Raw genomic sequence first — 280,050 nt, 5'->3', positions numbered from 1 at the left:
CATGGTTCTTAATAATCCACGCCAACCTCTTTCAGGCACCAGATCCAGACAAGCACTGGCCGTGCATTCTTCCCCTTAATCCTCACACTCTGCCATGTGTGCATCAGGATCTCGGTTTTACCGACATGAAAACAGAGACTCTGAGAGGTCAGGCACTTGCCTAAGGTCACACAGGAAACTGTAGGGTCGGCTGGGATTCACTCCCAAATCTGTCCAACTTGGAAGCCTGACTTGTAAGACATGGAGGCCTAGGGATGCTGGCATCCTGGATGAGAGCAAAGAAACTCAGCAGCTAAGCCTGTGACAGCACAAATAGGTTGGGTTGGGTTTTTTAAAGATTTATTTATTTATCTGAGAGAAAGGAGAGCATGAAGGGGGGGAGGTGGGGGAGGGGCAGAGGCAGAGGGAGAAGCAGACTCCCCCCTGAGCAGGTAGCCTGATGTGGGACTCAGTCCCAGGACCCGGAGATCATGACCTGAGCCGAAGGCAGACGCTCCACCGATTGAGGCACCCACGTGCCCCACAAACAGTTTGTTTTATAGTTCAGTATCTGGGACCTGAAAACAGAAGCTCTGCAGTTGGAAACATGCTAACCTATGTGTCCTGGTGTGCAGGGCAGAGAGCAGATGCCAAGGTGGATAGGCCTGATTAGTCTGTGGTCTCTTCTGATCTGAATTGCGCCTCCAAGAAACTCAACTCTGCAGTGAGACCAAGCCCCTCCTGTATGCCATCTGTGAGCCCTAGTGGCACAGAGAAGTTAGGTAACTTTGCCAGGGACTCACAGCCAGTAGACAGAGGGACCAGGATTCAAACCAAAGCAATCTGACCACACAACTTGGTTCTGAAATCCAACATCTCATGAGGACCCAGACTAACTGCCCAGAACGGTGCAGATTATACACGACGTGGGGCACAGGGGTGACTTTCTGGGGGAGTTGACTCTTCAACCCCAGCTAGAAGCACAGATGAGATTTAGGGAAGTAAAGGAGTACAGGGGGCCAACATGCGTATTCTTTCTCAGATCATGGGACAGATCTGTTTGGCTGAGTTGACAGAGTGAGATGGGAAGCATAACTAGAAAAGCAGGTTTGGTGGCATTGAATGCCAACCCAGATGAAATAGAAACAGCTTTAGGTGAAGTCAGGGTCCACCTTTCCTGACTGCCCCCCACCCCCATGTCATGTCTCTACACGTGTGACTATACGGAAGGAGCAGTTTCTGGAGCAAGGCCTTATAAGTCTTCCATGGAAACCCACCGCGTAAATGGAGCCCTGGAAGCCCCAGCAGGCGGCAGACATGGCTGCCACTTGTCCTGGCGGGACCAGTCCCCTGGGGCGGGGTGCAGTAAGGACACAGCCCCACGCTCACGGTTAAGATGCAGAGCTGTCAAGGGCGAGGGCAGGGAGCTACGGAGGCCAAACAGCTCAGAGGAACCAATGGTCCAGGCGCCTTCCATAAGGCTGGATGGTGGAATGTGGCTTGCCGTGATTTCCCCATTTATTCAACAAACATTTATTCGTGGTCTGCCGTCTGCCAGATACTGTGCTGCCACTTTAAACAAACACGCTGATGTACTGGTTATCCTCAAACCCCCACACCAGACAGTGCGGCCACACTGGCAAGCCCCGACCCGGGAGCTGCTGGGGGCCCCCACCCTGGCTCCACTTCCAACCTCAGAGCCCCACACATGAGGTGCAGGTGCCAGAGACTCCTCAAGCGCTGGCTCCCTCCTGGGAGCTCCTCCCTGGGGCGTGCAGGTGTGTGTGTGTGTGTGTGTGTGTGTGTGTGTGTGTGTTCTGGGTTAACAATTCTCCCAAAACTCAAGTTTGGAGCAAAAGCTCATTTTAAGCTACAGAGCAGTCAGCAGAGAGAAAAGAGTAAAAAAACATCAGAGGCCCCTGGGTGGCACAGTCCGTGAAGCCAGTGACTCTTGGTTTCAGCTCAGGTCATGCTCTCGGGGCTGTGAGGTGGAGCCCCGAGTCAGGCTCTGTGCAGAATCTGCTTGATATTCTCTCTCCCTCCCCCTCCACCTCTCCCCAAGCTTGCTCTCCTTCTCGAAAATAAATAAATAAATCTTTTTTTAAAAAGTGTCCAAATGTCGAGGAACAATTCTTGCAAAAAGCAGACCCGCCCACACCCTCCAAGAGTCAGCTTTGAGCGGAGGCTGCAGCCTGCAGCTCACCCAGGCAGAATTAGTTTCGCCCGCACATCGGAAGTCATGGGACTTCTCTTTCATGTAACCTGGATACTCATTCTCACTTGAGAAGACTACACAGTTATTCTGATTTGACTAGACTTACAATAACGATGGTGTGTCATCCCTTCAAAGTGCCTCCAGCAGGAAGCGAGTTCAGAGCTGCTGGGAACTCCAGTGCACAGCGGTGCGCAGAACTCGAGCCCCGGGAATATTCAACTCCTCACTTGCCCTGACATCCAGCAGAGGTGGGGCGACAGCAGACCCAAATGGCTTTCCTGAGCAGCGAGCATTGCATTCCAGCCTTTCATCTCAAGGCTCAGGCCCTTGAACGGATCCCAAGGGGGATCTGGGACGTGCATGGACATCATGTAGCCCTTGTGACGGCTCCAAGCAAATGCGGGCTATGGAGAAGCAGGTGGCGTGGCCCAAGGCTTGATGCTAAATGAGCTTCAGAACTGACAACAGAAGCCTCTCAGGCCATCAGGTTCCATAGTTTGAGAAGCCAGTCACCAAATCCCTAAATCTTTTTTCTAACTGCTAGAATCAGCACCATCAAATCGGAGCTAAGAAATAAGTAAGTCTTTCCTGGTGCTGCCAGCAAAATGGGAAAAAAATGTGCAAAAATCTAGTTAATTACTTAGGACATGTTGGCAGACACCTCTGCTCGTCAAAGTCCTGGTTTTCTGAATGATTATTTATATCTGAATTAATTTACACTATGGGAGTTTTAAATACTTTTTTTTTGCTAAAGTAGCAGCAAAGATGCTAGTAGAAACTATGCTGTTTCTGAAAAATCCCTTCAGCTCCGATTTATTCACAGGCGTGGGAGACCCTGTGCCAGCAGAGGTCCCAAATAGGAACTCCCACAGATATTTTTTCTGGAGCCACTGCCCCTCTCCTGGCTCTTGCTGGCCCCTGAGCCTGAGCCCTGGTCCTCACCATCTTGCCAAGTGTGAGTCCAAGGCAAAGGCCCTGAGAAAGTCTGGACACTGCTTAAAAGTTGAAAAAAATGAGTGGCAGGGGTCAAACCTCCAGTTTGAAGATGAGTATGTCTCAGGATGCAGCATACAGCATAGTGACTACAGTCCACAGCACTGGGTTATATATTTGGAAGTTGCTAAGGGAATAGATCTTAAAAGTTCTCATCATAAGAAGAAAAACTGTAACTCTGTGGCTAATTGTAACTATGGCTGGTGTTGACCCAACTCCTTATAAAGATCATTTCACAGTATGTACCTATGTCTTATCTTAGGTTGTATCATTGGACTAGTCGAGTGCAATATATCAGTTATATCTCAATAAAACTGGAAAAAATAAAACTTGAAAGAAAGATATTGAGAGAAAATGAAAGGAAATGCTATTTATACATTTTTTAAAGATTTTATTTTTAAGTAATCTCCACACTCGATGTGGGGCTCAAACTCACAACCCCAAGGTCAAGTCACATGCTCCACCTACTGAGCCAACGGGGTGCCCTGCTACTTACACATTCTGAATATTGTCATTCATTCAACAGATACTTGATGAAACCACAATATGTGTCAGGACTGTCCCAGTAGGTCTTGGGGTCACAGATATCACAAGAGGCATAACATCATCTCTACCCACAGAGAGTTCACAGTTTAGTGGAGGAAGCCAACATGGGAGGGAAGAAACACAGAATAGGGTAAATATTTAGGGGTGGAGTGGAATTTATATACCAAAACTCAAATATGCAAAAACTATAAATACATTTTCTACAACTAGTCTGTTCTTGTGCTCAATCCCCAATGTCAACACACTCAGATTTTTCCAGGAGCCAAGCCTCAAGCTCTTGCAGACTGGAAACATTTCTTTCACGAAAGCATTCATTCACTTTCCAAGTTTAAAATCTCTATCAGGTCTGCTTCCTATTTCCAGAGGAGCTCTGACCACACACCTGCCTCATTCTCGAATGGCACCAGGTTCAGGGGGACACTTGCTGTCCTGACAGTACCCCACATGGGCCTGTGGTCCACACGCTGTCCCCTGACCTCTTCTGGGCAGCACAGGTATCCTACCCTGTGTCCATGGCTGTGGCTAATTCCTCCCAGTGTCCTGGTCCACAGTACCCCTAGGGTAGAGGTCCCAGGTGCCTGGCTTTCCTCCATGGCCTTGTCTCAACCCCTGGCTCTTCTCCCTCTGTGGAAACTTTTGCACACCTGCACCCCCACCTGGTCTGTGTAGATTCCAGGGCCTGTGGTAGCACGCCAGGCACAGGCAACCAGAAACGTGACCCAAAGTGCCAGCACTGCCTGCTGCTCCATATGGTGTTCATCTCCTGGGGCTGCCCTCATGAGATTCCACAAGGTGGAGGCCTTAAAACTACAGAAATGAATTTTCTCATGGTTCTGGAGGCTGGAGGTCAAGCCCAGGCATCAGGAGGGCCTCAACCCACCTCTGCGTCCCCTCCCCTGTATCTCCTGCATCCTCCCCATCTTCCCCTTATCTTAGAAGGGCACCATGCACTGGATGTAGGCCTTGCCCTAAATCAAGGATGATCTCTTCTAAAGATCCTTAACTCATTACATCTGCAAGCTGTTCCCAAATACGGTTGCATTCCGAGGTTCCAGGCAAACACAAATGGGGAGGGGACCTAGTCAAACCAGCATACACACAAGGCCATCACGACAGTCATGACAAAGCCAGAGTTTCTCTAAGAGGCCAGCAGCGTCCCAGGGATGCACAGAACTTGCCCTAAGGTCCCAAGGTGCTGATCCCACGGGGAGAAGCAAGTGGCTCACAAGTCAACTTCCCTCCCTGGATGGGAGGATTTCCCCACATCAGGCAGCTCTGCGACACCAGCTACAGGTCCTACAATTTAACTCAACTCTGACGTTGTCTACCAAGGCGGCTTCAGGCCCCGCAGGTTAAGGGCTCAGCCCCATGAGACTGCCCCCCACTTGGGACACAAACACATGTGCAGGTTGTTACCAGGCTTCTGACCCACTGCCTGTTGTTAAAAATCAAAATCCAACTGAGTAAATTTGCAGATTCACTTGGCTTTATTAATGGACTCCCGAAGCAGGCAGCAACCCATCCAGGGAGTAGAGGGGAGCCCTGGGGAGTTCATAAAATGCAAGGTATTTATAAGCAGGGGGGTGAGGCAGAAGTCATCACCAACAGAAAAGATTGTCACCTTGCCATGTGGATGACACCATCTTCCTTTGGGGGATGGCGAGGGCCCTCAGGACAGACTGATCTGTTAAGACTGCATTCCTGGGGTAGGCAGTCAGGCTAGGGACTAAGCTCCAGTGTGGTGAATTGGCCTGGCATCAATGACTCAATTTGGGGCCTCTGGTTTTCTTTTCATGCTATAAATTGGCAGTGTTCATGACCCCTTTGGGTTTGATTAATTTGCTAAATTAGCAGCTCACAGAACTCAGGAAGCCAGCTCACTTACCAGATTACCAGTGTATGACAAGGGTACAAATGAGCAACCAGAGGAAGAAACACATAGGCTGAGTCTAGAAAGATCCAGAGCACAGGAGCTTCTGTCCCCAGGGAGTTTGGGGGAGCACGGATGTGTTCTGTTGTGTGAACCTGGAAGCCCCTTGAACCTCATCCTTCTGGATTTTTGTGGAGGCTTCATTACATAACCACAATGAATACAGCATTGGCCATTGGTGATTGGAACTCAGTCTCCAGCCAGACCTCTCTCCCAGGATGTCAGGAGCAGGGCAGAAAGTTCCACCTGTCCGATCACACGGTACCCACCCCCTCCCCAGCCTAAGGTTGTTTAGGGGCTTCCAAAAAGTCACCTCATTAGCATAAATTCAGGGGTAGTTGAAACGGGCTTGTTACTAATAAGAAGGCACACACTTAACCGTTCTCTCTCTCAAGCCACTTCTGGGACTGAGGATAAAAACCAGATATTACAACAAAAGATGCTCCCATTCCTCTTATCCCTTAGAAAATCCCTTAGAAAATGGACGCAGACCAAATCTACTTTTTCATTTGGTCACAACATCGCACTGCCCCATTTCTCCCCCAGCACTGGGGAGGAGGAAGGACTCTCCCTATTCACGTGAGGTCAGAACTTCCCTCCAGCTTAAGTGGAGTTTTCTCTATGCTTAGTAAGTAGCCCATGACTTGGGTAGACCCAGTTGACTCTTGCTATGAAAGGGGAAGATTTGGTGTCTCTAGAAAGCCCTTTTCTCTTTCCACAAAGTCTGGCTTTCAAGACTATTGCCTGATTATAGATTCAAAAACACTGACTATGAAGTTTAGAGCTGAACCCTTTGGTCCTACACTATGACCACCTCCACTGAGAGGCTGATCGATCACATGTGCAGCTACAGGACAACCAGGAATGGGGACTTTCAGCAAATGGAATAAGTGTACTTTAATTTCATACCACCAACATTGGCTCACCTGCTCACCAGCTAAGGAAGCACACACAGGACCCCTGAAGGGACCGGGTCTTGCCCATGTTTATTCTCATCAGCACCGTGCCTGGCATATGGAGGATGCTCGTTATGTTGAATGTTGAATGCTGTGGGGTTCTGGAAGGTTTCATGACAGAGGTGACATTGAGTCAGGCCTTAGAAAATAAATGAGTAGGATTTTGACAGAGGGGCATGTGCAGGAAAGGCATTATAAACAAAAGACAAAAGCCTGAAGTCATGGAGGCATGAATGAGAGGACATCTCCTGGCTTGGGGTTCAGAGCAAGTCTCCCCAAAATGTGCCACTTTGGCATGTGGACTACTTGGGGTGAAGGCAATCAGGACCCAGCAGACTCAGGAGAAAGTTCTGCCTCTCTCTTAACTACCTAGAAGGATGTAAATTGTGGGTTCTTCCCAGAATCACCAATTATTTTTGTGTGTGTGTGTGTGTGTGTGTGTGTGTGTGTTTTGTTTTGTTTTTTGTTTTTTGTTTTTTATGATAGCCACACACAGAGAGAGAGAGGCAGAGACACAGGCAGAGGGGGAAGCAGGCTCCATGCACCGAGAGCCCGACGTGGGATTCGATCCTGGGTCTCCAGGATCGTGTCCTGGGCCAAAGGCAGGCGCCAAACTGCTGCGCCACCCAGGGATCCCAGAATCACCAATTATTACCAGAGATAAATTTTATCTGTGTGACCCACGTGTATGGCAGGGCAGACATCTCATTACCAAACATTGCCCCATGAATGGTGGTCCTCCACGTGGAGGCCCCGGGCCCCTCTCCATCCCTCAGCTCTAGATGGCACATGAGCCTGATTTTACCTTTTCTTTGAACCTCTCTGTATGTGGGGTTCCAGCAGGCACGGAATTAGATGGGATTGGTTTCTGTTCATCTGTCTCATGTCAGTGTGATTCTTAGACCTGCAGAAGAAACTCGGCAAGGTGGAATAAATTGTTCCTCCTCAGCAGCAGTGTATCTGGGGGTTCTTCCCTGACCTTTGAGATTGAAGCCAGCAGTAGCCATGTCCTTCCCATTCCTTTCTACCCAGGCCCCACGCTCGGTCCAAACCTCATAGACTTCATGCTGGCCAACCCACATTGACGTTTCTGAGACTCCCATGTTCTTACCTTACACAAAGGCTGAAAGCTTCACAGTCAACCAGCCCACAAAGTAGGAATATTCCCAAGAAACAAACTTTATGACCAAGAAATGCCTCATTTTTTTCAAAATGGTCAATGCAAATCAGAATGCTGAATCATGCAGCCAAAATATCATGACAAATGATAAATACGCTTGTTCATCAAATTCAAGTTCTGCCATCCTGATGACTGCAAAGTGAATATTTTTACCAGTCTTTGTTCCATAACAAAAGGATCAGCTTCCCAAAAAGGAAGGATGTACATCAGCACTTTTCCTCTGCCTTTTAATGAAACATTGTCTGCTCTGGCATTAAGGGTTTATGATGGAACCAGTTAATTTTCTTCTAGTGCCCAAACAAGACTTAAATCCAGTTTGTTCAAGATCAAGCAGTACCTTGCTGTCTTAGATAATACCAGGTTTCACTTTGTCTGTGAGTCTCCCATTACTCTGAGGATATTCAAGGACAAATTAGATATCCAGATTTTATGGGGATTATGTGCCTCTCTGCAACAGAAACTTGAGTTTTTTCCTAATGCCTTTTTTAAAAGAGATAATTAGACAAAACTGAGGTTAGAAATTGTCATAAAATAGCTTTTAAAAACATAATGAGGATAATGTCAGCAATAACAGTGTGCAAAAATATCCTTTTGAAAAACTGTCCACAAAGAGCCCAAATAACTATGTATCGTGTGGAATCATTGCCCCAGAAATGGTTATTAGTGAGGTTGATGCAGTCACAAGTGAGCAGGGGAGCCCAGCAGTCCCTGATATGGGAGGGACACAGAATAGGGAAGGGCTCAGCACAACCCCCAGAGTGGGGCAGGGAGTGGTCTGTTACAATGGAGGCAGCAGGCCCCAGATGGAGCTACAAATCCTAACACCGTCCAGCCCCAGGAAGATTGAGCCAGTCATGGTGGAGTGGCCGAGTCGGACAGTCCACCCAGGAGATCTCTCCCATTCCCCTGGGAAGCTGTCCTCACCTGAAACAATGTGTTCTCTGCTCAGTCTCCATCTGTGAAAATTCTTCCTTTGATGAAGCCCAGGGGAGCTCCCTTCTACCTGCTGGATGGGATGGACCCCAGTCATGAACCACTGAATAAGGCCAGTGTGATTGCAGTCTGGGTTTCCAACAGGTCTGGCATCATCTCATGCCCTCCTTGCCCTTTTACAGAGCCTTTCAAATGGACTTCCTCTTCCATCCCATTGCCACCACCCCGAATCTATGTTCTGCCACATTACAAGTGGGCTATTGCCATCGCCTCCCATTCCGGCATGTTAAAACCAGAGAGTAAAAAAATAAAAAACAAAAAACCAGAGAGTGAACAAAAATCCTTGAAGAACATTCTCCAAATACAGATTTCTTGGGCTCCACACCAGATCTCCTGAATCAGAAATTACAGGGGTGGAGTCCCAAGTGATTCTGAAGCATTGGAGATTAGGCATCGCTGACCAAACAAACTGGCCTCTCATCAGGGATTCCCAACAACAACAAATGGCAGTTGACAATGGCTCCCACCCACTGATCCCCACAAGCAATTCAGATCTCCTCCTCCTTCACTGTCCCACAGCTCGGCCACTGGCCCCCTCTCTGGTTTGGCATTTCCACCCTTGAGCTGAGACTCATACCACCCCCTCACCTAGCATGTCCCCACCCCCCAACACAAACCCACCAATCTCTTCTAACAAAAACTCCCGGTCCTTGGAGACTCAACTCTAGTGCTGCCTCCCTAATGCCCTCCAAGGTCACTCAAGGACAATTCCCTGTCAGAAATGCTCCCTGTCCTCTGAATTCTTGCAGCACTTTGTGTGTGCATAGGGAAGGTAAGTACATAGCAGATGGAGCTGGGGTGACCAGGATCACAGACTCGTGTGACCCAGAGCAATGTCTTCTTTAAAGATGGATGTTTTTGGGATTCCTGGTGGCTCAGTGGTTTAGCGCCTGCCTTTGGCCCGGGGCGTGATCCTGAAGTCCCGGGATCGAGTCCCACGTCGGGCTCCCTGCATGGAGCCTGCTTCTCCTTCTGCCTGTGTCTCTGCCTCTCTATTTCTCTATGAATAAATAAATAAAATATTTTTTAAAAATGTTAAAAAAAAAGATGAATGTTTTTAAAAGTGCATGTGAGTTTTGAATTCTCCACAATCTATTTATGGAGATGGAGACCACCAGTGCCCCAGGAAATGTGCCATGTTTACCCCGGGCACATTCTGTGGGTCTCAGCAACAGAGGAGTTAAAGTCACATGACTGAGAAGTAAATCAAAGTCAGATTCTCCTCCCCTCCACAGTTAAGAGCAACATGGGCACACAACAGCTCCCAACCTGCAAGCTTGCACACCTGATGATCTCAGTTTTCAGAAAAGCAAAGTCTGCTGGGTGGCAGGACTCACCCTTCTTAGAAGGTATTTGGAACACCTTCTGATTCCAAACATGTCACTTGGGGTCCCCCACTCTGACCTCAACAGGCTTATAAAACATTTCTCCCAAACACATACTCCTCTCCTGGAGGAATTCAGGCAAATAAAATTCCTTCTATTTCATTACCAATATATGTAAGGAGGAAATTCTGTGGAATCAGGCTGCATTGTACATAGGACAGCACCCCAGATATTTCAATATCCATCACTATCTTAGATGAAAACTAGTCAGTAGCTAATTCAGAGAGGAAAATGACATGTTTTGTTCTTCTCTGTCTTTGTGGAACATGCTGGTCACACCAAACCATGCTAAAGAAAAGGCCTGCCACATCCGCCTCTGCCAGAATAAGAAAATATCTGCCTCTAGAACTTTATGCTAATACGCTCACACACTCTGAGGCCTGGCATCTATGCTGTGTGTCAACTAAAAACAGCAGTTAAAATAGATCAATCAATCCAGGAATAGCTGGAGCCCAAAGAGAAGGTAAAGGAAACCCCAGCCCCCAGCTTATCAAAGTCAAAAAAGCGAAACAGTATGTTAATTTTATGAATGAAACTGCAAACGTCATCCAGAGAAGAATTGGCTTCCCTGGTCCCCCGCACCGCCCCCTTCATCCCCTCAGCCCGATTTTTGTCACCAATCCTCATTCCTACTGTATGCACACCGGTCCCATTATCTGTACAGACAAATGTTTGATGTTTCAACCCAGCACGTCCAGCCTGACTCCAGGGGTGTGAAAAGACACCAAGACATGCAGCTCTAGCTGCATCCCCTCCAGCTTCTGAGAGTCCTTATCCCATAGTAATGTGGATAACAATGTATATCTGTCTCCCAGACTTACAAGTGACTCAAATGTTATCCCTAAAGACCCTTAGCAAAGCAGATGAGCTAAATATGACCTTAACAAGTCATCTTCCCAAAAAAAAAAAAAAAAAGTCATCTTCCAAGGAAAGAAAAAGAAGCCTGTCACCTTTAAAAAGCCAACCAGTCAATAATGAAAGAACAGGGTTGGGAGAATGACAATTATTTTTCTCCCACAATGCATATCACACAGCACTGCTTTTAAGAGTAGTACAATTTACTTCTCTTACATCCTCAGGAGAACCAACATGCTCTGGGCTCTTCACATGACCATCTCAAGAGCAATGAGTAACATTTTGCAAGTCTGATTATTTTTTGCACCAGTTAGTCAAAATATGTGGTCAGATTCACCAGCAGATCAGAGTGTGGAAGTGGGCCCAAGAGCAAAGGCTTCTCATCAAGGGACAGAAGGAGCAGAAGAGCCAGACCAGTGACTTCCAGTGCTTTCCCCATGATGATGACTTTTTTATTTCCAGAAATCCTAGGGCTGTGGTTCAGATGCCCGGCTAACCACACTCACTAGCTGCTGTTCCCTCAAAACCCACAAAAACGAGGAGGAGACATGCGGTGAGGCTAAGCCCTAGTACAACAGACAACTGATTCTCAGCAAGGGTGCCAAGACATGACATGGAGAAAGGACAGTCTTTCCAACAGACAGTTCTGGAACAACTGGTTATCCACATGCAAAACAGTGAACTTGGACCCTTACCTTACAACATATACAAAAATTAACCCAAAAAGGCTGGGGTGCCTGGGTGGAGCAATTAGTGAAGTGTCCAACTTTTGGTTTCAGCTCAGGTTGTGAGATTGAGCCCCAAATCGGGCTCTGCATTCAGCTCAGAGATTTTCACTCCCTTCCCTCCCCATCTCCCTGCCACTGCACCCACATGTGCCCTCTCTTTCTCTCAGATAAATAAAAAAATCTTTTTAAAAAATTAAACCAAAAAGGATCAAAGAGCTAAACTTATGTGCTAAAACTATAGAACTCTGAAGAAAACGTAAAGTCTCCAGGACTTTGGACTTGGCAGTGGTTTCTTGGATATCACAGCAAAGGCACAGGCAACAAAAGAAAAAAACAGATTAATGGACTTCATCAAAATCAAAGACTATTACACATCAGTGGACACTACAGGAAAGTGAATCAAAACCCACAGAATGGGAGTGTTTGCAAATCCTATGTCTGATCAGGGATTAATATCCAGAATATATAAAGAATTCATACAACTCAACAAAAAAAAAAAATCACCGGCCTAATTAAAAAATGGGCAAAGAGGGATCCCTGGGTGGCGCAGCAGTTTAGCGCCTGCCTTTGGCCCAGGGCGCGATCCTGGAGACCCGGGATCAAATCCCACGTCCGGCTCCCGGTGCATGGAGCCTGCTTCTCCCTCTGCCTAGGTCTCTGCCTCTCTCTCTCTCTCTCTCTCTCTGTGACTATCATAAATAAATAAATAAATAAATAAATAAATAAATAAATAAATAAATAAATAAATAACAAAAATGGGCAAAGGACATGAGGCTCAGGGGCCAGGGTGAGTGAAATCCATAAGAAAAAAACATGTATCCTAATAGAAAACGGCCAGCAAAGGACTTGAACCAGCTCTCTGCATAAGAAGAAACATGAATAGGTACATTCATGTGAAATATGCTCAACCCCATGCATAAGTGGTGAAAGCAAAAATAAGCCACAGCAAGATACCAGTTCCCACCAGCAGGCTGGCAAGAGTGAATGGATCTGACAAAACCAACTGTTGGCGATGGTGCAGAAAACCCATGTAAATGGGGACGAGCCCTTGGAGAACCTGGAATTTCCGACAGGCATGGAGATATTTGTGGCTGTGGCCCAGTGTCCCAGGTAATGCCCTGGCCCTCCTGTCTGTGTGCACAGGCGACCAGCACAGGACGGCCAAGGCGGCGGAAGCAGTCCCAATGTCCATCCACATTACAACAAAGAAACGCATTCTTGTGCGATCGATGCAATCCAACAGAGAAAAGGAACTGATCACAGCGACGCCGACAACCTAGGTAAACCTCATAATCGGACATTTTAGTGATAAAGGGAAAGTTGCTAAAAATACATATCGTATGATTCCATTTCCACAAAGTCCAAAAACTTATAAAATGACATAATACGTTGTTTTGCGATGGAAGGAAAAGTAAAAAGGTATTTTAAGAAGAAAGTGAATAATAAACAGCATCTAGGAGAACGGCCGTATCTGGAGGAGGAGAAGCGCACCGAGATTTCAGCAGGAAGCTGCACACAGACAGGCACTCCGCGGTAATCCTTTCTACACCACATGTATGTCGTGACTGTCCTTTGGAAGCCACTCAGCATTTCATCAAAACAGCTAAATGAGATGATGAGTAAGTCGCACAGAGCCCAGGGGCTGGCGTGTGCTGGGCACCTGTTCCACAGGCCCCTTTTCCACTGTAGATATCTTGACACCAAACTGTGGCCTCCTTGCACCCCAGTACTGGATGGGAGAACGAAGGATGAGGGTCCGCTCAAAGTCAAGGACTCATGAGGCTTCCCCGCCCCCGGCCCCCTGTTCTTGCAACACCCTGCCCTGGTCATTTATGCTAATTTTACTAAAAACAAACATCTAAGGCTGTTTCATCCTTCCTCCCCCCACCTGGACCTCTACCTCCATGGTTGTCTTTCTGGCTAGAAAATACCCCGTTCTTGAGGCTGCGATGAGAGAGGCCGCAGCCGTCGTTGGGGCAGAGGGGATGCCACACTCTGCAGGCAGGACAGGAGGAAGCAGAGATACCTGCTCAATGCCTCTCTTCGACCATCTCCTGGTCCAAAGGTTAAGAAATCCCTAAGGCAACCTGAAAACATCTGTCGCACAAAAGGGCCCGAACCAGGGAGGCTTGCAGGTGATGCTGACGTTTTGGCTGCAAAGGCTCTGACCTCGGTCACCCCTACAGCTGTGATCTTCTCCCTTCACGACCATGACACAGCTTGAAAAACATCCGAGCAAATAACACACACACACAGTTTTTTTATTTTACCCAAAAAGACTTCAGGGAAGAGGCATCTGGGTACAAAACAGAAACAAACAATAGGATTTCTGAGTTCATTAAGATGAAGAGGAAAAACAAGCCAGTCAAGGACTGTCTGGAAGGCAGTGAGGGAGTGAGGGAGATGAGCAAAGGAAGCCGAGCAGGCCAGGCCTCCAGTGACAACACGGCACACCTCCTCACTGCATCAGCGAGGGCTGACTGTATGCCAGGCTCTGTGTGGGCAGAGTCAACAATCCTGCCCATTGAGGAAACGGCTTAGAAAACAAGGGGTATAAACAGTGTCCCGTGTTCCGAGAGGAGCCACTGCTGCTGCAGGAGCTCAGAGAAGCTTCCCCAGGGAAGCAACACCCAACCTCAGTCTCCAGAGAGGAGCTGCCGTGGGCATGGCACGGGGAAGGGAGGTGGGGGGGAGCAGGAGGCAAGGAGAGGAAGCCCCAGCTTGCCGGGAGCAAGTGCAGGGCACAGAAGGATAAGGATGCAGACCAGGGGCCTAGAGCAAACAGGGGTGCCAGGTCCAGGCTCTACAGGGTCGGAGGCCCCACAGACAAACCTAGGAAATATACGGCCTTATCCCGTAAGAGCAGAGCTTCATGACTCATCCACCTGCCTAGATTTCCCACTGCACCTTGCACTTCTGCAACAGAACATGTGACTGCTGTGCGGCGGGGGATGGGAGGTGTGGCTGAGCCATGCCACGGACTGCTGGTACGCCAACCACCACAAAATCTCAAACCACCACTACGAGCCTTATTCATTTTTTTTAAGATTTTATTTATTCATGAGAGACACAGAGAGAGAGGCAGAGACATAGGCAGAGGGAGAAGCAGGCTCCCTGCGGGGAGCCGGACATGAGACTTGATCCCAGGACCCTGGGATCACGACCAGAGCTGAAGGCAGATGCCTAACCACTGAGCCACCCAGGCACCCATGAGCCTTGTATAAAATGTTTGCAAGAAAAAAACATTTGCAGGGAGCACCACCTCCCCCCAACACACACTTTGAGGTCCACCACTTGTAGAAACATCCCCTCTACACACCCGGTATGTATGGAGAGCAGACTCTAAGCATGACAAAATTTGGGGAAATGTCACCAGTTTCATAGCCTGCTTATTGTTATCGATTCTGATGAATCGAATCAACTGGACTTGTCACATCCAAATCGATTCACACATAGCCCTGGGGTCATTTGTGATGTGAGATAGAAGAGGGTAGGTATGCGTGGTGGGCCAGGTCTGCCCACCACCAGTATTTTTAGAAATTGATTTATTTACAGAGAGAGCTGGGGAGAGGAAGAAGGAAAGAGAATTCCAAGCAGATTCTGCACTCAGCTCAGAGCCCAACGCAGGGCTGGATCTAAGGACCCTGAGATTGTGACCTGAGCCAAAACCAAGAGTCGGATGCTCAATTGACCAAGCCACCTTGGCGCCCTGTGCCCCCCCACCAGGGTCTTAAACTACCCCATCTCCCCGTGCAAAGTCACAGCTGCCACAGCTCCCTTACCAGACACGCTTCAGGGCCACCTGAGCTACATCCGCACAGGTATCACCACACATTTGTATAACTGTGATTGCGCCTCTTGGTCGACAGAGGCCTTCTGGTACAAGGTAGAATGCGGGTGAGGATGCTGGCAGAGGGCAAAGGGCGGCTCTGCCATCTGGTGCTGAGGAGGGGAGCTGGAGGCACCAGACTTCCCAGAGCTGGCCAAAGGGTATCATTCGCCTCCAACTCTGTTCTGCACCACCGGTCACGTGGGCCCAGTTTGTGAACGACCCTCTTCTAATTAGCCCTTGACATTCCTTTTGACCTGATCCACCAGGATAAAAATGTGGGGTTGTCAGGGACAGGGCTGAGGGTGGAAGGAGAGGAAGTTCAGAGTCTGGTCAGTCTGAGCATCTTCACAAGCCTTGGTCTCAGTGCAGAGACAGTCCTGGGAGACATTATAATGGGTTATTCTCTCACAAATGATGAATGTCGTGGTTAAAGCTAGCTTGTTCTATTTTTTTATTTTATTTTATTTTATTTATTCATGAGAGACACAGAGAGAGGCAGAGACACAGGCAGAGGGAGAAGCAGGCTCCCTGCAGGGAATCCAATGCAGAACTCGATCCCAGGACCCTGGGATCATGCCCTGACGAAGGCAGACTCTCAACTGCTGAGCCACCCAGGCTCCCTAACTCGTTCTACTTTTGTCATCTTAGAAAACCAGTGTTCCAAACCAGCAATGACTGTTGCTTCTACCGCTTTGGGCCACCAGCGCCCTGGCATAGCAGGTGTTGACACACATCCATTGATGATGGATGACGGAGAAGTGGCACCAGAGCCTGCTTGCTCAGAAAACAAAGTTTCAAGAAACCAAGGTCTAGACACACAGGCAGGGAATACCCCATCCAGGGCATACCTCAACGTGCAGCTGCCCAAGGAGGCCCATTCCATCACATCAAACATTAATATGGCCGCTTCCAATGGGGGGACCTATTCCTCTCCAGAATCCCACCTGGGGGTCCTCTATTGGAAACACATATATTCACCTAATAGATTTTGTTTGAGATCCTGTCCTCTCCCCATGGGAAGATATATGGAGACTCCGCTCCGCAGGGGAGACCAGGAGGGACCAGATGGCTGGGAGATGAGAGGCTATTCTCAATCCAGGGCCAACGGGAAAGCTGGAAGCCAGAGCCCAAATTTAGTGTGAAACCTGGTACCCAACAATATAAAGTTAGAAATTCCCTTGAACCATCTGTCCATCCTTAGCACAGAAAGGAGCCTCGGAGCCTAGCTCCCCTCCCAGACATGCGTCCACACTGTCACCATCCAAGGAGCCTCGCGGGCATGGGACCAGCCAAGCAAGCTAGTGGTGGCTAATCAGAAGGATCTTAAAGTTCTTTGGAGGCTTTGTGATTCCAACACTTCTTGTACTGTCTTCCCTCCACCAAATTCTCTTCTTACTACCCTGCCTGAGGCTACGACACTTGCACACATGTCCCCCCGTGTAAAATATCCCAGTGCATTCTTGTCCTTCTGCTAACCCAGCCAAGATGGTTTTTCCTTTTCACAGACGTGCACCTCCCACCCCATGTCATGCCTGTTTCCCCTTCTGCGACACTGATACAATTTATCAGTGAGGAGAGGCTGCGACGGAGGAGAGAGGCAGCTGCTCCACACAGGTGGGCATCAGGTGCAATAAGCAAGGGAACTTATGTACAAGGTGGTGCAGCAAGTCGCGTGGCTCCCCACACAGCTGCCCTCCACTTCTTAGAAGTCTCTATAGAGGCCTTAACTGGGTTCAGCCTCCATGTGGTCCCAGAGCCACCTTCCTCCACCGAGGCTCCGTCCTTGAAAGCAGCCTCCACTGTGGGAGTGGGGAGCGCATCTGAGGACTGGAGAGGGGGTGGGGGCCTGCCATCACCTGGGGCCAACTCAGGACTCTCCTGCAGTGGAGTCCTCTCTGTGACCTGCCCCAACAAGTCTCCCTCCCCAGTCGTGAGAGATCCATGCACATCCCAGCTCCCAGCCTCCCCCCAGCTCTGCCCCCATCTCCATCTCAGCTGCCAGAACCCGGGCTTGCCCACACTGACACCACTTTGACCTGCCACCTCCACTGGATGCAGCTACCTGCTTGGTCCCCCAGCGGACTCAGCAGCTCCCGGACGGGTAGGCCAGAGTGGGGCCTGGCACAAAGACCATGGGAGAAGGAATACATCGCATCCTCTCAACTGCTTCCCGTCCTCCCTACCAAAGGCCCTCCTGCTGGAGAGGAAACGGATCCTGCGCAAATGCCCAGCAAACAGCAGATGCCCAGGTCAAATGTAACTTATCACATTCCTTTCTCCACAAAAACTCCTTAATTAGTATTGAAGTGAGGCCGTGGCTGGTACCCCATCCAAGCCCCCGGTCCACTGCCCAGGGACGGAGTCTAGCCCCAGAGCGGCCCTCACTCCGCTGCCCCCCTGCTCTGCGCATGCTCCCCCCTTCCTTTAGAAAGTCTGGTCCACCCCCCAGTCCGTCCCCTCCACCCAGACTTGGCCAGCCTTTGTCACCTTGGCTCTCTTACCAGGTTCCTCTGCCCCAGGTCAGCCTCCAGGAAGCAGACGCCAGGACGGACAGATATCTGCAGAGGACAGACAGAGGGACAGGTGGAGGCAGGGAGAGCCCTCAGACCACAGTGCAGGCCTGACAAGGCCTCAGTTGACCCATGGCTCCAGGAGAGGTCCCACTAGTCCTCTAGCTAGGGGGGCACAGTCTGGCTCCAGGACCTTGCCCTGCTCAGTCACTAATTTAGGACAGCCTGGGGGAGATGTGGTCTCATGATAAATATCAGAGTAATGGGGGAAAGAGTTTTTCAACAAAGGCAGGGGGCCAGTGGGACATATATAATGATAAAAATGGAAACTTAGCCCCCTCTCACACCATCCACAAAGATCAGGTCCACCTGGGGGCACCTGGGGTATCAATCGGTTAAGCTTCCAACTCTAGATTTCAGCTCAGGCCATGATCTGGGTCATGGGATACAGCCCAGGGTCAGGCTTCCCACTGAGCGCAGTGTCTGCTTCTCTCCCTCTTCCTCTGCCCCTCCCCCACTCATTCTCTCTCTCTCTCTCTCTCTCTCTCTCTCTCTCAAATAAATAAGTCTTAAAAAAAATCTGATCCATGCTTATTATAATCCTAACTACGAAAAGAAAAAGAAGACTAAATAGGTGTATATAAACATATATATATATATATAACATTTTTTAAAAGGTTTAGGCTTTTAGGAAAGAATACAAGAGAATATATACATGACCAAGAAAGGAAACCTACAAATTATAAAGGAAAAGAAAAATTCATTGGAATACATTCAAATTAAGAAATTTGGTTTATCAAAGCAAAAGGAAGTGAAAAGCCAAGCCCGAATGGGAGGAGGTGGTTTTAACACACATAACCGGGGAGAGGCTCACAACCAGACCACATATAAAACCATAAAAGTCAATGAAAAAAAAACGTAAACTAGAGAACCCAGTAGAGAAAAGGAGAGGAGACTGGAATAGGTGTCGCACAAGAGGACATCGGAACTTACTAAAAGTACTGAGTATCATTCATCAGGAGGGAAATGCATGTGGAAACCACAGTGTGATGTCACTATACACCTAGCTGGATGGTTGGTGTTGGGCAGACGGATGACCCCATGTGCTGGGAGGAATGTGGCATGACAAAACTCCCAGTGTCCCTGGCATGCAAAATGGTGCAATCACATTGGGAGCTGTTTGCCGTATTGACTGCTAAACTCACCCTGTAACCCCAAAATTCCATTCCTGAGTAGGGAAGTACCTAGGAGTGGCTTCACATAATATATGGTACATACACCAGAAGGCACATACAAGGACATTCACAGCAGCATGACCAGCATGAGGCGGATGTCCACCAGGAGTAGGTGGGTAAATAAGGTGTGATATGTTCACTCCACAGCACACCATGGTGGAAATTAACCAGAGCTACACCTGATCACAGATGCATTTCACAAGTACGGTGCTGGGTGAAATGTGCTCGTGATTATATAAAGTTCATAATCAGGTAACAAATGCAGTGTTTAGGGATTTATCGAGCAGTAAAAACACTGGAAAAAAAAAAGAGAGAAGGCATGATAACCATGAAAGTCAGGATAGTGGCTACTTTTAGGGAGAGGCGAGGCAAAGGGTATAATCACGAGGGGGCCCACAGGTGGTTCTATTTGACCTAAGGATTTGCTGCACAATAATTTGAAAAACTTACCATTATCTTTTGTGTATTTTTCTTTTTTTCAAGATTTATTTATTTTATAGAGACGAGAGAGTGAGAGAGAGCAAGTGAGGCGAGAGGCAGAGAGAGAGAATCTCCAAGCAGACTCCTAGCTGAGCACAGATCCTGACTTGGGGCTCGATCCCAGGACCCTGAGACCTTGACCTGAGCTGAAACCAGAAACCAGGAGTCAGATGCTCAACCAACTGAGCCACCCAGGTGCTCCTTATGTATTTTTCTTAATCATGTTATATTTCACAACTTTAAATACATGTATATTTATTTTATTTTATTTATTTTATATAAATATATTTTGTGTATATATAATATGTGTAAATATATTTTTTTTCTTTAAAATAAAGGGAAAGAGGAGCCATATAGACACACCTAGCTTGTGCCTCTGAGAGCTTATACCCATTGTCTGACAGGTAAGAGGTGAAGATCCTGCCAAGATGTGGGACATAAGGACCAGTCATGAGCTAATTTCATGATATGATACAGCATTTTCATCTCTCTCTTTCTTAAACAAAAGAAGTATTATCATAGACACATCCTCTGAAGCAGAACTGGCTGCCCAGCGCCCCAGCTGGACAGAGTCAGGAGGGCTGTTCCTCTGGTCTTCGCCACTCGAACCATCTCTTCTCCTAGCAGCAGACGACTGGCAGCTGACTGCCCCCAGGTCCCCCCTCCATGCCACTGCACACGGGGCGCTTTCAGGACTCTGATAACTACTGGGTGCGTTGGGAGGCCCCTTTTCATCCAAAGACATTTATTTCTTAATGAAAACGACATGCAAATATTAACATTTATGATGATTTTACTAGCTCACGGCAGTATAATTAAGTGCCTTTTACAAGCTGAAAATGCTGCACCATCATGCAGAAGTGGCTCAGGGTGTAAATGAGACCATGAAAAAGGATAAGCAATTCTCAGCAGGGGCCCAGCCTGGTCTCACGGGCTCTCTCCACCCTCGCCCTGTAGCCACAGGAATCCCTCCCAGGCCTGGGCTTGGATGGTGGACGGTGACTTTGCGATGCAGCCCCTTTCCCCACTGGGGCTGCCGGTGGAGAGTGCAGCGGCAGTGACTCGTTCTGGCGGGAGCAGCCCTGGCTCACGGTGTTCAGGCTGCCAGCGCACTGTCCTAGTAAAGGGCAGGCCAACTGTTCATTGCTTGGGCCTGGTCATGCACTTTGACCAATAAACATGGCAGAAATGATATTGGGCTTTCCGAGCCAGGACCTCAAGGGGCTTTGCAGATCTTGCTCCGGCTGTGGTCGAGGCCTTCGCGTGGGGAAGCTCTGCCCAGCCTCCTGTCCTCATGAGCAGAGATAGGCAGAGCCAGCACTCATCATGCCAGCTGCGGCCGGGCCATCCGACAGCTGCAGGAGGGCCCAGCCCTGATGGTGGACCTCAGTGCTGGGAGCTGTCCACGCAGCCATCTGGGCCTGGCTACGCCCGTGCGACTGTGACCATAAATTTCTCTGCAGAATGAAGATAATGACAGCACCTGGCACAGGTGGTACGGCAAGGACCAAGCAGAGTCGCTGGAGGACTAAGAGGTCAGGGGCGCCCCCCACCAAAGTGAGCATGAACACACCCTGCAGGCACGCCCCCAAAGTGGAAGGTCCAGAACTAATCCAGGGTCCCTGGAGCCCTTAGCTGCACCTCAGGGGAGTGCAGGCTATTCTGTGAGGGGGCTTTCTTTGGGGAAAGCTGTACTGAGTTCCTGCAAAGCCGAGGGGCTGGCACTGTGCCCTCTCTTCAAGCCTGTTTGGGGTGCAGCCTGAGATGTGCTCGCTGTGGTCAAGGATGCTCCCGACTCAGGCCAACGCAGCAGACTGGACCCCGGTGCCTGGAGAGAAGGCCTGTCCTCTCTGAAAGCAGCGGGAAGGATGGGGACCCATGAGGGCAAGAAGGTTCACCGCCTGGAGCCACTGTAAGCCCTGCCCAGGAAGGTCACCCTGGAGAGTGGCTGTCTGCACAGACACCAGGAAGCAGGACCCAAGAGGCAGCGAGCAGCAAATCCACGTGGAGTTACTGCTGTCTGGGGCCCTGCAGAGGCATTTGGGAGAACTCATGAGAAAATGGCAGGGTTGACCAGCTGCTGGGTCCAGGGCAAAGCCAGCCAGTGTGGAGCTGTGCCAATGAGGCATGCAACGGTCACTTACATGCTACAGACCTCTGTGTGTCCGATTCCCAAAGCCAGGTCTGATCAGACCACCCTGGCAGGGACGTGGTGCAGCATGCAGACACATCCCCAAGCTGAGAGCAAGTGATACAGGAAGACACACCCACAGTGGGCACGCAACCCTTCCTCACCAGCCCTGGTAGGGTCCCCAACGCACTCCACAGCCATCCCGCAGTGGGGTCGGCTCCTCCACCTTCTGGCTGTCAGTCAGCTTTAGGGGAGAAGCAGGTGGAGCAGGGCCAGGAACACACATGTTCACCAAGCCCTGAGCCACAGCACCAGCCTGCAAATCCATTTGAGGGCAGAGAAAGTTTAAGATTGAATAAAGGAAAAGAAAATATTGGTTCAAAATTATGAAAAGAACATTGCAAAACCACAATCAATAAATGATTCATGGGGCGCCTGGGTGGCTCAATGGGTTATATGTCTGCCTTGGGCTCAGGTCATGATCTCAGGGTCCTAGGATCGAGTCCTGTGTGGGACTCCCTGCTCAGTAGGGAGTCTTGCTTCTCCCTCTCCTTCTGCCCACCCCCATTCCTGCTCATACTCTCTCAAATGAATTGATAAAATCTTTTTTAAAAAATGTGTCATTAGGGGGATCCCTGGGTGGCTCAGCGGTTTGGCGCCTGCCTTTGGCCCAGGGAGTGATCCTGGAGTCCTGGGATCGAGTCCCATGTCAGGCTCCCTGCCTGGAGCCTGCTTCTCTCTCTGCCTGTGTCTCTGCCACTCTCTCTCTCTCTTTGTCTCTCATAATAAATAAATAAAATCTTTAATAAAAAAATATGTCATTATATGTCTACGAAATGTAATAATATTACATCAACTTCACAGGCTAAATTAATATTCATAATAATGTTATTACATTTAGAAACAATAACAAGAATTCCAAATGTGAATGAGAAATCATAATCAATCGTGAAATATGCAATTGTTCATAGCCAGATTACTTCAAAGGCAAATTATTTTTAAAACCTCTGCCAAGTATTTATAGCAAAAATTTACATTTAATGTAGTATTTTTTTTTTTTTATGTTGTAGGATAGGGCCTCAGAAAGAGTTCCTCAGGTCTTTGAACAGATCTGGCCTGTGTCGTCCTGAATCCAAAGAAGAACCACTGAAGCCATCAGTAAACCCAGCTCTGTCCACAATGACTGAAATGTTGCTGGTCTTCATTAAATAATAATCACATTTGGGGGAAAAACTTCTGCAATTAGGAGTGTAGGATCCAGAGTCAAACTGCCCTGGTTCAGACCTTCACTCCATACTTCACTGTGTGTCTCGAGGCAAGTACGTCATCCTTTCTGAGCTTCATTTTCTCATTTGTAAAACAAGGAGTCTAATAGAACTTTCAAAAGGTTGGAAGAATAGAGGCGCCTGGTTTGGTTGTTAGTTAAGTGTCTGACTCTTCGCTTTGGCTCAGGTCATCATCTCAGGGTCATGGGCTTGAGCCCTGAGTCAGGCTCCATGTTCAGCAGGGAGTCGTCTTGAGATTCTCTCCCTCAGCCCCTCCCCCTACTTACTGTCCTAAAAATAAATAAGTAAATCTTAAAAAAAAAAAAAAAAAAAGATTGGGAGAATAACTGAGTTAATACATGAACAGCACTGGTAAACTGTGCCCAGCACACAGTGAGTGTTGAATAAATGTGTTATTCACATAAATCTGGATCTGTGGTGAGATCCTCACCCTACAGCCTTACTGTTTAAGCATTTTTACATCTTTCCAAAGTGAGTGTGTGCGGGGTGGACACCCCACCCCACCCACCCCACCCCCACTAGCCCTACTGCTCTTCCTACAGACGTGCCTGGAACATTCCATCACCACTTCTGTGTATACTTAGCACTGCATTCAATGGTGAACAAGACACAAAGGACTGAACAGGTGGCCACAGTTCCATGGGTTTCAGGCTATAACAGCTGGAAGAGCAGGGGGTGTGGGCCTGTACGGCAAGCGCCCCCAACCCCCTGGGGGAAGTGGAAGCAGCAGTCAGGAGGTGATTATCCATGGGCAGAGCCTTCAAAAGCCCCAAGGAGAAGGGCCAGAGCTAGTGTGGATGAACAGGGACCAATGGCCACACACCCTATGGCCCCAGCTGCCATCTTTCCTGATGCCAAACCGTGCTGATGGCTGGCTGGACCACCATCTCTGCCACATGCCACAATGGGCCTGGCCCCACTGTTCCCGGGCATCAGCATTGCTAGAGTTCACATCTGAACACATATGTGACTACGGGCAAAACTGGTGAGTCCCTAATAGAAACCTGTTGCCCCACTCTCCTGAGAAGCTCTGCTGTCGGGGAGGCTTCATTGAAAACTGGCAATAACCAAGTAAAGCTGCTCGGACATGCTCTGAGCAGTTGGCATATTTAGTCCGCTCCAGAAACTGGAAACCTTAAGCTAGATATACTTGTCTTGGCATTTTAAAATGTATTTTCCTTCCCTCCCCTTCCCACTCACTCATGCCTACCTTTCCTGTAGCTTGGGTCACTCATGCTGTGTAATATCAAGTGGACTCAAATAGGTTTCCAAATTTCCTTTCTTTAAAGAACGCATGAACATGAGTCTAGATCTGGGCATTCAGGTGCCACAGAACAGAAGGAGGTCTGACAAGTAACTATTGAACATCTTCCCTGGATAAGATGTCGTGCTAAATACTAAGTAGAAAGCAAATACATAGAGGATGTCTCTCAGACACGGTCAGTCAGAAGCAGTGAGACCATTGTTACCAATGGGAACAGGCAGCATGACACAGACACAAGGGACAAAGGACAGGTGGGCATTCAGAGAGAGAAAAGGTCACTGTCAGAGAGTCACCTGCAAAGTTCCCCCAAAGCTGAAAGAGTAAAACTATAATTCAACTCTCAATGGATGAGATTCATCATGTGCAAAACGTACCTTAAAGATAAAGTATTCTTGGAGCTAAACACTGGATAAACAAGCAAATCCTTGCTGCGTCATTACAGATCCAAAGTCCAAGCAGATAAAATGACACAAAAATAGTAGGGGTCAGATCAGCAAATACGAAGAGTCCACTCTAGTCAGAGGCAGCTGCTGCTGGAGCACCCACTCAAGATACCTGCAAACAGAGATGCCTCTGCCCCCGCATCCTGAGGGTGCACAGTAAGGACATCTCCATACTGCAGGTGGGTGCTGTGAACCTGAGGCCTTCAATATTTTAAATGTATGATAACAGGTGTTGACAAGAATGTGGAAAAAGGGGAACCCTTATGCACTGTTGGTAGGGATACAAACTGGCGCGGCCCCTGTGGACAACAGTATGGAGGTTCCTCAAAAAATTGAAAATAGAAGTATACTATAATCCAATAATTCCAATACTGAGAATTTACCCAAAGAACATAAAAACACTAGTTCAAAAACATATATATATCACATATATATCATATATATATCACATATATCAGATATATATATCACATATGTGTGATATATATACCCCTATGTTTACTGCAGTATTATCTATAATAGCCAAATTATGGAAGCAGCCCAAGTGTCCACCCATAGATGAACACATAAAGAAGATGTGGCATATACACAATATAACATTACTCAGCCATGAAAAAGAATGAAATCTTGGGACACCTGGGTGGCTCAGTGGTTGAGCGTCTGCCTTCAGCTCAGGTCCTGATCCCGGAGTTCTGGGATCAAGTCCTGCACTGGGCTCCTTGCAGGGAATCTGCTTCTCCCTCTGCCTGTGTCTCTGCCTCTCTCTCTCTCTCTGTGTCTCTCATGAATAAATAAATAAAATCTTAAAAAAAAAAAAAAAAGAATGAAATCTTGTCGTTTGCAACAACATGGATGGACCCAGAGGATATAATGCTGAGTGACACAGTCAGTCAAAGACAAATACCATATGATCTCACTCATATGTGGAATTAAGAAACAAAACAAAGAGAAAAAGAGGGGGAAAAAACCCAGACTCTTAAATACAGAGAATTGATGGTGATCAGAGGGGAGGTAGGTAGGGGGATGGGTGACAGAGGAGCTGGAGATTAAGACTGCACTTACCATGATGAGCACTGAGTAATATACAAAATTGCTGAATCACGATATTGTACACCTGAAACTAATGTAACACTGTATGTTAATTATACTGGAATAAAAAATGGGAAAAAAAAGTACAACTCATCCCCACAACCACCTTGCTATGATTGCACAGAAGCTCTGCATTAAAATTTGACCTGTTGGGGTGCTGAGTGGCTCAGTCAATTAAGCATCTGACTCTTGGTTTCAGCTCAGGTCATGATCTCACGGTGGAGATACAGCCCCACATTGGGCTCCATGCTCAGTGCCCGGTCTGCTCGAGATTCTCTCTCCCTCTCCCTTTGGCCTCCCCCACCAGTGGCATGCACACTCTTACTCTCTCTCTTTCTCAAATAAATAAAATCCTTAAAATTTGACCAGTTGTGTAAGTTCCTGTTGAGACATAATACACTGAGCAGAGAACATCAGTGCCTTGGTCTTGAAAAGAGCTAAATTTTTCATAAATGAACAAAATCATGTAGTAGATTCCTTATGAATCTCTCGTGAAACTAGGCAACACGAATACCCCCTGGAGAGACTGGCTCACTCTGGATGTGCTGAGTCTAGAGAGCTAAGGTTATAAGTCAATACCAACTCACCAAGGTAAATGACATGAGCACTCTGCCTTCAACAGAGCACTCTGCAAATGAAAAGAAGAATCAAGATAATGAATTCATGCATGGAGCAGCCAACATATGTATATATATATATATATTAAAAAAACTAGTGGTGATCTGAATTCAGTTAAACATAGAAATAAATCCTGGTAACGACAGTTACAATACCTGATAAAATCATTATAAATCTTGGAAGAAGAGTTATGCAATTTAAAAATAATAATAATTTGATAACATATTAGGGGGAAATTTCACAACATGCCAAAACCAGGAGTTTGAAAAGGGAGGTGCTGTCAGAGTATAATTTTGTCACATTTCACAGGGAGAATCAAGACACTGATTCATTTATGAAGATTGATAGGTTAGGAAATGTAAGTTTAATATATTATTTAAAGAAAAAGGGGTAACTATAGACTGACTTCCAGCTAAGAAGGAGAAATAAGGACTAGATTTACCTCCTGTGTGAACCAAACAAGAAAACAAACTATATAAAACTATGGTTTTCAAGACACTGGAAAGCAGGCAATGAAGGATCTCTGAGAGGCAGAACACAAGGAAACATGAACCACCCACTGGCCCACCTTGCTGCCTTAAGAGTCTCTGGGCTGTGGCTCAGAGAGGGGGAGGAAGGCCCAGCAGAGCCCCGTGGTCCCCCTGAGTTCAGGACACAGATATGGGAGCACAATGCACCAAGACTGCTAGTGTTCACAGGGCAAAGTACGAAAAATGGGAGCGTTGTTCAGGGAGCTCAAGAGATCTACAGAAAGTCCTCCTGCCATCATCAGCTGATACTGACCAGCTCCTGTGTGTTAAAAGGCTAAGGCTGGGAAAAGAACCTCAAGAAAAAGCTTAGGAAGAACAATCCCTGGAGGTTTCACAATGACAGGAAGAGATCCTGTTCTGACCAGCCAGAGTGAGAACTGTCATAATTCACAGCACCCCAGGAGAGTATGCAGAAGGTCTGTGTCAGTATTACAGGGAAATTATCCCCAGATTAAATGTTGCTCTGGTTCCATCTAACAAATATTAAAAGCAAGATTGGAAAGTATCAAACTGGCAATTTAACCACATCCCCAAATAAAGTTCAATAATATTTAGAGGAAATACAAATGTATATAGGACCCAAGAAGGTGAAATTAAGTGTCTGGCATCCAGTCAAAAATTATGAGGTATGCAAAAAAACAGGAAAATATACTCTATGACAAGGAGAAAAATCTATGAACTGAAACTGATCCAGAAGTCACAAAAATGATAGAATTAGTAGACATGACTATAAAAACACTTGTTATAACTGTATATCATATGATCAAAAAATCCTGTCCCACATACGCTGCTCTAGAACCCTCAGAATCCCTTCCCGCACACGTTGATCTAGAACCCTCAGAGTCCTTTCTCACACTCTCTCAGTGCATGTCAGAGGTGTCAGTGGTGGGGAGGTCTTGTAGCTCTTTCACAGTCTGATCCCTTTCCTCCCTTAGCAGGCCCATCACTTCTCCAGCCAGGCTATGGGAGGACTCACGCCTATTTTCTGGCCTTGGTGACATCACCTTGAAGTAAGAGGGAGTGCTAGTCCTTAACAGAGAGGACATGGTTAGTTCTGTGGGCCCAGAAGGTTCAGAGGGACCTAGAGAGTCAATATCTTCCTGACCCAGATGCATATCTCAGGACTCCACTCTGCTCCACTCAGAGCCCTGACCTTGGCGTAGCCTACTTGACAGAACTGAGAATGTGTCCCTCTCAGGGACACCTGCTACTCTTCCAATTAAGTTCTGGGCCACTTGGAGTAGCCTTCATATTTGGCCCTAGTTGATGACTAGGCCTCCATTGTCTTCCTTCAATGCACTGATTGCCCTGTCTACACCCTCCAGTTCTAGCTTCCTTTTCTTCCTTTTTCTCTTTTTCTTTTTGTTGTTTAGAGAGGGAGAGAGTGATGGGGAGGAGGACAGAGGGAAAGGGAGAGAGAGAATCTTAAGCAGGTTCATCATGGAGTTTGACACGGGGCTCAAGTGCGGAGCTTGACATGGAGTTGATCTCATGACCCTGAGATCAAGACCTGAGCTAAAATCAAGAGTTGGAAAAAAAAAAAAAAAAAAAGAGTTGGACACTTAACCAACTAAGCCACCCAGTTGTCCCTCAGCTTCCTTTTCTAAACTACTATTTCCTCCTTAACTGGCAAATGCCTGACATATTACCTTGGCCAGTGCATTCATTTCCATTGGTGTCACATTCCCAGTTGACCCCTGTGAAAGTTTTGCTGACTGCATCACCATAGCACAGCAGGGGCAATCCAGGCTCCCTTCACCAGTGACAGGCATCTCATTGCCAGGCAGACGGAGGTGATCGGTATAGGTGTCCAGTACATGTTTGGTGAATGGATGGTGCATAAAGTGTATGGCTGTTGGATGGATGGAATTCTGCTGAACCCTACCTGATTAGCCTGAGAAATGGCTGAAAAACACTGGCATCTCCTCACCAAAAATTTTCCTTTAATAAGAGCACTATATAATCAATAGGGTTTTAAAAAAAGCAATTCTTTTTTTTTTTTTTTTTTTTTGTAGATTTATTTGTTTATTTTAGAGAGAGAGGACATGGGCAGGGGAGGGGGGCAGAAGGAGAGGATCCCTTCTGAGTGCAGAGCCAGACGTGGGGCTCAATCCCACGACCCTGAGATCACAGCCTAGGCTGAAATCAAGAGTGGAATGCTTAACCAGCTGAGCCACCCAGGAACCCCCAAAAAGCAATTCACTGGGGATTTCTCATTGCTCAGTAATTAACAATAAATCAGTAACGTCACAATTAAAATGAACAATCATTAACCAAACCCATTATGATCATGAAACAGTAATCTAAGTTCTAATAAACTTCAGTCAGCATCCACGCTCAGTCAGAGGGGCCAGAGGAGACCCTGTTTCCTCCAGGCCGGAGCACCCAGTGGGTCACAGGTATCAATTCTCAGCACTGCCTCCTTTAGATTTTTGATGCAAGTCCCAGGCAAAGCCCAGGAAAGAAAAAGGAAAAGAGAGAATTTCTTAACATCAAAACCTCTGGCATTGTTTCCAGACCAGAGTTACAGACCCTCTCTGCTCTTCCTTGGTCATTTGTCAAATTGCCAGAGAAGCTGAAATAACTCCAGTCGTTAGAAACATTGCCGTTCTGAATTCCAACATCCTTTTGTTCATTCAGCATCCAGCGCAGAGACTACTTTGCAAGTGTGAGCACAGGCAGCCCCTAGGTACTCGGCCCACCTAGGACCATCAATTACGCCCTCAACAACCTAATTAAGTGGCTGAATGTCTTAGTTAGGGCCTGTGATCGTCACAGGCTTTGTTGCTAGAAATCTGTGCTCCGGCTAGAGCCCTGCCCCATCTCTGTCTCTGCAGGAAAGATGCTCCATGAGGATCACTGGTGGACAATGAGACACTGTCACACACTCAAACACCTGTGTGTGTGTGTGTGTGTGTGTGTGTTTAAAAGATTTTATTATGTGGGCAGCCCCGGTGGTGCAGCAGTTTAGCGCCACCTGCAGCGCTGGGCGTGATCCTGGAGACCCAGGATCTAGTCCCACGTCAGGCTCTCTGCATGGAGCCTGCTTCTCCCTCTGCCTCTCTCTCTCTCTCTCTGTGTGTGTCTCTATGAATAAATAAATAAATAAATAAATAAATAAATAAATAAATAAATAATCTTTAAAAAAAATATTTTATTTATGCATTCATGAGAGACACAGAGAGATTGGCAGAGACACAGGCAGAGAGAGAAACAGGCTCTATACAGGGAGCCCCATGTGGGACTCGATCCTAGGACCCTGAGATCACGCCCTGAGCCGAAGGCAGACACTCAACCACTGAGCCATGCACGCATCCCTTCAAACACCTGTATTTGTCAGAACTGAGTGTGTGCTGAGTGTGGTTCCATGGGAGCTGAAGGACGTCTGAGGATGAGCTTCTGTTCTGGTGAAGTCAGGTGAAGTCAGGTAGACACCTGAAGTTCTGCATACATTCCATAAAAATTTGTGAGCACCTACTATGTGTAGGTGCTGCTGACACTGCAGAGCAAAACCTACACAGGCCTTGCCTTCTAGAAACTTCTAGCAGGGAAAACAGAAATTGATATAAATGTGTAGTGCATACTTATCCACACACATGTGTGTACATATAAACATAATGCACAAAAAGAAAGTGCAGGAAGATCTATGAGGGTTTAGGTCCAGAAAGTCCTGAGAGGGAGCACAGCGTGGTCTGCTCTGGTCAGGGAGGACAAGGAAGGCTTGTGTGGGGCGACCCTGAGTCTGGGCCACACAGAATCACCACCTCAAAGCTAACACTCACCTGCTACACCTCCTCACTGCCTGAAGACAGCATTCTGCAGACTCCCCTGCCAGCCAATTCTGCCCTGGAAGACACTGGAAGGAGATGGGAAAGTCAGAGTCAGGGCAAGGTGGCCTTGTCCTGATGCTGGGGATGTGACAGCAGAGCAGCATGGTGGCCGTGGGCTCAGGGAAACCAAGCTCTCTTCTGTGCACCCAGGCCCAGAGGTGAATGGGCCTCCTCAAACAACCAGTGTCTGAATAATTTGGCCTCCTCCATCTTCTCTTCCACCGTTGTGAGACCTTTGTTAACAATCTTCTGTGTGGGATTCTCTCCGCTTAAAAACCTAGAGTAGTTTTGCTTCGACCTAAACCAACACTCTGCTCTAACACAGCCCAGCAAAGGTCCCAAAGATGGGAATCGGGGTTGGTTATCAGAGGTGCCTTGGCTCGATTGCCGGGATTTCCTCAGTGCCAGCAGGGGACAGGACACTGGTATCCAGGCCACACAGTGGCAAACGCTCACTTGAATTCTCACTGTAGGCTACTTGGGATGAAATGCTGCAGAGGGCAAGGCTTGAAGAGAACACGTGTGATCGTCACTGAGCACTTGGGCAGGAATGATGAGTATAAACGTGTGGATGGGCTGGCTGCTTCTGATCACAGGGTTCATGGGGAAACAACAAGCTCAGAGCTCTAATATCTCAGCTGATGTCAAGGCTAGAGACCCACAAAGCTTCTCCAACCGTGAAGGAGCACCTCTTGTATCTCACAGCCACGGAGCCACTCTACCAGAGTCAGACCTCAAATCTGATCTTGTGGGTTCCAGAATTATCATTAACAGGCTGACCAGGTCTCTTCTGTGACCTGTGATCTAGAACCAACCAAACAACCACGTTGCTGTTCTAAGTCTTGGGTCTGAGGCACACAAGACTAATAGCGCTTCCACTCTCAGAGAAGTCCACGTGCAGAGCTGAGGAAAGGCATTCCCAGCGGACAGAACAGCAAGTGCACAGCCTTGGAAGGAAGAAGGACCAGGACAGGCCAGTGTGGCTGGAGGGCAGCAACCAAAGAGGAGCACAGAGGTACATGGTGTCAGGGAGGCAGCAGAGTGGTGTGGCCACAGTGAGGACTTATTTCATTCTGGGATGTTCTGGTTGAATAAAAAGCCAGTTGAAAGCATTAAGCAGATGGTATACTTCAACTGTGACACTAACAACCCAGAGCCATCACAGAAGCCTTGGTGCAAGGGCACAGCCCCTAGGAAGACTGTCATTACTTCAATGCCAGCTGTGAGGTCAGGGTCCTGAGGCCGCCCACACTTCTGACCAACTGGCTAAATATTCAGGAGTTTCCATGGCCCCCTCAGATTTGCTCATTCACTAGAATGACTCACAGTACTCAGGAAAGCTCTACACCTATGGTTACAGTTACATATGAAGGATACAAATCAGGACCAACCAAATGAAGAGCCACATAAAGCCTGGTCTGAGAGGGTCCCAAAGGCAGAGCCTCCATATCCTCTCCCCAGGGACTCAGGGTGTGTCACCAAGCTGGGCCACTCACCCAAGCCTCAGTGTCCAGAGTGTCTGCTGGGGCTTTACCACCACAGGCATGGCAGATTGGATTGTGGGCCATGTGGATAAACTGTGTCTTCAACACCCGCACCTCCTCCAAGGGCAGACTGACCTCCCATGGCTCACAGCCCACCCCACGATCACGTGGTTAGTGTTTCTGGTGGGATCTCTCCCCATCCTGGGTCCTCTTGTTAGCATGAACTATTAAGACATGCCATGAAGAACAATGGCATTCCCATCACGAAATCCTAAGGGTTTTAGAAGCTCCATGCTAGGAACCTGGGGATTCTTTATTATATTAGAGCAAGAAAGTATCATACTCGGAGTTAAATTTCAGAAAGATCATTGCAGCTGCTACATGGAGGGGTGGACTGTAGGGATGAGAGTGGAGCCTATGGTGGCCTTCCAACCAGATGGTCCCTGGACAGACACCATTTTCCAAATCTGGTTCTCTGGCCTTCTCATTGACTCTGTGAGCTACATATACCCGGTAACAAATAGTTTCAGTGGCCCAGCCAGCCCAGGCACACTCAAATCTAACAAACAGCTTCTCCTTGAATGGGAATTACATGTTTTTGCTGACTCAGCGCATTTTCCCAATACAGCAAATTTATTTTTCATAACACACACACATGCTTCCCAAGAGCCTCTTCCTTGCTTTCTCTCCTTCAACTTATACTCAATTCCCGCAGGAAGACATCTCTCCCTTTGCCTTCCTTCTTTTTCCATGCATGAGCCAAGGGAAAGTGAGCTGGTCATGGTCAGTGTACAGTGGCATCAGCACCCCCCATCTGTAGTTGGAAGGAGGAAGGCCTGACTTTTGGAAGCAAGACCTAACATCCTGAAGAACCCCCAGCATTACCTGAAAACCTGAGAAAGGACCCCATTTTCCCGTGGACACTCTACCACAGCACCAATCTATCTTTTCCCTTAATTAATCTTATTTTCCCACAGGTGTCATCATTCAGTAAAAATGAAAACCTTCCTTAGTCAATTTCAGGCATAAAAGATTAAATCACTTACATCAGTGCTACTCTTACAAGGGAAATGGATTTTTAGACAAAATTTTCTTGCAAATATACAATATGGCATAGATATTACAAAGTTTAAATGGCTTTAGCGGGCCAGCCTGGGTACCCAGTTGTGTTTATAATGGCATTTTTTTTTTATGAGAAAGTGCATTAGATCCTCAAACAAACAGACTTTCAGGCTGAATTCTGGAAATGTAGTTTTTGAAAGCTGAACACTGCTTAACTCCTAATAAAAAAAATTTATGAGAAATATGAAGTTATATAATTATTTTAAGTATAGTAATGGAGAACTCCAACATGCATGTTTAACACATGAGACTTCCTTTTCTCACCACTTAATTGGTTCTGGTAAGCAGCCAGTTCTTTCTTTGTTGTTCTAAAGCTGTCATTATGAATTCTGCTAGCTCACAGGGTGGAAAAATGACAAGCTGGAGATATGAGTTCTGCTGCATGAGTTTTCTAAATATATTTATTAATGCTCCTTAAATTATCCTCAAGGCTGAGTGTCTCTCTCAATTTAGAGCATCTTCTCACTTGGTTTTAGCGCCATGGTCTTACTTTTATTGTTCACATGGCCAGATGCAGCTGCATTTATTTACATTTTTTAAATGAATGAAAGTCTTAACTTGTTGACATATTGGAGAGTCTAAAAGTGCCCCACTTACAGCCATCCTCAGCATGACATCACGGCGGGGTGGGTGAGGGGGCACTGAATTAGCCCCACTTTATAGCAGAGCTGATTTTTAAGAGAAATGTTTGAGTGGAAATGAAGGGTTTAGAAAGCCTGATTCTGGAGTGATACAGAAGAAACTATTTTGGTTGCAATTCAAGTTTCCAATTGAAATTCCAAGTCAAGGCCATGAAACAAAAACCATAGGAGCAAAACGGAATGGAAATACAGCTGCATTTCCGTTTTAGACTCTGCCCCTCAGTATCCAGATTTTCCTCTTTCGAACTTCTGCCCACGGTGAAGAAAGCAGAAGTCCTGAAGCTGTGATACACACTCGGAGGCCAGCCTCCCAAGGGCCTCCATCATGTGATTTCAACAGTCTTCAGGCACCAGCGGATGTGCACCGAGCCCCCGGTGCATGGTGCCAGGGGGACACAGAAGTGAATAAAATTCAGTGGTATCTCGAGAGGTTTACAGCCTGGAGTGAAAGCATACTCCTCTGTAGGAGAAGAGGAAACAGAATAGGCAAAGTGGGATCTGGTTGATTCTAAGTCCGAGGCTTAAGGAAAGCTACCCGGAGAGGTGGGTCTGAATGGAAGTGAAGAGGACCCTTAGATGGCAAACGAAAACACAGAGGAGTGAGTAGCCAGTGGTGCCACGTGGCCAGTGTCAGGGATGCAGAGACAGGGGATGAGGAAGCCGGAAACACAGGCTGGAGCTCCATCCTTGAGGGTTTTGAGGCCACAGCCAGGAGCTGAGCCAGATACTTTGGGCAAGAAGAGCCACTGAAGACCTGGGGGAGTAAAACTGTCTGATCTGTGTCCTAGAAAAAAATCCATATGACAATGAAGAAAATGGGTTGCAAATCTGACATATCAAGAAGCTATTGAAATATCCAGAGTAGAGTTAATAGGGAGGTCAGTTAGAGCAGAACCATGGTCTTGGATTAGGGAGATCAAGAGGAAGAAAGCCTGGCAACTGATTATCTGGATGTCACGAGGCACTGGAGTCTAGACGGGGTGGACAAGCAGTGGAAGGTGACCGAGCTCCCAGCCCCAGTGACAGCAAAGGTAGAAGTCCCAGGAGCCATGATAGTAAATACAGCAGACAGAGCAACATGGTGGAAAGCAAGGGTTCCATTAAACATGGCAAGGGTTAGCTGTTGATGAGAGATGCACGTGGAGATACCCAGGAGACCAAGAGAAATCTGTGTCAGCCACCAGAAGTCACGCAGCAGTCCCACAGCACGGGGACCTGGACAAGAAGACAGAAGATGGGAAGATGGAATTTTGAGCAAGGTGAGCAGGGAGGGAACCAGGACAAGTCCCAGAGGAGACGTCATCCAAGACACAGTGAGAGCCAGACTTAGTCCCCGGGAGCTGATGAAGGGGCTCTCATTTTAAAATCCCCCCAAATCAAAGTCCTTAGAGATGCCTACTGCTGCTCCAGCCACAGCAGAACAGGAAGCTTAGGGACAGACCACCCCTCCAGCTCCCCTCCATGACCTGCTCATGAGCGACTTGGGACATATACATCGTCTAGGCCACTCAGTCACAGAGCAGACCACAACCATGCCCGTGGGTCCCTCACAGGCTCAGTTAAGCACAGAGCAAATTCTGGAGTTTGGCAAAGCTGAGGTTGCAGACTTCCCCTCAATTAATGTGTCTGATTTCTGTTCTTAGATCTTCTCTGCTCCCTACCCCAGGTCCCCCGCTGTCAGTGGAGGGACAAAGTCCCCTCCATGTACTACAGGTGATGCTGACAATGAGCAGCCACTCACAGCCCATTGGGTCAGCTAAAATTGTTCGGGCATCTCCCTGAACCCCAGAGCAGGTGGCTGTGATCGCTGCTGTACACACTGCACATGTACATGTTTTTGCTAACGAGCACTATTCTACATGCAGACTCATCCACATCTCCCCATGACCCTCTAAGGAAGACACTATTTTGCTCCCCCTGATTCTCACACTCAGAAACCCCTTGCACCTCTCTCTCAGGACTGAGTCAGTTGTCTTTCTGGGTCTTTCTCTAGCTTGTTATCTCCATAGCATGGAGTCCAGCTCATCTGTTCCCCCTGGCACGTGATTCCTGCCTCTAATGGTGCCCCTAATTGGTATCTTCCTCTGGCAATCCTTGCCTGTGAGCCAACAAGACCACAACCGCCTGTTCCATTTTTGTCAGGTTGCTCTCCCTGCACCTGTGCCCCTTTGAGCGTTCAGTCTACATTACAAAGAGCCTACCCTACGTGCCACGTTCCAGCAGCTTACACCAACACAATCGTGCTCTCCCAGCCTGGCAGCCAGACATGTGAAACCGAGGCGTCGGCAGGACTGTACTCCCTCTCAAAGAAAGGAGATCCATCCTTGCCTCTTCTGGCTGCTGGCACTTGCTGCCTTGAGCTGCAGCAGGGTGTCCATGCCTGTTGTCACGTGGCCTCCTCTGAGCCTGTCCCAGCTTTCACATGGCACATGAAATGCACTCTTCTTACGAGGACACCAGCCCTGCTGAATTAGGGCCCACACTGGTGGCCTCATCTTCGCTTGATCGCATCTACAAAAACCCTATTTCCAACTAAGGTCCCACTTGTTGGTCCTAGGGGTCAAGATTTCAACGTATCTTTTCAGGGGGCACAATTCAACCCATGGCAGATGGGTTCCGAAGCACAGGCTGGTAGGTGTCTCTATTGCCTCATTTCTGAGAAGGCTGAATCCACAAAACACACTGCCTACAGTGGATGCGAACATGCCAGCACAGCACCCACACCGGCCACGCAGGGATTGGCACAAGCATTTCAGAAGAAACCAGCCTCCTGGACCTATTAATTGGAGATTCTATCCTACTTATGAGCCAAAATACCAGCCCCTGTAACAAAGCTGTGAGGAGGTAAGCGATGTGATGTGTCATGTCTGCACGAGACTTCAGAAGGCTCAGGTGCAGGACACTGTCTGCAGTGACAGCACATAATCATGGAGGCTGCATTTAGACTCTGTCATTACAGAAAATGACACCACATTCACGCTGGTCTCACCACCGGCTTTTTCCAGGTTTGCTTTCCTGAGTCTATTACTGCTACCTCCGAAGACTTCGACGCAAAAAAAATACTCTCTCTTCTAAGACTGCACACTTGCTACTTGGGTATTCCAAGCCGGCAATTGGTATTTTTAACAGTCATTTTTTTATAGAATCAAGGGACAAAATCTGGTGACATCTCTAGACAGATTGAAATTCTAAAATTCTTAAACTTCAAACTCTAAACTGTAACTCTCTTCTGCCTGTCCCTATAAAATCAACTCAGCATCTCCATTTTTTTCCATTTTATTTATTTATTTATTTATTTATTTATTTATTTATTTATTTATTAAGATTTTATTTATTTATTCATGAGAGAGGCAGAGACAGAGGCAGAGACACAGGCAGAGGGAGAAGCAGGATCCCTGTGGGGAGCCCGATGCAGAACTCAACCTCAGGACACCAAGATCACAACCTGAGCTAAAGGCAGATGCTCAACCACTGAGTCACCCAGGTGTCCCTTAGCATCCCCATTAACAAGCTTTACCACCCTAGGTAAAGCGCTGTCCAAACACCTCCACTGGCAAGTGAGAGCCTCGCTCACCTTATATCCAACCACATGTCACTCATCCTGTTTATTTATTCAACAAGTAATAATTAACCACCTACTATTTGCTCAGCAGATGTTACAGGTTGAACTGTGTCACCCCAAAAAGACATGCTGAAGCTATAACTGTAGCAGTACCTGTGAATGTGACCTTGTTACAAAATGGGGTCTTCGCAGGTGTAATGAAGTTGCATGAGGTCATACTGAGTTCGATGGGTCCTAACCCCATAGGCCTGGTGTCCTTACAGGAAGAGAAGGGTCAGACACAGACACAGGAAGAACACATGTGACAAGCACAAGACAGGACTGCAGTGAGGTGTCTGAAGGTGAGGGCCGGTGCCAGGGATTGCCGGTGACACCCAGCATGAAGAGAAAGGTGTGAGGCAGGTTCTCCCTGGGGCAAGCATGGCCCCGCCAATACCCTGACTTTGCACTTCTACCTCCAAGGCCAGGAGAGAATTTCTGTGGCCTTCCGCCACCCAGCTTGGGTATTTATTAGGGTAGCCACAGGAAGCAAACCAGCAGGTGAACCCCTCAGCATAGCTCTGTTCCCCCTAATACTTTAATCTTTATTCCAAATCCTTGACTTTGCAGGAAAATTTCCCTCTATTTGAAATGTCCTTCACCACCCTCCTCTCTGGAAATCACTGAGATCTAACCTTTGCTCAGAGCCTAATTCAGGTTCCTCTGCTCCTTGAAGTTCCCTGAATGATTCCAGCCGACATAAAGCTCCCCTGAATAGACATTCTAGTCTATTCACTATACAAACACAACCATGTGGTCCTTCATCATTCGCTGGTGTGTTGCCTTTATGACCATTTTACTATCTATCTGCCTTCCTGAGCCTCAACTTCCTCCTCTATAAATGAGAATAATGGCACTCAAATCCAAGGTGTTTGCAATGATTAAGTTAGATGTCTGACTGAGTCATATAAAACCACACATCTGGGGCACCTAGGGGGCTCTGTCGGTGAAGTGTCTGCCTTCAGCTCAGACCATGATCTCAGGGTCCTGGGATTGAGTCCCGTCTGGGGCTCTCTGCTCAGCGGGGAGCCTGTTTCCCCCTCTGCCTCTGTCTCTCTGTATATCTCATGAATAAACAAATAAAATCTTTTAAATAAATAAATAAAAATTTTTGTCTTCATATTCTAATCATAAAATATACAATCAAGTAGGAATATACATAATCATTACAGAACATTTGAAAATACAAAAGAAAAGGGATCCCTGGGTGGCGCAGTGGTTTAGCGCCTGCCTTTGGCCCAGAGCGCGATCCTGGAGACCCGGGATCGAATCCCACGTCGGGCTCCCGGTGCGTGGAGCCTGCTTCTCCCTCTGCCTGTGTCTCTGCCTCTCTCTCTCTGTGACTATCATAAATAAATTTTTAAAAATTTAAAAAAAAAAGAAAAGAAAATACAAAAGAAGAAATCCAAATCATCTATAATTCCTATAAAGGAAACTATTTACACTGGGTATTTTCCTGTCAGTCTTCTGCAGATGTGTGTGCATGTGTGATGTGTGTGCATGCATGCACTGTATACATGTATGCATGCATGTGTGGAGTGTGCACATGCATGTGAATGTGTGTGCATATGCAGCATGTATGCAGCAGGCATGTGTGCGTTAATGTATGGCATATGTGCATATGTGGATACAGATAAGTGTACACACATGTGTGCACATACATACATGCATATAATTTTTTATAGACTCTATGTGTTGTAACCTGCTTTTATTATTTAACATTATATCAAGGTCAATTTTCTATGACTTTAAAAGTCTTTTCAGAAATCACTTTGCATGAAGTTCCACCCAACACTGCATCCCAGGCCTGGAGTAAAACCATGCTGTTCTCTGGCACGAGTTACCACCACCGAGGTGCCCACAAGCATTCCTGCTGTCAGCTCCTGCATCAGCAGAGCTGGCCCCTCTTCCAGGGCTTGCTCCTCAGTGACAACCGTCACAGCCATTTCGCTGGTGCTTTTGTGAAGTGAGGACTGTCTCCTCTTGTAAGAGACAGTACTTTCTATCTGTCAGGATTAAGGAATCGGATTAGGGACCTCATGATCCCCTGAATGGACGATGGTCAATAAATGCCATCGTGGCCACAGAATGGACAGCAGGTGCGAGCCCTCGCACACTGCAGCCACCATGGGCGTAGGTCGTCCCAGGGCAGGTCTACACTGGCCTCCTGTTGTCTCCCTCCAAGCACCTGCCCCTCCGGTGGTGTGGGCATGCACACAGTGAGTTTTCAAGCTCGTCCAGCTTTCCGAGTACCTACTTTGGTCTATACTGTGCCCAACGCTGAGGAAGAGTTCTGACTTCAGATTTGGTGGGAAGATAAAACACAAGCATTCTTGATAAAAATAAAACAGGGCAGGTAGCCATGGCAATGGGAACTGTTGTAGCCCCAGCCCATCCCTGACCTGGAGCACTGAGTGCTCAGAGAGTTGGAAACCCCTGGCACTCCCCAGACCCCTGACCCCACCTCAGGGGCAGCACAGAACTCAGGCAGACCCTTCAAAATCTCCTGAAGCAGCAGCAACTTCATCCCCCAGATATGGCAGGGCTGCCCAGTGCACGTGGAAGCATGCCAGTCTCCTGTCCCCTGCCTCCTGTGCCTTACCAGCTCATGGTGCTTTTTCCTTCTACAACTCACCTTCTAGCGCCTTCCATGAGTACTCCTAGGAATCATCCCTCCTTACTCCCACATTTCAGCCCCCTGTTCCTCAGCCTGGGTCTGAGGCTTCAAAAGCCCTGACCCCCAAACACCACTGGTCTTACAATATACCCAGTCACCCTAGGTCTAATGCAGATGCCTTCGTCCCTCTTCCATGGCAGGAACATGCTGCTGTCACATGTCTGTGTGTGCAGACCACAACATACCACCATCGCTGTGATGTGCATTCATCATGTACTGATGTCATGAGGACATACTGACCCAGAGGGTCGAGTGTCCACCTGCCAGGGGTGCACAATACCAAGGATTGTGCTGTGATGTGCTATAGGACAAGTCCTCTCGGGCTTTGGATGCCAAACCAAAACAAAGGCACATATTCAACTAGGCTTGCCCTTTACTGTGTTAATTCCTGGAAGTTAGATGTTTCAGGATAAGCTGCTGTTCTCTCACCTACTGAAGGAGAGCTGCCTCCCCATCAAATGTGCCTGAAGCTCATGGACACAATTATGCATTTCTCATAGCTGTGAGCACAGGGCTCTGAGCTGCAAGTTTCAGAAACTCAACTCACGTGGCCTAAGCAAAATACAAGGGGTGTTTGTTTTTTACTTTTTTTTTTGAGAGAGAGAGCATGAGCCAGCAGGGGAGGAGGGGGGCAGGTAGAAGGAGAGAGAGAGAGAATCCTAAGGAGCCTCTATGCTCAGCACAGAGCCCAATGTGGGGCTCGATCTCAAGACCCTGAGACCATGATCTGAGCTAAAACCAAGAGATAGACCTTTAACTGACTGAGCCATCCAGGTGCCCCAAAATATGAAGTCTTTTTGGCTCATGCCACTAAGAAGTGCAGGAGGGTAATTGTCCTAGAGCTTAGTTCAGGACATCAAACCTGGTCTCTCCATCTCCTGGCCTGTTTTCAACTTTATTGGCTATATTGGGCAGACGCCTCCCTTACAGCCACCCCAGACTTATGTCCCAACAACCTGACTACTCAGAGCAAAGGCAGCTTCTCTCCCCCAGGGAGTTCTCAAAAGCTCAGAAATGGAAGCTCATGCTGGGCACCTGGTCTGCATCTCTTGCCTATCCTTTAAAGCACATGGTCTGGTAGTTGGGTAGAAGCCTGTTCTCCAGAAGTAAATCAGTGTGCTATCACTGTGAGAAAAGGAAACTGGTACCTGAAGGCAAAAACAAAAGGTACATCACAATCCGCCCCATGGCCTCTCATGATCTCCTTACACCTTTCTTTCCACTCATAGAATTTCTACAATATCCCTGTGACTATGCCACATACATCCACAAATTAAATCACTCCCTCTCCAGACATCCTAAAATTATGTCCTCTTTTAGGATCCAGCTCCAAGACCAGGGCACCTGGGTCACGCAGACTCCTTTCAATGAGGTCTGGCTCTAGCATCCCATAGTTTGACACCTTTAGATTAAGAACAGAAGTAAACACTCCCAACATGTACAAGTGTTCTCATACACCAGGGTAGAGAGAAAATAGGATAACACAGAAATTTCCATTTGGCAATGAGATGGGGAACAGGAGAGATAAGCAGCAGGCCTTTGCCAAATCCTGCTCTACTGGACAAGAGCAGCAAGGATCTGTTCTCTAGCAGGGGTGGGTTCCTTCACCAGTCCCCAGCCCTGATTCCCTTTCTGAGCGGATCCCCTTCACCCTGTGTCCATTGCCACAGCCGGGGAGGATCCCTTAGGGACCCCTAAGGTGGGGCAGGCTTGAGCACCAAGCACCTGCCCTGGGGCTAAAACAAGCACAGGCCCTGTTAGCCAAGCTCAGACTTCTCTGGCAAAAGAACCTCCTGAGAAGCCTAGTACTTAGTATTTGGCCAGTCCATTTGCATTTAGTCATTTCATGGGGTATTAACCAAAGCAAGGGAGGTCGTGCTTACTGAGGGCTCTGGTCTGGGAATTCCATTTGTCAGCAACAGCCTGCAGGCTCTACCCTCCCCCTCAGCTTGATGGCCTCCACCCCCTGACCCCCCCACCCCCTCACACCCTCCCCCCTCCAGCAGCAGTGAAATTGGGAATAGAACTGCCTCCCACCCTGCAGCCCAGGGGTGAGTGTTACATTCATGAGCCACTGATTTGCATGCTTACCACCAGCTCTCCCCCTTCCATAGTCCACGAGCCATCGGAAGGCTTTTCAAAATATTCTTGACATACAGCAGAGTGTAGACATCACACATCTTGCTGCCCAGTGAGCAGAGTTGGCATACCAGAGTCACAATCAAGAAACAGAATGACACCAGGACCCTCCTAGTCACCCCCACTCTGGCCCAGGTGAATATCCATTCACCGTATATTAGCGTTGCCTATTTCTGAAGCTCATATAAGTGGAACTCTACAGGATGTATCCTTTTCTGTCAAGCTTCTTGCACTCATATTGTATTTGTGAGCTCCATTCATGTTGTTGAAGGAAGCCACAGTTTGCTCCTGTTCATTGGTGTATAGTGTTCATTGCAACCACAACACAATATATTTACCCATTCCACTCTTGAAGGGCATTTTGTCTTTGCAGTGTGGGACTGTTACAAACAACATCGCTAAAAATAGGTGTTGTCTGTCTGTGTCCTCAGGAGTGGAACTGCTCGGATTTGCATACATTCAACTCTCATGGGTAATACACTATGTTCGGCTAAGTCCCTGCTCACATCCCACCAGCAGGTGCTCCAGCAAGGAACGAGTGCTCTAGCAGATGCTCCAGTAGATGCTCCAGCAAGAGGTTGGTGCTCCAGCAGGGGGTGAGCACTCCAGCAGATGCTCCAGCAGGGGGTGAATGCTCCAGCAGCCTCTCCAGCAGGGGGTGAGTGCTGCAGTAGATGCTCCAGTAGGTGCTCCAGCAGGAGATGAGCATTCCAGCAGATGCTCTAGCAGGAGCTAACACTCCAGTAGGTACTCCAGCAAGGGGCAAGTGCTCTATTGGGTGCTCCAGTAGGGTGCTCCTGTAGGAGGTGAGCACTCCAGCAGATGCTCTAGTAGGAGCGAATGCTCCAGTAGGTGCTCCAATAGGGGTGAGTGTTCCAGCAGGTGCTCCAGCAGGGCCGCCCCATCAACACCAGTGCAGCCCAGGTTTCTCCCTGTAGCTCTTCTGGCAGAAGGTGTGCTGAGATAGTCCACTGTTGCCATTGTGCTTCCTCAATGACAAGTGAGGCTGAGCATCTTTCTATGTTTATTTGGACATCCCTTCTTGTGAAACGACCACTTTGCTGTGGGACTGGTTATCTTTCTTTATTTAGGTACAGGAGTTCCAGATATGAGCCCTTTGGGCAGTACACATGCTGTGGTAGCTTCTCTTGCTTGTCCTGCAGCTCTTCATTTTACAGTGATATCTCTGATGGCCATGATGACAAGTGGCCTTCTGGCTCCAGCTCCTTCCTTGATTTGGTCTTCTCTTCTGCTGTTTCTGGTCTTCCTACTCCTTCCAGAATGAACATCATCACAGGACAGAGAACTCGCTGTTTCCTGTCTTGCAAAACACAGCATTGCCTGGTTTTCAGCTACCAAGGGCAGATAGGACCTCTTATCAAAGAGCAAATTTTTCTTCTTTTTCTTTCCAAGATAGACCAACTTTGAGAGAAGTTTATCTCTTTCTCATAGAAGCCAACACATTCCACAGCCTGAAAGGTTTAATGAAGACAAGGACACAGCCTCAAACAGCACCTGTTCTGAGTCCCAAGAGAAAGTGGACAACACTTTAACGAGCTGCTCTGTTAGACTATAACAAAGACCACTCACTCCGCAGCCGGTGACAGAAAGAGCCTGGCTGCCGTCCCTCCTACTTGGGCTCCATCACTTGGGAGCACCCCGCTGCTAGGTTCTAACTCCCAGCTCAGACTAGCTTATGAATGTAACAGAACAGAGAGAAGCGGGGAAGGCAGACTCACCAGGTCATCTAACCAAATGGTCCAGGGAGAAGTCTGTCACGGCTGCACACAGGGCCCCAGCAATTTAGTCTGGACCATGCGTCTCACCACCTTCAGTTCCTCTCTCCTCCACGTTAGCTTCATTCATTCGGCAGACAGACAGCCACCACTCCAGCTGGCATGCTACCCCAGGGCAAGGCAAATGCATCTCTTCCCAATATTCAGACAGAAGTCCTGACATTGAGCCCCACCTCCTGGCTCAGATCATGTTCCCACCCTTGGAACAATGGAGACAGAGTCCTCTCCCACCCTCCTCCACACCCAAAGTGACCAGTGTGTATCACTAACAGAGGCACAGTGGATCTGGGGCAGGTGAAAACAAAGTCATTGACGAACTGGAAGCATGTTAATGACTTTTGGCAAACACTCTGACTTGCCCACCCAGTGTCCATTCCCACTACTGCTTCTTCCCGGCTGATGGCATTTCAATTTTGTTAGCTTGGCAATATGCCTGGCTTCAGGGCATCAATCACCAAATCAAAATTAATAAACACATTCCCTTTTTCTAGATTATTTAATGGATGGATTCATAAAGAGGTCTGGTCAATAAGGCAGAGGGAAAATCTGTTGGGATATGGCTTGGGGAAACACTGTCCACTCTGAAAGAGAGCCCATGTGCTGGCCTGGCCCACACCCAGCGTCTGGCTCTGGGCATAGCTGTATGGGGATGTGATGGCTGGAGCTGCCGTAGCCACCCTGTGGACCCTGAGGAGAAGGCCAGGAGAATAGCAGAAATGCCAACCCAGAGCCCTGATGTCCTGGAGCTACCCACCCAGCTCGAGAACTACCATCCTCAGGCTGCTGGTCAGGAAAACCATATGCACAAAGCCAAGCTGTCTTACAGCTGCATACATCCTAACTATTCCATTACACTCCATGGTCACACAGGGACCTCTCTTCCTGCAGCATGGGCTGGCAAGGAGCAAACAGGCCTTTGGTCAACCACTCTTTGCTGAGTTAAAACTATCTGGATTATCATCAACCCATGGTATCCAAAGACAGGACTGAAAGAGGAACACAAGCTGCAGATGCTCCTCCTGTCCCTGAATCTCTGTCATTCCTCTCTCTTTCCCTCATATGAGGTTGAACCTTATGAAATTTATGAGGGCATCTTTATATTAATAAGTATAGGAACAGACATTGTTTCTCTCCTTTCCCAGCCGTGGTGAATCCTCAAGCAACATTTGGAAGAGGATTGATAGGATGCGATGCTAGAGGGGCTGTGATACAGTACAGCTGCTGCTGGGTAGCCCTGGAAGGGTGCCTACCAGGCATCAGCTGGGCGTGCAGCCTTGGTCTCTGGGCACTCTAGACTAACACCACCCAATAGAACTTTCCACTATGATGCAAACATGCCTTTCTGCTCCATGCAGCAGGGTAGTTGCCAGCCATGTGTTACTACCTGAGTCACACGAGCATGTGAGCTGTGGCCTAGTATGGCTGAGAAATGAAATTTAATTGCATTTAATTTTAATTCATTTCCATTTCAGTTGCTGCACACTGGCTTGTGGCAACTATAATGGATAGAGTAGCGCTAGACTTTAATGACCATCCCCACATCCCCACGGCTTCATTTAAACTGCAGCAACTGACCTTGAGCCTGCTCCATCATTCCTGATAAAAGCTACATCTTATGGCAAATATGACCCAAGTGGCAGCAGGCAGAGGATGTGATAACCAGCCTGAAGCCTGAAGAAGATCTATATTGGAAGGCTGACTCAAGGGTGTGACACTGCTGTATGGTCACTCAGTAGGACTCGCATCTGAGCTAGGAATAATGTACGCAGGCTGGAAAGCCGGGAAGCATCTCGGCTCATTTCTCCCCGGACGTCAACTTTGGGGAAAACTCAGGTCCTGATATCATCTCTTCAGTTTGGGCATTTGCTTCAGGGTGACGAGATAGGGTGGTGACAGTTTGCTCCCAGTTTGTCCACAAGCCTCTCAACCTCCACAGGGTAAAACCAGTTCCATCACCAGAAATGCCAGGAGTGTCTGTGGCCTGCATCCTGGCACAGAGCTCTGCCTGTCGCAGCACAAGGAAAACAGTGCTAGGAGAAGCTCATCCACCGATCTCAGGCTCTAAGTGTCCCCCGGGGCCGGGCACTGCTGTAAGCCCCACAGGCCCGGAGATGAGCAAGGCAACGTCCCTGCCTGTATGCAGTTTGCTTCCTTCCATCCTAAGAGGGCTCTGTGCAAAGAATCCCTGGAATGAGCCTGTAAGCTCAACACCAATTTTGGACGAGGCACCCTGGCAGCTTCCCACTGAAGCTCCCAAGTTCTTTTGGAGAAGAGCTTAGGCTTCCAAGTAGTCTGGCATACACCCCACCCGTGTGCAGCCCTTCCCACACAGGAATCTGTCCTGGGCTCCCAGGGCAGGCTTCAGGGAACCCTGAGAGGTGTGCACGTTTCATTGCTAAGATACATGACAAGTTGCTGGGCCAGACCCAGGAACAGCCAGGGGGGCAGGGGAACACCTGCAAGGCTCTGTCTGGTGAGCAGTTCAGGATACCAGCGCTCACGTCTGCTTCCTCCGGATCCTTAAACAAGTCATGCTTCTCAACTCTGATCGCAGGACTCTGGGGACAGATGTCTCCGCAACATACTTAAGGCTGCTGGTTCATCCCAGGAAAAGAGTCCTGAGAAAAGATATCATCGGTATAGATCAAAAGGTATGATCATGGGACAGCCTGACTTGCAAATTGACCACGTGACTCCAACAACATCACGTGGCACTTAGTGCCCAGAAATGTGCTCAGTGCCGGGAGTACCGAGGTGAAAAAAATACTTTGGGAAGCTTTTACAGCAGATAGATTAACAAACAAATCATAACAAGGGGGGGTAAGCAGTAGGAACCAGGCACATGAGCCTGGGCACAGCCATGTATGGAGGGTGTCCGAGAAGGCTGCCCAAGCTGGCTGGGTCTTATAGACATTCTGAAAACACAAACTGAAATCAAATCAACAGATTTGATTTTATTTATTTGAGAGGGAGAAGCAGGCTCCCTGTGAGGAGCCCAACATGGGACTCGATCCCAAGGCCCCAAGATCACAACCTGAGCCAAAGGCAGACGCTGAACCCACTGACCACCCAGGTGCCCCTAAAAGCCATGTGGGTTTTAACTTAACTCTCACCACACATCAGAACCACCTGAGCCCACTCCAGACCAATTAAATAAGAACCTCTGAAGGTGACACCCAGTGTTTTCTAAAAGCTCCCCCGGCGGCTCGAATGTATAGCCAGGGCTGCGATCCACTGTACCTCTCACTGGAGTGAAAAGCAAGTGGTGTGTCACTGACTAGTCACATTCTAAGGCACCAACACACAATTCAAGGTAAATCAATCAACAAAAGGTAGTTCGCATTCGTTGCAATGAATGAACAGAAGAAAGTGACTGCTTCACATCCCAGAAACAGACACATCAATAAAAGCGAGATGCAGAAGAATTCAACAATGGATGATTTATGTGGGAAAATACAGCAGAAATTAAATGGATCCAGAAACACTAAGCCCCTTCATCCGGAGTAGATACGTACTGGTAACCCTGACCTAAGCCTTATGTTAGGAGCTAAGACAGCACAGAACCAGAGAAAAAACCAGAAGCCCTAACCTAACTCCACACACACCCCAAGGCCCCTACTCTCTGCCCCAAGGAGTGGGACACCCAAATACAACCCAACAAAACACCCGGTGTTTCACAGAAGGAACAATGAGGAAGGAACGAACAGGGATCTTGAAGTAGAGCAAGACGTTAAGAGAAGAATTTGCATGGAATCCAGCATGCACTTTAAAAAAATGGAACCCGCTAGCTGGGGTCGGCCACGGATTACGCTGTTTGGAGCCCCAGCTCCAGGCCTGCAGGGGCGTAGGGCAATCGTGCCAGGGAAGATTAGAAAGAGCCAGGTCCCCAGGGCCTCACGAGGAACTCCCTCCCAGGCCACCCACCCCTCGGTAAAACACTCAGGGGCCTCCCAGCGGTATTCCCCACCCTGACCTCCGCTCTGCCTGCCTCGAACCAAAGAAGATGGTGAAAACTAGTGGCTGGGGTGGTGATTTGCTTGCTGCTCTTCTCGGTGAGAATGCTTGGTTATGAAGCACCTGTTTCCTGTCTTCATTCCTGCACTAGGCCTCCCTGATGGTTGGTTGGTCGGTTGGTCGAACCTTACCTCTCTGGGGTTTGTCATCGGCCTCACGGTGTTCTTGCAGTGGGACTGGGGTAAAGAAAGGCCCGTGTCCTAGCAGAAGGTCAAAATGCCCCATCAGGGACAGAAATTCAAAATCAGAGACCCCGAATAGAAACATCACATAAGCCTCCCTTGGCTCTTATCATTTGCAATAAATACTGGTTGTCGGATCAGTGAGAAAGGTAACACTGACCATGACAAGGCTGCTGGGCTCTCCTCACAGAAGTCAAGAGCGAGACAGCAAGCCACCAATGATAGCAAATGTGTGCATACACCGAGTTCAGCAGCCTCCCCTGAACTGGGTGTGGGGCATCGAATTTGTTTCATGGTAAATTACACGCAGTGTAGACACAGTGTTCTGGGCTTGCCCCTGGGATCTCCAAACCCACAGTTAGCCGGGTCAGGCGATAATAATCACAGTAACAACTGCCACGTACTAAGTGTTGACTCCCATCAGAGGCTGAGCTGAAGCGTGACCAACCTTACACATCCCGCGGGAAAGGCATCGTTATTACCTGCTTTTATAGGTAATGAAGTTGAGACCAGAGAAGGTCAAGTGACTTCCTGGGGTCCTAAGCAGAGAGTGGACCCCCATCCACCATGCCCGACCTCGAGGGACCCCATCCATAAACACCGTTTCTCTGTAGGAAGCAGAAAGAGGACTGCACTTGAAATCGCAGGCTGGCTTCCAGCCCTCGCTCCTCCTGCCCGCCCCCCACACTCCTGGTGTCCCACACTCCCCAGCCTCCGTTCCCTGGGAATAAAATGAGGCCAGTCCTCCCACCTTGCCTGGGTGACAAAATGACCATAGCAAGTGTGTGGAGGGCAGGTGCCAGGTCCGTCTTGCATCCCCAGCGCTGTGTGCTCAATAAATGTTTGTTGAAGTAATAATGCATCCGGAGTGCTCGGAAAAGCTGACCATCGTACCATCGTGAAGTTGGGTGGCCGGCCACATCTGGGAAGGCCCACTCTGCCACTGCAGCCTCCCCATGGCTTGCACATTCATTTCTACCATGTGTCAACCTCGGCCTCCGAACGTCACAAATGCACACCTCCCTCCAGCCTGCAAACAGAGAGCTGTCATCATGGCAATGAGCCACTTCATCAAGTTATGTGATGAAAGCTCTGGTCTGTATTCCTTAAGCCTTTCATGGTCACCCAGCATCCCCACAGCCAGCAGAGTCCTGCCATCTTCACTACGTTATCAGTAGTGAAATACCGGTATTTCTCCTTTGCAAAGATTCGCTTCAAAACAGGAGACCAAGAACACATCTCCCATCAGACAGAAGTACCCTAGCAGTTGAGCTACCAAATGCCAATCCGAGGAGATGAGTAAACCCTAGCAGAGCTGAGATGAGCCTCGCCCCAGTTAGCATAAGCTCGGGCCCTGACTTTGTGTATCCTGGTTTAGGGACAGCTCAGCTAAGTAAGCTCCCATCCCGTCACCCTGAACACCCCACAGGCTAATGCCCTGGGACCAGGCATCCCTCTGAGGTCTGTTCAGCAATTCCCTCCACAGCAGCTCGGGTCCGTGGGGTCCGTGGGGTTCATGGGGATCACTCTCCATTGGCTCAGGAGAGCTGAGAGGATTGCAGGAAGTAGCTGAGATGCACACACGCAAAGCCTGTCCCAGATCTGCCCATCCACAATACGCAGGTGCCGCATCTCCAGGCCCCACATGGAATTCTGACCTGGAAACACAGGCCGGGGGAGTGGATAGAGCTCTCAGGTTACACACTCATGTCTCCTAAAAAATCCAGAGGGGGCCCAGGGAGGTCCTGAGAGGAGAGGACATGTCATCGTAACACCATGGAGGAATAGAATCCATGGGGATGATGTGGTGACAGAAGAGGATAGGAAAGTGTGCTGCAAGGTCCGCCCCATCTGCTCTGCCGAGTTCTTCCTGTGGCAAGTGCCACCCGGCCCATCAGCTTCTGCTATGCAGGACCACGCTGCCATCCCCGTGCCCTGAGATGGTTATGGAGACAGGGTGGGGTGGGCCCATCTAGGGTTTGCACCGACCTGGCCTAAAAGGCAGGAAGCCCATGACTCTGCGGGCAGCCCTGTGGCGTTCAGGTGTAAGAATTTGCTTTCTGTAGCACTGAGCTGAGGTTTGGAATGCAGCCGTGAATAGGGTGCCACGGCAGCCCTCAAAGGTCACCATCTTGCAGAAAAAACCATGGACGTGGCCAAATGGCAGTATGGTTTGTCACTGAATAAGAGGTTGGAAAGGTCAACTGAGGGTGGACTGTGAGGGGCTTGAAGTTCCAACCCAAAGCGCCTGCCTTATGTCTCTACAGTTGGGATCTCTAAATTTTGTGGATAGAAAGGATGACCCAGAAGGTGAAGGAGGAAAATATTAAAATCTCCATGTCCAGGTATCCCCAGCTTTTTGAAGTTCACCTTAAGCCACTTCACTGTTGCAAAAGACCTGCATTGGTCCTGCCCTTGCTAACTGCAAGACATCCGAAGAGGATTTTCACTTTGACCAAAAAAAGTGAAGAGAGAAAATTGCAGTTAGCATGTGTTTCACAATGAGCTGTTATAGGAACAGTGCCCAGAGCAGTGAGAGGGGGCCCCCCAGGCTCCTTCCCCAGGACCCACACTCAGCGTCTCAGCATCGGGCCGCCAGAGCTTTGGACAGTGTCTCTGAGCATCTATTTGTTTAGTGCATCCATTAGCAAGATGTATTGCAAGGTATCAAAAAAGCCTAAGATAGGTTATTTTTTGGGTCTGGGAAAGCTTAAAAATTTTTCCTATGAATCAATGCTAACAGCTTCTTCCCTACGTCATTTCGGCTTACAGAAGTTTTCACACTCCATTTCAGATATTGGGGGAACCTGCAGTTATATGCATATAATTCAATTCAAAATCAATTAAGCTTTTTTGACAGTCACCATAAGCACTGGCTTTCACGCCTTCACCTGGTGCACCCATTAGTGATCTGTCATCCAGGTCTTGAGGGATCAGACACCAGGCGACAGTGGTGAGTTCATCCCTGGACTCTCTCTCCACACAATGTGACCTACAACAGATGAGTCCAGGTAAGTGGAATTACACAGCAGATCTAGTTTTCCCTAAATTAACCATCCAAAAAATGGGCAAGAGGCTTAAAATTTTTTCTAAAAAGGAATCATGGATTGCATAATAATGCAAGACAGAACGAGCAAGAAAAGCAGTCCCAGCGGCGCTCGGGCAGCCACATTGTTGGGGAAACAGTGATAATATAATCAGATTTCACAAGTCAGCCAAAACGCTTCCATATTATCAAGGCTATCTGATAATAATGGAATAATAATGGAAGATATGGAATATCTTCACATTCAGTGTTGGGAACGAGAAACCGAATGCGAGGCATTGACAGTGCCTCAGATATTAGCTGATGACAGTAATGCACCCACTGCCATTAACAGCACGTCTAAAAGTCCTGTTTATGGTATCTTCCCCTTGTCTTTTCTGAATCTTCATGCATTTTTTATAATGAGCATAACATATCAGTATTGCAATGTGCATTTCAAATCACAGATAAGTCAGTATACATCTGCTGGGGCCCACACTCCTCACGCACACTGCCAACAGCAGGCGACCAAAAGGTGCTAGAAGCCACTGGTCTGAGCTCCACAGCCAGGAGCCGGCCCAGGTCCCCAGCTCGACCCTGTACTTCCCCAGACCTCATGGCCTTCCTGCACCGCCACGGGAGGAAAATTCTCCCAGAGGGAGGCTGGTCACTGCCACCTTCCCAGCAGCGTTAGAGACCACCTCACCCAGTAAGACCTGCAGGCAGGACCAGACCCTTCCTTCCAGGCCATGGCCACGTGCCGGGGAGGAAACAGGCCTGCTGAACTCTCCACTGCACCCGCCGTCACAGAGACGTGGGCCAAATGCCACCAATTCCACGCAAGCCAAGTAAAGAAGGCGCACGAGGTGCTTCGATTTCAACATCAATTCTTTCCCCAAGTGTGCATTTGAAGAATAATAACATTCCGTACATGATCATGGTTTTGTTTTAGAATCAGTTTGTACAAGTTTTCTATGAGTGGTTGTTAAAGTGTTGAGCAGAGGAGGTAGCTGGGGTGCAGACTTCTGTGTCACAAGTTGGAGAGAAAGGAGGTAAAGAGCTGTGGGGTGGGGAGACCCGGGCCGGATGCCTTCACGCGGTGCCAGCCCGAGTGTCCACTGGTCGCAAGGGTACGAAGTGGAGGAGCGTGAGGCATCCCCAGCTGCTCAGGTCCCGCACAAGCATATGCACTTCTGGGCGTCCTGTCCTGGGGCCTGAACAACACACACGTACTCCTTGGGGTCCTGGCATGGCAGGTGCAGCGAGGGGGCTCCCCGGGCCCTCTGACTCGGGCACTGACCCCACTCTCCGTGGCCCCAGCCCCACGACCGACCACCTCCGAACGCCAGCACTCGGGTTACAGTCAGCAGGGAAACTCGGTGCCCAAGCACCCAGGCCACGCAGCTGGTCTGCGGCTCTGACTGAAGACCAGCCAATTCCCGCAGGGGGCCCTGCTCCCCCGCCAGGGCCCAGCCTGACCTGCCCACCTCCGCTGGGGAGTCCCCACCGCCCCACCCTCACCCCTGCAGCTGTTGGTTTGTCTTCCAGAAGTGGGGGTCGGGAGAGTTACTTTCCATCCGCAACCAGCTGGGAGCCACGTGACCCAGGAGACCACCGCACCCCCAAGGAAGTGGGGAGCTGCCTCAGAGCCCAGGGCCTGAGGCCCTGCCGCTTGGCCTGGCCGGGCTCCGCTCCCGGCACAACCGCGCGGGTTTGGTGCCCCCTGCTGTCCCCTTTCTGCCTGTGTCTGCATCCTGTGTCCCCCTGTGTCCTATGTCCTGTCTGCTCTGTGTCCCTGTGACCTGTGTCCCCTGTGTCCCTATCTGTGTCTCTTGTCCCCTGTGTCCCCTGTGTCTGTCCCTGTGTCCCCTGTGTCCCTGTGACCTGTGTCCATATCTGTGTCCCTGTCCCTGTGTCCCTGTTCCTGTGTGTCTGTGTCCCCGTGTCCCTGTGTCTGTGTCCCCGTGTCCCTGTGTCTGTGTCCCCGCCCCTGTGTCCCTGTGTCTGTGTCCCTGTGTCTGTGTCCCTGTGTCTGTGTCCCTGTGTCCTGTCTGCTCTATGTCCATATCCCTGTGTCTGTGTCCGTGTCCCTGTGATATGTGTCCTGTCTCTTCTGTTCCCCGTGTCCCGTGTCCCTTTCCCATGTTCTGCCTGAGACAGACATCATGACCATGGTGCAGCAGGGGGTGGTAGCATTGCAGTGAGGCCACAATGGTGCAAAAATGCACCTGAGTCATTCGCCATATAAAATCCACAATTTGAGAAAATCAAGTGCCACAGAGGGCTCTGCACCCCTCCGTGACCATGGCATGGGGCTGCTGTGCGGCCCTCGCATCTGTCTGCGCTGAGGCCAGCATGGGGCAGGGGCGTTTCAATCATTTCTTCAAGAAACAACTACTCCGCTTCTGCACCAGCCAGGAGGCATTGTCAACAAGACACAGGTATTTACTAGAGGCTGGGCAGGCGCCCTGCTCTCAAGGGGCTTTCCACCTCGGAGACAGGGAAGAGAAACCTAAGAAATCCTGTCAGTCCCTTCACTGACCCAACCATCTCGGCCTTCTCTCCAACGTCAACAACAGTGCTGTGAACTCAGTGCCAGGCCTCGGATGGAGACACTGAGGCTCAAGAAGGCCCAAGTGAAACAGGCCAGTCTCGAGCCCTGGTCCACCTCACCCTGAACTCCACGAGCTATGCGCCCACATCCTTCTGTGGTGGTTCCGGGGTATATGGGGTAGGAGCGGCCGCATGCGGGCACACGCAGGCACACATGGGCACACGCGGACAGGGAGGGCACACACCCGTGACAGTGTCACCTCAGGGGCTACAGGAAGGCAAGGGGCAGGAGGGGGGGCATACAAATGTTTTATTTCCTTTATTTTTTTTTTTAAGATTTTATTTGTTCATGAGAGACACACAGAGAGAGAGGCAGAGACATAGGCAGAGGGAGAAGCAGGCTCCATGCAGGGAGCCCGATGTGGGACTCGATCCAGGGACTCCAGGATCACTCCCTGGGCCGAAGGCAGACGCTCAACCGCTGAGCCACCCAGGTGTCCCTATTTCCTTGAACAACAAAATTTTAAAACCACATATAACTCACAGTGCACTGTTAGATTAAAAAAAAATACTTTAAATTCTAATAAAGGTTGTTAATTGTAAAAAAAAAAACCTCACTATTTGTTCATTCTGGATGGTGGGGGTGTGGGTGTTCAGCTCCATATTCTCCATGCAGCTCCATATTTTTAAATTTTTTTCCTAGATAATATTTTTAAAGCAGAAAGAAACTGATAGGAAATAAGTATCCTCCAAGGATTCGAATACGAAATCACGGAACCAGTCTACCCCTGCAGCAATCATGCATGAGCGCAACTGTGAGAACACAGGCTGGATCCTCACGGAGAAAGTCAGCTACCCATGCAGCATTTTCATCTGAGAGCCTCTGAGCATCACAAACAGGAATTAACTGTGTCCTGTCACCTCCTAGAAGATAGAGCAATGCTTCACAGATTGTTAAATCGAGTCCGGGGAAACAGTATGGATTGGGATCACGGAACTGGAAACATGCCAAGCAGTCCCCCACAGGACCGCAGCGGTGACCGTGACCATGTCCCTGCCTGCCTACCTGCTGTGCCGAGACCTGCTGTGCCTCTGAGGGCCAGCTCCTGCACAGGACAGCCTCCTGTCCTGACATGAAGCCCCATCTGAAAATAACCTTCCACATATAAATAGAGATCTTTTTCAGGGACAACCCAAACCACATCCTCTGGCTTTTATTTTACATACATACTCAGCCAGGCTCCTTCAAGCACTGGGCCTCTTTTGTCTGTCCCCTGCTCTCACCACACAGGGCCTGGGAAGAACAGGGACACCAGTCAGCACCGGCACCAGAACTCACGTGGCTGTGGGTCCCGGCACCCATCTTCTCTGAGGCAACACTTACCATGCACCTGACACCCCGGCACCTGGGGCCAGCAATCAACCGAAACACTAACAGGGTTCTGGTCCTCTTTGTCCCTCCCCTCAACTCCTGGCCTCCCAACTGGTCTCCACGGCTCCAGACTGCTACCTGCAATAATCCTAAAACACAGATCTGACCCCTCACTGAAGACTATGCCGCTGCACCTGCCGGAGGTGGGTCTGCACGCCTTACACGCAGCATGCACAGGGGAGCCTGGACCCCTCAGGACCCTAGCCCGTCCTCCCTTGCCTCCTTCCCAGAAGCAGGGCACCCCACAGGGAAGTTCCTCAGAGAACACCTGCAGACTCCACCAGGCCAGTCCAGGGAAGGAGTCCTGAGCTTGGCTGTCGAGCTTCAGCAGTGGGGAGCTGGACATGGAGCCAGGGAGCTTCATTCAGGCTGTGGAGGTCATGGGAGGAAGACTCAGAGCTGCAAGGCCACAGGCTCTCTCCATGCCTCCTGCAGCCCAGCCGAGGCAGGAAAGCATTCAGGAGGGCTACCGCCCCCTTTCTCAGGTGCCCCTTCCCCGGGCGACTGCCAGGAGACACTGACACAATGTCCTAGAGCTCTGGGGATGTGGCACCTGGCGATCCCAGCACTGAGACTGCTAGGCTGAGCCTCCCACACTCAGGGCTTAGGGTTCATCCTGCATCCTTCAGATGCATCCAGTGGACAGACCAGTGGTGACTGGCTTCCCACTCACCAAGAGCAGATGTGTGGGCTCCTCTGGTGTCTCACATGCTCTGCCTCCCATTTCTGTGCAAGTGCCTAGTTCCCCTGCTAAACTAAGTTTAGATACAATATACTATATACACATATATCCCACTTTTCAAAGGTGTATCAGCCACTTTGCTTCTATAGAAGACCTACATTATTACCTGTTCTTACTAAACAAAAGAAGGATTTTTGCTTTCACAATGAAAGACTTAAAGTGAAAATCGCATTCAGCGTGTGTTTCACAGCGAGCAGAGCCTGGAGCAGCGAGAGGGGTCCCCCGGCTCCTTCCCTGGGACCCACACTCACATTTCAGCCTCAGGCCACCAGAGCTTTGGATGGCATCTCTGAGCATCAATTTGTTTTGTGCATCAATTAGCAAGATGTGTCCTAAGGTATCAGAAAAGTCTAAGACAGGTTTTCTTGGGTCTGGGAATTCCCAAATATTTTCCATATAAATGAAATGTAACTGCTTCTTTGATTTACACCCCTTTACCTTATAGAAGCTTCCAAAGGAATGTTCAGCTTTCAGATAGCAGGGGAAGCTGCCTCCACAACAGAAATGGCAGGTGGACCTAAGCCACACCTTAGAGGATGCTGAAGTAAGGGTATATTTGTATGTTTGATACCGTTAGTAATGAGGAGTCATCAACATTTTACAAGGAGAGCAATTTGATCCGAGCTGTGTTTAGCAAACCAAACTGGCCCTGTGTGTTCAGCAGATCTGAGCAGGGAGACGTGGGATGGGAGAGCACTCAGAGCCGTAACAACCCTACCCCATGCAGAGTCCCTTCAGAGAGTATCCCGAATGGCCTGCGGCCCACTCCACAGAGCACCAGCCAAGTCCTGACCCTCACACTGAAAACCACACCTCAGGAATTAAGACAGACAAACACAGCATAAGACCCAACTGCACAAGCGCCAGCACCTCTGTTTTTGCTGGGAGAGCCCATTCCTTCTAGTGCCAGAAGCATCCACAGCCACCCCTACCCACCCCATGTCTGAGCCCGTGACATCTCTAGAGGGAGCACAGGGCCATGTCTGGCTTTAATGACCATTGTCTAAAAGAAACACATCCGGAGAACTGGACAGGAAGGAAAAGCTTGTGTTTGGGGGGAAAGGGAGGAGGATGTGCTTTATCTCCAAACATCTAGCTTCTATTTAATAAAACCCTCCATTGCCAAACGCATGTCAGGCCAGGATTCTCACAATGCTCACACAGAACAGAAAAGAAGGGCCTAACATGGAAATGCCTCTCATTTCTTGCTCTGGTGTGGCAGATGGCCCTCTCCTGACATTCAGGGAGGTGAACTTTGCTTCCAGAGAGAAAAGCTCACAAAACAATGCTAGGTGGGTGGCATGTGCGCGAATGCCTAACCCTGGGCGGCACGTGCACAAATGCCTAACCCTGGCCATAGGCATCAAGCATGTCTGTGGAACACGAAGAACATTCCCAAGCAGGGACCAAGTGTAGCTCATCATGCTCTCATCACAGTGCACTGCACGGAGCAAATGCCATCCAAAGATGAGTGCACATACAAACAGCTTAATGAGACAGCTCAATTCCAGGTATACATATTAATGGGCCTCTCACACTGAGAAGCCTAGGAGTTCCTGCAAATTCAGCAACAATCCAACTGGGAAACAAGACACTAGATACTAATTTCTTGCAGACAGCCTTGAAAAAAGAGCAGGGATGGAGGTGAGTTTTGGTATACTGTGGTATGCTATGCTGTGGTATACTGCATACACTGGAGTATGCTGCGGTATATTGAGGTCTACTGTGGTATGCTGTAATCCACTGCGGTATACTGCATATACTGTAGTATACTGGGGCATACTGTGGTATGCTGTGATATACTGAGGTAAACTGTGGTATACTGTGGTGTGCTGTAATATATGGTATACTGTGGTATGGTGTATATACTGTAGTATGCTGTAATATACTGAGGTCTACTGTGGTATATTATGATATACTGTGGTATGCTATATATATGCCGTGCTATGCTGTGCTATACTGAGATATACTGTGGTATGCTGTAATATACTGTGGTATACTGTGGTATACTGTAGTATACTGTGGTATGCCATAATATACTGGGGTATACGGTGGTATTCTGTAGTATACTGAGGTATATTGTGGTATGCTGTATATACTACAGTATACTGAGGTCTACTGTGGTATGCTATAATATACTGTGGTATGTTATATATGCTGTGCTATGCTGTGCTATACTGAGGTATACTGTGGTATGCTGTAATATACTGTGGTATACTGTAGTATACTGTAGTACACTGAGGTATATACTGTGGTATGCTGTAATATACTGTGGTATACTGTAGTATACTGAGGTATATACTGTGGTATGCTGTAATATACTGTGGTATACTGTAGTATACTGTAGTATACTGAGGTAAATACTATGGTATGCTGTAATATACTGTGGTATACTGTAGTATACTGAGGTATATACTGTGGTATGCTGTATTATACTGTGGTATACTGTAGTATACTATAGTATACTGAGGTAAATACTGTGGTATGCTGTAATATACTGTGGTATACTGTGGTATACTGTATATACCGTAGTATACTGAGGTCTACTGTGGTATATTATGATATACTGTGGTATGCTATCTGTGTCGTGCTATGTTGTGCTATACTGAGGTATACTACGCTATGCTGTGTTATACTGTGGTATATTGTTGTATTCTGTGCTATGTTATGCTGTGGTATATTCAAAGCCTCTGGTTTAATGATGGACCCTAGCTGACACTAGGGGAACATATATATCAGAAAACGACTTTAAATATATTTGCGTATTCAGCAAACACTTATACACTATATTACGTTAGGCATTATCTTCATCACTTTTGAAATATTAATTCATTAAATTTAATACTCATTTAAAACCCAAGAGGCAGTCACAATTACTATCCTGATTTACAGAGGACAAAACGAGGCACGGGAAGGGTACTCAACCTGCCCAGGGTCACAATGCCATGAAGTGACAGAGTTGGTAACTTGAACTCGATCTGTCTGGACGCAGGTTCTGTGACAACACTAACCTCTGGCCTCACACACGCCTCTTTTCTGGGCTGCTACAATTCTCCTCCTGATTTATTCTATTTGGAGTGAGAAACACTTGATATTCTGAGAATTGGAGCATCCATTGTTTTATGAACAAGAGTACTTCTAATTTAGGTGTTGAGAATTAAAATCCGATCATCTTGTCCATAGGTATGCAGGCATAGCCTAATTGCTGAATACCATAAAATTCCAGCACAGAAAGGGTGTAAGGTAAAAACAAGTGATTCCATGTCCCAAGAGTGCTGCTCCCCATGAGACCCCACATTTCCCCCAAAGGGCTAACTCAGGTTTAACTTCAGGGAAGGCTTTGGAAGTAGAGGTGAGGCAGAGTATTGTAATTGATCCACCCCCACAGCCTGAGCCCACTAGGAACACTAACATGGGGTCCATGAGAAAGTGGCAGAGTGCTGGCTGCCACAGGCCCTTTGCTGTGGCGGCCAGGAGGATGTGTTGCAGGGAGAGCCAAGCCTGAAGGGGAGGGAGCAGAGCCAGTGAAGACGGAATGTGCTAGGCCCAAAAGATTCATTCCCAAAACATCTCTAGTCACTAGAGGTCAAAATTCCATGAACCAAAATTCCTTAAACTAAGAAAAGTGCCCCAGGACCTTGGACACCAAAGTCTTTCTGATAGGAGGGTCTGGGCAGGGAGGGGGAGTGCATACTTTCAAAGGGGCAAACAAGCTTAAGCCTGCAACCCAGTCATTTCAGGAGGAATAACCAAACTTCTAGTGCAACAGGGAGCCAAGTACTTTCATTTCAGGCTCTGGGCCTGCTCCAAGTGCTTAGCTCCTCCAGATTTTTTATAATCAATTGACGGTTTGCCAATTTTGTTGAACACTAAGAGTTTGCACAGCATCAATATAACCAGCAAATAAGATTCAGGTTTAGCATCTGTTCCACCAAGACTGTGACCAACAGACACAGACGATGTAAAGAAAACAAAACATGGCCTTGGCATCAGTCTGGCAGCCACATAACCTGGGTCTCACGGCTCAGTACCTCTGAGCCCTTGTTTTTCTGTTGGTAAAGTGAGGATAGTTACACCTGCCCTAGGAACTTGATGTTCTTGCAAAAGTTAACGAGATACCATGTGAATGTGCCAAACACCATGCCACCTACATAGGAGCTGCCTCTTTTCCCTGTAAACATACAGACAAGCAATGTGCCATGATTGTGGATGAGCATCATTCTGCAAAATTTGGTTAAATTTGGTTAAATAACAAGTTAACCAAAATGGAGGGGCAGGTGCCAAGGTATTTACTGATCACCCAACACATGTATATCATTGACAGGTGATATGGCGAGAGAGCAGAAGGCATGGCCTGCTTTTGAAGAGCTTACACTCAAGACGGGAAGCAAAAATGCTCCTATTAGACACTCAGCAGCATAGAAGTCCTGACAAACCTCGACTGAGCAGATACAACATGCCACATACTCTGATCACTGCAGGCGTAGGGGCTTATCTGACCCTCTTAACAACCCCCCAAGTCCTTACTGCTATTCCTGGGTCTGAGCTCAGACCTCAAGCAGTCTGGCAGGCATGGGCTGGTCACAACATGTCTCAGGACAAAGATTGAGGTGTAGCTCGACCAGTGACAGCCTTCTCCGAGGAGCTCAGCTGAGTTCTAGAGGAAAAATAGAATTCAGACTGGCAGGTGCCAAGGCGGGCTGGCATGTGGCCATGGTGGGCTTTGACTCCAGATCTAACTCTGGAAGGCATCGCTCAACCACAGAGTCCTTGAAACAAACTATTCACTAAGTGGGCCAAGTATTACTTCCATTTCATAGATGAAGACACGAAGTCTGAATGAGGCAAGTAACTTGAGTAAGTCTGCTCCACTCACTAGCAAGCCAGGCTTTGGGACAACTATGTCTCTTGCCCCACCTCACCCTCCCAGCCCCTGTGAGATGGCCAGCCTGGCACCCTTCCTTCTCCTGGGACCCATGCAACTGCGACTCTCCTAAAGAGTGGAGGGCCCGCGGGCCCCACCAGCCTGAAGGCCCTGTGGGGCCCCACTCACCCCCTCCCCTGGGAGCTGGCGGCCACAGTGCAGCCCTGGCCACGTGTTTGTGCCTGCTGGGCTGGGCCTGTTACTTCACACAGCTGGCACTCCTGCCGCAGCCTCTGCCAGAGGGCTGGGCCGGCTCCCCTATCTCCCCTGCCGCAGCTGTGTTTTCAACAGGGAGAGTCACTCCAGTCACCCCTCCTGAATCCCGGGCTCTGGACGCAGCCAGCAGGGTGACAGGAGGATGAGATTAGGTGGGCGGGCAGGCCCCTGGGCCCCGGGACAGGCTGCTCACCGCGAGAACCAAGGGACGAGGGCAGGACACAGAGACTACAGGCAGGAAGGAAGAAAGAAACACAGGCGAGGGGAAGACGGAGGGACGGAGGGACAGAAGGACAGAGGGACGGACGGAGGGAGGGAGGGACAGAAGGACAGAGGGAGGGATGGGGGGTCGGAGGGACAGAGGGACAAAGGGCCAGCACAGGCGAAGAAGCCAAGATGTGCTGCGGACCTTGGCTTTCAAGCCGGGTCCTCACAACAGACCTGCTGAAAGATGTTAACTCTCAGAAGCAGCTCGCGGACAGGAATCAAATCAGTACGTGTGCACTAAGTGTGCTCTGGTGTTTCACACAAAACAAAGGCGGTCCTCTTGCATCCCCCCCAAGGGGATGGCTCACCCAGCAGTCTCCCAGGGCACACTCCCCCTCCCCGGGGGCCGCCACCCCCCCTCCCCGGGCTCTGCTCTTCTCCATCGCTCCTTCTCCCTCCCACCCTTCCGCCCGCGGGTCCCTCTGGCTCTGTTCCTCGCTGTCCACGTGGTTCTTCAATCCACCGCTTCCTCTCGGTGGTCAGAGAAGGGATAAAAGCTTTCCTTTTCTGTCCGCCAGGGTTAAATTCCTTCTGAAAACATCCAGAAAGGACTATGAAAGGGGAACGGTCTTTTCCCACCGACTGCTCAGCTACAACCTGGCAGGGAATGCAGGGGTGGGGAGATGCCCAGCCGGGGGGCTCCTGGCGGCCTGGACTGCATCCCCTCCCCAGGGTGCCAGGACCCGGAGAGGCCCCGGCCTCCGCCCCCCAGAGCGTGGAGCCTCGGGAGGCAGGCAGAGCGGACTCGGGCTGCCAGTGGATGGGCCGCTGCCTCTAGGGACCCAGGCTTTCTGCGCCAAAGGAGGTCTCTGCCTCGCTCCGGAGTGTCCACGTGGACCTTCCACAAAAAGCGGCTCCCCGCTAACCCACTGCCCTCTCAGGGGGAGCTTTCTGGCCAGCCTCTTACCACTCATTTCACCCCAGCAGCTGTCTCAGGATGGCTGGCAGGATAGCTCGACCCCCAGGTTCTGAGGACCCCTGGAGACAAGGGCCCGGGGTCGGGGCACCATACTCCCCAGCACTCCCCGACCCTGTCCACAAACAGCATCCTGGAGGGAGACCCTCCTCTTGCAAACCACCCAGCTCAAGGCCCTGAGGGTCCTCCACTCGCCCGCCTCTCCCACCGCCCCTCCATGCTGCAGTTCCTGGGGGAGCGCCACGCTCACCCCTCTCCTGGCTGGTCCCCTTGACAGCTTCCAGGGAAGGATCCCCTGGCATGCAAATCTCAGCACAGAACTGGATCAGGCCTAAGACTGGGGACTGTGGAGTAGAAAAAAATCCAGGTACCAGTCTATGGTACTACCTGCTGACTGCTTTGCCAGACTGAATAAGATTAAGTGCAACTTGTGCAAAGACATCTTAGCAAAGAGCTGTCTGTGCAGGGAGCTCGGTAACGATATTACTTCTCACGACCATTTATTCAACACTCGTGCCCCTATGGTGAGCACACTATGAACCCCTACCTCGCGGTTCTCTCTGCTCAATTATGGACTCGGATAAATACACCACCAGATAGGAAGCTGTAAAACATTATGAAACATACGTGTGTACACCGCTCTCTGCCCCATTCCTACTCATATTTGGTCTTGGACCCCAGCTCCCTACATGGAGCTCCTAAGTCCTTCGGAATCTCCTGGGTGATAGGAAACCTCTTTTGTTCTAATGAGGTGACTCTCGGGGGCTCCTGGGTGGAGGGTGGGCACCAGGAAATCTAAGCCATACTTTAAAGCTCAGAACTTCCAGCCCCACCCCCATTCTTGGGCAGAGGGGAGGGGGGCAGCTGGAGAATGAATTAATGATCAATCCCACCTATGTGATGAAGCCTCCGCAAAAGTCCCTGAAGTGCAGGGTTCTAAGAACTCCAGGCTTGTGAACACATCCGCATGCCAGGAGGGTGACACACCTCAGCTCCACAGACACAGGTGCTGCTGCGCTCAGGACCATTCCAGACCTCAACTTATGTGCCTCTTCATCTGAATCCTTTATTAAATCCTTTATAATAGGTTGGCAGATGTGTTTCTCTGAACTCTGTGAACCATTTTAGCAAATGATCAAACCCAGGGAGGGGGTCATGGGAACCCCAATTTATAGCCAGCTGGTCAGAAATACAGATGACAGCCTGGGACTTGTGACTGGCCTCTGCCGTGGGACAGTCTGGTGGGACTGAGCCCTTACCCTGGGGGATCTGATGCCACCTCCAGGTAGGCAGCGTTGGAACTGAGTTTTACTGTGGGACACCCAGCTGGTGTCAGAGAAATGACACCAATGCTGTGGAGCAGAAACCACACATCATTTGGTGTCAGAGTGCAGAGTGTGAGAGTCCAGGGAAACAGTGCATTTTCCCCTAGACAAATGCAGAATTAATAAATGCAGTCATGCATGAGACAGAGCTCCAGGAAGTGGGGGAAGGAGCAACATTAATTCAGCAGGAGAACAGAAGGGACGTAGCAGCAGACATGGTACCAGGGCAAGGCCGTGTCCCATGAGTGGGACTGTGCCTGGTGGGAGAATTCCAAATTCCAGGAGGCAGATGGGGAATTGTGAAGGGTGCAGGCAGGGTGTGTGGGATCAACACACACAGGCTGCTTTCTTAGGGTCCAGTTCTCCTTCCTCTTTCCACCAGCCCTGGTGCCCACTTAGGTACCCACTCAGTTCTTGGGAAACCCCTAATGTGAAGAGGAGCACATCGCACTGGCTGCAGGAATTGGTGCAGAGTAAACACCGACATAAACAAACCTAGTTGGAATGAAGATGGGCTAGGAATGCGGGGCAAAGTCATTCTTTCTTTAGAGACATGAACAATGAAGCAACCACCTTGGGACCATGAAAATCAGATAGAAGGAAACTGAGTCCTTGAAGGAATTGCTGAGCTGCTGGAGCAAGCCTTACCTGAAGCTCACACTGATAATGAACTTTTGTGTTTTTTTAGCCCCAGGAGCAAATAAATCCCTGTCTTACATATACGCCAGTTTGAGCTAAGCTTTTCAGTTTCTTGATGTTCAGGAAATGACCTGAAGTCATGTTTTGCATGCATCATGGGTGCATGGAGGGATGTAAGAGACATTGAAACTAGAAGGGTATTTGAGGATTAAGCCATGTTCTACACTAGGGTGTTGGATTTCATGTAGGCAGCAGGGAGATGCACAGAAAATTGTTGAGGAGGGAGGTGGCGTGATGGAATATGTTTTAAGAAATTAGTTCTCATGGCAGGATGAGTGACAGACTGCAGGGAAGGGAGATTAGGAGGGAAAAAATGTGATTAGTAATGGGTCTGGGAAAGGACATTTATCAAACATGCCCAGATGTCAGTGCTGCAGGGGGACAGGGGGCGTTGGCAAGCTGGCACAGTCCCTCCTGCTGCAACCTCTCTGCTATCAGCACTGAAAGGCTTCCCTTCGCCCTTGAGAGCACACAGCACACAGCTGAGAGGGTCCAATCCTAATATCGCCATACCCCCAAAGGCTGTCCAGTCATCTTAGAAGTTTCAAAAAAACAGGAGAATCTTCTTCTTTTAAAACCTAAAACGGGCAGCCTGGGTAGCTCAGTGGTTTTGCCGCCTTCGGCCTGGGGTGTGATCCTGGAGACCCGGGATGGAGCCCCCCGTGGGGCTTTCTGCATGGAGCCTACTTCTCCCTCTGCCTCTCCCTCTCTCTCCCTCTGTGTGTGTGTGTGTGTGTGTGTGTGTGTGTGTATCTCTCATGAATAAATAAATAAAATCTTAAAAAAAATAAAAATAAAAATAAACTAAAACAGGGGAAGCCCAGGTGGCTCAGTGGTTGAGTGTCTGCCTTTGGCTTGGGGTGTGATCCTGGAGACCCGAGATCGAGTCCCATGTCAGGCTCCCTGCATGGAGCCTGCTTCTCTCTCTGCCTGTGTCTCTGCCTCTCTCTGTGTGTCTCTCATGAATAAATAAATAAAATCTTAAAAAAAAAAAAAACAACCTAAAACAGGGGATCCCTGGGTGGCTCAGCAGTTTAGTGCCTGCCTTTGGCCCAGGGCGTGATCCTGGAGTCCTGGGATCGAGTCCCACATCAGGCTCCCTGCATGGAACTTGCTTCTCCCTCTGCCTGTGTCTCTGCCTCTCTCTGTGTGTCTCTCATGAATGAATGAATGAATGAATGAATGAATGAATAAATAAATAAAATATTTTTAAAAAATTAAAATCTAAAACAAAGTTAATTTTAACTTTCTTAAATTTGTTTATTTTTTTAAAGATTTCATTTATTTATTCATGAGAGACAGAGAGAGAGGCAGAGACACAGGTAGAGGGAGAAGCAGGCTCCATGCAGGGAGCCCGATGTGGGACTCGATCTGGGGACTCCAGGATCATGCCCTGGGCCGAAGACAGGTGCTAAACCGCTGAGCCACCAGGGCTGCCCTCAAATTTGTTTAGACTAACAATACATTTACACAGTGGGGAAAAGAATACACCCCAAAATAAGTATCTATAACAAAGCATCCCCACTCACAAAAGTTTGTGAAACACCGATCTAAATCACAGGGCTCCTAGCTCCCCTCCCCTGTGGGAGCACCTGTCCCAACAGCTGCCAGAGTGTTAGAGCCTTCCCAAGCCTTCCAGAGGCTGGCAAGAGGCCTCCGGAGCTCACGTGGCTCTGTCCCCACAGCCACGAGGAAGGTAAGCATCTTCATCTCCTCCCACTATGCCCAGAGAGGGCCCTGGCTGCCCACTAGTCCATACTGCCTGGGGCCCTACACCTTGCTCCTTCCTCGCAGCCTCTTCCCCACCTGTTCCCATTCTCGGCCCCCAGAATTTCCCATAGACAGACTGCCACCTGCATCCCAAACCCACTGTTTAATTTACATAATTCCAGTTGTTTTCCTTGTCAGCTTCCTGTTTTGTAAACTCCCGTAGGGTTTCTTAGTCTGCCTGGTTCACCACCACCCTCTGCCAACATGGCCTTTCACATCGAAGGAGACAGAGGAGCTTCTATCTGTTGATTTCTCTTTTTGTTGTAGAAACAGAAGCTTCAAAACAGCCAGTGGTTTTTCCAATCCAGAGAGTTTCCTACCAACTTCTGACTCCACTGGTTACTGGCTTCCTGTTAGCAGAACAAAGTTTCAGGCTGAGTCACAGCAGAGAGCCAAGCCCAGCAGTGATGTACAAGTGCAGCTAATGACAGCCTTGCCACCAGCAGTGGCCACTAGCAGTGCTGCCCCTGTGGGGGCTCCACAACCCCTGGTGAGTCTGATGCTAGGAGTGCAAGACACTGAAGTGTGTGCCTGAATTTCTCTTCGGGGTAATGTAGGAGTGCCAGCAGTAAGCACAGGCTGGGCAGGGCTGGCCCGGAGGTCGGGGGATCAAATGGGGCCTGCATCAGGGTGGTTCCAGGGATACCCAGGAAGGCATGACTGCTTCCAAATAACTTCCCACCCACCTCCTCTCCCCTCCACAGAGCAGGTTTTTCCCTCTGAGGCACACACAGGCCACTCACACCCTAATATGATTAACGTGATGAGTTCACTTTGGAAAACACTCATCACTGCAGAGAACCACATGAGAGAGACACAGAAATAACCAGAAACATGAGCCGGCCAAGAGAGATAGGCAGGAAGGAGACACAAAAGTCAAGTGCTCCTCAGTTTCGCCCAGGACGGGGCTTGGCTGCAGGGGCAGCAGTGGGGAACCTCTACCCGCCCACCCCCCACCACCATAACTGAGTTTGGGAGTTTCTCCTGATTCCAAGAGTCTCTCAAGGGGCCTCAACACCAATGAGCCATGCAGGAGCGGCCTTATGATACATAGATGAAACACAGGGGCCCCACACCATGCCAAAACCACCACCACAAGGACAGGTCTGCAGTGGGTCTGTCACATGCAACATCACCGTTAATTTTCACAGACGTCCAGGAAATGCAGCTCCTCCTAAGTCTAGAGAGCAGGGGGAAGAGGTTTTCTGACTCTAGGTACCGTGGCATGTATAATTGATGAATTCCTAGATTTCTCAAAAATCAAGGTATCATCCCATAACATGAAGTTCACCATTTAAAAATCTGTGGTCAGTGGCTTGTGGCAGGTTCAACACGTGGGACAAGCCCCAGCGCCCCCCAATTCCAGGTCCTGGCACCATGGGATCTGGGCAGATGTGAAAGTCCCTCCCACAGGCCCCTGGGACAGGCCTCAGAACAGAGAGCAGGTGAAAAGCAGAAGCTCCAAGGTACCAAGAAGGGACAGTGGCTGCTCAGTGACTGTTGTCACAGGAGCTCAGAGAGGACAATTGCTGAGCCTCTGGAATTCCGGAGACATAGGCAATGTGTCACTTCCCAGATCACGTCCCACTCCACAGCAAGGAGCAAATCCCACTGCTTCACGGGCATATCTCACATATGGGCATCTCATGTGGTCTTAACCTTGATTAAAGGAGAGCTAAAATTCTGTTTTTCTCCTCAAAGCCTGTTCCTGTGACCCCCACACACACCCCCCAGCCCCATTTTGGTCCTCCAACCCACTGGCCTCCTGTCATCTGCTTCAACTCACTCTGCTCCTCTGGCCCCTGACACCCGGCACAGGCCACACCCTGCCCTCACGCGCTCAGCCTACGGTTCCCAGACCCTCTCCTCCTCCCGACACCCACAATGCACACCGCTCCTGGGAACTCAAGAGTTCCTGCCCCAGTGAGGAGCCCTCGGCCACCAGCCACACCGCCTCTCCTCTGGGCCTCCTGGCTGCATGTGGCCCAGCCTCTGTGTGACACCTGCCACTGCTGTGGCCGGGCACTTGCAGGGTGACCACTTCATTGGTGTCCATAGCCAGCAGACACCCCATCTCCTCCGGTACCCCCAGCAGCTGGCAAAACTTGGCACCTAGCGGGCAATAGAGTTCTGACAAACAAAGGAATTCAAGTCTCGTCTCTTTGTTTTTACTTACCTACTTATTTATTGAGGCATAGCTGATATACACAATGATTCAACATCTGTATGTATATGTTGTGAAATGATCGGCACAATAAAGTCTAGTTAACATCTGTCAACAAACATAGTTACAGAAAACATTTTTTTCTGGTGATGATTAGGAAGAAGCCCTAAGAGCTCTCTAGGATAGGGCAGCCCCGGTGGCGCAGCGGTTTAGCGCCGCCTGTAGCCCAGGGCATGATCCTAGAGACCCGGGATCGAGTCCCACATCGGGCTCCCTGCATGGAGCCTGCTTCTCCCTCTGCCTGTGTCTCTGCCTCTCTCTCTCTCTCTCTCTCTCTGTGTGTGTGTCTCTCTCATGAATAAATAAATAAAATCTTTAAAAAAAAAAAAAGAGCTCTCTAGGATAAAGTGGCTGCAAAAAGAACTTCAAAAGAACCCCAGCAGTTGGTTATGGAAACCAGTGTTTATACCATGAGCTATTCCCCATGTTGCTTTGACCACAGGCAAAGGTTTGACAGGAATGTAGCTTTCAAGCACTGGGACTGTCAGGCGGAGGGCTTGATAAACCGGTTCCTACCTTTGGTCTACTCTCTCCTGCTCACCTTCCTGCTTCCAGAACACAGACTGGAGTAGGGCCAAGTGGGGAGCCTGGCTGCTGCCAGGTGCGCTGCCAGGGTGCAGGGAGGACACAGGGACAGAGAGGGAGGACCGGGGGCCAGGGAGATGTGCGTGCACTCCGTTCCTTCTCATCCCTGGGACTACACAGCATTTCAAGGGCTCTGTGATTTCTGAAATTCCATATGAAAATGATAGGAGATCTAATTTTTCCAAGTCCTTTTGGTGAATTTTATCAATAAGGGATGTGAAATACCAACACTGCTTGATACAATATTCAGAAATCACATTATCACAGCTTTTGACCCAACACCTGGAATGGAACCTATTTAGAAATCAGTCCTGGCAGCTTCTGAAAGCCTGGAAGACATTATTATTGATTTTGCAGGTACTCTGAAGAACTACCTGCCTTTTCTCATCAGATCAATATGTTCAAGTGAGGGGGGTCTCTGGGTGGCTCAGCGGTTTAGCACCTGCCTTCAGTCCAGGGCGTGATCCTGGAGTCCTGGGATCGAGTCCCACATCGGGCTCCCTGCATGGAGCCTGCTTCTGCCTCTGCCTCTGCCTCTGTCTCTCTCTCTTTCTCTGTGTGTATGTTTCATGAATAAATAAATAAAATCTTTAAATATATATATATGTATATATATGCTCAAGTGGGTCGTCTGTTGAGATGCTGCAGTGATGCAGCTGGTTTACACAGCCCTGGCCCCGGGGCAGCCACCGCATAGCAGTGTGGACAGAGGAACTCTGGCCCACGTGCAGACTGTGGGTTGGCAGGGGGTCTCTGGTGGCGGGGCCAGAGGAGTGGCACTCAGCCTTTCCCCACCCCTCACCTGCGGCCCCCACATCCTCCTTACCCAGCCCCCCAAGTGCTGCCAGAGAATCAGAATGACCTGAATTATCTGATACACTATACAAGTAAATCATCTCCAAATGACAACATTTTTACTATAACCGAAACAAATCCCACGTGAGACACCTTCCAGCTCACCTCTGTTCATCTCTGTAAAGACTGGATTACTCTCCTAGAAAAAAAAGGTATGCTGGTTTTCCAGCCCACATCTACACCCTACCACCTCTGCTAGCAGAGGGGAGAGCCCAGCTTCAATTCAACTTCTTTCTGGTTCTGTCTCACTGGACACAATAGCTGTGCTCCTGAAAACCCACATGCATTTACTCTTTCTAAACAGTCCCACATTTAAAAGGCACTAAGGAAGCTTCCTACCTAAAAGAATTCCAGGGGCAGCCCTGGTGGTGCAGTGGTTTAGCGCTGCCTGCAGCCTGGGGTGTGATCCTAGAGACTGGGGGATCAAGTACCACGTCGGGCTCCCTACGTGGAACCTGCTTCTCTCTCTGCCTGTGTCTCTGCCTCTCTCTCTCTCTCTCTGTCTCTCATGAATAAATAAAATATTTTAAAAATAATAATAATAAAAGTAAAAAAAAAAAAAAAAGAATTCCAGAAGCACCGGTGGGGGCTCAGTCAGTGAAGTGTCTGCCTTCAGCTTAGGTCATGATTCCGGGGTCCTGGGATCTAATCCCGCATCAGGCTCCCTGCATGGAGCCTGCTTCTCCCTCTGCCCGTGTCTCTGCCTCTCTCTGTATGTCTCTCATGAATGAATAAATAAAATCTTAAAAAAAAAGAGAGAGAGATGTGAAGGAGAAAAACACTGGTAAACTAGAAAAAAACCACATTTCTCTGTATGCAACTTCCTACTTACTTCCCATGCACAGGATGGGAATCCGACTCACCCTCCCTCTGCTCCCCTCTGTGCCTCCTTCCAGATATTTACTGTTCATTATGTTTGCTACCAGCAATCACACTCCTCCTTTGAGCCCCTGGGCAGGCTGAAAATACTGCAGAGACCACTCCAGTCCGCACACTCATGCACACTCATGCTCACTCACACACTCACCCAGGGCCTCAGGTAGCTTTCCCTGGCCTTTTGGTTTGCTAAGCACAACTAAAAAAGGCCCCCACTCACCCACCAAAAGGGTTGGTAAAAGTCCCTTATGCTCAGCAAATATAAAATAGCCACAAGTCTGTAACACAAATCAGTCACTGACCCATCAGCCTATTTATTTACCCATCATATTGAGTTTATATACAAAGACTAACGAAATAACTCTCAACAAATTAATCCCTTTAAAAAGAAAGATCTTATTTCTCAGCTTAAAATGCCTTGTCAACTGGCAACAGATAAACACATGTTCTGGGATAAGTTAAAGGCCCTGGGGTCAGTGCCCTCACTATCCAGGGAATTCACGGACTAAATCCTTCTGAACTTGATTAGATGGCTCACACTACTCTGTTCTGACATTGCTGGATGTTATAGTAAAATAGCCAAAGTCATTCAGTCTTGCCATCAACAGATGATGTCTGCTTTTCCCTTGTGTGTGCCTAAAGGCCTCTGCTATAAACTCAGAAATAAAATAGAAACTTTTGGAAATAACCTCAAAAAGAGGTGTCATAAAACTTGTAGCAGGCTCTGTTAACTACGGACACCACAGAAACCAGACTTGGGAGCATGGGCCTCCCCATTGGTGCAGACAGCATGTCCACACACACCTGTCCAGTCCATACCCAGGCTCTGAGTCTCAGGACCTCCACAACTCTGAGCACGGAAATAGGTGACCTCATGAAGGTAGGCTGCTCAGCCCAAAGTTGGCCAAATAAAAATCAATTTTCTGGGATTGAGTGAATGGATTTAATTGTGGTTAATGTTCTATTTTGAGTGGGCAGATGAGGAAACATACTTCTCTTCCTTCTTTATCTCTAGCCATCAGTTTAACATGCTTTCATAAACTGGAATGGAACATTCTGTAAGTGATATAATATTCTAACATCCCTCCTTAGAATTCAGGAGGAAAAATAAACTTCTGGTGAAATTTTATAGTATATAGTTTAAATGAGGAAATTAAAAGAGAAATCTGAAAATACTGATTCTGGAGAATATATTACTAGACTTTACAAATTACCCAAAACAATGGTAACAGTGGTTAAATATTACTCCAAACACTTTTACTAAGTTCCTTTACTTTCCGTGATTGTGTAATTATTTACTTAGGACCAATAAAAATCCACCCTCTTTCCTATAAGATTGAACCTGGTAAATCAAATTTGCAACAATAAGCAAGATACAAACTCCATTTAATTAGATATGGCAAGCTCCTCCAGGACCAAGGGCTATGCTTTACAGGTTGAAGGGAAATGCCTACGACCACTGATATGTTGATAACTGTTTAACAACCAGCTCTCCAAAGGAAAGGCAGCACCTGGTGGTGTTTGCCAATTCCTGTGTTATGAATACTCTCGTCATTGCCAACTTCAACAAGACACCCTTGAACACAGGGTTGGGAGTGGACACGCAGTAGCACACCACTTCAGAGTATCTCCACCACCAAGATACGAAAAGTGTGAACAACCTCAAGAGCTTACATTAAAAAGTAAGATGTGGGCAGCCCCGGTGGCTCAGCGGTTTAGTGCTGCCTTTAGCCCAGGGCCTGATCCTGGAGACCTGGGATCGAGTCCCATGTCGGGCTTCCTGCATGGAGCCTGCTTCTCCCTCTGCCTGTGTCTCTGCCTCTCTCTGTCTCTCTCTCTCTCTCTGTGTGTGTGTGTGTGTGTGTGTGTGTGTCTCATGAATAAATAAATAAAAATCTTTTTAAAAAAAAAAGTAAAATGTCAGGCAACAATCAGGAAGGATGAGGTTTGAGCATTTATGACCACTATGTTAAATATAATATATTTAACTGTAAATGATAAAGTTTAATTTCTAATAATGGCCTGGTTTAACACACAGCTTACAAAATTCCTGTAGATTTAAAAATCAACTCATGTGAGCCAGTGATAGCCAATTCCAGGATACTACTTCCAAGAAAACTGTCCTGAAACCTACTTCATGGCTTACAGAGTATCAGCTTTACAGGTAAAGAGTTTCCCTATGGGCCAGAATGTGACAGCGCTGAGCCTCTCAGACAGAGGGTACCCTACAGGCTACTGCAGGCAAACCTCCTAGAAGCAAATTGGATGGTTCTTGGTCCTTAGCTCAGGAGATGAGCTGATAGAAGTAACTTACAACTGTAGAGGATTTACAACGTAATTCTGAAATCAGAACTGCCCTGGTTTTATTAATATGTAACAAGGATGCCTCCATACAGACAGTCCCTGACTTAGGATGTCTCCACTCACTGGTTTTCAACCCTATAACAGTGATACCCTTTTCAGGAGAAACCACACTTCCAATGGGGAATTGTGATCTTATCCCAGGCTAGTGGTCTGTGCTATCCTCTGGTGATGCTGGGGAGCAGTCCCTGATCCCCATTAGTCAGTCATCACAAGGGTCAATGCCGATCCACTGACCTCCATTCTGTACCCATACAACCATTCTGTCTTTCGCTTTCAGTACAATATTCAATAAATTACATGAGATATTCGATACTTTACTATAAAACAGGCTTTGTGTTAGATGATTTTGCCCAACTGTAGGCTGATGTAGGTTTCTGAGCAGTACTGAGGTCAGTGGGACTAAAAGGTACTGTTCAGTAGGTTAGGTATAGTCAATGAACTTTCCGCTTAGTGATATTTTCAAATGATAAGGGGTTTATCAGACATAAGTCCCTTGTATGTCAAGGAAGATCTGTGTATTAACATATCTTGTGCACTATGTAAATAAAACCAGTGAAATAAAACAAAATATCAGTTGAGTTACACCAAATCTGAAAACCTCAAAGCCATCTATGGGGTCAAATCCGAGCATCAGAGTGGGGCATGAAGGAGAGATGGTGAAAATACAACCAACGCTCTGCTAACCCACACAGATGGGACACGTACGCATCTACTTTGCACCCAGAGATAAAATCAACAAACAACAAAAACCAGGAAAACCAGAATCAGTCTGTGTCATTCCAGACCTCAAAAGAGGAAATGTTAAGCCTTTTCTGCAGGTTACCGACCCCGACAAAATCATCTGTCTCCCTACCTTTTGCACTGCTAGTGCCTAAAGATATGTCTCGGCCTCTGTAAGTGCTAAAATCATGCAGGAAAACTACAATTTTTCTACCACACACAGACCAACCGGAATCTCAGAGATTTGGTCATTTCTTTCCTTTAAATACTGTTGCATTTTTTCCTTAAAAAGCCTGTCTTTCCAAAGCCTGGACTCCCTTACAAGCCTCTGTGTAAGTCCAATTACTTTCATCTCTGAGTCCTTCTGTGACAGTGACTTGCTTATCTGTCTCTATCTTGTGATCCTACACACCGAACTAGGTTGTTTCCAGTCACGGCCATGTGGTTTCTGTCAGAGCAACCTTCTCACAAATAACAGCTATAAACCCTGGGCAAAATATAAAGACAACTATCTGAAGACATTGGGGAATAGCCAAAAAGAGGTGGATACTGGGAGGAAGTCAACACTTGGATGAAGGCAAAGAACTGGGTGTGTTTCCCATTTTTTATGGCTTTGATCCTGAGGTAAGGCCTCACTATACAAAAGAGCCAAAAGTCAGAAAGAAAACCCAAAGTCTAATGACCTGAAGACAGAGCACAGAGTCAAGACAGACACAGCTGCTGTAAAGCAGAGGGGGAAATCCTGAAGAGAGCAGATCCAGGAAGGGGGAGCCCCAAATTGTGTGTATAAATTTTGCCCAAATCTCTTGATTCATGCTGAATCACATTTGTATGAAGCAGACTTCAAGCAGTCCAGCAAAGACCTAAATGAAAGGAGAAATTGGACTGACCATTCACAGCAGGGAAGACAAAATTAGCAATCTGAATTCAGCCAAGTTAACTGCCTACTATCCAAAAGCAAACAAAACAAAACAAATCAAAACTCTTCAGGAGAACATAGCAGAACTAAGAATCTCTACAACATGTCACTCAATTCATAACGTCCAGAACATGGTTCAAAATTACTTAACATTCAAAGAAACAGGAAGACATCTATACTCAAGAAAAAAAAAAATGAAGATCAACCCTGAAACGATTCACATATTGGGATTAGCAGATGAGGGATATAAAACAATTATTATAACTAATTTCAAGGACACAAAGTATGCTTATAATAAACAAAAAGTAGGAAGTATCAGTAGGTAACTAGAAACTATTTTAAAAAACTAAATAGACATTCTAGAGCTGAAAAATATGTATCTCAAGTGTTTGAAATCATTGGATGGGCTTAACAGTAGAATGAAGATGACAGGAGAGTCCATAAACTTGAAGACAAATTAACAGATTTATTTTCTGATCTGAAGAGCAAAAGGAAAAAAAGAAAAATTAATAGAGCTTCAGGAACTTGGGGGACATTATCAAAAGCTTTAATATATGTACAATTGGAGTCCCGAAGGAAAAGAAAAATAAAATGAAGCAGACAAGATATTTGATGAATCATGGCCAAGCGTTTCCCCAAATTGCTATGTCCCATCTAGATGGCAATCTCAGCGAAAGTGAGGGATTCTGAGTTGTGCCTCTTCAGTGGTCCACACAGCACCAAACAAAGGCCACACAGCAGATATGTAACTAATACATATTTATACATTCAGCATCCAGAATAATTATTGAATGCTTACTATGTGTAAAACGTAATGAAAGGTGCTAGAGACACAGTTCCAGCTATTGTTCTTAGTTGAAGACTACAATTTTGAAAAAGGAAAGAGGGAAAAGCCCCACTGTTTCTTTTTGAAACACTTTTCTTTCCTAGGCAATTCCCCTGCCGATAGTGGTCCCTGCCAAAAGGAAGACATAACATTGTGAATCCAAGGTGAGAAGGGATCTCATATCAGCAAGCAATAGTTAGAGCTCTCTTTCCAGATCCCCTTCAAATAGTCCTTTTCTCCCCTAACTTTGCTTGTTTAGGACAAAAGGGTGAGCATCTCCACACAATTTTCACTGATTTTTCTTGAGAGTGTCTTTAGCTTTTAGACAGAATTTACAACCTCAAGACACCTACAGATGATTAACCATGACATATTTTGGTACTCCCGTAATATATAGGGAGAAAGCTGAGAAAGACCATCTCTCCACTTTGGAAAGAATACACAGAGGTGAACATACCTCTTCAGAACCTAAACAATATAATATCCAAAAGATGAGGTCTGTGTGAGTGTGTGTGCATGTGTCAGTCAGAGAGACAGCAAGGCAAAGAACCAGAGAGACAGAAACACAGAGGGAGAAACAGAGAAAGTGGGACTCAACATTCCCTCCTCTGTGTGAAACCTTGAAGCACTTCTTCAGTCTAATTTATATGCCTGTCCACTAACAGCCTATGGTTTTGAGAAGCAGCCTGTCCACAAATAAACTCAGCAAAACGCCCCAGCAGAGATGTACTGGACTGATAGACTCATTGCAAGCATTACCGTGGCTATGAGGACATGGTTTTGGGCACAATGCCCAAAACTAGATGCCTGAGACCATAAATTTAGTAAATCCCCTTGAAATGAGCTGCTGGAAATGTCTATTCCTGTTATAAAAAAGAATTTGCCCATAAAGATAGAAGCAGAAATTAGATTTTGGTATATTTGCAGGAGCCTTGGAGTCCAGGAAGTGGCATTTATGAGTTTGGTTATGGGTCTGTTGCTGGATCCTGAAGAGACTTTAGTCAGTATCTGAGTATTTCTGGTGCCTGTGTGGCCAGCCACTTGGGGACAATTCCCTCTGCCATCCATTGCACAGCCACACTGCATCTGTCAATACACTAGTTGTCATCTACTGAGTTATTCCTAAGCATAGCGCACAGTGAGGGGCACTCTACTTGCATCACTTCTAATCCTAGTCATCCTCCTGAAGGTGGGCATTATTCAAGTTACAGATGATGATGCTGGATCTCAGAGAGGCTTAGCAAATTTGGAGAAGTCACATCAACTAGTAAGAAGTGGTGCCAAGATTCTAAGAGACTCTTACTATGTTATGCTAGTTTGCTTTTACTCATTAGGCACAGTTGATATATAAAGGACACTCCAGGTATATATGTACTCAGAAAAGAAGAAGAAGAAAGAAGAAAAGAAGAAGAAAGTAGCTTAGGAACTGCATTCATGGATATAAATCTAGATGAAAGAGGAAATATGGCCTAAATCACCCAGAGACTAGGAACAAAGCACAGAATGAAAGCTACAGGTTTCACTTAAGGAGTGTGCATAAAACAAAAAGTCAGAGAGGATTTGAGATGCTACTGTGTCCCCTGGAGACCCTTAGTTCTTATGTTGTATGCACCCTAACCTGGATAATAAACCAAGAGTCCTATACCCACACCACATGAGACAAAAAGGGCTGCACATCCCCCACCACATGATTTCTGAAGCAACTTGAAAATAAGTCCCTAATAAATCTTGAAAAAAAAATGGGGATGCCTGGATGGCTCAGTGCTGTGATGCCTTCAACTCAGGGTGTGATCTTGGAGCCCCAAGATCAAGTCCCACATCAGGCTCCCCGCAGGAAGCCTGCCTCTCCCTCTGCCTATGTCTCTGCCTCTCTCTCTGTCTCTCTCATGGATAAATAAATAAAATCTTGAAGAAAAAAAAAGAAAAGAAGTCCCTAATGTTTGCAATTCCACAGCATTAGAAAAATGCAGTTGCAAGAGTAGATGACTGGGGGTTTTTCTAATTTATTTTAATTCAATTAATTAACATATAACGTATTACTGGTTTCAGAGGTAGAGATCAATGATTCGTCAGTCTTATATAACACCTAGTGCTCATCACAGCACCTGCCCTCCTTAATGCCCATCATCCAGTGACCCCGTCCCCCCACCTCTGAATGGATGATTGTTGATGACTGCATGGGAGCCCACTGTACCATCATCTTTCTATATTTTGGCAGGCTTAAAACCTTTCATAACTGAAGTTTTAAAAGAGTCAAAGGAGAAAAGAGAAAGAAAAAAAAAAGAAAAATGTCAGCCTGCATAGGGTGGAAGAAGAATGATGCCTGAAAATAAACAAGAAATCCTGATAAAATAAAGGACATATGAAGGAGCCTCTTCCCTGTTAGCCAATAGCCATAGGGTTTCAAGGCAAAAAAACTCAGGGAAGAAAGAGAAAGCTCCTCCTGTGAAAACCTGTGAGTGTTCTTATGAGAAGTGAGGGATTCTGAATGACCAAGAAAAAAAGCATCTTGGAAGAGACATCAGGGCGGCCCAATATGACAGAGCTGAGAGCAGCTGCATGTGGAGCTCATGAACAAAGGGTAGATTTATAGCAGAAAACTGTTTACCATGAACTTAACTGCATCCCAGAATAAAACTCAAAAACATCACCAGGACTTATTAAAATACACATAGCAGGGTGCCTGGGTGGCCCAGTCTGTTACACATCCAACTTGATTTTGGCTCAGGTCATAATCTCAGGGTCATGAAATCAAGTCCGGCATCCGGCTCCATGCTCAGCAGGGAGTTTGCTTCAGAGTCTCTCTCCCGTTGTCTGCCCCTCCTGCTCATGCACATGTTCTCTATATAAATAAATAAGTCTTAAAAAATACACATATCAAAAATATATCTATACCGATGTCTCAGTGAATCAGTCTGTTTAAGCACTTATCAGGGCTTCCAAACAGTTATCTATTTTGCTCTGGTTGATCTTGCTTGCCGCCATTAATGGCCAGATGGAGCTCTCATTCTTTCTTTCAATTATAACTTGTAAACCATTGATTCCCAATCTTTTTAAAGTTACCATTGCTTATTTGACTTTATAAAACTTGTTCCTTTTTTACTCCCTGAAGGAAAATAAAAGCTTTATAACATATTTATTTTTTTAATAAAACAAAGCAAAAATAAAGGTCCTGGTAGTTTTTTTTTGTTGTTGTTGTTTGTTTTTTTATTGTTTCTCAGGGAACTTGGCTGGCTTAGTCAGTGGAGCATGTGACTCTTGATCTCCAAATTGTGAGTTTGAGCCCCAGGTTGGTATAGAGAGGATTTAAAAATGAAATGTTAGCAATCAATGTGATTGATCATATCAGCAAGAGAAAAAACAGGAACCATATGATCCTCTCAACAGATGCAGAGAAAGCATTTGACAAAATACAGCATCCATTCCTGGTCAAAACTCTTCAGAGTCCAGGGATAGGGGGAACATTCCTCAGCATCTTAAAAGCCATCTATGAAAAGCCCACAGCAAATATCATTCTCAATGGGGAAACACTGGGAGCATTGCCCCTAAGATCAGGAACAAGACAGGGATGTCCACTCTCACCACTGCTATTCAACATAGTACTAGAAGTCCTAGCCTCAGCAATAAGACAACAAAAAGAAATAAAAGGCATTCAAATTGGCAAGGAAGAAGTCAAACTCTCTCTCTTTGCAGATGACATGATACTGTACATAGAAAACCCAAAAGACTCCACCCCAAGATTGCTAGAACTCATACAGCAATTTGGCAGTGTGGCAGGATACAATATCAATGCCCAGAAGTCAGTGGCATTTCTATACACTAACAATGAAACTGAAGAAAGAGAAATTAAGAAGAGAAATTTACAATTGCACCCAAAAGCATAAGATACCTAGGAATAAACCTCACCAAAGAGGTAAAGGATCTATACCCTAAAAACTACAGAACACTTCTGAAAGAAATTGAGGAAGACACAAAGAGATGGAAAAATATTCCATGCTCATGGATTGGAAGAATTAATATTGTGAAAATGTCAATGCTACCCAGGGCAATTTACACATTTAATGCAATCTCTATCAAAGTACCAGGGACTTTCTTCAGAGAGTTGGAACAAATCATCTTAAGATTTGTGTGGAATCAGAAAAGACCCCAAATAGGGGAATATTAAAAAAGAAAACCAGAGCTGGGGGCATCACAATGCCAGATTTCAGGTTGTACTACAAAGCTGTGGTCATCAAGACAGTGTGGTACTGGCACAAAAACAGACACATAGATCAATGGAACAGAATAGAGAATCCAGAAGTGGACCCTCAACTTTATGGTCAACTAATATTCGACAAAGGAGGGAAAACTATCCACTGGAAAAAAGACAGTCTCTTCAATAAATGGTTCTGGGAAAATTGGACATCTACATGCAGAAGAATGAAACTAGACCACTCTCTTTCACCATACACAAAGATAAACTCAAAATGGATGAAAGATCTAAATGTGAGACAAGATTCCATCAAAATCCTAGAGGAGAACACAGGCAACACCCTTTTTGAACTCAGCCACAGTAACTTCTTGCAAGATACATCCACAAAGGCAAAAGAAACAAAAGCAAAAATGAACTATTGGGACTTCATCAAGATAAGAAGCTTTTGCACAGCAAAGGATACAGTCAACAAAACTAAAAGACAACCTACAGAATGGGAGAAGATATTTGCAAATGACCTATCAGATAAAGGGCTAGTATCCAAGATCTATAAAGAACTTACTAAACTCAACAGCAAAGAAAGAAACAATCCAATCATGAAATGGGCAAAAGACATGAACAGAAATCTCACAGAGGAAGACACAGACATGGCCAACAAGCACATGGGAAAATGCTCCACATCACTGGTCATCAGGGAAATACAAATCAAAACCACAATGAGATACCACGTCACACCGCTGAGAATGGGGAAAATTAACAAGGCAGGAAACAACAAATGTTGGAGAGGATGCGGAGAAAGGAGAACCCTCTTGCACTGTTGGTGGGAATGTGAACTGGTGCAGCCACTCTGGAAAACTGTGTGGAGGTTCCTCAAAGAGTTTAAAATATACCTGCCCTACGACCCAGCAATTGCACTGCTGGGGATTTACCCCGAAGATACAGATGCAATGAAACGCCGGGACACCTGCACCCCAATGTTTATAGTAGCAGTGTCCACAATAGCCAAACTATGGAAGGAGCCTCGGTGTCCATCGAGAGATGAATGGATAAAGAAGATGTGGTTTATGTATACAATCGAGTATTACTCAGCCATTAGAAACGACAAATACTCACCATTTGCTTCGACGTGGATGGAACTGGAGGGTATTATGCTGAGTGAAAGAAGTCAATCGGAGAAGGACAAACATTATATGGTCTCATTCATTTGGGGAATATAAAAAATAGTGAAAGGGAATAAAGGGGAAAGAAGAAAAAATGAGTGGGAAATATCAGAAAGGGAGACAGAACATGAGAGACTCCTAACTCTGGGAAACGAACAAGGGGTGGTGGAAAGGGAGGTGGGCAGGGGGTGGGGATGACTGGGTGATGGGCACTGAGGGGGCACTTGATGGGATGAGCATTGGGTGTTATGCTATATGTTGGCAAATTGAACTACAATAAAAATATTAAAAATAATAAATAATAAGTAGACAAATAAAATCTTCAAAAAATTGTTTTTCACATTAATAGGAATACAAAAATACTTATCATTCAATATGGTGAATTTAACAATGTTAGGCATCTAATCAAAAACTACTAACTGCACAAAGGAATAGGAAAATCATTCTTAACAAAGAGAATGATCAATCAAAATAAACTGATCCAGAACTGATAGCCCCCAACATTATAATTAACAGAAGAGACATAAAAATATAATTGTATTATATGTATTCAAAATTTAAGTGGACACATGAGACATACTTCTTAAAGACTCTTATAAAACTTATAGACAATATAGAGAAATAGAACAGAACAGAGAGCTCAAAAATAAACCCATACATATTTGGTCAACTAATTTATGACAAAGGAGCCAAGAATATACAATGGGGAAAAGTCAGTCTCTTCAATCAATGGTGCTGGGAAAATTGGACAGCTACAAGCAAAATAATAAAATTGAACCCTAGTCTTACACCATATACAAAAATCAACTCAAAATCAATTGAAGACTTAAATTTCAGACCTGGGGCAACCTGGGTGGCTCAGCAGTTTAGTGCCGCCTTGGCCCAGGGTGTGATCCTGGAGACCTGGGATCAAGTCCCACATTGGGCTCTCTACATGGAGCCTGCTTCTCCCTCTGCCTGTGTCTCTGCCACTCTCTCTTTCTCTCTCTCTCTCTCTCTCTCTGTCTCTCATGAGTAAATAAATAAAATCTTAAAATATATATATAAAATAAATAAGTAAATCTCAGACCTGAAACTATAAAACTCCTAGAAGAAAACAGGTAAACTCCTTGACATTCGTCTTGGTGATGAGTTTTGGATTTGATATCAAAAACCAAAAACAACAAAAGCAAAAATAAATAAATAAATAAATAAATGGGACTACAACAAACCAAAAAGCTTGTGCATTGTTGATAGGAATGTAAATTGGTGCAACCACTATAGAAAACAGTATGGAGGGGGCGCCTGGGGGACTCCATCGGTTAAGTGTCTGCCTTTGGCTTGGGTCATGATCCCATAGTCCTGAGATTGGGCCCCACATCAGGCTCCATGCTGAGTGTGGAGTTTGCTTCTCTTTCTTGTTCTGCCCCTCCCCGTTTGTGCTCATGCAGCTCATGCACTCTCTCTCTCTCTCTCTCTCTGTGTCAAATAAAAAAATAAAATCTTTAAGAAAACAGTATGGAGGTTCCTCAAAAAATTAAAAATGGCAATGCCATATGATCCAGCAATTTCACTTCTGGTTATATATCCAAAGAAAATGTAAACAGGATATCAAAGAGATATTTCCACCCCCATGTTCACTGAAGCATTACTCACAACCGTCAAGATATGGAAACAACCTAAGTGTCCATCAAGGGATGCATGGATAAAGATGTGCACACACACACACAATGGATAAAGATGTGCACACACACACATACCTGTACACAATGGAATGTCCTTAAGCCATAAGAAATTCTGACATTTGTGACATCATGGAACTCGATGACACTACACTAAGTGAAATAAGCCAGACAAAAAGAAATACTACGTGGTATCACTTATATGTGAAATAAAAAAATAATAACCAAAAAAAAGTCAAGTTTATAGAAACAGAATAGAAAAGTGGTTGCCACGGGAAGGCAATAGAAGGGTTGGCAAAAGGGTATAAGCTTTCAGCTATAGGATGAATAGGGACTGAGGAACTAATGCATAATATGGTGACTACAGTTGATAATACTGTGTTATATGATTGAAATTTGCTAAGAGTAGAACTTAAATGTTTACATAAACACACAAAAAGATGAATATGTGAGATGATGGGTATGGTAATTAACTAAACGGGAGAAACCCTTTCATTACAATGTATATAATATCAAACCATCACTTAAATATCTTACCATTTTATTTGTCAATTATACCTTAATAAAGCTGAAAAAAGTAAAATGCCAACCAATATCTAAACAATTCCTTAAAAAAAACTTCTATAGATAAAAACTACATTATCTGAAATAAAAAATAGATGAGACAGAATGGCAAAATAGGTATTGCAAAAGAAAATATTAGTGAATTTGAAGATATAGCAATAGAAGCTATTAAAAAGGAAACAGAAGAGAATAAAAATTTAAAGACATAAAATCTTCAGTGAGCTGTGGGTCAACGTCAAGCAGCCTCATACACACATAATTAGAATCCCCCAAGAGTGGAGGCATGGGGACATAAAAAATATATATTTGAAGAAATAATGGCTGAAATTTTTCCAAATTGTACAGAAAACTATAAAGCCACAGATACAAGAAGCTCTATGTACCCCAATACATGCAGCATGAAGACTACACCCAAGCACATCATATTCATGTGCTCAAAACTGGTGATAAAGAGAAAGTCAATTGGAGAAAAGAAAAGACAAGACAAGACTGCAACTAAAGCAGGGTGTTTAAGTAGCTCAGTCGATTAAGCATTTCCCTTTGGCTCAGGTTGTGATCCCAGGGTCCTGGGATCAAGTCCTGCATTAGGCTCCCTGCTCAGTCAGGAGCCTCCCTTCTCTCTCTCCCTCTGTGCTTGCTCTCTCTCTCTCTCTCTCTCAAATACATAAATACATACATAAATTTATTTATATAAATAATCTTTAAAAAAAGAACCTCAATCAAAGCTTAACACCTCTTATAAAAATTAACTCAAATTCATCAATTCAAATGTAAAATTATGAAATTTTAGAAAAGAAAAAAATAGGAGAAAATCTTGAAGACCTTAGATAAGGAAAAGAGCTTAGACTTGACATTAAAAATATGATCTAAAAAAAGGAAGACTTGACAAATTGGACCTCTTAAAAACTAAAATCTTTTGCTCTGTGAAAAGCCCTGTCAAGAAAACAAAAACACAAATTATAGACTGGAACAAAATGTTTACAAACCACATATCTACCAAAAGACTTGGTGTCTAGAATGCATAAATAATTCTCAAAACCTAATAGCACCAAAGCAAATAATACAATTAGAAAGTGGGCTGAGGACATGTCAATGAAGAGAATAAACAGGTGGCAAGTAAGCAAATGACCCAATGTCAAACATCAGCAACTAGAGAAATGTATATTAAAACCCCAAAATAGGGGCACCTGGGTGCTCAGTAGGTTAAGCATCTGACTCTTGGTTTCAGCTCAGGCCATGATCTCAGGGTCATGAGATGGAGCCCCAAGTCAGGCTCCATATCCAGTGGGGAGTCTGCTTAAGATTCTCTCTCTCTCCTTCTTCCCCTCTCTCCACTCATGCTCTCTCTCTCTCTCTGTCTCTATCTCTCTCTCTCTCAGATGCATAAATAAAATAAATCTTTAAAAACAATCCATAAAGTAAAAAATCCCAATGCTGGCAAGAATGTGGAAAAACTGGATCAACCATAGACTGCTGGTAGGAATACAAAAGGTTATAGCCACTCTGGAAAATAATTTGGCATTTTCTTCTAAAACTAAAAATGCACTTACTATGCAACCCAGCATTAGCACTCTTGGCTATTTATCCCAGCCAAACAAAAACCTACAACACTCAAAAACCTATACATGAATGTCCACAGCAACTTTACTTGTAATAGCCATAAACTAGACTCGACACAAATATCCTTTGACATGTAAATGATTAAATAAATTGTACATCCAAACCACGGAATACTAGTGGACAATTAAAAGGAACCAATTGTTTATGCAATGAAACCTTGGACTGGTCTCAAGGGAGAGCAAAAGACTATATACTGCATGATACTATGTAAAATATTCCATTTATATAATGCTCTTAGAACAACTATAATATGAAAATGGAGAACAGATTAGTGATTGCCAGATGTCATGGATAAGAGGAAGGGGGACAGATTGACTATAAGGTACAAGGGAGCCTTGTGATAATAAAAGATACTATATCTCACTTGTGGTGACAATTACACAAAGCCACACAAGAAGTAAAATTGCACAAATACATATACACACATACATAAATGAATACATGTATAGCTGATGAAATCTGAATAAACTCTGAGTTGTACCAATGCCAGTTTCCTGGTTTTGATACCGTCCTATAGCTATACAAGAGATCAAGACCGAAGGAGATGGGTAAAAGTACACAGGACCTTCCCATACATTTCTCTGCAAATTCCTGTGAATCTATAATTATTTCAAAATAAAAAGTCAAAAAGAAATTCACTGTTTAACATAAAAACAATAATATAGCCTAGGCTTTATAGCAAATATATAAGAAAAACATATGAGAGCAATGGCATAAAAACCAGGAGGAGAAAAGTGTAGGTATACAGTATAAGCTCTTACACTACACTTAGAGTTGCCTAATATAACTTGAAATCACGCTGATGAGTTAAAGATGATACTATAAACCCTACTGCAAACACTAAAAGAGCAGGGTGAAGAGCTATGACATCATAGAAGATAAAAGGAAACACAGAAAATGTTCCATCCAAAAGAAGGCAGCAAAAGAGGAAAGGGGGAATAAAGACTAGATGAGACTAATAGGAAACAAATATAAATGACAAAATTAAATCAAACCATATGAAGAACCTGTCTCCAACAGGAACAAAATACATTTAAAGGCACATGGAACATTTACCAGGATGGGCCATATTCTGGGCCATAAAATATGTCTCAATACATGTAAAAGCACCTAACTCACACAAAGTATGTTCTGTGGTCATAAGGAATTAAATTAGAAATCAATTAACAGAAAGATGTCTGGAAAAATCTTGAAATATTTGGAAATTAAATAGCACACCTCTAAGTAACCCAGGGGTCAAAGAAGAAATCAAAAGGAAAATTAGAAAGTGCTTTTAACAAGATGAAAATGAAAATACAACATATCAGAGTTTGTGAGATTCTGATAAAGCAGTTCTTACAGGGAAATTTATAGCACTGACCACCTACCTATATTAGAATAGAAGAAAGGTCTCAAATCAGTGACCTTAGTTCCTACTGCATGAAACTAGAAAAAGAAGAAAAAATGAAACCAAAGTAAGTAGAACACAAGAAATAATAAAGATCAAAGAGGAAATCAATGAAACAGAAAACAGAAAAACAACATACAACATACAACAAAATCAATGAAACCTAAAGGTCGCCCTTTGAGAATATCAGTAAAATTACTAAAGGTCAGTCTACTAAACTGATCAGGAAAAAAGAGAGAAGATACAAATTAGCAATATCAGGAACGAGACAAGTAAGTAAAATCACTACAGACTCTACAGATACTAATAAGATAATAAGAGAATATTATGAACAACTTTATGCCTGTAAATTTGACAACTTAGATAAAGTGAACAACTGTTTGCAAGATGCAAATTACCAAAGCTCACTCAAGAAGAAATAAATAACTCGAATAGATCTATATCTATTAAAGACATCAAATTTATGGTTAAATTTTTCCCACAAAGATAGCTCCTAGCCCAGATACCTTTACTGATGAATTCTACCAAACATTTAAGAAAAAGTAATATCATACTACACAGTTTTTCAGAAAACTGAAGAGAGAATACTTCCCAATTCATTCTGAGCTAGCACTTCTCCGATACCAAAGCCAAAAACATTATAAGACAAGAAACTACATACCAATCATCATAAATATGGATACAAAAATTTTAAACAAAATTTTTAGTAAATTGAATCCAACAATTGTTAAGAGGTTAATACATTATGACTAAGTATGGTTTATCCCAGGAATGCAGCCTCAGTTTAACATTTGAAAATGAATGTAAGTCATTCAGCTAACAAGATATTAAGAAACACCATGTGATCAGCTCACATGCAAAAAATGCATTTGATAAAATCCAACACCTTTTCATGGTAAAATGATTCAGTGAACTAGGAATAGAAAGGCACTTCCTCAACCTGATAAAGAGCATCTATGAAAAGCCTATATAGCCAACATCATACTCAGTGGTGAGACACTGAACACTTTTCCCCAAGATCAGGAATAACACGAGGACATCTATTCTCATTATTTCTGTGCAATCAAGTGAGAAAAAGAAATAAAAGGCATCAAGATTGGAAAGGAAAGTATAAAACTACCTTTAGTCACAAACTATATGATCATCTAAGCAGAGAATGTGATCTAATCTACAAAAAAGCTACTAGAACTAGTGAATATAGTAAGTTTGCAGAACACAAGATCAATATAATAAGTCAGTTATACCCTATATACTAGCAACACAAAATAAGAAATTGAAATCTTTAATAATAATACTATTTACAACAATATCAAAAAAGTAAATTAGGGATAAATATGACAAAAAGTACACAAACAGGTACACTGAAAACTACAAAATATCGCCAAAGGAAATTTAAACAGAGCTTTTTAAAAAGGGAGAGAAATATGCATTTTTCTTGAGTCAGAAAACTCAATATTGCTAAGACATTAGTTTTTCCCAAATTGTTCTACAGATTCAATGTAATCCCAGTGGAGATTCCTGTGGGATTTTCTGCATAAACTGGCAGGCTGATTTTTAAATTTGTATGAAAATATAAAGAGCTTAGAATAGCCAGAACAACTATTTTAAAAAAATAACAAAGTTGGAGGACTCACACTACCTGACTTAAAGATTTATTTAAAGGCTATAGGAATCAAAAGTTTGATTTGTTGTAAATAAGCAAATAGATGAATGAGACAGAAGAGCAACACAGAAATATATCTAAACATACACGGACAACCAGTTTTTGACAAAGGTATGAAGGCAGTCAGTGAAGCAAGGATGGTGCTGAATTGACTTGACACCCATATACAAAAACAATGAACTCCAGTTCATACCTGGCACCATACACAACATGGAGTGACAGACCTAAATGTATAGCCTAAAACTATACAACTTCTAGAAGAAAATATTGGAGAAAAATTTTCTGATGTTGGGGCCAGCAAAGATCACTTAGATATGACACCAAAACTTGATCCCTAAAAAGAAAATTTGATAAGGTGAACTTAATCAAATTTTAAAACTTAGCTCCTAAGAGAATGAAGACAACCTGTAAGCTGAGAGAAACCCATTGCGAAGCATGTATCTGATAAAGGATGTGTATTCACACTACAAGAACTCTGAAAAATTAGTAACAAGAAAACAACACAATTTTTTAAATGGGTAAAAGATTTGAACAGAGAGTACACCAAGGAAGGTACATAGAGGGCAAATGAGCAAACAAAAAGATGTATCCAGGGAAATGCAAACCAAAGCCACAGTGAGATCCCACAACACACCTATTGAAACGGCTAAAATTGAAAAGACTGACCATCCCAAGTGTTGAGAAGGATTTGGAGGAACTGGAACCCCCACACTATCATCAGAAATGTAAAATGGTACAACCACTCTGTAAAACAGTTGGGCAGCTTTTCACAAAGCTAAGCAGAGCAAAGGGGATTTTTAGGGCCATGAAACTATTTTGAACGATACTATAACGGTGGACATGTGTCATATACACTTGTCAAAACCACAGAATGAACACTATATGTCAACTAAACTCAAGTAAAATAAAAACTAAGGGGAGAAAAACATAGACTGTACGACACCAGGAGTGAATCCTAACATACACTATGGTTGGGTGAGCATGTGATTCCATGTCCATGAAATGTCCAGAAATGGCAATACAGAGAAACAGGAAGTACATCATTAGTGGTGAAGCACAACCCGGAGAGACTGGGGAGCCTGGGGGGATGAAAAAGTTTCTTTTCAGACACACAGTTTCTTTCAGGTTGAGTGTTCTAAACTCAAGAGAGTGGTGGCAGCTGCGTGACTCTCTAAACATACTAAAAAAAACCACCATGGAATTGTACACTTTCAGTGGGTGAATTTTGTGGCATGTTTATTAAAATCTTGATAAATGTCTTAAAATTTAAAACTTGATAAGTGTTTTAAAAATTAAATGTTTTAAAAATTAAAGACTGAGTTGGACTCCAGTCCAACTGAGAGAATAAATTATTTATGTGATCATTTGGAAGACACATACATGTGAGGAAAACGTATATATTCAAAAACAAACATGTACCTATACATTTTTTTAAGATTTTATTTATTTATTCATGAGAGACACAGAGAGAGAGAGGCAGAGACACAGGCAGAGGGAGAAGCAGGCTCCATGGAGGGACCCCGATGCGGGACTTGATCCTGGGACTCCAGGATCACACCCTGGGCTGAAGGCAGGGCTAAACCGCTGAGCCACCGGGGCTGCCCTGTACATATACATTTATTAGTTTTCTTTTACTTGTGAATGCAAATTGGTGGTAACACAAGAAAAGCAGGAGTACCTTCTGTGTGGATATTGGCACGATTATCTTCCCATGGATAAAAGGGAGTAAAAGTCATACTGGCTATGAAATCATCTTCTCTTCAAAATGTCTGATGACTCAGAGATAAGTCTGTACTAAACATCTTCTGTTCAAAATACACAATGAATAAGGATAAGAGTATAAGTATAATAAGAATATCTGATTAGGGGGGAAAAAGTGAAGCATATTCCTACCATATGACCCAGCCACTCTACTCCTTGATAGATCCCCAAGTAGTTCAGAGTCCTGTACACAACTGCTTTCAACAGCTCTAAGAGCCAATCCCAGAAATTATCTAAACATGCGTGAACAGCTGCATAGACATTGTGGTGCATCCACAACAATATCAATGGAATGTTATTCCACAATAAAAAGGAAAGAACTGATATATACAACAGGATAGATGAATCTTTAAAAAAAATTATGCTGAATGATACCAAACCAAAAACAAAAAACAAAAAAGAATACATGCTATGCCATTCCATTTGCAAAAAATTTTAAGAATGCAAATAATCCATAGTGACATAGTGAAATGTGGGGGGTGATGGACACATTTACTGGATTGATCCTGGTTGAGTTTCTCAGATGTAAACACATGGCAAAACATCAAATTCACTACTTTGAATGTGTGCAGTTGAGTCTATGTCAGTAAAGCTATACAGGGTTTTGGGGGGGGGGTTGTCTTTTAGTGAGAAATAAAGGGAGAGAGAGCACAGGATGGGCAGAGGGAGAGAGACTCTCCAGCAGACTCCCCACTGAGGACAGAGTGTGACACAGGGCTCAATCTCATGACCCTGAGATCACGACTTGGGCTGAAACCAGGAGTCAGATGCTCAACTAACTGAGCCCCCCAGGCGCCCCATCAATAAAGCTGTTTTTAACAAAAAGTGACCCCAGGATCAAGGAAGACCTGGATCCTACAACTGGAACAAGCTCCAGCGCCCCTGTGCAGGGAACACAAGTAAGCTTTTCCAGAGCCTAGGACCAGGGCTTTCTGCAAGCTCCAAATGCAACTTTACCAAGATGATCAGAGCAGCCTGCCTCTGCCCTTTGCACCCTCACACACCTCTTCCCCACTCACCCCCCATATTTAAACAGAAGCTGAGAGATACCTTGGTGCACTTATGAAAAGTCCAGCTCTACCCCAGCCCCACAGTGAGAACATTTATATAATTCAATAGTTCTCAGAACAATAACGCACACAGATCTATTTTTCTATGTACACAGAGTCCTACCAGAGATTCGAGTGGTGTGATTCTGTTTCCTGCTTCCATGCCACAGTGGGCATCACTGAGGGTCCCTGCATCTGTTAAATGAAGTTTGGCTTCGTGTAACAGGAAACTCCATCACTGACGTATATGGCTTTACTCTTCCACTTTACTGGAGACTAGAGGTAAAGAGTGGAGAGCTGTGTGGCAGCTCTGCAAAGTCTTCAGGGTCTCAGCCTCCTGCTGTCTCCGTAGGCACATGGCCTCCATCCCTGCAGTTACATGATGTCTGCTAGGGAACTGTGATCCAGCCAGCAGGAGCGGGAAGGAGAAGAGGCAAAGGGAGGAGCTCTGATTGTCCCACAAGGCAACAGTGGTGCTGCTCAAAGGAGGAAGAGGGCAATGAGCAGCAGGTCAGGTGCCCGGCTATTTGGAGTCAAAAAGATGGTGGTCACTGAAACCAATTCTGGGATGGCACACATGCTATCTTGTACCCTCAAGGGTGTACCCTAAAAGAACCAATCCCTGGAGTTGAAACATGTCCTCTGGGTCAAAGGACCAACAATTGAGCATGTTGCTACAATTTTCTCCCCCTGAAGAATGGGTGCCAAGGAGCTCCACAGCCATGTTCAGTCCCATCCTTCAGGGCAAGGGTGGGAAGGCACTCCCCTCTGTGTGGATCCAGCTGAGGCTCTGGTCCTGATAACCCTGCCCATTGCTCCAGGCTACTCAGCACCTGGGGTTTGTGGGCTGCCAGTGGAGAGCTGGGTTCAGGGGCACAGTCAAGCAAGGGTGTCTGCTGTCCCAGAGCACACACGCCAACAGTGGTGGTGCTCAACCAGTCTTAAAGCGTAGGTATGTCATCACCCAGGGCCTGCTGACTGGGGAAGGACATGCTGGGATCAGACAGCAGGAGGCATCAGGAGGTGCTGGTTCTCAGCAGACTTGGCTCCCATGCCGGCCAGCCACAGGCCACAACCGCCTGGGGCCTGCTCCCTGAGCTGGAACCCACGGGGGCATCTGGGAGGCACCAGGGACCTGAGTGAGGGTGTGGCTCGTCCCCTGGAACCCCTGCACTGAGCTCACCCCTGGGGGCCAGGCACCTGCTCCAGGACCAGCTCCCACCCAGTGGGGCCACCATCATGATCAAAGTCAGAGTGGATCCGGCCACACCATGCTCACTCGAAGTGTGTGAACACAGGAGAAGGGGCAGGGGTCCCCGGGAACACCCCGCCCTCCAGGTCTCCTGCCCCAGTGGTACTTCAGTGACAAGTAATAAACTAATACATTCCTTTTCATTTAAAACAGATTTCAGAGAGAAGTGAAAGGTATGAAGAAAAAGAAGTCCCCTCTTCCCCAGACTGGAGGCGCTCCTTACACAGTTCTGGGACATCTTTGCATATATTTTCTGTCCAAATGTATTTGCCAGGGAACGTTACTTATAAATACTTCAATTAAAAACAACTAACGTCTGAACTACCTCTTGCATTGTTGACATTAAAAGTAGGGAAGGATCCAAGCCACAGGGAGCCGCTGGCCCAGGTGCAGTCTCCAGTATGGCCACCAGGTGTCAGAACCACCAACGGAATTCCCACACTTGGACTGGGAAGCTTCAGGAACAGTCAGGCTGGGAATGGCACCAAGACCCCCACCTGGCATCCTTTGGCCCTTTGACCCAATATTTCGTCTCCTACGAAGGAAGGGAGGGGGGAGTAAGTATTGCTGCAAAAGCCAATTAACTTCTCAGAGCACAGATTCCCATTTAGTTGGGTAGCCTTGGATCCTTCCAGAAGCTGCTGAAACGCTGTGGGATTCCCTTGGGAAGCATGAGGCGGGCCTCCCACAGCTGTGAGGCACTTCTAGAAGCCAGGGCCACCTCCCCACCTAGCTGGAGAGCTGAGAAGTGTGAGCTCAGAGGGGTATACACAGGGGAGGGATCGGCCACAGCCATCCTGGTCTGTACGCGGCCCTCCTCCGATTTAGCCTCAGGTCATGGCCTCTGGGTCGCTGCCAGTTGAGCCCCTCACCGTGCTGGCCTGGCCTTGTCTGGAGCCACTGACCTAGGAAACTGTCGCCCTGCTGGAGCAGACCTCAGGCATGGGGGTGGAAACACTGCTCCTCCTGTAGTATACCTGCCACCACACTCAGGGACAGTGGACTCGCTGCAAGGGGCTCCAAGCAGGGCCCCCACAAGCCTCATCCTGTAACTCCTGATCACTAGAGGGGTGTGGAAGCAGGTACAACACTAATGGGGTCAAGGGGCACAGTGACCATGGCTGCAGAGGGATAGACCCTTCCCCAAGAGGGCACCATGGCAGAGTGTCCAAGGGACGGATGGGGTCCTTGTCACATGTGCCAGCTAGCATGAGTATGGGCTGCTTCCTGGGCCACATCCCATTTCTGGCCAGGGGTCCAGGGAAGGGTTCCCACAGGGCCTAGTCCCACTGCTCAGGGATGGAGCTTTCCTACGTAGAATAGTGCCACATGTGGGAGCAGGTAGGAGGCAGGGTACAGAGAGGGAGGGGTAGGAAGGGTTCAATGCTCCCAGACGATGTTCTCGATATCCAGGTACGACCCCAGATTTGTGATTTCCATGCATTCTGACAGGCAGGTGAAGGCGACTTTTTTCTGTGATTTGAATGACCTCACCCACTAAACTGGTACATCCTACACAGGTCACAGGGAGCAACAGTAATTATTTAACTCACTGTACACCTTACATTCACATATATCACTTAAAATAATACACCTGTGCTGCCATACACATAATAAAAATGGCAATTATCATTAAAACATAGGTAGCATTTATATTCAGATATGACTGTGTATGTTGATACTCCATGTTTCAAGCACAATATACAAGCCAAATGCTTTATTTAAAAAGAAAGAAGGATAAAACAATGTCTATATTGGGACCCACATTCATTTACCATGACTGGTATAACAGCCGTTGCTTTGATGTGGCCAACACTGGTCTGGCCATTGAGGAGTTTTTCCATTACCCTATGACATATGATATAAGAGGTATGGTACTGAAAGAATCTCTATAATGCTGACCAGACCACCCCCTTGATCATGGCAAAGGGAGCAGTCTCTCTGAGCCAAGGGAAGGGGCCTTTGCACAGCCCCATAATCTGCTCTGGGTCCGTCTACCTCAAGGAAGCCAGGTTAATGAGGCCTCCCCTCCAGGCACTGTAACTCGGTAACTCCTGGATAATCCTGGTAAGTCAAAGAGCCTCCCAGGCCCCTGATAAGTCTAGCTATTAATCACTCATTCTACTTGGTCGGGCCACTCACGTGACAAGGTTACACAAGGCTCAGACAGACTCCACTGGTCAAGGTGTATCTTGAGATCCCCAAGCTTCCAGGTCTCTGGGAAAAAAGTAACCAATGGAGTCTCAGGGGTGGGAAGGGATGGGGTTCAGGCCCCCACCCGCCTCGCTGAATCAAATACCTGCTTACCACACACACCCTCCAGGTCAACCATGCTTTGGGGGTGAGTCAGGGAGGAGGTGGGCGGTTGTGTTCAGTTTTGCCAGGTGTCTGGTACCCTAATGACCATGACTCCTCCCTCTACTTAATCCTTCCTGTACAGAGTCTCCACCTCCAAGCCCTGTACTCAGCCTGGTGTCCCTGAGGCTGTTCCCCTTCCATAAAGCAGGTAAGGAAATCATCCACATGAACACACAAAAACAGATGACTTCCTGAATCACACCTGAGCTTGGGTGCAGTTTGGGTGCAGAGTAAGGCCAAGCTACAAGCTCAGAGGTCACTGACTATAATTATCCCTCCCATAAGGGCAGCCATCCTTACCTGTAGCCAAGCAGCTTCTGAGGCCATGACAAATAGCCGTGCCGGTCGAAACCCCAGAGGAAGCATTCCTCAGCATGTCTCCCGGCCCAAGCGTCAGGGACGGGCACCAGAAGAGTCAACAGACTAAACCAATAGAAACAAGAGAGAACTGGTTCTCCTGCTCTCTAGATGGCTCATGACATTTCAATTATGTGCAGCACAATATAGCTGAATTATTTTTAACCTTTATGGAGCCTCCGCTTCACAAAAGAAATATTAGTTGGCGGAGTTCAAGGACAGCTGGAGGCAGAGACCAGAAAGAAGGTCACGAGCAGGAGTGAGCCCGTCAGCGGCCCTGCGTACAGGATAGGTAAAGCATGCCACCTTTTGTTCAGGGAATCATGAGTGTGGTGCGTTCTGGGTGTTGCTTATTTGCAATTTATTTCTCCAAGTAATACAGTATATGTCCTTGAGGCAACATCAGTGTCTCGTCAGCAAATGGCAGAGGAGCCCTCAGCTCTGACTCCCCCAGTAGCTCTGCTGCCAGGATGGACAGTGGAACGGATGGAGCTAATTCTGCCGAAAGTCTATGTGAAGAGTTCCCAAAGCACAGTCTTTTGAACAAGTTCACTCATGATCTAAACAAACTAATCTTCCTTTTAGTAGCTCTGCTGTGGGGTGAGGGGAGAGAAGGGTCCCATGTCCTCTTCTTGTTCCACTTTCTCCATGAAAATCTCCTTTCAAAACTTGTCTAAGATACACTGCAACCTCCCAGTGAAAAGACATACCCAAAGCTCTTCTGATTACAATGGTATCAAGAGTTGCAACTTCCAATGCCTACAGGTGCCAATAGGTCTATCCCATAAGATCATCTTGAACTGTATTCTTCTGGCCCTGAAACACTTTAATTTTGGAATACCCATTTGTCTTGAAATACAGCCCGTGTCTGACAGAAACATGGATATGAGAGAGAGTTCACTTAATTCTACTATCAGAGATATGACACCACAAGTTTGACCCTAAATGGCAGCTGGCCATGAACTTTGACATTCGGGAGGATGCAGAGAGCAGCGTACACCAAGCTGAGCTGGAACGCACATCACCTGCATAAAAGCAGAAGCCACCATTAACGCCAACCGTTAGTCTTGCAGAAGCATGGGCTCAGCACTTTGCAAAGAAACCAGAAATCCAGATCCTTGCATGTAATCTCCCAGTGTTTAAATATGGACTATTAGCTTAAAAAAAAAAAAAAAAAAAAAGACCAATCTCAGGTCCCCAGTTTGCTACCTCCCCTTTAATGACAAAGGCAGTCATTAAACAGACTGGGAACAGACCTGCCCTAGAAGTCAGGAACATGAGGCTATTAGACCTTGATCCAACAGCTAGGCAAGACACCTGGCCATCACAGGTTTCTGACACCTTGAGGTCCAAATTTCTTTCGATACTGAATTATGATACTGTACAGTTACAGAAGTTTTCTAGATGGTCCATTTCCACAAGAATCACCAGGAATATAATTAAATGAGAAATACCCACAAAGAGATCAGTGTACCACACAGCAGGGTCTATGGCGTCACAGGTCGAGACGTGGCCTTGGTGTGGCCAAGCCACTTGGTTCATATAAGCACAGGAATGTGAGCCTTCCTCTGGGTGTGATCTCCTGAGAGCCACCCACCTGCCAGGAACAATAAAGTGTGGCTCTCCTCTGGCATATCATGGCCGTGGTGGGGAGCACCTCTCTACCAGATAGAACTAGCATGGGTCTGGAAACTCAGGGTTTTCAGGAGACATTTTGAGTTAGAAAACAAAGCTGCCCAATGGGCTGGTCTGAGCCACGAGTCCCACTTCTTAAGTTCACACTCAGCCTTCCTGCGATGAGACTCGTAGCTGCTACAGCAAGGCCTTCTGCATCAGCGGTGTCCTCAGGGCAGCCCTGGTTACTCGACCCTCAGCCATGGCCCTGCATGGACAGGAGCAGACAGCTCACCCCATGCTAAACCATGCAGTTTCCCACCCTGTAACTTCTCTTCAGGGGATGCAGGAAGGGAGTAAGAAAATATTAAGCTGGGACGCCTGGGTGGTTCAGCAGTTGAGCGTCTGCCTTTGACTCAGGGCCTGATTCAAGGGTCCAGGATCAAGTCCTACAACGGGCTCCTGCGAAGAGCCTGTTTCTCCCTCTACTTATGTCTCTGCCTCTCTCTCTCTCTCTCTCTCTGTCTCTCTCTCTCTCTCTCTGTCTCTCTCTCCCATGAATAAATAAAATCTTTAAAAAAAGAAAAAGAAAATACTAAGCTGGAGAATAACGACAAAGGAGTAACTAAGGGCCTTCCCATTGCAAGGTTTAAAAATAGGCATATTTCAGTCCAAAGAAGAGTAGTCACATTCTTGTGGTTATGTTACGTGTGTGCCTTGGGCAAAATGAAGGCCCTAAGAACAGAAATTACAAGTGAGCACCTCCAGCAATGCCTACATGAGCCCAACTGTGGAGAGAGCCCAGACGTCCATCAACAGGTGAATGGATAAGTTAGACATGGTGTATATACACAATGGAATACCACTCAGCCATCAGAAAGGATGAAATAATCAGAGAAAGGCGATTATTGGATGATCTCACTGATACGTGGAATTTAAGAAACAAAACAGGATCATAGGGGAAGAGAGGAAAAAATAAAACAAGACAAAATCAGAGAGGGAAACAAATTCTAAGAGGCTCTTAATCACAGGAAACAGACTGAGGGTCACTGAAGGGGTGAAGATAGGGGGACGGGGTCACTGGGTGATGGGCATAGAGGGCACATGATATGATGAGCACCGGGTGTTATGTAAGACTGATGAAGCACTGACCTCTACCTCTGAAACCAATAATATGTTATATGTAAATTAATTGAATTCAAATAAAATGTTTTTTTAAATTTTTATCAACAGGTAAAAAACAGAGCAGCTCCTGCACACAGGTCATGTTGACTCAAAGAGCTGGGCTCCCGGTGACGCAGGGAGGGGATTCCACACCCACTTTCCTAGGTGCTTGGGTCCATTGGTTGTGAACAGGGTCTGCTATTGGTAGCTCCCAGCAAGTATCCAGTATGTCTCAAAGAATGAATTACCTTTGACTCCAAAACCAGCCATGACCTCTCTACTTTGCCATGTGCCCCATGACCGCCCTGGCTTTAGGTCACCAGTGCTTATTCTAAGTCAGCTTATTGTTACCCTGAGGCCTTTGTTATCTGCATCCTGGCCTGGAATGCTCTCTTCCCTGATCTTCAAGAGGTGGGTCTTGCGGTCTCAGAGCCTCAGGGTGCCCCTCAGAGGGGCTCTCTCTGGGATTTACCCCTTCATGCTGTGTCATATAACCCTACTTTGCTTCTCTGCTTCCCACCACCTGATTTACTTCCCATTTGTTTCTACCCTCCTCACCTGTCTTCTCTCACTAGCACCTGAGTGCCATGGAAATAAGCATTTTGTGTCTCTCCGCCAAGTATTTCCAGTAGCTAGAATGGTGCCTTGCATTGAGCAGGTGCTCAGGAAGTACTAGCTGAAGGAACAGATAGATGGCTGGCTGGAGGTAAGAAGGCCTCTGGCAGATGGCCGTGAGGTACCTGTGGCGCCCAGCGATGCAATGAGGGAAAAACTCACAGACTCGCATCTAACAGGGAAGACTGACACTCATCCAGCGTAACGCAATGAGGCTGATGGAAGTGCATTGATCTGTCTGCTCAAGATGAGTGTGAGGACAATGTCAAAGTGAAGAGCTGGCCGAAGGGCAGAGGAGAGAAGAGGGTGGGGGGAAGGCATCATGGCAAGGTGACGAGTCTGGAAGCAGAGCCTAGGTTCCAGGGGGCCCAGGAGCAGGTGTGAGGGACCCAGTGTCTGGAAAGAGAGGCAACTGCCAGTTCTCAGCTTCCTACCAGTCTCTGCATGTTGGACTTTAGTCCTTGAGCAGGGGGAGCCATCTAAGGATTTTTAAGGGGGGAAGCCACATGATGGCTTGATATTAACAAAGACAATTCTGGTAGCAGCAAAGGCAACTATGAGAAAAGTGCAAAACATGCAGGAGGTTATCGTCCATCCAGGTCCAAATACATCCAGGATCGCAACTCCCAGCAGAAACAGAGAAGGAAAAGAGGAGACAGATGGAAAGCTGTTAAAAGGTAGGATCCGTGGAACTTTGTGATACGCCAGACACGGGAAAGTGAGAGAAAGGATGGAGTTCAAGGCAATCCCATCAGAATTACTGGTCTTGTCATGGGGCGTGTGAAGTCCTAAGCTCCCCTGCCCACATGTGGCTGGGTGTGAGTGTGTCTGCTGACATGAGCTCGGGGACACTGGCCCCACTGGGAACCTTCCACCCTGGCACCACTGCCCACACACCTGCTTCATCAGTAGGTTTGTAGAGAAGTCCCTGTGATGTGTGTGCCTGAAACCTACAATGGTGATGATCTCTCCCTTCAGAAAGATACGCATGTTATTACTTCCATGCACAGCCGTGTTTGGAGGCACATGATCCATCACCACAGAAGCATGACTATTGATCTAAATATAGATGTGCCTGTCACCTCAGAGAAAAAACAGACCAGAAGCCATGGTTCCACTTACTCCAAGGAAATTTAAGGTGATAAAATTAAAAAAACAAATCAATATAAGGTTTCTTAAGTCTGTAAAGGATCGAATGATCAAATTATGATGATTTCACCTGCTTCATGTCTCTTGACCTTAAACTGCTACTTTAGCCCCCTCTAAAGCAGCCCCCACCCGACCCCAAGTTATTTCCCACAGTCTTCAAGGAAAACCTCACAGTGGCCATGTGCCAGGCACGCAACAGGGTCCTCACTTCATGTCTGCTCTCCCGCCCTCACCCTATATGTTCTGACCACCACTGCTCCCACTGGCCCACTGACCCTGGGGAAGCCAGTGCTCACTCCCACCACAACGTGCCAAAGCTACAGGACCTCTGCTATAAGGCAAGGAACAATGCCCTCCTTTCGTGATATGCCACCAAAGGGGCCGCAAAGCAGCAGAGATTATGCCCAGTGTTTTCTGAAATTGTCATTAAAAGGGTTACTTACAAACAAAACAGATGAACATACAGGAGCGGGGAAAGAGAGAGAGAGGGAAACAAACCATAAGAGAAAGACAATAAACTGAGGGCCGGTGAGGGGAGGAATGGGGGAGGTGCATGAAGGAGGGCACCTGTCACCATGAGCACCCAGTGTTATAAGTAATCGATGAATCACTCAATTCTACTCCTGAAACCAGTATTAAACTATATGTTAACTAGAATTGAAATAAAAATTTGAAAAAGAAATAATAAAAATGAAAGGGTTCTTGACATTTTTGTACCTGTGGCCTTCCCTCCTGCACACTGTCCTCCCAGGACTAAGCCAGGAGCTGTGGGCACCCAGGCTAGAAGACAAATGAGTGACAGCCACCACACGGCCTCCCTCCCTTGGGGAAGGGCTTTGTTACAGGGTCAAGTGGGTCCAGCCTGGCTCCAGCTCCCTTAAGATGGATTCTTCCCAGGAGAATCCTTCATTCCTCACCTAAATAGATTTTTGGAGCCACCCTCTTCCCAATTCCTCCAAAGGGAGAGTTTGAGTCCAATCCTTTAAAAGAATGAAAGACCAGTTGTATTGTTAAATTATTTATAAGTGGAAAGCAAGTAGAAGCTGTAAAAACATGCTAAGTTCAAGACTAAAAAATAGCTCCGATATCAGACTTTTCATTTACCTCTGATGATGAACCACCTGTCAATAATCTGAACATGAGGACAGGGAGAGGAAAATGAAATTTTAAACATGATACCACTTACATTGGCATAAAAAAATCCAACACATAGGAATAAATCTGATAAAATACGTGCAGGGCCTATCCAGAGAATCCAGAAACATTGCTAGGAAAAATTAAAGACTTATGTAAATGGGAAAGCATCCCATGTTCCTAAGCACAAAAGCTCAGTATTATAAAATGTATTTGTTTTCTCCAAGTTGATCTATGGATTTTATTCAGTTCTAGTCAAAATCTCAGCAATTTTTTGTGGCAATTGACAAGATGACTCCATTTTTTCCTATGAAATGCAAAGGGCCAGCCAAGGCGATCTTGAAGAAGAAAACCACAGTTGAAAGATTTCCACTACCAGATGGCAAAACTTATAAAATTACAGCAATTAAGTCAGTATGGTATTAGCAGAAACTTTTGTCAGCAAAGCATAAAGATACACAAATGGACCAATAGAACACAGAAGGTTTAGAAACAGATCCACATGTGCACAGTACTCTAATTTTTTTGATAATGACGCCACACTGCAAGGCAGAGAGGAAGGAATGGTCTTTTCAAAATGGTGCTGGATCATCTGGACATAAACATGGAAAAACAAAGGAGCCTTGACCCTTACCTCACACCAGTCATGAAACTAAAGTTTAGGGGCACCTGGCTGGCTCAGTCAGAATAGCATACAATTCTTGGTCTTGGGGTCATGAGTTTGAGCCTCACATTAGGTATAGAGGTGACTTAAACTAAAAAAAAAAACAAACAAACAACAACAAAAAGTAACACTAAATTTTAGAACTGTAGACATGCCCTGGAAAGGCAAGACATTGAAACTTCCAGAGGATCTCTTAGAAGAGTATCTTCATGCCCTTGAGGACAGAGAATGGCTTCTAAAGTAGAACACGGAAAGCACAAACCATAAAGGGAACAATTGATGAACTGGATTTCATTAAGAACTTCTACTCATCAAGACACTATTAAAAAAGCAAAAGCAAACCACACAGTGGGAGAAGAAACTTGCAGTACATGTATTCAACAAAGCACTCATATTCAGAATACATAAAGAATTCCACAAATCAATAAGAAAAAGGAAACACAATTTTAAAAGGAAGGAGAAGCAAAAGACTTGAAAAGGTACTTCATAGAAGAGACTGTCCCAGTGCCTCTCCCCTAAAAAATATTTTAAAAGGGCTCAACATGATTAGTCACCAGAAAAATGCAAATTAAAACTACAGTAAGATGCTGTTGAGGTCCGGGCAATGTTCTGTTTCATGACATGGGTGGTGGTCTCACAGGAAAAAAAATTCACTAAGTTATACACTTAAGGATTTGTACACTCTTCTCCATTTGTTATAGTTGCCTAAAAATGTTTCCTTAAAAAAAGACTTGAGAAATATATCAGCCAAAGTTAATGTGTAGACTTTATTGGATTTTGCTTCACACAAGCCAACTGTTAAAAAAGAATTTGTGAGAATTTGGTCATTAGCTGCATATTTGGTGATACTTAATAATTGTTTAGGTGAGATGATTGATGGCTTTATATCAATGTTTTCAACAACACTTCTTACCACTTAGAACTATATACTAAAGTATACATATATCAATAAAATAATATCTTGGATTTGCTTCAAAATAATCAGAAGAGGGAGAACAGTAAAATAAGAATAGATGAATTGATAGCTAATATAGCTGGACAGGTGACCCTCGAATAACATGGGGGTTAGGGACACTGACCCCCCCCAGTCAAGAATCCATGTATAACCTTCGACTCCCCAAAAACTTAACTGCTAATAGCCTACCACTGACCAGAAGCCTCACCGATAACATAGTCGATGAACACGTATTGTGGATGTTACATGTATTATGCATTGTATTCTTAACAATAAAGCAAACTAGAGAGAAGAAAATGCTATTAAAAAATGTATAAGAAAAAAAAAAGAAATGTATAAGGAAGAGAAAATACATTCACAGGTCAGTACTCAACTCATCGAAAAAAATCCACTTCTTGTGGACTTGCACAGTTCAAGAGTCAAGTGTAGTGTTCTACTTTTATGTATAGATCTTGTATAATAAAACCTTTTTACTTTTATTATTATTATTTTTTAATAAAACCTTTTTAAAGCCATAGCTTAGCCAGGGTGCCATGCTGTGGGGCCACCTATGATTCCTCTCTTCCATACCTCCCTAACGGAACCAAGTATTTCCGTAGTGACGATGGAAACCGTAAACATTGAACCCTCAGGCTCCTGGGACCTCAAGAAGTTGTCTTGGCCATTCTCTCCTTATCAAGCAGAGTCTCTGAAACAGGGGGACCCCACCACAATGTATACTGCGCAGCACAGGAAACACAGCATCCATTTCAACACACTGCATTTCAATAAGGATTTCTCAGAGAAATGAACCAGAAAGAATGGACAACCTTCTACCACCCTTCCTCCAAGGTTCACTTATCCACTAACCAGGCCAATGAAACAGTAAAGAGTTCCTAGTGGGGAACAAGGATTCATACACACTAAAAGGGCAAGATTAGGGATGCCTGGGTGGCTCATCAGTTCAGTGCCTGTCTTCAGCCCAGGGCGTGATCCCGGAGTCCTGGGATCGAGTCCCACATTGGGCTTCCTGCATAGAACCTGCTTCTCCCTCTGCCTATGTCTCAGCCTCTCTCACTCTCTGTCTCTCTGAATAAATAAGATTTTTTTTTTAAAAAAGGGGGGGGGGAAAGGTTAAAAAATTAATTTATAGGACTTGCTCCTGTTTCTTCTTTTGACCTCTAGGAACTGCAACAGTGGATACTTTTCAGATTCATACCAGGCATCTCTGATAGCGTAGGGGTTGAGCGTACAGCTCAGAACCCTGCATACCCAGCTCACCCACCCACCAGCCACATGACCTCAAATTTCCTGTGCTTCGGTCTACCACCTGTGAAATGCAGGTAATAGTACATACCTCACAAGGTTGCTGAGATTAAAATAGCACAATATGCGTAGAGTGCTTAAAATGATGCCAGGTGTTGCCTTTAGCGTTTCTCCAGTGCCACAGAAGCCTGCCATGGACCCACGCCACTGCCAGAAAGAACGAATGGGAAGGTGGGCTCTCAGAAACCAGAGAATGGTGTTGTTGAAACTCTGTGGTTAAACCTTCCAAACACATCTATTTCTAGCTATTTCCATATTTGTTGGAGAACAGTATTTGCCAATAATTTGGGGGTAAAGAAAAAGATCCTCTGAGATAAGAGGTCAGAGGTGTAGCAAGAAACGCAGAAAGGCTCCTTCTCTGTAGAGGATATAAACCCTATTCACATTCAAGGGACCAGCAAGTCCCTCAACTGCCAGTCTTGTTTTTGAGATTTATTTCAGAGACAGTGAGCACAAGTGGGGGGAGGGTCAGAGGGAGAGGGACAAGCAGACTCCCCGCTGAGTGCAGAGCCTACCGTGGGGCTCAATCCACGACCCTGAGATCATGACCTGAGCCGAAATCGAGAGTCAGACACCTACAAGACTGAACCACCCAGGTACCCCTCAACCACTGGTGTTCATTTAGCCTGGCACCACTCCACACACCACAAAAAGAGGCTAAGAGCTATTATTTTGTTCTTTTTTTGTTCATGATTGGTATCCATGAGCTCATTCAAGCAAGTTTTTTGAAAAATTGAGGCCATCATGTTTCACATTTGCCTATATGTTTAGTATTATTTAATAAAGACCATGATTTCCAAATAAAAATAATTCACCAAAGAGGTCCAGAGAATCAAAATATTAAAATTTCTAAGTTTTAAAATTCTAGCCATTAGACCATTACTTCTATATGGCCTGTGTATACATTCTGAAAACGTATTTTTTCATAACTAGAATTTCTTGTTAACCATCATAATTGTGTTTTATCGTTGACTATTCTTTATGATTAACATAATGCCAGAGGAATGAACAGCATATATGAAACGGAGAATGAGGTAAGGCTGCCCAAAGGGCCTGTTGTCTACCATGCAGACTCCAGGGGCTATTAATTATTTAGATACTTTTCAAAGTTAATAAATAGGAATGTCTTTCTGCCCTTTATTCCCCAGATGAACGTAACCAAATGAGAGGGATGTGTATGTGCAGAGAGAGCTGTCTGAGAACAAGGGAGTACAGGTAATGAAAGGGCCATTTAAAATATATATATTTAATGTCAAATATGCACAACACTGCTTTATGTGGCATGTTTTTATTATGACATTCTTATGAGTATTTTGATGGTTTTTGAGTGTACTTTGAAAAACACAAGTAGTTTAAAAACATTAATACAAAAAAAAGAGCAAAATTAAAATGACACGTTAAAAAAATACTGATTGTTAGAAAATGCAAACACTAAAGTATCAAAGGGAAAAAATAGCCCCCTTCTCACCATCGGAGTCCTACCCCTCCTCCCCCCAGAGCTTTAGGCTTTTCTACCCCACCAGAAAAATAACGTACACGTGCAATTTACTGAAAGGAATCCTACCATGCAGTTTTTTTACTTAATAACATATCTTGATGCCATTTCCAGATCAGCACAGGCCATTCCTTTTGCTCGTCCACAGGGCTCCAGGGAAGATCTCTGCATATGAAGCTCGGGGTCATATGTGGTGTTTCAGTGTGACCTGCCACCACAGAGTGCAGCAGCAGCTACAAGCTGGTCCAAGCGGTCTATCACTGTTGCGTGATTGGAAAAGAACAATCAAGTTCCTTGGTTTACTTCAGTTCCTTCAGGAAATTTCCTGAGCCATTGATTTACAGCCAGTGGGCCTAAGACAGCTCAAGAAAGGGCTGCTGGCAGTTGAGGAAGGCAAACACTTCTATCTGTGCACTTTTGAGAGTCCTGTCCTTGCGCTAAGATCCACCTGCTGGGCCACCCCCTCCCACTCCCAGGCGTGGACTGAATGCTGATGGCACCAACGAAATGCTTGTAGATGGGGGATCAGGAGCAAGTGCTGGAGAGACACGCGTGCAGCAGTAGGTACAACTGCTAGGTGACTGTGCCTTTCACTATGACGCAGGCATGAGAAACTCCCCAGTCACCAAGACCGACGCGCAGCACAGTATTCAGAGCTGCCTGCCTAGAGTGCACACGAACACAGTCACATGGCAGAGTACAGGCTCAGAAATACTAGTAACAATAAGGCCGTATTACATCTCTGCACTTAGTTGCCTCAAATCCTTTTTGAAATGATGGAGGGTTTTTTTAAAATATTTTATTTATTTATTCATGAGGGATACAGAGAGAGAGGCAGACACAGGCAGAAGGAGAAGCAGGCTCCATGCGGGGAGCCCAATGTAGGACTAGATCCCGGGCCTCCAGGATCACACCCTGGGCTGAAGACAGGCACTAAACCACTTAGCCACTCAGGCCTCCCAAATGATGGAGGGTTTAACATGTATTTTGAAATATTTCTGACAGGGCATTTTTCCAAATATTTATTTGTTCTTCCATTTGAGTCACACACCAACTCAGCAAGTAGGCCAGAGGGACTTTCTACACTTATAAGATGGGATGAATGTAGGGCAGCAGTGTTACACGACTCACCCAAGATCAGTGGGGACCACGCGCCCTAACCCCAGGCACTGTGCTCTGTTCTGGATGGTCCCTGGCCCCCCTAAGTCCAGGGCCAGCTCACCAATTTTAGGACCCTCAACAAAGAACTAGGAAAGAAGCCAGAGATAGAAATACACCCTCCCCAGGAATTCCTGAGATAATGAAAACTACCTTTCCCTAACAAAAATTTAATGAATTGAAGAATATTGATGTTGCTAAGTAACCAGGTTGATACACCAAATTAACACCGAAACAGAACAGTTTTTACCAGTTTTACAAAGACTTTTGTGAAAGGGGTGCCTGGCTGGCTCAGTCAGTGGAGCGTGCAACACTTGATTTCAGAGTTGAGTTCAAGCCCCACACTGGGTGTACAGATCACTTAAAAATAATTTTAAAATCTTAAAAAAAAAAAAAAAAAAAAGACTTTTCTGGGGGTGCCTGGGTGGCTCAGTCAGTGAGCATCTGCCTTTGGCCCAGGTCATGATCCTGGGGTCCTGGGATGGAGCCCCAAGTCCAGCTTTCTGCTCAGTGGGGAGTCTGCTTCTCCCTCTCCCTCTGTTCTTCCCCCAGCTTGTGCTCTCTCTCGCTCTCTCTCAAATAAATAAATCTCTTTTAAAAAAAAGGCTTTTGTGAAAATGTGGTTTCATATTTTATTATAAACATACATACTACCTCAGCTTTTTTTAAAATCAGGTAGTTCCTTAATTTTGACAGACACTACCTTGTACAGTACAAGTAACTTACATTTTGATATCTAACATCTATGTCCTGTCTCTCTGTCAGGGCTGTCCTAGAGAATTACTGTTTAAACTTTTTTGAGGATGTCCTACAGAAGAAATATTTTTCAGTTTGTCAAGCACAGATATGTCATTGAAACAAAATTTTCACAGAATCATCATTACCCTTCCTATGGGTGTTTTCCTTGGATATTTTCTATGCTTTTATATCTTTGGGGGTAGAGGTCTAGAAAGGCTCCTCTCTTCTGACCTGAAGAAGGGGTCTTAGTACATTAGCAAAGATTACAAACAGCCTTCAGAATTGAAGGCCCCAGTAAGTGATACTCACACGGAGGGCCAGGAGGCTGGAAGTCAGGAAAGGCTCCCTTGATGAGGCCCCCGAACGAGGCAAATCTTGAAAAATGAACTGGAATCAGAAGGGTAGAGACTCAAAAGATGAAGTAAGCCCAGCACGTCTGGGGGGAAGTCACTAAGCATTCGTCAAGGGAGTGGTAAGGGATAAAATCAAAAGAAAGCCTGAGGTCAGTATGTAGAGAGCAAGGCAGACTCTGGATTTTGTTGTGGAGGGAGTAATGGTGTCACTGATGGTCTATGAGTGTGCAGTGTTGTTCCAGAATTGTTCATCTGCACACAGACTGGAAACAAGCTCTAAAAACACCTAGAGCTCAGACACCAGGTTCTCCAGCAATATTTTAGCAGAGAAAAATGTGTGTACACATGGACCTCATAAATTCAGAATCCTAACAAGAGCAGAATAAAAAAAAATAGAAAAGCTGGGATATACGTAGTCAGTTTAGACAGCAACTAAGTCACTTCTGTTTTCATTCGTTTAGTTTTGTTAATGAAGTGTGGGCCTTACCTGCAGCGACCACAAGTAATTATTTCCTTTACAAAAGCTATACACTTTACTAAGAAGCTTGTCCTTCATACTATTAGAAGCCTAACCAATTATTGTAAATAACTGCAAAAGTTAAATTTTGTATCCACAGTAACACTTTTAATAATAAGGCTGTAGAGGGAACACACAAACAGGGACCTGTCAGGGTGTCCAGCATCCCGTAATTCAGGCTCTGCTGGTACAATGACAGTGCCCTCCGATCCTCAGCTCACACCGAGGTCTGTCTCAGAATAAAAACATCCACCCAGAGTCACCTGGCAATTATACCACCACCTGGAAGCATATTTAAGAGATGAGAACTACAAAGCTGTGCACTTCCTCTCCCTTCCTCCAGGCAGCAGAACAACAGAGCTCAGGACTCTTTGACTAATTTCTCATAAGCATCACTTTTTAATCATTTTTCTGAATTTAAAAGGGCCGGTCTCCCAAGGCCTCTCTAAAGTTATCTCGAGTTATTAATATTGCAAATTTCAGTGCTAGAAGGCGCATCAGTTGAAGTTTTGTGTTTTCCACAGGGAACGGGCTTTAAAGGAAGATTTCTCTAATTTCTGAGAAAATGTCTATTACACAGACGTGTAACCACAGCCGCAGGCACACACACAACCGTCTGGGCTGAAGGTCATTTCTGCAGGCACACAGGCTGGGACGTCACAGTGACATGGAAGCCCCACGTTTCACCTAAAAACCTCAAGCCTGGATCTCAAGCAGAGTCCAAACCCTGCTCGGGATGCAGGGTTCAGCAGAGGCAGCTGGGAGGGACAGAGGCCGCCCCAGGCAGGTGCCCACAGGCTCTATCTCCTGGGGCCTCAGTGTCCAAGCACATCCTGCTCTCCGCTGGGAGCGCTGCTCCGAAGCTCGGGTTCCTCCACACTAAGACCAGGAGCCTGTTCTCCCCAGTTTCAGTCCACGTGACCTCTGGGTGAGCTGCCGGGGCTGCCAGCCCTATGCCTCAACACTGCCACTGACCCCGATATCCCCAAACCCCCTGAACTCTGGTCCTGCCGGTGCCGACCCCGACCCCCTCGACCTCTGCCTCTATGACCTTTGCCTCTATGGCCCCAACCCCAACCCTCTACTCCCTGGCCTGATGCCCTGGATGCCAACCCCCTACTCCTCAGCCCTGACAGCCCTCACCCCAGCTCCCCCTTGACCCCCCATTCCCAGCCCCGAGGGCCCTGGCCCCAGCTCCCCCTTGAAAGCCCATTCCCGGCCCGAGGCCCTGGCCCCCAAGCCCTTGATGCTGACCCTCCACTTCCCGGCCCGAGGCCCTGGCCCCCAAGCCCTGGATGCCGACCCCCCACTCCCAGACCGAGGCCCTGGCCCCTGAGCCCTTGATGCCGACCCAATTCCAGACCGAGGCCCTGGCCCCCAAGCCCTTGATGCCGACCCCTCACTCCCAGACAGAGGCCCTGGCCCCCAAGCCCTGGATGCTGACCCCTCCACTACCCTGCCCGAGGCCCTGGCCCCCAAGCCCTGGATGCCGACCCCTCACTCCCAGACCGAGGCCCTGGCCCCCAGGCCCTTGATGCTGACCCTCCACTCCCCGGCCCAAGGCCCTGGCCCCCAAGCCCTGGATGCCGACCCCCCACTCCCAGACCGAGGCCCTGGCACCCGAGCCCTTGATGCCGACCCCCCCCACTCCCTGGCCCGAGGCCCTGGATGCTGACCCCAGCCCCCCACCCCCCGCCCCCCACGGCCCGGCCCTGACCCCCGGCCCCCTGACCCCAACGCCCTGGACCCCGGCCCCGCCCCCCGCCGCGGCCGCGGCCGCGACCCCGACCCCGACCCCGACCCCGACCCGGCCTGCGCCAGCCGTCGCCGGGCCTGGGGCGGCCGCACTTACTCCGCCGGGGAGCCGGGGCCGGGGGCCGGGGGTCGCGGGGCCGGGGTCCCCGCCGCCGCAGGCCGCCCGCCCCGGCACGTGCCGGCTGACAGGCCCCCCATAGGTCCCGTACCTGCCACCGGAAGTGAGTGAGGAGGGCAGTATAGGCATTTCCTGTGACGCGAGCGCCTGGACTCCATTAGGCAGCAGCTGGGGGAAGAATCAACACACCAGGGAGCGGAGCGCAGCCACCGAGCGCCCAGGCGGCCGAGGCGGCCGCTGCCTCCGCCGCCGCCCGCCGCCGCCGCCGCCCGAGCCGGGGCCCAGCCCCGCGGCGGGCCCCGCGCCCCCCGCCGCCTCCCGCGGGGCCCCGGCGCGCCCCCCGCCGCGCTCCGAGCCGCCCGGGGGGAGGGAGAGGCCCGGCCCCGCGGCCCCGCTCCGCTCGGCTCCCCGCTCCGCTCCCCGCTCCCCGCTCCCGCTCCTCCTCCTCCCCGCCCCTCCCCCGCCCCGGCCCCGGCCCCGGCCCCCCGCCCCCGCCCCCGCCCCCCGCCCCGGCCCCTCGCCCCGACCCTCCCCCGGCCCCCGCCTCGCCCCGCCGGCTCCCACCACGGCCTCTCTCGGCGAGGAAACTCTGGCCTCCGCTTCCTCCTCCTCCGACTCGGACGCCGGCGGAGCCTCCCCGCCCCCGCGGAAGAAACCCCGAGCCTCGGCGGCGGAGGGAGCAGGAGAGCCCGGGGCCTCGGCAGGCAGAGCAGGCCTCTCCCCTCCGTCCTCGGCCTCGTCCTCGGCGTCGTCCTCCTCCTCCTCCTCCTCCGTGCTGGTGGTGGTGGGACTGCCCCCGGCCGCTGCCCCCGCCGCCGCCCCGCACCGGAGTAGCGGCCACAGCCTGGTCAGCGGCAGCATCATGCAGGCCAACGGGGCAGGAGGAGGAGGAGGAGGCGGCGGCGGCGGCGGCGGCGGCGGAGGGGGCGGCGGGGGCCAGGGACAGACCCCGGAGCTGGCCTGCCTGGCGGCCCAGAACGGGGAGTCGTCCCCGTCGTCGTCGTCGTCCGCGGGGGACCTAGCCCACGCCAACGGGCTGCTGCCCGCCGCCCCCTCCGCCGCCAGCAACAATAGCAACAGCCTGAATGTCAATAACGGGGTCCCCGGCGGGGCCGCCGCCGCCGCCGCCGCCTCGGCCGCCGCCGCCGCCGCCGCCGCCGCCGCCGCCGCCGCCTCGGCCGCCACCCCGGAGCTGGGCAGCAGCCTCAAGAAGAAGAAGCGGCTCTCGCAGTCGGACGAGGATGTCATTAGGCTAATAGGACAGCACTTGAATGGCTTAGGGCTCAAGTAAGTGTCCCTCCCGGGCGGCCGGTGCGGACGGGCCGAGGGCCGGAGGCCGCGTGGGGGGAGGGCGCCGGCGAGCTGGGCCGGCCCGGGAAGGCCCGCGGGCCCGGACCTTGCCCTCGGCCCGCACACCTTCGGAGCCCGATTGTCTGTCAATAAAGACGGATGCGGGAGTGCGTCTCCGGTGGGGGAGGGGCGCGCTCGAGCCGCCGCGAATAATGAACCTCGGAGGATTTGTTTTTCGAGTGTATCTCGGAGGCATCTTTGTGGGACACCTCCCCACCCCCAACTATGACAGACAAGCCAGGCCAACCACCAATCAGGGGACACAGTCGCCTACAAGTGTTCATGGGAACGGAGGGGCTGGGAGAATTTGGAAGGAGGCTGTTGAAGAAACGTGATGGGAGCGAGCGAGCGAGGGAGCGAGGGAGATACGCTGTGGCTGTGGGTGTCGCCGAAGGTCCCGGCGCGCGGCCGAGGGGCCTACCACCAACCCAGGGGGACGCCCGCCGAAGGAGCCCCTGCTCCGGCGACCTGCAGCGTCGGTGGCCTCGAGCCCCTCGGTGTAGGTGAAGGGATAGGCAGCGACCTTGGCCTAAATCCACCGTTTTGTGGACACAAAGGAAAACCGGCTGGGGGGGGGGGGGGAGTGGGGGGGGTGGAAGGTAGGATCGGTGGGAGTGCCCTGCAGTCCTGAGGGGGGATGGAGCAGAACCAGATGAGACCAGGGCGAACCCTGCAACAGTCCATCTCCTGGCTTCAACGCACAGGCCAAAATAAGCCCCTTGGGCCAGCCCAAATGTACGTTTGGGTTTATAGATTTGTTCGGGGGGGGGGGGGGGGAGGCGGGGGAGGGGAGCACTTTCAAAAAGTGACTTAAGTATTTTGATTCTCTGGCAGATCATCACACTGTTTAGCTGAAAAAAAAAAAATAAACAGTTGAGAAAGGAAACGTTGAGACGTAAACACAAATATAGAAAACTGATAAGGAATCTTAGGTATCAGAATGCCCGATGAGAGAAACTGCGTTTGATAAATCTCTTCAGCTCTCAAGGAGAAACACATATTAGAAAGATTTCACTTTGTTCCCCAAGGAAAAGGATTCTTATGAAAACAGATTTTTGTAAATGCTAACAGAACATGTTACCGAGACAAGAAGCAAGCTGACAGCAGCAGGAGGAAATAACTCGTGACTGTTTGGAACCTACACCATAGTAAATTTGCTATTTTTAGTATAGAGAGAAAGAGAGTGATTTTTGATGCTGGATTTATTTTAATTTTAAAGGTTGACCTAGTAGAATTTCTGAACAAACATAACTGCCTGGATGTAAGGCCCTTCCCTAACCCAGGTCCTCTCTATCACCTTGTCTGGAGCTAACAATTTCTGTCTTTTGAGACTTTGTAACATCAGTATGCAGATCCTGGTTTTTATTTATTTAAGCACTTGGTTACAATATGTTTTTGGAGATTTTATACTTCACTAAACTTCTGAGGCATTACATGGTAAAAATTGGAAGAACTTTTGATTCTGGTTTCAAGACTTTGACTTGACTAGATAAAACTACATAAAGGTGGCCATTTAAAAATGCAAGTTTGTGGAGCCAAGCACAGTAAAAAACAAAACAAAACAGAAAAAAAAAAAAAACTATGGATTTCTTTTTTCTCCATCATGAGGTTAGATTGAAAACTTTTGCAACTGTTTTTATGGACATTAGTTTATTTAGAAGAGTAAATCCTACAAGTTGGCCAGGTCTTTTTTACACTGTATCTCTCCTGCAGCCAGACTGTTGATCTCCTCATGCAAGAGTCAGGATGTCGTTTAGAACATCCTTCTGCTACCAAATTCCGAAATCATGTCATGGAAGGAGACTGGGATAAGGTAAAGTAGGGCATATAGAGCTGTGTGACTGCTGCTAAAATTATATATTTGAATGTGCATGTTGTGACACTTCTGTTTTTCTTTATGCCAATTTTTGCAGGCAGAAAATGACCTGAATGAACTAAAGCCTTTAGTGCATTCTCCTCATGCTATTGTGGTAAGAGGCGCACTTGAAATCTCTCAAACGTTGTTGGGAATAATTGTGGTAAATACACTTTTGTTCTTAGTTTCACATTCATGCTTATTTTAGTAGGTTATTGATAGTTTCAGGCTTCTGCCTCTTATAAAAGATAAGACCTAAAAGTAGTTAAATTGCATAATTAAGTTTATAAACTAGGATGAGTGTTGACTTTTTAAACTTTTGAGTTCTGTGTTTTTAAAATCATGTTTAGTAAATGTGTCGTTTGAACCTACTTTATAATTAAGCTTCTAGAAATTAATTGAAACATTTTCATGCTTTCAGTGTGTTAATAGCAGTTTTATATTTATGGAATCAAAGATAAATTATACTTTCACTATTTATACTGAATGTGCTGGCAGAGGAAACATATTTGGATGTGTGTGTATCCTATAGCCTGAAATAGCTGATAACGTTAATTGTCCTGTTTTGGGTTTTTGTTTTTTTGTTTTTTTTTTTTTTTAATCTTCGGAAATGGCAGTTGATTCAAAGCAGCTCCTTTGGTGTGCTCACCATTTTCCACTCTTGCATTCCAGTTGTGTGCAGGGACAGTGTCAAAGTGTGTCTAATGTGCATCACTCTGGTGGAGGGTTTGTGTGCAGATTGGACCTTTGGGCTCTGTTACAGCCCTTATTTCCCCCACAAGATCAGTTCAGTAGGCTAACCTGTTCACTTCTTTCATCAGTCTCAACGAATCCTTTATAGTGATAGGCTTTATTTCTTCTGTAGATGTCAGGAGAGGAGGGGGATCAGTTTTTCTAAGTGCTTGTGATTGGAAACCCTGAAGAATCAGCTGCTGGCTACTGGCCTTTTAACTTCTAGCTGATTCATTTGTTGTCAAAAGCAGTTTCCTGTCTGGTGGGGGAGGGAAAGAAGGCCAATAGGAAGTCAAGTAGGGAAACCAGCTGTTTGTTAAATATTAGTAAATGACTACTGTTACCTTTTTATTTTTTTTGTTTTGTTTTGTTTTATTTATTTATTTATTTTTGTAATTGGGTCAAACATTAATCTTGCTGCCTTTGTCTATAAACCTACCACAGCCTCTTGTTTCTTTTTTTGGGGGGATCGGCGGGGAGGAGGAGAATCTTAAATACAGAAGTTTTCAAATTCGTGATATGATTTTATATAATGATATATAATCCTAGAGAATGGACTTCAGGCAAGTTGAAGGTGCAAACAAGAGTGAACAAATACAGATTAAATTGATGATGTAGGATATATAGTTTTGCTTTCAGTAAATATTTAAAAACTAAAATCTTTACTTTGGAATCATTATTTTAATGATAAATTAACTCATAGAATGATTAATTCCATGCTAAATATTAAAAATGAAAAGACAGAAGCTAAAATAAACAAAACACTTACTTTTAAAAGGTTATAAATTTTCCAATAATGAAATTTTTTCCCAATCAATGTGTTTGGGGTTTAAAAGAAAAAACTCAAGTGTATTTTAATTGAGCAGTTTCTCATAAATTATTAGCTCTGACACAACGGAAGATGGCCCTAAAATAAAGACAAAAAATAAGTGTGTGAGTTTTGGGAGAATTGTTTTTGCCTTTTTTAAAGCTTCACTTCAAATTGTATTTGTAATTGAGTAGTAAAAATTTAGATAGGTCACCTCCTATTTTTTCTTACTTGTTTATAGATATGTGGGGCTTCTGTGTTGGATTTAAGATTATGACTATCTCACTTGAAAGCTTCATTAGAAGCAACGTGTAAACTCAAGAGAGGGAATTGTAGATAATGAGGAAGAGGCCTTTCTTTTTACAGCCTCTTAAGTCTATAGGATATTACAGCATCTAGTAAAAGATGAAGGTTAAGTCATTGGCTGAGCCTCACACCGTCAAACTGTTTAGGTATTTGTACAAAGAAAGGGGCTCCAGGTTTATGATTCAGTTCAGCATTTTTGTTCACCCTTCTAGTTTGTGTTCAGATTTACTCCTCTCCCACTGCATCTCCAGAAGAGAACCCAATCCAAGCATAGTTATAATAATACCATAGAAGACAACTATTTGGGACTTTTTAAAACATAATTATTTTAATTGTATGCCCAGACACATTTGATGACTTAATCGAGACTAAAATTATTATTTTACTTTTTAAGCCTGTATATTTTTATTGACCCAATCCACACTCTGTTCTCTCCACCTACCCTCCATATTTTTTAATGGTTTCCAGTCAAATGATATCAGCAATAACAGAATTTGCTCTGGATTTTCTGGAGAATGAGCTCCTCAATCAACAGTTTTCAGTTTTGGTTCAGATGTGCTTTGCCACATCCGAGGAGTTTGGGTAGGTAGGAGAAGCCAGTAACATGGGAAACCCCTCTCTGTCTAAAATTTTTATAGTATAATAGAAATGTGTTTAAGAAAAGTGTTCAAATGCTAATTTCATGAACAGAAATTAATTACTGTTTTTTAAAGTTAAATAGAGCTTTGAAAGCCATGATTTAAATAGAATTCATTTCCCCTTTCCTCTGAGTCATGGTTTAATTGATACAACTTGGTTATAACCTTATTCCAGAGTTAGTCAGAACCACTCCTGAGTTAGCTAGAGGCCACCCTGAATAACCAGACTGCACGGCTTCTGACTTTTCCTTCGCATGGAATTCAGTACGGTTAGGTGGGAGGAGGAGAGAGAGGATCCAGCATCCCAGTACTGGGTAGGATGGTGGGAGCATGGGGCAACAGCAGGATCTACTCTGTAGAGCTGTCTCACAGTCCTACTGGACAGTAAGAGACAGACACACACCCTGTGCCTGGAGATGCTAGGAAATTACCAGAGACCAGAAGTAATCTGTCACAGAGGTCTCCTTAGGAGCTGGGAGGAGATCTAAAGGGCAGTTTGTTTTCTCAGCCCTTCTCAGCTTTTCTCAGAAAAGCTTTTTTTTATTCATTTAAGAAGTTTGTGATCTTGATCTTTAAAAAAAAAAAAAAAAGTTCATAAAGCTCTGTCCTACCCTCAGCAAATTTGCTTGATTTTTTTTTTAAACTTTTTCAGTAAATAATTGACATCATTTGTGAAAGATGTTTATTTTCTTGAAATTGTGTTTACATTTTCGTGCTTTAAATTTTGGAAAGTAAAATGCAGTTTTACTCTCCTTCCTTATCATATGTGTCAAATACAAATTGAACTGGGTTTTAGAAAAATAAACATCTCTTTCAACCAGATCTCTAGCTGTGCTTAGCCAGTAGCCTGTCAGTTGCCATGCATACTACGAGGATTCGGTATCCATTTGAGGATATTCTTTGTTTTAATCTGGATAAAATGACTCATAGAAAAATGTCTGTGCCCTACCTTTATAGCATGCCATGTATATCCAGAATTATGTGTTTGTGTGGGCTTCTCTCACAGTTTTCCCTCTGCTGTCCTCTCTGGCCCCACCCCTGCCCCATAGAAAGACAGTAGCACGTTCTATCAGGATCTTGGTGGGAAAATAAGGGGGAAATAGCGCTTGGGGCACTGTCCCTACACACATTGGAATGGGGGATGTGCCTAGGACCTCACAGTTGACACCCCAGAAAATAAAAAGTAATTTTCTCCAAATTTCCAGTTGCCAAGAAAAGTTAGTAGAGAAATCAAGTACAGATACTGGCCAGTTCCACGTGGCATTAATTTAAATGAAAAAAATTGTTCAACTAAACGTGATTCTCAAGTTTGAATCAGAAACACTATGTGAAACGAAACTGTGGCAGTATCAGCAAATGGAAATATATAAACTCTACATTTCATAAAGAGTGGAAGTCTTTTTCAGAAAATAAAATGGTGAGAATATAACCTCAAATATAAAATCCTTTGATTTTTATATTATTTAGTCTTTTGGTTTTTGTCACCTGATGGACATGGAGAGTGTTTTTTTATTTAACATAATAAAGGTTGACTTTGGGCTCCCTGTGCAAGAACACACTTTCCAGGGCCTATTGGTAACTGATCTGTTTCTGAAGCATTCACTAGTCACTCTAACTGGATGTGTAAAATTTGGTAGGTGTAGTTTTTCTAGAGTTAACAGGAGCTTATCTTAGAGTTTGAAATTTTTCCTGTTGTTCTTTAGTTACAGATTTAAGTTTAGATAATCACCACACATAGGCAATGCGTCTTATAAAAGATGTGTTTAAATGTAGACCTAACTTCTGTGACAGGGTTTGTTTTGTTTACTTTCTCTAGAAACCATTTTTTAGAGGATTGTAGGTATACCATTCTTCTAATACTCCCTAATGGACAGTCTTGTAGAGAAGTTCATGGTATTCTTAATTTTGTAAAGAAATTATCATTTCTGCACCCTTTTTGGACAGCAGTATAGACATACTTAATGTGTTCAAAGTAAGCCTCTTACTGAGGAAGAAAAAGCTGTCGTTTGGTTTTTTTTTAAGTAGGTTTAACATCTTTACCACTGTATTCCTTGGGGTCTCTAAATATGACTGGCATTTTCTGTCTACGGACTTTTGCACCTGCGGCAATCGGCTTGCTCCAGAGCCGCAGGTAGCAGTATGATGAGAGTCCCTCCAAGCAGTGGTCTTCTATTGTGGAAAAACTCTCAGCCTGATACTCCTAAGCATCTCTCTCCTCTAGCAGAAAAGTTGCAAAGATTATGACTATTGATGCTCTCCAGTTAAAAGTACAGTGATAGAGTAAAGGGACATTATAAAGTATTAAAGCCAAACATATTTCAGAGAAAAACTAAATGTGAATGTGCTTCCCAGTGAGCTGGAAATGCTCTCTCCTTTTTTGGGAGAAAAGAGCTGATCCTAACTGTGTGCCCCATAGTTAAACGCACCAGTGATCAGGCTGTTTCCAGCACACACACACAGATTGCCTCCTTTTGCAGATTTCTCGGTTCAGCCTTCTGTCATAAACATCCTAGCGAGAGCAGGTCCATCAGGCTCCCTCGAGCCTACTCTGCACCTGGACCTCCAGTCCTTCTGCTGGACAGCTCTTCGTACTCCCTATGAGCCAGGCCTAACACTTCCGCTCTAGTTGTGCTTTCCCATCTACTTGTCCTGGCACGTCATTTTTAAATAATTTTTCCATTAACCGGTTTTTCTGCCATCTCTTCAAAACTTGTTATGTAAAACCCCGTAATGCCTTGTTATAAAAGTCACACTTTAAAAACAAATTCCGTCTGAGTTTTCACATAAGAAATAAAATTCTAGGTGAATGTTTTAAGGGCAGAGTTCATTTTTTCCTCTGTTGATGCCTTGGTCACCAATAGTCTTACCTAATTTGAGATGATTCATCAAAGCAGAGTTTTATTAAGATGTGGAATTGAGCAGAGTCACGTTTAATCTATGACTCTATTAAACCAAAATATCTTGAGTCCTCTTAAAGCTTTGTAAGAAGTTATTTTCCAAGGGCGTAGTAGAATGGTTTCTACTGTTCTGTTTAGGAACAAACATTTTCTGAAACTTCCATCAACTTCTTTCCCCTGACTGCTGCTTTCTGTCATGTCAGAGGATGAAGTTTTTGCTGCTGCAGCAGAAGTACCTAGAATACCTGGAGGATGGCAAGGTCCTGGAGGCGCTTCAGGTTCTGCGCTGCGAGTTGACACCCCTGAAGTACAATACAGAGCGCATTCACGTCCTCAGTGGGTAAGGACGCTCAGCTCTTAACTCCAGGGTGGCTGAGGGGCTGTCATTTTTATCAAGAGTGCCTGTTCCTCCAAGATGAGAACATTGCTAAATCCTTGGATGCTGTTTGTCTGGATACAATCATTGAAACATGTTCGAGCTACTTGTGTCCTCCTCGGAAGCGTCCCATAGGAGACTAGAGAGATACTTAAGTGGGTGAAAGAAAGAAGAAATACATACCGCCGTGTCATAGTCTTGTAAAAACCCTGTGGGGTAATCCTCTGTGCAGACAGTAAGCAGTGATGCTTCCAGTGTACCTTGTCAGACGTTCTCCATAATGCATGCTTGTCCCGCCCCAGATCCTTGCCATGCGTTTCCTGTACACAGTGTCCCTCAATCCTCATGTCCGTTTTTCCCATGTCCAGGGGCTGAGGCCTTGGATCTGCACCTCCCTTCTGTTTTGTGTCCACAACACCCCACCAGGTCACCTCGTTCTGTGCTGCACCCTCACATGCCGTGTCTATGCGTGTCTATGCTGGAGGCTGTCCCCCCCCCCCCCATTTCCCAGTGTGATGGGTCTCCTAGCCTCCTTGACAGTCTCCATTTGAGTGTCTCAGAGATGTGTGTCACAGTGAGGTTCTCCAATCCAGTTGTCTTCTCCCACCGTTCCCCACTACCTGCTCCTCCCAGTTTTCCCATCTCAGACAAACATCAAACCTTATCCTTGCGTTTTTTAAATATTTTAACTCTGACCTGTATTGGCCCAACTCTAAAACATAACTAGGTTTGTCCATTTCTCTCCATCTCCACAACTCACAACCTCTCTGCTAGTTTATCCATAAACATCTCTCCCAGAATATGCGAGTGGCCTCCTCATGAGTCCCATTGAGTTCATTTTCACTCCCTTAATGACACAGATTTCACACAGCAGCCAGATAAATACATAAGTAAAACCACACACTCAGCCACTTCTCTCCCTTTCTTAAAACTTCCCACTGGCTTTCTAGCACCATTAAGTTCTAGAATCTCTGCTCATGCCCGCAGAGACCCTGACCCTTGCCCACCATCTTTTTCTTTCTTCTTTACTCTAGCAACATTAATGTTTTTGCTGTTCCTTATCTGGCCAAGCCGCTCACTGCCTCTACCCTCTATCGTAAATGTTCTTCCCCTAATCTTCCCATACCTGGTTCCTAGGTGCTCTGGTCCCCGCCCAAATGTCCTCCTAAAACCATCCACCAGGCGTTCTCTGTCACATTATTGTTTTTAATTTTTTCCTTCATAGCATTTTTTATTATATGGTAGATATGGCCCCCGGCCTCTAGAACAACATTAACACATGAGTTTTCAGATACAAAATAATGGACAAAAACGATAGACCCAAAGAGGTGTAGAGTTCGTTTTAGGGTTTTCGAGAAAAAGGAACAGAACCTTGGAGAAGTGAAGTAACCAGTCCACGATAGAACTAATAAAGTGGAGAGCCAGGATTGCAAGCCTGGTTTGACTCAGCAGAGTCCTTGGTCCTCACTCACTGCATCTGCATCAGTGCAGTGTGCTGGGTACTTTGCTGGGTCATACTTGACAGCTGGCCTTGTTCTGTTTACCTCTCTGATAAGGGGTCTGATTTCTGTGTCACTCAAAGACCGTTCACATGATGAATTTTGTCTTGCTCTGGTAACAGAACATATAACTGAATCACATAGTTTTTATTCTAAAGTGAATTTCACCCGCTGTGCCCTTTGCTCGTTTCCCATAAGGGAATGGCCCAGAGACAGCCAGATGCAGAGTTCTCATGAGGACCCAGGCTTTCTTCCTACTGGCCCAGCATACTTTCAGTTACACCACACAGCTTCCCATAAACAGACCTTCATTTGAAACCTTAAGGTATAATGTGTATTTTCAAAAGGGACAGCAGAATCAATCATTAAGTCTTTTTTGCAGAATTTTAAAAGTGAGCAATTTTTCCATAAAATTATGGATAATAGGGCAGCCCCGGTGGCGCAGCGGTTTAGCGCCGCCTGCAGCCCAGGGCATGATCCTGGAGACCCGGGAGCGAGTCCCACATCGGGCTCCCTGCATGCTTCCTTACTTCTCCCTCTGCCTGTGTCTCTGCCGCTCTCTCTAGCTGTGTCTCTATGAGTAAATTAAAAAAAAAAAAAAAAAAACTTAAAAAAAATTATGGATAATAAATTTTATTCTAGAAACCGATAATTCTGCAATAGGGTATTTTGAGGCCAGTTATTCTTGCTATTAAAACGAAATTCTCCTCGGTTAAGACATCATATACTAAATAGCAAGAGAGCAGGTGGTTCTACTCTTGGGTAAGAGGCAAGGAACTTAGTGCTGAATACGGTTTGCTTCATGCAGCCAAGAAAAATAGAAGGTGATGCTCACATCAGCTCTTATCACTTATTAAGCTCTACGTGTATACCAGCTAATGGACCAAGTACTTCACATACCCATCTTCGTTAATCCTCACTTCCCTATTTAATACCCTTTTTACAAGTTAGAAGAATGAATCCAAGAACAGAGTATCAGACAGAGTAGCAGGAGAGTTACTTGCCAGGTCTCATCTCCATGTCTGAATCATGCTTTCACTTCTTTTACTTTTAAAGCCAGTTCTTCTGAGAAGAACGAGGTCAGGGTCACACTTCCAGCAGGGGGCCCTCATGTATTCTCCAGAATCCATGACTTTAGCATTTATGCCTCCTTTGGCACATATTAGTGAGTAATGAAACAGTTCCCTAAGTCTCCACTTTGGGATCTCAATACCTTTCACAGGATGACCCAAGGATGATTATCCAATTATACCATTTCTTGAGTGACGTTTATGATAAACTCTTGAAGGTATGTTGTTTTTGTTTAATTAACTTAGTGTAAATATCTTTGAGGGTTTTTTTAAATTTATTTGGAGTTTTGGGGGGAGTTTTATTTTACTACTGAGAAGCAGTTCAGTTAGCATAGTAATTAAGAGCAAGTTTTGCAGTTAAAAATGCCTGAGTTCATATCCCCCATTTTTTTTGCCTTGTAACCCTCAGTCAGTTACTGAGGCTTTCTGTGCCTTGGGTTCTTCATTTGTGAAAATAAAGTGCCAGTGCTTGCTTCATACAGGATTGCGACCTGTGTTCAATAAAGTCTTACATGTGGAGTGCTTAGGACCGAGACTGGCAAGCAGTAAGAGCTACAGTATATAACTACATATGATAACAAGCGTGGGAATGTATTCTACTAACAGATAAGAAGATGTCATGACAGTAACATTATATATCTTGCTATTATTGTTGTATTACATATTAGTAATTATATCCAGATACCAGGTGTATTAATGGATTGGGTCCATTGTAGAAATTTCTCGATATATTTCTTAGTAAGGACTTATATATATTTCTTAGTAAAAATATGATCGGTATTTTTCAGTTAATGTTTAATCCAAGGAAAGGGTTTGATATTTGTTGCTTTCTCTGTTCTGTGTTAAGGTATCTGATGTGTAGCCATGCAGAAGACTTACGTGCAAAAGCAGAATGGGAAGGCAAAGGAACAGCTTCCCGATCCAAACTGCTGGACAAACTGCAGAGTAAGAGTCTTACTTTCTGGTGTTTCTGTGTTTTTTCTTAATTAGAAATAGATAACTATGAATTGATCAGGAAATCTTGTGTCTAGACATACCCTCAGTGAGGAGGGAGTAGTTATATAGGAAAGAAGGGAAAAGCCATTAAAAGAAGCCCTTTCAACCAAAGGTTTCCAAACCCTGCCATTGAGCCTGAGAAGCAGCTAGCCTCCCCTGGAGTCGGGGCAGAGAGCACAGGTCCCAAAGCAGTTCTCCCTTCATTTGTGTTATGCCATGATGCTCCTGTTAAGGTTTTGTTTGGGGGAGAAATGCTGCGATTTCAGGGAAAAAGAAAATATAAACCAGAAACATAAACGAAAAGTGTTTCAATATTTGTTGATTTTAATAGGAAAGCCCAAGTTTAAGTAAATTTTTTTTTAACCAGATTTAAGTAAAATGTCCTCCCCCCCCCCATATGTTATATGTATTATCCAAATTAGAGTAGGGGTTTTATTTTTGCCACATTTTTATAGAAAAGATCTTTCTTCCTTCTCAGATTAAATCATGTTATCCCATGTTCCATATTGAGGTATGAGAGTAGAGATCCTAAAAAGTCAGAAAATTGTGTGGTTAGGGAGGTTCGAGGCATGGAAGAATTAGAATAGATTGATTTCAGGATCAAAACACCATCATGCCCTGAATTTTCACGGGATCCTTGGCATTAGAAGCAAGTTGATGGGAGCTGGAACCTGTTTCAACATGTTGGCTTGCCCTTTGTGAAGTGGAGGTCTCTTACATTTTTAGTGATGCTCAGTCTCCCACTGGGACACAGTCATCCTCAGATTTTCTCTTCATTGACTTTTTGGGGGATTTTGTTAGTAGTGGGAGTTTTGGGATTTTTTAAATTTTTTTATTTTTTATTTTTTTGCTTTGTGTTTTTGTTTTTGGAAATTCACATACAGACTGGAGCCCTTGGATCTGCTCCATTTTGTGGCCACATAGCTGTAGCTGCTGACAAATACTCCTAAGGTTCATACTGTGTCTCCTTGCCTGCCACTGCTCTGAGAGATGTAATACTTGAGGGCAAGGGCAGCAAAAGTGGAGCAGGTGTCTTAAATGAAAGTTTGTACTGTCTTGGTCTTCTAATTTTTATTTTTATCTCTCTTCTTAAAAATGTCTTCTCTTAAAGCATATTTACCACCATCAGTGATGCTTCCTCCACGGCGTTTACAGACTCTCCTGCGGCAGGCGGTGGAGCTACAAAGGGACCGGTGCCTATATCACAATACCAAACTTGACAATAATCTAGATTCTGTGTCTCTGCTTATAGATCATGTTTGTAGTAGGTAAGAGAAAAATTCCTTACAGATTTAACAGACTCAGTATGAACTTTGTTAAAATGTTTTCTTTTTTGGAGCTTTATCCTATCAATGTGAAACCATTTGTGCCTGATTCAGCATTGCAAGCAGAGCAATTGGGACGTGTTTGTGGGATGACCTGCATCTTAAGAGGGGAAACTGGAAAACCCAGTTTTCCTCTTCTTGTCTTCATGTTGTTGGTTGGTCATTTTCTCTCTCCGGCCATCATTGTAAGGGCTTGTGAATGGTTTTGGGTGGGGAAGCCAGTGACCTGAGTGTCTGCTGTCCTTGGGTGCCAGAAGTCACTGAGTGACTCTCTCTCCGCGTTATGGCTATTTTAACAGTCGCCTCAATTATTTTCTGCTCATAAAAATCATGGAAATACTTTGTTCATAATGGAAGCTCCGCTTTTTAGTAGAACCTGGCCTCTAAGCTAAAAATGGTTAGAGTAACAGGCAGTAACTTTCTGATTTGGGTTTTATTGTACCTGTCCACGTCCATAATTCAATCCCACTTTAGATATTAGGAGTATTCTGAGTGAAAATGTGCCTACCATTTTAATAATCTCTAAAATTAAAGCAGGGCTTTAATTTTTCAGATACTGAAAAATAAATTCTGCAGTCTTTCAAACTCCCAGAGGGAGATGCTCTGGGTCTGGTGAACCACACCTGAACCCACTGTAGTACACGTGCCCACTTTGTTTAGCAAAGATCATGGACTCAAGGCTGAAAGTGGCCGGGGTAGGTGGGACCAGAGTGTAGACCACGTGCAGGCTTTGGGAACAGCTATAGGTATTTTGTGCTGTGCAGTGTGAGTGAGGTTGATGTGGAAGGGGCGCATGTAAACCATGTCACATGGGGTTGAGTTCACGCCTCCCCCTCCCCACATGCACTGAGAAGCTGAAGATGATTGAGCTGTTGGCTTTAAGTGACTTGGTGTCATTCATCTTCACATACTGGATAATTACGTGGTGTGTGTTGTAAATGTCCTAAAAGAAACTGATTAGAGATCCTTTTCCTTTGATATTCTTGCTTGTGAGAATTTTTAATCTTTTCATTTGAGTTGACATAGGAGATAATAGATTAAAAGGGTATATGGTTTCATCCTTTGCAGCTCCTTTAGAGAACTTGAGACCAGTGTTAAAATTAAGGCAGTTGTGAACCCAAACCATTTTTTGGTTCATGGATTTGTTGCTGGTGAAATGCATTGAAAAGTATTTATGGTAGGCTTGGTGGTTCAGGAGGTGTCAGTAGAAACAAATCTATGAGAATGTGACCTACATATTTCCTAAGTGCCTCGATTTCTGTAACAGTACCTGTGAAAGGAAATGATGGGAAATGTTTAGTCTGACTTTTTTTTTTTTTTTTTTAAATGATTTCTACTTATTTGAGAGGGAGCAGCAGGCCCCTGCAGAGCAGGGAGCCCCACACGGGGCTCGATCTCAGGACCCCGGGATTATGACCTGAGCCAAAAGCAGAAGCTTCACTGCCTGAGCCCCCCCCCCCCCCTCCCAGGAGCTTCTGATCTGACTTTCTACCCTCAGAACAAGGATCAGCCTCCTGTAAAGCTACAGAGAAGGCACTCTTGAGGTTTTGCGTAGGAACAAAAGTTCACACTTTTCAGAACTAACCACTGATGGGCAGGTCTTCCCCATAATCTCTTAAAAACAAAACAGAACTTTGACTCTGCTTCTGCTAGTCCCCACTACAGGCGCATGCATGCGTGCATACACACCTGACAGTCTGCTGCTTAAAGTAATGCCCTCCTGCACATTCACAATATGTGTGTCCTTCACTCTTCAGCTTTCTGCAGCCAGCACGACACCACAGCTGTTCCTGGTGTTGATAAGGAACGAGCTCTTTATTAAATCCAGGGACTACTCTGCAGCCTACGGTTAGATCTTTCTGAAGCCTTTGACTCCTTTGCCTTGAAACTGTTCCTTCGACTTCTAAGACATTGCAGACTCTGTTTCTCTGTTGGCTGCACCTTAGGCTCCTCCTCTGTCCCCATCCCTTTAATAAACGTGTGTTCCAGAAGGTTTCTTTGTCTTCCCAAGGTTTCTTTGTCTTCCCACCCTCCCCTTCTAGGTTCTGATGGTGCCCGGGCCTGGGCTAGAGCCACAGCATTGATCTAAGCCCTAGACCTTCACACAACTGTGCATGTTGCTCAAACACCTTAAACACAACATGTCAAAAGTAGAACTTCCCTCTCCTCTTACTCTCTGCAAGGTCTACTTTTCCTCTTTTGAGTCCCCGATCTCAGTGAGGGGCTGCCATCTCCCCAACCTACCCAAGCCAGACCTTCATAGTCAGACACCAAGGAGGAGTGTGTTGGGCACACAGTTGGTGTGTACCATCTTCCAGATATTGCTGAACTATGAAAAAACCTGGAGTTAACTTAATTCCTAGTATCCCCCTTCATTTAGGTCTTTAAAAGAAAATTTAGTATTTTTTATTATCTGCTTTACTCCCTTGCAGAAATTAGATGAGCATTTGAAACTAGGAAACTCTATTTTTGTCAATTAATTCTTAGCGTTGAGATCTAAATACCAGGTTTTCTCTTCTCTCTTTGGAGAAGAGAGAATTAATTATGAGTAAATGAACTTCAACTTTTAAAAATTCTAATCAGCACTGAACAGTTTTCATCAGATTATTTATTTGTATTTTTCACAGTATGTACAATATATTTGGTTAAAGCTGTTTCTGTAGGTAAATTTTTAAGTTTTAATTTTTTAGTAAAGGATTATTATGAAATATTTACAGAAACTTAAAATATTAAGATTCAGTAATTAAAATACTACACTATTGAGTTTTATTTGGGAATATATGATATTTTAACACCATCTTAAATTTTAAGTTAACTTGAAAGTAAAGTCATTAACTTTCACTTGTATACATCTAAAATTAGACTTTTAATAAACTGGAGGCTGTTAGTCTTTTTTAAAGATTTAAGTAATTATAAAAATGTCAGTTTAAATACCCCTTTAATCACTTTAATTTACAGTTGGTTGTTAGTAGACTGGATGACTTATTCCCTAAATTCTGACTATGAATTGGTCCTTCCTTAAGGACATTTTGCTACTCTGATTTTAGATATATCTTTTCATTTGTGATCAATTTTACCCATTTGAATTACTGTGTATTTTGGGCCTAAAATACTCCATGTTTCTCACTCCATGTTTCTCATTTCTCACTAGTAAATGATATCACTATCAATTACTACCCATAGGGCCGGGGGTGGGGGGGAACACTTGATACTGAAAGTACTTATTTGACTGGAATTTTATCCAACAGTGTCTGGGAAAATGCAGTTTAAAAAATGATATTTGAAAAAAAAACAGGTCTTGGAGAGTCAACCATAGGTTTAAACCTGATTCAGTTACCAGTTTATGATATTTGTTAAGTTACTTGCTCTCTCCAAGCCTCATGAAGATAGAGATATTACTTGCCTTGCAAGATAGTTTTGAGAATTAGCAGTACTATATATAAACATGTAGCACAGTTCCTTTTTTTTTTTTTTTTTTTTTTTGTAGCACAGTTCTTGGCATCCAGCAAGTGCTTAATAAGTATCAACTGGTATTGATTATGTTTAAGTTCAGATATAAAATAATAATTAATATTAAAGCAATTTTTAGACGATCTGGAAGTTTAAAGCAGCCTCTAGATAGCCAAGTGCTAAGGTAGAGATTTCTTGTGTGCCTGATAAAGAATTTTAATTTAGTTTTAAATATATATTATTTATCAGAGTAATGAATTGATAAAATATATTTTTAAATTATAGATTGGTTGGGGGAAAAATAGGGAAGACCATTTTTCAAGATAGACTTAAAAGTTTATCAAGTCACAGGGATGTACAGCATAGGTAATCTAGTCAATAATATTGTAATACACTTGTGTTGGTCAATGTTTTGTAGTGTGTATGTAATGGTAGAGTAATAGAACATCTGAAACTAATTTACTATCACATGTCAACTATCATTCAGTTAAAAAGAGAAATGTTCATGGGTCGCCAGGGTGGCTCAGTCAATTGACTATCCAACTCTTGGTTTTGGCTCAGGTTATTATCTTGGGGTTGTGAGATCAAGCTCCATATAGAGCTTCACACTCAACACAGAATCTGCTTGAGATTCTCTCCCTCTCCCTCTGGCCTCCCTGCCCCACCAAGAAAGAAAAGTTTATCCACTAGTGTTTACATAACTTCTTTATAATCTTAGACTTTAGTGGCGTGCTGGACTGTCCAAAAGGTAATTACATGTGGCCACTTAAATTTAAACGTAAGGAAATTAAAATTACATTTAAAAATCAAGTTCCTCAGCTGTACTAGCCACATTTTCAAGTGTTGAGTAGCCATGTGTGTGTCCAAGACTTCTGGGTTGATAACAGTACATAACCTTCCTAAGTGGGCACAGAAAGCTCCAGTGGAGGAGTTTTTTCTGCTGCTGTAGAAGTTGAAGAAGAATAGAATGGTTTTAAAGTGAATTTACACATAGTTCAAAAAGTGCTTCCTGGGAATAGTCTTGTGATCACTTTTCTCAAAATCGGAAGTCATCAATTCTTCACCCTTAATACATAGTAGTAACTGCCAGTGAGGAAGTGCCTGCCAGGTGTTTGGCTCCACGGGAATGCTCTGCCTCCATCACCTCAGTCTTGTGCGACATCCCAGTATAGAGAATTCTGTAAGGCAAGTGCTGTGGTCTTTAGTTTATGGTTGGAAAACTTACCTAATACGTGGCTGAGCCAGCATTTGAACCAGTCTCTCACATTCTGCTGATCTCATTCCTAAGGCTTTATCCTTAGCCACTCAGCCCCTACCCATGACTACACTTCTCTGCTCCCCCCAAAATAGAGGAGAGATCACTTGTATCTGTTGTGCTCCAGAACATATAGATGTTTTTCCTCATCCTTAGAAGAACCTTGTTAGGTGTTTGTTAACCTCCTCCTAGATGAGGAATCTGGGGCTCAGGGGAGTGAAATGACTTCCAAAGACATGAAAGCTTGTGACCCAGACTTGTCTGACTGCATGCAGTGCCTCATCTCTGTTGTGTTAGGTTGTTTTTATGTAAATAAAAATGCACATTCCTTGTGATGCCTGCCAACTTATACCAACCTGAAACCCTGATTATTAAATTTTATTTGTATGATTTGACTTAAATCAGACCAAAAAATTCTATGGTAGACACCTATTTTTATTCCTGTTTAATCTTGAGAAAGGGGGGGAAGGAGAATAAATTGTACATTGAAGCAGACTTCAGATTACTGATTTCGCCTGAGATTGCCTTGACTGATGTAGTAATCTTTTTTCAGCATACCACTGTAAACATGATTTTTTAAGATTTACAAAAGCATTCATATCTTATTTTTAAAGTTTTTATATCCAATGAAGTTTTATCAATGGTTTCACCTTTTTCATTATTAAATTAGTCTATTTTGAAAGAATAATTATTTATGGACTTTTTTGTTTTAGGAGGCAGTTCCCATGTTATACTCAGCAGATACTTACGGAGCATTGTAATGAAGTGTGGTTCTGTAAATTCTCCAATGATGGCACTAAACTAGCAACAGGATCGAAAGATACCACGGTTATCATATGGCAGGTTGACCCGGTATGTACTCCAGCATGTGTGTGTTTGTGTGTGTGTGTGTGTGTGTGTGTGTGTGTGTGTACTACAAAAAGGTAATTCATAATCTAATGGACTACCTATTTTTAAAGTGTACATATACAAATGTATTCTTTCCTAAGAGCACTTCTCTTGTCATTTTTGTCATGTCTTACCTCTTCCTGTGTTTTCTATATGGTATATGTAGATAAATGGTATATACAGAATGTGTGCTAGTGATTATGCTAATGATTTATGTTCGTACAATCTGCTGTAGTCCTCAGAATAACTCTGTGAGATGCTCACATCTCGTGTTTTCAGACCAGGAAACTGAGGTAGATTCTAAATGCTCAGGCTCTCAGAGCTAGTAAGTGGCAGAATGAGACTCATATCCAGGAATAATTCTACTCCAGACGTACTATTCTTAATGCCCCTTGCCAGCTTGTATCTTTAATATTTGATTTACCATCCTTTTTTTTTTTTTTTTTTTTTTTAAGATTTTATTTATTCATGAGAGGCAGAGACACAGGCAGAGGGAGAAACAGGCGCCATGCAGGGAGCCTGATGCGGGACTCAATCCCAGGACTCTAGGATCACACCCCAAGCCGAAGGCAGGCGCTAAACCACTGAGCCACCCAGGGATCCCTTGATTTACCATTTTGTCACAAGTTAGGAAAGTCTCTTGTTCTTGTGTAATTTGTAGAAAGTCTGTTAAACACTGCCCCCTTTCATATGAAAAGTATTGTATTCTGGATTTAAAATTCTAGGTTATCTCTAAAATCAGATTTTTGTTTTTTTGTTATTTGGTTGTTTTTTTTTTTTATTTTACTTATTTATTTATTTATGATAGTCACACAGAGAGAGAGAGAGAGAGAGGCAGAGACACAGGCAGAGGGAGAAGCAGGCTCCATGCACCGGGAGCCCGACATGGGATTTGATCCCAGGTCTCCAGGATCACACCCTGGGCCAAAGGCAGGCGCCAAACCGCTGCGCCACCCAGGGATCCCCAGATTTTTGTTTTTGTTTATAACAGGATGGCTTACAGATTTGTAGAAATAAGTATTTCCTTTTCTTTGTTACATTTTCTTTTGGCAACAGTGTGTAACTGTGTCTTTAATTTAGCACATATTTATTGAGTGCATGCTTATGCAAGGCCTTACCATGAACTTATGATAGTACTGTGTGGTTGTTCTGCGGTGGGTGCCTCACGGGCCCAAAGAAGAAAGCCCCCTGGAACTGGGAAAGAAGACAAATTCCTAGCAGAAGGAGTAAACCATTATGGAGGCAAAACCAATTACTTCTGGCCCTCATGGGACACGTGGGCAAGGAAAACATGACTGGCATTGGGGCAGTCTCGGGGAAGAGGTTACACCGCAGAGTATAGGAGGTGAGATTAGCGGAGTTAGTAGCCACCAGTTGAGGATATTGTATGTTCTGCTAAGAAGTTTAGGCCTTTATGCCAGTACTACCCAGAATGCTTTTGTTGGAATAGGCATTATGTATAAAGGGTTTCTGTGGCCACTGTGGCCAGAATAGCTTGGGAAACACAGAGTTAATGCCCTCATTCCAGTCTGAGATGCCGTGTATTTTAGAGTTTAGTATGATAGTATTTGTGTCAAATACTGTGAAAAACTTGTAAGAAAATTGCTGATTCTTTTGAGAACGTGTTTTATGTATGTGTTTTTGAATGGATAGAAAACAACGCATAGAGAAGGACCTTAAGATTTGAGGTGATGGAGACACCTGAGTGGCTCAGTCGGTTAAGCATCTGACTCTTGATTTTGGCTCAGGTCATGACCTCAGGGTCACAAGATGGAGCCCTGCAATTCAGTTCCACACTGGATATGAAATGAAGCCTTTTAAAAAAAAAAATTTTTTTTTTTTTTTTTTTGAGGTGATGTGATTCTGATGGCTGGTGTCTTTTAACAGGTTTTCTTACATTTGCCCCTCCCCCCCCCAAAAAAAATTTTACCAATTCTCTCACCCAAAATCTGAACACCATTAAGTGGATTCCATGAATATGGTATTTCCACTTCATGTAAGAGACACTGTACTTGAGAAGATCGAGCATTCATATATCCCCATTTATTTTCAACTTTATTTCTTTACAGGATTATATTGTGCTGAAATAATTAGTGTTTTAGTTAAATACTTCTGAAATAGTTTGTCATGAGTTTAGAAGAGATTCTTTGTAAGGATCTGAAGCATGGCTGTGATTGAAAGTTTCTTACTAGAAGATCTTGAGCCCATCCAAAAGCCTGGGTGTCCTGTTAAGTTACTCCGGCTGCTTTGACCAGCAGTGTCACATTCTCACACAAATACCTGTGCCAGTTAGCCTTCTCCCAGGGAGGAATCAGAAGCAGTAGCAGTGTTCACTAGTTTTTGTCAGACCATGGTGGTTTGGACTAGGTGATGGAATAAATGATAAACGTAGGTGAAGAAACAAAGTACATTAAACACATCCATTTGTTAGTGACATTTCTGGCAAAAAAAATTCCAACGTAGTTTTATCAGAGGAGTTCCAGACCCATTTCTTTTTTTTGTTTAAGATTTTATTTGAGACCGCATAAGCAGTGGGGAGGGGGCAGAGGGAGAAGCATGCTCCCCTCTTGAATTCAGAGCCCTACATGGGACTCTGTCAACCCCAGGACCCCGGGATCACGACCTGAGTCAAAATCAGATGCCCAGCCAATTGAGCCACCCAGGTACCCCTCCAGATCCATTTCTCACTGCTTCCAGGTCTTAGCTGTTCACATGCTACTGGCTCGGTACTGGTCTCTGTTGGTCTTTGAACAAAGTCTCACACTTAACTCACTACTTTCTGCCACCTCCAGCCCAATCCCTAATTGCTATGTTTCCTGCCCACGTCCATCCATGCCCTATACAACAGAAACCTGACGGTTGTCTCTAAATATTTCTTGTCTCATTCTGTCCTATGTATTTTATGTCCCATGTACATTTTGATGAGCTCTTTCAGTCCAGGCTGTGTTCCATTTGGATTTCATTTCCTGTCTTAACTCCCACAGCTCTTGTGTCAGCAGCTCCTTCTCGGTGTCCATGTCCCATGTCCGTTCATTCTAATTCATCGTCTACATAGTCCTATGGGTTCTTTTGCTTTATATTCACCAACTTAAACATCTTCAGCAGCTCTCCCCTCACAGGGTACAATTTAATCCCTTAGCCTACAGCACAGGTGGTCTGCTTGACTGAGAGTTGAGCCGCCCCACTGCAGACTCTGCTGCGCTGTGAGCAGAGCCAACACTACATGTCAGTAGACCTCATCTCCTTCCTGCAGTCCGGGGGGAGGGAGGAACATGTAACCTTTCAAAGTTAGGAGAGTTTGGCGAGGTATTGTTGGTGAACAGTGCTGATACTGATTAGCACTAAATACGTGGCAGCCTTGCTGGCAGGAAGGTGAGGTGGTGCAGGTACTTGGGCAACAGTGTGGCAGTTCCTCAAAACCTGAGACCTGGAGTTCACAGCTTCACTCCTGTGTGTGTTCCCATAGGAAACAAAAATGTGGGTCTGCACAAAAACTTGTTCATGGTCCTAGCAGCGTTGTATATAGTAGCCGAAAACTGGCCACAGTCCAAATGTTCATTAGTTTAAACCAAATACGGTTATCCGTAAAATGAAATATCGAACAATGAAAAGGAGTCAGATGCTGGCACATGCTGCAGCATGGATGAACCCTGGAAACATTATGCTGAGTGAAAACCTAGTTACAGAAAACCCCACGTTGTATGATCCTGTGGATATGAAATGTCCAGAACAGGTGAATCCATGGAGAAAGAGGCCATGGGGGTTGGGAAGCAATATACTCCGTGAATATACTCAGGGTCACTGGATTGCATACTTTGAGGGGTGAATTTTATGGAGCATAAGTACTTTCTCAGTCAAGATGTTTTTCAGAAATGAATTGGAGGTAGCTCTTTGTGCACCTGCTCACAGTTTCCTCGGAAGATTCACAGGGACTGTCATCTCTGTTTCCACCCAGGACACTGTGAGTGGTGCATAGTAGATGCTTACTAGCTATTGCAGTGTGAGTGAGGCTTTGTGAAGCAAGCTGTTGGGGCTTCGGGTAGGGGGAAAATTGGTGAAATCTGTGAAAATTTCCTCAGATTTAATTACATCATTGAAGTATATCCTTGCAGCTATTTAAGTTCTGATGCCAGAAAACCATGGACTTTGGGGATTCTAACCAAGTCGTCTCTTTGCCTCCTAGGATACACATCTGCTAAAACTGCTTAAAACCTTAGAAGGACATGCTTACGGCGTTTCCTACATTGCGTGGAGTCCAGATGACAACTATCTTGTTGCTTGTGGCCCAGACGACTGCTCTGAGCTTTGGCTTTGGAATGTCCAAGTGAGCATGTCCCATCCTTGCTTTAGCCCTTTCCTACAGCGTGATCAGCCTGCACATCCTCCTTCTAACTTGTTCTCCCTCACTAGAGCACAGCTGTTCAGCCTCAGTTACCAGAGTGTGTCCCTTGTAAAAGAGAATTCGGCGAATGGAACCCAGGTGTCCAAGCTTTTAAATTAAGTATTATGCTGAGCGTACTAAAGTTTTTAAAGAAGGACGAAAGAGTATTTTCAGAAATGTGCTTTGTACTGTGGAATTCTTACTATTTACTGTGGTACTTTTGCCTCCATTAATAGTTTGATGATTGTACACAAAATTTACCATTTGAGTGTGCAAGCAGCTGCACAGAACCAGATTTCTCATTCTGGTGGCGATCACACCATTATCTCCTTACCATGTTTACTATGTTGATTTAACTTAGAAAAAGTAATATTTCAGTACTTTTAATAAGGGCTCTATTACTATTTCTAAACAAAGGGTAACCTCTATCCAGGGTCCTTTTTTTTTTTTTTTTTTTTTTGTCTTAACAAAAACTAGCATTAAGTTCATCCATTATTTTTCTATACTATGTTTTAGAAACTTTATAGTTGCAATTTGATTTATTTTAACTTCCTTCTATAACATGATGGTTAAATCCTGTTCTTTTCATTATTCTGACCTGAGGCAAGGGCATGGTCTGGGCTGTGGTCTGAGTTGTGTGCGTTGACAAGGTAGGACCGTGAGTCCGGGGACCTGTACATGAGTTGGTTTTTAGTGAGAGAGTGGAGCTAAAGCTGTGCACGAGTGTGCAGAGGACAGAGTGAATACTGAAACACGCCTGCGAATGGTATGCCAGGATTCTCACTCTGCTGCCACACAGTGTGCTTTTCTTACTGCTCACTTACTATTTACGTTTCAACCCCAGCTTTTCAGTAGGAAAGCTGTCAAATTTTTTTTTTTATTTTTATTTATTTATGATAGTCACACAGAGAGAGAGAGAGAGAGAGAGTGAGGCAGAGACACAGGCAGAGGGAGAAGCAGGCTCCATGCACCGGGAGCCCGATGTGGGACTCAATCCCGGGTCTCCAGGATCGTGCCCTGGGCCAAAGGCAGGCGCTAAACCGCTGCGCCACCCAGGGATCCCGGAAAGCTGTCAAATATTAAGTGGAAGAGTACAATGGTGACCCTCACCTACTACCTTGGATTCAGCAATCAGTATTGTGCATATTTTGTGTGTACACACATGTGCATACACACTCATGTACATCCATGTCCAAAACACTTGGAAGGAAATTACAAATATGATGTTTTACTGCAAGTACTTGAGTGTATATCTTCTAGAAAGTAGCATTCTCCTATATAACATGTCATTATCTAAGAACATTAGCTATAATTAATTCTCTAACATCTAACTTTTTGTTCCGTAATTAAAAATCCCCCGTTTTTCTCCAAAAGTCTTTACGGCATTTTTATCTAACCAGTGTGTGATTGGTGTTTGTGTTTGGGTTCAGGGGATGACAGAGCACAGAAGAGAATAGACGACTTTCCCTCGGTAGAGCAGACTTGAGGAATCGGACCTTAGAGACAGAAAGGGGTCTTTTCCATTAAAGCTTTTTTTCCCCTCAGAGAGAAGACGTACGTGATCCTGATCATACAGTAGTAGACTCAGAATTGATGGTGGCTGTAGTCTTCCTTAGAGTCAGTTCTGAGTTTCTAGACAGGTAAAGGGTATTCTAGCTGAACTGTGTTACTGTGCAGTACTGTGCTGACCTGGTTTCCAGTCAGTTTGCACATCATTCCTTTATATTGTTGGGTAGTTTCCTAGTTGTAGACTCGCTCATACCTACTGTCCCAGCGCAGCAGGAAAGACCATCTCTGCCCCCAGAACTTGTGTAGTAACACATCTGTGAACAGAAAATGTGGAGGATTTATCTGTTGCATGTGTACTTACGATTCTGAACTTTTGTTTTAACTGTTTCTGTCTAGCAACCCAAAAAAAGATAAATAGGTGAGAGCAATTAGCAGTATGGGGGAAGGTTTTAAGATTGCAGATTTTTTTTTTCTTTCTAGTGTAAGGGAGACCTCTGGTTTTCTATTTCTGTGCCCTTTTTGCTTTTTTTACTTGGCCCTGTTCCCTGATCATACACTCCGTTTTCACTTTTTTTTTTTTTTTTTTTTTTTTTTTTTACTTTTGATTATCCATTTCTCACAGGAAAATTACACCCGTGTATTTACTTTTTATTAAACCAAGGGCAGCTATTACCTCTCAGAGCCTGTTTCTAATCCATGAACAAAATGGAATCAAGACTAGATTAAATGGTATGTGTCTACCTTCTAAGTTAAATAACTTAGAAAAAATAACAGAAGGATACCCTAGGGTTGTAACTAGTAAATAGCCTTTCTTACTTGGGAATCCTTTAAAACAGCTCTGCTAAACAGTACAAAGTTCTCTTTTCTGTACATTGAGATAAAATTAGATATCAGAAAAATAATTTTCATTTCTCTCTTCCCATCTTCCCTGCTACATTCTGAGCATCTCGAATATGAAAGTTAACATAATTTAGAACTGCCACACCCTTGCCCTAGTTCAAGGCCCTAGTTTTTCTGTCCATTCATCATGTTCTTGAGGAATTGCTAATGGCAGTCACTACAATTTTAGAATCAAATTCGCAAAGAACTGTTGCCTGAGAAGTGGGAACTTGGAAGGAATGGGCATGTAGCATTGAGCTTTTCATCATTTTACTTGGAGAAAATATGTTTAATTCATAAACATCATTGACTTCAGATGAGAGTTTTGATTAGAGTTTATCTCATGGTACCCATTCTTGGGGTCACCTGTGCCAGGCATCATTCAACTCCTGGGTTCTTTCTTCACATTCTTGATTCCCCTTCCAAGTGCTGCAGTCTTACTATTTGGTTGGATGGTTTTTTTTTTGTAAGGCCAGTCAGAATAGTTCATTTCTCTAATCAGGAAGACCAAACTACCCTGTTGTTCCAGCTATTTTTTTTCTTTATACAGTCCCTTTAGAAGAATATCTTGAAGGTCTTACTCACAGTTTTATTTCTCTGTAGACAGGAGAGCTAAGGACAAAAATGAGCCAGTCTCATGAGGACAGTTTAACAAGTGTGGCTTGGAATCCAGATGGGAAACGCTTTGTGACTGGAGGTCAACGCGGCCAGTTCTATCAATGTGTGAGTATTCAGTGCCCCCTTTCAGAAGTCTGCTCCTGTAAAAGCAGCTTTAGATTTGTTTAAAGACTTTGCTTGACTCGATATCTTTTATGAAATATATTCTGTGAAGACTCACTTAGCTTTCTAAATAAGCACTCTCCGAAAGAACTGGGTTTTTTTCTTTTTTTAACCATTTTTAAACATTTATACAAAATATAGACTTTAATAAAACATTAAAAAATTATTTTACAAAGTATTTTGTTCTCATAAACAAGTTTCTGATATATAGGATTGAAAATATTCAGGTGGTTTTTTTTTTTTTTTTCTGAGGCTTTAGGTTTTTTATATCCAAAATATGCTGAATTACATGAGTTGGCCATCTTAAATATGTGAGAACTAAAGTGGTGATGGCACTACCAGAGAACCTTCAGTGGGATGATGAAAATAAGAAGTGACGTGTTACACTCTTCTGTGAGTGCGGTGCCATCACTGTCTGGTTTCTGTGTCTCCCCTTAAAACTTGGCACAGTGGGCGCTTCCACTTCCACATGTGTTTTTAAGACTACAATTAAACAAGATAATGAATCCTGTAAATTATTCAGGGTAGCTAAGATCACCTGTCATAAAGACCTCTGTGTGGCCATTACAAACCACTGGGGTCTCCTATTAAGCTGGCCATGGGACTCATGGAACCTCGTGTTCTGTCATTGCAGCATGGTTATGAGCCACAAGTTCTTTTCTTCCCCCAGTAGTTTCAACATGCTCTATCAGTGATTTTCCCATAGTTTAAGAAGTTATTTCTGGACTTTTCTATCCACGGGCTAATATATTGTGTATCGTACTACCTGTATTTTTTACTTATTTTTCCTTTGTTTTAACAGAGGCACCATTGACATACCACATTATGTTTCAGGCATACAACATAATGGTTTTATATTCGTGTGTGTTGAAACCACAGTCACTGCCCATTACCATACACAGTTGTGATGAGGACTTTAAGATTTACTCTCTAAGCAACTTCCAAATACACAGTCCAGCTAGCCCCCATGCTGACTTGACAGCAGTGACGCCGTTGATTCTTGAGTCCCTGGCTGACCTCAGGATAACCGTGTGTGTGTCTCTGCTGACCCGCAATCCCTACAGTGTGGACACCTTCCAGGCCCAGAACTCGGCAGCTCCCTCATCTGTGGAATGGGATGCTTCTCAGAACTTTGAATATTCAGCAAGATAATGATCCTTAGAGCTTTGATCTGTAGAACACATTTACAAATTTAGTGATATTTTTAAAATGTAACAGATTCTGAGTTCCGTAAAACTGTAACTAATGGTTTGGTAATCTTTTCCATTTCACCACTTCTGAATAGTGTAGGACAGATCCCAGTACACCGCATTTAAAAGAACGTTTGAATTCATTTCCAATAGTAGTGAGACCTTCACTTGGAATTTAAGGATTCTTTCTTTCTGTGTGTATGGTTTATTTATCTGTGCCCGGCTGGTTATTGAAGGGAAGACAAATTTTACAGAGATTCTCTCCCCTTACCCCGAAGGTACTATTGTAATGAAATTTGACCTATATTCAAATTTTCACGATTAAAACCACTTATGGAACAATTAAGTCGAGCAGGAAAAAACAAACTTACTACAAAAAGATGCTGCTAAGAGATTCTTTCTGTTCTTTGCTTTCCTGGTGTGGTTTCCTAATGGAAATAATAATGAATTTCTCCTCAGGATTTAGATGGGAACCTCCTTGACTCCTGGGAAGGGGTAAGAGTGCAATGCCTTTGGTGCTTGAGCGACGGGAAGACAGTTCTGGCATCAGACACACACCAGCGGATCCGGGGTTACAACTTCGAGGACCTCACAGATAGGAACATGTAATTAGTTTTTATATCCATTAAATAATTATTTGATTAATATTAAAATGTGTGGTGGAACTTGATATTTTAGAAGAGTTTTGTGTTTTGTGAATTTGGATTGGTAATCAGGAGATGCTAGCAAACATTAACTCACAGTTTTTTTCTTGATTGAAATACAGTGTGTCATACTGATTACAGACAGAATTGCAGTGTTTAAGCTAGAACATTTTATGTTTTGATAATTTGAATGTTCTTGATTCTTAGTATGTTGCTTTTGACAGATTCTTTTCTGGTTACAGAGTACAAGAAGATCATCCCATTATGTCTTTTACTATTTCCAAGAATGGCCGATTAGCTTTGTTAAATGTAGCAACTCAGGTAAGTTCATTATAATTATAAAGATTTAGCTTAGTTCAAAATGGAATAGGATTGTTGGTGTATGAATATATAAATGAATGTGTTTACACTTTCTTAAATTTTACTGTATGTGTTTGATCCTTAAGTTTATAGCGTCAACTAGAAATTTATCAGACTGTTGGCATTTTGCACAAATAGAAATTGAAAATGTTCCATCAGGCAAAGAGATATTCAGATTACTTTTTAAGATTCCTTTGAGTAGAGGTAGAATAAATATGTCTATTATCTTTGCCTTCAGGGAGTTCATTTATGGGACTTGCAAGACAGAGTTTTAGTAAGGAAGTATCAAGGTGTCACGCAAGGGTTTTATACGATTCATTCATGTTTTGGAGGCCATAACGAAGACTTCATCGCTAGTGGCAGTGAGGGTAAGTTGTGTGTGTCACCATCAGTGCGCCTGTGGGGACAGGGTGGGAGCTCCGTAATTGCCTCAGTGGCTGAGAGAGCCATGTCTCCAGGCAAATGCAGGGTGTTAAATGAAAAATTGCTTATAGAGTTTTATTTCTCTGATACACTGTTCATTTCCCCTTTTTGGAACGACTTGAGTTCTCCATAACATCACAGCAGTGCCCATTCTGGCCACGTGGAGGTGTGCTCGATGCATGTGTCAAATCAAGATTTAGTTAAACCAGTACTCTCTTGTGATGATGTGCCAGGGTTTGTAGTGTCTATAAAGTCAGGGTTGATTATGATGTTTTACCTGAACTTAGACAAAATCGACTCTATTTAGGATCTGCAGTGTTTCTTTGATGGCCAAAGAGAAGCATTTAGTTTGAGGATTCTTATGGTCTCAGAAAAGCTGAAGTTCTAGAATCATCTTTCCTACCTTTCTGAAAATCCGTACTCTCCAGTTTGATAACATCAATATTCTAGGCAGGCCTGTTCCTAAAGTAGTCTATCTGTCTCATTTATAGGAGAAGTTGTTTGCAATATGCAGCACAGATAGGCGCATCAGTATTAAAAGTAAGTGTGCTTCTGAAGGCACTAGAAGCACAGGTAATGGCAAAGAGTGGCAAAACCTCACTCAGCCCCCACTGTTCTGCTCTGGGTGCTGCAGCAGCACAGCAAACAGATGGAACCTAATCTTAGAGCACAGACCAGGGGCCCAGATTCTGCTGGTGCTGCAGTTATCATCCAAGGTGTCAATCACCCAGCTTGATGAAAAACTGATATCCGTAGATAAGAGGATCACAGAGAAACACATGCATTTCCCCTTTGTGTATAAGGGGAAATTTATACAACTCTTGATTTCATCTCGGGTCATGATCTCAGAGTTGTGGGATAGAACCCTGTATCGGGCTCCCTGCTCAGGGAGGCTGCTTGAGGTTCTCTCTCTCTCTCTCTCTCTTTTTCTCTCTCTGCCCCTCCCCTCCACTTGCACTCTTAAAAAAAAAAAGAAGAAGAAGAAAGAAAAAATCAGATAAGATTGAGAAGAGAGACAAATGGTTTGTAGGGAACACTTTGAAAAGTTCACATCTTCCAGTTATATTCTCCCAGACTCTGCACTGGCTTCTCTGTGACACGGTCCAAGCACGTGATGTTTCTGCCTGCTTGTTCTCACCTCCACCTATGCTCCAAGTCTCCCTCCTTAGCTCTGCTCAGCCCTGCTCCTGGTGGGCTTCCCTCCCAGTTATGCTCCTCAGTCTTTCCAAACATCACATGGACCCTAGAGGTCCTTCAGAATATGTGTAGCTGCCATCGTCTCTAGTGATGCCAGTCCTTTTATTTTAAAGCCCAAGTTAACTTTGTATTAATGATGAATTATTATTAGACCACATTCTGTTTATGAACAGAATGAATGTTCTGTGAAATGTAACTGAAGAGATGAGGGTTCTCACAACTTAGGTGATGTAGAATGGTTCTGAGAAACGTTTTTAACACCAAGTGGACATAGTGAATGTACTGTGTCCCAAGTCAATCACATTGATCCATTTGCCATTTATTCACAGGGAATATATTCCAGGAACCTTCCAAATCCCCAAATACATAAATGCTGACATAAAATAGAGCAGTTGGAAAACCCGTTCCCAAAAAAGTTAGGCCGTTATTCAGGCTTTTTCAGTGTGCTAGCAATATGTAGAAAAACGTGCTTTATTTTTTACCTTTGCAAAAGCACTGAGTTCCGGGGACCATGGCAGCCAGCAGAGCTCACATAGCAAGACTGTCGCTCTGACCCTGACTCCTTCAAGTCACAAGGTCTGCTGTCTCTTCAGCAAGCACCTTCTTGGATGTATGCTCACAAAACATCTCACACCAGCAGTGGGCAGGTGCCTTCACACTTTTCACACTAATGTGAACTTCTTCAGTTTAAGGGGGAAGCGTACCCAACCTGCTGTTTTATCTTATTTCATGTTAGATGTTTGGAAACCAGGACAGAATCTTTTACCACAAATGAGCTACTTCTCAGCACTCTGAGATTTGCTCAGTGGAGAGCATGTCCGCCAGGCACTCCCACACTGTCCCCCAGGTGACCGCACATCTTCAGGGGGAGCCCTTCTGTAACTCACCCAGGACCCTGCCTTCTGTTTAAGAATTGTCAGCTGGACATAGGTCCCTCTTTACAGTAACACCTGGTGTTGACTCTGTGCCAGGCTCTGTTCAGAGCTCTTTTCATACACAAACTAGTTTTGCCCTCCCACCGTGCTGAGGTCAGTTCTATCCTCATGTGCAGATGAAGAACCCGAGTGGGTGCTGTGTCCAGGTTACGGGGCCTGTCAATGGAAGGCAGGCGCGAGTTGGGTGGTCGGACTCCAGAGCATACTCTATACCACGTCCCTGGGAAGGGTAGGAGCACAGCACCCACCTGGTTCTTCACCACACTGGTGGTGAAAACTATAGATCCACCACGAGTTGTCTACACGGCGAATACTCCACAGAGGTTTCACTGTCCTCTGCGCTATGGCTGTTCTTGGGTTTGGACGCGTCACAGTTCCATCACATCCCCTTTCCACAGTGTTTATCGCCTCTGTCCTCGATTTGTTTACATTGAGAGATTTTGACTGTAACCCATTACTCAGGTATTAAAGAATATTGCGACTTGGTGATGACTTGAGAGCTAATCAGTCACCTTTACCAGAGGAAATGTATGTTTTGTTAAAATGGCATTTTGCATAAAGTAGTTAATAAACTATTCACATCATATTAACTTCTGGTAATCAAGTCGTATGTTCTATGTGTAATGAATGATAAATTTAAGATCAGTTGGTTTTGTTAATGTAGAAAACTCCCTGACTTTCTTCTGTCTATTCAGATCACAAGGTTTACATCTGGCACAAACGTAGCGAACTGCCAATTGCGGAGCTGACAGGGCACACACGTACAGTGAACTGTGTGAGCTGGAACCCACAGATCCCATCCATGATGGCCAGCGCCTCAGACGATGGCACTGTTAGGATATGGGGACCAGCACCTTTTATAGACCACCAGAATATTGAAGGTAACATGGCTGCACGCCATTCCCATGTTTTCTCTGGGTGAAACCTTGCCCTGCTTATTGTAAAGTGGCAGTACTTTTAAGTGTGGGATATAATCTATTTTGTCCCTTATTTAGAGATTATATATTCTCTCCACAGAAGGAGTTTAATAATCTGAGATATGGGTGGGTGTGTGGGTGTGTCTGGTGCATGTGTGCATGTGTGTATGTATGGCATTGGTATGTGGTGTGTGTATGGTGTGTGTGTGTAAGCACGCCTGTGGCACAGGTGCGTGTGTGTCTCCAGCATGTATGCATGGACGTATGTGCGTTGTGTGTGGGGTTGTGTATGTGGTGTGCATGTGTGCATGCAAGTGTGTGGTGGTGATGGTTGTTGAAGATGAACAGGAAACATGCCACCTCGTTTACAGCCACGTAGCTGTTTAGTATTTTCAGTTCAGCAATCTTGAAAATCTTCCTCCATGATTCAGGAGGCATTTTATACTTTCCATATGCATGAGAACTAGCTAGTATACAAAATTTGAACAACTTCAGAACAATTTGCTCTAGAAAAGAAGCCCCTATAACACCACGTGGCACCCAGGCCCCTGTGCACTGTGGATAATGGGTAGAGAGGAGACCCCAATCTGTCCTGTGCCTCGGCGCCAGGCAGCAGGGGTGCCGTCGTCACAGCGCTATGAAAAGAGGGTCTACCCTCATTTGCATGGGGGAGAAGACAAGAGTCACAGTCCTGAGTTTGAAGGGTTTTCCCACTACCTGGCGATGCTGGGGAAGCAGACTGTGAACCCATGGCTCAGTTGAGCAAGATATTTGTGCTGGAGAGAAGACAAACAGAGCAAGTGGAATATTTTCTTTGATTAGAAGGAAGCAAGTTACCCTGAAAACAGATGAAGAGAATTTAGTTCGCCAGCCGTGGTCAGGTGAGAGTACGGTGCATGAAGAGGATATGAGTGAAGAAGTTTGAAAACCACTGCTCATTCATTCAGAGCCTGAATGACCTTTCTGGTCTGTGGCACTGCAGGACCGGCCAATGTTCCTCTGGGAAATCCAGTGCAACAACCAAGACCCCTTGCCTCCTTTCGATGTCTGGTTAGGTTTTAGGCCCCACTCTCAAAGCTAGATGTTTTATAGATCTATAACTGTGATTATATGTTTCTCTAATTTTATTAGTCACTGGGAAGTTATTTCTTCAAGGAAGCATATTCAATTTGAAGACATAGGAAATGTTAGGTATATAGTAATAGATTTACCTGGTGAGCAGATCTACTTATGTCTCTTACTGCTTATTCCTCTTACTGCTGTGAAGTAAGAGCTGCCCCACCATTTGGTGGATGGAGTTAATGTGGACACACGCTGTGAGCCATATCTAGGTCAAACTCAGCAACTTTGCCTTGTGTTTGGGCAACATAGGTACAGCCATAGAAAGATGTTCATTTATACCTCTAACAGGAAAACAGTTTTTATAAAACTAGATACCTGGGTAGCTCAGCGGTTTGGTGCCTGCCTTGGCCTGGGCGCAATCCTGGGGTCCCGGGATCGAGTCCCGCGTCGGGTTCCCAGCATGGAGCCTGCTTCTGTCTCTCTCTCTCTTTCTCTCTATCATAAATAAATCTTTAAAAAAAAAAAAAAAAAAAAAAACCCTAGATACTTGGTTATGTGCCTTTTATGTAGGTGTCTTTGGGTTCTTTTACCCCTAAAAATTTTTTCTTTAACTAATTAAAGTCATACCTGTTTGAAATAGAAATTTTGAAAAACAGAAGAGGAGACTAAAGAAAATGACATTCAAATATCATGATACTGTAATATACTATAAGTCATTTTAAACAAAACTGTTTGACTTAACTCCATTTCAGACTTTTTTTTTTTTTAAGTTTTTTATTTATTAGAGACACAGAGAGGCAGAGACATAGAGGGAGAAGCAGGCTCCCTGTGGAGAGCCCGATATGTATCTCGGTTCTAGGACCCCAGGACCACACCCTGAGCTGAAGGTAGATGCTCACTGAGCCACTCAGGTGCCCCTTCATTTCAAAAACGAGTTTGCTGCCTTTTATTTTATTTTATTTTATTTTATTTTATTTTATTTTATTTTATTTTATTTTATTTTATTTTATTTTATTTTATATTATTTTATATTATATTATATTATATTATTTTATTTTAAGATTGTATTTATTCCTGAGAGATAGAGAGGCAGAGACACAGGCAGAGGGAGAAGCAGGCTCCATGCCAGGAGCCGACGCAGGACTTGATCCTGGGACTCCAGGATCACGCCCTGGGCCAAAGGCAGGCGCTAAACCGCTGAGACACCCAGGGATCCCCAATTTGCTGCCTTTCATTAGAACAGTAGAGTTCCTTACTGTATCATTTTGAGGAATAAGCAGAGTGGAATAAGCTCGAGCACTGACATACTACAATGCTAATGAACCTCCAGAATGACAGGCCAGGTGCAGGACACCAGACTCAGAAGACCACGTGGAATGTCCCTCATGGGCAGATCCACAGAGACAAAGTAGACCAGTGGGTGACTGAGGGCTGGGCACTGCCGCGTGTGTATGACTGCTGACTGCTGATGAAAATGTGTGAAAATTGATTATGGTGATGGTTGTACAGCCTTGAGAACATCCTGATAATAGCCATTGAACTCTGCGCTTTAAAGGCATGCTTGTATAGTATGTGAGTTATGTCCAGGAGGCTTGTTGCCTGTTCCCAAAAACAGTTGGGAAGATAGCACAGAATCTCAGGCTGAGCACACAGTCCCAGGCACCCTCCTACCTTGGCCTACCAGGTTGTTTGCTCTTCCTTCCTTTTGTAATCTATTCATAAGCATAAAGATTTCTGTTCCACATAACTATTTCAAGGTTCATTTTTAAAGTATGAGATTCTAATTTGATTATTCACTTGGGTTCTGCAATATTCAGAATAATGAATTTAGACTGTAACATATAGGCTAAGACTTGATACGGACATGTTGTAAAGATTATGATGGAAATGCTAAGAACTTGCCATGGTGTGATTGCTTTTCAGTGGTAGTACGGTTTGTAATGTCATGATCCTGATAATTAAAACTTTCTAACTGGTGACTTTTTTCTTCCCTTTCCCTCTTCCCTTCCCCCCTCCCCCTTCCCTCCCCTCCCCCCCCAACACATTTCATCCTGTCTTCATTCAGAGGAATGCAGTAGCATGGATAGTTGATGGCGAATGTGGAGCAGACGACTTCTGTTTAACTTAAAATTAGTCGTATTTTAATGGCTTGGGATTTGGTGCAAACAAACATGATTGATAGCTGGACAGACATGCTCGTCATGAAAAAAGAACCATTTCTGAAGCCCGATTGGGGCCAAACATTTACACCTTGCTTCATAGTAACCAGTTGAGATGAAGCACGTCGTTAGAACGTTGTTGGACACCATGTTGAATTATCCCCCCATCGGTTGTGAAGAACTGTGCTACATTCAGGCTTACCCATTGAACTCAGTATATATATTTTTTTCCCTCCTGCCTTTTGCCTGGTGGGATACCATTCTTGTTGCTCTTCTGTGTAATGAAGTTTAAATGCTTGTTTGGAAAACTTTATTTAACAGTTTAGAAGGCTTGATAGAAGGAGTGCATTAGTCTGAAGAGTATACATTGGATAGGAAAGAATTTCCTTCTTTTGTTTCTCCAAATCTTTCCGCCTTATTTAGCTTGAGATCTTTGCAGCTTGGTTCATGGATTCTAGCCTTGCCCGTTGCGCAGTATATACTGATCCAGATGATAAACCAGTGAACTATGTCAAAAGCACTCTCAATATTACATTTGACAAAAAGTTTTGTACTTTTCACATAGCTTGTTGCCCCGTAAAAGGGTTAACAGCACAATTTTTTAAAAATAAATTAAGAAGTATTTATAGGATTAAAGTGACTTCATTTGTATACATTTGGAATCTAAACCAGCTTCAAAAAGTTTCCTCTCTGACTTAGATATTACGCAGTATAACTGATGCTCTTCTGGAACCCCACGTGAGACTTGCCCAGAAACAGTGCTTGGAAGGACGTGGCACAGGAGACCCAGAGTCCCACCGGGAAGGTTTCCCCCCTTTTGTTTTATTCCTGAAGGAACATCAGTACCTGATGTTGAAGATATTCAAGATTCAAAAAGAGAATTGTAAATCTCTACTGACAGGAGAGATGAATAGTCAGTTTAAGTTTCCAGCCTGGGAAGGTGTTCTGGTGCAAAATCAGCAGGCGAGTGGAGCCGAGGCATAACCACTGGGGGAGTCCAAGGATGTTTGAGCTTGTCCGGAGTATCAGCAGGTTACAGACAGGCCAAACTAGGTTTAACACCTCATAGTCATTGGTCTTAGTGGCCCTCACTATTTTGTCCCATAGAGAGACCTAAGTCCAGACTGCTCCTCCTCAGTTTTCCAGGTATTGCCATACTGAACCTCATTCTACACTGGTGCTCTGGGTAGTCCTTGCCTTCCCCTCCCCTTAGTTGAAGGAAAGGTCTCCTTCGTGGGAAAGCACTTTTAATCTTGAGAATTTCACATTTAATTAAAGTAAGCCAGAAGCCTGATGTTCACGTTGTGCTTTTAAACCCTGTAACAGCTGAATGCAGCCGACTTCATCTCCTTTGAGACTCCTTTCCCTGGTCAGCAGAGGCTCCCAGGGGCCCAGCTGTTAGACTGGGAGGAGGAATGGGAGCACCCCTGAGATAAGATTCTGGCCAAGGAAAGGGCCTGTCTGTGCTAAGTCCCTTTGGGGCCCAGCCAGGCCTGCAGTCTGTCACCGCCCCAAGTGGGCACTATCAGGACCCAGAGCGGCAGGGGGAAAGGCTTCAGTGTCAGGAATCCTCCTGGGGCGCAGGCTGGGCTACAGGGAGGGGAGAGGACAGACAAATGCAATTGGCCTTAACATGCATGGGTCCTCCAGAAGCTCACAGAGTAAGACAAAGTGGCAGACCGTGGGCAGCAGATTATTTTATCAAATTGGTATGTAAAAGATTTCTTTAAGCTCCATTTTGCAGAGACCACCACTTAGAGAATCAAGAATTCCTGTTTTGATACTTCTGAGTTACAAATAAGTATATGTTACAGTTTATCTGGTACTTCATTTTTCTTAACTCCAATTACTTTTTACTTTGAGCTTGAATAAAAGTCTTCATTGGTATCTGTAAGTAACTAAGTGGCAACTTCTCTTTACATCAGTGCAGTTCAACCCGTTCCTGGTGTTAGTGATTTGGTAAACCTCAAAACCGTTAATGCAACCCAGTCTCCAGAAACATCTGAACATTTCTGTAGGCCGCCACGGCTTACAGATCGAGTCGCCATGTGCCCTGGTAGGTTCCGGGGCGGCTTAGCCATAAGTCTGTCCCTGCTTTGCCCAGCCAGCCCCAGATCTGAGTTTTTCCCTTAGAAACACTGTTAAAAAAAAAAAAAAAAATGGCATAGAGGTGAGGCACATTTTACGAAGAACCTAACTATTTAAGTTAACCTAACTTAAAGCGGAGTAGCAACTATGCAAAGGTCCACATAGCAGCTAGGGGAGCGCCTGCACCCACCTACTTGCTGCAGCAGCAGCCCAAGCACACCAGCAGCGTTTGGGCCGGAGTGCCGCACAGGGACTGCTAGGCGAGGTGACCAGCGAAGAGACCTAGGACTGGCCAACCCATAGCTATAACCTGACAGCCTCCAATAGCGCTATAGTCTGTAGGCTCCAGAGTGAGGATCCTGGCAAGCCGGCACGAGATACTGACAAATGTATAAATGAAAAGTACCAATACTTTTTGCACATAGATCAAACTAGACTGGGGAATTTTGGCTCCAAAAATCAGGTTAGTAGGCTCACTTCCATGTGCTTAAAAATGTTTTTGTTGTTATTCATTGATTAAGGGCTAGAGCAAGTATGAAATGAAATGTCTTTTTCCTCCAAACACTTGGTTATGGGTAGTAGGGCGTTGGATGTGAGAATCAGGTGGACTGGGGGGGGGGGGGTGATGAAGAGCTGGGGGGTGGGGGCTAGGTGTGGGCATGGCACAGCTTTCCTTCGGGGCTGGGTATCCTTAGTGGTTGCACCAGCTGCATTTCTACTCTAGGCCAGGTAAATGTGTTGCATTAAACCAGGTAAGTAGTCTAAACAGGAGGTTTGCAAGCATCCCCAAAGACCAGCCCATTTTAGTGGGTGGGAGGACAGGCAGGGCTTACCTAGCTTTAAATATGAATGAGGTGATGGAAGGCACCTGCTAGTTGAAAGGGAAAAAAATCCCAATTTCTGTCTGTATTTTCATCTGAGCTCACACTCGTAGAAATAGGGCGCTTTCTGTTCTCCCTCCAGAACAGCGTTCTGTGACATTAATAGCAAACCTTCTTCCCCACCCCACCCCACCCCCATCTTGAAATTTTCTTTTTTAGGCTGTTGTTTCCTGCACACGAGAACTGACCCTACCACCTCTGCTCAGCGGTCAATACCGCACACCTCTTGAAAGGGAGATCTCTGTGTCAGTTTCTCTGACAGCAGAAGAATGACTACTCTTGAGTGGGGAGGACAGAAGACAGTTTCCTTAATATCCTTTGTGTCCCATCTCTAAAATGTGCAGATATCTAGATTTCATTTAGACTTTAGCAGTTCTCTTTTGGCCTTACACTCCAAAACATGCATTTTCAAAACCGTATCTGATTTAGCATAAACAGCTAACTTTAAAAGAAGAGGTGAATTTGCATTTATTTACACTTAGACACTTTCTAAAAACAGGGTGAACTTAATTGAAAGTTTCAGTGTTAAGCTATTGTTACAGTAGCTGCCCTATAGTTGCAGAAACAAAAACTGTAAAACCCGTCCCCTGTCCACTTAATCCAGATAGGCTGGATTTAATGAAACTAATAGTATAAAAATTGTGTGTGTGTGTGTGTGTGTGTGTGTTGTTTGTCTGTGTGGGAGAGAGAGAGAACTTAATTCATAAAGAGTCCTAGAAACTGTTTTCTGGGTTCTTGTCATTTTACTAAGTCTCGTGCTTGTGTGATGTGCCCTTTCTGAGTTTAGGGTCTGGTTAATACTGGTATATTTTTATAAGATTGAGATGTGTCCCCATCTTTAACTCAAGCATTTTCATTATCAGGGTCAATGTGCTAAAACCGAATCGTAACATTTTTAGGCACAGATGGAAAAAGATGTCATTGGCTCCTTGAATGTGTGTGTGTGGCGAGGGGAAAAGATCCGCAGAAGCATGTTTGTACTTACAAACCAAGCTGTAGAGATCAAGGAAAGAACTTGAGTGCTGATCTCAAGATACCTAACTTGTCGAGATTCCCATGGCATTGTGGTGGAGCTAGTTAACACTTAGAGCTTTTGGTCTGTAATAACTATTTGCTATGGACTGATTCAGTGTTTCAAAGGATTGTGTTCTTAAATTTGGGGGGTTCTGTTTGTTTTTTTTTAACTGCCTCAGATTCTATTTAGTAGTTTAAATTTCTTTGCTTTATTATTTCATTAAAGCATAAAAAATTTCAGGTCTCATATTTATTTTCACTTGTTCTACTAATTATTTACAAAACACCCTTTGTTAACTTTTATTTTATAAATGTGTAGTATATTAAACGTCTTTTAAAATTTTGTTCAATTGAAACTACATTAACTTTGATTTGCTTTAATGGGATTTTTTTTTTTTAAATACACCTTTTCCATGTCAGTGCGTAGCACCTAACCAATCGTTTGTATTCCCTTTCAATCCAATAAACAGAATGAATAAGACATCATGGCTGTGTCAGCTCTCCTCATGTCCATTAACGTGAGTGCTTAGATGGCACTGCTTCTAACAGTTGATTTGCTGAGTTTGACCCCCATATATTTACTGGGTGTCTCTATAAGTTGCTGTCAAAGGAAGCACCTCAAGTGTTCGGCTCCCTTTTTTTAAAAGAGGCAGTTGTGCAAGAAGAGGTGCTCAAGTGACTCAGTAGGTGGAATGTTTGACTTGATCCTCAGGGTCATAGGTTCGAGCCTCACATTCGGTATAGAGATTACTGAAAATTTTCAAAAAAGGACAATCATGGATTAGAGAAATTTAGGGAACACTTGAATTTTATTTATATTTTAAAGATTAATTCACAGAGAGAGCACAGGGGTCTGGGCAGAGGGAGAGGGGGAGAGACCATCTCAAGCAGACTCCATGCTGAGCACAGGGCTCAATCCCACAACCCAAAGATCACAACCTGAGCCAAAAATGAAGAGTTGGACACTCAATCAACAGAGCCACCCAGGTCCCCCAGGAGCATGTTCTTGCATCTCCAAGGAATCCAATGCCTGCCCCATTTTGTTCAAAGATATTACTGCATCTGAAACTATGCATTAGGAATTACATATGTTGGGTAGCCCTGGTGGCGCAGCGGTTTAGCGCCGCCTGCAGCCCAGGGTGTGATCCTGGAGACCCGGGATCGAGTCCCACATCGGGCTTCCTGCATGGAGCCTGCTTCTCCCTCTGCCTGTCTCTGCCTCTCTCGCTCTCTCTGAATGAATAAATAAATAAATCTTTTTTTAAAAAAAGGAATTGCATATGTTAGAGAAAATATACTTTCAGTTTGAAATTAAAATTTATTTCCTAATGAATAATTACAATTTTTTTTTTAAGATTTACTTGAGAGAGAGCAGGAGCAGGGGAGGGAGAGGCAGAGGAAAAGGGAGAAGCAGACTCCCTGCTGAGCAGGGAGCCCCATGCAGAGCTCGACCGCATGTCCTGAGCCAAAGGCAGGATGCTTAACCGACTGAGCCACCAGGTGCCCCATCTATAGTTTATTTAAAGATCTCCTTGGAGAGGGTCACCTGGGTGGCTCAACCAGTTAAGCGTCAGACTCTGGATCTCAGCTCAGGCCTTGATCTCAGGGTGGTGAGTTCAAGCTCTGCGTTAAGCTCTGTGCTCAGCACAAAAAACTCTTGGGGGAAAGCATTGAGTGTGTACCAACTCACAGCACTTCAGTGCTTCTGAGAAAAGGGAAAGAAAATCAGTTCCTTGTGGGGGAGAGTGATTACACAAGTGAGCTTTAGGAGGCTTCCTGTAAGGAGCAGAGTCGTGCACGGAAGGACGCTCCCCTATGAAGTATCAGTGCTAGGCGGGCAGGTGGTGGGGTCTGCGGTGTCCTGTGGAACAGGTCGGAGAAGCCTTTCCATTTGTTTTCTGTAAATAGAGCTCAACTCTGTAGACTTGGAAACACAAGCCTATTCATCTGTGTTTTAGCTCTCTGGCCAGCCCCCAGGACCTGGGATGATTTCCCAACCAAATCGCAGAGTAGGGAGCTGTATTGTTGGGGCCGGGGGAATGGGGGCACAGAGAATCCCAGGCGGACTCCCCGCTGACCATGGACCCCAGTGCAGGGCTCGATCCCACGACCCTGAGATCACAGCCTGAGTGGAAGGCTGTGATTACAGCAAGAGTAGGACGCTCCACCGACTATGCCAACCAGGCACCCCTGGTGCCCTAGGAGCTGTCTTTTAAAACAGAACTCAAAAAAAAAAAAAAAAAAAAACAGAACTCAATTCCTTCCACTTAAAAGTGAATGATTTTTGGTTACATCCTTTGATGATGTCTTGAAATTTTTTCCAGAAAAACAAAACTCTTATTGAATCTTATGTTGGGCAGCGCAGGTGGCTCAGCGGTTTAGTGCCACCTTTGGCCCAGGGCGTGATCCTGGAGACCCAGATCGAGTCCCACGTCAGGCTCCCTGCATGGAGCCTGCATCTCCCTCTGCCTGTGTCTCTGCCTCTGTCTCTCTCTCTCTTTGTCTCTCGTGAATAGGTGAATAAAATCCTTAAAAAAAAAAATTTTTTTTTTCAACAAACGTTGACTTTGTGGCTGTGGCTCCCCCTCTGGCTTCATCAGTGCACTTCACCCAGGAGTTTGTGTAGGAGGTAGTGGGCTAATGGCCCCTCCCGGAATCCTAAACCCGCGTTTAGGGAAGGCAGATTTCCTTCACGCCTTTGTCTTCCAGCTGGGAGGACCCAGGGCTGCCATCCTGCAGGAGCTCAGGAACAACATCTAAGAATTCAGGTTGGTTTCAGGAACCCTTATCTCACGGAGATGCTGCGTACAAAAATACTACAATATTAGAGACATGATGATGTCGATGTCGGGCTGGATTAGGGATGAAGCAAGCATGCCCATGACTTCAGTGCTGTAGCGGCTAAGATACAGAATTACCAAGCAACATCAATTAGTCCTGCTACTGCCTTCCAGAAAGTTAGGATGTCTCCTGGAACCACAGGAGGCCCGGCCGTGTCCCAGGGGCCGCCCGGGGCAACTGCACAGATCGTGCCTCTGTCTGGGACACAGGCCACGGGTTCAGATAAGCAGTAAGATGAGCCCTCAAAGCAGGTTCCTTCCCCATCAGACTTGATGACGATGTCACATCATCATTGAGAGAAGATCGATGCCCATGAATTGAGCTGAGAAGACCAAGCAAGAACTCCAGCTCCCTCCTGCTCAAGTGCTGGCCTCTTGCCCCAGACGCATGTGGTCAGAGCAGCGGACAGGACGAGGTCGGGTCCCCTGGGCAACCAGAGGGAGGTGTGAGGCACGGGGTCGTCATGGGTCAGGGGGTGCCCTCTCAAGGTCGCACACACTGGGGCCCCTTCAGGACCAGGCCTGATCTGTGAAGCAGACATTCTGATGAGGTGAGAGCTGGCTACGTACAGTCTGGGAGGACAGGCTCCTGATCTGGCAGGCAAGGTGCAGAAGGTGCCAGAGCAAGTCAAGTTCCCAGGGAAGCATCCTAACTGGAGAGGAAGCAGGTCCCGAATCCCACCGCCTTGTCCACGACACAGGAGAGCTGCCCACCCAGGGGCTCAGAGGAGGGGCGGAGGCGCGCCCCCACCTGGCTTCCTCCGTGCCAGCAGGGGCTTAAGCGTACAAAGACGGGGACAGGATGCGACCAGACTCAAGAGCTCACTCGCAGAGCACCCCACACAGCCGGACGGGGGTTCCGAGGCCACCTCCAGCCTCACTTCCCTCTTAAGGGCAGAAATGGGAGGATCTGGAAGGTCTGTGCAGTGCTCCTCTCAAGGGAGAGCACAGCACCCGAGTCCTAGCACCTTAACCACAGCTCATCAATCCAGGCTTCTCCCCTCTTTTCACCATGTGTGGACACTAGTCACCCCCTCCTATGGCTCTGATGCAGACGAGCGATTCGAGAGCATGGGCTCTGTTCCTTTCCAACCAGTTAGTGTTTCAGAACCGCCCCCACAGCCCAGGCTCACCACCCACCCACTTTCCACTCACCCCCCGGGGCAGAGTCCCCAGGGAAGAGCACACCCTCTACCACCTCGGAGCTGCTTGAGGGGACCTGGTGCTCAGCTCCAAGGACTGAAGTCCTTTAAAGCCTGGAGCTATAAAAGCTTGAGCAGGACATGGCGAAAACCATAGATGAGAACAAAGCCGGGCAATAGATCGGTTTGGTTTGGGGCTTTTCTCTTACAGGCAGAAAGCTGTCCCCTGGTCATCCTACGTTACAGTTTCTCAGCCCCGAGACATCAGCGATACAAGGGGGCCCCAGGGTCCGAAGGCAGCAGTCCCTGTCCCTGACCGTCCTGTCCTGCCATATGCAGCCGCCACGCTCCAATCGGGGCCCGTCTGTCTAGGGAGTCAGGCTTAGCAGCCTCCAGGCTTCTGCCCAGGCCGGACCGGGTCCCCGACCAAAAGGGCACGCGGCATCTGGTCTCTTGGTGACCATACATTGTTCAGCTGCCCACTTCTGCCCCAACGTCACACAGCCATATCCTGCCTAGACGCCAAGGCTTCAGTCGGCGCAAGCACAGCCCCAAGTAGGAGTGAAAAGGATCAGCCATTCAGCCCACAAACACAGACCAAGAGGCTGATGCTCCCGCCAACCGCCCGAGCAGACCCAGCCCCAGGGAACGGAGTTGGCTGCGGAGCACCACGGCCTGGACGGCCTGGCCCACGTCTCCCTAGTCAGAGTGGACATCAGACGGCGGGACAGAAGCAGGGCAGTGGCAGGCTCCATGGTCACTCGGTGACTGGCTATTCCTGCTCTAATCTCATGAGCATCTTCTCTATCAAATCACCTCTCCAAACCCACTGAAAAATGTAACTAAGAGACCGAGTGCAACGGGTTGCACAGAACATGGGATCAAGACCCGGCAAGAGCCAGCGGGTTGAATGGGTTTGAGGGTGATTTTGGAGGCAGTGCCTTTAAATGAAAATTCTTGATAAAATTGTGTTTTAATTTATTTTCCTTTCTAGAAGCAGGAATTACATTGTACCTGGGAAAATGGCTTATAGGATTTCACAGAATCTGCAAAGAAATATATACTTTTTGAAATGTCATTTTCTATTAACATTCTTATGAAAAGACTTTTAGCTGACAGTCCCATAAATCTTTACACCGAATTAAATACACGAAGCTGCCACAAGGGGTAATCTGTCTCTTCCTCTGCCCAGATTAACAGCGCAGCCCTACGCTCTGCCTTCTCAGTACACTCGCAGCGCGTTCCTGCATCTAGTGGGCTTTCCCTTTGATGTGTGTCCTTTGTTTCTCTGGCATGCAAGGCCGGCGAGGCAGTCCTGTTGCTATGTATGGATAACGATCTTCAACACACAGATGATTAGAAACACGTGTCAGGGTTCGGGCTGAAGTTGAGAACCAGAAATCTACAAAAACTCAATTTGTGTTTTTTTAAATACTTTATATGGTAAAAATACAGCAAAAATATTTTTCTTTTTGTTCAAAGAGGAAAAAATATACTGCTATGGTCACGGTTCTAAGGATGATCTCCGGCGCCTCTGGCTCCTGGGCTGCACTTCGTGGTGCTGGCGGACTCGGACCGCGGCTCCTCAGCTTCAGTCGTTTATCAAGGCTAAAATCATGCTGGGAGGGAAGAAACAAGCGTTACCAGCATCTCCTTAGCAATGTTCCTACAAAGTCTGCTCTATCCGGGTTTGTGCCTCTGAGGCTCAGCAAGGAACACTCATGTCAATAAAAGACAATCGCTGACACGTTTTTTTAAAAAGTATTTCTAATTGGGGCCTCTCCAGGTCCTACTTTTCTTCACAAGACAAAACAAATAACTAGGGTGGGGGTGGGAGGGTGACCTAAAACCAACGCTGGGCTACAGTTCTGAACAAAGAAGCCATGTCCAGAAAACAAAACATTAGTTCTCTAGCCAGACCTTGCATGTGCTGTCCCAAGACCTGGACCCTTGCTCCCCGTCTCCCAGGGTCACACCCCCGCACAGACCGCACAATAGCTAGGAGGGCAGCTCAGGCCTCAGGACGTCTCCAATGTAGGCCCCAACTTTCCTGCCAGGACTCTGTGCTGCCCCAGACGCCACCTATGCAGCCCGACAGTGTGTGATGTATTGCAGTCACTCTACGAAAACCACCATGGCCAATAACAGCAAATTGATTATTTCCTTTTCCTGAAGTCGGCCTTGCTATGCTAAGATTAGAGGACTAGAAACCCCCTTACAACCACTAACGGCATCACTGGTTATCCAAATTTAACCACGCTAAGTGTCCTCCCTGCACAGCACAGATTAACCAGAGTAGCTAACACCTCTGAAACATGTTTACGGGTTAACTACAGCTCACCGCAAACCCAGGTGCTTTAGGTGCATCATCTCACTGAGCCTGGATCACAACAAATGAGGTAGGCACTACTATTCCATTTTCAGATGAGGAAACTGAGGCATAGAGTGCTTAAGAAACTAGCCCTGGGTCACACAGTAAAGGGCAGGGCGTAGACTGCACTAGGCTGGCACCCAGCCCAACACCCAATGCCATCGACTCCAACATTCTCTCAAGAAGATGGGCGTCTCCCCTCTGTAACTCCTCTCTCTGGGAGCACAGCCAGCACCACTCATGACCGGCAGAGAGGCCTGGACACTGGGGAAGGAAGACAAAGCACCTGGTGTGGAGCACACGGACGGCCTGAGCCAGGGAGTAAGGACGCCACAGAGCAGCTCCTGGAGGTCATGCGGCACGCAGATGTGGTGACACGTACAAAATGCACACAGCCATAAGAACTCCGCAGGATCCCCCGAAGCTCTGCATCACCAATGCAAAGTCTTACTAGCCGGGAGCATGTCACCCGCCCAGAGTGGTCCTCGCATATAGGGCAATACCAAGAGAGCCACGAACTCACCTATAAAGATACATGAAGAAACACAGCAGGTGGAAGCCGAGCTTGATCATGGCTTCCTTCATGTGTGACTTCAGCTGCCCCCGGTTGTGGATCTCTGTGGGATCAAACACTCCCATGTTCCCACTCGGCACCATAATGAACCTGGTATGCACACGTTAAAAGGAGAATATAATCAGTATAAATATTCAAACGTACCCAATAACAGCCAACCTTTAAAAGTGAACCAATCAGCAGTCTTCAAGTCAGACCAGATATGGACAGCGTAGCACAACGATGTCACAGGCCACCACATGGTTTTCTTTGAAAGACACAACACTTGTTAATTTGTGCTGTAATTCTCCACCCCCTGAAACAAAGACAGAGATACTCTAGAGAAGGGTATTCTGTGCATCAAGACCCTTTTACCCATCTGTACAAAACTAAACTGGTCATACCTGCAGCCATCTTCCACCTGACACAAAGGACTCCAAACCAAACCAATTTGTTTTTAAAGATTTTATTTATTCATGAGAGACACATATAGAGGCAGAGACACAGGCTCCCCTGTAGGGAGCCCAATGTAGGATTCGATCCCAGGACCCCAAGATCACACACACTCTGAGCCGAAGGTAGATGACCAACCACTGAGCCACCCAGGCGTCCCCAAACCAAACCAATTTTATCAAGGTCTTAGAAACTTCTTTATCTAGAAACTTCTAAAATAATTAATGTAACATATTTTTTTAAAGATTTATTCATTCATTTATTTGAGAGAGAGAACATAAGCAAGCAGGGGGAGAGGGAGAAGCAGACTCCCCATTGAGCACGGAGCCTGACACAGGGCTCGATCCCAGGACCCTGAGGTCATGAGATAAAAACCAAGAGTCAGACACTCAATCTACTGAGCTCCACAGGCACTCCTTAATGCAACATATTTATAAGGAGTAGCATCAAACATATTTATCCCCATTTCACAGAAGACAGTGAAAGACATTCTATGTCCGGTTGGAACACTCATTGGTGGTGCTCCTATTGATCCAGAGAGAACACACCTTTGTCTACAGGTGCGTCAATGGATCCCGGCTCATAGGCACAATTATAGACAAGAGAATGGGAATGATTTAGCCTAAGTGCCACCACAGTAAAAGCAAAATTCAGTTAGGAGACTGTTAAGACTCAAAGTGCAACATCTAGCTTTATGTGACTCTTACAAAAACAGGCCAAGTGCCAGAGGTTAAGTAATAATATTCCAACAACCCAGAAATGTTCTTTTTATAGTGGTGGAGGCCCAACCACCGTGGGACATGAGGAACAGGGCCCACAGATCAGAGCCAAAGAGAAAGGGCACAGCAAGCCGGCAGCTAGCTCTAACTCTGCACCAGTCCAACCCAGCGTTCCCACACACTCAGAAGACGGTCCCATTTTTTAAAAAGCATCTTGACACTATGTTCAACATGCTGAGGAGTCTTTTAGACTTTCGTATTTATTTCATGTCACTCTGCATGTAATAGTGACACAAAACAGTCTCCTTTCCAGATTGATGCCCTTTAACAAGTGAGGAGATCGGATCACTTGGGAGGGTACTCCACTACAAAGTACCTGCACTGCAACCTCCAGTCAGTGCCACTCCCACTAGTCCAACGACGTGTCCAACCTCATGCCACCCTCAACCTCTTCCTGCCACATACACACTTTCTCAACAATGACTTCAGCGAAGTGCCCCCAGAGTTCCACAAATCTCAAACTCTCCCCCCAGCCCTGCAGCCCATCCAGAGCTGAATGGAGGGTCTAGACAACATCTCAGCCCCATCTCTGCTAAGAGGTTTATCCTCCAGTGACTCCCAGGAAACCCAACAGCACTGTCACCATTTGCCTGGGGCTCCTTCCAGACGTCTATCTCTTCTGTACCCTTCACAGGCCACCTCCCCACCTAGTGCCACTTCCACGGAGGTCTCTGCATTCCTGCATCCCAAACCCAGTGCAGCGCCCCCGGCTCACCCCCGGCTCTAACGGGCCTCTCTACCTCCTGGCTCTTCTCCACAATCCAATCCGTACTACACAACGCTTTCAGAAAAATCTTTCCAAAGATACTTGACTTTATCAACTTAGCTACTCAAAAACATACAGACCAATGATGATACATTAAAAGGTCCTCGATTTCCTTAGCCATTAGGGAAATGTAAATCAAAACCACAGTAAAACATGTCACCCAGCAGGATGGCTAAAAATAAAAAGACACAGGAGCACCTGGCTGGCTCAACTGGAAGGGCATGCAACTTTTGATCTCAGCGTCCTGAGTTGAAGGCCCATGCTGGGCATAGAGATGACTTAAACAAAAATAAATCTAAAAAAGAAAGACACACAACAACAGGTGTTGGGGAGGATATGGAGAAACCGGAACCCTGGCACATAGCTGGCAGGAATGGGAAATGGTACTTTCAAACACCTAAGTGGTTCTTTCAAAGGTTAACATAAAGGTAACATATGACCCAGCAATTCCACCCCAGGAAAAATGGAAACGTAACATCCACGCAAAAAAAATGCACACAAGTGTTCACAGGAGAACTATTCCCAATAGCCAAAAAGTAGACAATTCCAATGTCCATCAACTGCAAACGGACAAGATGTGTTCTGTCCGTACAGTGGACAGGGTGAAAAACCACAACCTGCCACCCATGGAAGAACCTTGAAAACATAATGCTGAGTAAAAAAAGCCAGTCACAACAGAGCCCATACTGAGCGCTCCATAGGACGCATCTGTACAGAACAGGTCATCATATGAGACACAAAGTAGACTGCTGGGTGCCTGAGGCCAGAGGAGGGGAGGGCAGGACAAGGAGGCTGCCAGCCGGTGTAGGGCTTTCTTCTGGGGTGAAGACCCTGTGCTAAATTAAATACACTGTGACAATGGTTGCTCAAACCTATAAATATACTAAAAACACTGAAGAGAATACTTTCAACAGGTGAACTTTGTGCTCCGGGTACTCATATTTATACATAAACTCCTTGGACGAATGTTCCAGACTCTCTGACGACTCCCTCATCTATGTGGCTGCCACCTGTCCAGTCCTTACACATGCCTGTGCATCTCAGCCCGCTCCCCCACCCATCATGCCTCACCCATCCTGCCGGCTCTGCTCCCACACCCACTTCTGGAGAGGGCCCCGGGGCACACCCACACGGCTCTCCTCCCAAACAGGGTCTCATCACTCATCAGGCACCTTTGCCTGCCTCTTCGGGAAGCAACTTGTCTTGTGATTGCCTCTGTCCTGAGGAAGAGTCCACTTCAGATGTCTGCATCCCCAAGAGCATAAGGTACAGACGTCTGAAGAGAAGAAAGGATCCATCTGTTGATTTAACCTTTTTGAAGAAAAGGTAAATTTGTGAACAGCAGTCACTGCCATCATCAGGGTAATAAACCCACATGATCTCTGTGGTTACAGGAAACGATCTGTGGACTTTGTCATCCCTCCAGTAAAATCAGAGCCTCCCACTACAGTCTGTACTATGTACACGGGAGACGTGGCCAAGCCCACTCTTCCTCTGGCACATGCTCGGATCCTGTGGAAGGAAGATGGTGCGCTCTCGGGTATCGCTAAGATCCAGCCTCAGATGTTCCCATGCTCACTCCCACACTCATGTTCTGCTCACTTGGACCACAGGGATACCGAGCAGGGCTCAAGGTCTATGTGAGATGGCACCACAGATGGGTCAGGGCCCCGTGCTGCTAGCTGAGCTCAGGTCAGGGTGTTGGTCTAGGGATGACCATGGGAGAGCAACAAGAAAAGGAAAACAAAAAGTGATTCTTTCTCTCTGGGAAAAAGGTATAGAGATTTCAAATCTCTTCCCTAGCTCAGGTTCTCATCTCACAATCTTTATATATAAATTCATTCCCCCAAACCCACTCACACTTCCTCATCCTCATGGCATTCCATCACACGTGCTCCAAGCCTCTCCCTACCCTTCCTTTATTCTTTTGCCTTAGCCTTTTTTTTTTTTTTTTTAAGATTTATTTATTCATGAGAAAGACAGAGTGAGACAGAGACACAGGCAGAGGGAGAAGCAGGGTCCCTGCAGGGAGCCTAATGCAAGATTTGATTCTAGGACCCCGGGATCACAACCTGAGCCCAAGGCAGATGCTCAACCGCTGAGCCAGCCACGTGCTCCTGTCCTCCTTATCCTAACTGCACTTTTAAAAAATCACATGTATGGGGTGCCGGGCTGGCTCAGTAGGAAAAGCATGTGACTCCTGATCTTGGGTGGTGAGTTTGAGCCCTACATTAGATGCAGAAATTACTAAAAAATAAAATTAATAAATAAACCTTAAAAAAATTAAAAATCAGGGCACGTAGGTGGCTCAGTGGTTCAGCATCTACCTTTGGCTCGGGTCGTGATCCCGGAGTCCTGGGATTGAGTTGCACATCGGGGTCCCTATGGGGAGCCTGCTTCTCCCTCTGCCTATGTCTCTGCCTCTCTCTGTGTTTCTCGCATGAATAAATAAAATATTTTTTAAAAATTAAAAATCACATATATAAAGATCAGCTGATGAATGATTTTACCCCTCCCCCCAAAAAAAACCTAGATAAAAGTAAAATTTTAAAAAACCGGAAACTTAGCAGAAGAGTAGCACACTGAAAATCATCCCAGGTTTGTCAAGATGATCCCAAAGTTCTTCAAAAGAAAATGTATATTGTGCAAGTGCCCTACTTCAGTTAAGCTCGGCACTACATCAGTTAATTCTGATGTTATCCAGTCTACAGACTTTAAAATGAAATTCTCTCTGGAGCGTTCCAAGTATACTCTAATTAAAATCTGCAGATATAAATAACAAGAATTATATATTCTTGGACTTTTGATCATTCTTACAGGAAAACACACAAGTTCTTAGATATCACAACTAAACATTCCATATTTCTTAATTTTACATATGTAACTTTGTGTTTCTGCCACAAGAGTGGGGCCAAGCACACTGCTGCTTGCCTGGTACACCAAAGTAAACAAAAATGTATATTGATTTAGTGTAGCACTCTGTGGTCATTTATTCCATGACTGGCACATATTTTATTGCAGAAGAAAAAGCTATTAAATTTTTAAAAATTTTTCTTTAAACTGCTGTGATGCAGTGAACAGACTACACTCACCGATATATATTCCAGGTGGCAGCAGGCAAGTTGAGGAGGAAGATGAACCAGTGCAGTGAGACGAGCATGAGTACGGTGATGACGGTGTGGCCGATCAATTCTGGGATCACCCACTATAAGAAGGGAACACAGTATTACATCTCCCTATTGTGTTCTTCCAGGATTTGTGGGTTATCTGAAGCTAAATCAATGAATACACCAAGAATTTACAAGCTCATGTTTCAAGATTATTTTTAGACTTGGATGACCCAGATCTATATACTGCTGTAACTGCTTACCCCACACAAGTACTACAGGGCACAGCTTAAAAATAATGCCCTTAAATTTCAAGGATGTTTTATCCTAAGCAAAGGTACAGATTCATCCACGAAGAAGGTATGAATGACACTGGGGGTGGGGGGTGGGGTATCATTTACTTTCTAGTCCAGTGTCTGTACTAAAGCCTCTTACTCTAATTTTTTTTTTTTTTTTTTTTAGATTTTATTTATTTATTCACGAGACAGAGCAGAAACACAGACAGAGGGACAAAGAAGCAGGCTTCCTGCAGGGAGCCCAATGTGGGACTCGATCTCAGGACCCCGGGATTACAACCCGAGCCAAAGGCAAACGCTCCACCACTGAACCACCCAGGTGCCCCTAATTTGGTGTAGTTTATATTCAAATATACACTGCCTTGCATGCAAGTCAGAATATCAATCTTAAACATTTTCCAATCTCCAGAATCCTGAGAGAAATCATTTCACATTCGCATTTACACACTCATACACACACATACACACACACACACAAATACTTTAGCAGCTTACATTAACAACTCAAAGTTGAACAAATACGGTAATGAACCAGGGTACCAGAACACCAGCCTACTGGCTCTACAGCACGCACTGCCCTCTGTGTGCTCTCTCTGTTAACTGACCAATATTCTAGTTCTCATGACCAAGAACTATTACAGCAGGTCCTCCCTTTACCAATAACCTTCCTCTGAGTAGAGACTTTTTTTTTTTTTTTTAAGATTTTATTTATTTATTCATGAGAGATACAGAGAGAGGCAGAGAGACAGGCAGAGGGAGAAGCAGGCCCCATGCAGGGAACCCGACGTGGGACTCGATCCCAGGTCCCCAGGATCACACCCTGGGCTGAAGGCAGTGCTAAACCTGAGCCACCTGGGCTGCCCTAGACTTTTCTTTTAAAGGAAGTTAATAGTAATACTTATGCACATACAAACTGGCAATCCCCACTTGCAGAAACTAGAAACACTCAGAGAGGTTAAGTAATTTGCCCAAGGTCATAAAGCTACTTCCTGGTGGAAAAATATGGTATAAACCCAAACACACTGCCCCCGGGGCTCTCACATTTAGATTTTAGAGACATTTTTAGAACAAAGAAGGGATTTGCTAAACCTAACTTGCAATCAACTGGAACTTTTCAGTATGTAATACAGATTTTTAAAAGTCTAACCAAGAGAGTATAATGCTGACAAGCGTGAGTTGCAGAGTCAAACCTGGACTGGAATTCCTGCTCTATCCCACAGATTAGTTTAGCAATCTTAGGAAAGGTCACCTACCCTGAGCCGTGATTCTCTCATCTGTAAAATGGAGATGATGATCCCTGTTGTACAGTTAGAGGAACAGCATGGGTGAGCCACAGGCAGAGCAAGCACTCTGGAAGCGGCAGGGAGGTCACTGCCACCAGGGTCTGTGCCCTCCACCCACAGAGCAGTAGCTTTCGAACTTTCTTACCTTGTTTTACACTGACACAGACTGGAAGCAAAAGTTTTAGAAAGGGATACTTAACATTATTAGGCTTGCCTTACTGATGTTCAACCAAACCCTATGTTTCCATTCTCTTCCCTCTTTAGTTATATGTTCTTTTCCTAACTCGCTCTCGGAATACCAGCACTAGGCTTGTAGCCCCCAGCTGGAGCCTGGAACATTCTGCTGTGGAGTAACTTGATGGCACAAGAGAGAATGCCTACAGAACTGGCTTCCAGGCACCCCAGCAGCCCTATAGTGAAGTCTATCTACCAATCAGTCGGTCAACAGCCTGGACCATGCATGAAGCCTCCAGCAAGTATTTCAGTGATTTACCCTTAAGGACAGCCAGATGAGGGGGGATCCCTGGGTGGCTCAGCGGTTTGGCGCCTGCCTTTGGCCCAAGGCGTAATCCTGGAGTCCCAGGATCAATTCCCACATCGGCTCCCTGCATGGAGCCTGCTTCTCCCTCTGCGTCTCTGCCTCCCTCTCTCTCTCTCTGTCTCTCATGAATGAATGAATAAAATCTTAAAAAAAAAAAAAAAAAGGACGGCCAGATGGACAGACAGCCATGTACCAGAAATTGAGGAAAGCCTCCAATATGAAAGGGAAAAACACAAAGGGAAAGAAGCTTGGAGGGAACAGATATCATGTAGGGAGTAGACGGAAATTTCAAAACTACTGTAATCAAGATTCTCAGCTAAGAAACTCAAACTTGAGCCAAGAAAACAAGCTCTTAGAAACTAAAACTTGATGTAAATGGTGTGCACACTAGGGAATCAGAAGAGGGTGTGGAGGAGGGAAGCCTGGGTGGCTCAGCAGTTAAGCGCCTGCAGCCCAGGGGTGATCCTAGAGACCCAGGATCGAGTCCCACGTTGGACTCCCTGCATGGAGCCTGCTTCTCCCTCTGCCTGTCTCTCTGCCTCTCTCTGTCTCTCATGAATAAATAAATAAAATCTTTAAAAAAAAAAAGTATGGAGGAAATTTTGAAACAAAAAAGGAAAAAATTGAAAGCATAAAAATTTTTAAAAAAGAACAGGCAGATAATCCAGCAGATGAATTATCCAGAGTGTGAAAGTTGTTGAAAGGGAAAGGGGGGTTGATTTTATCAAAGAAAGAATGGAACTCACAGGCCAAAAGAGCCAGCAGATGGCTGAAACAGTGCATGAAACGGGCCTCCACAAAGGTACACAAAGGTTTACCACTGCAAAATTCCCAAACACCAAGGATAAAAGATTCTAAAACTTCTGGAGAGGATTAGGGGGAAAAAGATGGGGGCAGGGGGAAGGATGCACATGAAAGGATAAAAAATCAAAACAGCATCATCCTGCCTGATGCGAACACTGGATGTCAGAAGACCACTGACCAATATCTTTCAAACTCTGAAAGAGAATCTTTGCTACCCAGAACTGCTACACTCAGAGAAACTCTCTCTCTAGAGTAAGGACAAGACATTCCCAAACACAGCAAGGCCTCCAAATTTGGTCCCCATGTAATGTATCTCAAGAATCTACGCCAGCAAGACAGCAGGAGGCCAGAAGAAAGGACAACATGACTTCCAAGGGTCCCAGGATGTGGGCTGTGGGATCGGCCTGGAAGCGGCGAGTCCAGAGCACAGCAAGATGAGAGTGATCTCAAGGAGAAAGGTAACCTGGAAAAGAGCTCACCTGATAGGTTATTTTAATGTTTCCCATGGAGAAAATAGCACTGAAAAGCTTTAAAGATGTATTTGAAAAGATTTCATAACACGTAAGTGAAAACTAAGGAAATTTTAAGATTTTAAGATTTTATTTATTCATAGAGATACACATTGAGAGAGAGCAAGAGAGAGGCAGACACACAGGCACAGGCAGAGGGAGAAGCAGGCACCATGCAGAGAGCCCGACGTAGGACTTGATCCGGGGTCTCCAGGATCACGCCCTGGGCTGCAGGCGGCGCCACCAGGGCTGCCCAAGGAAATTTTTTAAATGTAGCAATTATTAACACTGGGAAAGAGAAACCTATCCAGAAAAACAGGAAAGAAAGAAAAATATGATCACTGTCTACTATGAGACTCAGTAATAAAAAATATTTAGTATATTATCATTAACAGTATATTGTAACAATATAAACACTGAATATCAATTTAACTCAAAAAAGAAAACGTTTAGGGAAGGGGGTATCTAAGAACGAAATCTTGTCATAGTGACTCATAAATCAATAGATGACATTTAAAACTGATAAAACAAGAAACAGCAGTATGGGCATATAAAAGAATATATGGATATAAACATCAGAAAAAAAAATTAATGGCTCAAGTGTGGAAGTCAGCTGACCCCAAAAAGTATGACAGGTCAGAATCAGAGCAATCAGGAAGGGATCTGGTTTTCAGTGTAAGCTTTGTAGAACCTTTGACTGTAGTTGTGTTCAAGTATTACCTTCACAAAAGTAAAAATTAACATTAAAAAAAGATTTAAGTTCAAACTGAAGGAGTAACTTTCTCAAAAGAATCTAGGTAATCTTCTATTTCAATTTCTATTTTTTATAAAAGAAAAGCCACTTAAATGCCCCCTAAAATATTAAGTAAGCAAGAAATATAAACAGAAATACAACCCATTTGGTAAATATATATAACCATTCTTTGGAAGATGAGGAGGCCTGAAACCAATACAATATAGATTACATCTCAGTGTCTTAAAAAGTCTTAAAGTATGGCAGATAACTACAAAATCTTTTATTTAGAGCTATCATTGTATTAAACCACATCCTAGAAAATTCAAAATAAAGAAAACAAGAGGAGGAGGAGTATTGTTTACTAGAAATTTTAATTTTCCATGTGTGGTTTTTTCCCTCTTGGGCCAGAGAGACCTAAGTAGATGAAGAGGTGAAAAGACACATGGGAATAATTTTTAGGTCAAGCCCAAAGCACTTCTCAGTATTTACTAAATTGTTATATGAACTTTTATCCAGAAAGCTCTTCTGTCTACGCAGCCCATAAAGTGAATCAGGACTGTGTTCCCTTGTTCCCTATTTCTAGACAAACCCTGCAACTCAGAATATTCTTGCCAACATAAAGATCTGACTATATACCAAAGGTAAAATGACCTTGAAACAGATCAACTCATTAATTCCACTTCTCAGCAACCCACGAAAAAAAACATCATCTTTTATGCAACAAAAACCAGACTAAGCTTTTTGGTCATGGGCAGGAGGATGGTAAATACAATTACCCTCATAATGATAACGAGCCTTTCCCTCATAAAGTTCTCATGGGCACAGGTTCAAGAAAGAAACACAGTAAAGAAACAAAATTTCCAGCAAGTTCTTCTACAGGATCTAAAGTACTGCAAAAACACAGTAGCTCTACAGACATTCCAAAAAATGAGAAGCAATATGTACTTTAAAATCAAATATAAAAAAAAAATAAAATAAAAATAAAAAAATAATAAAATAAAATATACATGTGCTGGTTTATCTAGAATAATCTGTAACGCAGAAAATGGAGAACCACCTTCAGTGCCAGAAAATAAGAAATGTCTTACCTTGTTTAATTTTGAGCAACATGATCTAGCATTAATGTAATCACATTCTAAATCAGACAATGTAATTATCTGAGGATCAAGATAAGGAATTATAAGATTTCTTTTAAAACAACCGTTTTTAAGTTTAGAAAGAAACCCAACTGCAACGCAGAATTAGATTTGACTTGAAAAAATTTGTTATTTCTGTAAAGTTCACTCATTAGACAACTAAATATTCTCATTATATTCCTTCACCAAAATATTTTCCCAAAATAATCTTATTATGCTCAATTCTAAAGTGACCCATATGAGAACATTCAACTGGAGTTCCTTAAAAGTCAAACAGTGTGGAAAATGAGACCCCTGAAGACAATTTAAATATGAAAACCTGAATTACCAAAGTAGGAAAATAGTGTTAATTTATGATAGATCCATAAAATGTCTTTGAAGATTCCAGGTGTGAAAAAAGAAAAGATACAAAATTGTCAATATAGTATGGTACTATGTTAGCACTGGTTATGTCTCCTTACAAATGATCTGTCTTCCTATTATTTTTCTCTATTTCCGAAACCTTCCACATTAAACATACTTTATATTAGAATTAAGCAAAAAACGGTATTCAGTATCAAATGTAAACTCATAAAAACATGAGAGCAGACAGAAACAGAAGGAAAAGTCCTCAACCGAATGATACTATGATACAACGCCCGAGATTTGCATAAAATGCTCCACCATCACCCCCCCCCCCTTCTGCCCCAGGAAAGGACAAAGCAAAATGCTGGTATAGTGCATTCGTGAGCAAAAGAAACACAGGGTTTTTTACATTATACTCTCTGATTTTATACTTGAAAATGTCCACTGAAACAAGTAAAAATAAATGTTCTCACCTAAATTCTAAACATTTCCATATGGTCATTACCCCTAACACTTCAACACAAGTCAAACTCATCACTTTCTTCACAAATTGTTTCACTGCCAAATGTGTTTTCTCTCTTGTCGATGACACAACCACCATTTGCCCAGGCTCAAAACATGGCTCAAATTATTTGTCTTCTGTTTCATAGCCCACAACCAGTCATCAGCAGGTTGGGGCAATCCCTTCCTCCTCATTCTCCAGTTAGTCCCTCCTTTCACTTGCTCACAGTCAAGCAGTGTTGCAAACCCACATGGGCCCATTCCCCAACGGTCTGCCTTCCAGTCTTCGCATTTCCAACCTACTCTGCAGTTTCAGCTCCCTAAAACACCATCTGTGTCAAAAATGTTCAACAGTTCCCTATAGCCTAGAGGATAAAAGTGAAAGCCCTCCCTGCCTTAGAACTCAGAAGCCCTTCAAAACTGGCTGATCCAGCCTTCCCCACCAGACCTTCTACCACCAAAATCAAGCATGTCCTCCAGATAGTCCAGAAATGCCATAAACTCTTCACTTTTGCTCCTGCCTGATTTTGAATATCCACCCTTTCCTTCTGTGCATATTCTTCGTGGTACAAAGTCCACGAAAACCTCTAACCCTACAGAACCTCTACCCTGACCACTTTCTACCTCTTCCCTCTATACTAAGCTAGTACAACTATCCAAAAATACTGTAATACAACATGCTAATTTCATCAAAACACACCCTAAACATACCTGAATGTTTAAGTCAAATATTCCACCTAATGTTTTCCTATGTACATAATAAACTGGTAAAGTCCATGGCTATTTCAAATGATCAAGCCTAGTTTTCCAAAGTGCAAATACAGAAATCTTTCATTTCTCTGTAAATCCCAGTTCCTTACAGTGCCAGTCATGGGAAGGACACATGTCGTCAAAACTTAGGCCCATGATTCTGCTAGTTCAGTCAGTTCCAAACCTAATAAAACCCAAAGTCCTCCCTCGACTGACTGGCTCTGCAGGCACAGCACATGAGTCTTCATCCAGCCGTTGTGAATTCCAGCCGAGCTTGGAGTATATAATAAAATCTTAAAACACAAAACATAATCAACTCAAGGTTCTCCCCACTATAACTCATGAGTGCAGGGGACAAGTGCAGCTGAACTGGGGCAGGAGAGGCAGGCAGGGTGCTGGGTGCTGAACCCACGCTCTGGCTGTGCACACCCAGAGCTGAGAAGGAAACATGTCCCATTATAAAGACAAGAACTGAGGCTGAGATCCGTGCACAGTACTGTGGACAGTAAACGTGAAAAAGTAAGGCGTCCTGACTGCAAACTCCACACTACAAGGTCATGCTGGCTGCACAGGCTACAACTACCCTATGCCGGGGCACGCTGGCCAACAAAACGTTGACTTCGATCACAAAGCACATGTTGCACATGAATTCCAAAGAAAAAACGATACAGCTCGCAGGTGTTCTAACATTTTAATGACTTCAACTGGATGGTGCATGGCGACTAAGACTGGATGAGAGCAGAGTGCGGGTCCAACCATCACGCACCGTCCTGGACACCAGTCTGGGGACCAGCACCGGGACAAGTTTCCCACGCGGGCGCTGCTTCGGAACAGACACACGCGAAAACGACCCCGCCGTCCCTTCTGCACAGCCTCCCAGCACCGGGCTGCTCCCCCCCCCTCCCACCCCCCCCACCCCCCCCCCCGCAGCCTCCCACCCCCCACAGGGTTGCTTGGCCCTGACCCACCCCCGCGTGGACCCCTGCACAGCTCCCCTAGAACAGGGCTGCTCCCTCCCCAGAGGACCCCGCCCCCCCTTGCACGGACCCTCTCAGGTGCCCCCCCAGCACAGAGCTGATCCGCCCCCACCCACACGGACCCCCAGCACAGGGCTGCTCCCCCCGCAGGCCCCCCCTGCATGCCCCGCCCCCCCAGCAGGCCCCCCTGCACGCCCCACCCCCCAGCACAGGGATGCTCCCCCCGCAAGCCCCCCTGCATGCCCCGCCCCCCCAGCAGGCCCCCCTGCACGCCCCACCCCCCAGCACAGGGCCGCTCCCCCGCAGGCCCCCCTGCATGCCCCGCCCCCCCAGCAGGCCCCCCTGCACGCCCCACCCCCCAGCACAGGGCCGCTCCCCCGCAGGCCCCCCTGCATGCCCCGCCCCCTCAGCAGGCCCCCCTGCACGCCCCACCCCCCAGCACAGGGCCGCTCCCCCCGCACGCCCCCCTGCATGCCCCGCCCCCCCAGCAGGCCCCCCTGCACGCCCCACCCCCCAGCACAGGGCCGCTCCCCCGGCAGGCCCCCCTGCATGCCCCGCCCCCCCAGCAGGCCCCCCCTGCACGCCCCACCCCCCAGCACAGGGCCGCTCCCCCGGCAGGCCCCCCTGCATGCCCCGCCCCCCCAGCAGGCCCCCCTGCACGCCCCACCCCCCAGCACAGGGCCGCTCCCCCCGCACGCCCCCCTGCATGCCCCGCCCCCCCAGCAGGCCCCCCTGCACGCCCCACCCCCCAGCACAGGGCCGCTCCCCCCGCAGGCCCCCTGCATGCCCCGCCCCCCAGCACGGGGCTGCCCCGCCCGCCCGCCCCGCACTTCGCCCGCGTCCCAGGCTGGGCCCGGCCGCCAAGGCCTCCCGAGGTCCCGCGGCGCTCCGACAAGGGCGGCGGCGACTGTCGCCCCCAGCGACCACAGGCGGCCCGTGGCGGCCGCTCACCGGGCGCCCGGACGCAGAGGTCCCCGCGGCCCGCCAGGGAGGCCCGCCGCTCTGCCGCTCAGGGCCGGGCCGGTGCGCGGCGGCGGCGGCGGCTGCGGCCTCCCAGGCCCGGCCCCCCCCTGCGAGGCCGTCCTCCCGCCCGGCTCGCCGCCCCACTCCCGGCCGGGCCGCCCGTGCCCCCGCGCACCTGCCCGGCCCCGCCTCAGCCCCATTCCCCGGGCGCCGGGCCCGGCCGGCCTCCGCCCGCCTCAGGCAAGGATACGAAGTACACCGAGAGGAAGATGAGCGCGCAACAGTCGAGGAGAGAGAAGACGAACACCACCGCCTCCATCCTCCGCCGCCGCTCCTTCCGTCAAACCAGCCCCGGCGCCCGCCGCGCCGCCCGCCCCTGATAGGCCCTCGTCCGGCCGCTGGAGCGCGTCGCACGGGCGCCGACACACGGCATGCCGGGAAATGTAGTCGGCCCCCGAACCCCCGGCCGCCGTCGTTCCGACGCATGCTGGGAAGTGTAGTTCGTGAGCACGACCCCCGGCGCTGAGGAAGTACGGGAGCCTACGGTCAATCTGATGCGTCCCGGAAATTGTGACGAGAATCAGCGAGCATTGGCTGGACCTGGTAATCTGCTGGGTACCCAGTACAACTTGTTATCATGGGCAGTGTCTCTTTTAGTTTCCGCGTGAGGCCCACTAGGTCCTCCCCGCCCCCGGGCCACGCCAAGAGGCTGTCCTGCCAAAGCCCGGGTCCACCCGCAACGACCCTTGGCTTGCCGGCGGACACCTGCCCTTTCCTGATCTCGGTTTCTCCGGGGCTTTCACGGTCCCTTGCTTGTGTTACAGCAACGATTCTCTGCACTCTAGGTTTTAGGATTCTCACTCAGCAAGTACGTATTGACTCCACCCCCAGTACCTGCCGGGACCTGCCCTACGCCCGCCCGCGATGCGCGATGCGCGATGCAGGAAGGTGCGAGGCAGGTGGCTCAGCGGTTGAGCATCTGCCTTGGGCTCAGGGCGTGACCCCGCGGTCCCAGGATCGAGTCCCGCATCGGGCTCCCTGCATGGAGCCTGCTTCTGTCTCTGCCTCTCTCTCTGTCTCATGAATAAGTAAATAAAAATCTTAAAGAAATGTGCCACGCAAACTAAGCAGTAAGTGGAGACCAGATAGAGGGGAAAGGTTTCTTTAAAGGCAAATTATGGGATCCCTGGGTGGCGTAGCGGTTTGGCACCTGCCTTTGGCCCAGGGCGCGATCCTGGAGACCCGGGATCGAATCCCACGTCAGGCTCCCGGTGCGTGGAGCCTGCTTCTCCCTCTGCTTGTGTCTCTGCCTCTCTCTCTCTCTCTCTCTCTCTGTGACTATCATAAATAAATAAAAATTAAAAAAAATATAAAGGCAAATTATACCAAAAGGCATACATTCATTCAACCAGTATTTCCTGAGCAGCTAGTGTATGCAGTTACTGGGCCGTAGGGATCCCTGATGAACAAGAGGGGGAAAGTCCTCGCCTTCCTGTAGCTCCCACTACAGTAGGGGAGACAGAGGAAGGAAAACAGTCTTAGACTGAACCATCAGAAAAAGCCAGACTGAGGAACTGCTTTTAATTTGAAATCTGAACGATAGCTAGCTGAAGATTTGCAGGCAGAGTGATTGCAAAGGCCCGATTGCTCATAAAAACTTGTCTTTAAGAACAGGCGAAAAGGCAGTGCGCTGTACTACAATGAATAAGAGTGTGTGAGTTTTGAGAGAACATCAGAGGTGGCAGGGCAAGGTCACACAGGTCTCGGGATCCCTGGCAAGTTTATTTTATTTTATTTTAAAGATTTTATTTATTCGTTCATGAGAGTCACAGAGAGAGAGAGAGGCAGAGACACAGGCAGAGGGAGAAGCAGGCTCCATACAGGGAGCCTGACCCTGACGTGGGACTCGATCCCCGGTCTCCAGGATCACGCCCTGGGCTGAAGGCAGCGCTAAACCGCTGAGCCACCTGGGCTGCCCCTGGCAAGAAGTTTAACTTCTATTCTAATGTGCTGATAAACCACTGGACAGTTTTAAGAGTATCTTGGTCTAGAGGCACCGTGATGGCTCAGTTAAGCACCTGCCTTTGGCTCAGGTCATGATCTCAGGGTCCTGGGATTGAGCACCAAGTCAGGCTCTGTGCTCAGTGAGGGGGTCTGCTTCTCCCTTTTCCTCTGCTTGTGTATGCCCTTGCCCTGCCTCTCTCTCTTAAATAAATAAATAAATAAATCTTTTTTTAAAGTACCTTGTTCTGATTTACATTTTAAAAATATCCTTCTGTTTGGTGCACTAAATGTATGGAAGAGGCACAAGGTTGCAAGGAGACCACTTAGGAGAAAAATGGATGAATAGGGGAATCAGCATGAAGGAAAACCAACAGGATTTGCCTGACACAGCATAAGTTCGTAGGATCCTTAAGGATTCATAAGTTAAAGCTAGACAGGCTGGTAACAGATTTTTTATGAACCAGCTATTATTATCCTACTGCACCTTGTCCACACCTCTACCAGAGCCCTCACACATCGGCTGCTTGACATGCCCAGCCAGCCATGCCTTACATTGCAATAAAAATAACAGATTTTATTAGTTTTGTACCCTCAGTACTTTTTATCCTGTAAATAGCTGGTGTTCCATAAATGTTTGCCAAGTGAATGATCTATACTGACTGTAAGGAGAAGTTTCATTAAATTTATTCCAGATTTTCTTAAAAACATACACCTCATGCCCCATTTCTCTTAAGTTGGAGCAGAAAACACTGGCTATCCCATAGTCTTTATCTGTTGCTTTATTCTGAGTAAATTTAAAAGTTGGTACCATCATCAAGGGTTAGAATTACCAGTTCTAATTAAGATAGCCTTTGGGGATGCCTGGGGGACTCAGTGGTTGAGCATCTGCCTTCATCCCAGGGAGTGATCATCCCAACAACGAGATAAACTCATTTCAGCCCACAGTTTGGCTCATGGGCTCTGGCGTCAGACTCCACGTCTGGGAGAACATCAGAGGTGGCAGGGCAAGGTCACACAGGTCTCAGGGATCACTGGGTCCTAACAACAAATAAAAAGCCAAACAAACTGAAAAATCAACAATTTTTAGATCTGTCAGAGAAGTGAGGTCACTGCTCCAAATAGGGGAGACAGACAGACCATTATAATCACAACTTGCCAGGGCAGAAATCTCTGTGAACCAGTACTGGGGCAGGAAAACCTGATCATTGATTGACGAAAGGTTGGAGGCTCCATAGAGACAAGCCTGAATATAAAACTCCAGAGGGCTGGGGCATCTGGGAGGCTCACTCGGTTAAGTGACTCTTGATTTTGGCTTGGGCCATGATCTCAGGGTTGTGAGATGGAGCACCTCCACCCTGCCCATGTGGTGCTCTGCGCTGGGCGTGGAGCCTGCTTGGGATTCTCACTCTGCCCCTCCCCCTCCCTCTATAAAAAAAACCCAAAGCATAAAAACAAAAACACTCCAGGGACCACACTAAGTGCATCTGAACTCCTGAAGCTCTCCCACATCTTCCTACTGATGATCAAAGAAAAACCGTCTTCCAACAGGGGAAGGCAAAAAGTGGCCATTTGAAAATGCCAGAGTGGGACAGTGTTACTTGAAAGCAGACCTGGAGTAAGCATAAACATATACTGCAAAATCTAGGGAAACTACAAAAGAAAGTAAAAGAAGTGTAATTGATATGTTGAGAAAGAAGAGAAAAAGAAATCATATTAAATGCTCAATTAAATTCCTAAATGGCAGTGGGGCACCGGGGTGGCTTAGTCCGCTAAACATCCGACTCTTGGTTCAGCTCAGGTCACCATCTCAGGGTCCTGGCTGCGCTCAGCACAGAGTGTGCTAAAGATTCTATATCTTCTCCCTCTGCCCCTCCCCAAACTCATATGCTCTAAAAAATTTAACTAAATCTTTAAGTTTCCTTTAAAGTAAAGCTTATTTTAAAAATAAAATAAAATCACAAATGGCAGAAAAAGAGTAGAAGACAAAAATAGGAACGAATACCAAGGCAACGAATAGAAACCAGTAACAAATATAATAGATATGAATCCAACTATATCAATTATCACTTTAAACATCAATGGTCTAAATTATAAGACAGGGATTATCATAGTAGATCAGAAAACAAGACCTGACTATGTATTGTCTAGAAGAAGCTCACTTTATTTTTTTTATTTTTATTCATTTATTTGAGAGAAAGAAAACACAAGTTGGGGGCAGAGGGAGAAGGAGAAGCAGAACTCCCGCTGAGCAGGGAGCGTGATTCAGGACTCTATCTCAGGACCCTGGGATCATGACCTGAGCCGAAGGCAGACGCTAAGCCGACTGAGCCATTCAGGTACCCCAAGAAACTCACTTTAAACATAAAGACACATATAAATTAAATGTAAAGGGATGGTTGCTGTGAGAGTAAAGCTTTAATGTTCTCACCATGACAACAACAACAAAATGGTAATTATGTGAGGCAAAGGATGTACTAACTAATCTGATGGTGGTGAACATTTTTCAATATATATGCACCTCGAATCATCACTTTGTACACCTTAAACACCCAATTATATCTCAATAATGCTGGAGAAAAAAAAAGTAAAGGGATGAGAAAGATATATCACACTAATGCTAATCAAAAGAAAGTGGGAGAAGTTATATTAATTTCAGGCAAAGCAAACTTCAAAGCAAGAGAGATTATCAGGGGCAAGAGGAGCACTGCATAATGATAAAAAGCCAATTCTCCAAGAAGACACAATAATCCTCAATTACATTTACACCTAACAGCAGAGTGTCAAAATGTGTAAGGCAGAAAATGACAGAACTATAAGGAGAAATAAATGAATCCATTATTATGGTTGGAGACCTCAACAACTCTGACAGAAATGGACAGATACGCCGCTCAGAAAATCTGTAAAGATGTAACTGAACTCAACAAAACCATCAATCAGCTGGATATAATTCACGTCTATGGAAGATTCCATCCAACAGGAGAATACACACCCTTCTCAAATTGAATGGTTTCCTCACTTCCTGGGTGACTTCCTTAGGCAGATTCCAGGTAAAAGATACATGGATATAAATTTTTTGAGACCTGGCATGTCTGAGATTAGCTTTGTTTTATTCCTATCTTGAGTGATAGTTTGAATTAGTATAGAATTATAGGTTGGAAACTATTTCCCAGAATAATTTTAAAGCATTGCTCCCTTTTCTCTCTTGTATTAGTGCACAAGTTGAAAATTGTGTGCCATTCTAGAATTCCTCATCCTAAAAAAAATAAATAAATAAAATAAAATTCTGACCCTGTGGATATACTTTGTCTGTTCTTCCTTTTCCCTGACATTCTGTAATGTCATGATAACATGTCCTCTTCCCTGTGCTTCACTGGTTGATTAGGAAAACACATATCTGCCAGTTTTGATAAGTTTTCAAGAGTCACTTGATTATTTTTTTCACTTCTGTTTTGTACCTTCTTGCTTCATAAAACATCTGTTAGTCATACATTGGGACCTCCTAGAGCCAGGATATTTCCTCTCCTATTTCCATCCCTGTGTATTTTGTTGTTGTTGTTGTTGTTGTTTTTCTATGGGAATTCCTCAACTTTACCGGACAAACCTTCTGATGAAGTTTATTTACTGTCATCTCTCTATTTTATAAGGGAATCCTCTCTCCTTCTCTTCTTGTTTATAGTATCTTCTTCCTGTTTCACTGATACGATATCTTCTTATTTGCATGAGGATATAAATTTTAGTATACTTGACATATTTTGCTCTGTGCATTGTCTCTATTTCCTCTAATTTCTCTTTTCACATTATTTTGTTTTGGTCTATATTTCATGTTGGAGGTTAACTTTAATCCTGGACAGTCTGTTCATATGTTAAATTTAAAAATGAAAAAAAAAAGGGTGGTTGGGAGTACAGTGTGGATTGGCAGGTCGGTTGATTAGTAGGTTTCACTGCGTATTGATCAATGGTAACCTAGTTGGTCAGTGGTTACCCTTGCCTCCTCAAATGTAATCTGTTCCCTAGGGTCCTTTAGTTAGTCCAGAAAAGAATCCAAGCATGAGTGGCTCAGTTGGTTAAGTGTCTGCCTTTGGTTCAGGTCATGATCCCAGAATCCTGGCATCAAGTCCCACATAGGGCTCCCTGCTCAGTGGGGAGCCTGCTTCTCCCTCTGCCTGCCACTTCCCCTACTTATGCTTTCCCTCTCTCTCTCTCTCTCTCAAATAAATAAATAAAATTTAAAAAAATAAAGGAGTCCAAGCTTTTGCCTGGAAGAATATAAGCCAACCTTGCCGGTTTCTGAGCAAGATAAATGGGGTAATGGAAGTGTCTGAAGACACTCACTTAATCTACCTGTTCTTAGTTGTACATCCTTTCTGTTCTCCACTGTCTTGTTAGTACAATAAGGGAAGAAACAAATACATATGGACCAGAAAGGAGAAAATCAATTCTGTCTATGTAGATTGTCTTTTTAACAAGGTTGGAGAACACAAAGTCAATACACAAAAATCAATTAAATTTTTATATTACCAACTAACAGAAATCAAAATTTTAAAACAGTACTACCTACAACAACATCAAAAAAGCATGAAATATTTAGGGATAAATGTAATAAAATATCCCCAGGACCTGTATGTGATTAAAACATTGATGAAATAAATCAAAGAAGACCTAAATAGATATACCAGGTTCACAGATTAGAAGACTCAAAGTCGTTAAAATGTCAATTCTTCCAAAACTGATCTACAGGGTCAATACAATACCAATCAAAATCATAGTAGGATTTCTTTAATATTTAATTTCTTTAAATATTAATATTAAAATTTAATATTTAATTTCTTTAATATTAATATAAAGCTTATTCTGAAATTTATATGGAAAGGCAAAGGACTTATAATAGCCAAGACAATTTTGAAAAAAACACACCAAAGTTGAAGGACTCACACTGATTTTAACAGAAGAAACCAAAGAGGATTTAAGGAGTTAGAATGAAAAATTCACTACAGGGTGTCAAAAGGAGATTTGAGCAGGCTGAAAAATAATCAGTAAACTTGAAGATAGGTTAATTGAAATTACACAGTTTAAGAGGAAGAAAGAAAAAATAAAGAACAATGATATGACCAGACCCTATGAAACCTTCAGGACACTATCAAAGTACCAACATATGTATAATGAGAGTGCCAGAAAAGGGGAGAGAGAAAGGAACAGAAAGAATATTTTAAAAAATAATGGCCAGTATGTACATGAATCTACACATCCAACAAGATCAATAAGTCTTATGTAGGATAAACTCAAAGAAGCCCACACCAAAACATAATGTAATCAAACTGTTTAAAGTCAAAGATGGAATTCTGAAAGCAGCAAGAGAGAAGTGACTAGTCATGCATCTCAATAAGAATAAAGTCAGGGATCCCTGGGTGGTGCAGCGGTTTAGCACCTGCCTTTGGCCCAGGGCACGATCCTGGAGACCCGGGATCGAATCCCACGTCAGGCTCCCGGTGCATGGAGCCTGCTTCTCCCTCTGCCTGTGTCTCTGCCTCTCTCTCTCTCTGTGTGTGACTATCATAAATAAATAAAAATTAAAAAAAAAAAGAATAAAGTCAGAATCTCAATAAGGTTAAAGCTGATTTCTTACCAGAAACCCTGGAGACCAGAAGACATTGGGATAACAGAATCAAAGTGATGAAAGAAGAAAACAAAACAAAGCAAAATTCTAAACCAATTCTATATCCAGAAAAATCATCCTTAAAAGTAAAGGAAAATGTAAAACTCCCAAGAGAAGACATACAGGAAAGCTTCATGATGTTGGATTTGGCAATGATTTCTTGCATATGACACCCAATGCACAGACAACAAAAGCAAAAATGAATGGAGCTACATCAAACTTAAAAACTCCTGTGCATCCATGGAAACAGTTGACAGCAAAAAGGCAACCTATGGATGAAAGGGGAGAACCTCTGAAGTCATATATCTGATACAGGGTTGACAAGAATGCATAAAGAATTCCTACAACTCGGGATCCCTGGGTGGCTCAGCGGTTTAGCGCTTGCCTTTAGCCCAGGGTGTGATCCTGGAGTCCCACATTGGGCTCCCAGCATGGAGCCTGCTTCTCCCTCCTCCTGTGTCTCTGCCTCTCTCTCTCTCTGTGTCTATCTCTATCATAAATAAATAAATTAATTTAAAAAAAAAGAATTCCTACAACTCAACAACAACAATAAAAATAACCCAATTACAAAATTGGCAAGGATTCAAAAAGATATTTTTCTGTTTGAAAAGAAGGCGGCGGGCAGCTCAGGTGGCTCAGCGGTTTGGCACCGCCTTCATCCTAGGGCCTGATCCTGGAGGCCCCGGGATCGAGTCCCACATTGGGCTCCCTGCATGGAGCCTGCTTCTCCCTCTGCCTTGTGTCTCTGCCTCTCTCTCTCTGTGTGTGTGTCTCTCTCATGAATAAATAAATAACATCTTTTAAAAAAATGAAGAAGGCATCCAAATAGCCAACAGGCAGATGAAAGTATCCCCCACACCATTAATTATCAGACCAAGGCACACCAAAATCATAATGAGATACCACTTCATCCCCATTAGGTTGGCCACTGTCACAAAATAAAACAAAAACAAAAAACCCAGAAAATCAGAAGTGTTAGTAATGATGTGGAGAAATTGGAACCCTTGTGCACTATTGGTAAGAATGCAAAATGGTGCAGCCTCTATGAAAAACAGTATGGAGTTCCTCAAAAAATTAAAAGTAGAATTATCATATGATTCAGTAATCCCACCTCTGGGTATCTATTTAAAAAAACTGAAAGCAAGATCCCAAAGAGTTATTTGCATGCCCATGTTCATTGCAGTATTGTTCAAGAGAGCTGGGAGGTGGAAGCAACCCAAATGCCCACTAACAGATGAATGGATTAAAAACATCTGGTATATAAGTAAAGTGGAAATTTTTTGGCCTCTAAAAAGAAGGAAACCCTGTCACATACTATAACATGGATGAACCTTTAGGACATTATACTACATTGAAATAAGCCAGTCACAAAAAGATAAGTACTATATGATTCCACTGATACAAAGTATCCATAGGAGTCAAACTCCTAGAAACAGAAAGTAGAATGGTGGCTTCTAGGGGCTGGGGTGAAGGGGAAATGGGGACTTTTCTAGTGGGTATAGAATTTCACTTCTGCAAGATCAGAGTTCATGATCTGTTGTCCAACAATGTCAACGTGGCTAGTGCCACTGAACTGGACACTTAGAAATGTGTAGGATGATAAATTCTGTTACATGTTTTTCATCACAATTTTTAAAAAGATTTTATTTATTTATTCGAGAGAGAGAGAGAGAGAGAGCTCGTGCACGCGCGTGAGAGAGAGGCAGAGACACAAGCAGAGGGAGAAGCATGCTCCATGCAGGGAGCCTGACGTGGGACTCGATCCCAGGACTCCGGGATCACAACCTGAGCCAAAGGCAGATGCTCAACAACTGAGCCACCCAGGCGTCCCAACCACATAAAATTATGATTATAAAGTTATTAAGGAGCACGTAATGCATAAAGATGTAATACGTGGGGCACCTGGGTGGCCAGTTACTTCAGTGGCAGACGCTTCATTACAGCTTATGTTGTGATCTCAGAGTTGTAAAATTGAACCGTGTCAGGGTCTGTGCTCAGTGTGAGTCTGCTTGAGATTCTCTCTCCTCCCACTGCCCCTCTCCCTCATGCACCTGAATGCTCTCTCTCAAATAAATAAATCTTTTTTTAAAAAGATGCAATATGTAACAATAACAATGTAAGAGGACAAAGCTATACATATAATGGTAGTGTTTTTTGGTTTTATTTATTTATTTTGAAGATTTATTTGAGAGAGCGAGCACTCACAGACACACGTGTGGATACACAAGCACATGCACAAAGGGAAGGGGGAGAGAAGAGGCAGAGGGAGAGAGAGAATCCCAAGTAGACTTCCGCTTGAGCACAGAGCCCGAACTGAGACCCAGAAACCATAACCCGAGCTGAAACCAAGAGTCAGACACTCAACCAACTGAGCCACCCAGGTGCTCCCCATCCCCAATTTTTTAAAAAAAGTTTTATTTATTTATTCATGAGAGACACACACAGAGAGAGAGAGAGAGGCAGAGACAGGCAGAGGGAGAAGCAGGCTCCATGCAGGGAGCCCGACATGGGACTTGATCCCAGGTCTCTAGGATCACGCCCTGGACTGAAGGCAGTGCTAAACCGCTGAGCACCTGGGCTGCCCCAAAATTTTTATATACAATTGAAACTAAGTTGATATTAACTCAAAGTAGATTGTTATAAATTAAGATGTTAATTGTACATCCCAGGGCAACCATTAAGTAATTAACTTTAGAGGCAACTGAGGTTAAGAAATTAACTTTAGAGGTGCCTGGCTGCCTCAGTCGGTAGAACTCGTGACTATTGATCTTGGGGCTGTGAATTGGAGCCTCTCTTTGGGTGTAGAGATTACTAAAAAAACAAAATCTTAAGAAAACAGAAATTAACTTTAGGGAGATACCAATCAAAATCACAATGAAATAGCATTTCACATCCACTAAGATGGTTCCAACTAAAAAACAGAAAGACAGAAAATAAGTTTTGGGGGAGGATATAGAGAAATTAGAGCCCTCTAGCAGTGCTGGTGGGAATGTAAAATAATGCAGCTGCTTCGGAAAACAGTTTGGTTGTTGTTAAAAAAGTTACATGTTGAAAAAGTTACACATTTGAAAAAGTCACACAATCCCACTTTTAAGTCTATGCCCAAAAGAACTGAAACCAGGTATTTACATAAAAACTTGTACAAAAAAAAAAAAAACTTGTACAAAAGTGTTCTAGCAGCATTATTCTCAAGAGCTAAGAAGAAGAAAGAATCCTAATGTCAATCAACTGATGAATCGATCAATGACATGATCTGTCCATACAGTGGAATGTTATTCAATCCCAAGAAGGAATGCAGTACCAACACACATTTCAACCTAGGTAAGCCTTGGAAACTCCATGCTAAGTGGAAGGAGCCAGACACAAAAAGTCACTAATTGTGTAACTCCATTTATAGGAAACGTCCAGGGACTGTGGTAAAAGGGGAATCTCTCGAGAAGGACAGAAGCTTTGTGGTTTCCTGGGACTGGGGAGAGGGATTGGGAGTGAAGACTCGATGGCATGGGCTTTCTTCTTGGGTTGAGAAAAATGTTCTCAAACTACAGAGCGGTGATACTTGCAAGGCACCGCGGATGTACAAAAAGCTACTGAATTGCATACTGTAAAGTAGTTAAAATGGGAAATATTTTGTTATATAAATTTTACCTCAATTTTTAAAATCCCTGAATTATACACTTAAAATGGATGCATTTTATTACAAATAAATGACTTGGCCTCTCAATGGAGTTTGGCTCTTCTTGGCCATTTGGTCTTTCCCATTAGTCTTAGATTCAACTTTTCAAATTCCCCCAAATAACCTACATTCACTCAAATTAATGTTGGTTCTAAATGACAGAAAGTTCACGTGATGGTGATTTAAAGCAGAAAGAAGTTTATTTTTTCTCTCTGTTCCTCAAAAAAGTCAAAGGCTTCAGGGCCTTTGCACACTCTCCGTACCAGAACCTCTCTCCTCACACAGCCAGTCCCTGCTGACCTCAAGGTCCCTAAATGTGCCCTTCTCAGAAAGTCTTCCCCTGGCCACTGGGACAGAGAGGCAGGCTCCCTCTTCTCTTCCATACCACTCCTCATTATTTTCTTCACCATGTTCCCCAACTGAACACTGTCTCCTGGAAGGTACTACTCCAAGGGCCGTAAAATCCTTATTATTTCTCATTATTCTAATTTTAAGTTGTTTTGCCAGCCTGTGGCCTGCTCCTCTCAGCAGAATATTAAGCTCCAGGACCACATCTGTTTGACTGTGACTCTCTTATAGTATAGACCTGGCACAGAGGAGACAACAAACATAACATGCCTGCTCGAAATATTATTTTCATTCTATTTAAAATTATGGACATGAATGAGGCAATCATCTCAAAGGAGGACAGACTTTATTAGCGAACAGAATTATTAGTCTTTACCAGATAAAATAAAAGTTTTTTCCCTGAATCTCAGAAAACAAGGACACAGACTCAGTCTCTAGCTTCAGGGAAGCAGACAACCTCCCTTGTGACCCTGGGTAAGAAATCTCTGCCATTCACACTCTCTCACCTTTTCTCCATGTACCTATTACACATGGGGTGGCCACATATTGTCCAAACCGGACCCTTCTGAGAGATAAAGGTGAGAAACTGGATATACAAACAAACAACAGCCAGACTACATATAAAAGCAGAACCCTGACTTACAATCTGCAGGATCCAGCCTAGGAAGCCAGCCTGCTACCTGAAAGCAGTCAGGCTTGTAGAATATCAGACCATTCCTCTAGCAAATAGCCCAGAAGGCCAAAAGATACATCCTAGAACAACTGGCCCCAGATGGCCAGGATTCCACTAGTAACTCACAGCTTCCCTGGTTTTTGTCCCAACTTCCAATTTGAGGACCAACCAGAGCCAGCCAATCCACTCCCCTAACTCACCACATTAGGATGCCCTGCTTCTAGTTAGCCATCCTGCAGCTTCCAGCCAACAGCCTCCAGCCAGGGCACCCCGGGGAGCCATCCCTGTTCCAGCCACAAAGCTCAGCCGCTCTTCTGCCTCCATTGAGTCCCTCCCAGAACACGAGTGACAGTGGTGGCCACCCTTGGCTATCGTGAGCTCTGAATAGCCTTTGCCTGTTCTCATTGGGGTGATTTTCATTTATTTCCACAAATTACTAAACTGTTAATAACTATGCTGCATCAAGAGGTAAAAATCGGGACTATTCTGAGTCCAGACTTGATCACCCAAATTATACAGCGCTAAAATTAGCCTAGAGGCTGTTAGAGAAATCAAGTCTGGGAGGGCAGGGCGAAGGTTGTGAAGAAGGGGAAATGTGCCGCTACCACTAGGTGGGGTTAGGAATTAAGGAACAGAGGACATTTCAATGATCGCAGGAAGATCCTTAGGTCCCTGTGCACTCAAGCTACTAGTCAGTGACTTTTTGGTTCGGATGTATGGTACAGTAAAACCCGAATGCTTGAATTGATGGAAAGTTGTCTTCTGGGCAATAATTACTGAAAGTAATTCCAGCAGAAAATGTTCAAGCATCCCATTATTGATACCTAGTATTAACTTACTTTCAGTTATTGTCAGCCATACAAAATTTTTTTAAAAGATGGAATGCCTGGGTGGCTCAGCGGTTGAGTGTCTACCTTCGGCTCATAGGATCCAGGACGAGTCCCGCATTGGGCTCCCTGTGGGAAGCCTGCTTCTCCCTCTGCCTGTCTCTGCCTCTCTGTGTCTCTCATGAATAAATAAATCCTTAAAAAAAATTTTTTTTAAAAGAACGAGTTTAAAATTCTAGAGTGTCAGAGTATTAAATTTCTTAATAAAATTAGAGTCGTCAAGAATATGGTCAATAAAACGAGTGAAGATGGCGCATTCTATTTCCCAGATTTAAAATGCTCAATGCTTTTCATGTTGAAACACTTGTGCATATTATTACCTTCACCAAAATATTTTTTAAAAAAATACATTTGTAACCCATGATATAGATCAACAGTAAGGAGAAGCAAGGACTGGTTTGTCGAGGTGCTGTATACTTTCTTTTCCTTGAGGTTCATAAGTGAGGCCCCTTTCACTGACCCTTGTCCTTGTACCACACTCCCATTTGTCACTAGAGATTCTTAGACTGGACACAGGACTTTGATGATCTCAAGGCAAAGAGACTGGTGATCCCCATTAGCTTAAACTTGGGGGAAAAAAAGATAGAAAAAGAATGTCAAAGTGACAACAGCAGACCATTAAACCAAGTGTGGGGAACTTCTAAACACTAAGGCCTTTGTGAATGCACAGGTCAGACACCCACGAGCCAATCCTAAAGGTAGAATAGTGCCCCCACGGCAAATTACAGACTCACAAACTAGCCTGCTTTCTGTCCGTTGTGATGCTGCTGGGCTCTTCAGCCCTTCATCTTTATTCTATGTGGTACATTCAGCATGCACACAATTAAATTACATTTAAACGGTTATTAGGCATTGACTATTTATGCTAATTACTGCAAGAAGTCTTTGCTGCTGCTAAAGTTTGATATAATCAAGTACATAAATACTTAACCTAATAAGAAAAGATGTCATAAAAAGGTACAATTATCTTTTTTTCTCTCTCTCTCTCTCTTCTCTACAAAACTCAAGGGCAGGGCAGGGACTGAAACCGGTGAGAACTCAATAAATGTTTGTTGAATATTCATGCAATGGGCAGAGATTTTAACCCAGGGAAATATGGGGAAAGGCCACAATGGAGCTGGCTAGCTAGCTAGTTTTTCAAAAGTCATAGAGCTGCAGGTACCCAGCAGCTTCAGTAACTGTAACCCTGGGAGCAGGACTCCCACCTCCTCCCAGCTGCCGCACTGCGGTGACACAGCAGCCCTAGGCATGCACAGCAGAGAAGGAGGAAAGGAAGTTGGAGCCCAGTTAACCTAAGTTTTGAGTATCAGAGTGGGAATCTATATTCAGTGTAGGGATAAGAACCACTGTAAAGGGCAGCGAGGCATGTGATTGGAATTCAGAGGGGAAGGGATCCCTGGGTGGCGCAGCGGTTTAGCGCCTGCCTTTGGCCCAGGGCGCGATCCTGGAGACCCGGGATCGAGTCCCACATCGGGCTCCCGGTGCATGGAGCCTGCTTCTCCCTCTGCCTGTGTCTCTGCCTCTCTCTCTCTCACTGTGTGCCTATCATAAATAAATAAATAAATAAATAAAAAGAAAAAAAAAAAAAGGAATTCAGAGGGGAAGATAAGCCATGGTTTCCTGAGCAAGAAGATGGTTGTGTGCCAGCATCTCCCAGCTTCTAATTCCACCTCCCCCCACCTGAATAAACAGTGTTGCCATCAGCCAAATTAGATCTCAAACAGGAATCCTGAGAATAAGATAAACCAACAAGCAAACAGAAAGAAGAGCCGGTAACTGTGCATGTGAGTGTGCCTGTTAACGTTAACTGTCTCTTTGTGTCTTCTCAACTGCATAATAAAACCCCACGGGCAAATACAGATGTTCATCAAAATTTTGGGCCGCTTATGGGTCTAGCTGTAGTCCTGCACCGCATGTACTCCCTAAGCCAGTGGCAGAAAACAGTGCAAGACCTCCAGGTCTCTGGATAAGGCACACTTGAGCTCCCCTGTGGACACCTGCTCACACCTGCGCCCTCCTGCTCACACCTGCACCCCTCGCTCACATCTGTGGCCTCCTGCTCACGTCTGCATTCCCCTGCTCACACCTGTGCCCTTCTGCTCACACCTGTGTTCCCCGGCTCACACCTGTGCCCTCCTGCTCACACCTGCACCCCTCGCTCACATCTGTGGCCTCCTGCTCACGTCTGCATTCTCCTGCTCACACTTGTGCCCTCCTGCTCACACCTGTGCCCTCCTGCTCACACCTGCACTCCCCTGCTCACCTGGGCCCCTTTATTCACACCTGCGCTCCCCTGCTCACCTGTGCACCCCAGCTCACACCTGCGCTCCCCTGAGCACACCTGCCAGGGCCCGAACCCTCCCTCCTCCCAGGTGGGGCCTCCCTGCGGAGCCAGGTGGCGCCGTGTTTTCATCCTGGCCGCCTCGTTCCAGGAGACCTCAGGTTCGGGTTTTGTTAAGATTCTGGAGGGATCCCTGGGTGGCGCAGCGGTTTAGCGCCTGCCTTTGGCCCAGGGCGCGATCCCGGAGTCCCGGCATGGAGCCCGCTTCTCCCTCTGCCTGTGTCTCTGCCTCTCTCTCCTCTCTATGACTATCATGAATTAAAAAAAAAAAAAAAAAAAAAAAAAAGGTTCTGGCCGATACTAGCGTCGCACGGAGAAGGCGTGGCTGGACCCGACGCACGAACCCAAGCCGGGCACGGACGTCCGCAGGTCCCCAGAGCGGCGGTGCGCACCTGTGTCCGCGCAGCGGGGAACAATAAAGTTGAGCTTGTTCAAAAGGGGTCTTTTGTCATCCAGGGCCCGCTGGACGAGCCTGCAAAATAAGGCTCCCACGGAGTCCCCAGCGTTGGCAGGTGTCCTGTTTCTCGGGGCGTTCTCCTCACTCGGGACAGCGCCGGCTGGGGCGGGGCGGGCGCGGGCACGGGGGGCGGGCGGCCCGGCGATCGCCGCGGGCAGCCCGGCGAGGACCCCGGCTCCGGTGGAGCCCGCTCCCCGCCTGCGGCCGCGCGCCATGAAGCCCCGGCCCGCGAGGTTCGTGGACCGCAAGCTGAAGCAGCGAGTCGCGCAGGTAGATGCCGGGCGCCGCGCTTTCTCGGTGGCCCCCGCGGCGAGCCGAGCCGGGCCCGGGCGGTGTCCCGCGGTGCAGCCCCGAGCGCCGGGCGGCGCGCAGGGGCCTCGCGCGGTTCGGACCTGGGAGAGGCCGTGGGGCCGCCGGTTCCCGGTGTCCGCTGGTCCGCGGGGAGCCACGCGCGCTGAGTGTCTTGCAGTGGCGCAGCCTCCAAGCGGCGTAAGGAGGAGGGAGACGTTTCACTCTGCGCTTTGGAAGCTGCATCCTCTCACTCTTTTACTTTGCCGGTGCGGTGCCGCAGTTTCCTTTTCGGATGGGTCTCGTGCTACCGAAGTCTAAATAAGTGTTCCTGTGCTGTTTCTCGGTCCTCACACTCCTTTTACTTCCTAGGTGCTGTCACCCGGTCCAGAGCCTTTAAATACTATCTGTGTACGATTTATATGCTCGCCAAAAAATAATACAGATGGAAGATGCCGTATACGTGTATTTGTGAATATGTAAACGTAAATGCAATGAAAACATATTCACTTTATTTTTTTTATATTTATTTGAGAGAGAGGGTGAGAGCATGGGGGTGTGGGGTTCAGAGGGAGAAGGAGATGAAGACTCCGCGGGAGCAGGGCGCCCCACAGGGCTGGATCCTGGGACCCTCAGATCATGACCTGAGCCAAAGGCGGACACTCGACCGACTGAGCCACCCAGGGGCCCCTATATATTCACTTTACATACTCCTTATTTCCAAGACTCGTGCGTGCAGTGTGGATTTTATCTTGAAAATCCAGCTGTGGGGCAGCCCTGGTGGCTCCGTGGTTTAGCGCCTGCCTTTGGCCCGGGGCGTGATCCTGGAGACCTGGGATCGAGTCCCACTTCGGGCTCCCTGCAGGGAGCCTGCTTCTCCCTCTGCCCGTGTCTCTGCCTCTCTCTCACTCTCATGAATAAATAAATAAAATCCTTTAAAAAAAAATCCAACTGTGTACTCAACATTTCCTCTTGAATGTCTGATGGGCATCTCCAACAACATAGCTACACTCGATTTTTAGATATTCTCCTCCAAACTGGTCTTTTCTCAGTGTTCTCTATTTCAGTAAATGACACTACCAGTAGCGTCCAGTAGTCAGGGCCAGAAACCTTAACAACCTTCCCAACCATTACTACTCCTTTGTTTCGCTTTCTGTAACCAATGAATTGGTACTTTATTTGCCTTTCCCATCACCACGTACCCCAGGCCCAGCCACGCCTCCCACCGTCACAGCACAGTTGACTGCGGATCTCTGTGGTCATTTTACCTACGTAAGGTGTGTTCTTCACCGGGCTGCCAGGGAGGTTCTTTTAAAGGGAGCTTGGCGGGGCCCTGCTCAAAACCCCCTGCAGTGGGCTCCCATAGTATCTGGGGAAAAACCATCCTAAAGAGTCATGTACTCTGGGCCCCGTCTACTTCTTCATGCTCCTTTTGCTCCCTCTTGCTTTCTGTGTCCTCACCACACTGACCCTCCTGCAGCCCGCAGCTGGCTCTCGGTGTCCCCACCACGTGCTGCCTCACTTCATCAGTAGATGTCTGGATGGTGACTCCTAACTCCAGTGGTCCTTGCTCTCATGGTATGGGACTACTTTTCACCATTTCACATTATCTGTTTTCCTCTATTGCTTTTACTTTGGTTCATTATGAAAACAATAGGTTTTTATGGTTTAAAATAGAAGGGGCAGAAGGGCATAAAAGAAAAGGCATCCCTTTGTCTTCATTTCTGTAGGGGTAACCATAGAGAGTTTCTATTGTATCTAAAATTTTGTATGCCTGTACGACTTATGTGTGTATATATATTATCCACACAGACTCATCTGCATCTATTCTGCTGCTTGTTTTCTTCACCTAGTGGTATATCTTAGGCCTTTTCCCACAAATAGTACATTTGTCTCCTTGTACCTAGCACACCAGTTATTTTTATTGTTACGTGACAAACCATCCTGAAATTTAGCAGATTAAAGTGATTTTATTTCTGCTGCCATCAAGGAACTGTTTGACTTGTAGTGGGTACAAGATGTACACAAATATGTATAATTCAGAATTAACTGTAGTAAATGACAGCATGGTCTAGGAGTCCAGGGCAGGGGAAGATTACCTAGAACAGGACTGTCTTGTCACTGGAGGCAGTGGTGCAGAGACCATTATCCTGTGTTTGGGATTCTCAAGAAGGTGCTCAATGAAGTCAGGCATCCTTGACTGGATGACTAGTGAGCATTGAAACCCAGACATTAATAGATATCCCGTGTGTCAAATCTGGCCCTGTGATATATGTGCTGCCAAGTGGGTAATTAGCTTTTCAACGTCTCTCTGAGCCTTTCTCATCTATAAAGTGGGGAGCCTGGCATCCCTCGTGGGACCACGAGTGCTGCTACAAAGCTCTACAGCAAGTGCTTGAGGCCTTCAGTTTCTTAAGACTTTTTTTCATGGTGCCTCCAGGCACATTTATTAAGTAGTTAGATCCAAGCCACTTTATGACTGTTTGTTTATTTGTTTTTTTAAAGATTTTATTTATTTATTCATGAGCGAGAGAGAGAAAGACAGAGACACAGGCAGAGGGAGAAGCAGGCTCCATGCTGAGAGCCTGATGCCGGACTTGATCTTGTGACTCCAGGATCACGCCCTGGCCCGAAGGCAGGCCCTAAACCGCCCGAGCCACCCAGGGGATCCCCTTCATGACTGTTTAATGCAAATAACTTAGTAACTTTTTGAAAACATAATATATAAAAACTGAAGGAAAATTAACACAGTTGTGTTTCATTCTTAAGTAATCCCACTTAAGAGTGGGGCTTGTGTGCCTATTGGGTCAGGTTGACCCTGCCACTCTTATTTCCTGTTCCGCACTAATTTTTGCAAGGGCTTTACTTATAGCAACTGCTGAAAACCCAGTTTTGCAAAGATCTGACATCATCCAAAGGTGATTTCATATTGAAATCATGAATTGTCTCAGACCTGAAGTTCCTGCAGTGGTGGTCAGGTGGCAAATATTATGATGCTCCCTCAGATTTATAGTAGCCCTTATGCCCTTGTGAGCTAAAGTGCTTTGTTCTGGGGTATTTCGGAATTTAGGATGTAATAACCCCTCACTACCTTATAGCTATTCTAGTTGTTGTTACTGTGCTCTCATAGTGATTAAAAATGTAAGTATAACATGTTTGAATACCTCAATCTCTGATTAAAATCACTGAGTTTGAAACACTGAGTACTGAATGTCATATTTTCTGTTTTAGTACCTCACCAGTAACAGATGTGGCAAATATGTGGACATCGGAGTCTTAGCATCTGATTTACAAAGAATGTACAGGTAAAGAGATGGAGTCTCCAGATTTTTGCCTTTATTTTTAGTTTCCATCCTGCCTGAATTCTGAGTTGACAATAATCGCTGCTGGCACTAATTTACCAGTCCATAAGTTCAGGATTCAGTTCAGTTATACATAGATTTACCAAATATGTATCATATGCAGAGCGCTTTCCTTGTGACTAAGAAGAATTGCTTCTCTTTCAGCACCATACAGTCTAATCAGGAGTGGTGCCTCTTTTCCTGTCTCCTTAAAGAATCAAAACCATGAGACATGATCTCCCTGGCTTCCTGGCTACCTCAAAATGTCTCTAGGCTTCTCCCCTAAATATTCCGTTTTTTTTTTTTTAAGAAGATTCTGTTTTTCTCTTGCATCTCTGACCCCAGCTTTCATGACACTGCATGCACTCCATGAGTTATCACCACCCTGTATATCGCAGTCTCCGTCTTCCTTAGTATACTAGTTTGCTAGGACTCCCGTAAGAAAGTATTAGAGGCTGGGGAGCTGAAGCAACAGAAGGTCAAGGCCTCAGAGCTGTAGGCTGGAACTCTGCTGTCGATCAAGGGACCGGCAGGATTGGTTTTTCCTGAGGTCTCTTGGCTCTCGGGTGGCCATCTTCTCCTTTTGTCCTCATATGGTCTTTCCTCTGTGCGTCTGTCTGTATCCTAATCTCTTACTCTTATTTAATATCTGTATACCCAATGTGGGGCTCAAAGTCACAAAGCTGAGATCAGGAGTCATGTGCTCCGTCAACAGAGCCAGCGAGGCGCCCCTGTTACTCTTACAAAAACACCAGTCATATTGGATTAATTTGCTCTAGTGCTCTGTCTTGTGGGCCCACTAGGATGGCTGCCCTGCCCTTTGGAACCGAGGAGGATAGTGCCACTCCTCGGACCCAGGCCCCAACCTCTGAGCCCCCTTTAGAGTTGATCATCCCTTTCTGTGAAGGATCAAGTGTGTCCACAGTTGAATGGCCCATCCTGTAGAATCCCAGGAATTCAGCAGCATTCCTTCATCCGTCTTCCCTGTCTCCTGTACAAGCGGCCAGCATTCCTGATGCTGTAAGCCCATCTCTACTCCAGAAAAATTTACAGTAGAGAAAATGTAAACTCAGAAGTTGCTTGAAAATAAGCTTACGATCAGTGTGAATACAGTGACATGCTTACATATTTGCAAATTAATGTCATCAATTTAGATTGAGTTTAATGAGAAAATGTTGGTGGAGATCCCTGTACTAAGACGTTTGTTATGTTTTTCAGTGTAGACTATGGTCGAAGAAAAAGAAATGCTTTTAGGATTCAGGTAGATAAAGGTGAGTCTTTTAGTGTTAGAGCTGAATTATTAGTGAAGTTTAAGAACTGTGTTAGCTCATGACATTTTTCTTTTTGTTTTAGTATTTAGCATAATTACTAGTGAGAAAGAAGTTAAGGATCTAACAGCATTAGAAGATGAGCATCTGGCAAAAAGAGCAAGACAAGGTGAAGAGGATAATGAGTAAGGATTACACAAAAAGGGGGTGTTTTTCTAAACCAGGGGACCGACCACAGTACATTCCTATTTGTAAAATTTGTGGTGGCTCTTCATTGCCAGCAAGGCCGTGTATACTACTTACCTACAGTCTCCAGACCTTTGGGCCTACTGCATCTCACTGTTACCCAAAGAGGGCAAATTCTTTGTGTCTTTGTGTGAGTGGCCTTCTGCAGCTGGAGTGTTCGTTTCCCTGCCACAAACTACTCCCCAGCCTTTAAGACGCCACATGAATGCTCCAGCCAGCCGTCTTAGACCCCTTTCTGCCTGCTTCCTTAACTCTTGCTTACAAGTGTTTGATATGATGCTTGTCATATGGTGTTGAGATTACTTGTGTGTAACCCCGACAGACCTGTCTCCTTATCTTTGTTACTCTCTGCCCTCATACAATGCCAGATACCTGAAAAGGTAGCAGCTAATCTTGCTGTTTAAGAAATAGCATTAATGGGATGCCTGGTTGGTTCAGTGGTTGAGCATCTGCCTTTGGCTCAGGGCGTGATCCCGGGATGCCTGGATGAATCCCATATTGGGCTCCCTGCTCCCTGCATGGAGCCTGCTTCTCCCTCTGCCTATGTCTCTGCCTTTCTCTGTTTCTCATAAATACATAAGTAAAATCTTTAAGAAAAGAGAGAAATAACATTAAGTATTTTTATCATGAATAGGTGTTATATTTGTCAAATACTTTTTATGCACTTAATGAACGATTTCGTTATGGTTTTCTCCCTTTGTTCTATTAATTTGGTGAATTACATTGATTTTTTTTTTTTTTTTTTTATTGTTAAGCCAGTCTTGCATCCTGGGATATGCCTTACTGGGTTCCATGTATTATCCTTAGATATTGTAAAATTGTTTGCTTATCTTTTTCTGTACATGCTTATGTCTGTCTTCATATTGATCTGATTTTTTTTCTTTTTTGTAATGTTTTTGTCAATTTAGGGTTATACTGGCTTTGTAATATTAGTTGGCAAAAAAATTTTTTTTCTCTATTTGACCAAAAAGTTAGTAATGTCACCGCTACTTCTTTCTTTTTTTTTTTTGAGATGAAGTTGTGGAACATTGCAATGTATATATAATTTATATATATTTATATTTTATATATATATAAAATCTTAAAAAACTTAAAAAAAAAGAATTCATCTTGGGCTATAGGCTTCTTTTTGGAAAGGATTTTTTTTTTTTTTTTTTTGGAAAGGATTTAGATAACCTTTAGTTTTACTAATTCTAGGGCTCTTCCTATTTTCTTTTTCTTCTTGTATCAGTAAATTGTACTCTTAAAGGAATGTGTCCGTTTCAGCTAAGGTGTGGAATTTGTTGGCATAAAGTTTTCAAGATATCCTCTCATTTTGCCTTCAATGTCTATAGGATCTGTGGTGGTAGTTCCTTTCCACTTTGCTGGCTTCTTATTTGGATTTACTGTCATTTTCTTAACTAGTTCCATATTTGTGGACATTGGCTTGTTTCCAGTTTTGTGCTAACGTGCAGTAAATAATCCTTTAGCACATATATCTTTGTATACATTTCTTTGTTTTTTAAATGTTAAATTCCTGAAGTGGTATTTCTGGGGTTAAAGGTATATTTTTGAGATTCTGTTACATTTGGAGCTGGTTCATCCTCCCAGCAGCTTTGTAGGAAGAGTGCATTCCTCTGCACCCTTGTTATCGTAGTAGTACTATTATTTAATCTCTACCAGCTTCGCAGGCAGAAATTGATATGTTTTAATTTGTAATTTTTGGATAACTAGTGAGGTTAAATTTTTTTGACTGTTTAATGTTTCCTCTTTTAGTTGTTTGCTTATGGGTTTTGTCTTTCATTTGAGAGGTGTTTGAATTTTCTGTATTATTTGTCAGATCCCTTCATAGAAAATAGCACCTCCTTTTATACGTACTCCAAATGCTTGTTCCATTTTGCCATTCGTCTTTTATTTTTGTTAAAGTATCTTTTGAGGGGCACCTGGGTGCCTCAGTGGTTGAGCCTCTGCCTTCGGCTCATGGTGTGACTGGGGTCCTGGGATTAAGTCCCACATCAGGCTCCCTACAAGGAACCTGCTTCTCCCTCTGCCTATGTCTCTACCTCTCTCTCTCTGTGTTTGTCATGAGTAAATAAATAAAAAAGTCTTTAAAAAAGAATAAAATAAAATGTCTTTTGAGGGCAACCCTGGTCAGGTCCCCTCCCTCTTCTGGAGTTTTGTACTGTCACTCAAAAAGAGAGTCTTTTGATTAGAGAAGTCCTGCATCTGCCAGTCTTTTCCTTTATAGTTGATGCTGATACGATTAGACCTCTAGCACAGGAGTATATGGGATAATTACCTGTACTTTTTCCTTGTTTATTCATGGCATTCCGTTTAACTCTTTTTTTTTTTTTTAAGATTTTTATTTATTTGAGAGAGCACATGCACAAGCAGGGGGAGCAGCAGAGAGAGAGAGGGAGAAGCAGGCTCTCTACTGAGTAGGGAGCCTGACCTGGGGTTCGATCCCAGGACCCTGAGACCATGACCTGAGCCAAAGGCAGATGCTTCACTAACTGAGCCACTCGGGCACCCCAAACATTTAACCTTTTTTTTTTTTTTTAATTTTTATTTATTTATGATAGTCATACAGAGAGAGAGAGAGAGAGAGACACAGGCAGAGGGAGAAGCAGGCTCCATGCACCGGGAGCCCGATGTGGGATTCGATCCCGGGTCTCCAGGATCGCACCCTGGGCCAAAGGCAGGCGCTAAACCGCTGCGCCCCCCAGGGATTCCCCAAACATTTAACCTTTAAACCATTTGTAATTATCTTTGTAGGATGTGACTCTTAGGGCAAAATGGTTTTTTTTTTTTTTCAACTAGTTGAATTATCCACCTTCTTTACATTGATTAGAAACACCCAAACTTACATTAATAGAATTTAATGAATAACAAAAGAATTCATGTCTTTTTTATAAAAGAGTCATAACATTCATGTAAACCTTTTTTTTTTTTTTTTAAGATTTTATTTATTTATTCATGTGATACACAGAGAGAGAGGCAGAGACCTAGGCAGAGGGAGAAGCAGGCTCCATACAGGGAACCTGATGTGGGACTCGATCCAGGTATCCCAGGATCACACCCTGAGCCAAAGGCAGATGCTCAACTGCTGAGCCACCCAGACATCCCTTCATAAACCTTTTTATTTAGGAAGAGTCCTGTTCTTGTTTAATTATTTTCTAAAGACATTTTATTGAATAGTACCAGGGTCCTATAGTTTTACTTGAAGCTGTTAAAATATCAACTCTGGGTTATAATGAACTGAGGCCACATTCTTAGTTTGTCGTTAGGATTTATGCCTGTTCCTTGCTGAAAATTTATTTGTACCTTCATTTCTCATGGACAGACTTGGGAAAGCTCCACCTGGTCACCTGGCTGTCACGTGGAGTGTGTGAATTTTTACTCAGTTACTCATTTATGGCTTGCTGGAATATTTCCTTTTTTTGGCACCTGATATTCCTAGTAAGACCCTTGGATCTGATAGGAATTTGCATTTTATTTATTGCTAGGATTAAGGTAACCACCATTTATTATGTACTCTAAGGAATTGGTGAGCTTCTCTTGAGTCCTCTGATAACTTAGTGAGGTGGACATTATTTATTATCCCTCTTTATGGATTAGGATGTGGTGCTCACAGAGATGAGTAGAAGCTAGTAACCTGCAAGTTGTATTTTGAATCCAGATTTTTCTTAATTCCAAAGCCTGGACCCTTCACCACCATAATATTTTGCCTTAGTATATTTTTTGCTTGGAGTAGTAAATTTTTTAGGATGTGGAGAAAAGCCTTTAAGATGTTTCTTTTCCTCTTCTTACTGAGGTATACTGAAAGCTATTCAGACAGTGATTCAAATATGGAAGACTACCCAGATCCACAGGTAAGCTAGACATTTAATGGACCCTTTGATTTTTTTTTTAATCATCCTGAATGATTTAACAAAATAATTAGCCTGGAATAGAATAAGAGACTTTGAACATCTCTGTCAATAAATAATTGAATATTTCCTGTGTACAGTGTTGAAGAATTCTCTGGATGGCCATCCTTCCAATATTCGTGTTTATAGCCTATTTTATAGGGGGGGAAAAAGGGAAGAGAGTGGCCAGAAATAGGGCATGTGGGAAGACAAAGGGGAATTAACAGTAAATATTGAGAAAAAGATACATTTTCTGCCAAAGGGCTGGCATTGCCAAGAAGTAGGCTTCACTTAAAGGGAAATGTGGAAATAATGTATCAGATGATTTGTAACTTACTCTGTTTTTTCCTAATGGTAGTTTATGTTTTTAACAAAGGATGATAATGAGTCATATTTGATCAGTATTGAATTGATAGGATAGTAGTGACTCTTCTTGACAACCAGTTCATTTTCATACTTGATTCCGTTGTATTTTTTAAAACTGATCTTTGTTACTTAGTTTTAACTTCCATTTATGAGTCGGTGCTTTAACTTGAGGTGAAGTGGGGACATCTTTTATGAGCAGTAAATGTTTGCTTGTGAAGCTTCTCACTGTGAACCCCTGTGTTTTCTGACTGAAATGCTGTGAGAGAAGCTGTTGACTGTGGAATGTATGGGTAACCAGCTTTCCATGAGTACCTGTGAGTAATTTATGATAACGTTGTGTTTCTGCCAGGTGGCAAATCACATGAACAGCTCCCTGCTGTCCTTATATCGGAAAGGACATCCTGATTCTGTTACAAGTACTCCCGAGATGGAGCCCAGAGAAACGACAGTCTCAGTCCCACGGATGCCTTCTGGAACAGGCTCCGGCCCGTTGAAGGCCCCAGCCAGAGCTTCTGAGGGAGGGTGGTTTATCGACAGAACTCCTGCTGGAAAGATGGGTCTGACAGACGAGAAGAGTAATCACAAGCAGCCAGGATCTGAGAAAGAGGTATTTTTCTGGTGGAATTTTAGCCTTAAGTACTTGGAGCGCATTCCAGCCTTTGAATGTCACATCAGCAGATTCTTGTGGCTCGTGAAGGGTGTGGGGGGAGTTGGCAGCACATGGAGAACATGCTCATATCCTCTCAGCTGCCGTTGTTTCTGAGTTAGAGCCCTAAAGACTGAAATAATTTCCCGTGGCTTATTCTCCACTCGCAGGGTCTTTTTTTTTTCAAGTCAGGTTGTTCTCATTTGTGCATTAAAAATGTCTTTGTTCAGGCATCCCCAGGTGGCTCAGTGGTTTAGCGCCGCCTTCAGCCCAGGGCATGATCCTGGAGACCCGGGATCAAGTCCCACGTCGGGCTCCCTGAATGGAGTCTGCTTCTCCCTCTGCCTCTCTCTCTCTCTCTCACTCTCTCTCTCTCCCTCCGTGTCTCTCATGAATAAATAAATCTTTAAAAATGTCTTTGTTCAGTCTAAAATCAAAGGCTTCATGATTGTGAGTGGCTGCCCTGCTGGCTCTTCAGTCATCTGTCACCTACCTCCCCACATGGCCTGGTGCTGTTTCTAAAATACTCCATGCACGCTCACCTGGGGCATGTACACCTGTGCTTCTGTCTGGACCTGCCCCAGATTCCTGTGACTTACCTCCTATTTCCTTGTAACCTTGGTGGAGTCCTTTCCTGATATGTAAAATAGCATGTCCTTGGGTACTGTTTCCTGACCCTGCTTCATCTCCTTTTTGTCAAGCACTTTGGACCACTCAGAACTTATTGCATAATTGTTTAGTTTTTTTTCTTTGACTGTCTCCTCTAGAATGCCAGCTTGTTTTGTTTAATAATGTCTCTCCGGCTAAAATGCAGCTAACAGGGCACCTGTGGGGCTTAGTCAGTTGAGCATCTGACTCTTGATTTTGGCTCAGGTTGTGATCTCAGGGCCTTGGGATCAAGCCTGGTGTGGGGCTCTGCACTGGTCATGGAGCCTGCTTGAGATTCTGTCCTTCTGCCCCTCCCCCTACTCATGCGTTCTAATTCTGTCATTCTCTCTTGCTCTCTAAGTAAAATCTTTAAAAAATCATTAAAAAAATAAAATGTAGCTGATATGTGGTTGTCAATTTGTTGAATTAGTGCCTAATGGCCTTCCAAGGTGCACTTACCGGTGCAGGTTAAAGAATAGGTACTTTGCACATGTGTTTCAGAAGGTCGGTCCTTGTCAGAGGGAGCTCTAAAGCAGCATGTGGCTCGTTTTCCCCTGAAGGTAATGCCCCAAGGGAGCCTGCACAAATGGGTACACCATGAAAACGTACAGAATAAGTAAACACCCGTTTTTTAACCTTTCTAGGTTCAGCTATACCATACCTAAAAGTAAAGCTGAATTATCACAGAGTGAACACATTGGGCACCATCCTTAACTGACTGTTTTTAACAACTGACACAATGAGAGGGAATTTATAGGAATTTGTCCCACAGTAGTCCCACAGACGCCCCTCTCTGGTGTGATAGGTGCTCTTGAGTACTCGAAATATGGTTAGTGCAAATGAGGAACTAAATCTGTAATTTAAATTTATAAAGTAATAGTCAATTCAGTTATTATAAAACTTCTAAGTATATTTGGAACAACTTGGGTATATGAATCTACTTTTTTTTTAAGACTTTATTTGAGGAGAGCAAGCGAATGAGAGCGCACACTAGCATGGGGAGGGGCAGAAGCAGACTCCCCGCTAAGCAGGGAACTCGACAGTGGAGCTTGATCCCAGGACCCCGGGATCATGACCTGAGCGACCGACTGAACCCTCCAGGCACCTCAAATCTACTCTTTTAGTTGTAAATTTTATGAACCTAAATACAAATTATGTATTTCGCATTAAAATTTAGTGTCTGAGTTAAGATGTTCTATAATAGGGACGCTTGGGTGGCTCAGCATTTGAGCATCTGCCTTCAGCTCAGGACGTGATCCTGGGGTTCTGGGATTGAATCCCACATTGGGCTCCTGCAGGGAGCCTGCTTCTCCTCCCTCTGCCTATGTCTCTGCCTCTCTGTGTCTCTCATGAATAAAAGTAAAATAAAATAAAATAAAAAGATGTGCTATAATAAAGTACACATTGGTCTTTGAAGACTTGCTATTAAAAAAAAGCAACATAAGACCTCTCAATTTTTTATGCTGATTGTATGTTGAAATGATAATGTTTTGAATATATTCGATTAAATACTAAATTAACTTCACTGATTGCTTTTTCCCTTTTTTAAACGTGGCTATTGGAACATATTTAAAATTATGTATATGGGCAGCCTGGGTGGCTCAGTGGTTTAGCGCCACCTTTGGTCCAGGGCCTGATCCTGGGGACCCAGGATTGAGTCCCACATCGGGCTCCCCGCATGGAGCCTGCATCGGGCTGCATCTCCCTCTGCCTGTGTCTCTGCTTCTCTTTATGTGTGTGTCTCTCATGAATGAATAAATGGAATCTTTTGGGGGAAAAAATTCTGTATATGGCATTGTATTTCTCTTGGCCAGCACCACTGTAAGTGGTTTCCAAGAAATGAGACTTGACTTGGCAAAACCCTTCTCCTTTAAATTATTACTGGGCCTTTTTCATATCTGAACATTCATCATCTGTTCTTAGAAAACATTATTATAGGGTTAAGGAAATAGCTTGACTCTTATGCAGAATTATACTTTCTTATGGCTTTCAAAGCAGCTCTGTAGTGCTGTTTAATGTAGTGATTCATCAGACATCACATGAAGACACTCTGGTGAAAGGCTGGTGAGAAACACAAGACGAAGGTTAATGTCTCCACTCCCGGGACTCAGAGTTCCGTGAGGGATGCAGAATTTCTCCGATATAAGCAGATTGTGGCAGGCTCTAATACACTTGCAGGTTCAGTGTCCAGGGAGTGTGAGGAAGAGTCTGGAAAGGAAGTTTTCATGCGTGGGCTATAAACTGAGCTTCAGCTGCAGAAAACGTGGCCAGTGTTCAGCAGAGACCATGATTGAGCAGAGGGGCTGGAAACTGATGCCAGTGCCTGGCCAGGAATGCCCGTCTTGAAGAATACATTACTGATGTTGTGGTTTCAGGCATGGCATATTTAAGTTTCTTTTCCTTCCCAGGATTCCAAAGATGCTTCCCTTCTGGAGAGTAATGAGAAAAGGAAAGGCAGACTGAGGAGCAAAGGGAACAAAAGGAAGAAAGATGTCCAGGAAGCGGATGGGGAAATAGAAGGTGTCCTGCACAAGAAAGGTGGGCTATGTGTCCTCAGGGGCAGGCACGGTGGCAGGCGGGTTTCGGAAGAGGTGGTGCCAGTCCCTGCCATCATGCTTGGGGGACCTGCCAGGTGTGGTGACATCTGTGATGAAAGACTTCAGTGTCCCAGGGACCTCAGTTTCCTTAGACATTATTAAATAGAACTGAATTCCTAACGAATCACACACTTTTTGTCTATTTTGTTTGCCAGCAAAAGCCAAGGGGCTGGAGTTACAGGTCTCCAGGGTGAAGTTTGAAGATGTGGGAGGCAATGATGCGACATTAAAGGTTAGTTCAGGTGCACGTGGCTTTATTGTTGATCAGTTGTTCAAACAACCTGCGTCTCTTTGCTGGTAGGAACTGAGTGTGGAAGGGAGCCTGGGAAGGGCAGAGGGGCAGACCTGGCTCATACTGTCAGGGGGCCGAGGGGTAGAGGGCGTGTAGTGCCAGCAGCTTCTTCATTGTTTGAACTACAACCTGTGTGCGGAACGCTGCTCTAGCAGGAGTAATTGTAGCAGTTACTATTTATTCAGTGTCTACTCAGTTCCACTTACCGTGCATCCCATTCTCTGCTAGGAAGTCTGCAAGATGCTCATCCACATGCGTCACCCGGAGGTGTACCACCACTTAGGTGCCGTGCCGCCCCGTGGTGTTCTCCTACACGGGCCACCAGGCTGTGGGAAGACCCTATTGGCCCACGCTATTGCTGGGGTGAGCTCTGCGTGCGTCTTGCTCCTGCTCCTTTGTTCTGTTTGCCTTTGTGCTTCCTTTTTGGTCAACTTGAACCACACTTGGCATCTTCTCAGGAGGATCCATTCTCTCTGTTTCTTCCCTCTTTCGTGCTGCTGTTTGTGAGATGCTATTTGTTTTAATGCAGCCAGTTATTTATGTGGCAAGGGTTGGGTGGGGAGCAAAATGACCTGGCTGCAAACACCCTTTTTTAACACACAGTTTATGTTTTAGTTACTTCTCTTTCCCTTTAAGCCAGTGGTTCTCAAAAGCAGTAAATAAGAAAACTAAGGATTGTATTGTTTTTCACAGAACTAAATTTACTGAGAATTTCCACTCAGAGTCATGTTCTTATACTTTTTTTTTTTTTTAGATCTTTTTTTTTTTTTTTTTTTCTTAATTTTTAAGTAGTTTCTACACCCAGTATGGGGCTTGAACTCAGTACTCCAAGGTCAGGAGGCACCTGTTCCACTGACTGAGCCAGCTGGGTGCCCCCATATTCTTGTACTTTTTAGTGTTTAATTAGCCTTTCTGAAATGGTGATGATACTTAGTTGGCTAAATTAAAAGGCAGCAATATTTTCTTTGTCCCATCAGATTTTTCAGAAACTGTGTTAGGTGGTAAAATGCAAAATGAGTGACTTCAGTTTGAAGAATAGCGTTTTATATCAGTGATGAATAGGTTAGTGCTCTGATTTGCCTCATTTATTCCTCTGTTGACCAAACTGTTGTGTGACCACTGCCTGGCAGTTGTTGAAATGCAGTGATAAGTAAACCCCATCTATTAGGAGAGGCCATGTGGAATGGCCATCATACAGGTGAATGTTGTATGCAGTCACAGCAGTCATGGGTGGAAGATACAGTGTGGTGTTTCTGTGGGATGCCTGTGGGCGAGGAAGTGATTTTCAGGATGGCCTGGAGAGCTAGTAGGGTGCAGGCAGGCTGGTTGCCATGTGCACTAGCAGGGCGGCTCCTCCTCTGCATTGGGCTCCTCTGGGTGCAGGGCTGAGACGTGGCAGTAGGGTGAGTAGGACCCAAGTGTGTCATGACCCTGCCGCTCCTTCCGGCAGGTAAATAACTGGGAAATTGTTCTGGCTGAGGTTGGGGCAGGGGAGTGGGGGGTGTGGGGTGGGGAGCTGTCTCTGGAGATGACAATGGGATCTCACAGTGACTTCTGTAAAGTATAGACAAGTGGAAGGCATCCAGTCGATGTGCTTGAACAAAACTGTAGATTTCTAAATAATGTTTTTCAACAAACCAATACAGAAAGATGAAGTTTCTCAGAAAATTGAGCATTCCAAAAATGGAATTTTGAGACAGGGACTGAATGAGGAACACGTAGGAAGGTACATTTTGACATGTGGCCATTCTTTGATGTGTTTCTACCCAGGAACTGGACCTCCCAATTCTGAAGGTAGCTGCCACGGAGGTTGTGTCTGGGGTGTCTGGGGAATCCGAGCAGAAGCTAAGAGAGCTGTTTGAGCAGGCTGTGGTGAGTCTGGTGCCAACCCACGTTGGGTCATTGGGTCATACAAGGCAACATAGCCAAATGTTTATAGTAGATGCACTGATACAGGCTGTCGGCCAAAGTAATCTGTTGAATCTGAAGTCCGGTGTAACTACAGTTAGTGAGCAGTTCTACACTGTCATGCCTGCTGCTTCTGGGTTGAAAATAGATTGTCCTGGTGGTATTTGCTCTCACTTTCCCCAAATTAAGTTTACCGACAGTGTGCAAGCAGTGTGAAAACTGTTCACCTTTAGGATTATCACAGTGTAAGAGTAGCCATAGAAATGCCAGGATAAACTCTTCTCTGCCTAAGTGAACCTGTGAGAAGAAAATCCTGTTACCAGAGAAATGACGGATTGGATTCCCACTGTAATTCCTGACATCAAAATGCAGGTGACAGCAGGTGCCTAGTGAGTCCTGGGTCGTCCCCCCCCCGTTACTTGATGAAGCAGGGTGCTCTGAGGCATATGGGTCAGAGAACAGAACATCCAAGCAGATACTGGGGTCCTCTGTTGAGAACTGTATGCTTCCCCTTCAGCCAAGTTCTGATGACCAGTACCGCCTCTTCCTCTTTCTCACTGAATTTTCCTGGCCATGGGGAGATCCTGTTGTCCCAGAAGGATGGAAAGCCAGTCAGCCAGTGATGGGCCAGATCCTCCCTTGAACTGCTGTGAGCCCCGTGGGGCTGAGGTGCCTTAGCTGCTGAGCCCGACTCCTAGTGTAATCCGTGTCACTCAGTAACTAGGAGGGACCATGCTGGAGATTGCATATCTCAACATCTTTATTTACATTTTTTTTAAGGTTTTATTTATTTATTCATGAGAGACACAGAGAGGCAGAGACATAGGCAGAGAGAGAAGCAGGCTCCATGCAGGGCGCCTGATGTGGGATTCGATCTTGGGACTCCAGGATCATGCCCTGGGCCAAAAGCAGGCACCAAACCACTGAGCCACCCAGGGATCCCTTTATTTACATTTTTCATGTTAACTGGTCCTCCTTTCTTTTTGTTTTTATTGTGGTGAAACGTTAAACTTGCTATTTTAAACATTTTTAAATGTACAGTTCTTTGGTGTTAAGTAAGTACACTTGCATGTTGTGTGACTGTCACCCCCAGTGTCTACCCAACCTGAACAAACCCCTGGTCCCCACCTTCCCTCCCTCCCCAGCCCCTGAACCCCCACGGTCCTTCCCCAGTCCCCACCATCCCTTTCCCCCTCCCCCCCACCTCGAGCCCCTATATCTCTGTTTCCCATGTCCCTGGCTTTGTTCCAGGTGGTTGGTGCTTCTTTCTTAACTTCCTCTCTCCACTTAGTCTAGTCTGAACTTCAAAAAACACACAAGGGGAAGGTGCTTGTGGTCCACACTGGACGACTGGGGACTCATCTCCCTTCCTTCCTCAGCGTGGTCCTCACAGCCAGCCAGTGCTGGTCTTCTAGCTTTGTGCATGCTCACCCACTGGTTGTATTTCATAGCATCACCTATATGCCTCATTTATGAAAGAATTTTGGGGACTTGGTCATTGCAAAGTGCAGATGGATAAGAGGGCTGTCAGCCTGGCAGCCTGTGTGTGGTCTCTCACTGTCCCCTGTCCAGGGTCCTAAGTCAGATAAAAATCAAGTGATGTGCTGGGAACTGCCTTCTATTAGTGCTGGTTTTTTGCTGAACGACCCCTGAACTTCAAGATTCTTTAAAACGTGCATACTAAACTATGCTGCAGTATGGGGCATGTATTTACAATTGTCTTTTGTGATATTTTTATTTCCAGTCAAATGCACCCTGTGTCCTTTTTATTGATGAAATTGATGCAATTACCCCCAAGAGAGAAGTTGCTTCAAAAGATATGGAACGAAGAATTGTAGCCCAGCTCCTAACCTGCATGGATGGTCAGTTTAAAATTATTCATTTTAAGGTGATGGTTAGAGGTTACACATTCAAATTTTGTAGGAAAGTTTTGCAGCATGTGCTGCCCCATCCTCTGAGAGCCACACTGTATCCAAGTCCTCCACCACCCCGATTGTCACTGGGTGTTTTCATCTTTGATGGTCTTTTGGTGAAGATGGAGTTATTGCCATATTGTCCTTGGCAGTTACCTGTTTTTATTGCAGGGTGATTATCTTTCCCTGTTTCTTGGCTATTTGTATCACCCCCACATCCTTTCTCATCCCGTGCCGATTGTGTTACTGAATTTTTAAAAATTGATTTGAAGGGGTATTTTATTTTAATTTGTTATGAAGCAAATTCTTTGGTAAACATGTTACAATTACTTCTTCCCAGTCTGTAGCATGTTTTTCAGTTCCCATTTAGGTAGAAATTTGGAAGGAAGGTAGATAACTTTTAGAACGAGATCCTCTGCACTGTGAAATAGCAGGGGGTTTACATACATAAGAAAATTGGAAGGAGCCCATGTGCTTCTCATGGTGCTAGGAGCAGGTTGCTTATTCTACTGTTGTCATGTAAGATGTTCTTGCCATGTTCTGAGGCCTGTGTTCTGAATTACCAAATTGAAGCTACATCATTACCAGTTCTGAGATACGCGGTTATCATTTTTATGTCCCTCTAAGAAGGAGACACCACCTGCCAAAATGCAGCACAGAATTTATCACATGATCGTAGATGCATTCTGATTTCAGAGATTTTACAATGTGGAAGGAGTAACCAGATTGCCCGTTACTAGAACTTTACTGAAAGCCCCGTTAGTTGTGGTTTCCGACACATGTGCGTGTGTTTTAGGGTCCCCTCTATGAATGGAGTAGAGAGAACTTCCAACAGTTCAGCATACCCAGTCACGCCCCCGTCTGTCCCAGGTGGTCATTTTCCCCTACAGTTTGAGAATTTTATAAAATATCAATTTGGAGTTTACAAATTTAAATTTTAATAATTGAAAACTTTAAATGATTTTGAACAAGGTAATAAGAGAACTTAAGAGAACTAACTTTACCTAATTTAAAAAACTTCAACTCAGGCATAATTCTAATTATTAAGAGCTGGAAAACATCTTAAAATATTATCTTGTCTATGAGGAAGTGCTATGCAGGAAGCCAGGACCTAGTGGATACAGTGGGTCATCAGCAAAGCCGGGGCTTGACTCCAGATGTTTACACACTTGTATCCAGTTAATAGGCCACCTGCAAAACATGTGTGTTTTGTCTAGGAGAGCTGGTGCCATGCAGGCAGGGTTTACTCTGTGTGGAAAGAAATAACACTTTGCTTCTTCTATAATGTTCCAAAGTTCAAATGTGGCTGACATAACATCAGTTTATCATGATTGCATCGTACTGGGGAAGAGGGAGAGAAAGAACAGAATTTGTCGTGAAGCTACTGGCAGGAGAGGGCGGCCAGTCCTGGCTAAGATCTGATTTTTATCTTTTATGAAACGGAAGAAATCGTATTTGACATTAGCACTTCCGTTGCTGACTATTAATTTCCTGTAGAAGGGTTATTTCATGACTGCAGATTTCACAGATTCCCATGACTGTCCTCATTGAATTCTGTTCCTGACCCCTGACATGCTCAGAGCACGTCACTGAGACCACCGCGTCTGAGTGACCTGACCTTGAACAAGGAAGCAGGTGTCCCATTGGCCATTGTAGCTATGGGCATTAGAACTTGCATGAAGCAGCCTGGGGGTGGCTTGGGCTCTGTCCCGGCCTCCAAACAGGCGGCATTTGGTGGAGGCACACCTTCTTGGGAAGCTTGTGTGCGGTGACTGTGCTGTGCCACCTCATTTTCCTATAGTTTCTCCTGCTCATTTATGAGCTCTCGAGCATGAATCCTCTCCTTGAGCTTTTATGCAACTTTCAAAAAGTATTTAAGAACCTTCCTGTCTCACTCACGCTGACCGCCTTGTGCCTCTCTTCTCAATCCAAAATTTTATCAAAGGAGTAGTCACTGTCTGCTGAATACACGTTGGTGTTTCTGTTCTGGTCTACACTGTACTCCTGTTATATGTCCGTCCCCTACGTATAGCTGAAGCTAATCCTGGGAGAGTTGTGGAGGATCGTCTGGTGGCTTTCACGCTCATCTGTCCCAACCTCTGTTCTTCAGTGTCCTCGTCTGAGAACCTACCTGTCACAGATGTGGCAGGGGTTGGCCGAGGAGGCAACTGTGCCCTTGCACCTCGCGTGCAGCGAGCGGCCAGAGAGCATCAGCGTGGTGGTTCTCGAGGGCGCTTGGTCCCATGGGCTGCATCACCCTGGGCTGTTGGCATGTGTGGCCTGAGCACTAGCACTGCCTTCCTCTCCTTGGCCGGGCACTCTGGCTGCTCCCTAGCAACTCCCTGACATGGCTGCCTCCACCCACCTGTCCCTCAGACTAACAGGGTCTGACAGGCTCCACACTCGGCCCTCTCTTGTCGCCTTCTGCCCGCTTGCCGCTGGCTATCTGCATGCAGCTCTTCAGGAATCACGGATGAGTTGGAACCCTTGAGTTTTGACCAGCGTCTGGCTCCTCTCCCTGCTGCCTGTCGGATACCCGACAGCATGTGCTGCCATGGCTGCATCCTCTCCTCCCTGTGCAGACGATGTGCTCCCCTGACCCTCCTCAGGGACTCACTATGCACCTGGGCTTCTCCCTGTGTCCTGCCTTCCCTCCTCTGTCCCCTGATGGCACATGAACTCATTGCAGGGAACACTGCTCGCCTTTGTTCATCTCTGCTGGTAGAATTGTCTTTCCAAAACACAGATCTGATCAGGAGAGCCTTTCTTGCCTTCCCATCGGCAAAGACTAGTCTGTACATTCCTTACTTAGCATCATCGTACCACTTCGTTACCTGGGAGGGGTGCAGCCTCGGACTCCCTGCCTCCCTTGAGAGAATAAGACATGCTGGGCCCCACCTTCTACTTTTCCTAAAAAGTCGCTGCCTGGTGGGCCCCTCTCTGAGCATACCATGCATTCTGTGGTCCCTCACTCCTTGGTTCACGTGTAATTTTGCTAACCTGGATCTGCTAATGGCTTGTCCTCCAAGGCCTTCCCTAACTGTGACCCCCCAAGAACCCATGCTGTCTTCCATGGAGTTACTGTGATGCTTTGTTTTTTCCCTTCCCTGTGCTGCACAGGATTCGTCTGGTGGGTTTCTCCATAGACTGTGAGCTGCTTGAGGACAAAGTGTGTATTTATTCTCCTCACTTCTCTCCCTTAATTGATAATTAGTAAACATTAGCTTGTATAAATGTTGCTGTCAAACATGTGACACTCTCTTCTTGCTCACACGACTTAGGTAGATGCCGTTGTCGTCCTTTCCCGGTGTCTCGTTAGCCCTCACCCTGTGTCTGATTCTTACTAGATCTGAATACCACAGCTGCAACGGCCCGAGTCCTCGTCATTGGAGCCACTAACCGACCGGACTCCTTAGACCCTGCTTTGAGGCGGGCAGGAAGGTTTGATCGAGAGATATGCCTTGGGATCCCAGACGAAGCCTCCAGGGAAAGGTACACTCTTGTCAGATGAATTTTACTAACATCTGAACTGAACACTTTGGAAACAAGGAGGGACAAATACCACATAACCTTTTCACTCTCTTCGTTTTTTGCGCCAGTAACTTTGATTTTGAATCCAGGGCTGGTGATGTTCAGTTGGCTGATCAGCTAAGGGACAGTGTGGGGAGGCATGGGGTGGAGCCGAGCTTGCTGGCCTGCGTGGAGGTTATGTCAAGCACCACACTCATCTGTTGTGCTAACCTACCTAAGACCACAGGTTTTGTGACAAGAGGCAGCTGGAGAGCTGCAAGCTGTATGTGTTCGTTGCAGGGCCAGCCTGTCCTAGGAGGTGGGGTTGAGTGTCCGCAGAGCAGGGAAATGTCCACCAGTATCTCAGGAAGCAAAGACCACACAGGAGGCATTGTTGAGGCTGAGGAGCGGGAATCCCACAAAGATATTGTGTAATCCCACAATATTACAGTATTGAACCTGTAATACTGGGTTCATGGTGGCTTGTGGCTTAGGTTCGGGACACTAGCTGTGGCATCTGTGGTCCCCAGCAGCTTTCTGGAAGAATGGTGTGCAGTGAGGGGACAGTCTCAGGACGATGAGGGAGGGAGCAGTGCAGGCCAGGAGGCTGGGGGTGCAGGAGAAGTGCTCACAGGGCACATGGGGAGAAAGGGGGAAGGAACACATTGTCCTTCCTCATGGTTTTGGATCATTGGCTGGCATCTTCCTCCGCTGCCATCGTCACAGTCAGGCGTGTGCTGATTGCATTCCCACACGTGTGGTCCTGCTCATTCAGCCATTCATGTTTATCCATGTGTGCTTAGACTCGCAGCTCAGTGATATTTAACATGTAAGTGGTTCCTGTTTATTCGGCAAATACATGTTGAGCATTACCTCAACATACAGTCTGTTCTGATTTCCCAGTTGCTTCCAGAATGTACCTGTTTAGTTGTTTGTGTAGTTTTGTGTTTTACCTGGAATCCACTCTGGGATCGAACCTATAACCTCACCCTGCCTCCTTGGGGAGGAAGCATGTTTATGACATCAGTATTTTCTAGGTGCCTTGAAATTTGAATGTTCCTGATTGTTTCCTCCTGATGACACTCAGGTTAGATGCTTTGGGCAGGAATACTGCCTGGGCAGTGAGGTGTCCTCAACATCATGTAGGGAGGCTCACAGTGTCACTTCTTGAGGAGTCCAGTCACTCCATTAGGAAGTTTGTCAGAGTTTCCTCCTCTAATGGTGCCGTTTTCTTGTATACTTAATGGGATCCAGATATTTCTGGTATCTACATTTAGGATGGCTGCCTTTGTCAATTTGTTTAAACACTATTGTAGACTCAGAGTGAGCTCAGTAGGCACTCCTGGCATAGTTTCATGCAGGCTGGGCACTCCGGCTTAGTCCCGGAGGCCAGCACAAGTTGTCAGAAACCGAAGACGGTGTTAAGTGTCTACTATGCTTAAGGCCAGCTGGGGAGAGCGGGGTTCAAAGCCTGAAAGAGGATGGCTCTTGAATATAATTACAAGTGAGAATCTTTTAAGGAAGCATATTTTAAAATATTTTTATTCTTGTAAAAAACACATAAAACTTACCATCGTAACTGTTTTTAACTATATGGTTTAGTAATATTAGTTTTATTCACTTTGCAGCAAGTTTCTAGAACTTTTTCATCTTGCAATTTCATCTTGGAATATTAACATTTAGTACCTATTTCACACCCATTATACCCTAAGAAAGAGTATTTCTTTTTTTTTCTAAGATTGTATCATTATTATTACTTAAAAATATATTTATCTCAGAATGAGCGAGTGCACACATGTGCACACATTCCAGAGACCATAATCCTGAGATCATGACCTGAAGCAAAATCAAGAGTCAAGACGCTCAACTGACTGAGCCATCCAGGCGCTCCTAAGATTTTAATTATTTTTAAGCAATGTCTACACCTAATGTGGGGCTGGAACTCACAACCCTGAGATCAAGAGTCGCACACTCCAGCGACTGAGCCAACCAGGCGCCCCAAGAAAGAGTATTTCTGATTGAATTTTTGACAAAGGAAGTATGCAGTTTTCCTACTTTTATACTTGTGTCTAGCTCTGAGTGCAAAAGCAAAATAGTTATATCATTGTATGCAGATAATGTGTTAAATTCTAAGATGGGGAAAATACATAAGTAGAATTGAGGTATGTCAGTGTATCACCAGTTGTTAGAAGGTCATTCATTAGTTGAGGAATTATTTAAGTACCTTTTTGTGGACTAAGGAGGGAGAAACAGTGGTTGACACTTCAGTAACTAGTGTGAGTGACTAAAAGAACGACGAGTACAAAAAGGATAAAAACAGGATCTTAGGGAGGATGTATCAGGCAAAGCAGACCTGGTCTAGGGGTTCTTTTTTTTTTTTTAATTTTTTAATTTATTTATGATAGAGAGAGAGGCAGAGACACAGGCAGAGGGAGAAGCAGGCTCCATGCACCGGGAACCCGACGTGGGATTCGATCCAGAGTCTCCCGGATCGCGCCCTGGGCCAAAGGCAGGTGCCAAACCTCTGCGCCACCCACGGATCCTGGAAACAGATTTTCTATTTTGAAAAGATCACTATAGCTACAGCATGCAGAATGAATGAAAGAAGAACAAGAGTGGGTTCTGGTGGCCCAGGGAGGGGCTCCTATAAATCCACATGAGATGGCATTGGGATTAAGAAGGTGGGAATATTGGTAGATAACTAGAGCATGGCGGGGGCATGGCTGGAGTGGGTACCAGGTGGCGGGAGTGTGGAGGGGGCACGGCTGGAATGGGTGCCAGGTGGCAGGAGTGTGGAGGGGGCACAGCTGGAGCAATCAAGTCATTTTGCAAGTAGAGCCAGTGCGTTGCATTTCTTGGCTGAACAAATGCATGGAAGGGGGGCCTATGATTGAGCAGAAGGGAATATTCCCAGGTCTCTGATTTCAGCATCTGTGCTGATGGTTTTCTCTGAGGGGATATGAAATACTGTAGATGAGCAGTTATGGAAGAGGATTTGGGGAGGGATGGAGTAGATCAGGGCAGTTGAGCTTGGCATGCTTGTAGGCTGTCCACATAGAGATGTCAAGTTGGCAGTTGGACAAGTACGGAGCTCTCAGGAAGGGAAAGCTGGGGAATCATCAGCACAGATGATTTGTCACATCTCATCAGCACAGATGATGGTCACATCAGACCAGCAGGACCTGACCTTGAGGAGCAGAGGCTGGAAGCCCTGGGGCAGGCTGAAAGTACAGAAGGAGTGGCCAGAGTCCCGGGAAACGAGGATGTCTGTAATGGGAGTGAGGGGAAGTGTATGTTTCCCTCAGGACAGAGTCATGAGAGCTCAGGGCTGGGAATTGTTTCTAGACCTGAGTACCTGGTGGCCCCAGTGACTTGAGCCGAGAGCTGTGCGAGGAGGCCAGTTGGGCAGTATCCCAGTCGAGTGGTTAAGCGATTGGAAGGGGTGACCCAGTGGACTTACATGATTTGCTCAGGGGAGGTGTGACTGCAAAAGAGTACAGGGAGGTGGTTGTGCGCCAGGGATTTTGGGGTGTTGGGGACTTTTTTAGGATGCAGCAGGTGGGAGGAATGGGGGCTGGAGACCATGTGAGGTCCTGGCTAGGGGGTGCAAGGGCTCCTCTGTTGGAGTGGCAGTGGAGGGAAAAGGGTGAGATGGCCAGGGGCCTTGCTGGAAAAGGGTGTTTCCTCCAGGAATTAAGCAGAGAGAGCGTGTGATGAAAGTCAGGCATGTGACCCATAGAGGTTGGAGGAGGATGAGGTTCTTGGCTGACTCAAGATGAGCCAGCTAGGATAACAGGGTTTTAAGGCTGTGTTTAGGGTTGGGGGGGGGGGAGGGTGCCCATAGGCCTGGTCTTGGGGTTTCTTTCCGTGAGTAATGCTCAACGGTCCAGGTCCAGGCAGGAGGGAGCCGAGATTTAGGATTTAAGAAGAAAACCTAGGCCATAGGGTCTGAGTCGTAGAAAACAGCAGCACTTGGTTAAGGGTGAGCTCAGGTACCCACTGACATCCAGAGCAAGTGGGCGGAAGACCGTGGCCCAAACATGGGGTGCTGTAGCATGTGATCTCAGAGGTCAGCAGGTCCAGGTGACGATGCTGTCCAGAGGTGGCGGTGCCAGGACCTGGAGACCAGGAATAGGAATCCCAGCTCTGCTTTTGGGCCTGGGCCTTTTCCTGGATAGCCAGTGATCGCTAGCTCTTGTGTGTTTGTTTGTGATGAAGTAATCGTAGGGATGGTGCCTCATTTTATCTGTAAGATGGTGAAAATGTGGTCACTTTGAAAGGCTTCTGGCAAGGACTGCGTTAAGCACAACTTCCGACACATAGGAGTTCTAAGGTAGCTGTTGATGTTTTCCTGGACTTGAAAAGCATCCTGTTATGGAAAATCCCCGTGTACACAGAGCAGTCTGGTACAACTGTCCCAGTTTCTGTTACTGCAGAACAAACCACTGCAAAATGGAGTGGCTTAAACCAGTCCTTTAACTGTCTCCCACAAGTCCTGTGGGTACAGGACTCAGGTTCTGTCTCAGGGAGAGACAGCAGCTGGAGCTTGGAGCTTCAGGGCTGGGCTTACCCATGGACCTGCTTGTCCATGCATCTCTCCTCACCCCACCTCCACAATGTGGCCCCCTTCACGGGACCCCGTGGCCACGATTCTTGTTGTCCTGTTCTGTGGACTCAGGAGAGGCACCAGAGGCCCCACCTCCCAGTCCCAGGAGGGCTTGAAAACTCTGACACTAATGAGCCCATGTCTCATCACCCAGTTTCCATCTTGTTCTATCTATCCCCCTTTTCCTAGAGCATTTTATTTTATTTTTTTTTATTTATTTATTTATTTATTTATTTATTTATTTATTTATTTATTTTTTAAGATTTTATTTATTCATGAGAGAGAGAGACAGAGACAGAGACACAGGCAGAGGGAGAAGCAGGCTCCATGCAGGGAGCCTGACATGGGACTCGATCCCGGGTCTCCAGGATCAGGCCCTGGGCTGAAGGCAGCACTAAACCACTGAGCCACCCGGGCTGCCCATCCTAGAGCATTTTAAAGCAAAATCCAGGCACTGTTCATTCCAACTATAAATGCTTTGGCGTCTAATGGATAAAGACTGTTTAACATCTCACAGTACCATGACATAATCACAAACAATTCTTTAATAATTCTAATACCCAAACCATACCCACAGGTTTGTGGTGTCTAATCATATTATGAATTTCAAGGTAACCGTATTTAGCATTTTCATTTCTCTGTATAAATAACTGTTCCTTGCTGACCCAAGTCCTGTATCGGGATCGTACTACCTTTCTTCACCATTTTAACTGGAATTCCTAGTTGTATTTTTTTTCATTTGCTAACTTTCTTATGACTTTTTCCCATTCTGTTTCCTCTGAGTGTCTGTGTACAGACATGTGTTGGTCTGTCCTGTGCCTTCTGTCACAGGGAGAGGCAGTGAGAAGTTATGTGTAAAGTCAGAGCAACAGTTCCTGCTATGTTGTGAGTCTTTTTTTTTTTTTTAAAGATTTTATTTTTTTAATTTTTATTTATTTATAATAGTCACACACAGAGAGAGAGAGAGAGAGAGAGACAGAGACACAGGCAGAGGGAGAAGCAGGCTCCATGCAGCGGGAGCCTGACATAGGATTCGATCCCGGGTCTCCAGGATCGCGCCCTGGGCCAAAGGCAGGCGCCAAACCGCTGCGCCACCCAGGGATCCCTGTGTTGTGAGTCTTGATGATTGATTGATTAATATTCTTTTCGCGGGTACTTTCCTTGATTGGCAGACCTTGGCTGACCATTCTGTTCTGAGACTGAGGCTGACGGGACACCTGTGGTGTGAGCTGTTTTGTTGAAGCCCGAGTGACACTGTAAAGCAGATAGACGGCCAGCTAACATTTTAGCTAGAAAACTCCAAATGTCAGTTTCTATAGATGGTTTTTGTTGAGTCACTTCAGATGTTTCAGAAACAGATGTTGAGGGGAGTCTAGGAGGCTCAGGCATGAAGAGTCTGCCTTTGGCTCAGGTCATGATCTCAGGGTCCTGGGTTGAGCCTTGCCTTTGGGCCCTCTGCTGGGTGGGGGGTCTGCTTCTCCCTCTCCCTCCCCCTGCTCACTCTCTCTTTCAAATGAATAAATAAAATCTTTAAAAAGAAAGAAGAAAAGAAAGGAACAGACGCTGAGACATCACTGCAGGTGCAGGTCTAGCTGCTGGTCTCCTGACACGGGCAAGGGGAGGAGTGAGGAATCACACACCCCATCTTTCTGGCAGAGTGGGCCTTGTGGTCTTCTGAGGGCATGCAGAAGACGGGGGTCATAGTGCTTCTCACGCAGGGTTTCCAGAATGTGCTGTTTGGCTCTCTGCTGTGGCCCCTGTTTCTGCCGCCCAGCACCCAGATGGCCTCCAGTTCCTGCTCTCAGGAATCCTTCTCATTGGTGCACCACCTCAAAAAAGGTTAACTTGACTTTATCCCCTCTCACAGGTCATTTATCATTCTCTGTCAACTTCATTTCTTCAGAAATGGTGGTTCACTTATATTCGTACAGGCAGTCAAGTGTCTCTTGGCCTGTACGAATGTAAGTGAACAATTGAATAAATAAATGGGTGACAAGAGGCAAGTCTCTGGGGCAGAATTCCAAAGGATCTACATGGATGCACTGCCCCAAAGGATGTAGTGTAGTGTTGAGCTCCCTAATCCTTCAATGGCAGCTGGGCATGGCGACTTACTCCCAGAGAGTACAGTGTGGAAAGGGGGCCTAAGCTCCCAATGGAGACCCTGTCAAACATGGTGGCTAGCCTGGGCGTCAGAGTTCACATCCCAGCGCTGAGGTGTGTGAGCCAGACTTCGCCTCTACGCTCTTCCCGAAAGCACATTAACTTAGTCTGAAATCCATGAAAGTATCAGACTTATCCCATTTAGGGGGACTCTATAGAATCTGGGCCACTCATCCTCAGAATTGCCATTAGTAATAGGAGTGTGGGGTACATGGAACTCTACTCTTTGCAGTAACTCTGTAAATCTAAAACTTCCAAAATAAGAGGTATATTTCTTAAAAATGAATTAAAAGTCATCCTATTTATCATCAAACACAGTATTAAACCTTAATCATTTATTCTGAGAATCCCTTATTAGGGGTTTGAATCTTTTTTAGGGCTTTACCGACCGTAGGGCATCAGCTAGAGCTGACACAGAGAGACCCATATCAGGAGGCCTTTCTCTTCTTAGTAAGATTTGTAAGCATCAGAACCACAGACACCTGTTTCTTTGGTGTCTATACGGAGCCACACTGGGGCCTGTCACCAAGGACCAAAGTTGGCAGCTTTTGAAAGACCTTATAAAAATAAAGACTGATCCTTTTTGTTGCCCGTTCTGTGGTTTGCTTCCAGAACAGCAGGGGTTGGTGTGGCGGGGAGTCCAGACAGCCATCTGGTTCCATCCACTGTGGGATTGGCTGCAACAGTCATTCTGCCATCTGGAAACTGGAAATCTCTTCGTGGGTATGGTCTCCTCTGGAATTTCCAGAGTATGGTGAAATGGGAAAAAAAATTTCCAGAGTATGGTGAAATGGGAAAAAAAAGTGGGAAGACCCACTTTTTTTTCAGAAAGAGAAGTTGTAACTGAGAAAGGGATGATACTTATCTTATGTTAGCTGTTTCTTGTGACATCTTGAGGATCTTAGTATTCTTGTGCGTGGCAGCAAAGGTGTGGATCTTTAGAAAACGGTTTTAAGGTCGATCCTTTTGTGTTCTGCTGTGTAGAGTGAGTGAGTTTCTGTGGGTCAGTAATGTTTATCTGCTTCTGTTTACTTACATGATCTCCAGTGACTTTCCTGGAACTTACTCGCCATCTGCTCAACACTTGAAAATACTCCTCTTCCCTACAAATTTGGAAATTCCAGAATGCATTTGCTTGTCCAGGTTAACTTGTAATATCACGGTACACACGTCGTAATAAATAACACGTGGGCACTTGGTGTCGATGAGCCACTGTTTCAAGGGTTTAGTGCATGTTCACGCACGATGGCCCTTCAAGTGAGCACAGCTATCACTTGTAGCTGAGAAGCGACAAAACCGAAGCCCACGAAGCAGTACCCAGCCTGACCTTTGGAGCAGTAGAGCAGCCTCAGAGCTCCCAGCCCTTTATCTTGATGGCTTGTAAAGTTCTTCTTCCTGCAGATTGTCTAGGAAGGGCCTTTGAAGAAGGCCTTCTAAGAAGGGCCTGGAGGCCCACATGTCCGTGGCTGGTACCATGGCTCTGCTTCAGGCCAGCGGACTTTCTTGCACAGGGAGTACAGTGAAACTGCAGAAGGAACTGTCCTAATATAAAATTGGATGTGAATACATGTATCAACACAGCTTTTTTTTTTTTTTTTTTAAAGATTTTATTTACTCATGATAGACATAGAGAGAGAGAGAGAGAGAGAGGCGCAGAGGCACAGGCAGAGGGAGAAGCAGGCTCCATGCCAGGAGCCTGACGTGGGACTCGATCCCGGGACCCCAGGATCGCACCCTGGGTCAAAGGCAGGTGCCAAACCGCTGAGCCACTCAGGGATCCCCCTCAACACAGCTTTTTGTGATGAATAGAATTCATGGTATACTTGAATCTGGTGGCTTTTATTTCTGGCAGATGTCCATTTAGTCTACACTCAAAACGGAATTTACCTCAAATAATCAGTAGTTTGTTTCTACTGGTGGGTCAGGAATCTAAATTTTTTTGCCCCTGTCTTTTCTACAGAATACTTCAAACTTTGTGCAGAAAACTAAGACTTCCAGAAACTTTCCCTTTCCGTCACTTAGCGCACCTGACGCCGGGCTTTGTTGGTGCTGACCTGATGGCGCTCTGCCGAGAGGCAGCTATGTCTGCAGTCAGCAGGGTCCTGATGACGCTGCAGGAGCAGCAGCCCACAGATCCTGAGATGGGAACATTACCCTCCAAAGGAGGCCAGGAAGACCGGGTTGGCACTGAGCCGGCTTCTGAAACACCGGTGCTCTCTGTGCAGGTACTGTAGCCGCTCCTTCACAGTGGATGTGCAGCCAGGGTCGGTGGATGTGAGGTGCATGGTTTTCTGTTTTGCTGGCATTTTATCCACGGAATGATTCTCCATGACACCCAGAATGTCTATAGTTTCCAAGCTACAAGTTTCACGTTTTTAGCTGATCCTGAATAAATTCATTTTACAACATGGATGATGAAATTGTGGAGCAGGGGTTGGCAAACCATGGGCTGCCTACTCACTGCTTGTTCCTGTGCACTGAAATTACAGGGGAATGCGGCCGTGCTCCCGTGTTTGCACATCGCCTCCCTGCTGTCACATTTCCTGGCAGAGTGCGCACACGGTCCCTGCAGTGACAGCATACAGCCCACAGAGCTTCAGTGTTTACCCTCCAGGCCTGGACAGCTGCTGTAGGAGCACTGGGCACTTAGTTCTATTTTCTGGTTACCTTCTGGTTACGTGGACCAGCGTGGTCTACAGGAATACTTGTATCTGTGAGCTTGCTTGCATGCGGCTCTGTTGACAGCCCACGTCAGTCCAAGGTCGGTGCTACAGCTGTGAGCTTGGTGCTTCATGAAAACTCAACACGTTTTTATAGCACTTTATGGTTTGCATAGGGGCTTCGTACGGCTTCGTAATCAAAGGAGCTCAGTGTGAGAGACTATGGCTTGTACAGGTCACATGGCCTTTGCTTTCCAGAGCAGGCATCCAGTCTTTGGTTTTAAATGTCTTTTCCTTCCTTGCTGATTGCGAACCACAGTCCTGTCTGTTAACATTAACAGTAAGCATAGTCCTTATATAATGCTGTACATATGTTAGGATTTTAGGAATTGAATTACTCAGAGTTACTTTTCACTCATCCTTTTATATTCTTCACGAAGCAAGAAGTCTGCCTTTGAGGCTCAAGATTCAGGGTAGTACTAGGAAACTGGCCTGCTTCTGTGTGCTGAATAGACTACCGTGAATTCACTGTGCCGTGAATTATATTGCCACCAGAGTCACTTTATTTTCATTTCCTCAAAATTCAGCTGCTTTTCTATTATTTATAAGTGAAAAATGGGAATCCATGGCTGTGGGAATGAACATCATTAGCTGCTGGTATCGGCCCGGCTAGCTGTGGTGTGGCGTGCGAAAGTCATCCTCCTGCATTCCATTAGTCCATGGACCTTCCCTGACCAAGTCGGATGGTCTCAGCAGAGTAAAATAAATGACTGAGTCAGTGGAGAAAGTTGTTAAAACACACAAAAGCTCTATAGCTTAAAGAAATATTGCAGGGCAGCCCCGGTGGCGCAGCGGTTTAGTGCCGCCTGCAGCCTGGGGCGTGATCCTGGAGGCCCGGGATCGAGTCCCACATCGGGCTCCCTGCATGGAGCCTGCTTCTCCCTCTGCCTGTCTCTCTCTCTCTCTCTCTCTCTCTCTCTCTCTCTCTCTCAATGAATAAATAAATAAATCTTAAAAAAAAAAAAAAAGAAATATTGCAGTAATAATTTTTAAAAGTATGAAATAACTTTTTCAGCAACCTTGGTAGTTTTTACTTTCCCCTCCTTTCTCCCCTCAGGATGAATTGCAGTGGCTGCTGGAGTTGCTGAGAAGCCAGGATCCACTGTCCGAGGAGCAGCTGCAGGGACTATGCATTGAATGGAATGATTTCACTGTTGCCCTGTCCTCGGTGCAGCCCTCTGCCAAGAGGGAAGGCTTTGTCACCGTCCCCAGTGTGACCTGGGCAGATATTGGCGCACTGGAAGATATCAGGGAGGAGCTCACCATGGCAATACTGGTAGGTGTGTCTGCCTGCGCTGTGGCCCAGTGCCCGGGTGTGCATACAAGGCTGCATATCTAAATGAGCTTGACCATAGGCTTTCTTCCATGTGTCCTGGTGGATTCTCACGAAGCCTCCAGTGGTGATTTTTTCATTCTTCTGACATCTGTTTTAGACTTACTCTTTTTCTTTTTTTTTAAGATTTTATTTATTTATGAGAGACACACACACATAGAGAGAGAGGCAGAGACACAGGCAGAGGGGGAAGCAGGCTCCATGCAGGGAGCCCAATGTGGAACTCGATCCTGGAACTCCAGGATCATGCCCTGGGCTGAAGGCAGATGCTTCACCGCTGAGCCACCCAGGCTTCCCTTTTAGACTTATTCTTATGGCTGTGCTTGAATTCTGTGAACATTAAAAAAAAAAAAAAAAAGTATAGGTTTCAACCAAGAGCTGACAATTTGAGAAATATTTTCTTAACTGACACTCATTCAGGTCAAAGCAGTTTAGTGCCCATGAAACTATGGATTGATTTTCATCCACGCTAACTTTTCCACTTTCCTGAGCATTCTGGTTTGTTACTGAAGTACAATCCACTTAAATATGTGGAGCTGCTAAAAGCGTAGAGGGGGTAGTGTCTGGCTCCTGACCCCACAGGGCAGTGCTGCTTCTGGTCCCCCAGGACGGCACCATCTGAAAGCTTTAGACCCTAAAGTTTAGATAGCTTTAAAAATATCTTGATTTTAAGATACTGAAGTGTTGTGTTTTTATATTTAAAATGTTTCCAGAACTCATGCTTAAGTGTAAATTCCTCAGGAGCAGGGACTCCGGTGCTTACCACCAGATGCCCCATCCTGGTTGGTAGCATGCATCTGGAGATACGGGATAGAATACACATTGTAATGACCAGTGTGAGTGCTGTGCTCTACAGGCACCCGTGCGAAGCCCTGAGCAGTTCAGAGCGCTTGGATTGATGACTCCAGCTGGGGTCCTCCTGGCTGGCCCCCCTGGCTGCGGGAAAACGCTCCTGGCAAAGGTACGGTGTGAGTGTGGCCGCACGTGTTTCCTTTCCTGCTTTCAGGGAGTAGAGTAGGGATTTAATCTCCATGGTGCAGTGAGCGGGTTTTATGTAATGTCTGTTACAAGATCCTTCTAGCAAGGCTGACAAATTTTCTTCAGGGAAGTTTCTCACTTTAATTATGAAAACCACATTATTGGGAATTTGCAAAAGGAAAAGATTTTTCCATCAGCCATCACCTCATCAGTTTGAACACAGCAGTTACCCCATTTTCTCTTTTTCTGGTTTTTAGTGAGTACAGTTGCGTACTTGTATGTAGCTGACCTCATTTCTTGCTTTCGCATAACTTACCACTCATAGGAATTATTTTCCTCTATGTTCCTTATAATTGTCATTTTAATTAATTGTGTTTTTTTCTCAGTAGAAAAAACAGAGAAGTAAATGGGGGACACACTCCTTGTACCTCTCGCCGCTGACCACTATTTCATTCTGTGGTCAGTCCTTCCAAACGTCCTCTGTATGTGCGTGTCACAGTGACACGTATGTGTACCTTTTTTTTTGTATGCACGTGTTTTGGGCAAATATAAGGATTTTAAGATGTTTTCCCCGCAAAGCAGTATTCCTTGAACATCTTCCCATGTCAGCATGCATATGTCTCTGTATTTTTATGTCAGGGTAGTATTCGGACCTAACGATATGCTATAGTTTACAGAAATGACCCCCACTGAAACACTACATCGAATAGTCCTGTACTTAACTTTTTTTTTTTTTTACCTCAACCGATCATTTTATTACAGCACATTCCTAAATAATTTTTCAGTAAAAGGAATGCATGTTGTTAAAGCTTTTGACTCATTACCAAATTACATCTGCTCCATCACCAAAGTGCCTTCCAGACAGTATGTATGGATCCAACCCAGTCAGTGTGAGTTAGCGAGAGCCAGTAACACTGCTTTTCATCTCTGACCGTCTGGGAGGCAAAAGTGGTATCTTACACTATTTAATTCACATTTTAAAAATCACCAGTGGGCTTGTCAAACAGTATATTTATTGGCTGTTTTTCTTGATGAAGTGATTATTCATATCCTTTGCCTGTTTTTCCATTGACGTGCATATGATTTTTATAATCATTCTTCATATATTAAAATCTGTTACATTTGTAAGTGTTTATCAGTTTATTTTGGCACTTTTGACTATTCATATTTTTGACATATTTCCTTTTTGTGGGTTTTCATATTCATGTGGGCAAATTTCTCAGTCTGACTTTTTTTTCCTTTGGAGTCATACATATTAGAACCCTCTCCTCTATACGTTTTATTGTCATTTTTAGTGTCTGTATAATGTTTCATCTATAATTTACTTAGCTTTGTCAGCTTTTAAAAATATTTGAATGACTTATAAATAGGAAATTAAAATTAGTAAGTGCCACAGTAGCCACATAATTTGTGACTGCTTAGTAAATATCAGATATCCACATATTAAATAATATATAGGTGAAGTATTCCAAACTTATTTCTACTGGTACTACTAAATTTCCTTGCTTGATGCTCCCAGTACTCTTACACGGCATGGCTGTACAGGAGCGTGGGAGCCACTGGGGGGGTGCAGAGGGCACCACAGTTGTTCCGTGCTTCTCAAACGACACAGCCAGAAAAAAGGTCCAGCCCGTGAACATGTAAATTCACCAGGCGGTACCTGTCCCTGGCCTGGGTGCCTTGTCATGTTTGTTTTTTTTTAATTAGTTAGATCTGCCTGTGAGTAGCCCTGCCCATGGCAGAAAGACAGCTTGGGTTCTTGGAAATCCATAGACAGTGTTAAATCATAGACCAGATTTCCTCTTTGCTCAGCCCTGTGGCACTTGTCTGTGCGGTCACTTTCTGGCATCTGCCCACCCAGAGCAAAGAATCTCAGCCAGGACTCCATGGGTGGGCTTAAGGTTCACTGGGTCTGTGAGCCCAGGCAGTATCTGTGCAGCCGGGAGAGTTTGCAACTGTGTTCAGGTTCTCCAGGAGGTACATACCTGGAAATCTTGAAACAGTAGAAAGTGTCCTTGAATGGCAAAAGCAAAATGTTATTACAGGAAAGTCGTAGAACCATGTACTAGTTGGAACTTAGGAACCTGGACTTGGTCATAAAATGAAGGTTTGGGCTAATCTTGGTGATTTTGTTAACTCAGGAACGCAGTAAGATAATAAGATGTTTCTAAACACTGGCCCATAGAGAGTATGTGAGTAGCATAAAAGTGAAGGCATGTGATGTCTGGCGCCAGCACACTGCAAGCTGATGATGAATGAGGAGGATAAGTCAGCGAGTGACCCAGAACCCTGGCATGGAAGCCAACAGCTCCTGACGCTGCGCAGGTGGCTCACAGAGATGTCCATGAAGAAAACGTAAACTGTGACTTGACTTAGGAGACAAGATTTCCAATAGTTTCAGAAACTCCTGGGGGCTTTAGTGGGTTAAATCTAGTAATCTGGCACCTGGAAGCTGAAAACCTAGTGCGGACACATCAGACTTCATTAGATATGGACTTGACTCTCCTCTTCATGTGGTGTTGTATGGAAAGCAGGGCAATGATTGAGCGACATGGGCTACCCATGGGCCTAGCACTTGCTCCATCGCAGAGCTCACAGGCATTCGCTCTTGCAGCAAGTACTGACCCACTGATGTCCTCTGTGCTGGCAGTGGTTTGGGGTGAACGGGGCATCTCCTCTAGTGGGGTTTACTGTCCATCTGGAGGGGACAGGCAGGAGAAGAATGAAACAGAGGCCTTGAAAGGCTGAGAGGGTGGGTGGGCTGTTTTAGATAGTGATGCTCAAGGGATGCCGACATTTAGCAGTATCCTGAGGGACCAGCCAGCCACCTGAAGCAGCAGGGAAAGAAGGGGAAGGCTCTTCCAGGCAGAGGGTATGGCCGTTGCAGAATCCCTGAGGTGGGAAGGGCTTGGTGAGTTCGAGATCAAGAGAAAGCTGGTGGCTGGACTGAGGGAAAACTGCCCTGTCCCAAATGACCGGCTTGTGAGCTGCAGTAAATATTCCACCTTGTACTCACAGATGAATGGGAATCCTAGGGAAACCATATGGTGGGCATTTTTACAAGCGTGCTGGGTGTGCTGTGAGAATGAGTCCGAGGAAAGCAAGGTGGAGAGGAAACCAGCCAGGGTCTGTCCACTGTGTTTTGGTTTGTGGTTTTTTTTTTTTTTTTTGCCTGTCCAGGCAGGATATGAGGCAGTCTGCGCAGGGGGTGCATGGGGAGAAACAGAGTGGTGGACTTGTACATTCTGGCATCAGAGCAAACAGGGCTTGTGGATGGACTGGACCATATGACAAGGCAAAGGGTCAGGGGGACTCTGTGGCTTTGGTCTAAAAGCTGCCTTAGTTGGAGGCATGGAGTGTGGAGGGAGTTGGTGAGGCATCCTGCTCTGGAAATGACGGATTTGAGATGTGAGTTCAGTGTGGAGCGAGATGCCGAGCAATTTCCTGGGTATAGATCTGGAGCTCCGAGGTCATGCTCCCAGGAGCAGAGGTCCTGGTCCTCGTGGAGCTCTGGGTGATTTTGCTCAGGTTTGGTCTCTGCGTTCTGGTGATCTCTGTCAGGTTCTTATACACGTGTAACTGTATGTCTCTCCTTTGTGCTTCTCTTGGGCTTTGAGCCATGCTGTTTAATTGTTATTAAAAATAATCTGGAAATACTGACCCTTGGTCAACATGGATACTGATGTTTTTGAATTTGGGTTCACATGCGAATGATTGCTTTCACTGGGCGAGATGTGCTTGGATGCAGAGATAATGGTTTCACTCGAATTCCATCCTGGGGCTAGGAATGTGCAAACTCGCTACATAAGCAAGTTTACGGAAACAACCCTGGCATAAACGTTCCTGTTGTTTCTGATTTCTAGTCTGTCTGAGTGATTCTTAGAAAGTTTTAGGTGAACATTCCGTTGATTTTTTTTTTTTACCCATCTGTGTCCTGCATCTAATCAGGAAAACACAGCTGTAAAGGAGGGGAAAATAGCATAAGCTGCGAAAGCCCCCACGCTGTCACAAATGAATTACTTGGTTCTGTGTTTGTCTGATCTGTGTCCTTTGGTCTTCTCTCCTCAGGCTGTTGCAAATGAGTCTGGCCTGAACTTCATATCTGTCAAGGGCCCCGAGTTGCTGAACATGGTAAGTCTCCGTGGCATCAGCTCCGCGTGTGGGTTAGGAGACTGGTGGCCACTCCAGGGATGGGCGGAGCGTCCTTGGCCCTGGAAATGGACACGGCATTTTGGTGAAATCTCCACTGCAAGCGTGGAGACGTTAGCTATCTCTGCTGTACCGAGCATGTAACTGTAATCCTCAGTCTTCAGCACTGAGCCTCCATTTTCTCAGCTGCAAAATGGAAATAACCAAACGGCTGACATTTTAAAGTATGTGCTCCATGCCTAGTACTTGTCACATGTTGGACACACAGTTTTGAGCTGTGTGGGTTTGAGCTGCCCACTTAGTGTGGAGACTTTTCGATAAATACAGTCCTGTCAGTGTGTTTTCCTTAGGATTTTCTGAATAATATTTTCTTCTCCTGCTAACTTTATGGTAAGAATTCAGTGTGTGATATATGGAACCTATGAATAGGGGCCAGTTGACCGTTTTTGTTGTCCGCAGGGCTTCTGAAGGCTAACAGCAGGCTGTTAGTGGTTAAATTTGGAGGGAGTTGAAAGTTAAATGTGAATTTTCCATGGTGATCGGGGGAGGGGGGTTGACGCCCCAAATCCTGCATTGTTCAGTGGTCAACTATATTATTCTTCAACAACCCCATGAGATACGAGTTATTATTTCCTGATTCCGGATTTCTGAACAAGGAATTGCACTCTACAGGCGGCACACACCTTGGCCAAAGTCTGAGAGCTAAGGCTGGAGCTGGGTTATATGACTGCTGGTTGGGTTGCCTTGTCCTGCTGTCCAGTGGCTCAAATGACCTAAGGTGTTGTTTTTTTTTAAACTGGTGTGGAGCCTGACATGGGGCTGGAGCTCACAACCCTGAGATCAAGACCTGAGGCAAGATCAGAGTCAGATGCTCACCTGACTGAGCCACCCAGGTTGCCCCTTAAATGGCTCAAGTTTTGATAAATACCTTGGGGGGAAAATAGTACGTACTATTATAGTAGTAACTTCTTTCTGTATTTAGCAGTTTATATAGTGTCTCAAATTTAAGAGATTTTGAGTATCTTATTATTTCTTCATCCCTGTGAGGAGTAAAAGGGCCACTCTGTCATGTAGTAAAACGAAGAAGTGTCCTATCGTTTGTTTTAAAAGGCCTTTTAGGGCAGCCCTGGTGGCTTAGCGCTTTAGCGCCACCATCAGCGCTGGGTGTGATCCTGGAGACCCAGGATCAAGTCCCACATTGGGCTCCCTGCAGGAAGCTTGCTTCTCCCTCTGCCTGTGTCTCTGCCTCTCTCTAATTCTCATTAATAAATAAATAAAATCTTATAAGAAATAAATAAAAATAAAATGTCTAAAAAGACCTTTTAAGTTTATCCCTTACCAGTTATGTGTTTCCTATTGTATGTGTTACTTTCCTCCTAATGTAAGGATTCGCATTTAAGCATTTCCTGTGGGCTTTCTACTTATGTCTGTACTTCTGTTGTGGTTGATTTCTGTGTTCTGGCAGACGATGTATCAGAAGTGAACTGTGCAGGGAGAGGATTGATGGGGGTTGAGGCTGGGAAGGAGTTCTGTGAGCAGTGAAGGGCTGTAATCTCCAGAACAGCAGAGAACTGTTAACTTTATTTTTGTTAACTTTATTATGATATGAAATATCCCAAGCATATAAGAAGTTACAAAGAGTAAGGTAATGAACCTTCTTGTATCTGCCACCCAGCTTTAAAAACGACACAAAACCAAGAGGCTTGAAGCCCCCTGCAGACCTTTCCTAAGTATGACCCCATTCTCTCTCCTGTAGAATTTACCATAATCCCAAATTTGGTGTTTATTAATTCCATTAACTTCCTCATTTACTGTATGTGTATTTATCCCTCAACAACCTATGGTTATTATTGTACATGTTTCAGAAATGGTTAAGGGACCACTGGAAATTTGCATACTTACTGGTTATTTGATGTTAAGAAAATAAGTTTGAAGGGAAGTTGTGAATTTAGGAATGCAGATGAAGAGCATGCATCCCAGTGAGCACACAGTGAGGTAGGCAAGTCTGGAGTCTATGTATTGCACACCTGAAACCAATATGACACTATATGTTAACTGTACCAGGATTAAAATTTAAAAAACAAAAATCAGTTTTGAGTGTGATGATGATGTAATTATGTCAAAAACCATTGTTTTTTAGAGATAGTGAAATACTTACACATCCAATATGGTGTCTGGGTTCTCCTTCAAAATGCCAAGAAAGGAAAGCAGAGAGACTGTGGATGAAGCGAGGTTGGTCAGGAATTGAGCTGATGATGATTGAAGCTGGGTGATGGGCATACTTGAGACTCAGTATACTCTTAGGCCTACTTTTCTTACGTTTGGAACTCTTAAACAGTAAAGCAAAAAAAAAAAAAACAACCCCACTTTATGTTAGTGGTACATGTACTCTTGTAACTTGGTTTTATTGTTATTTTTGTTGAACATTATAATTATTTCAGAATTCCTGAACCCAATTCCAATGGGAGGAGAGGTTCCCCCAAAAACCATCAGGCAATCTGAGAAGTGGCAAGGTGTCTAAGAACTGGACTCAGTTCAGCCCCATTCTGTAGTCTGCCCGGACACAGCAGCAGATTCCATGGGTTAGGGGCTCAGTCCTGCGGGCATGTCCTCTGCCCTCTGCTGCAGCCACCAGGCTCAGGCCATCACCTGTGTTCCTGACCCACCTGCTGTAGTGGAGGTTCCAACAACTCTCTGCAGTTTCTTTTAATTTGCTAGAGCAGCTTGCAGAACTCAGGAAAATAACATGTGTTTATTGGAGTATATGATAAAGGTTAAGAATAAACAACCACATGAAGAGACACAGAGGGCAAAGTCCCAAACAGGAGCCTTGTGGGCTCAGGCTCGGGCTCCGGGGCATGTGGGAGCAGATAGGCTCCCCAGGCAGAGAAGGACTAAAACTATCCTCTTGGGTTTTTATGGAGGTTGGATGACATAGTCCTAATTGGTTGAGTCATTGACCATTGGCTGGTTGAGTCACGTCCCAGTAGGTGGGAAGTGAGGAAACCTGAGAGTCCAGGCCTCTGACCACACATCCTCTGGCAGCCAGCCCCGCCCTTGGGTGGGGTCCAGATTCATCCTTATTAGCAAGATCTCGTTTCTCAGAAACCGGGTGAATACCAGGTATATCTGAGGAATATACTTGGTCATCTGAACGACCAAATAAATACTTCTTCTGAATCATTGTATCACAGGTGTTCTCTTTGATGATGTTTGCCTTTCGCACATCAGTCTTCTGAGTGGTACTCCACCGAATGAATGTAACCACACTTTTAAAAACTCCGTTTCTGGGGATCCCTGGGTGGCTCAGCGGTTTAGTGCCTGCCTTTGGCCCAGGGTGTGATCCTGGAGTCCCGGGATCGAGTCCCATATCAGGCTCCTTACATGGAGCCTGCGTCTCCCTCTGCCTGTGTCTCTGCCCCTCTCTCTCTCTGTGTCTCTCATTAATAAATAAATAAAATCTTTTAAAAATATAAATAAATAAAAATAAAAACTCCGTTTCTTTCTTGACGAATGTTTAAGTTGAACATTATATACGCACATCCTTACATACGTCTAGGAGCTATTTCCTCTACGATATGTACTTGGAGGAGAATTGCTGTCTCTTGTCCCAGGGCTGTTGTTGCTGGGTTACACTTCCCCCAGCTGTGAACCAGGGTCCTTACATTCTTACCAGTGCTGGCACCGTCAGATCACTACTTTTCTGGGGAGTGCTAGCATTCATCTCACTGGGGAACCCTGGCATTCATCTCACCGCGATCAGACTTGTCTTCTTGGGAGAGGTGTGGGAAGAGATCTGTAGCAGAGTCCCAATGATGGGGTGGGGTAGGGAGAGAGGTGGAGTGATCTACTGAGGAAGATTTACTTCTCTGGCTTAGAAAATGTGTTTGGTTGAGGGCATCTCTGACTCCATCTGGAACAGATGTGAGTCTGGAGTGCTGGGGAGATTTGGGGTGGCACCTGAAACCCTGGGGATGGACACAGTCTGCTAGGGCGAGTAAAATGAGGAGAAAGGCTCCCAGGGGCTACAGGACAAGGAAGGGAAATCTGGCAAAGCAGGCTGGTCTTTGAAGGGGGAGGACAACTTCTTCAATCTTGTCAATGTAAGGAGACCCTGTACAAGGAATAGAAAGTAGGACCTAGGGTTTGGCAACTGGAAGGACATTAATGACTTTAGGGAGAATATTTTCAATAATTGTGTTGGCAAAAGCCAGATTATCAAGGTTGAAAACTGAATGGCGGACAAGGAATTAGAAGGGGTGTTTGGGTGGCTCAGTGGGTTAAGTGTCTGACTCTTGGTTTTATTTTGGGTGGTGATCTCAGGGTCCTGAGATTGAGCCCTGTGTCTGCTCAGCACAGCAGGGAATCTACTGGAGATTCTCTGTCGGCCCCTCCCTGCTCCCCAACCCCACCCCACATGAACATACACTCTCTCCCTTTCTCTTTAAATTAAATCAATTTTAAAAAATTAAATCAAATTTAAAAAAAAAAAAAAAAAGGAATTAGGGTGCCTGGGTGGTTCAGTGGCTAAAGCATCTGCCTTCAGCTCAGGTCATGATCTCAGGGTCCTGGGATCCAGCCCCATGTCGGGCTCCCTGCTCAGCGGGGAGTCTGCTTCTCCCTCTCCCTTTGCCCCCCACTTGTGCTCACTCTCCCCCCCGCCAAATAAATAAATAAATCTTTACCAAAAAAATGAGTTAGAAATGATAGGTATAGGCTCCTTACTTGAAATATTTCTTTTTTTTTTCTTATTTATTTATTTATGATAGAGAGAGAGAGAGAGAGAGAGGCAGAGACACACGCAGAAGGAGAAGCAGGCTCCATGCCAGGAGCCTGATGCAGGACTCGATCCTGGGACTCCAGGATCACCCCCTGGGCCAAAGGCAGGTGCTAAACCGCTGAGCCACCCAGGGATCCCCTGAAATATTTCTTAAAGGCCAAGATAGTGGGATTTTTTGTTGTTGTTCACTTATTTTAATCATTGTTGCCTTTGTTAAGATTAATTGACTTTTAATCTGTCCTTTTTTTCTTTTTTAAAGATTTGATTTATTTATTCATGAGAGACACAGAAAGAGAGAGGCAGAGACACAGGCAGAGGGAGAAGCAGGCTCCATGCAGGGAGCCTTACAGGTCTCCAGGATCATGCCCTGGGCTGAAGTCAGCGCTAAACTGCTGAGCCACCGGGCTGCCCATAATCTGTCCTTTTGAAACTTTAGGTTTACCTTCCCCTAAATTAAGTTTTCCTTTACTTGGTCGTTTTGGTTGCCAGATCCATAGTCCTGGTGCCATACTGACTGTTCCCATCTGTCCTTGTTGGAGACTTTGCCTCTGCCAACGCACTGTTAGGTTTTGGGTTTGTTTGGGTTTGTTTTTTTTTTTTAGTATCTACTGATCATTTTGGCTCAGCATTCCAGATATAACTTTTGCTGACTCGGATTCTTTAGGAAAGCAACCCAGACTCCTGTTACTTCTAACTGTGCGTAGGGTGTGATGATGGAGACGAATGTGAGTGAAAGTGGCTTCTGCTTTCCAGGGACTTCTCTCTACAGCACAGTGAAGGCGGGCTAGCTGGAAGCCACAGTAGTAGAGGCACTATAAGGGAGACGGATAGGAAGACAGACCTGTTGGGACCTTCTTGAGTACAGGGAGCATTTGGGGCAGGCTGGAAAACAGTGCAAATATGAGAAATACTGAGATAAGATGGGCCAGGCGTGAGGGAAGGAAAGTCCTGCTTGTGGGAAAGAGTGAAACACTTGAATCACCATCATCTGTGCTGTGGTGCCTCATGCCTGCGTTACTTTATCATAAAACAGCACAGCAAACACTTTGTGATGCAGTTGATGCCACAAAGAGTTCTCAGATTCTGTCTTATTTAGCAGTTTTATTATGAAAAAAACTGCTTTTCTTAATCAGTTGGAAATTTTACAACAATTTCTTATACTTGGCCAACAGTGAACCATACTCTCACATGTAACTTCTTGTACTGATTAGTCCTAATGCCATAGCTGCTTGTGAGTTGCTGTATTTCTTAACTGGTATTACTGTTTCCTATTTTGATTTAGATTTTACATTTTTACTCCTTTAAGTCATCTGTACACTCAACATGGGGATTGAACTCATGACCCCGAGATTGAGAGTTGCACACTCCCCCACAGAGCCAGCCAGGCACCCCTGATTTAGATTTGAACCTGCATGTGTCCTGAGAAGGCTGTTGGAGACCTTACTGGCTCACCTACCTTCTCTGATGCCATGTGACGAAGTAGCCCTTACATTCTCAACCTGACCGTGTGGAGAACACAGTAGAGCGGCTAATGGCAGTTAAAATATTGTTGGATCCAGGAAAGTTACAGCTGGGTGTCTTACCTGCATAAAGCTTAGGAGATCAGTTGTAAAATACAGCAGAGTTGCAGGATCGCTTTTGACCTGGAGACCTTACATTCACTTAGCCTTTGTTTTGTAAATGTGGAAATTTGTAAGCATCACTAATAATCTGATTTTATAAGTCAAACCACAAATTTGTTTTTATGCATCAAAAATGGGTAACTGTCAGCAGTTGCATGTGGTGCAACCTAATACTTCCTGGGTTCTGATACATACGTGTCATTTAAAACTAGTTTTACCATAATTTGGCCCAAACCCCAAGGTTAAACAGTCTCTGTTTTGTTTCTGCATGGCAGTACGTCGGTGAGAGTGAACGTGCAGTGCGCCAGGTGTTCCAGCGAGCCAGGAGCTCCGCACCCTGCGTGATATTCTTTGACGAAGTGGATGCCCTGTGTCCTCGAAGGTCAGACAGGGAGGTAGGTGTTAGTGCCAGAAGCCTTTTGTCGGTTCTTACAGAGTCATTTCCCAGAACGCTGAGATTCTGGTAATGCAGAAACCTAGTAATTCTAAATGAGGGTCCAAGGATAGCAGTTGTCTCTCAGCCTCTGCATCTTTTTTTTGTCTCCACCATACTTGGGTTGCACGCATCTGGGTCACACCTGGCAAGTGACTGGGAATAGGAGTGACAGGGCTTCCAGTGGCCCACCTCGTGATCGTGACTCTTTTCAGGCAAGTAGGTTCTCGAGACAGGACAGAGTGTGATGTCAGACGGCCTCAGCACTGCCCCTTGTCTTCTCTGGACTACACTGACATCACTTGGCTGAGTCCCCGGGGGTAGAAATTCTGATCAGTGAGTGTCTGGAAGCGCTCTCATCCCAGGCACACTCATCCCAGAGTCTACGTTGCAGTGAGGCCTCACATAGGGAATTTACAGCCTTTTAGAAACAGGTAGCAAAGCCTATTGATCAGTACATTCATGGCAAGATGACTAAGCAAGTTATTTTATTTCACTTGTGGTTTATCTTCAAATAGTTGCTCTGTGTGTGCCTGTACGTGTAAAACATTTATTAAATGCCTCATTTTGCTTCCAATCTCTAGAAGCCTTCCAAAGTCGCAAGAATAAAACTTGATTCACGTCCGTGTGGCCCATATCACAGCGGATATATGTTTCCTCCTCCACGAGTCCTTGCCCACATCCCAAACCTTCCCCAGTCTCTGACACTGACATTGGTGGCCAGGGCAGAGGCCCTCCCTTGGTGTCCCTGCTGGCTGCCACATCCTAAATCTGATGTGGGGATCCAGAGCAGAGCGCTGCCCTTCCCATCCTGCTGGTTGGGGTATGGTAAGCCCTGGACCTGACTCTGTTCTCTCTCCTCTTTGGCTCTGAATAAGCCCTGTGTTTGTCACCAGCCCCTTTCATGGGTTTGTAGCTTGTCATCACAGAGGGGTTCCTGAGGTGCATCCAGGCTGTGGCCCGGGAACCACACTCCTCATTGTGGGCTTCTCTCGCTTTCTTGGCTATTTGCAAACACACCCATCAGTATTTCAGAACACATGCTTTTTTTGACATTTTCACAGGAAGGGGATTCTGAAAATATGTTCAAGCAAGCCAGGAGCTGGAACATTCAAATACATTTGAATGTATTCTTTAATTATACAGGTTATACATGAACACATTCTTGTAACAAAATTCAAAAATACAGTTGAATAGATCGAGTGTGTTTCTTCCCATCTTTCTCCCTGTTGCTGTCCTTGGAGGTGACTACTGCCAACATGAAACTGTTCATGTATTTGTTGTTCTAAAACTTTCTCTGTAAACTTAAAAACATTATGATTTTGAGGTTTTTTTTTTTAATGTGGTCATTCATCTTGGTGATTTTCCCATGTACTTAAAAACTTAATTTTTTAACTGTTGCATAAATATGCCACAGTCTGGAAGCAGATGTATTTCTTTAATGATTCCACTCTTTTGGACTTTCACATGCTTTCTAGTTGTTTCTCACAAACAAAACTGAAGTAACCTCTTTACACATAATTCTGTGCATATGGAGAGTTTCACAAATGGGGTATCGGTGTACGTGTATGTGTATTGTGTGTTGAGAGCTAACACTAAATCATTCTTCACAAAAACTACCAGTTAAGCTGCCCACTGACCGTGGGGAAATAACTATCTCCTGCACCTTTGTCAGCAGCAGGTAGCACCCATTTGTAAAGTTTCGTCAAATTTTTTTTAATGTTACTTATTTATTCATGAGAGATACAGAGAAAGGCAGAGACACAGGCAGAGGGAGAAGCAGGCTCTCTGCAGGGAGCCCAGTGCAGGACTTGATCCCAGGATCCTGGGATCACAACTTGAGCCGAAGGCAGATGCTCAACCACTGAGCCACCCAGGTGCCCCTAAATTTTGTCAATTTTATTGGCAAAACATGATACTAAATCTTAGTGTTAGTGTCCCTGATTTCTCTTCAGTGAATTTGTATTTCATCTTCTATAAATTGCCTGATTTGATACTTACACCCTTTTGCTCTGAAAAGTTTGTTTTGATTTATAGGAGCTTTGTGTGTGCCATTGTCCAGTTATGGGTGTTGATGTTGTTTTTCCCAGTCCTTTCACTATCTGTAATCTTTTTATTAATACAGCGTTATAATTTTGGCATAGTAAAACCTGTTCCCACACGGATTCTGAAGTTTTCATCTGCTCAGGGAGCATAGTGTTTGTTTTCTGCCCCGTGTCATGTCTCCTGGGAGTGGTGACTTGCACCAGCTGCTTTCTGGAGAGATCAGTGGGTAAACTCATTACCCCCTCTGCCCGTGGACTTTGTGTTGAAATGGGCAGTAATGACAGATACCCAGACACACCACTTGCCTCGTTTTCTCCAGTGTCCATTTAGAACATTACCTACACCATCCCCCCTTCCACCACCTCCCTGGACCTTTTTCTTGGGTATTGCCCCAGGATAGCTCTGCTCTGTACTGTGTGCTTCCAGGAGAAGAGGGAAAGCCTTCTGTCCCAGCCCAAAGATCTGGAGCATCTCACATCCTAGGGGGTCTCAACCCGCTGAGCTACACTTGCCCCAGGGGAAATCCAGTGTGGCCAGCAGATCTTTGAATGATTTAGAGGCATGAGACTCGGGTCAGCCAGGCATGCTGAGAGGCCTGGACAGGTGGCCTCTCTGAGCCTCAGCTTCCTCCTGGAACAGGGGATAATAGGATTCCAGGGAATTCCTGATGAGAATGTGTTTTGCACGGCTCCTTGGAAAATGATTGTTACCTCTTGGCAAAAGCTTATTCAAGTTAGCAAATACGTCATTTTGTATGGAAAAACATGGTATGCATATTTCTTCTTATGGGATCTGATGGAGCTATATTTATTTATTGCAGACAGGGGCAAGTGTCCGGGTAGTGAATCAGCTACTTACTGAGATGGATGGTCTGGAAGCACGGCAGCAGGTTTTCATCATGGCGGCCACCAACCGGCCAGGTAAGGACACAGGTCTCCAAACCTTCACCTTTTGAGAACAATAGGATTTATATCCTAGTAATAGAAGATTAGGTTTAGGAAATCCCTTTTTGGCTCATAAGTTGAAATAAAATCTTAGAAAACTTTCCTGGAAGCTCTAGTAAAATGTGGTATTATTGTTGAGGTTTTGTGAGATTGTTTGTGTGTTAGAGCTCAGAAGATGGTCTTGTTGGCAGAAAACTCAGAATGTCCACCTTTGACCATACAGGTATTAGCAGAATTGATGTCCTATGGTTTCTCTCGAGCTTGTAGGAAATGAGAACCAGACTCTTCACTGTGACTGAAGGTTGAGGATAGGTTTTCAAGGCTTTATTCTGGCCCCGTGTCTGTGCACCTGCGTTTAACCTGTCCCTAAGGTTGCTTGTGAGCCTCAGCACTGCGGGGTTTGGAACAGGCTCAGCACTTCAGGAGTGCTTCACGTGGCTCTTCCTCTTGTTTATTACTTGGTGTCCATGTGAGCCCCTGCGGCTGTGACTGTATCAACTGTATAGGCCAGCCGTTGAGCTGATGAGATCTTTCCTGTCCCATAAGTTACTTTGGCAGGTAGAACTTTGGTAAATTATATACCACCTCATTTTATTTTTTTTTATTTTTTATTTTTTTAAAGACTTTATTCATTTGAGACCAAGAGAGAGAAACGACCTCATTTTAAAATGAAAAATTGAAAGATGTGAAGGTTTATACTTGGATGATAGTAAAAGTACTATCTTTGGAATCAGACAGTGTGGGGTTTGAGTCCTGGCTGTGGCACTTTGTCTCTGACCCTTCTCTTTCAACCCCAGCCAATCTGACTCCAATGGAATACTTTGTGGCTCAGCACTGACACTGACCACATGGAGCTGGGGTCAGATCCTACAGAGTCAAGGGGTCCGGCCCCTCCAAGACCGCCCCCCCCCCCCCAGCCCCCATGTCAGTGTGAGTGCTCGTGGGATGTCCGCACTTCTGACCAGCTGGCCGCAGTTGAAGCCGTCAATAATTCACTAGAACCATTAGTGGAATGCAGGAAAGTGTCATACAGTTGGCCCTTAAACAACTCCGGTTTGAGTTATGTGGACTTAGATCTGTATCTACTTAGAAAGGCAGGGTGTGATTCTCTGCAGATTTGAGAAATTTTCCGGGCTTCTTCCAGGACAGCTCTCTGTGTAACCTCATGACTGCTCCTACATGGTCACCGAAAGTGCTCGTGGCCATGATGATAGTAGACACAGATTTTTCTGGATGAATACAATGCAGTCCTGTAAACATATTTTCTCTTCCTAATGATTTCCTTAATATTTTCTCTACTTTGTTATAAGAATCCAGCATATCATACAGAGAACACAAAATCTGTGCTAATTGACTACGTTATTGGTGAGGCTTCCAGTCAACAATAGCTATAGTAGGTTTTTGGGGAATTGAAAGTTAAATGGAGACTTTTGAGTGGGGGATTCATCGCCCCTTACCCCTGTATTGTTCCAGGGTCACTGTACTTGAAGTTGCAGGATACACACAGGGCCAGGAGGGAGGTTGTGCAGACCTTTGGTGCTCCCTCCCTCCCCTTGGAGCGAACCCATCCCCCTCCCAGCACCAGTGTGCTCATCAACCAGGAAGCTCTCCTGAGCTTTGCTTCCAGAGCTTCTGTTGAGTTTTCATTATATAGTCGGGTTAACTGAACTCCTATCTCCTCCCACCTCCACCTCACCCCCCACAGCTATCCCCAGAGGTCTGGCTCCAGATTCCAACCCTCTAATCTCAGGGTTGGTCTTTCTGATAACTGGCCCACCCTTGAGTTAGCTTGGGGCCAACCTTGGGCCCTCTCATTAGCATCACAAAGACTCCCATCCCTCAGGAAATTCCAGGAGTTTTGAAACTTTTTAACAAGAACGAAGAGCAAATGTATTCTCATCTAAGTCAGCGTCCTTCAGCATCTGCCCAGGGCTCTTCATCCTGCTCACCGCTGACTCTTCATCTGAAAAATGAGGAGAGTGATACCCACTTGGCAGGACTGTTGTGCAGGTTAAGTGGTACTGGCTGTGTGTCTCCCAGGGTTTGTGGCAAGTAGCTGTTCGGTGACTATCATCATGGCCACGAGCACTTTCCGTGACCATGTAGGAGCAGTCATGAGGTTACACACAGAGCTGTCCTGGAAGAAGCCCGGAAAATTTCTCAAATCTGCAGAGAATCACACCCTGCTTTTCTAAGTAGATACAGATTCTGTCTGTTTTCAGAAGACACTGTGGTCTGTAACAACTATTCTGCTTCTAATGCCCTCATTGGTTTCATGTTTGCTTGTTGTAAACACTTTAGCTTACTCTCTGTAGACTAGGAAATAGGTCCTGCAGCATCACTGGGTTTTACCTGAATCCTCTCCCTCCAGACAGCACAGGAGCATTGCCTTTCCTCTGGGTTGTGTTTTCCGATCTCTATCACCTCTGAATTATTGACAATTGTCCAGATTCTTGGTTGTAAAACCCAGGACTGAGTAGAATGCTGAGTTTAGCCAGTGGTGAAAACGACAGGAATGTGGTACCTGTGTTGTCCCTTCCGGGGTCCCTCATATTGTCTTCCTCTCTCTGCCCCTGCCCCGTCCCTTTATCCCCCAGAGCAGACCCCTCTGCCTTGCCGTCTCCAGAAATCCAGAAGTAGCTGCTCTAGATCTTCCCCCTGTATGTATGCTGCCCTGGGACATTGGTTGACATGTGGCAAATTACTACAATACTTGATGGCTTAAAATTGGCTTTTTTGCTTTGCCCACAGTTTTGTGGGTCAGGGACTCAGGAAGGGTTTGTCTGGGAGGTTCATCTCCGATCCACATGCCATCAGCTGGCATGGCCCAGCCAGAAGACCCCCTTCCCTGGCCAGCTCTGGCATCTCTATCCCCTCCTCCACTCATTATCCCTGTGGTTTCCTGTGGGGGTTCCGCATTCTCCTTCTCACGTGACTGACAGGTTCCAAGAGACAGGGGTGGAAGCTGCCAGTGACAGGGAAGCTCAGATTCAAGAGCACGGTGGGGTGGGGGTGGATGTGAAAAACTGGGGTCACTTGAACTCTGTCCTTTTTTCTGTCCTCACATTCTCTGCCTCATCCAGCACATTGTAGCCCCATCTTTCCATTTGGTGTTGAAGATCCATCCTGTCGTGTCATGTTCTTTGATTTCTCAGCAGATTCACTCCTTTGTTCATCAAATATTTATATTGGGTTTTTCCCATATGCCTGGCCCTACTGAGCTTTGGGAATTCAAAGGCTAACAGAAAAATTGTTTATGTATATGTGGATTTTGGACTGGGGTACTTGGGGTGAATGATAAAAGGGTGGGAGGGTAGAAGATGAGTGGTAGTTGAAGAGAGAGAGGCTAACTTAGATATTACAGTCCAGGAAGGCTTCTTTAGAAGTGGTCTGTGAGCACATGGGGCACAGTGGGACGAGAGCATGTGCTCTGGGGGTCCCAGACAGACCAGGTTTGGCCACTCGCCACTCACAAAACCAAAGGCCAGAAATGGGGAGGCAGATGTTGGAGAGACCGGAAAGGAGTTTATTTCCAGGAGGCCAACACTAGGAAGCCCGCAGACCAGCGTCTAAGACGGTCTCCAAAGTGCTGAAAATACCTCCAGGTTTGCCTAAGACAAGTATGAGGCAAAGGTCGATGGGTCCCTGCAGGTGGGCAGTGGAGGTCAGGACCCTCATTGTCTTGAGGTCAGTCATGGGTGGGGTCTTGCTGGCAGCAGGGCAGTCCCTATTGCTTGAGGGGGTAGTTTCGGTTCCCATCAAGGGATACTCTGCCTTCTGGGTTTATTGCCTGAGTTAAGAGATAAGCTGGAAAGAAGAGCTAATCAGAAAGTACAGACTGAGGTCAGAATGGAGGTGGTTGACATCCTCTTTCACATGAACCCAGAAGATGTGAAAGATGGAGCCATGTAGAGTCTGGGAGGAGAGCGCTGCAGGTAGATTGAGCGGTCAGTGTGAGGATGAGTTGCTATGTTGCAGAACCAGCCCTGAGGCAGGGTGCCTGGAAGAAGACCAGCAGGCATAGGGGAGAAGATAGGGGCCTTGGAGGCCTCAGAATGGAGCCTATGTTCTGCTGAGATGGGAAGCCGTGGGGGATTTTGGGTGAGGAAGTGGTACTACCTCATTTTCTTAAATATTTCTATTTTTATAAAATATATGATGGGACTTTTGGTTTTTTATTCTGTATTTGGAAATAATTTCAGAATCACAGGAAATTATAAAAAGAGTGCACAGGGGTTCCACATACCTAGTTTATCTTCTTATATTTTGTGTAACTGTGGCATGTGCATCAAATCAGGAAACATGTCTGTGTTGTGTGTATTTCTGTGCAGTTTAACACAGGTGTGGATCCCTCTAATGACCACAGCAGTCAAGATGAGATCTGTTCCATCAGCACAGAGGTCCCCCTCATGTTGCCCTGGTCAGTAACACCCATGTTGTCCTCTACCTGTGACTCCCATCAGCCACTTACCTGCTTTGTTGCCTACATTGTGTCACTTCAAGAGTTTTATATAGAAGGGATCATAAAGGTCACATAAATGTGACCTTTTAGGATGACTGTGTGTACCTCACATAATGCCCTTGAGATGGATTCAGATTCTTGGGTGAATCAGCAGTTTGTTCTTGTTTAGTGCTGAGTCCTATGGGAGGGGCACAGTCTGACCTTTCTCTCTGAGGGCAACCTTACGGTTTCCATTCTTTGACTCATACACATAAAGCTAATGTGAACATCTGTGTGATGAATAGGTTCTAGTGGACCTAAGGTTTGATTTCTCTGGAATAAATGTCTAGGGGCACAGTGGCTAGTCATATGATAAGTCTATGTTCAGTTTTTTAAAACACTTGTCAAACTTTTTTCCAGAGGGCTGTGCCATGCGACATGTCTATCAGGAATGATATGAGAGACCTAGTTTGTTTGCTTCTTTGCCAGTATTTTGTACTGTCACTGTATCTTATCATATATAGTATATATATATATCATATATATATATACACACATATATACACACACACATATATATATATATGTATATTTAGGATGTATAGTGATATCTTCATGGTTGTAATTTGTATTTCTCCAGTGGCTCATCAGCCATTAGAACATCTTTTCATATGTTACTTGCCATCTTGTAACTTCTTTATTCAAGTATCTCTTGTGTCTTCTGCCTATTTTGAAAATTGGACTGCATATTTTTTAAGATTTTAGTTTTAAGTAATCTTACCACCCAACATGGGGCTTGAACTCATAGCCCTGAGATCAAGAGCCCCACACTTCACAGACTGAACCAGCCAGGCGCTCCTAGACTGCATTTTTTTTACTACTGAGTTTTGAGAGTTCTTTATATATTCTAGATATGAGTTCTTTGTCAATAGGTGATTTAAAATATTTTGTCTCACTCTGCAGCTTATCTTTTTATCCTCCATGCATTTTTTTCAATATATTTTTTTAAGTTTTGTTTATTTAAGTAATCTCTACACCCCACATGGGGCTTGAATTTACAACCCAGAGATTGAGTCACATGCTCAGAAGACTGAGACAGCTGAGTGCCCCTTCAATGTATTAATGTTTCTTTTTATATATTCTGCTTTGGGGAGCATTTCTAAGAACTTTTTTAGTCTCGTGTCCCAAAAACTGTCTTCAGTGTTTTCTTCTAAAAGTTTTATAGTTGTATATTTTTACACTTAAAATCTGTAATCTATTTGTAGTTAACTTTTATCTGAGGTGTAAAACCTAAGTCTAGGTGTATTTTTCCCCTGTGAGTATCCAATTCCTTCATCATTTTTGAAGACTATCCTTCCTCCATTGAATCACTTTTGCACTCTTGCCAAAAATCAGTTAGCATATACCAACAGTGGGCAATTGGAATTTGAAACTGAAAACACAATAGCATTGCGGCACCTGAGTGGCTTAGTTGTTTAAGCATCTGACTCTTGGCTAGGCTCTGCTCATGATCTCAGAGTTGTGAGATCGAGCGCCCTGTGGGACTTCATGCTCAGTGGAGAGTCTACTTCTCCCTCTGCCCGTCCCCCTGCTCTCTCTCTCACTCTCTCTAAAATAAAAATAAATAAATCTTAAACAATACCATTTACATTAGCACTGGAAGGAAGATAGGTATGTCTAGGTGTAAATCTTACAAAACATATGCAAGATATATATGAGCCAGGACACCACAGTCGGCTAAGCCTCTGACTCTTGGTTTGGACTCAGGTCATGATCTTGGATCCTGTGATCAAGCCCCACATTGGGCTTCATGCTCAGTAGGGAATCTGCTTCTCTGCCTCTCTCTCCCTCTCCCCCTCCTCTTGCTCACTCTCAAATAAATCTTAAAAAGAAAGATCTATAGGAGAAGAAGTACAAAACTGACAGAAATCAAAGAAGGTATAAATAAATGGAGAGATAGCCCATGTTCATAAATAGGAAAACAATATTGTCAAGATGTCAAGCTCCCCAACTTGATCTATAGATTCAAAGCAATCCTAATCACATTCATAGCAGGTTATTTTGTGGATATTGACAAACATCCTAGAGTTTTATGGAGTGGCGAAATACCCAGAATGGCCAACACAGTATTGAAGGAGAAAAGAGTTGGAAGATTGATACTACCTGACTTACTATAAAGCTCCATTAATCCAGACCACCTAGCATTGGTATAAGAATAAAAGACATTAAAAAAAAAGAATAAAAGACATAAATCAATGGAGCAGAACAAAAGTCAGAAATAGACCCTTACAAGTAAGTAAACTGGTTTTTGATAAATGAACAAAAGCAAGTGAGTGGAGAAGGGATAGTTTTTCAACAAATGGCCCTGGAACAACTGTATCCTCACATGCAAAAAAGGAATCTTACCCCTTTTATAAAAACTATCTCAAAATGGGTCATAGACCCAAATGTATAGTACAGAAGAGGAAAACTCCTAGAAGGGAGCAGGAGAAAAATCCAGGTGACCTTGGGCTTGCTGGTAATTTGTAGATACAATTCCCAAAGCACAATCCATGAAGGAAGAAAATTGATATGTTGAACTTCATTATGATGAGAAACTTTTCTTCTGTGAAAGACCTGGTTCAGAGAATTAAAAGACACAAAGTAGAAGAAAATATTTGCAGAACACCTATCTGATAAAGGGCAATGGACTGAATATTGTGTCCCCCACCCCAATTTATTATGTGGAAATCATAACCCCAGATGTCAGGATATAGGAGATAGGGCCTTTGGTAATGAGGTCATGAGGCTGGGCCATCATGAGTGGGATTAGTGCCCTTATAAAAGGAACTTCTATGAACCTTCTTTCTGGTATGTAGGGACACAATGAGAAGATGGCATAGTCTGCAACCCATAAGAGGGCTCTCCCCAAAACCCACCTACATGGGCACCCTGACCTCAGACTTCCAGCCTCCAGAACTGTGAGAAACAAATTTATGTTGTGTGTGATGCCACCCAATCTGTGGTACTTCGTTAAAACAACCTAAGTTGACTAAGACAGGCTCATATCCAAAATATACAAAGAACTCTTAAAAACCCAACAAGAACTCTTAAAAACTCAACAATGAGAAGACAAACAGATATACTAAAGATCTAAGTAAACTCCTCACCAGAGAAGATGTACAGACGGCAAATAAATACATGAAAAGATGTTCAACAATATCATATGTCATCAGAGAAATGCAGATTAAAACAACAGAGATACCAGTGCACCTATTGGGATGTTTGAAATCCAAACATAGACAACACTAAATGTGGACAAGAATATGTAGCAACAGGAACTCTCACTCATTGCTGGTGGGAATGCAAAATGGTGCAGTCACTTGAAAGACAGTCTGGCAGCTTCTTTAAAAATGAAACAGGGGCGCCTAGCTGGCTTAGTTGGTGGAGTGTGCGACTCTCACTCTCAGGGTTGGGAGTTTGAGCCCCACATTGAGTGTAGAGATGACTTAAAAATAAAATCTTTAAAAAGAAAGAAAAAGAAACATTCTTATCATAGAGTCTCTAACTTATATGATTGTTTGTTTATTTCTTCCTTTAGTCCTGTCAGGTTTGCTGCACATATTTTGCAGTTCTGTTGTGCCTACTCCGTTAGAATTATCCTCTCAGCAGTCTGATCTTTATATCATTGTTATGTCCTTCTTGGTCCTTGACTGTTCTTCTCCTCTTAGGTGTACTTTATCTGCTATTAGTATAGCCATTTGTGATCTCTTAATTAACGTTTCTATGGTATGTCTTTTCTCTCCATTTACTTTGAACCTATTGATGTCACTACATGTGAGGTGAGTTTCTTATAACCAGCACATAAGGTAATTTTAAAATTCACTCTGCCAAATTCTGTCTTTTAATTGGTGTATTTGCACCATTTACACTTAGTGTACATTTTTACTCTTCCCATAGGTTTTTCTTTTCTGATGTTCCTAATTTTCTTTTATCATTTCCTTTTTGTTTCAGGAACTTCCTCGAGCTATTCTTTTAGTTAGGTTCAGCTTGTATCAAATTTTCTTGGTTTCCATTTCCCTGAGAATGTCTTGATTTCAGGTCCTTCCTTCAAGCCTGTCTCTGCTAGATAGGGAGTTCTGGGTCGATAGATCTTGTCTGTCGGTACCTGAGAATTATGCCATGTTCTGCCAGCACTCGTGGTTTCTGAACACAGACCTGCTTTGTTTGATTGTCTTAACTGTGCACGGAGGGTGTGGCTGCACTCTGCTTTTATTTATTTTTATTTTTTAAAGATTTTATTTATTAGCACAAGTGGTGGGGAGAAGCAGAGGGAGAGAGAGAAGCCCAAGCAGCCTCCATGCCCAACACAGGCTCAGTCCCACAGCCCTGCGGTCATGCCCTGAGCCTAAATCAACACTTGGGCACTGAATGGACTGAACCACCCAGGCACCCTTCAAACACTTTTTTAGCTCTTTCTCTTTTCCTCCTGTGACTCCTATGATACACACATTAGATCTTTTATTATAGTTCCCTAGGTCACTGAGGCTCTGTTGATGGTGTTTTCTGTCCTCTGTTTTCTCTGTGTTGATCAGATTTGGTCATTTCTGTTGTTCTCCAGGTTTACTGATTCTTCTCTTCATCCACAGTTCCGTTGAACCCGTCCAGTGAGGTTTTCCTTTTGTTTGTTAAGTTTTGCAGTTTTTTTTTTTTTTTTAAGATTTATTTATTTACGATAGACATAGAGAGAGAGAGAGGCAGAGACACAGGAGGAGGGAGAAGCAGGCTCCATGCCCGGAACCCGAAGCGGGACTCGATCCCGGTTCTCCAGGATCGCGCCCTGGGGTAAAGGCAGGCACTAAACCGCTGAGCCACCCAGGGATCTCAGTTTTGCAGTTTAAAATTGTCCACTTACTTCTTTACATCTTCTCTTTCTTTGCTGAGACTTCATTTTCTTTTCATTTGTCTCAAGCCTGTTCATCATTGCTCTTGTAAGTGCTTTTATTTGTGGCTGCAGTAAGACCCATCAGGTAGTTCCAACATCTGGGTCACCTCAGTGCTCTACTTCCCTGTTTGTTTTCTCATTAAAGTTGAGAATTATCAGGTTCTAGTTGCAACAAGTAATTTTCAGTTGTAGGCTGGACAATTTTGAGTGTTACGTAGCACTGAGTGTAATATATTACTTACGTTTTCTCCAACTACAGGGGAAAGGGAAGCCACCTCACAGAGCCCAGGCTCTGTGCTCTGCCTCCATTCACACCCCCGGGTGGGGAGATGACTTGTTCCCACTGGGCCTCCATTAGCCCCCTGTCGGCCAGGGGTGGAGGTACCGTGTACTCTTCCCCGTGACCCCCAGGGGCCCAGTGAGAGCAGTGGAGGAAGTGTCAGCTCTCTGCTGGGCCTTCTCTGATGCTGCCCAGCATGAAAAGGGAGACTCAGGTGGGGAGACAGCTGTTAAAAATTCAAATGACTGAAAATCACCCTCCCGTCCCTGCCCAGAGGCAGCCACTGGTAAAATCCTTGAGCTGTTTCTTCTGTATTTTCTCCATATTTTTAAATAGTATGCTCATATTGCTGTTTTTTATGAGTTTCATGTGCTGCCTGTTACTTCTTTCTAAGCCACACAATTTCTCTTACGTTCACCGCTTCTCCACATGCCGTTGTTGTTACCGCCACCCCGTCATTCCCATGTGATAATACCATTTCTTCTCAATTCTTGGTTGCATCACCAGTGCTTACATTACCAGGACTGTGTACCTATTTCTCTCCTGGGCCCAGAAGTTTCACTGCAATCAGAGTTGTGTTTTCTTTTTTCTTTTTTAAGATTTTATTTATTCATGAGAGACACAGAGAGAGAGAAGAGAGAGGCAGAGACGCAGGCAGAGGGAGAAGCAGGCCCCATGCAGGGAGCCTGATGTGGGACTCATCCCACGTCTCCAGGATCAGGCCCAAGGCCAAAGGTGGCGCTAAACCACTGAGCCACCCGGGCTGCCCCAGGGTTGTGTTTTCACATGACTTTTTCATTCTTAGATGTAGGACCTCTTAGGTTTTTTTCTCTTCCTTGTTTTGTTTCTGTTCTTCATCAGATATGCCAGACAGTGGTCGGTATTATTTATGTCCATGGTTTATTTTGTTCTTGTTTCCAGAGCGTTCTCTGCCTGGTTCCAGTCTGGGCTTTCTGAGTCTTTGTATATTTGAGGGTATCTCTGTTCCACACTCATTACTGATTGGTAGCCTGGGAGTACAGAATTTTGAGTTGAAATTTTTTTTTATAATCTGTAAGCCTTGCTTTGTTTTCTCTTAAAAGTTTTATGTCATCCTGATTCTTTTTATGTAGCTTTTTTTTTTTTAATGATTTTATTTATTTGAGAGAGCTCAAGTGGTGGGGAGAGGCAGAGGGAGAAGCAGACGCCCCAGGGAGCAGGAACCCTGATGCAGGGCTCGGTTCCAGGACCCTGAGATCCTGACATGAGACAAAGGCAGATACATAACTGACTGAGCCTCCCAGGCACTCCTACGTGACTTTATTTAAAAGACATTTTATTTTTAAGTGATTTCTATACCCCTTGTGGGGGCTAAAACTCACAAACTTGAGATGAAGAGCCGTATGTTCTACCCACTGAGCCAGCCAGGGCCCCTATGTGACTTCTTATTTATTTGCTGCTTGTTTATGCTAGGCACCTGGTGAGTCTTAAGCCTCTTGAACTGGTCTTTTAAATTTCGTCTTTTCTCCTATTTTCCTTTTTTTTTTTTTAAGATTTTCTATTTATTTAATCATGAGAGACACAGAGAGAGAGAGAGAGGCAGAGACACAGGCAGAGGGAGAAGCAGGCTCCATGCAGGAAGCCTGACATGGGACTCGATCCCGGGTCTCCAGGATCACGACCTGGACTGAAGGCGGTGCTAAACCGCTGAGCCACCCAGGCTGCCCTCCTATTTTCCATTTCTATCTTAATTTTTTCCCCTAAGTTTTGACATACTGGTTTTTAGGAAGTGAAAGAATTGCTCTGTACCATTCCACCCTATGTTGCTCTAAAGACCTGTGACAGCGGTCTTGTGTTGTGTGGTCTACCACAGTCCACACCCTGTCCTGGAAACAAACTGCTTCCTCTGCTTGGCCCCAGGAGGTGAGCGCCTTGCACAGAGACCACGGATGCCCCAGCTTTGGTCTCCATCCCACACCCATCTCTATGTTCCCTTCTTCTAGTCCCAGCTCTGAGGAGCTGTCTGTTCCCACTTACATCCCCTGTCTGGCTGGTTGAAAACATTCTTGCCTGGCATGCCTGCCTGTGAAACCTAAACAGCAAATGAACATTGCCTAGTAAGCCAATGAACAGCTTACTCATTCTGCTCAGCAGGTGTCTTTCCTATAAGAGCAACACCGTTCAGAGTTTCTTCCCCACCCCCTGCCCCCGTATACAGCTCAGTTGAAGAGATAAGTACATGATGATGGATAAACTTCTGGATGAGAACTGAGTCTGCAGTTTTATATTGAGAGAAAGCTTCTTGTTGAGAGTCCCTGTCTGTTGTAAGGCTCTGGTGATTGTCAGGTGACAGGGTGACTGGCTTATCAGGAAGAGGTGTACGTCGTGCTAGTAAGCTGTTCAGCCACGTAAAGTTCCAGCTAGAGTGCTGCGTTCCCTTACCCATCTGGTCTGAACGGCCTTGGATCACACTTGAATGCCCTAGGAAGGTGATTGTGCAATGACTGGGGCTGTGGTCAAACCTGTGTTTCTTGTGCTCTGGCATAAAGTACTTCCCTTGAAATAAGACATAGGCCCTGGCATCACCTCTGATTTATAGGAACCTGGCACATAAGAGGACTCAGTATGTGTTTAGTGAATTGGAAGAAGACTATTCGATCTTGTAATAATTTTCACTTGACATATTATTGATGGCCTTATTAGTTTGAGAATGGATCTGATTTCTAAGAAAATCAGCTGTATGGAGAGGTAATATACCATAAACTCTACCCATTCTAGGTACAAGATTCAGTGGTTTTGAGTATATTTACAGACTTGTACAGCTATCCCCAATCTGATTTTAGGACATCACCCTAAACAGAAATCTGACTGTTGGCCCCTACTCCTCATCCTTCCTCTCTCCAGTGCTTCTGTTTCTGCAGGCTTCCCTCCCCTGGACAGCTTACATAATGGGGCTGTGGCATTGGCCTTCTTTTGCTCAGCGTCGCGTTCCCAAAGCTCATCCCTGTTGCAGTGTCTGTCAGTACTTCATTCCCATTGCCAGATAGTGGTCCCCTATGTGGAGATATAACTTTTTATTCATTCATCAGTGGGTGGACATTTAGATTGTTTCCACTTGGGACTTGTGATAATGCTGCTGTGAACATTGTGTACAAATTCTTGTGTGGACATCTATTATAATTTGCTGTGGGGAGATACTTGGGAGTGGGATTGCCGAGCCACCTGGTCACTCTTGTGTTTAGCTTTTCAAGAAACAGCCAGACTTCTGGAGTGGCTGTAGCATTTATATTCCTGCTAATGGTTGAGGGGCCGTTAGAAATGACTTGGCTTTAAAAATGGGCTCCTGGGGTGCCCGGGTGGCTCCGTTGGTGACATGTCTGCCTTTGACTCAGGTCATGACCCCATGGTCCTGGAATCGAGCCCTGCATCAGGCTTCCTGCTGAGTAGGGAGTTTGCTTCTCCTTCTGTCCCTGCTCCTGCTCTCTCTCAAATAAGTAAATAAAGTCTTTGTTTTAAAAAATGAGCTCTTCGTGGAAGAATCAGGAATGTTCCTAACGAACTTCAGCGTCAGGCAGAGTTTGGGGCTTGCTCTTTGTTCTTGGTACCAAGAGTCTGGTGAACACAAAGGAGGGCAAAAGTTTCTTCTGGGAGACGCAGGGAAGGCTTCCTAGAACAGAGGTTGTTTGAGAATTCCAATATGTGGTGTAATAGAGGAAGAAAGCATTTCAGCGAAAGGAACCACTGAGAGCAAAGAGAAAGGGGCTTGAGGCTTCTAGGTTTGTTTAGGGAATAGCAAGAGGTCTGGCCAGTGTGGGAGTCAGGGAGAATGTGAAGAGAGAGAGGGAACCAGGACAGGAGCCATTAGGTCCTTAAGGGCCTTCCTGCTGTGTGGTGAGAGATGTGGGCTTTGTTCTGAGCTGGGAGTAGGAGGTGAGGGTTGGCAGATGTGTTTTAGGAAGATAACCCTGGTGCCATCACAATGGGTCCCAGGAGGGAAGTTTAGAGACAGGACCAGCAAGGGGGATGTGGCATTTGGCCCTGGCTGAGGACAGGGTAACAAGAGAAGGTATCCAGGTCAGAGGGGAGAGTAATCTGCTGGAATTCCAGGCTCGTGTGTGGTGGTCCTTGTCTGAGGTGGAGAATCCTGGTGGCTAGTGGGTTTGGGCAGGAGGGTAGAGTGGACTTTTCTTAGGGTTATACTTTGATGACGAGTATTCAATTTTAATAAAATCTAATTTATCAGTTTTTTTTCTTTTAGAAGAAAGTACTTTTCCCACTTCTCACGTTAATTGTATTTTTTAAAAGATTCCATGTTATTTATTTAAGACTTGACCCTCCCTTCTTCTCCAGATATCATTGACCCTGCAATCCTGCGCCCTGGACGCCTAGACAAAACACTCTTTGTGGGTTTGCCACCCCCAGCAGATCGTCTAGCCATCCTGAAAACCATTACAAAAGTAAGTAAAGGAAATGATGTGTTTTTGTGTATTTTCTCTCATTTTAGATACAAATATCTGTAGCTCTTAAATATTTGCTTGTTTCATGTCTACCAGAGAAAAGGTGAACGATTTTGATAATTGAAGAGACTCTCCATTCTTTCTTATTTGCTTAAAATAAAAGGGATGTTTAGAGTTAAATGCTCAACTGATTTATTTGAGATTTTATTCTAATCACATTTTTGGTTGTTTTATTTTTTTTATTTTTTAAAGATTTTATTTATTTATGAGAGATACAGAGAGAGAGAGGCAGAGACGCAGGCAGAGGAAGCAGGCTCCATGCAGGGAGCCCGACGTGGGACTCAATCCCGGGTCTCCAGGATCATGCCCTGGGCTGATGGTGGCGCTAAACCGCTGAGCCACCCGGGCTGCCCTTTTGGTTGTTTTAGATCTTTGATTGTTACTTTAGAGAAATTGCCCTTAGACAAATGCGAAATGGAATAGAAACTTTTGGAGCCAAGAAGGGTATAGATACAGGCCTGTTACAAATACTGAGGGAAACTGAGTCTCAACCAGTGTTGTCTGTCCTCCACGTTGGTGTATGCCAACTTTTTAATTTAATTTTATTCCTTTATTTGAGAGAGAGTGTGTGAGTTGAGGGGAGGGGCAGAGGGGAAGAGAGAGGGAATCCCAAACAGACTCCTCACTGAGCACAGAGCTTATGCAGTGCTCGATCTCACAACCCCGAGATGATGACCTAAGCTGAAACTGAGAATCCAACACTCAGCCAACTGAGCCACCCAGGCGCCCCTCCTCCCTCCTTTTTTTTAAGGAAACTACCCCCAGTGTGAGGCTTGAACTCGGGTTTAACCCAACAGTGAAGGGTCAACACTCTACTGACCAAGCCGGCTGGGCACCCCTTTTATTTTTATTTATTTATTTTTAATTGAATTATAGTTGTTTAGTTACAGGTGCCTATTACAAAGATTTGAGATTTATATACATTATTATATAGGTTGTGTACATTACATACGTTGTATACACAGCGACTCTGGTCCTCATGTGTCTTTTTATAATCTTACCAAGTTCTTACAGTATTGTTTGACTGTATTCCCCATGCTGTACTTTCATCCCTGTAAATTATTTATCTTTTAACTGGAATCCACTTCTGCATCCTCCTGACCTATTTTGCCGCCGCCACCCCACCCCTAACCGTCCCCTCTGATGACCTCAGTTCATTCTCTGTGTTTATGAGCCTGTTTCTGCAAAATGGCTTATGGACATGGAACCTGTAAAGATGGGTGAGGCCAGTCTGATCTTTCTTTTCACCTTGGTTGGTGACTTGCTTTTTACGCTGGTCTCTGAAAAAGCCTATCTGTGAACCTGAGTACCTGCAGTGAGACCCATCGTGGCTCCTCGCTCTGCATTCCTGGCAGTGGTGGCAGCGGTGGCAGCAGTGTCGCATTCTTAGTGGGGAGGAGCTCAGCCTGGTGTTGGATGCCGTTGTCATGTGGTGCCGTCCTCCCCTTGCTCCAGAGAAGCTATTCTGTTGTGTGTCTGAACACCTCTGCCTCCTGTTCTGGATTTACTTCTCCGCGATCAGCGTCTCTGCTGTCCCCTTGTCTTACATCATTTGTCTTCGAGCTTTAGTTTTTTTACTTTTCTGCTGCCTTCTGTGTGATGAGCCTGCGTCTTCCCTGTTTCTCTCATTTTTCTGTTCTTCCTACCTTGCCTCCCTCCCTCTCCCTGCCATGCTTCTTTCCCTCCTGACAGTTGCCCCCGTCCTCCTCCTGTGCCCTCTCCCACCCTGCTGGCCACCAGTTCTGCCCCTCACACATTACAGCCTAGGGCTGCCTGTTTGCTTCTTTGTCCCAGTTCCTATAACCTGGGGCAGGAAGGGGAGCAGAGCTGGCTTGAAGTTCACCCTTATGAGGACACCTGAGCGAGTTCTCTCCTGGAGGATGCCTGATGTGACCTGGACCTGCCCCGTCCACCCGTGGACCCTGCTGGATCCTCTCGATCCTGCTGAAATCCCAGATGGTCTGAGCCTCTCTGAGGAATGCCTTTTCATTCTTCTTCTCTCCAGATGGGAAGAGGAGTGGACGTGCATGGGATTTTGCCCACTTCTTCCCTCTAGGCTGCTTGTCAGGAGTGGAGGCTCACAGACCAGCCATGTCAGAAGTTTCTCTTATCTTGCACTCCTAAGCACAAGGTGCTTCACACCTTCATTTGTTGCCACTAGTAAAATTTTTTTTTAGAGATTTTATTCACTTATTCATGAGAAAGAGAGAGAGAGGCAGAGACACAGGCAGAGGGAGAAGCAGGTTCTATGCAGGGAGCCCGACACGGGACTCCATCCCTGGTCTCCAGGATCAGGCCCCGGGCTGAAGGCGGCGCTAAACCGCTGAGCCACCTGGGCTGCCCTCCACTAGTAAATTTTAACCCTTATGTGTTTGTAGCATTCCCTTTCTGAATTGGCAGAGGAAGATTCTGGGCCGTCGTGACTTAAAACTGCATAGAGCAGTGTCTGCAACTGCCTCCCAAAGGAGGGGCACAAGAGCAACCAGCTTTGTGGGTTGAGGCCCCAGTGAGAGCAGTCTAGGAAGACTGCTTGGAGGAAGGTAAAGCCCAGGCTGTGAAGTGAAGCACACTGGACCTGAGGCCGTGTCAGGGCCGTGCAGTAAAGAGGACATAGGCGTGAAGACTGGGTCTGGTTTTCCTTAACAGGACACTGGCCTGACTGTAGAGTCGATGGGCAAGGACAGCAGAGGTGAAACTCTCTGCTCAGGCTGCTGAGTAGATGAGGGTCTGGAAGTAAGGAGATGATGCTACCCAAGGTTCTGGTGCTTAGGCAATACCCAGGTGCGAGTCAGCTCGGAGGCTGGAAGCTCGGGGGAGCCCTCTGGCCCTACCAGCATGTGGCTTCTGGTCAGAAACACGAAGATGCGTGGCTTCAGGGCAGTGCTCTCCACCTAGGGCCGTCTTACTGCCAACAGCCCTCACCCCACCCCCAGGCAATGTCTTGGGGCACTTGTGTGGGGCCCTGGCTGGGGGGTGACAGTGCTAGCAAACCAGCTACAGTGCACACAGAACAGCCCTATGACATGAGTCATCAACCCATGGTGTCCGTAGAGCCACAGACAAGTAACCATGCTGTGGTTGTGTCTTGTCTTTGTAGCCAGCAGGTTTGGTGACAAGCCCACATTGCATTTCTGCCCCTACCCTGGGCTCTGTCCAGGAACTGTGCTTGTGAGCTTTTGTTTGCTTTGGTTAGAGCATGTGTGTACAAACACAAACACACAAGCATGCTTGAGAGTTGCTTGTGGTTATGATGGCACGATAATCCTTCCACTCTTGCTCTTGGGTTATCACTAATTAAAGGCAGAGCCTGGAGCAGACATCCAGGCCTGAAGTATGTGGTGTTCAGGGCCGCACAGATTCGGACCCTGATGATGAAGATCACTGTTTACAACATGTTGTCCTTTGAAGGATGTGCTCGGCACCACGGGAGTGCCTGACATGACCATCAGCTAGAACCCCCTTGCCGTTCACAGTACTGGCCCTGAAGCCCCCCACCTCAAAGGCAAGATTGTTGAGAAAAAGGATCTGTTAGCCAACAGCATCTACTGTGAACCACGTGTGTTCCTGGTGGTGTGTATACCGTGAGACAAAGGCCTTCCCTCTGAGGAGCTTGTCTGCTGGACGGGAGGGTGACACCAGTGTTTCTAAACCAGCACAGACACATTCACTCCCAAGGTGGGAAGAATTGGAAGGCCTGAACCACACAGCAATTTCAGCTGCATCTGGAAGAAAATACTCCAAGATGTAAGCGGGGGCGCCCTGGGGGGAATCCCAGGTCCCTGTTTTGTCCTGGCCCTCCCGTCCCACCACCAGCCCCATGCTGTCATCACACAGGCCATGTGGGGAGGGCTATGGTGCCTTGGCTCCTCAGTCAGTGGTCTGGGGAGGCTGGCGGGCGCTTGGCCTGGTCCTTGCTGTGGCCTGGGCACAGTGGGCACATGTCTGTGTTCAGACGCCACAGTGCATGGGGCCTGTTTGTCTAGGTCTGTCCTAGACTCGGGGTGGCCTCATGCAGTGTCCATGTTCTGTGAAGTTGTGTATGTTCAACAGGAGAACACCACCGGCTGGCTGTGCAGACATTCTCAGGTGGCGGTAAGACCCCCTGACGTCAGGGGCTGTGCTTCTGTCCATTGCATTATATTCTAGACCTGTCGCAAGCAGATAATATATGGGGAGAGTGCAGGTCTTTATTTTAAAGAAGTTACCTGGTGTAAATGTGGAGATTTAGGGGAAAATCATAGAATTAGAGATACCGGCCCTTTGGGCAGCTTCCATGCACAAAGTTGTGAATATGGAAAGAAGAAAAACAAAAAAGACATTTTAATAGAAAAATCAATGTGACTTTAAAAGCAGCTTTTTGTAGCACTGTGGTCTGGACTTTACGTGGTCTATTCTCAGCATCTGTCAGTGATAAAGGCAGAGGAGGGTTTTTGCTTATTTCCTCTTTTTGACATTAGAAAGTATTCTAGCTTCGGTGAAGGGGTGTTCTCTGCAGGAGCCTGGGAGCCTCACACATAGACCTGCGAGGGGATGGTTCACAGTGCCTGGGTGCCCACCCACAGGGTAGAGGGCTGCTTACACTGGAATACACACCCTTCCCTGCTCCTCCCTCCCCTTCCTCCCCATCTCTTATGTCACCTGTCCCCACACCTCCACCACCCCACTCCCCCCACCCCCCGCAGCCATTTGTGTGTTCTCTTGAGTTAAGAGTCTGTTTCTTCATTTGCCTCTCTCTCTCTTTTTTTTCCTGCTTTGTTTGGTTGTTTTCTTAAATTCCACATGTGAATGAGATCATGTGATATTTGTCCTTCTCTGAATGACATATTTCACTTAGCATTATACTCTCCAGTTCTTTCCGTGTTGTTGCAATGGCAAGATTTCATTCTTCCTTATGGTTGAGTAACATTCCTCTGTGTATATATACACCACATCTTTTTTATCCATTCATCACTCAATCCATCACACTTGGGCTACTTCCGTATCTCTTTTTTTTATAAATTTATTTTTTATTGGTGTTCAATTTGCCAACATATAGAATAACACCCAGTGCTCATCCCATCAAATGCCCCCCTCAGTGCCCGTCACCCAGTCACCCCCACCCCCCCGCCTACCTCTCCTTCCACCACCCCTAGTTCGTTTCCCAGAGTTAGGAGTCTCTCATGTTCTGTCTCCCTTTCTGATATTTCCCACTCATTTTTTCTCCTTTCTCCTTTATTCCCTTTCACTATTTTTTATATTCCCCAAATGAATGAGACCATATAATGTTTGTCCTTCTCTGATTGACTTATTTCACTCAGCATAATACCCTCCAGTTCCATCCACGTCGAAGCAAATGGTGGGTATTTGTCATTTCTAATGGCTGAGTAATATTCCATTGTATACATAAACCACATCTTCTTTATCCATTCATCTTTCGATGGACACCGAGGCTCCTTCCACAATATTGGCTATTGTGGACATTGCTGCTAGAAACATCGGGGTGCAGGTGTCCCGGCGTTTCACTGCATCTGTATCTTTGGGGTAAATCCCCAGCAGGGCAATTGCTGGGTCATAGGGCAGGTCTATTTTTAACTCTTTGAGGAACCTCCACACAGTTTTCCAGAGTGGCTGCACCGCTTCACATTCTCACCAACAGTGCAAGAGGGTTCCCTTTTCTCCACATCCTCTCCAACATTTGTTGTTTCCTACCTTGTTAATACTTCCGTATCTTGACTATTGTAGATAATGTTGCTGTAAACATCAGGGTGCATGTGTCCCTTTGAATTAGTGTTTTGGTATTTTTTGGGTAAATACCCAGTAGTGCAACTGCTCATTCACAGTGTAGTTCTATTTGTAATTTTTTTGAGATGCTTTTCTACTGTCTTCCCCAGTGGCTGCACCAGCTTGCATTCCCACCAACAGTCACAAGGCTTCCCCTTTTACATCTTCACCAACACCTCTTATTTTTTGTCTTTGATTTTAGCCATCTGACAGGAGTGAGGTGGGGTCTCACTGGTTTTGATTTGTATTTCCCTTACAATAAGTGATGTAGAGCACCTTTCATGTGTCTGTTGGCCACCTGGATACCGTCTTTGGAGAAATGTCTGTCTTGTTTTCTGTCCATTTTAATACGATTATGTGAGGTTTTTTGGTATTGAGTTGTATAAAGTTCTTATGTATTTTGACATCATATATGACATTTACAAGTATCTCCCATTCAGTAGGCTGCTTTGTCATTTGGTTAGTTGTTTCCTTCTCTGTGCAGAAGATTTTTATCTTCATGTAGTAATATAACTTGACTTTGACTTTCCTTGCCTGAGGACACAGACCTAGAAAAATGTTTCTGCAGCCACTGTCAGAGGTATTATTGCCTACATTTTATTTTTATTTTTTTTTAAGATTTTTTTTTTAAGATTTCATTTATTTATCATGAGAGACAGAGAAACAGAGAGAGAGAGAGGCAGAGACACAGGCAGAGGGAGAAGCAGGCTCCATGCACCGGGAGCCCGACATGGGATTCGATCCTGGGTCTCCAGGATCGTGCCCTGGGCCAAAAGCAGACACCAAACCGCTGCGCCACCCAGGGATCCCGCCTGCTCGCCTTACCATCTCTTGGATTTGAGTGCAGAACCAGGTATCAGGTGGACCGTCTTCAGCTGTGTGATGCGTATCCAGTGGTTGAGTCCCTGGAGTCTGGCTGCCACCTGGTTGGTCAAGACCACCTGGCAGAGGCCTTTCGGGGGAGCCTGGAATGCAGTTTTTGTTTTTAATGATTCTAATTCGCAAGGGTGGGAAAACTGGAAATGTTCTTTTGAGAGTCATGGGCAGATGTTTGAGGAACTGGAATTCGAGACCCGGTCTGGTCACAGGTGTGAACAAAGCCTCAGTGGCAGTGAACAAGATTAGAATGAAACGTGGACAGAGGCACAAATAAGTATTTCTCTATAGTTTCCTTACATTCTTGAATTTTAGGGGGGATCAGGCAGGGAGAAAAGTAGATGTTTCATCTTTGTTTACAAAGGCTTACCAAACTGCTGTTAAATCACCTATGGTTCCTCAAATTTGGAAAAATAAAACATGAAAGAATCAGCAGCGCTTCCAGCAAGAGTTGTAAGGACTATAGCCCTCCGTTCGTTCAGTCCCGTGTTTTTAATTCTTTTCTGTTTGAATCCAGGTTTTGCCATTAGTCCTGGAAATTTTTACGCAGTCCATTTTTATGATTGCAAAGTTACCAGAAATCTGTATTTGCCAGAGGCCTTTCTGTGAACCTCCTTGAAGATGACCCACTTTGGCAGGAATATTATTGTAAAAGCATCCCACTGAAACAGTAACTGTAAATGACAGCTTCAAAAAGCGTTCATTGTTAAAGATCGATTAGAGTCCATTATGGGGTTGACAGAAGATTTGGTTGTGTCTGTGACAGAGTTTTCAAATGAAAACTGGGGAAAAGATAGTAACATGATACAGGACGTACCAGACTTCAGGAATCTTATGTGAAGGAATGTCTACAGGAGTTACATACCCACGCCAGTATATCGTAGACACAGCTGGTTCTACATCTTCTCCAGCGGGGCTTCTCCCGGGACCGTGTATAGAAAGGGAGCTGTGCTCCAACATTTCCCTCTTTAAAAGAGAGAAAAAATCTTGTGAGATGTTGTAGAGACCTTCCATTCAATTTCAAAATTAATTCTAAATTAAAAAGACTTCATTTAGGATTTGAAATTGGGAAGTTTCTCAAAAATATCAGTGGTTCTAAAACACTTGGTCAAATAGGACCACAGGTTGCCATGAAACACTTGGTTACATTCTTAAACCGTGATGACATTTAAAGACCTCTCTGGGGGCAGCCCCGGTGGCACAGCAGGAGGTTTAGTGCCTCCTGGAGACCCAGATTGAGTCCCACGGGCTCCCTGCATGGACCCTGCTTCTCCCTCTGCCTGTATCTCTGCCTCTCTCTCTCTCTCTCTCTGTCTCTCTCTCTCTCTCCCCCTCTCTCTCCCTGTCTCTATGAATAGATAAATAAAAATATTTTTAAAAAATAATAATAAAGACCTCTCTGGCAAATATGTATTTTTTTGATGGGGGAGGGGCAGAGAGAGAGAATCCCAAGCAGGCTCCACGCTCAGCCCAGAGCCCAAAGTGGGGCTCAATCTCACAACTCTGAGCTCATGACCCAAGCCAAAATCAAGAGTTGGATGCTCAACTGACTGAGCCCCCCAGGCACCCCTATAATTTCTTATTAAGAGCAGACCAAAAAAAAAAAAAAAAAAAAAAAGCAGACCAGTAATACAAGAAAACCCGTCCTTTCAGCAGATGAAAGAAAATTAAGGTGTAGTTCTGCCTAAGTACATTATTGGCCTAAAGCTTCTTTATTCTACCCTACCTTGACCACACATAAAATTCTTTGTCAACTCTTTAAAAATCTTAATTTATAATGAAAATTAGGAAGTAAGCCATTGTGGACTGTCCCTCCACGAGCATTGTGCCTTGGCAAATTGGCAAATACTGTTCATAATCTCTAGAAACATGTGCTTTCTCACAGTAAACTTTTCGATGACACAAAATATGTTTTCTAACAGACCAAGACATCTTTTGTTACTCTGCAAAGGCAGCCAATGATGAACCTGGTGTTGATGGAGTTTTTGGATATAAATACGTGAGGTTTGGTGGGGTCTGGAGCTGACGACCGAGAAAGAATTCTTGAGACGTCTGTGGTGCAAAATGGTCATTGTATTAAAGCCCAGGGACAGGACTCATGGGCAAAGAGAGGGTACTCCTGCTGCTTCCACTCCACTGCCCCTTCTGTCCCCACTGCCCCAGGATTGTGAGGACAAATGATTATATACTTCAGGGTTGAAGGAAGTAAAGATAAGGGAACTTCCAAAAGGACTTTCATATGCTAAAGAAGATTCCTAGCACCCCAGAGGCCTGGCTATGGTCAAACCCAGGTGGTTTTTCCCTCTAGTGAGGCATTAATGGGAAAACAGTTTGGAGCTTCCTGGAGGAACCTCATACCATGTCCCCTCCAGTGTCTGTCAGTGGGCTGCAGGTTATATGGACATTTAATTGTATCTACATCTCCCTCTGCCTTTGGTTCCCACATCAGTGGCAGTAATGTTTCAGTATTTCATTTGGGGCTGACCTAGACAGCCATTGGATTTCATGTAACTCATTATTTAACTTAACAAAACTTGAAGGTTTTGAGTAACCAAAAGATTGTTGTAAAGTATTGGCTAAAAATTTCACCTAGAAATTCTTCCCGTTTACATCTATTTAAATTATTTGTTCTTAACACTTATGCTTTGATGACTTAGAATTTCATTGATGTTGGACACAAAGTCCGTTAGGTTTTTGGCCAACCAATTTCATAACAGGTAGAACAGAGGGTGCATTATATTCGGTGTTAATAATTCCAAAATTGTGTCTTTTAATTAAACCAACAAACCAAAAATAGCATTTGGTCACCAAAGATCATCCTAGATCTTGTGAACTTGAGGAAAAAGCCCAAATATTTGGATTAGTTTCTATCTTTTTTTTTTTTTTTTTTTTTAGTTTCTATCTTTTTAAGAGTTTTAGGAATCCTTCCACAAAATCCTTCAATAGAGACTTTCTCTCCATCTGGTTACATAGTTTTTTTACCTTAGCTTGGAGAAGAGAGGGCTGAAAAAGACATTCCTATCAGACCGTGAGTATCAGCTTCTAGCTTGGCCACGTGCTCAAAGAATCCTTTTAAATGTTTTGTCAATGCTAGCTGGACAAACAGTAAATATCTCTGGTGATACTGAACCACCTCTTAGACTTGAGACATCACCAAAGAGAGTACAAAACAATGTCTCTTTCCTTCTCTCCTGGATACTGCAGACAGAGGTCAGGGAGGACAGACTCCTGGAGGCATGTTCATCCCTGGGCGGCTCCACAGGTCACAGCAGATGGCATGACTCTGGTTTCCCCCCAACTTTGAAAGGTTTTTCCATTTGTTTTAATTTCCATTTCCCCTGGCTGTTGCTATCTGAGTGAGGTCACAGCCCACCAGGCCGTCCCTGAGTACCTTGCCAGCTCTGGGAGGCCTGGGTGGGAGCCCTCTTTCAGGGGGACGTGGAGTATGTGTGTGGGCGCTACACTGGCAGATTCTGTTGACTCTTGTACAGAATCTTTCAAAGTCAGACCTGTGGCCTCTCATCCTGTTCCCTGCCTTCTTAGCAACCCATTAATCTCAGGCGAGAACTCAAGTGTAGAAGCCTTTGAGGATCCTCTCTGGATTTTTTAGCTGTGACCTTGAATTTGGCATTTGGCCAAGGACTGAAAGCTGCCCCAAGGGGATGGCCATGGCCTTGGGTGGCCTTGTTTGAAAAGGAGGCTATCTGATAGTCTCCTCAGAGTAAAAAGGGTCAAGGCTGAGGAGTACTAGGAGAAGCACCCAAATAAAGGAGGAGCCCCATGCAGAGCAGCGATTGTCTTACAGCCTTTTGTGTTAGCTACCTCTCATTTTTAATTTTTTATTAGCATTTGCCACAGATCCTTCAAGATAGCTATTTTGGAATTTTGAAGCATTTTGGAGGCTTCTGCACACCAGTTAAAATAGATATTCCAGTCTCTCTATTTGGTTTGGGAACCCTGGTTTTTAAGTGAGCTTTTAAAATGATCTTATCTGGGGCGCCTGGCCTCCTCAGTCCGTGGAGCCCAAGGCTCTTGATTTCGGGGTCATAAGTTCTCGAGCCCCTGTTGGGCATAGAGCCTGCTTTGAAAAAAGTGGTGGTACCTATTTGTAACATTCCTCGTTGTGGCCACCGTGGTTCCCTACAGGGCTGGCAGTGGTTTGGTAGGACCCAAGCTTCAAATGAGGTTTAACCCACATTTCCATCTGGCTGTAGTTTCAAGCCTCCAACCTGACCATTCCAAGCCCAGTTCTCAGGACACGAAAAAACCTAGTAAGACTTTGCCATTTTTGCAGACATCAGCTTCTGGGACCGTAGTGCTTAGACATAAAATAAAAGCAGAGGTGCTGGATGGTGGCATGCACCTGAGAGGGGTTGCTGTTGGGTCAGGGATTGTGTGGTGTTGTGTGTTGTGCTTTGTTGCATAGAAATTCCTTAAGGTGGGCTGGTGTCCTGCTATCGGCTGAACCTATTCTGTGGCCAGCGTACCCTCACATGGGAGCCTCAGAGTTAAGTGGCTGGCACTCAGGAAACTTTGAAGTCTGGACCTGTGTCCACAAATTTTGCTGCTTTTTTTCCTTCCAAGACTACTGTTAGGAATAGCCTGTATTTGGAACTATATTCACCCAAGGCTTTGCCCTGCTCCAGGTGCCTCCAGAAGGAGGATTGTGTAAGATCTGCAGGCCATAACTAATTAAGACTCTGTTTTTCTTCATTTTCTAATAATCCTTTTGTCTCAGCTTTCTGTAGTCACCAAATTATTTGAGATTTCCATGAGAGCTTTTATTAAGAGATGATAAAAACAGTAGTGAAGAAAAAGCAAGTTAGCATAAGAAGCTCTAAATATTTCATATATTAATACCTTTTCAATGAATGATTCTCTAAAATATATGTTTTGTTTTATTGGCTTTCTTTCTTCTTTTTTGTTTAAGATTTATTTATTTATTCATGATAGAGAGAGAGAGAGGCAGAGACACAGGAGGAGGGAGAAGCAGGCTTCATGCCGGGAGCCCGACGTGGGACTCGATCACGGGACTCCAGGATCGTGCCCTGGGCCAAAGGCAGGCGCCAAACCGCTGAGCCACCCAGGGATCCCTTTTATTGGCTTTCTGATATGCCATTTCATTTTTTAAAAATTTATTTGAGAGCGAGTGCACGAGCAGGGGGAAGGACAGAGGAAGAGGGAGAAAGAGAATCTCAAGCAGACTCTGCAGAGCATGGAGCTGACTTGGGGCTTGATCTCACCACCCTGAGCTGAAATCAAGAGTCGGACCCAGGTGCCCCAGTGCTGCATTTCTAACTGCTTCCCTACAAGAGTACATAGAATTCACCTTTCATTTTACTTCTTACCACAGGTCAGAAACACAGCCACTTTTCAGTTAAGAATAATTCAGTTTTAATGATCCAGAGATTCCTCAGCCTTTATTTCTACTAATTAGAAAATAATGTTGGTACTGAAACTTTTGGAGGTGTCCCATGTAGGCCATTCCCCATACTCCCAGAAAAAGGCACCTTGTTACTTTCCTTCACATGACGACACATAAGGGGTTATTTATTTTTCTAACAAAATGAATTTCGTAAGAATTAGTTTCTGAAATCTAAATTCTAAGAATTATTTTTCTGAAATACTACTTTTAGATAGTTCTTCATTTACTACATTCCTTTGCATAGTGAGCTGTCACAAAAGATCTCACTTAAAGGGTGTCCTGTATCTAGAAAGCTGACGGCTGCCCACAGTGTAAGGAAGTCTCCTCTCGGCCTCACACATAGAGCGCTGAGTTGTGATGGGCAGTGTTTTCAACGTCCCTGTTGTCAGCACAGAAGCCTTCTGGACTGAGCCGGATGCTTCTCTAATGGAAGCCAAGACCTAACTCCAAGCCAGTTCATTGAAACAACTTTGTGAAGAGTGGGAGAAACGCACCCTGAGGGCACACAGGCCACTGAGAGTCAGGCTTGACCCAGTTCAGATATTGAGAAGTAGAGAAGAATTATCCTTTAGTGGTCCCCCACGAATTTATCCCTTAGTTTGAGGCTTCGGTTAAAACGACAGCATGTGGAGTGTGTGCAGGACATGTCCTTATGCTGTGGCTGGTGGTTTCTTATGAATGTTAAAGACATTCAGGGCTTGCGCCTGGTGAGGCAGCCTCTCCCCAACCTGCCACTTGCTTCTAGCGACTCAACCGGCCATATCCATCAGGCATTCCTGTTTCAGGAATAGCCTGAAAAGCCCACGTTTCGGTTATAATAAATCACTGCTATACACTCACTTCGCTGTTATTCCCCACATCCCCACCCCCACCCAGTGTAGCACAAAATTATATCTGTTTATCTGGAGATCAGATGGATTTTCTTGATTATTATTTTAATTCCAGTTAGTTAGTATACAGTGTAATATTAGGTTCAGGTGTACAACATACTGATTCAGCACTTAACTACATCACCCGGTGCTCATCATGATAAATGCACTCCCCTCTGGTAACTATCCATGTGTTCTCTAGAGTTAAGAGTCTGTTTCGTGGTTTCTTTTTTTCCCCCTTTGCTCATTTGTTTTGTTTCTTAAATTCCACATGCGAGTGAAATCATGATAATTTCTTTCTCTGACTTATTTCACTTTGCATAATACCCTCTAGTTTCATCCACATCATTGCCAATGGCAAGATTTTCTTTCTTTTTATGGCTGTGTAATCTTCCATTGTGTAAAGATGACACCACGTGATCTATTCTTTCATCCATCAGTGGACACTTAAGCTGCTTCCATATCTTGGCTATTGTAGATAATGCTGCTGCAAATATTGGGGTGCATGTATTCCTTTGAATTAGTATTTTGTGGGGTTTTTTGGATAAATACCCAGTTAATATGATTGCTGCGTTATAGGATAATTCTATTTTTAACTTCTTGAAGAACCTCCATACTGTTTTCCAGAGTGGCTATACCAGCTTATTCCCACCAACAGTGTAAGAGGGTTCCCCATTTCTCTGCATCCTCACCAACATCCATCGTTTCTTGAGTTGGTGATTTTAGCCATTCTGACAGATGTGAGGTAGTATCTCATTGTGGTTTTGATTTGTGTTTCCCTGATGATCAGTGATGTTGGGCATCTTTTTATGTGTCTGTTGTCCATCTGAATATTATCTATAGAGAAATGTCTGTTGATATCTTCTGCCCATTTCTTAATTTGATTATTTGGATTTTGGGTGTTGAGTGGTATCAGTTCTTTGTATATTTTGGATACTAACCTTTTATCAGATTTGTTATTTGCAAATATCTTCTCCCATTTAGTAGTTTGCCTCTTAGTTTTGTTGATCATTTCCTTTCTGTGCGGAAGCTTTTTACTTTGATGAAGTCCCAATAGTGTGTTTTTGCTTTAATTTCCCTTGCCTCAGGAGACAAATCCTTACTATAGCTGATGTCACAGAAATTACTGCCTGTACACTTTGCAAGGATTTTTATGTTTTCAGGTTTTCACATTTAGATCTTTAATCCATTTTGAATTGATTGATTTGTGAATATTGAACCATGTTTGTACCCTGAGGATAAATCCCAGTTGATTGTTGTGAATGGCTTTTTTGATGGTACTATTGAATTCAGTTTGCTTGTATTATATTGAGCATTTTTGCATCCATGTTCATCAGAGATATTGGCCTATAGTTCTCTTTTTTGTGGAGTCTTTATCTGGTTTGGGTATCAGGATCATGCTGGACTCACAGAATGAATTTGGGAACTTTTCCTTCCTCTTAATATTTTTTGGAACAGATACATACTGGTTTTTTATTACCAAAATAAATGATAAAGATGTAGGAACTTCCCAAAGGTCCATTCAGTTGCAGATTTGAACTTCAGAACTCAGAGTTCCTAATTCCCGGTCCAGTGTTGAAGAACAATACCTGTACCGAGAAGTGGACTTATCATTAAATACACAACTACATGAGTTTCAATAAACAAAACCTCCAGATAAAGGAAGAGAACATTACTGGTTATATTTCTAGAGTAGTAGTTGCCAGGGCTGGAGGGGGAGGCAGCGGAAGGGCCCATGGCTCATACATCCAGCCTCCTTTGGGGAAGATGAGATGAACTCTAAAGACGGTTGCACAATACCGTGAATGTATTTAATGCTGCTAAACCATACACTTAAAAATGGTTAAACCGATCAGTTTTGCTAGGCAAATTTTACCACAAAAAAAGAGAGAGGAGAGATCATCACTAGAGCCTCAGAAGCTGTACTCCTTCCTTCCAGCCTCAACCTCCAACCCCCAACCCCTGATCCCAGCACCCCCTTGCACCTCACGGCTGACTGACTGTACTGAAACCCTTTAGTTATAAGGGCCCGGCAGTCTGGCTATCTAGCTTCAGGCACAGCTGGAGGGAGAAAAGAAGAAAGCAGTGTGATTGTTTGCCTGAGGTCCCTCAGGGTTTATTCCCCACCCCCACTCCACCGCCCCCCACCCCCATGATGCCGATTAAGTGGGAACCATGGCAACAGTTTCTGGAACTTGTGTTGGATGAACATTTGCGTTTTATTGAGGAACAGCCAATGCATGGTTTGTGAAGTGAAATGCCAGCAAGGTGGGGTGGGGGACATACACACAGGACGCTCTGCACCTGCTCTAGTGTCCAGCGCCCGGCCTCCGCTCCGCACACCCGCACACTGATGTGTGCCTTGAGGCTTATCACAGGCTCACTCGCTTCTTTGCTGTTTCTTCGACTATTTCCTAAGTGATGTCTGCTACAATGGATGGACTGTATGCAGCGTCTGTGTGAGTTATGCATTGAATCAGAAAGCAGAAATTCACAGACCTGCCATCTAACTACATCATGATTTTAAGTCACTGAAACATCATTACGTGTGTGGTGTGTGCCGGCCAGGCGCCGTGGTCAGTGTCGCTGGAATTCTCAGCGCGTCCTGACGTCGGCCCTTTCCGGTGCCCGTCAGTATGTGAGCCACAGGGCAGCGGCAGCAAGGTCTGGAGGGAGTCTGGGACAACAGTAGTGGCACTCCCTCCGGTCGCAGTCATGGTTCTGCCTGCCTGGCCAGCAGGGCAGCGATGCTGGGGCTAGGTGCTGCACGATGTTTGCCGTATTTAATCGGCCAGAGGGAAGGTGTTTGGAAAGCTCGAGGCGGTGCATTCTGTCCTTGCTGCACAGGTTCCCCAGACCCCACGGGATCAGTCGTTTGCCTTTAGGTTTCTGAGTGTTGGAGTCTGCTTCCTGACCTTGTTTCTTTAGGTTGAAATCTATAGAATCGCACAGCGCTGGTCCGATCAGTGGCACTCATTCAGTCAGGCAGTCATCAGCACTCATGAAGAACCTATGCTGTGGAAAAGTTCTTGGAAGCCTCAGTGAAAACCGAGTTTTCTCTCTTAGAACGGCACCAGACCCCCCTTGGATGCCGATGTAAACTTGGAAGCCCTTGCTGCTGACCTGCGCTGTGACTGCTACTCGTGAGTACCTGGGTCTCAAGGGCATCACCTCTCGTGGGCAGAATGGGGGGACAGCGGTCTCGTGTAAGGGCTTAAATTCTGGATCCCAGAGAGCGCGGGATGCCTTGTGTTTGGCTCTGTCCTGGCTCCTCCTGAGAGGGAGGATGACCCATTTTGCGGCTCCTGTTCTGACATGCTTTGGCCCTCGGCACATCAACTCCTGCGTTCACTGTTGGCATCCGGCCACCCTGGCCGCTGTGGCTGCCCTTCTTCCAGATGTGAGCAGATGTGTGCAGCACTGAAGAGAATAATCTGTGAGCGCTTCACTTTCAGAATGCAGAAGGCTCAGAATGCATTTTTCACAGCATACCGGCTAACACACGCAGCCCGTAGTAGCAGCAGGAAATCTGCCCTTTCTGCCTATACCCCTCTTGTTTGTGTGGTCATGGTTTTTATTCTTTGCTTTACATTAAGTAAATGTGTTAACTTTCCCATTTTGGGTACACAGAGCAGAAAATGAAACTCCCATTTCACTAACAGGGAGATGGCAACAGCCCCTCTGCCTTATATGGAAAGCTCTGTGGGTTGGTTATTCTCAATATACTTGGTGCTCATGCTATTTCTTTAGGTCAAAACAAAATGTGTTTTCTGAAGCCAAGCAAGTAAGGCGATGTTTCCCTTTTTCTTTTTTCTTTCTTTTTTTTTTTTTTTTTTTTTTTAAGATTTATTTATTTCAGTGAGAAAGAGAGTACAGGGGGTAGGGGGAGAGGGAGCAGACTTCCTGCTGAGCCTGGAGCCTGACCAAGACTTAGGACGCTGAGATCATGACCTGAGCCAAAACCAAGAGTCAGATGCTGAACCACCTGTACCACCTGGGCGCCCCTGGGACATGGTTTTCATGTTCAAGGCATTCAGGACTCTTACTCCATAATTTGAACTTACATCCCCGCAACAGACCTGCTGGGAGCAGTTGGCCCTCAGTTATTTCCGGTTCTGATTGAAGAAGTTCATCTCATCAAGATGGTTGCCCTGGAACCCACGCTGATCATTCTCAGGGAGTGTGGTCAGGATACATCGTTTTATCTTATTTTTTTATATATGGGCATCCAGGGCCACGAGCGTCTTCTCTCATCTGGCTATCTTGGCTCAGGTGCAAAGGCAGGGATTATCATGATGACATGCTGAGCGCTAGGTGGTAGTGGTGAGCCCCTTCTTCCCTCTAAGGAGAGTGCGTTCCCCCTCACCCTCCACCCCTGTTGGGGCTCAAACTTGTACAATTAAATGAGCTCACTATTAAGGGGGGAGAAGACTTAAGGGAGTAGTTTACAGCTTTGAGTGCTAAAATCCAGAGGCAGTTTAATGCCAGAACTTACCCTGGGCCACATCTTCTGGATTCTGTGGTATAAGGCACAGGTTTAAAAAGGGATCAGGGTTAACGCTGAATGGTGTACAATTGGAGTTTTAATACTGTGGCCCCCACGATTCGAGAGACCTAGAATTCTCCATTGTTGTCAGCTGCTTATTTATGTTAGGTCAAGGTGTCTCTGCACCTGTGGGAGATGTTTAAATATTAAGGAAAGGGATGAGTACCCAGCATGTAACTCGATTATTGCACAGCCTTATAAACCTGACACCTAGCCTCAGAAACGTTGCATTCAGCTAATAATTTAAACTCTGTGGGCATTTAATGTTATATATTAAGTGGATGTCTACATTATACACTAAGTTTAATGTCTACATTAAGTTTACATTATACATTAAGTTTAATGTCTAGAAATGAAGTTTTTATCCCCAGGTCCAAACTCTCCTAATGAGCTGCGAGAATTCGTTAAAGATAATGATGTAGTGAAACACTGGTGAACTCAGGAACCATATGACTCATCATGTTATCACACAGAGTAATTGGATGGAGGCTTATTAGCTGTCCTCTTTTAATTCATTTATGACCAGTCCACTCAGCGAGGGCTTGAGTCAGAGCATTAGAGATTCCCTAGCCTGTGCATCCCCCTTTTGAAGCAGATGCCATAAATGAGTCTGATGTAAGCTTACTCCTGGCAGTACGTAGGTAGGTAGGTAGCATGTGGATACTCAACACGCTGACAGCATAGGCCTTGTGGATGGAGATTTTACCATGAATGTGTATGTTTATACTGACAGGCCAATTCATTTATTTATTTTTTTAAGATTTATTTATCTATTCATGGGAAACACAGAGAGGCAGAGACACAGGAGAAGCAGGCTCCCCATGGGGAGCCCGATGCAGGACTTGATCCCAGGACCCCGAGATCACACCCTGAGCCAAAGGCAGACGCCCAACCACTGAGCCACCCAGACATCCCCTGGACAATTTATTTAGACTTCTTACATGAACCTTAATATCTGCAGCTCTTAGCAGGGGAACACTGATGATTCATTACATTGTTTCCGTTGTAATCACCCTACTGAAAGCTAGAAATATTTGAAGTAAAAACGATAAGCTCTTTCCTGCTGACCATAACGAGTGGTCAGTTTCTTCCTCGTCTGATTTGTGACTTGAAACTGCTGTCAGACATCTTTCTGTTCTTTGCAGCATTGTAGAATAATTGAGGTTGGTTCTTGTCCTACAGAGGTGCAGACCTTTCTGCTTTGGTTCGGGAAGCTTCCATCTGTGCCCTGAGACAGGAGATGATGAGACCGAAAGGCGGAGGTGACAGAGGTATGGTGCTTTCTGGAGTCTCTCCATTCCATGTCATTGTCACTCTGGACACCTCACTCCACAGCTGACCCAGACAGTGACCATTCTCTCAAGTCTGTGGCATTAAAGCTGATGTGTTTCTGATGAGGCCATTCCCCCAGGCTTCACCTGGCATAGTATCTGTGGCAGCTGGCTGGTAGCCTGTAGACGCTGTCTGCACATAGACCGTTCTGGCCTCAACCTGTGCTTCCACCCAGAGTTCATGCAGCATGTTTCCAAAACACAACATTTTTTTTATTCCCGCTGATTTTCTCTGTCTTCTCTCCCTTTTTTCTTTGGCTCACAGGAATCTCAGAGCGACCTTTTGATTACAGTTACAGTGGCATCTGTGTGTCTGAGTTTTGTCAGCACACATATCTTCTATAAAGTCCTGTGGTTTTATTGAATTTTAAGATGCAGTTATCTGAACTTTTATTAAAAGCTATTTCAGATTCTTCTTGGAGTATATAAGTGATCAGTCACTAAATCCTACTCCTGAAACCAGTATTATGCTATATGTTAACTAACTAGAATTTAAATAAAAATTTGGAGAGAAATAAAAAAGATTAAAAGATTTTTTTTAACAAAATTTAAAAATTCCTTTTAGAAGTAGGTGTTATAATTCACAAAATTAGAATATCTTGTAAGAAACTTCATGTAAGGGCAGCCCTGGTAGCTTAGCAGTTTAGCACCTGCCTTTGGCCTGGGGCGTGATCCTGGGGACCCAGGATCGAAAGGGAGCCTGCTTCTCCCTCTGCCTGTGTCTCTGCCTCTCTCTCTCTGTGTCTCTCATGAATGAATAAAAAAAAAATATTTAAGAAAAAAAGAAACTTCATGTAAGTGTGCTGCCTGAGAGCAGAGTCGGATGGCATTTTGGGATTTGTCACTGAAAATTTGCAGACCTCTCTACACATACTGGCTGCTCCTAACATCTGTTTGGATATTTTATAATCATGCAGCAAGTTCTGACACCCGTGCTCTCCCGTAGTTTGCATTTCTAGTTACCTGTCCTCTAGGGACTTTGCATTGACATCTTCCTCTCCAAAATCAGTAGCACTATTCACCTTCCACTTGACATGTTCAGCTGTACATTTTCTTTTTAGGTAAACGTGGTATCCTAATATCTGTGTAGATCACTATTTTCATTGTCGTTGTATAAGCTGTCATATGAACATTCTAAAGAAGCCTTGTTCAACATGTAGTTATTTGATTTCCATTACTTCTATCATGGCACAGCCTTCTAAAGTAGTGGGGCCCCTTCTGATGCAGGGTTGCAACGTTATCTCTGTATATAACATATGTTATGAAATAACTCCGTAATATCTGATAGTGCATATGTACTCTTAAATAACTGGAATATTATAATTTTCCACTCCCAGTTAAATTATTTGGATTATCTTAGAAAGGAACAACTCTGGCTTTTCATTAAACATTACCATTAAATTAAGGTGTAAACAGTGCAAAGAGGGGCCTTCAGAGGATGTCTCAAACAGACAGCTAAGTCTCTTTGGGGTGCCCTGCATTAAAACCTGATGAGCAGAGGGTTGGGAAATGAGATGCTCTAAGATGAACAAGTTCTGGGAATCAGATGTTTAGGACAACTACAATTAACAGTATGTATTATATACTTGAAAAATGTGGGATGCCTGGGTGGCTCAGTGGTTGAGCGCCCTGCTTTTGGCCCAAGGCGTTAATCCTGGGACTCCACACACCAGGCTCCCTGCATGAAGCCTGCTTCTCCCTCTGCCTGTGTCTCTGCCTCTCTGTGTCTCTCATAAATAAATAACTAAAATCCTTAAGAAAAAAAAAAGATTTTAAAAGGGTAGATCTTAAAAGTTATTACACACAAAAAAAACTAACCATGTGAGGGATGGAGGTGCTAAACTAATATTGTGGTGATCCCGTTACACCACATATGTGTCTGAAATCATCATAAAGCCTTAGACTTACATATGTTATATGTCAGTGACATCTCAGTAAATGGTGGGGGTTATGAAGACATGGATTTTCTCCTTTTAAAGGGTAATAATCTCTCTCTAATTAAAGATGAACAAAAATTTGTCCCCAAATAAACTGTTTTGATTGCTGGAGGGGAAAAATGACACTAAAATGGACACTGATGTAAATAAAACTTAAGCATATTTTGAAATTAACTATGGTCAGATGTGTGTAAATTAAATGAAAATGAAAAAAAATCCAAAAGCTCTGATGAGCACAGCGGATCAGGCTTGCCTACAACCCTTCTGAAACCTCCATGCTACCTCACGCACCTGGAAGGGTTGGGAGAAGCTTGGAGCCAGTGACGTTTGGCTTGCTGCACTCAGGGGCATTTGTGATTTGCTCCACAGGTGAACTCAAGGTCAGTCAGAAACACTTTGAAGAAGCTTTCAAGAAAGTGAAATCCTCTATATCAAAAAAGGTAAGAAATGCTCTTAATGTGTATGGAGAAGAGAGATTGGAATCAAGATCAATGGATGTGAATTTATGGAAACAAGGAAAATAATTGCCTTTGGGGGAGTGATCCTGAGAGATTATAGGTTTACGTGTTTCTTGAAAGACTGAAGCCGCAGAGGGCAGCCCTGGTGGCTCAGTGGTTTAGTGCTGCAGGGTGTGATCCTGGAGACCTGGGATCGAGTCCTGCGTCGGGCTCCTTGCATGGAGCCTGCTTCTCTCTCTGCCTGTGTCTCTGCCTCTCTCTCTCTCTGTGTCTCTCATGAATAAATAAATAAAATATTAAAAAAAAAAAAAAGACTGAAGCCGCGGGGAGGGTGTGTGTCTTTTCCACCGTCTTGGGAATTTTAATCTGTCTGGTCCACATGTCCCTTGACCTGCTCCACCCTTCATGACGTGACGTCTCTTATCTACCTGGAGCCAGGCGCCCCCAGCACCAGGGACTTGTCCACGTGTCTCAGGCGGGTACAGATGTCCTCACTGCAAGGTCAGAAAAGGGCCAATTACATGGCCCGCTGTTCTTCACATAAAGCACCAGACCTTGTGTGTCTGCTTCTTACCGCAAGGAGGTATCCTGTTTGTAGTGTGAGGATGGCTGCTGCGACAGTTGGCAGCGATCCACCTGGCCCTAAGAAACACCTGACTCGAGTCCTTCCCTGATGAAGCTTGCTCACTTGGATGTCTTGTTTCAGGGCTCCTGGAAATGTAATGTACCTTAGCCAAGAGAACTTGCTTCCTGCTGGGCTAACCCTTCCTTGAAATCATTAGCCCTTTATTACCCCAGGCCCAGAATTTTTCACAATAATTACTGATAAAAACAAAACAAAACTCTGAGTCAAAGTCCAAGCAGTTCTGTGAGGCGGGCTGCCCTGTTTGGTGTCTCAAAGTTTGCTCTGAACCTTCTAAGTGAGGTGACCACCTTACTGCTTATTTTTTTGTAAAGATTTTATTTTGGGGCACCTGGGTGGTTCAGTTGGTGGGGCATCTGCCTTTGGCTCAGGTCATGATCTGAGAGTCCTAGGATCAAGTCCCATGCCCCAAGTCAGGCTCCCTGCTCCATGGGGAGTCTGCTTCTCCCTCTCTCTCTGCTCCGCGCCCTGCTCGTGCTCTCACTCTCACACACAAACATGCTCTCTCTCAAATAAAATATTTTTTTAAAAAATATTTTTTTTAAGATTTTATTTATTTATTCATGAGAAACACAAGAGAGAGAGTCAGAGACATAGGCAGAGGGAGAAGCAGGCTCCTCGCAGGGAGCCCAGTGCAGGACTCGATCCCTGGACTGCAGGATCACGCCCTGAGCTGAAGGCAGACACTCAACCCTGAGCCACCCAGGCATCCCAAAAAGATTTTATATTTAAGATATCTCTACGCCTCTGAGGCTTGAACTCACAACCCCAAGACCAAGGGTCATATGTTCTACCAACTGAGCCAGGTGCCCTCCCACCTTAACCACTTTTCACCACAATAACTAGTGGATTGATTTGGGCTGGCAGTGGTATCTTTTAGGCACATAACTGACTTCTTTGGCTAGAGAGGAGAGTCTGCTACACCCAGAGCCCGTTCTCCACCATAGCTGGACACAGTGGTCTGCCTTCGCCTCTCAGGTTATTTTGTATCCCAGAGGAAATGTGTTTGGTCTACTGAGCATCTTCAAATAAAAACCAGCCTTATTAGTTAAAATCAGGAAGACTTTTACAGTGACTATTACTGGTGCTCCTCGTTCTGACCAAGACGCTAGTGGTGTAAATGTCCTCCCAAAAGTTTCGTCATTAAGAACATTGTTTTAGTGGAAATTATCCCTCACCTGCAGCCCAATTCCAGGGCCCATCAGGAATTAGGACATGTGGACGTGGCTTGTCCTCTAGCCTCACTGTTTTACACTGTGTGCAAGCACAGTTGTGTAATTTCTTACGAGGGAAGCTGGCGCTGCAGTCAGGATCTAGAACTTTCTGTCCCTTCAGAAGTTCCTTGTGCCCCCTCTGCGGCTGCCACAGACACACAGGAGACCATGGGTCTGGCTCATCCTCAGGCTCCAACTCTGCCCATCTGAGGACTTGATACCAGTGGAAGCACACGCTGTGCACTCCCTGCATCTGGCCGCTTTGCTCAGTGGAAAGCTTCTGGGATTCATTCCTGTTGTGCATTTGCTCCTTTTCCTGCAGAGCAGTCTTCCAGGGTAAGAATATCCCACGGCTTCCTAGCTTTTCATCTGTTGGGGGACACGTGGCATTTCCAGTGTGTGGCTTTCGTGAATAAAGGTCCTTTGAGCATGTTAATGTGTGAGCACAAGCTTTCACTTGTGTGTAAATAGCCAGGGAGATGCCACCGGGTCTCGAGATTCCTCTGTAGGAAGCGGCTGAGCCCCCAGTGTCACGGTCCTTTACGCCAGCGTCCAACGGGATGTGAACCAGCGCCCTGTGCAGTGTGTGCATCTCCAAACGTGTTTTCACATGCTTGTTGGCCATGTGGTTCCTTGTGTCCTATCCTGCTTTGCTCTTAAAAACTTGAGTTGTTTTTCTTACACAAATTCTTAGCTTATTCTGGAGTAAGGGCTTTTACTCCACATGGAGGTGATTAGGAAGTGGCACATGGAAGATATTTTCTCCAAATCTGCTTCTTACCTTTCTGTTGTCTAAAGCCACTGTCTAGAGAGCAGCCGCTTTTAATCTAGACGAAGGCCTGTGCATTCTGCCCTAAGAAATCTTGGCCATTTCAAGTTCGCAAAGATTCTGTCCTTTGCTTTTTTTCTAGACGTGTAATAGTTTTGGCTTTTACATGTAGGCCTGTGATCCATCTCCAAATAACATTTCAGTTTGATGGGGGAAGTAGAGATCATGATTACATGTTTCCAAGGCTGCCTCCTTGCTCCAATTCTGTTGAAAAGACTTTTACACCGCACCCTCTGTTTGAGAACCACTTGGTCATAAATGTGTCAGTCTGTTTCCATTCTCCTGCGATGGTCTTGGCATCTGTCTTCATTATTATAGATTCAAAGTCTTGGGATTCCGAGTAGTATAAGTTCTCCAAATTTGCCCTCTTTTTCCCCCCCTCCCCAATTTTTTTTTTTAAGTTTATAATCACTTTATTGATTCCTACAAGAGAAACCTGCTGGGATCTGAGTCCATAGGCAGTTGTGAGAGCAGAGCTTAGGAATAGTGAGTTTTTCAGCTCATGAACTTTGTATATCTATCCATTTAGGTTCATTTAATTTCTCTTATATAAATTTATTAATGTTTTAATTCATTTCACTTATTAGAGTCCCTGATTGACTCAGTAATCTGAGTTTTCAGTGTAAATATCTTACCCGTCTTTCACCAAATTTATTACCAAATAATTTTTACTTTTTGTTATTTATGGATTTTTTTAACATTTTTTTAAGGATTGATTTATTTATTTAAGAGAGAGAGCACAAACAGGGGGAGGGGCAGAGAGAAAGGGAGAAGCAGACTCCCCACTGAGCAGGGAGCCAGATGAGGGACTCGGTCCCAGGACCTTGAGATCATGACCTGAGCTGAAGGCCGATGCTCCACCAACAGAGCCACCCAGGTGCCCCTTCTTTCTGCTTTTAATATTGGGGCTCTTTTAGTTGTAAATGACATATCCAATCCCCAACTCAGGTGAACAGGGAAACAGGGCTGGTTGGTCCACAGAACAAGGATCTCGAGAGCACAGCTAGCTGCAGAACCTCATTGCTCATTTCCTGGGGGCAGGTGGGTACCTGCAGGCCCAGACCACCACCCCCACTCCCCAGCAGTGAACTCCCCACCAACTCTGGCAAGGGAGTCTTGGGGAAGCCTGGGGTCGGCCCAGCCCTGGTTAGGATCCTGTGCTAGAACAGTGTGGCCAGTTAGGAAACTGGATGCTTGGCCAGGCTGGTGGCAAGGGGCCATGGAGTTTTATAAAGGTGACAACTTAAAGCCCTCAAAAGAAAACCTGTAATTAAGATGCTGGTACTCAAGTTGACTCACTTGTTAGTGGCAGGGTTGGGGTTTTGAGTCTTTTTTTCATGCTGCAAGAGAATCATTAGATTTTGTTTGGCATGAAAGGAACACCTGCCACACTTCAGCCTTTCAGACCAACTTACAGAAACAGCTGTCGCTTTGAAGTGAGTAAACACGGAGTTACTGATAGATGTCATGTAAGGCAATGGAAGAAAGCCATGCAGGTCCTGTCCCACCGTCTGCAGAGCTGGCTTTCTGATTTCTCACATACTCAGCATGGCTTCAGTGTACCACTCTGTCCCCTGACCCAGTAAACCTCGGTAACTGGTTGAGGGTGGGAGGTGTGGACAGTGAGCAGACACTCTCTCCATTCTGTCCTCACTGCCTCCTTGGCTCCCACTCTGGTGGGGCCAGGCCCTTCGGCTCTACCTGGAGATCCCTGCCCATCCTAAGTGCTGGCGAGTGGCCACGTCCTCTTTGGTCCCAGGAGGCCCTAATAGGCAAGCAGTCTGCCCGACAAATAAGCCTGGGCCCACCGCCAGCAGCTTCTCAGAATTCGGAGATGTGCATCCCGGCTGCGTCATCCCTCCAGGTCTCCTGCCGGTGCAGGAGCATGCGGTTTCCCTGCGCTCCAGGGCCCTGAGGCCAGCTTAGCTATTAGCAAGCATTGAGATCTCAAGATAATGTTCCCAGATATTTATTATCTCCCCTCATAGTCTTTTTGATCTGCTTACTCTGGCATTTTTCCACTTCTGGAAGGAAACCTCACTCAGTCAGATTTGTTTTCTTTCCTCCTCTATTAAAGCCACCCCAGAGCCACCCTCCTGTTTGTGCACTCACCCGCAGCATGGTTTTCACACCCACTGCCAATGGCTCTTCAATTCTCTTCTCCACACTCAAGAGTAGATGGTTCATTTCCCTGATTATTTCCACTACACGGACATTCACAAGAGAAAAACTTCTCAAGTCAGAGTTCCCCGGTTTCCCGCTTGCTGTGTTTTAATGGGTTACTTAAGATCCAACTCTAAATGTTCATCCAGTACCTGCTGTACACGTGCCAGGCACGGTGCTGGACTCAAAAATCACAGGAGATGGGGCCCTGTACGTAGAACATGTATTCATCTGGTCACTCAGTCCCGTCAGTGTCAGTACAGGATTCACATGTAGCTTTTGCTTAAAAGGGATGACTGATTTTATTAAAAACCTATCTAAACCTGGGCAGCCCAGGTGGCTCAGCGGTTTAGTGCTGCCTTCAGCCCAGGGCGTGATCCTGGAGACCCAGGATCGAGTCCCACATCAGGCTTCCTGCATGGAGCCTGCTTCTCCCTCTGCCTGTGTCTCTGCCTCTCTCGCTCTCTGTGTCTCTCATAAATAAAAAATAAAATCTTTAAAAAAATTCTGTCTGAACCTATCATGCCAGACATGGTGGAAATTTCTTCTTCTCTTGGAACATCCTATGGAAGGCTACATGCGTGTCCTAGTGAGACAGTACTAGTATATTCTTCTTAATATTTCTGGTGCCTTAAATCTTTATACTTTAAATATTTGATTTCTGAAAAACTTAGCAAATAAGAAACTACAAGTTCTCTTTTGGAAATAGGCATAATATGAATTTTGAATAAATAAGAAATAAAGCAGATGACCAAGCTGATTATTAATTTATTTGATCTCTTAAAAATAAGGCATAACATCAAGGTGAAGGCTGCACTTTCTTTGGCTCCTTAACTGTCCCTAAAGAAGCAATTATGTGTGAAATAGCGACAGCTGTTTGTAGGGAGAGGCTGGCTGGCTGAGGGGCCTTTTATCCTCTTTGAATTTCACACGATGTGAATATCTTACCTATTCAAAAAAATTCAATACTGAGGGATGCCCAGCTGGCTCAATCAGTGGTGCACACAGCTCTTGATCTCAAGACTGTGGGTTCAAACTCTACAATGGCTGTAGAAATTACTTTAAAAGTGTGAAAATTAAAAGAAAATAAATCTTGAAAAAACAGTCATTTAAAAGTTCTGGAGACCAAAATAGTGATAATAGTTAACTCTGGAAATGAGGATTAATTTTTTACTGTTGATCTGTATTTTTTATTATTTCTACAATAAATCTTGTTTTATAATTTAAAAAGTTATTTTACTATAAAAAAGGAATTGTTTGGGGGCACCTGGGGGGCTCAGTGGGTTCAGCATCTGCCTTCGACTCAGGTCATGATCTCGGGGTCCTGGGATCGAGTCCTGCATTGGGCTCCCTGCTCATCAGGGAGTCTGCTTCTCCCTCTGCCTCTGCCCCTTCCCCTGCTCATGCGTGCGCTCTCTCTCTCTCTCTCTCTCTCTCTCAAATAAATAAATCTTTAAAGAAAGAAAGAAAAAAAGAATTGCTTTAACCTGGTTATAAATCAAGAATGCCTAAAATCTCTTCACTATATATTATTGAGTACTGCTACTGATATACAGAGGGACCCTTTTATCCTATTTCAGAGTTAATTCAGCATTTCACTAATACCTACTTTATGTTCACCTTTGAAACTGTTAGAGGTACTTGAAAAAATCACTGAAACAAGTACTACATAGATTTTTTTTTTTTCAAATCCATCTTTCAAACCGGAGGTAAGCATTAAGTACAGTCCAGGAAATGGGTTTCCTTTGTGAACGGAAAATCTGCCCTGGCCTCTGTGTCAGGGTTCTGACTAGTTCCGTAGAAAGAACATCCGTTCTGCCTTTATCTGACTCAGGATTGTCCTCAGAATAAAAGATAATGGTCTTAAAGTCCCTTCTAAACTCTGCACAGACCTCCTGTATGCGGAGGAGCCCATCGTGGCTGCTTCTGGTCACACAGCTGCATTTCTGCGAACATCTGAACGGCCTTCTCCACATCTGCTGGGAGTCTGGAACATCACTGTTCAAAATAATTTAAATGACTATACTCTATGGCCTTTTAATCTTTCTTTTATTTTGGGGACTAAAAACGGGGTGCGCGGCTGAAAGTTCATATGGAAAACCCAGCGAACTAGAGCAGCAGGAAAACTATAGAGAGAACAGGCTGGGGGTGGGGCCTAAAAGCACTGATACAGTTTTCAAAAGCCTCAATAGTTAAAACATTGTGGGGCGCCTGGGTGGCTCAGTGGTTGAGTATCTGCCTTCGGTTCAGGTTGTAATTCTGGGATTGAGTCCTGCATCAGGCTCCCCCCGGGGAGCCTGCTTCTCCCTCTGCCTGTGTCTTTGTTCCTTTCTCTGTGCCTCTCATGAATAAATAAATAAAATATTTTTTAAAAAATATTAAAGAAAACATTGTGATAGTGGAACATGAATTGACCCTGATACATATATTTTTTTGTTTTTTAGATTTTATTTACTTATTTGAAAGAGAGCATGGAATAGGGGGCAGGGTACAGAGGCAGAGGAAGAAGCAGACTCCCCTCTGCACTGAGAACCTGATTTAGGACTCAATCCCAGGATCCATGACCTGAGCCAAAGGCAGATGTTGAACCCACTGAGCCACCCAGGTGCCCCATTAATATGTAATTTCTATAAACATTACATAATGATGGCCCCCTCACCAGTGACAGAAGGATGGTGGTTGATGTGGGGGCAGCTGGGAAGCCGTCTCCAGAACCGAGAGCCAGGCACACCTTAGGGCAGTCAGAGCTTTAGGTGTGAGAACTGAAACCAGCAAAGTAGAAGACGATGGGCGATTCTGTAAGCTCAAGTGGGAAAGACTGAGCATCTGAATCATAAGAATGATTTCTGTGGGCAGCCCGGGTGGCTCAGCGGTTTAGCGCCGCCTTCAGCCCAGGGCCTGATTCTGGAGACCCGGGATCAAGTCCCACGTCGGGCTCCCTGCATGGAGCCTGCTTCTCTCTCTCTCTCTCTTTGTGTGTGTGTCTCATGAATAAATAAATAAAATCTTTAAAAAAAAATGATTTCTGCACTAAAACATTTGTCAGAGGATGGAGGACCACGGTCACCATGTGGTCCTGGGGGCTGGGAAATCCGTGTGCAACCATGTCTCACTCATCAGCTGTCTTGTCCCCTGTTCTCAGGACCAGGTGATGTATGAAGCTCTGCGGCAGTCTCTCCACCTGTGACCCCAGAGGAGGCCAGTGTGTCCAGCTGGCCAAGAAGCCCACTGGCGACATGACGCAGATGGGCTCCCGTCCTGTGTGTGCGTGTTATTCCCAGAGTGATGCAGCTGGTCAGAGCCCATAGGCTTTCCTGTCTGGCCAGCCAGGCATGGGAACACCATCCCTTCTCTTTAAGAAAAAGAAAGACATTTAACTTCTGAAATAACCAATATGTTTATAAAAAAATAAAATGTTTATTTTGAAAGTCTCCACTGCACTATGGAAGCATTGCAATCACAGTAAAAGTACTTTTCCCTTGAGCTGTCTGTGGATAAGTTGCCACCCTGAGGCCCCATCAGCCCCAAATACCGTGATGTCTCCTGCCCCCCAGGACCCCCAAAGTCAGCCGTCACACTCAGAAAGTAGCAGCGAGACATGGCCACCGTGTCGACCCCCGGCTCCTGCCAGGCGTGTCCCACTGCCCCGGGATTGTCCTTTGTGACAGAAGGGCAAGGAATGTGCTGTTGCGTCTGGTTCTGCTTCACATGAGTTCTCTTCAAGTTGGAGCAGTTCCCCTCTCCTGACTTCTGACACTCCTCCCCCTCCAGGCCAGTTACTTGTTTGTCAGCGGTGTCCTCGTGGTCCCACCCCAGCTACACAACTGTGGCAGGAGTTTAGCCAAGTGATGCTGTGATCTCCCTGCGTCCTATCTAGTGATGCAGTCGGGATGTGTCCGGCTCCTTATGCAGTCCCTGTGATCATGTGGGAGAGTGGTCCTGCCAGGCGGCTCCTCTGCAGCTCCTCTGTGGTGGGAGGTACTGGAAACCATGTGCGAACCTCTTCCTCGTCACACTGGCTGTTTCTGTGTTTGCATGTGGTCCCATTGCTGTCATCCCGTGACCCTCAGACTGCCCCAGGTCTGCCCAACAGGGAGCCCCTCCCGTGCCTGCACACCTCTGACAGGTGCCTGCTGTGTTCTCAAAGGCTGCATCTGTTACGTTTGCTGACATCGCTCCTTTACTGTGCTGCTCGCTGTGTGATCTGACCCACAGATGCAGGGCACTTGCCTCCTTTTCCTTCCAGAGCTTCCACTCCACCTCACGCTATAGAAATTTTTATGCTGCTTGTAAGAATGTAATCCACGGGTGCGCTGGGGTGGCTCAGTCAGCTAAGTGTCTGACTCTTGATTTCAGGTCATGAGTTTGAGTCCGACTAGGGCTTTGTTCTCAGGGTGGCATCTACTTGAGATTCTCTCCCTCTGCCCCTCCCCCGCCATGCTCGCATGTGCTCACTCTCAGGCTCTCTCTCTCTCAAAATATTTTTTTAGGGACGCCTGGATGGCTCAGTGGTTGAGCGTCTGCCTTTGACTCAGGGTGTGATCCCGGAGTTCCTGGATTGTGTCCCACGTCGGGCTCCCTGCTTGGAGCCTGCTTCTCCCTCTGCCTGTGTCTCTGCCTCTCTCTCTCTCTCTCTGTGTCTCTCATGAATAAATAAATAAATAATCTTAAAAAAAAAAAAATACTGTTGACCACGTGGAGAGAGAGCAGTGTCTGACCCGCCCTCAGCCCTGACTGCAAGATCCCTGGCTGCCTCCATGAGGAGGAACGAAGGTCTAAGACTGCATTGAGGTGCTTGTCTTGCAGGGATGTGGAGGGAGGACGTTGACGACAGAGACGACCAAAGATGGGACCCAACCGTCTGTGCCACCAAGGTCCCCAGCACTGACCGCTCACCCACTTTCCCCTCATTGTCATGCTAACCACTAACATGTTAGCAGGCACGCACACATGAAGAAGCATAACTTTACCTGCACATGCTTAACCGTCCCGGCTTTCCCTCCTGTCCTCTCCTGGGGGGTGGCCCCAGGCCACTTGCCCTCGTTAGGGAGCGTCAGCCCCCGTCAGCTGCCGTCAGCTCCCCCCATCAGCCCCCCCCACCCTCCCTTCACCCCCCCATCAGCCCCCCCCACCCTCCCTTCACCCCCCCGTCAGCCCCCTGTCAGGTTAAGCGACTTGCGCTTCTCACGCAGCTCACCGTAAATAGGTGGATCCTGGAGGCCCGAAGCCCTGTTGGCCTAGATCCTGCGGCTTTGTCCGCGTGGACCGAGCGCCGCGGCTCCTGGGAGACCGTAGTGGGTTCTGCCTCCATCAGCTGCTGTGACTCCTCATAACCGTAATCTCTTTAAAATAACGGGTGACGTGTCCCACCACTATTGGAACCTCAGGCAGCGGCCACTCACTCTGAATCTGTGCGAGACCGTCGAGTGTTCAAATGGCCGCCGGGTCTTTCTGAGCCGCTGTCGGTGGAGCTCTCGGGGCCAGATCCACCGCGAAGGGGAGCCCGAGACCGGGGGATGTGGTTGAGCGCGGGGTAGCTGCCTGTCGGGGAAACGGCCAAATGCCCCCGCGGAGCACCCGAGAGCCAACTGCGGCGCCGGCCGAGTGCCACAGACACGCGCCGCCCCGTCCCAGCGGGCTCCCGGGCGCCCGCCTGCTCCACGCCCCAGCCCAGCCCGCGACCTCCCTCAGCGGTCCGCCCCCACCTCCCCCACCCGGAGGCCGATCAGAGACCATGTATCAGTCAGTCAGTCAGTCAGTCAGTCAGTCATTTAATTCATGAGAGAGAGAGACAGGCAGAGACACAGGCAGAGGGAGAAGCAGGCTCCATGCCGGGAGCCCGACGCGGGACTCGATCCCGGGTCTCCAGGATCACGCCCTGGGCCCAAGGCGGCGCTGAACCTCTGAGCCACCCGGGCTGCCCAACTAAGTGACTTTTAAATGGATAAAGTGGAGGAGAAGAAACAGCCGCTCCATTGTCCAGCCTCGGCAGTAAGAGATCGAAGGAATCGGGCGCATGTTTGGCTCTGGGGACAGTACGGAACGTGCCCACGTCTCTGCAGCATCACTGGATGCGGTGCCGGCTTGTGTGTCCCAGAGTCCACGGGACAGTGGTCGCGTCCCCACGAGGCCGCGCCCAGGAGTCCGAGTGCACGCAGCGCCGCTGCCCTGTGGATTTCCTCTTGGAACATGTCACCTACAGCTTGGCTGTCCCCAGGATGTGCGTTGTAATGCCCACAAAAAACCTTTGAATCATCTGTCAGCGTTTCTCAACTCTGGATGACACAAGCATCACCTCATGTTTTTCAAAAACATGCCACTTGGGCCTCGCCGCCGACGGGTTGGATCAGAATCCCCAGGCGATCCCGAGGAAAGCCCCGAAAGCCCCACCCTTGCAGCTTACAGGTGGGGAGCCCCGGAATACACACTAGTGGCGGGGGTGTGGGGTGGGGCCTGAGTGTGGCTCCAGGCTAGCCTGCTTCTCCTGCAACCACAAAGGCTCACCACCCTTGAGATGGGGCTTTTGCCTTGGTTTCCCCCCAGCAGCGCATAGGCAGTGGTGAGGACAGAATGGACACATACTGGCTCCATGTCTCCCCTCCAGGTCACAGAGCAGCCTGAGTGCCGTGTCCCTCAGCCCCGGAGAGGGGAGCAGAGCTGGGGTCTCTCCTGCACCACCTCCTCAGCACCCAGAAATAGCTCACATACCCTCTAAGGCCATAGCACCCTGTGGAGGGCACCTAGGCCTCATCTCATGTCTGGCTG

General features: G+C 45.4%; 3 protein-coding genes and 1 long non-coding RNA gene across 21 annotated transcripts; 2 read left to right on the top strand and 2 right to left on the bottom strand.

The window, feature by feature from the left end:
• Window positions 1–6,542: 6,542 nt before the first annotated feature.
• Window positions 6,543–51,658, bottom strand: LOC140635449 (uncharacterized). Of its 2 annotated transcripts, none has more exons than XR_012032766.1 (5): window positions 51,529–51,658; window positions 30,961–31,034; window positions 26,004–26,061; window positions 18,094–18,150; window positions 6,543–9,792 (listed from the first exon to the last, which is right to left on the bottom strand). It is a non-coding gene; the product is annotated as an uncharacterized lncRNA (long non-coding RNA). The 2 variants fall into 2 exon arrangements; XR_012032765.1 differs by lacking the exon at window positions 51,529–51,658 and adding an exon at window positions 42,625–44,272.
• A 58,537-nt stretch (window positions 51,659–110,195) lies between these two features.
• On the top strand, window positions 110,196–150,010 carry WDR26 (WD repeat domain 26). Of its 3 annotated transcripts, XR_012032763.1 has the most exons (15): window positions 110,387–110,947; window positions 112,724–112,823; window positions 112,924–113,028; window positions 118,450–118,586; window positions 122,039–122,136; window positions 123,299–123,455; window positions 128,931–129,069; window positions 133,289–133,429; window positions 136,478–136,597; window positions 138,304–138,449; window positions 138,731–138,809; window positions 139,087–139,216; window positions 142,099–142,284; window positions 145,448–147,597; window positions 148,670–150,010. XR_012032763.1 is itself a non-coding variant. In XM_072830137.1 (14 exons), exons 1-14 carry the CDS (start codon window positions 110,523–110,525, stop codon window positions 145,471–145,473), a joined length of 1,989 nt encoding a protein of 662 aa, XP_072686238.1. In that variant the 5' UTR covers window positions 110,196–110,522; the 3' UTR covers window positions 145,474–150,010. The 3 variants fall into 3 exon arrangements, 2 of the variants coding, with proteins under 2 accessions (XP_072686238.1, XP_072686237.1); XM_072830137.1 differs by having other exon boundaries at window positions 110,196–110,947; window positions 145,448–150,010; XM_072830136.1 differs by having other exon boundaries at window positions 112,924–112,980; window positions 145,448–150,010.
• Window positions 150,011–154,922: 4,912 nt separating this feature from the next.
• On the bottom strand, window positions 154,923–170,776 carry CNIH4 (cornichon family member 4). Of its 4 annotated transcripts, XM_072830132.1 has the most exons (5): window positions 170,627–170,776; window positions 166,793–166,861; window positions 161,521–161,633; window positions 156,401–156,541; window positions 154,923–155,125 (listed from the first exon to the last, which is right to left on the bottom strand). In XM_072830132.1, the coding sequence occupies exons 1-5, from the start codon at window positions 170,693–170,695 to the stop codon at window positions 155,098–155,100; spliced, it is 420 nt and encodes a 139-aa protein (XP_072686233.1). In that variant the 5' UTR covers window positions 170,696–170,776; the 3' UTR covers window positions 154,923–155,097. The 4 variants fall into 4 exon arrangements, with proteins under 4 accessions (XP_072686233.1, XP_072686235.1, XP_072686236.1 ...); XM_072830134.1 differs by lacking the exon at window positions 166,793–166,861 and having other exon boundaries at window positions 170,552–170,726; XM_072830135.1 differs by lacking the exon at window positions 154,923–155,125 and having other exon boundaries at window positions 156,401–156,494; window positions 170,627–170,772.
• Window positions 170,777–186,533: 15,757 nt separating this feature from the next.
• NVL (nuclear VCP like) lies at window positions 186,534–276,768 on the top strand. Of its 12 annotated transcripts, XR_012032761.1 has the most exons (24): window positions 186,534–186,682; window positions 189,932–190,005; window positions 191,260–191,312; window positions 191,395–191,494; window positions 195,349–195,406; window positions 196,158–196,415; window positions 199,511–199,640; window positions 199,855–199,931; window positions 200,220–200,354; window positions 201,762–201,863; window positions 203,644–203,761; window positions 207,160–207,304; window positions 216,049–216,313; window positions 217,866–218,084; window positions 218,998–219,102; window positions 223,188–223,250; window positions 229,946–230,065; window positions 232,970–233,069; window positions 247,068–247,174; window positions 263,231–263,307; window positions 265,893–265,981; window positions 268,348–268,418; window positions 270,483–270,629; window positions 276,428–276,768. XR_012032761.1 is itself a non-coding variant. In XM_072830122.1 (23 exons), the coding sequence occupies exons 1-23, from the start codon at window positions 186,626–186,628 to the stop codon at window positions 276,470–276,472; spliced, it is 2,568 nt and encodes an 855-aa protein (XP_072686223.1). In that variant the 5' UTR covers window positions 186,534–186,625; the 3' UTR covers window positions 276,473–276,768. The 12 variants fall into 12 exon arrangements, 10 of the variants coding, with proteins under 10 accessions (XP_072686223.1, XP_072686229.1, XP_072686230.1 ...); XM_072830122.1 differs by lacking the exon at window positions 270,483–270,629; XR_012032762.1 differs by lacking the exons at window positions 265,893–265,981; window positions 270,483–270,629.
• Window positions 276,769–280,050: the final 3,282 nt, after the last annotated feature.

This window comes from Canis lupus, chromosome 6, assembly GCF_048164855.1.
Source record: "Canis lupus baileyi chromosome 6, mCanLup2.hap1, whole genome shotgun sequence".
Taxonomy (NCBI): domain Eukaryota; kingdom Metazoa; phylum Chordata; class Mammalia; order Carnivora; family Canidae; genus Canis; species Canis lupus.
The sequence above is the reverse complement of the archived record's forward strand: the minus strand, read 5'-3'. Positions and strand labels throughout refer to the sequence as shown.

Excerpts from the sequence above, each read along its gene's own strand:
- CNIH4 (XM_072830132.1), bottom strand. The coding sequence starts at position 170,695 with ATGGAGGCGGTGGTGTTCGTCTTCTCTCTCCTCGACTGTTGCGCGCTC. Across the intron at positions 166,862-170,626 it reads TCTTCCTCTCGGTGTACTTC|ATAATTACATTGTCTGATTT; the intron begins GTATCCTTGCCT and ends CTTGATCCTCAG. Across the intron at positions 155,126-156,400 it reads TTCTTCATGTATCTTTATAG|CATGATTTTAGCCTTGATAA; the intron begins GTGAGTTCGTGG and ends CTTCCCTCCCAG.
- WDR26 (XM_072830137.1), top strand. The coding sequence starts at position 110,523 with ATGCAGGCCAACGGGGCAGGAGGAGGAGGAGGAGGCGGCGGCGGCGGC. Across the intron at positions 123,456-128,930 it reads ATAGATCATGTTTGTAGTAG|GAGGCAGTTCCCATGTTATA; the intron begins GTAAGAGAAAAA and ends TTTTTGTTTTAG. Across the intron at positions 138,810-139,086 it reads TGTTAAATGTAGCAACTCAG|GGAGTTCATTTATGGGACTT; the intron begins GTAAGTTCATTA and ends CTTTGCCTTCAG.
- NVL (XM_072830121.1), top strand. The coding sequence starts at position 186,626 with ATGAAGCCCCGGCCCGCGAGGTTCGTGGACCGCAAGCTGAAGCAGCGA. Across the intron at positions 201,864-203,643 it reads AGCTGTTTGAGCAGGCTGTG|TCAAATGCACCCTGTGTCCT; the intron begins GTGAGTCTGGTG and ends TTTTATTTCCAG. Across the intron at positions 219,103-223,187 it reads GGAAAACGCTCCTGGCAAAG|GCTGTTGCAAATGAGTCTGG; the intron begins GTACGGTGTGAG and ends TTCTCTCCTCAG.